General features: G+C 39.2%; 2 protein-coding genes and 1 pseudogene across 5 annotated transcripts; 1 reads left to right on the top strand and 2 right to left on the bottom strand.

Moving 5' to 3' along the window:
* Window positions 1-84,959: 84,959 nt before the first annotated feature.
* BCL2L14 (BCL2 like 14) lies at window positions 84,960-107,009 on the top strand. 2 transcript variants are annotated; one of them, XM_054590928.1, is made up of 6 exons: window positions 84,960-85,031; window positions 89,757-90,076; window positions 97,551-97,730; window positions 99,732-99,802; window positions 102,743-103,009; window positions 106,606-107,009. In XM_054590928.1, the coding sequence occupies exons 2-6, from the start codon at window positions 89,764-89,766 to the stop codon at window positions 106,642-106,644; spliced, it is 870 nt and encodes a 289-aa protein (XP_054446903.1). In that variant the 5' UTR covers window positions 84,960-85,031; window positions 89,757-89,763; the 3' UTR covers window positions 106,645-107,009. The 2 variants fall into 2 exon arrangements, with proteins under 2 accessions (XP_054446903.1, XP_054446902.1); XM_054590927.1 differs by having other exon boundaries at window positions 89,757-90,202.
* LOC129084730 (FACT complex subunit SSRP1-like) lies at window positions 93,068-95,292 on the bottom strand (annotated as a pseudogene).
* A 10,158-nt stretch (window positions 107,010-117,167) lies between the features above and the next one.
* On the bottom strand, window positions 117,168-257,991 carry LRP6 (LDL receptor related protein 6). 3 transcript variants are annotated; one of them, XR_008530640.1, is made up of 24 exons: window positions 257,658-257,991; window positions 237,881-238,274; window positions 206,058-206,255; window positions 183,592-183,788; window positions 181,677-181,808; window positions 178,028-178,424; window positions 176,801-176,972; window positions 160,454-160,670; window positions 159,410-159,699; window positions 157,931-158,157; window positions 154,430-154,614; window positions 153,470-153,796; window positions 145,998-146,200; window positions 143,210-143,421; window positions 142,057-142,247; window positions 136,950-137,159; window positions 134,459-134,584; window positions 133,026-133,262; window positions 132,112-132,222; window positions 127,180-127,410; window positions 125,811-125,947; window positions 125,059-125,156; window positions 120,393-122,290; window positions 117,168-118,277 (listed from the first exon to the last, which is right to left on the bottom strand). XR_008530640.1 is itself a non-coding variant. In XM_054591419.1 (23 exons), exons 1-23 carry the CDS (start codon window positions 257,710-257,712, stop codon window positions 121,996-121,998), a joined length of 4,842 nt encoding a protein of 1,613 aa, XP_054447394.1. In that variant the 5' UTR covers window positions 257,713-257,991; the 3' UTR covers window positions 117,168-121,995. The 3 variants fall into 3 exon arrangements, 2 of the variants coding, with proteins under 2 accessions (XP_054447394.1, XP_054447395.1); XM_054591419.1 differs by having other exon boundaries at window positions 117,168-122,290; XM_054591420.1 differs by lacking the exons at window positions 176,801-176,972; window positions 178,028-178,424; window positions 206,058-206,255; window positions 237,881-238,274; window positions 257,658-257,991 and having other exon boundaries at window positions 117,168-122,290; window positions 183,592-183,608.
* Between the last annotated feature and the right edge of the window lie 30,367 nt (window positions 257,992-288,358).

The following is a 288,358-nucleotide window of genomic DNA, read 5'->3' as shown; positions in this document are numbered from 1 at the left end:
CACTAATACTAGGCCAGCTCACCCCTGTTTCCTTTTCAAAGAGGCCTCCTGGCCACCAAGAACGATGCCAGTCCAGTGCATAAAGCTTTCAGCCATGCACTAGGGCCTCCCTCTTAAACTTAAATAAACAATCAAGGATCACAGGCATTTAAAGAAAATAGCAATGCACCCATATTATCTACGAACTTAGAGATAAGTACCAAGAAAATAGCTAAAGAAATGGTTGCCACTAGGAAGCAAAATTATGAGATAGGAAGGGACTGGTATTTTCAGTGATATATAATTTTAGTACTGTTTGAGTTTTCAAAATTAATTTTTTGAGATAACATTGTTTAATAACATTATATAAATTTCAAGTGCACAACATTATAATTTAATTTCTCTATACTCTATTGAGTGCTTACCACCCAAAGCATAATTTCACTCTATTACCATAGTATATTTGAACCCCTTCACCCAATTCAACCCCCTCATCCCCTCCAGTAACCACCATTCTGTTGTCTATATCCAGGAGTTTGTTTTTATTTGTTTTCTAGTTTGCTACTTTTTTGTTTTATGTTTCACATATGACTGAAATCATACAGTGTTTGTTCTTTTCCATCTGATTTACTTCATTTAGCAAAATACCCTCAAGATTCACCCATGATGCTACATGCAATATTTTATCTTTTTATGGCTAAACTATAATGGATTACTACTTATTAAAACCACGTGTTTAAATGGGTTTTTTTTTTTTTATTTATTCAATTGCTTTATTTTTCTGCTCCCTCAGTAGAAAATTAGGTCCACGAAGGCAAGGACCATTCCTTGCCTCTAATACCAGCACAGTACCTGTGTGAACAAATTAGATCCCACCCTGCCTGCAAATCTCAGTTTGCACCCCTCTGGGCCGTTTTTCAGGTTGCGCTATTCTTAACGGTAAGCACAACCAACTTGGTTAGAGATTAAAGACGTGTGACAGCAGATGCTCCCTAACGTGTGACACAGCCTCAGCCCCATTCCAGACTGTGAGGACGGCTCCCTTATGGGGCTTGTGCAACGGTTCCTCTATTTATATCGGAGGGAGCAGGAAACAGGAAAAACACACGTGTACATTGATTGGAGGAGGAGTGTTATTGTTTAATGGCTCAGTAAATCTTCCTTAGATAATAGGAAGGAACACCTATCTCCCTGGGCTTTGGGAAGTGAGAGTCAAATGCCAATTTTCATTTGAATCACATTAGTACAGGTGATGTCGCAGCAGCTTAACACTTAGTAGTTATGGTGACTATTAATATACTAATACTACAAGGGAGCAGGAAATCAGATGATGGAAAAGAATAACAGGTGAAATACCCTTAACTTCGTTCTCCAGACATTTTAGTTACATATATCTTCATCAAAAAGATCTACAGGTAACTCTGATAGTGCTGATAAGGTGTGTTTGTAGCTTGTCTGACCTGGAAAAAACATATCGACTTACTTTGTTACCTTAAAATTCAACCCATGTCACACCTATAACCCATCCTGTCCAGATCACGGTGGCTTATTTCAAGCACTATTAGACACATATTTGAAAGGAGAGGTGTGTATTCTGTTGATGTTAAAGTCTGTAATTACACAATCTTCTCTCCTATGTACCATGGAGCAGAAGCTGAAGCCCTGCCTTGAAGAGAAGGAAGAAGCAAATGATTCTTCAACATCCGTTCCAGTTCTAAGATTTAATAATTGGATGACTCATCATCAGCCAAAGGAAATTAGATTAGAAGATTGGGTGGCAGTAAACTGTGCAACTCTCATAAACTGGTCATACTTACTGAACTGCTAAATCTATATATTAACATTCTATAAAAAGAAAAGCCCAGAGGAGAGAAAGGGAAAATATAAAATTTCATATCAGCAGAAAACAGGAGAGATGAGACCCTACTCATCATTTATTTGCTCATTAAGCAAACACTCATTTATATAACACTCACTATATAACTATTCAAGCATGGTGCTTGACATGGGAAGCAGATACATAACATAAATCCCTCTGCTCAAAGAGGAGTGGAGATAAACTAAAAATATAAACAATAACAGCACAATCTGATGAATTCCATTGTAGGGGTCAGTGCTGCAAAATTCTATAGGAACAGAGAGAAATGAGAAGCCCCACCGAGGGAGTTAAGAAAGGTCTTATCAAGGAGATGATACTTAAACTGGGCTTTGAAGGGTAAGCAGAAGTTTTCTGGTGAAAATGGGGGAGGGGATTCCAAGGAGGTGGAATGGAATGCATAAAGGCTTAGAGAGATGCAAGAGCACGACAGCAGGCAGGGGGAGGATACTCAGAACGCGTGGAAGCAGGGAGCACGGGGATCAGAAACTAGAATCCAAACAGCCAGCGGACTGCTCCTTAAGGATTTTGTGTGCCATGCGAACAGCTTACATTTTTCCTATAAACAATTACGTGGTTGAATGATTTTTTTCTGAAAGTGTTTCATGATCAGATTGCTTTTGTTAGAAAGAATTCCCTAGTGAGATTTTAGAAAATTAAAAGAGAGTAAAGTCAAGGAAACCAGTCAGGTGGCCACTGTAACTGTCTAGTCAAGAAATAAGGGTCTGTCTGAGCAAGTGAAAATGTGCTCGACTTCAGGATAATGAGAGAAATCCAAACAAACTCACGCTGGGTACCATTTTCCACCTATCAACATGGCAAAAATTCAAATTCTTAAGAATACACTCAGGTTAGTGGGGCCATGGGAAAATGCATTCTCTTATTTGCTGGTGATAAGAGTGAAAAATAGTACAATCCACATGGAGGGAAGTTTGGCAGTTTCCCATAAAACAATATATGTCTTTATTCTTTGACTTAAAAATCACACTTTTAAGAATTTACCCTGAAGATATATGTCTACAAATACAAATATATGTGTGTGTGCATGCGTGTGTGTGTGTGTGTGTGTATGATTTTTAACTGTAGCATTACTCATAATAACAAAATACTAGAAATAGCCCAAATGCTTATTGAGCGGAATCTAGTTCAATAAATTATGGTGAAGTCACACAATAGAATATTAAGCAACAATGAAAAAGAATGTGAAAAAATACTGTGACTTGACATTAATGATTTTTGGAATATACTGTGAAGTGAATAAAGCCAGGCTCAAAAGAGTATATATATAATATGTTACCTTTTGCTTAAGAATGAGGGAATAGTTAAAATGAGTATACATATTTGCTTATTTTTTTAAAAATCAGAGGAAATATAAATCAGAAATAAATGCAAATTGAAAGAGCTTCTTTTTCTGGATGAGAATGGGGTATAAGGAAAAAGGATAAGAGTAATTAGGCATATATATTTTTTATGTGAAGCCTAAAATTGAAAGCAAATATCAAAAAATTAATCTTTGGGACAAGGAAAGGTAATCTCTTCTCACCACTGCTTTTCAATATCATACTGGAAATTCCGACTAAGGCAGTAAGGCCAACAACAGATAAATAAAAGGTATATGTATTTGAAGGGATGAAATAAAACTCTTTGTTCATATGATACAATCATCTGTGTAGAAAATCCAAAAGAATCAATAAAAAGCTTCTGAAACTAATAAGTGATTATAGCAAGGTTGTAGGATACAAGCTTAACATTAAAAAGTCAATCACTTTTCTATATAAAAACAACAGATAAGTGGAATTTGAAATTAAAACACATTACCATTTACACTGGCATCCCCCCCGCCCCAAAAATGAAATTCTTGGGTAAATCAATGGAAGAGACTAGAGAGCCCAGAAATAGGCCAACATAATAGAGTCAACTGATTTTTACAAAAGAGCAAAGGCAATACAATGGAGCAACAATAGTCTTTGCAACAGATGGTGCTGGAACAACAAGACATCAATGTGGAAAAAAAAGAAAAGTGAATCCAGACATAGACCTTACATCTTTCGTAAAAATTAACTCAAAATAGATCACAGATCTAACTGTAAAATGTAAAACTATAGAAGTCTTAGAGGATAACAAGAGAAAACCTGGATGATCTTAGGCATGTTAATGAGTTTTTAGATCTATCACCAAACGTATGATCTATGTGAGAAAGAATCAATACGCTAGACTTCATTAAAATTCTAAAATTCTGCTCTGTGAAAGATACTGTCAGGCAAATGGGAAGACAAGTCATAGATGAGGAAAAAAATATTTGCAAAAAAACACATCTAAATAAAGATTGTTGCCCAAAATATACAAAAAACTTTTAAAATTCTGTAATAAGGAAACAATTTGATTTTAAAATAGACAACACATGGATACTACATTTATTGGAGTGATCACTTTGTAAGGTATATAAATGTCTAATCACTATCTTGTATGCCTGAAGCTAGTATAATATTGTATGTCAATTATAATTAAAACTAAGTTTACTAATTAAAATGGGCAAAAGACCTGAACAGACACCTCACCAGAGAAGATATACAGATGGCAAGCAAACACATGAGAAGATGTTCGACATCATTTATCATTAGGGAATTGTTAATTAAATCAAAGAAATACCACTATACGCTTATTAAAATTGCCAAAATCCAAAAATCTGACTACCAAATGCTAGCAAGGATGAGGAGCAACAGGAAGATTCATTCATTGATAGTGGGAATGCAAAATAGTATAGCTACTTTGAAAAACAGTTTTGTAGTTTTTTACAAAAGTAAATATAGTCTTAAGATCTAGCAATGGTACTCTTTGGTATTTATCCAAATGAACTGAAAACATGTCCACACAAAAACTTGCACATGGATGTTTTTTGCTATAAATATTTGAAATTTGAAACTGCTTAATTTATAATTGCCAAAACTTGGAAGCAACGTGATGTTCTTCAGTAGGTGAATGGATAAACTGCGGTACATCCAGACCATGAAATACTATTCAGCACTAGGGGAAAAAAAAAAAAAAAAGCTGTCATGCCATGAAAAGACATAAAGGAAATTTAAACACCTATTACCAAGTAAAAGAAGCGAATCTGAAAAGGCTACCTACTATATGATTCTAATTATATGACATTCTAAAAAAGGCAAATCTATGCAGATGGTTCATCTCCATGTGGTGAATACATGTAATTTATACAGTTGTCCACACCTACAGAATGTATAACACCAAGAGTGGACCCTAAGGGAAACTAGGACATTGTGTGATGATGTGCCTGTGCAGGTTCATAGACTGACGTATGTCCCGCTGTAATGCGGGATGTTGAGAGTGGGGGAGGGGAGGGGAGGGTGTGCATGTATGGGGCGAAGGGATGTATGGGAACTCTCTGTACTTTCTGCTCAATTTAAAACCACTACAAAAGACAAATTTTATTAATTAAAAAAAACCTAACCCAACTTTATATAAATTCAAGAGCATAACCAAACAAAAACTTGATCCAAATAATTCTTAAAGACTGTATTCTCTAGTCTCTATATCTTTAGTGGATTATATGTTTTAAGGACAAAAGAATTGAATATAATTCTTAAATTTTACTTAGTGGTTTATTGGTAGTAGTAGTAATGGTATTATGTACCCAAAATATTTTATGTATATAATAGGATAAAAGCAAATAAATACATTAATATTATTAGGAACCAAAATTTTATTGTGAGAAAAGAGATAAAAATATAAAATAAAAAAAGTAAGAATAAATTGGTATTGTAAGTATCAGTAACCTGATGATTTTTAAAAATATTTTTTTCTGTCAGTCCCATTGGAAGGGCCTATGTGCAGCAACATGCCAATGGCAAGGAGCACACCTATCAACCAGATCTTGGTGTCTAAATATATTCTCTACTGAAAAGACCATGGTTCCTGGAAGAAACTATCTAGTCCTAATCTGGGGCCAGAAAAATACAAGTTGCACATTGGATCTCTTGTTGTACCTAAAACAAGAAAGTACACAAAGACCAAGAGTCATATTAAAAGGTTTCAGGCCCTGGCCAGTGTGGCTTAGTCGGTTGAAGTGTCAACCCATAAACTGTAAAGGTCACAAATTCGATTCCCGGTCAGGGCACCTACCTAGGTTGCAGGTTCGGTCCCTGGTCAGGGTGCATCCAAGAGGCAACTGATAGATATTTCTCTCTCACAGTGATGTTTTTCTTCCTTGCTCCCTCCCTCCCTTTCTTCCCCTCCCTCTCAAAAATCAATAAGCTTGTCCTCAAGTAAGGATAAAAAAAAAAAATTAAAAAAAGGTCTCAAGGCCTGGCTTGGAGGAGCTCCCACTGAAAATAAAAATTGATTCTGACAGGGATCATCAATAGATACTGAAACCACTGGGTAAACTTTGTTGGGCATCAGAATATTCATACCACCTCAAAGAATTATATACAGATTGCTCCCTAATTACAAAGAGAGGAAGTTACTTTTATAATTGAAAAATATGATTAATATCGTCTCTTTTTTTCCTAAGATTTTCTTTTTCTAGGATGCTAACCAAGTTTACTATGTGTGGTGGGTTCGTAGCGTATCAGCTTAGCTAAGCTAGAACCATGTTTCCGAGAATCTTCTCCCTTAATGTCCTGGAGTCAGGCTGGTCACACGAGAATTTTTGAGTGATTTAGAAGGTAGACATGAAGCATCAGAGTCAATAAAGCATAGTTTTCTAGGGCTGAATTTCTACTGGGTTAAAGGCCATGCAACCCATCCGTGCCTCCAGCTAGTCCTCACCCTTCCATTTCTGGGCTGAGACCAGCGATGTGGCTTCAGGAATAGCAGCACAGAATTTGTGTGCTTGCTTATTTTCCTCCTTAACTTCTCTCACCATGGCATACCCACATGTGGGGTCTGGGATCACATAAAGCCCCTGTGTATTTGGGCATGAAGAGAGTGGCTCATTTAAATACCTGTGACATCAATGGAACAGACGCTAATTAGACAGATGGACAGTGACATTTTTAGTACCACACGTACTACAAGCCTGCAGAAAAATCACTTAGCCCACCATGATGCTCGTGACTCATGGGTGTTAATAGTGACAGTTCATAACTCTACTGAGCATACAGCCAATCTCTGCTTATCCACAAATAGATTATTACTCTGCCAAGTACTTGCACAGCAATCTGTTCCAGCTGAGGCCAGCACAGTGGGCCCCAGCTTGGGTGGGGACAGAGCTGTTTTAAGGGAAGGGGGAGCAGGGGTGGGGGAGAATATAGACTGCAGGGTAAGGGAGGAATTTCACCCCAGTGTGTCTAATTACATTCTAAGGTGAAATGATTTTCATCTGTGTCACCAAATATTTACTGAACACCTATTGGGACATTATGCAAGCTAATGGGGATTCAAAGCTACTAAGTAGGATCCATAGTTCAGAAACCCCACACTTGAGTTCATGGTACAAACCGTAAACATGAAAACTTATGTATCAATATTCATCAGCAGTAAAAAATGCCCAGGTGTGTGATGCATACTGTAGAGAGTAGAGAAGAGGAATTATCCACTAAGTAGACATGATGGATGAATTACAGGACTGAGTGAATTCTCCAGGGAGAAAAGAAGCAATAGGAGCAAGAAATATTAAGAATCTACTAATGAAACCGCTAACAGCTGCCATTGGGAGCATATAATAAATGCCATAGTTTACTTGTACTTCCTCATTTCATTGTTACAACCACCATGTCATAAAGTACATTATTATTCCTATATTACAGTTATTCAACTGCAGTCTCAGATAAATAATTACCCCATAGTCATACAACCTGTAAACAACTGAGCAGAACTCACACTCACAGGTTTGCTCAACTCAGAATTCATCCTCTTCCTATTTCATAGTCTAGGCTCGCTCTTCTGGCTCTTTCCACACTGGAAACATGTCATATACATCATGTATGAGCTCCATGGTCTCTGCCTTCAAGGTGGTGGGGGACAAGAAAGAAAATATCCAACCGAAGAGTGGCTGAGTGCCCACATGTATGGCAGAGACCATCTGTGCTGGGAGAGGAAAGCTTGTGGGGAGGGGGCAGGAGAACAGCCATGGGGAGAGGAAGCCTTTCCTAAAGCATCAGGTCTCTCTAGTAGCATCCAGACAAATTCTGGTACAAAAATTATAAACAGCAACAACAGCCCCTCAAAGGGAGTCTCTTGATCTAATGCTGCACAGTGGGCACCCCGATTACACTTCCACAGCAGACAAATGACCCAGGGGTGGCCTGACTGGGCTGGTAGATTGTGCACATAACGTAGATGCCATTCCCGAGGCCCAGCCACCCATCTGAGTGATGGCAGAGAATATTCCCCATGCCTAGACCTAACTAGTGTCAATATTTACAGACAAACTCAAAGGAAAACAGATGGATGGAGTGAACCAAAAGGCAGCCACTTCCCAGTCTTCATTTTGAAGGTTCTGATGCAGGAAAGGAGGAGCGACTGGGAGAATGGTGCTCTGCTCTCACTTAGCAAACTTGATCGCCTCACCTTAAACATTTGAGTACTCCCCAGTGAAAGGTGCGTCATCACACAGCGGCAAGAGTTCAGTGAAATGGTAGCATTTCTGTCTTAGAATAAAACAAATTCTCTTCCTTCCTCTGACTGTAATTTCCTGCCATATAATTTTCCAGCAGTCACTGGCAGGTGGGAGTCACAAGCATCATTACTAGCTGTAAATAAAAAAATGGCAGCACATGATACATGGGGTCCAGAAGGAACAGAACTGGCCAAGAAAAGCCCTGAGGTGCCAACACTTAAGGCTGTGATGTGAAGAAGAGCCCAGGAACTCTAGGCAATCACGGTTGGACATTAAGAACCAGGACTGAGCTCTGGCTGGTGTGGCTCTGTTGTTTGGGCATCATCCTGCAAAGCAAAAGTTCACTGGTTCAATTCCTGGTCAGGGCACATGCCGGGGTTGCAGGTTCTGTTCCTGGTTGAGGTGTATATGAGAGGCAACCATCAATGTTTCTCTCCTTCCCTTTCTCCCTCCCTCTCTCTAAAAAATAAATAAATAAATTTTAAAAAGAAACAGGACTAAGAGGTGTCTTGGGAGTCCCAAAGGGTCAGAGACTGCTGGAAAGTCCAGTAAGAAGACAACTGAAAACTGTCCCCTGTGGTTAGCATGTAGGTCTTGAATGAGTTTTGGCGAAGTGGTGTGTTACAAAGATCAACTGATATGGAATAAGAAGCAAAAGGAGGCAAGGAAGTATAGACCAAGAGGAGAGGTGAGTTTTCAGACAAGTTGGAATGTGCTAGCAGGGGAAGATCAGGGAATAATTTTTTTCAGGATGGGAATTATTTGAGTGTGAAGAGAGGGTTCACAAGAAAGATCCAATAGGGAGTGAGGCGTCCTAACAGGGGTGGGGGTGCTGAAGGAAGAGAGCATACAGAGAGAGCCAGGACGGGTGCTCCTCAGCCAGGCCCTCAAGGTTCTCTCAAGAGTCTATAAACACCTGAAATTGTTTCCACCGATTTCCCTCTGTGATGTATTCAAGCACAGGAGGCCCAGGCTGACCATCTTCTCTGGCTGCCAGCTAATCAGTTTACCTCCTAAAAAATTGCAGACAAGATTTACTATGCACAGCCGGTCCGCTCTGTTTCCTGGCTCCCTGTTCTCAGGCATAAATCCTTACCTCAGCTTAAGAACAGTTTCCTTCACATATGAGAAACAATTTACATACAAAATAATTAGCATGCAAACTATGTTTTTCAGTTATTTTTTGAGAATAAAAAGAAAGGGAGAAGGTTCAGGAGTAAGCAAGGTCCAAAGAAGGTGGGAGGAGATAGGGTCAAAGGTACCATGGTGAAGTCACCTTCAAGTAGGAAGTGTAGGGAAGGTGCATAAGATTGGCAGGGAAGAGGGGTGGTATAAAGTGGAGGGAGTGAGGGGTAAATAGAACAGGAAGTTAAAAGGCCATCTGCTAAGAGTAAAGAGGCCATGTACGTAGGAAATGGTGAAAGTTTAAATTGTTGGAGGGAATGGGAGATGAACATGAAAAGAGAAAGGAAAAAATGGCGGGGTATCCACAAGGACACAAGTGAGGCTGCGCAACCCAAATGGTGATCATATGCATTGGCTATGTGATTTTCTGCCACAAACTGCTCAGCTGCCCAGGTGTAGAGGGAGCTCCTTTGCTGGGTGGGTGCAGAGGAAGGATGCGTGGCAGAGATACAGGGCTCAGAGAGTCGTGGGAATTGGCTAGGACAGGAAAGGAGACAAGCAAGGAGGGTGCTCATGGAGACCCATGCTCCAGTGAGAACAGAATCCACGCCAGCTCGCTTAAGCATAAAGAGACACAGGTAACCAAAGAATCACTGAGAGCTGTAAAGAAACAGACTCTGGTCTCAAGAAGAACATTTTTAGTTTTTGCCCATTAAGTATGATGTTAGCTGTGGGTTTGTCATATATGGGTCTTTATTATGTTGAGATATGTTTCCTCTTTTCTCACTTCGCTGAGAGTTTTTATCATAAATGGGTGCTGGATTTCGTCAAGTGCTTTTTCTGTATCTATTGATATAATCACATGGTTTTTATCCTTCATTTTGTTTATGTGGTGTTATCACGTTAATTGATTTGTAAATATTGTATCAGCCTTGAGTCACAGGAATAAATCCCACTTGATCATGGTGTATGACCCAGCAATTCCACTTTTGGGTATATTTTCAAAGAAACCCAAAACATGAATTTGAAAGAATATATGCACCCCTAAGTTCATTGCAATGTTATTTATAACATCCAAGATATGGAAGCAACACAATTGCCCATAAATAGACAAGTGGATAAAAAAGCTGTGGTACATCTATACAATGGGATATTATTTGGCCATAAAAAAAGAATGAAATGTTACCATTTGTGACAGCTTGGACGAGCCTGGAGGGTATGGTGCTAAGTGAAATACGTCAGTCAGAGAAAGACACATACACTATGATTTCACTTAAATGTGGAATCTAAAGAATAATATAAACAAATAAACAAAACAGAAACAAACTCAGAGGTACAGAGAAGAGGCTGATGGTTGCCAGATGATTGGAGAACTGGATGAAAAACACGAAGCGACTGAGAAGTACAGATTGGTAGTTACAAAATAGTCATGGAGATGAAAAGTACAGCATAGGAAACATAGTCAATAATATTGTAATAACTATGTATGGTGCCAGGTGGGTACTCAGGGAGAACACTTTGTAAAGTATATGATTGCCTAACCACAATGCTGTACACCTGAAACTAATACAAATTAATAGTAAATGTAAACTGTAATTGAAAAAATTAATTTAACTTTTAAAAAGAACAGACTTTGACCAAGTGTTCTCAAATGGCTCCCTCCCCACTCTCGTGCCCCCGCCCTACCGCCCCCAACACACACACTCTCTGGGACTGGCCCATTAGAGGAGCTAGGCCTCTGCCATAATCACAAAGCTTTAGCTCAGAGGCCAGCCCACCACTGCCAGCTATTGAACCAAACACTCAGCCACCATGCTCCCAAGAAAACAATCTCTTCTCCTTGGCCTCCTCTATATAACTGAGTTTTGAGTCAGAGTCTCTCATAGGTGCATCGGGTTGGCAGAACCTAGAGTAAATCACATATCTGCTCCTGGAAGCAAGGGAGCAACTAAGGCTGAGAACTTAATTGTGTGTGTGTTTTGTCTCCCTTCTCCTCCTCACCCCCAGTTGTGAGGTAGGTATTTTCACTGTGAAGAAAATATTTAAGAAGTGCAGAAAGAGTTCAAGAGTTTTGAGCAGCCGTCCACTTTAGAGTATATCAAAGCTGCTGCAGCTAATGTGTTGCCTTTGGGAACATTTTTTAAAAATGCTCTACTGGGCACATGTAATCCTGTGGGTCCAGGGCAGGATACAGCCTGTCCTTTATAAGAGGAAAAAGGTGCTCCTTCTTCCAGCTCACCGCCCTGTCTGGTGCACAGCTAACCGAGCCAAGTACTGTTGGGTTCCAGGCCTCCCCTGCCCCCTCAGGTGGCAGAATCTGTGCAGCACACAAAAGGCAGAACCAATTGTGACGATGTGGAGCTTCCTGGCTGGGAAGAAATGGAGGAATCAAAGGCCAAAGAAATCTCCATAAAGTCAGAGAGCATGTAGTGGGAAGAAGACCATGGGGAGCCGGAAGGACAGGCTTTATAGTCACAGCATGAGGTACGGGGGTCTGAGAGTTCTGGCGGGATAACAAGTGCCCAGGGCCGGGGCGGGGGGTGGGCGGGTGGGGGGGGAGGGGGGCGGCGTGGCGCGGTGCATTGAAGTGCATGTGCATGGGAGTTAAGGACACCAGGAAACTGAGGAAGCAGTTTGAGACACAAATCATCAGCATGATGTTAAAAACAGGGTTGGAGGAAGAAGAAGAAAGGAGCCAGATTCCAATGTCTGTGTAAGGTACTGGGTGCTACCAAGAGGAGAAGGGGGCAATAACTTCGAAACAGGAATGACTTTATGCCTGGGGAAGGTAGCAGCTGGGAGTAGATAACCACAAAATCCCTGTTTTTCTCTCCTGGCCCCTTGCTCTGTGGGACATTGGTGTGTACTTGTAAGCAAATCGTTAGTGAACCTCCAGCTCTTAGTCATTTGGGCTGCCATGACAAAATACCACAGACTGCATGGCTTAAGCAATGGAAATTTACTTCTCACAGTCTGGAGACTGGAAGTCCAAGATCAAGGTGCCAGCTATGACCAGATTTTGAAGAGGGCCCTCTTCTTGGCCTGAGGATGGCCTCCTTCTCCCTGTGTCCTCACATGGAAGAGAGAGTGGGGACAAGCTCTCTGGTGTCTGTTCTTAGAAGGGCACTAATCACATCATGAGGGCCTCACACTCCGGACCTCATTAAACCCTAATCATCTCCCAAAGAGCCTATCTCCAAACACCATCATACTGAGGTTAGGGCTTCAACATATGTCTTTGTGGGGAAACACAACTCAGTCCTCAGCACTCCACTATTTGTGAATAAAACAAAAGCTCATGTTCATGGATCTTGTATTCTAGTGGAAGGAAGCAGACAATACACACACAAACAAAATAAGTATATACAATAATATGTAAGGGCAATAAGTGCTATAAAAAAGTTAGGTTGGTGGGGTGAGGGAGAGCCAGAGCATCACTGTGTATAGAATGGATATGGAAGAAGAAGGGGCCGAGACATCGAATATCTGGTGGAAGAATGTTATAGCCTGAGAGAGCGTTGCGTGCAAAAGCACTGAAATGAGTTCGGTCTGATCTTACCGCTCTGCTAAGAAACTGGAGAGGGGAGAGGGGAAAGGGGGACATGGTAGGCTTTGTTGTCATTGGTGTATCACTGAGGGCAAATCATACAGGGACAGTGTAAGAACTTCAGCTTTCACTCTGAATGAGGTAGAAATTCTCTGTAGGTTCATGGAGAGGAAAGTGACATGATCCAGAAATGGGAGAATAGAAAATGTTTAGTGAGGAAAGTCACGCACGTGGTGTTCCTTAAAGAAGAGGTGAACTGCAGGGAGGACAGAGTGGGGGGAAGAGTGTTTCAGGAGGCTGAGTACCAAGAGGTTAGGGTTCACGTGGCACAGTGGAATGAGTTAGGTGGGGAGGGGCCAGGGTGAGGAAGGCAGGGCAGCAAAGGCGTGATAGAGTGAGGGAAAGGACAGAGAGGGAGGACGGCTTGAAGATCCAAGATTAGAGGATTGAGAAGTGGCATCAGACCAAGATGCTTTGAGGAAGGAGGGTGTCAGGTGTCAGAGAATAGAGAGCGCTATCAGGGTGTGCAGAGGTGGTATCGTGTGGAAGACAGCAGAGGTCCCACAGGTTTTGGGATGTTAGAGGTTGGGGGCACAAGGAGAAGCTGGGATATGTCTAAAATGTGCAGAATGGCACCCTGGGCATCAGGCAGAGTGCAAGAGGCTTTCTGGCCAAGATCAGTCTGGTGGCAAATTTTTAGGGAAAAACGTAAGAGAAAGAAGGAAAGAATGGACGGAAGGAAGGAGGAAAGGAAGGAAAGAAGAAAGGAAGGAAGGAAGGAAGGAAGGAAGGGAAGGGAAGGGAAGGGAAGGGAAGGGAAGGGAAGGGAAGGGAAGGGAAGGGAAGGGAAGGGAAGGGAAGGGAAGGGAAGGGAAGGGAAGGGAAGGGAAGGGAAGGGAAGGGAAGGGAAGGGAAGGGAAGGGAAGGGAAGGGAAGGGAAGGGAAAGGGAGGGAAAGGAAGAAAACCTGGAAAGCTGTCCAGCCTGGGAAAAGCCCCATACATGGGATCTGAGGAAAGGCGGAAGTGAAAGGGCTGCAGCCTGGGACACTTCCTCCTTCCTGGCTTCACCCTCCCAGTGACCTGGGTCTGCAGGAGACATGCAGGGAGGAGGCTACGGAGTATAAAGGAGAATAAGCCACAAAATAGATCTAATCAAGAACCACTCTCCATTTTGCAATTTGCATTTACAATTCATTTGCTCCTTTGGCAACAGGCCCCGTGCAGCTGTGCAGCTGTTGGACCCAGGGAGCCTTTGCCCGCTGAACCAGGGGGCCCGAGCAAGGTGCCTCCCAACTGCTGGCCTGAGGCTGCAGGGCTCAAGTCTCCTGGCTCCCAGCTTTCCTAACTCCAGGCTCTTGGGCCAAAGTTGCCCTAGGGGACAGGTGAGAAAGGAGGCCCAGGCACAAGCAGGAAGCACTGGCTTTCCCTGTCTTTCCTGGTGAAAGCAAGACACAAAGCGCTCTTTGATTGAGCCCTCTGCCAGTTCTAGAAGGGCCATGTTTGTCACAGCTCCAAAAAAAGAAAAAAGAGCAGGAGGTTATTTAGCTATGGATGAATAATAATTTGGGCATTTGTCTAAGCTACTGTACTGATGAATAATTGAAAATTTTATTACAATTGAGGTGAAAAGCACTCTACCTACTTGAATGGTCTGTCAGCTGTGCCAGGGAAATGCAGGTAACAAAAGGATACCTTCCAAGTTCTGAAATCATCACCGTTATTATGGCTACGATGGCTGGGCAGAAAGCTGTGAATCTCTGGAAAAGTTATAGGTGAGGCAGAGCGAACACGGAGGTCCTTTTCTTGATGCTCCTTTTCAGGATGTAGTACGATAAATCACAGGAGCAGGGCTTGGGCATGCAAATGTCTGAAACAGCTGAAAAAACTAGAAGTGAAAACCAGGAGGCAGCAAATGAAGAGAAAGGGGTAACAACTCCACTATGCAAACATCCTTGGACCACACCAAACGATGACGACTCTGACGATGGAGAGGAGGCAGCTGGAGTGTAATGGGGGAAAGTGCTGATCTCAGGGGTCAGAACGTCCCTAGTTCAATGGCTTGTCTACTTCACTACACCTCCACAAAGCTCCCTTTCGGTATCTATAAAATGGGGATAAAACTACTTAATCACATGTTATCCTAAGGGCAAAACAAGATGATGTTAATGGGAGTGTTTGGTCATGATAAAGACAAATAGAAAATGTAAGTAATTATAACTCAAAAATCAAAATGAAAGGGAATTGTATCCTAACATCATACACATTGGGATAGGGTGAATAAATTAGGATTCAGAAATAATGGAAAAGAAAATCTGTGGTATTTGGGTTGGAAATAAAATTACCAAGGGAATTTTATAGGGTTCAACTTAAATACATTGTACAAGGTAAATAAATACCTCTTTAGTTATTAAATAGAGTCTTTCTCTGGTTTGTCAACAGGACAATCCACTTAAAAGGGGACCACTAAATGCTGATTATTTTAATGAGAGAGTGTCTATAGAATTTATATATCCACCAACAAACATTGACACCATGGAAAGTGCCTGTGGGCAGGAGAGACTATTTTCAAGAGCACGTGATGCTCAATGAAACTTTGACCTACCTGAGACCTAAATCCCAGGATTGCCCTGACTCCTGAGCCCTGAAGTCGATTTGATTCAAGTTCATGAGGAGAACAAAAAACCTTAATTGTGTAAAGGTTGAGCATCCATCATACATTATCTCCTTTAATCTTCACAGCACTCCTGTGTTTCCCATTTTACTTAGAATGAATGTTAGGATGTGAGAAGCTTAAAAACTAACCCCAGGTCCCAAGGCTTTCAATACATAGAGCCAGAATTTGAAGCTTCTTTATCTCTCAAAAGCCACCAAAACATTCACTATACTATTCCTCTCCATAGTTTATATGGGGATACAACATTGACTATAATAAAAGATTTTATTATATATAAAAAATTTTCCTTTCCATTATTTCTGAATCCTAATTTATTCACTCTATCCCAATGTGTATGCTGTTAGGATACAATTCCCTTTCATTCTGATTTTTGAGTTATAATTACTTACATTTTATCTTTCCCTTATAATCTACTGGGAGAGATAATACTGTAAAACTTAATCCAGCATTTGTTGGCTACCTTAGTTCAAGGTGCTGGGGAGTCACAGATACACAAGAGATATGGAAACTTACTCTTGGAAATGACTCTGTAGTGGTGTAGACTCAGGGCTGGAGGCTTTGCCAGACCTCCATTAGCTTTTGGTAGTGAATCCCCTTACGTTCTTGTCATTGGATGTCCACGGATGCAGCTCCCACCCACTCACCCCTGCCACTCTTGAGTGTACAGAACCTGGCAATGGCAGGCAGGCTGGTGTAGAAATGGACTCAACAAGGATTTAAAGGCATGATCCTGGGTCCAGTTCTGGCTTCACCCTTCCTATACCTGTGACCATGTAGTGAACCCTTCAACCACCAAGTCAGTTTTTGTAAATGGGGATACTGTTGAGTAGAGAGGTGAGACTTTGTCGAAAAGTGCCTTGAAAATAATATTAAATAAAGTTAGCTTTTATTAAGCCCAGGATAATTTGTGTTTCCATCACTCTATGAGGCTCTATCAAACACAACAACTTCTGAACATTTCAAACTGCTCCCCCGTCGCATGGAGGTTCTGGCTGTGATGCAGAACGGGGGAGAGGTATTGCAGAAGGTGAAGGGCTGTGAAGGAAAATGAGGCAGGGCTTCTTTCCAGCTCCTACCTTCCATCTCTCTTCTTGGGCATAGATCTCTGTAGCACATGCTAGAAGTATGGGTAGTTTCGCTAAACAAAGAGCCAGGTGGAAGAGGAAGAATTTCTGACACTTTTTCTAGAAATGCTAAAGCAGTTAGCTGCACGGGAGCTCCCCTGACACCAGAGTTGCTGCCATCCTTCCCATCACGACTGCCCTGCCTCCACGTCTGAATGACTGTGCCCTGACCACTGAGCTCCACGGGTTGGGAATGCTGCCTCATCTCAGAATGACAAAGCAGCTGCTGTCTCACCATCTGAATGGGCCTGGACATCTGGCTGGTGTCCTTCCAAGGGGCTCCATCCTGAGCAATCCTCAAGCAAAATACTCCAACCTTCCACTGTGGACTCGGGCCAGGACTGTGTGCTTGACTGTTAGCAGCCAGCTGCTGAGCTCCTGATGAGACAAGTCATGAATAGTTGGCTGGTATCTCAGTCACTCCAACAGCCAGATCGAATGTGTGACAGATGAGCAGTCAAGCTCATTTGCCCAGATCTAGACTCTTGTACCTATCAAAAAGAAACAGAGCCAAACCCTGAAAAGTCAAGTTGGGGTGTTGTATAAACAATGTCTTCACTGTGATTTGTCCTGTATGTCTTAGATATCTCAAGTTGCTTATAAGACAACTATAGGCAATTTGCCCACTGGTATCCAGAGATGAATATCCAATAACATTTCACTAAATCTTCTGTCTTCTAAAATTCAAGAACATGTGTGGTTGGCTCATCTGCAGAAGCATGGTGTCCCAAAAGTATAAAGCTGGGGAGGCTGTGGTACTCAGGCTCTCCACCCTCCCACCCTGACACCAATGAGATTGTAGAGAGAAGTGACAGTTGTGTGAGAACAAGGGAGAGAGAGAGGCCCTACCTTTCAGAGGCTCAGCCCACCCTTGGAACTGGACCTGCTTGTAGAGCCTTCCTCCCAAGGGTTAACCTGAAACCATCCAGGATGTTACCAACAGGAGGCTCCCAGCTTGATCTGCCTAGGTCTCCTAAGAGTCCACTGTAAGAGGCAGCCTTGTACCCTGATACAAATTCAATTACTTGGGAAAAAATGTATATTGAAATGAAACCAGTCTCTAGAATGTTCTTTCATTGATCTATTATTATATCTCATTGATATCATACCTTCAGAAACTATGAGTGGCCAAAGGAGGAACAGGAGTCTCTGCTCTCCCTCCTATCCCCAGAGAGGTATTTTAACTAGTTTCCAGACCGTTTTTAAAATGGCAGGCACTCAGACTCATATCTTGATGAATTATAAAGACTTTATTTAGTGTACCCCTGTTCCTGTGCTCCTCATCTGTCCTAGATATCACCAAACCCTCCAGTCATCTCAGTATCCAGCACACACACACTACAGAAATTCAAGGCAAAGGCCAACACAAGTACTTGTGAACATCAAAAAGAGACCGTTGTGGTTACTTCTCAATGGTTATGAGGGACAAAATAAAACCCACAATAATAAACTTTATCTTTTCCAGTGGTGTCTCAACTCAAGCATTGGCCCATAGCCTTAACTTCTCTCCAAAGTTACTTGTGCAAACATGGCAACATTGCTCTAATTAAAAGATACAGGTATACTCTATCTACATGAACAGTCACCAGAAAATCTCCTCACCTTCTACTCACCATCACCCCCAGACACTCTCTTGTGGTGGGAAGAGAGGCAGTGGAGAGTAGAGCATTAACTTGTTCATGTAGCATTTCACTCAACACATGTGCAGTGAATACATTGTTTTCACAGTATTAAGGGGCTAAAAAACAAAAACCTTAACTATCATAAACAGACCCCATATATTCCCATAGATTTGAAATCCTCCAAGTGGGAGAGAATGACTTTATTGTTATTGATGATTCAGGATGATAATAATTGTGTGTTTGCTTGTTTTACCTTATAAAGTATTTCAATGTAAAGAAAGAAGTATAGATAATTTAAAAAAAACAAGTATTCATGTATCCACATCTGGTTTTAATACAATACACAAGTTACCATGTTTTGTTAAGTTTTTTTATAAAAATCATAAAGCAGTTAGGTACCTGTAATGCTGTGCTGGTGTTCCCCCCGATCCCGTTCACTGTGCTCCATTCCAATAGGTAACCACCGGCCTGAGGCTGAGGTGGTCGGCCCCATGAAGTCTTTTAAAAATATTTACTACACAAAGAGGAGGAAAATGGGGACATCTGTAGTAGTGTCAACAATAAAAGTAAGGGAAAATTTTGTTTTAAAAAAAGAAGAAATAAAAAAATATTTATTACATCTATGCTCATAAAGAAATGAGATTATTTTGTATTTTACATTTTACAATAAAATAGTCATGCTGAATGTTTTATTCTGTACTTGCCTTCTTTACTCAACATCATGCTTTTGAGATGTACCCATAATGATACATGCAACTCTGAGTCATGCCTCCCAGCTGTTATTATTTCTCCAATCTTAAAATAAAACTTCCATTGACTTCACCAGCCACTTAACCACGCTCTCCTTTGCTCTCTTCACCATTTTTGGCAATAAAATTCACTGAAAGCATTGTCTATATTGATTGTCTCTAAGTTTCTCCCAAACTCAACCCACCCCAGTTAGGGTCCCTCTATTCCACAAGCGGGAGACTCAGGTATGAGAGAGAAACACCCCCCCTCTTCAGAGTTCCTGCGCTGCTTCCTGAAAGGCTAAGGAGAAGCCCCTTGTCTCAGTTCTTGGGGGTGGTCTCCATGGTGCCCCTGCTGCTTCAGGGCACCTTCCTCAGCTTATCTGTCCTGAACTTTAGGACCTGAGGCGAAGCACCCTCACAGACTGACCCACCTCAACAATGATGGCAACTCAGCCACCTCTGTGACTGTGTAGGTGACCACCTTTAGAACACCACACGTGTAGAGATGCCCAGTTTAGAAGTCCTTTGACACCTTCTAAGGAGATGCATAAACACCGGTGAACTTTGTCCTCCCTTGTGAATACTGTCATCATGAGAGAAGGGCAAAGAGCTTCTCTCCAAGCCCCTCTCCCCTCCTTGGCTCTTGGTTTCCACTCAGGTAACAAACAGAAGTCCCAGCTGCTAGTCAGGTAGAGGCACCACAGCATGCGCCAAGAATAGCTTTTCAGCCCACCCCTCCCACTCCGGAAAACATACCTTGTTGACATTTGCAGTAAGGGTTTATGAATGAGGACTTTGATCCCCGTTAGGGAGAGGACTTTGAGCTCATGAAGGAGCAAGGATACAGTCCTCAGACCATCTCACCTGTGAAAAGGACACCTTCATCATCCAGGCAGATGCTACTACAACTTCTATTCCCACCCCACTCAGGGAGAAAGAGGGACTCATGCACTCAGAAGCCTAATTCAACTGGTAAATCTTTCAGACACACAGGTTAGACTCATGGTGGTAACAAGACATCTCATTCTTCTTTCTTTTTCTTTTTCTTTTTTATTTTTACTCCTTTGTATCTCAGTTTATACGGAGATATGGGTGGATAAGCACAAATCCCAAAAGTCCCGGAGTCCTGCTCAGGAAATGTGGTGGAAAAACAGAACAGACACTGTGACCGTCTTCTCCACACCCCCAGCACTGCGAAGCAGATGAGCTGTGTGGGGAAACCTGCAAATAGGCGCTGCTTACCCTGTCAGCATATTTTATAGACTAATTTTTATTTTGCACTATGCTTTTCATACAACTGCATTCTAAACAGGTTTCACAATGATCTGTGTAAATGTAGTAATGATTGCAAAGAGAAGGATTCATGAAAGGTATAGGCAAAGAGAAAGATTTTACTAAAGATTTTGCAAAAAAAAAGTCATCTAGGACAAATAAAATTTAAATGGGTGTAGTATAATTAATTAGAGAAAATACCTACTAAGACAAATACATTGACTTTCTTCTCTTTTCTTTACATTTGGGTTATTTCTCTCTTGGATTTGACAGCCAGTGTTTAAATCTTAGCTCTCTCACTTACTGTCTGTGATTTGGGGCAATTTATTTTACCTCCATAGGCCTCAGTTTTGTTAGCTGTAAAATAAAACATAATGGCAGCACCCATCCCTTTGGATGGCGGTATTTAATGTGAATGAAGTGCCTGGCACATAGAATGTAGTATTCAATACATGTTAGCTAATAATATTAAAATTTGCTTCACAAATTTCTCATTATTTGTTTCTTCCCATTTCACCTCCCTTGGCCCCTCAATTCACTCCAGTGCCCTCAGCCTCCCGTCTCTTCTCTGCCTTCATTCCCTTCGGAATCTGCCCCAGTCTCTCTCTCCAGCCCCAAATACTTCCTTGGCTCTGTAAACTCACTCTCTGCACTGGCCACACTGAGCTCTTCTCAGGCCTCGGTGAGGACAGCTCTTTGGCATTCCTCTGTCTTTATTTCCTTTGTGCTCTTTTCCTGGAATTCCTCTCTCCTTCCGACCTACTCAAGACAGTCAGTCCTGCATTCCATAGCTCTTTGAACCCACGGTTGATTTGCACTTATCTCATTGCATTGCCAAGTTTTAGTTATGGAATATATTTCTTAGCCATATGGTGAGCTATATATCCATATATAGATCTAGAGATAGATAGGCAGGTGGGTAGATAAACTATATATAGATAACTATATATGCTAATCTGTATAATCCCACCTGCTGGTACTCAAGGCATGCTTGTGGACTGAATGATTAAATGAGCAGACTATTTCTTCTAAGCTGTCCTGGTCTTGCTAGGCCACTTGGAAGAACTTCCAGGGACACAGATCAATGCTGCCTTTTCTTACCACCTACAACACACAAAGTGTGTAAGATGCTTAGGTCACTCAGACCAATTGTCCAGATTGGAAACACCAAGCCTGAGAGCATTTGACTCTTGTGTGGAGGTGAGCCTCTTCAGCAGACGAAATAGAGAGGAGAGTGAGATTCCTTTCATGGCCCAATTTCCCTGTGAGGGCCTCCCCTCCCATTATTTACAAAGCATCCTTGAAAGAATTACATGGCACCTGCCGCACCCATCCTGGGCTATGATAAGATAAATCTCTTAGTAATCCATGTGGTTCCTTATCAAGAACCCCTCCTCTACCCACTGGTGCTGGAGGGCCAAACATCAGAGCAGAGATTTCTTGGGGGACCCTGAAGATCCTTCATCATCTCACCGTAGTGGGAGGGACCCCAGAAAGGACTCATAGCTGAACCACTCTCCACATCAATACATCACTTGGCCATTTAACTGGAAACCAAGCAGCCATCTGGACACAATCTATCCATATTTTTGTAAAGTTGTAAATATACAGTGAGTAATACAAGTCCAGTAAAACCCTGCTATAATGCTGGAGCTGGGAACCATGAAGAACATCCCTTAATAGAAGTTCCCTGATCTAGTGAAAAACATACTCCCTACAGACTCTACAGCCCCCAGGGAACAAGAATCCTCCTGCTATAAAAGTAAATCCCTTACTGGAAAGAGAGGCACTTCCCAGTAAGGTTTTTTTTTTTTCTTTTCATTGTTGTTGTTGCTGTTTACTTTGCTTTATTTTGTTTTACTGTAGTTCATTTCTGCAGAATGGAACTCCTCCATGAAGTGGCACAATTTCTGTGAGTTTTAATGAAACACCTGTAAAAACACTATGGCCTCCATAGCAGACTCAGAAGTAATGAACCAGCATGTGAAAAAACAGAAAAGGTACGTGACCTTCCCAAGGTCACCTGGTTAGTGGCAGAGTATGGACCAGAGGCCAGGTGTCCAATCACTCATCACCAGTCCTCCTTCCCCTGGACAAGATCCCTTCGAGATCAGAGCTATGAACCAAGGAGATGGCTTTGTGTGGCGGGGAACAGGCAGAAAGGGCCGGGAGTGCACCAAGAGGGAAAGTTCCAGGCCTAAGTCCAACAGACTGCATGCAAAATCCAGCCCTGCTTCTTGGCAGCTGTGAGATGCTGAGTTCACTTACTTAATTTCCCTGTGCCTCTATTTCCTTATCTGGAAAATGGGGTTGGTGAGAACATGGGTCTCTCTAAGAACTAAATGACACACTAAAGCTTTGGGATTAGGGCCTGGCACATATTAAGGGGTGTGTTCATTGTTATTACTCTCATAAGGCTTCTCCACGAGCCTTCTCTGTGGGGTAGAGACATCAGTTCACCTTTGCCTTGCACTATGGCGGTGAATTTGCTCTGACACTAGCTCTCCCTAGGCAGAGTCCTCTGCTAACTTCCCCACGCCCATGACCCATCTCTGCTTGGAAACTTTTCAGTGGCTGCTCATTTACTAGTTTTTTAGAGGTCCCTTCCACTCCTAGACAATTTCAACTCTTGGACAGGTCCTTCTTACATTGGGATAGAATCTGATCCACCTCCCTAGAACTTCTTACTATTGCTCTTAACACAACCTCTTTACTTCTCATACTAAGATATATGTCTCCTCTGGGAAAGTTGATGCTGTGTTTGGGGTATATAAACCCATAAAATAAATATGGTATGTTTTCCTGATGAACCAAATTGAAAGGAAATCTTTAAGCTTTGCTTCAAAAGTCTTTGCTTTTTAAAGATTTTCTAACTTAAAATACTTTTCATTAAAACAAGCATATATTCATGTATAATATAAAGTTCAAATAAATTCTTTTTCAGATTTGACACAAAATTTTGCTTCTGGCAGCTCTACCCCAGACTTCTCGGCAGTATCTGTTCACTTGCCTTTGACATTGGGGAGTTCTAGAAGGAAGAGCCTGAGAAATGCTACTCTATTGGACAGAACTACAAAGAACTAATTTAATTCATTTCCCACAGGACTGCTGGTCGAGTTTTCATAAGATCTTACAGTTGGAAAGAGACTCCGAAGTTGTCTAAATCCATCTCCCTTCTGCAGCCGTCCTAGCAGATGGCCACCCAGCCTCTACTGGATTGGGCTCAAAGCAGAGAACACGTGGTATCCGTGCCATTCCATCCCTGGCCAGCTCCAATTGTTAGAATACTCTTTTCTTAAACTCAGAAACATGCACATAGGCCTTGGAATGAGGCAGACCTGAACTGAACTCTAGGTCCAGTCACTTAACCTCGCTGGGCCTCAGTTTCCTCAGTTGTAAAATGGGATGAATGGCATTAGCTACTTCAAAGGGATACGGAGCAGAGAAAATGGATATAAATCACTTAACATTGAAGGATTCATTAAATGTTCACCATCATCATTTTCCTACATGGCATCCATGAGCTGAAGTTTCAGAGGCTGTTTGTAATGCCTGTGCCCCCAAATCATGTTTTAGATATTTGATAATAGTTAACATACTCTCTCCCCACTGTGCCTAAAAAGCATTTTCTCTACTTTGAATATGCCCTAGCCTATCTCAGTAGGATAACATTCAGACCCTTCAGTAAATATCTTCTTCCCAAAAGCCATTTGAAAAGGTAGTAAAAGAACCTTAAGATGAACTGGAGAAGTGTCAGAAGAGGAAAGTGCCATGGGGAAGAGAAAAAGAGCAGAGTGAAGGAGATGGGAAAGGGTTGGGGCTGGGGTGTGGTTTAGACAGAGTGGTCATGTGAGTTTTCAGTGAGGTTAACCTTGCCTCGTGTAAGTAATGGTTCGGAAGACTGGGTGCCCCAAACTAAAAAGTACAGTAACTAGAAATGTGTTCTTAATGGTGGGACTGTTGGTAAAGCATTAATATGCTGAAAATAAAGGAATTACATGTGAAAAAAAAGAAAGAGTAGTCAAGTAGCTAAAAAGCTCAAAAGGCTGGAATTTCTCATAAAGCCTGATGGGAGGAGGTGGCTTGGACCAACGTTAGGGGGCATTCCACCATGCCTTACTGCCTGGTACAAGCCTTTCTTGAACAAGTCCTCTTTCTTGGTATAATTCAGGACTAACTTCTATGTTTCATGCTGACAGACTTCTGTGTAGCCAAGTGGATCCAGTTTCCTGCTCTTCCAGAATCTTCTCTGGTACCACTCCCCATGCTGTCTTCCATCGCCCACCCCACCTGGGAACAGTTCACCTGGAACAGCTGCCTGCTGGGGGGCCTCTCGCCTCCTAGTCACTGCTCCTTCCTTCAGACCTGCTGATTCTCCTCTGCATGCCACCCAGCACGGAATGAATTCTAGCATCTTCCCATTCCCAGTGCTTAAGGCAAGTTTTTTTTTGTTGTTTTTTTTTTAATCTTACCATCTCTGCTTTGACCAGACACTTGGTACAACTTCAAACATCATCGCCTGTAATCTGGCTGCTGAACGAGGAACTCTTGGCCCATTTTGAAGCCAGCCCTCTTGAAGCCGCTCTCACATTTAGCACCCTGAATTTAGACTTTGTCTACCATAGAATAGGGAACACTGAGGAAGTAGCTGAGAATCAGGGAGGACGCTACTTCTTGGCTTGTGATTTCTAGCCCAGTGGTGGAGCCAATGCTGAGTCTGGTGATAGAAACTGAAAATGCAAAAACGAGGACTGCAGGGTGAGAAGCGAATGCAGCTTCTCGGGCTTGCCTCGTCAGAGTTCATGGTGAGGCATCTCTAACAAAAGCTGGGGGAGGCCTCCTGGAGGGTCCTTTCCTCCCAGAATGCTTGGGGGATAGGTCACCTCAACCTTACAGGCGAACAGGAAACTGCCCGCAAACAAAAGGAAAAAGGAAGCTCCCAGATTCCTCTTCCAAGCAGCCTTGTGAGAAGAACTTTATCTTTGGGGAAGTTTTTGCTAAAGGAAATTTGAACCGAAGTTTCAAGTTTCCTCTGTTGAGAAAAGCACATAACATGGAAAGGGAGAGAAGTAATGAGACAAAAGATTGGTCATCACACATGCAGATCAAAATACACTGGAAAGAACCTAGACTTAAAAGGGGCCGTGGGTGTGGCAGGCAGGAGCTAAGGCTCCAGACGAAGTGAGCCTGACTTCCTTTAGGGAAAGGGAGGAGTCCTGGCCAACCAGAGAGAGAACACTACAACAGAGGGCCCGCAGGGGCAGATTACAGTTCTGCAGGATCCGGATGTACTGTTTACTAATCCCATGGGCCAGCGAGAGTTCTGTGCTCTAGGAATTTAGGAAATGAGACCCTTAATGCATATTAATAATAACAGTCAACACTTCAAACATAGATACCGTTATTATCGCTCTCCTTTATAAGACACAGAAAAGGTGACAATCTTTCTCAAAGCCTAAGAGTTTCTAAGGCTTACAGGCAGGGTTTGAATACAGGCCACTTGTTTCCAACATCCCTACTCATGATCACCACACTCAACTGCAAAGTGGTCCACAAAATTAGAGTGTATCTTCTCTCTGTTCTTCAAGATGAATTTTAGCAACTTCCTGAATGGCAACAAGAATCCTAACTCTATAACTGAAGAGTGGGTCCTTGGACCCTGAACCTTATAGGGTTGTTTTAAGTATTAAGTGAGATAATGCACTTATTTATAATACCCACAATACGGAAGAACTTAAGTGTGTAGTGACAGATAAATGGATAAAGATGTGGTGCATATATACAATAAAATACTACTCAGTCATAAAAAAAAAAATGAAATCTTGCTATTAGCAACAACACGGATGGACCTAGAGGGTATTACATTAAGTGAAACAAGTCAGACAGAGAGAGACATATACCATATGATTTCACTTATATGTAATCTAAAAAACAAAATAAATGAATAAACAAAACAGAAGCAAACTCAGATACAGGAAACATTTTGATGATTGCCAAATCAGAAGGGAGTTGGAAGGATGGGTGTAAAAGGGAAAGGAATTAAGAAGCACTAATCGCCAGTTATGGAAACAGGCATGGGGGTGTAAAATACGGCATAGGGATCATAGTCATCAATACTGTAATAACAAACTAAGGCATCAGATGGGTACTAGACTTATCGGAGTAATCACTTTATAAGTTGCACAAATGTCTAATCACTATGTTGTATACCTGAAACTAATATAATATTGTATGTTAACTTTGATTGAAATTTTTTAATTAAAAAAATGAGACGATGCATGCCTGCGGCACATGGTCAATGCTCAGGGAATCATTACACGAGCTCATATTCATGGATGCTTCTCAGGCACTGGGCATGTGCTAGGCCCTGAATTAAATTTAGAAGATCAATTTTACACTCCCACTACATTCCAGGGCATGAGGAATGGTATGTTCAGTATCTTGGAGAACCTCTCAAAGCCTCACGCTAGGTTCATGTAATGGTTTCTCGAGCAGAAGATAACTAAGGTTCTCATGTCCTCTTTTAATCACAATTTTAATGAATGAAATAGATCCAACAGGTTGCAGTCATCAAGCAACTTTATTTTCAAATCCATTCTGTAAGCAGGTTCTTTCTCTGGCTCTAGTTGAGATTTCAGATAAATCTAGTAGCTTTTCTGGCCGTTGCTAGGCACAAGGGTCATTTCTAGTCATAAAAACAGCTTCATCTTGGTATGTTAGGAATCCAGGCCATGGCCATAATCAAAGTTCTGAACTTTTATCTGAATCAGAGTCTCTCCTCTTCTGGTGGGACAGTACTTCAGACTGTGACTGCTTGCCCACAGCCAGGGAAGGCTGTGTGGCCATCTCTCCACCTTTCTCCCGCACTGAACCCTCCAGCACTCACCGGCTGCTTCTTCTCCCCGCTCCAGCACAGGTTCAGAGGCAGTGAGGGTGAGAGGAAAAGAGCACATGCGTCATGTGCTGCGACTACCACCACCGGGTGCCGGTGCCTGCTGGGCCTGGCCCATATGCAGAGCTGACCCTTTTGTGGGAGGCAGTTGCAGGAGGCTATGGCCCGTTACTCACATGTGGGTGACCCTAAGTCTTGTTGACAGGGACAGTTCCAGTTGAAGCCTGTTGACCTAACATATTTGTTCATTGCATTCCTTTTTGCCTCAAAAGTGTCCTCATTTTGATGACAAATGAGATGAGACCTGCTCTGGGTGGCTGAGTTTCAACTTCCCCCAGACCTGTAGGCTCCTATTAATCCACCCCTGCTGGTCACTTCACCCTTCCAGGGAGTCCTTGTGGACCAAGACCTTTCAAGAAAGCTGCAGGCTGGCTCACTTCCCACATGGCTCACATCTGGTGTCCATGGAAATGGACCCCTTTCCTCATCACTGTCTAAGAAAGCTCAGTCTCCCTTCCTCTCCTGCTTTTTTCATGTCTCTCCTGCCTCAGGCCTGCCTATGTCTTTCCCTCTCAGCCCTTACACTCCTCCCCGCCAGAGCACACTTGAAAGCTGCCCTGAAACTCCTCTCAACTGGCATAAAGTGAGAGGGAAGCCCCCTCATTCCTTCCCCCTATGGACAGAGTGGACAAGCACCCTAAGAGCTGCCTCCAAAGGAATCCTCACCCTCTGGTTCTTCACTTCAACTCTTTTTAAAGGTCGTAGGTGGTGACTATAATGTTAACAGATCTTGTTTTACCATTTCTTAGCATGTGTCCAACTTTATATTCTTTTATAATGTGGCAATAAAAAGGAGTAACTTAGCACCTGTTGTAATATTCTCAGACTTTAGAGACTGTGCCCATCTCCTAAGCAACAAGAAGAGTTTAATTTAACATCTAGTTGTGCATAATTTAATAAAGAAAAAGAAAAAAATAACGCAGGTCTACTAACTCCTACTAAAAGGTAACTCTTGTAGCTGCGATCCAACATGGGGAAGGAGCTAAGCAAGTGCTGCATTAGCCAGGATTGCCACTGCGCCCTCACCAAAAAGAGGGGACACATTCCATCAGGGGTCCCTCTGTCACTTTCCCCACATCCAGTCTTAACAATGGCAATGCATGTAGAATCTGAAAATCTGCAACATGCCCATAGTATTTCATACCCTGGAAAAGAAGGTCTGTGCATACTTTATCACTGCTTTGAATATGTGAACAGAAAATCTTCCCTAGAATTACCCTTCTAATTGGGGACATCTGGCTGCATTGCTACATGAGGCATGCACAGTTCAGCCTCACTGCATCCGTTTTTCAGTTCTTCATCCATTGCAAAGAGTTGAGAATGAGGTAGAGGAAAGACCCCTCTTCTGGGTTTCCGTGGGGGTCATGTTGGTAATCTTGAAACTAAAGGGTAGAAATCCAAGAGTGTGTCCTTACAGAGGAATCACTGTGGCTGTCTCCATTTCTTTTACGGGTAATTTGAGAAGACTTCTGGTTATACCCGAGCCACAAGCTGGATCAGTAGCTTAGCCATGATCAATCTGCAACGCCTGATTTTAGCCCGAATACTGCTTGCTACACAACTCAAGCTCTGTAGAGGAGCATGTCCACAGAAACAAAGAAAAGCTTTTTAGAGTAATCCCACCTTTTCCCACAAGCCATGTTTTTATAGGAGGTTTTTGTTTTTTTTCCCAGCAGCAAGGTAAAGCAAGCAATTGAACTAACTTGTTCTCAGATCAATGAATTCATTGTGCGCTTTGGGGAGCAAAAGGGTTTTTATTGTTGTTGGTTTCTTTTTCCTTTCAATGTTGGTTTGGAGCAGGAATTGAACTTGGCCATGGGCTATAAGGGGAAAGAATTAGACAAAGCTTTTCTTTCTTTGGGTGGGGTTTAGATTTTTGTAAAAATCTATAGGTTTATAACTAATATTGTTACTAAATATGTAACCACTTATACACATGTACTCATCTGATTCTCCTTCCTGTTTCCCTCCATTTTTTCCTCGCAGTAGCACCAGCTGAGCTTCAGAACACTGGAACAGCCTTTATTACAGTGCTGAAGTCTTACATGCCTGACATCGCCTGATTATCTTGCCAATAGAAACAGATGCAAGGTTACTGAAGCACTATCAAATGCTGGCAAAGGAGGGAAATTCAGAAGTCCATGCTTAGTGTGGACAAAACTTCAGATCAAAATTCTAGAATATTATGATTTACTTAGGAACTGAGTAATAGAAAGGTTTCATTTATTTCACTGTCTCTCCTCTGCTCACAGATGATACGGATAGATTCTAGCCTCAGTCCTGAGCTGATTTAAGAGTAACAGGGACCAAGAAAATTCAGTGTGAGAGAATAGTCTTTTGACCAAATGGTACTGGGACAACTGGATATCCACATGCAAAAGAACGAGGTCAGACCCCCATATTAGTCAACTTGGGCCACCATAAGAAGATGCTATAGAATAGATGGCTTAAACAATAGGCATCTATTTTTTATTCTAGAGGCTAGAAGTTCAAGACGAGGATGTTAGCATGCAGATTCTGGTAAGATCTCTCTTTCTGATTTGCAGATAACTGCCTTCTCACTGTATCCTCACATGATGAAGGGGGAGATCTCTCTCATCCTCTTCTAATAAGTCCACAGTCCTCTCAGATTAGGAACCCACTCTTATGACCTCACTTAATCTTAATTACCTCTTAAACACCCCATCTCCAGATATCATCACATTAGAGATTAATACTTCAACATATGAATTTTGGTTCACAGTTTGGTTGATAGCAACCCCTTCCTCACACCCCACAGGACAATTAACTCTATAGTTTTGTTGGGGTTTTTTTTTTCTCATATAGAGAGCTAACTCTGTGAGCAAAGCTATATAGCTTACAGAAGAAACTGTGAGTAAATTTTCACAATCTTGGGTTAGGTAAAACCTTCTTAGAAATGACACTACAAGCACAAGTGACAAAAAGAAAAATACTGATAAATTGGACTTTATCAAAATTAAAAACTTTGGTGCTATGGACATCATTAAGAAAGAGAAAAGAAAACCCATAGAATGACAGAGAATGTTAAAATCATATACCTGATAAAGATTTGTATCTGGAAATATAAAGAACTCCTACAACTGAAAAATAAAGACAAATAATCCAATTAAAGCATAGACAAAAGACCTCAGCAAAAATTTTTCCAAAGAATGTATAAAAGTGGCCAATAAGGACATGAGAAAATGTTCATCATTATTGTTTTGCATTAGAAAAGTGCAAGTCAAAATCACAATGAGATACCATTGCAAACCCACTAGGATGGCTATAATCAAAAGACAGATAATAAATATTGGCAATAATTTGGAGAAATCAGAACTTTTGTACATTACTGGCAGGAATATAAAATGGTGCAGTTATTTTGGAAAACAGTCCAATAGTTCCTCAAAAGGTTAAACATAGAGTTGTCATATGACCCAACAATTTCATTCCCAGCAGTAGACTCAACAGAAATAAAAAACATACATTCACATAAAAACTAGTACACAATGTTCATAGCAGTATTATTTATAATAGCCAAAAAATAGAAATAGTCTAAATGTTTGTCAACTGATGAATAAATAAATAAAATGTGGTAAATCTATTCGATAGAATACTATTTGGCAATAAAAAGGAATGAAGTACTGATACATGCTACAACATGGATGAACCTTGAAAACATATTGAGTCAAAGAAGCCAGTCACAGAAGCTGCATATTGTAGGATTTCATTTACATGAAATGTCCAGAATAAGCAAATCTATAAAGTCAGAAAAAAGGTTAGTCATTTACCTAGGGTGGGGTGAGGTGAGTGCATTGGAGAAAATGGGGAGCGACTACTGAAAGGTGCAGGGTTTCTTCCTGAAGTGTTGAAAATGTTCTAACATTGAATGTCATGATGGTAACACAGCTCTGAGAATTTACTAAAAAAAATTGAATTGTATGTTTTAAGTGAATTAATTATACAATATGTAAATTATATCTTAACAAAGTTGATATGTGTGTCTATATAAATATATACACCCAACTTGGAAAATTATTTACCTGAGATTTGGACAAAAACAAAACTGAGAGGAAAATTGGGGGGTTAGATTCAACATGTTGGCTTTTACTCATTCTGAAGAAAGCATCAAAATGTTTGAAAGCTAGAAAAATTGACTTTGGGAAATATATACTCAGGAAGACCAAACCAGAGGCAGGCGATATGGAGCCAAGCAAAACAAGGCATTTCTCTGGTTTAAAGGGGCGAGCGCACTGGGACCCGGCAGTGGCCAGGCTCTCAATGGTTCTGGTCAGGAAGGAAACGGAGCCCACGCACGCCAGTCATCCTTTCCTTCCCTGGAAGTGACCTCATGTCTCATGCGTGAGTGTAAAGAACAACAGCACACTCTTTCTCCCAATTACAAAAGTATTATATTTAAATTAACATAAAAAGTACAGAGAAGAACGGGAAAATAATCACTCAATCTTTCACTGATATTTAGTAGAGTGCACATTTCTTTTCACTGTCAAGCTCATACAACACATACAAGTTGGTGTCCTTGTTTTACATTTACAACCAATACTTTTGTTATTATTTAAAACTCTCATATTATTTTCACGGAAAAATATTCTATCACTTATTTAACTAATTTCCTGATACAGGGAATTTCTCTTTTCAATCTTCTACTGTTATTAAAGATAAAATGTTGCAAAGAAAATTTTGAGCATAGATTTGTGGTGATATTTCAAATTATTTCCTCGAAATTTAAACAATTTTACAGTCAAAAGGTATAAACTATTTAGTCATTCTAGTGCTTTTTAAAATTTAATATTACTTTATTAACAGCAGTGCTTGATATCTCACTAGACAATATGAGGACTTTTAAAAGTAACCCCCATTTCCTTGGTAGGAAAGAATTCTAAGAAAAAATTCTCCTCAAAACCATATTTATGATAGCAAAAATTGGGGAAAATAATCACCCATCAGTAATGGAAAAGTTAAATAGATCACAATAGACTAATTTTTAGTAATTAAATTTGAGTGTTTTCAAAGAAAATGAAATGACAAAGAAAAATAATTTCTATAAAATTCTTAAATGCAATGATCTATATGCCAAACACGAAACTGCCTGTGTGATATAATACCAGGTAATACAAAAACACACCAGCAGTGATGATGCCTGGGTTGTGGAGTCACAGGTGATTTTGTTTTCTTGTTTGTACCTTTTTATATGTTTTAAACTCCCTACACAGACAATTTATTGCCTGTATGATATCTAAAATTTCATTGATTTTTAAAATTAGCCCCGTAAGTAAATTCAGTCTCAGTGAGTATCCTGTATTGGAAAGAAAGGAAAGGTGGGAATCTATGTGTGCCATTGAAAGACAGTGGGAAGGATGCTTCTGCTTGGGCTTCTAGCTCCAGTCCTACCACTTCTAGGTGGGCTCTATGCTGAGGCCTTGACTGGACTTCATTTCCTCACTGTTACAGGCAGCTACCAGATGACCTCTATGCACTAAGGTCCCTGAGTCTCTCCGTTCCTCGAGAGCACCATCCAGGACTGTGTTGCAGCCATCTTACAAGCATTAACAATTGATCACACATGAGGCAGGCATCCAAGAGAGCTCTCCATTTCTTGCCAAGCACAGAAGAAGGTGAATCTGGATATGTTTGCACTTGGGAATTTCAGCACAATCCTGGCTTCAAGGAAATCCCCTACATTGTTCCTGGACAGAAAGCAAAATACATCCAATATCCCTGCCACTGTTTCTGTGAGTTTTCCACTCCCGTTTTCTATCAGGACCTCTGACTTGTCCCGCAGCCTGCTGGCTTTCCCTCCAAGAGCAAAGCTAAAATGGAAGGAAAGAGATCTTGTGAAAAACAATGGGTTTGACAGAAAATCCAAAGTCAGTAGATAATCTGGGCTTCCTGGCTTACAAACTGTTCATAATGACTCCCCAGTTTGGTCAGGAATTGACATCAAACAATTATTGTGGACCTACAGCTAGAATGTTAGCAAGGTAATCCCTCTTTTAGAGAGTTCCAGTGATGCTGGAATGTATTATAAGCAGGTAGGGAAAGCTACATTTGTCCTGAATGAAAAATTAGTGGCAGTTTGTTAGCAAAAATGGGAAGTCGGGTTGACCTTATTCTTTTCCTTCCCGTGTTATCATCATAACATCTCTGGAGACGTTCTCTACACATATTGTGCAGCCAGAAACCCCTTTTTATCCAGGAGAGACTCAGAAGGGTCTGTTTAGTAGTCTTAAACCAGTGTATCAGTCAGCTATTTTCTCAGCAAGGCTACCTAACAAACCACCACAAGACTTTGAGGCTTAAAACAAGGATTTAGTCTCCTACGCATGAACTTGCAAGATGGATTGTGGTTTGGCTGGCCCAGGTGGGCTAAGCTGGAGAGCTCTGGTTCGGGCTGCAGGTCAGCTATACTTGGCTCCAAACTGCCGACTGGGCCGTAAGCATGTATGCTTATTCTGGGGCTCAGACTGAATGGGCCACAGCTGCCCGGAGAAACTTCTCCTCATGGTGGATCACTGACGTACGAAAAGAGCAGCCTGAATGATGGGCTTTTTTAAGCCTTTGTCAGGTACCACCCACTAATATTCTCTTTAGCCAAACTCAGAGTTAAGGGGCAAGAAGTACTGTGTTTTGTTATATGTAGTGTGCACTTTTTGGCCCAAATTTTTGAAGGAAAAATTAGGGTATGCATTATACATGGGCATAATGATTACACACCATGGGTCAAAAAATGGGCAAAATAATCCTGTGTATAATGCACACAAAACATGGGTGGGTGTTATACAGAGCAAAATATGATATATCCCACCCACCATGAAGCCATAGAAAGGGTGTTGATGAATAATTGTCTTTGAATGCTGGGAAGAATTGAGAACAGTAACTCAATTTTCTACACTGATGATTAAATTTCCACATATCAACCAATTTTTCTTCCTCTGGCAACTTCTGGTTTTTCTCCCCTAACTTCCCAGACACTGTTTTCTTCCTCACAGGTGAACCAAATTGCCAGAAGGTCAGTATTAGGCACCCAAATGGAAAATGAATCATTTTTCTTTTGGAAGGTCTTGCCCAACCTATGACACAAAACCTCGCCATTGTCTGGGAAGGGACACAATTAATGCAAAATAATGGAGTGTAAAGAACTTAGAGCCAAAATGAAGTTGGGAAAGGAAGTAGATACAGTGGTTGGAAGTAGAAATAAAGTTCAAATTAATTTCAAAGAGAACATCCCAAGCAAAGAATATGCTCTTGAATTCCTTTCTCTTATGTCTACTATTTTATCGCAGAGGCAATGAATGTTCATTATGCAAAAACCTCAATCTGGTGAGCAGAAAACACAGTTACCCATAATCCCATCACCCATGGCTAGCCACTGTTCAAAATTTTATGCATGGACAACTACAAAGCCTCAGAAATCAAGGTGATGATATCTAAACAATGTAGTAAAAATATTGAAGTTCTGGGTCCAGGCCACCTGGACACCAGAAATTCTTCTCCTACCTCAGCTATAGATGCTTATGTAAGTCCTCTCTTACAGACTTTCCTCAGCGCTTATAGTATATTCATATTTTTTTTTTTGGCAAAAATGGGATAACCTATTACATTTGGTTTCAACCTACTTGTTTCACATATTAAAATAAATTTCCTTATCAACAAATATATATGTGTATATATATTCATTTTAAATGTTGCATTGTATTTCATTTATAAATTACATAAATTATGTAACCAATGCTACATTGGTGGAAGTTTAGGTTATTTCCAATTTTTCAGAATTACTTTCTATGTGCATAATAACCCACATCACTTCATATACAAACTAAGGCATTTATTTTCATTTTCAGGTCTAAGAAATCTAAGAAGTCCCATTATTGACAATGAATAGAACCACCCTTGTGGGGTTAGAATGTGGGCAGCAAGAAAGGAAATAGTGTGGTTGGATAGAGATTAGTCATTTTTGAAAGATCACATAGGCACATTTTACATATTGATTGCAATCCACTCAAAAGTTTATAAATGCAAGGTAGTTCCAGAACGCAGCTTATTTTGAATCAGCATTAACCACTCCTAAATTCAGATGTTCATCTCAGCTTCTCGAGTCTGCCAACCAGTCTGGAGACAAAATAAGGCCAGACTCCCTGGCAGGCTCTTGGCAATCTTGCCCTCACAGCCATTCCTGGATGGGCAAAGGAGTCCCACTAGGACAGATGTGTCGTCCTGATCCTCGGCCCATCTCCATCACCTTAGCCGAAGAGAGTAGCCCAATTGTTATTACATTGGTCAGGAATAACTGAAACCAAGTATCAAGCTGGGTGATTACAAACTAAACCAGGCATTCAAGGGAAAGCTTTTCAAGGCTATAAGCCAACAAAATAGCACCAGAAACCAAGGAACCATTCCTTCTCCAGTTCTACTCCCCAGGAGCTATAAAGGGTACATAGTCTAAAGTAGGTATTGAAATTATTGGTGCGATGACACAAAGCCATTTTGGCACTAAAGAATTTATTCTCTCCCCTCATTCCTGCTTTCCCCCAGATTAATTTTGACTCCTTCCCGTGGCAAACCAAGATTGTCCAGTGTGTTTACATAGATAAACACGTTTATCCAAAAGACCTCAGTGCCATTGAGAAACAAGAAAGCTTCCCTCTCCCATTAGTTTCATAACCTTCCATCAATCCTCTCACCTTCCTATTTTAGAATGTAAAGTCAGGATAATAGAGTCATAGAATGTCAGAGCCTATGAGGACCACGGAGATTTTCTCCAATAGTCTCAACCTTCAGTGAGAAAAGGGAGGTCAGAGAGCGAGAGTGACCTGCCCATGGTCTCAGAGAGTTGGTGGCAGACCCAAGACTCTTGGCCTCCAACCACTCTGCCCAGACTCCAAGCTGATCCTCTTGCCAGAGCTCCACAGCGGTTACGGCCTTTTGGGGATGTCATGAAGACAAATTGCTCTCTAGCTGTAGGGCTTCTGAGTCCTTTGGATAAACTCGCTGCATATTGGTGTGCCTGGCAGGCCCCCATGGAAACTAAAGCTGGAAAGAAAAGCAGCGCTCGTCTTGGCTAAAACCATTGACGGAACGCTCATCCCCAGTCTTTAGCTCTCCTGACACCTCAGCAGATAAATGTGAGGCGTGATGTAGGGTTAAACCTTGGGTGAGTTTGGCTAAAAGAACAGTTAATGTCATCCCCATAAACTTTGCAGGAATAGAACACAAGCTAAAAGGCAGCAGGAACAAAGGAACAGACTAGATACATAGATTTTTCAGAAATTTTAAGCTACAGAAGAACAAAAAAAAAAATTTCTTCAAAGAAAATTTGGGGGCAGGGGATTGAAATACATGCAAAGCTTATTTTTAGTGCCCTTTGCAGATATAAAGTCATGCTGTTCGTTTAGTAACACAAGAATGCATTATGTATAACTTATTTCACCATAAAATTACCATGTTTTGTATATTGATATATTTAGACATTGGAAGAACTGAAAAGAGAGTTTTTATGATTTCTTTCCTGGCGGTTTTCTTGGGCAAAAGGGAGTTTTTGTGGTTTTTTTTAAGTCCTCAGTGAAAAAACTTTTCAGAATTTTCAGAAACTTTTCAGAAAATGTACAGATTTTAGAGTGCTTTTTACTTCTTCCAAATCAATTATTGCAAGTCTTCCAGTTCTCAAGTCTATAAATTCACTTGAGTTCACCCAAAACCTCCTCCATCCAGGCAAGAAATTAATTAGCACAATCTGGTTACCTATGGTGACCTGTTGTGGGACTTTAGAAAGTCCATTTTAGAAGTTTCACGAATTTGAAATTTACTTTGCCTTCCAAGGCAAATCTCTTCTATCCTTCTTACTTTAGCACTACCTGAAGCACATTTCTATCAAAGGACCAAGAAAGACCATAAGTCATTTAGTTGAGAATGAGCGCCAATCCTTTCTGTATGAAGTGCACAGGTGGTTCAGTGTCCGCTGCTCCTTCTCCCTCAACAGTCTCAGACCTGCTTGCTATACTTTATGATTAACACATATGCACACACGCGCGCGCACGTGTGTGTGTGTGTGTGTGTGTGTGTGTGTGAGAGAGAGAGAGAGAGAGAGAGAGAGAGATTATCTGATCAATTTCTATCTTCCTCACTAGCTTGTAGGTGCCATCAGGGCAAGAACCAAACCTTCTTTGTTTACTCTTCTGTCCTCAGTATTTATCAGTGATAAGAAGATAGAGATAGGTATGCTCATTACCTTCTGAGACAGTTCTTATTACTAGAATTTCCCTCTGTACATTGAACTGTACTCACTGGCTGGATTCTGCCCTTCTGGTTCACCCGGACCTTTCACTACATAGCCCTTCAGATATGTAAAAACATTGTGTCATCACCAACTCTTCTTTCCTCTAAGCTAAAGATCTTTGGTTTCTTCAGCTGTTTCATATGTGGCTTGATTTTTTAGTTTATTTGTGGTCTTGGATGCTCCTCTCCAGACATATCACTGCTTTGGTTCTATAGAGCCACACAGCAGTTATTGAAATAGACGTTATTGGCACATTCGGTGCTCTCTCCCCCAAAATGGTTCCATGGTCCAGGACTAAACTGGAACTTTCTAATGTTCTTCCCCAGAAAGCTGACTGGTGACCAAGACTGCTAGTTGCCCCCCAAAACACCTTCTCTTCTTCCTCTATGGCAGTAGAACCCTGATGTTTAACTGGGCAAAAGCTACCCTACAGTAGAGACTATGTTTCTCAGCTAAATGTTGCTGTATGAAAAAGGCCTCATGAACAGAATGAGTGGAGTGCTTTAGACAGTCTTTGAGAACCTTCCCTAAATGACAAGACACCTGCCCCCTTTGTCCAGCTTCTTCACATTTCTTCTACTCTTATCCCTAGAATATGAGCGCTACCAGCTTAGATCATGTGCCTAAAGTCACACATGGCTGAATAATAAGGGAAAGAGGTTCTAGGTCCCTGGTATCAAGGAGTGTCTTGGACTAAGACTAATGTCTGAAAAAGAAATGAATTGCTATCACATTTAAACCACAGTTACTCTGTTTTTATTTTTTTCCCCACACATAGCCAAAGCTAATCCTAGCTGACAGTTTATTGCTCTGTCTTCAGCCAACCTCGGGACAAATTCCTTCCAGCTCTCCAGCCCCACCTGCAACCTTAGGAGAGTCACTGCCCTCAGAGCACTTGTAGAGTCTGAGGGCGCCTTGGACACGTTCTCTCAGTTGGCCAGTCATGCTCTCGGCTCTTGGCAGGATGCTGCCTTGCGCTTGAAAAAGACTCTGTGCATCTATCTTGCTGTGAAAAAGCAAAAAATTGTGACCCATGGTCAAGAGAGGAAATAGCAATAGAAACAGGCCCAGAGATGGCCCAGATGTTGGAATCGACAGATACGGACCTCGAAAAATTAGATTATAAATCATATTATGTTATAACATAACAAATAATTATTAAATAATAAATATTATATTATAAGCATATAAGGATATTGCAGAAAAGTTGGACAACAAGAGGAAATAGTTGGGGAAATAAAATTTTTAAAAAGGAAGTCATGTGAAAATGCCAGAAATAAATATATAATATATGAAATTAAAAATTTATCTGGTCGGTTTCAAAATACTCCCAGGATCTTCTGACTGGAAAGAATACACAACCAGGGCAACACTACACAAAACTAATGTGGGTTTACCAGAAAGGAAATGTTTCTAAATGCTTCGCCTCTATTCTTTTTTTTCTGGCAAGTTGAAGCCGAGAAAAGTACTAAGCTCTAATTCAGTCAGCCACTTTAGGAAAATTTGTCCTGGCAAGTTCCTGATGAAGCCAGAAACAACAAGAGTCTTAAAAGAAACTAGAGGCAGAGGTTAAAATAAGAGTGGACAGAAACTACACATATTTTCTACATTAAGATACTCCTGCTCATGTCCTGTTTTTCTTAAGGACAGACTCAAGTCCCATCAGATGGCCATGAGCTGTGCTGTCAGCTGCTGACAACTATCCTTCTATTGTCTCCTTATACTGTCTATCTCCCTACTACCAAACCACCTCCATCCAATCTGGGCAGGTCTGAGTCTCTCTGGTTGAGGGGCAGGCAGAGCAAGCAAAAGCAACAGGTTTCCACTCACAAAAGCTGCTGAGTGACCAAAACCCCCAGAAGAACAATTCCTGCCATCTCCTAGCCCAGGATTGCTTCCATGCTGCCATGCTGACAGGCAGGGCGGTAGAGCAATGTGAATTTATGGATTATTTATGCTGCTTCATCCACATCAACAGGAGAAATAACGGCACACCCCATGTCCAAGAAGCTCTTAAGTTCACAAAATCAATGCAACATCTCTTATCCATAACCTAAAACTATGCAATCTTTTCCTTTTTTTATCACATCTGCCTCTCCAACCCTCTTGTTGGATGTTATTATCAATCAGGTCATGTCTGTCTAATTTCACTCATTATATTTTATGCATTCCAAAAATGTAACATATAAAATATTCCCAATAAGCATAGCCGCATTGGAGAACCTCTTGAAAAATACATGTCCCGTATATATTAGTTAACCAAATGATTTACTACTGTATACATTAAATTTAAGACACCATCAGTTATAAGTTACACAATTATTTTAGTACCACTACATACAGATAATGTATTAAGGATAGCCATGTGCAATACATACATTAGTCACACAAGCCTTTTGTTATCTTAAAATCTAGGATTTTCCTATTCCTCCTGCCTTACATTTTATTGTTTAGTACATAATAATGCAATCATAGCATGAGCTTTCTGAAGACATTTCAAATAGCAATTAAATTCAAAATTTACACTACACACAGGGAGCAAATCTCAGGTGAAGTGTAGACATTGTGCAAAGCTATGAACAAGTTCCCACATGTGCAGACAACAATGACTACACCCTGACAGTTGCCTGGCCTACGACGTTTGTGAAACACCCTTGTTTTTAACATACTTCCTGATTTCAGAGAGGTTGAGATGAGAAAAAAATAAAGTGCTTTTCAGAATTGTTATAATGTGAACAATAAATTTCTCTCCTGTCAGTACTACCCACCACTCACCATCTGTTTTCTGTATCTTTCTAAATGCCTTATATAGCTATGAAAAGGATCCCATATTTGCATATCCCAGTACACCCATTCACAGTTCTCTCCTCCATTGGCAATATTTTTTTTAATTAATAAATAATGGCAATGTTTTAAAATAAGGAGTGAAATGTGTGAAGAAGACAGGAAGCATATCCCTCAAAATATAAATAGATATCTGTGGGTGGTTATCTACGAGTGGTATGTTAATGGATGATTTTTATTTTCTCTTTTCTGTTTATTCTGTTTAATGATTTTGATAAAAGACTAATATTACTTGAGAAATTTTTAAATATTTATAAAAGATAATTCATAATTTTTAAAACATCTTTTGATAAAAGACAAAGGCTAACAAAGTCAAAATCAAATACTAGCTAGGAAAAAATCTGCAACATATAATGAATAATACCCAACTCATTACAATAGAACAGGCAATTCACACAAGAGGAAATCCAAATGGCCATTAAACATATTTAAAAAAAAATACTCATCTTTACTGGTAGGTAGAGAAATGCAAAATAAATAATAAGGAGATGATATTTTTCCTGCCCCTCAAACTGACAAAAAACATTTAAAACTTTTAAAATTAAAAACCTGTAGAATTTGGTGTTAGCAAGCACTCTCATGCATTGCTATTGAAATGGAAATTGCTATGCTTCTTCGGAGAGGAAGCTGGCAGTAGCTACTAGAAATTCAAATAGAATAACCTTTGGTCCAGCAATCCCACCCCTAGTAATAGGTCCTATGGGGAGGGAAAGCACTGGTTTATAATGATCTATTTAAAAGAATATTTATTGCAGCATTATTTCCAAATGAAACTTTGTGAATATCCATTGAGTAGAGATTTAAAAAATGTTGGTACGTGTTTACCATGGATTGCTTAAAGCTATTATAAAGAATGACTTAGTCATTTTGATCTGAAAGGATGTCCATAGCAAATTGTTATGTGGGGGAAAAAAGTAGCATAAAACTGTATACAGTGTGATCCCAATTTTTAAAAGTCAAAATAATATATATTTGTATTAACTTGGGGGAGGTGGGAAAAGATAGATAATAAATCATTATCACTGGTTACTGTAGAGGAGCAGAGGTAGAAATGAAGAGGTGATGAGGAAGATGCTTAATTGTCTTCCTTCTTTCTCCATGCTATTTTACTAGTTATACAAAACATGTGAATTCTATAATTTTTAAATGGAATTTAATACATTTTTAAAATGGAAAATGATGCATCATGCATTCTTATCTCCCTGGAATGACTCAGAGTGAAGGGTAGTTCTCCCTCCAGGTGATGGAATGATCTCATCCTCTGCTGGCATGATTTACAGCTATTAATTCCTCAGGTAGCCTGATTCTCTGGCTGATCTTTTGACATATCAGTATTTTTGCATTTCTAGTTCTTGAACAAGTATATAGTGCAGTCATTCCATCATGAGACTAACTGGACATAGCATCTCTGCCTGAATCCTGTCATGCATCACATGCATACAATTAATTCCAGGAAAGAGTACATTATGGTTCCATGAGGAGGAAGTGTCAATCCTTGGCAAGAAGTAGGAGATGTTCCAAATAGTAAACATGGGATGAAGATTTGAGAACCATTCAAATGAGTTTTGGTTCTTCCCATTCTAGCACCATTCCCTTGTTTGCATTAGCCACCACTGTATTTCAGGTCAGTCAAAGAGCTGGACAATCGATAAGGATTTAAAGTGTCACTAGGGCCCTGGCCCAGTGGCTCAGTTGGTTGGAGCATCATCCCATACACCAAAAGACTGCGCATTCAATTTCCAATCAGGGCAAATACCTAGGTTGCAGGATCAATCCCCAGTCAGGGCACACACGGGAGGCAACCAATCACTGATGGGTGTTTCTCATATTTCTCCCTCTCTCTCCCTCTCCCCTCTTCTTCTATCTCTAAAATAAAAAAAAAAATTTTTTTAAATACTTGAGTGAGGAATAAGTAAATAAATAAGCCACTAGTACTTACTGTGCTTCCCCATAACTCCTCGGAAAATGCCAATAGCTGCCATATGCCCATTAGTGAGAAAGAGCCTTAGAGCTGCTATTACCATCCAGAGCAACTTGGCATCAAGAACTTGATTAAGAGATAATCAATCAAGAGAAACTCTAGTTAAAGTCTGCTCAATCAGTATGTGAAAAAACTTGTGGGTCTACCTGTGATCAAATCTGTCTGAAAACGATGGAATCCTGGAGAAAATCAGTAATATTGTCTATGTGCTCCTTTCTCAGGAATAGGGAGCAAAAGTAACTTTTCTCTGCTTTTCAGTAATTACCAAAACAAATGGCCTGAAGCTTTCTTATTAGCCAACCAGGAAGTGGAACCACTGCCAAATTCATTCACCAGTCATTCACCAGACGCCCTATGCCTTTCAGTTGGGTACAGAGATTGGAAAGAATGAAACGGCACGGACTTTACTGGCCTGGAAATGGTCGGATGCTAAAATGAGGGCCTCTCATGGGCCTCCAAGCACCTGCTGGGAGGCAAAGACCATTTGAACACTAACTTTTCTTATATGCCTGATAGTTCAGGATGATCATTGCACCCATATTTCTCCCCACGCTTCAGCAGCCCATATAAAATTGCTGTTCATACCAACCTCCCCCTCCAGGCAGTGCCTACGGAAGAGAGAAGTGGAGTTTGGAGATAGCCCAGCTGCCAACCAGCCTTCAGGAAAGAGCTCTGGGTGTCTTTTTCTACCCCATGTATTTGAACTCTTCCCAGACTAGAAAGGCTGAGGATCCCAGAGAAGTAGGACCTAGAACTGGTGGCCACTAGGTTCACATATACAGTAGAAAATTGTCATTTGCCTCCTTAACAATCTCTCCCCCTTCTTCTGCCAACAGACCCAAATTTTCCTTTAGCGACGCACCTCCCTTCACTTTCACAAAGCATTGCATTCTCTGACCACAACAGCACCAATGAGGTTAAGTGGGACTTTTTGCTGGGACTTCTGGCAAAGTGACATGATGTATTTTCCCCTTAGATTTGAAGGTGAGAAAAGGTGAAGCCTGAAGCCATGCAGCCTTTATAACTCAGACAGGAGAGCCTCTGAGACGGTGTACAATGCAAGTGAGCAGGGTGAGGGCACAGGTGCGTCGAAAGGACATCTGATGACAGTGTTGTAACAAGTAGCCCCTGGAGCCTGGGACTATCACTGTTTATTAATAATAAATCCTCTTTGTGCTTAGTCCCTTTGGGGTAGGATTGTTTTTGTCACCTGCAATAGAAGCATCCAGGCTGATAAGACATGAGACAACAAAAAGCCAGGGGTCTACATGAGGACAACCACCTGTTCCCTTTTTTCCATTTCGAATTTCCATGCACTGTGCTTACTAGTCACATGCCTGAAGAAGGTGTTACATTCTCACCCAGCGAGGGGCTCCTTCCAGTCTGGCTGGGCCTTCTACAGGAGGCATAGAGTAAGTCTCCTATATTATTTTCCTGAGTAAGAAATCCTGATGGGACATCAAATGTGTTGTTTACTGTCATTTTAATTTTATTCTTATGACTAGCAATTGCAATGCATCTATCAATATTCAAAGATCATTCAGTTAATCCAACAATGACAGGAAGTTTCTTCTTTCCATTCTTAAGGAGAGTTCTCATATGGTAACAATGGCATGCTCTTACACAATGTTTTACCCAAATCCCCCCTAGTCCTCTTGTGCGGGTTAATTAAACTGGCCACTCCATACTAGCCACTTCTAAAAGATACACACTAGCTACTTAAAATTTAAAAGACGGGATGTTGAGAGTTGTAAATAAAAAAGGAAAAAAGAAAGGGCATTGTCATAATCTTCCATTCCAGGCGCCCGTGGAGGATATTTTTCTAATCTTGTATTCCTCACGGAGGATAAAGGACACAGGAAGATGTTAATGTCATCTCTCAAATTATGACTTGGCCGTCGACAGGCTTCTCTTCTCATTCTTTATTATTTGTTTGCCTTCACCTGCACCAGGGCTTGCAACTTGCAGGTGCTCCCACCCCACCCATCCTGCTGGTCAGGGGACGGCCAGCTTGGGAGGGCCCCGCTTCCCGTGACCATGACATCAGAACTTGGGCTGGCCTCCCATTAGCCAGTTTCTTCTTAAGATCCATTCAGAGGAATTGAGAACTAACAGTCCCTGGCTGCAAGCTTCTTTACTGAGGTCCCTGTACCTTCAGGAAGAAAATTTTTGGAGAAGCTGGGTCTCAATGAGTAGGACAAAATAACTGCTAAGTAAGTCGTCACTAATTTCAAAACCGAGTTACACTTCATATTGACACCAAGCATAAGCAAGATGGCTTTTTCCTTCACCTTTCTTCAAGGGCAAAAGTATAATCACAATATTCTGTGGAAAATCCCTGCTCCAACCTAACTGAATCCTCCCCCAATGACACTTCCGTTCCTTTTTCCTTATTTTCTCAAGGTGAGACGATCACTTGCACAACTGAAAGGACTCTCGCACACAATGGCAATGTGGAGCGTGAGAATGCCCAGTGGGACAAAGGAAAAAGATACGAGGTTCTTTCCCACCTGGTCCCAAAGCATCTTACCCGCCTGAACTCAGGAGAAGTGCTCTGGATGGTTGTTGGTAGGTCCAACTCACCTCTTTCTTGTGAAAGGATGAGCATCTAATGTTTTAGAGCTGAACTTGTGAATACATTACAAGAGAGCACATCAAAAAGAATAAATCTAAATAATGACATAAAAAGAAATAATCAAAGAAATAGTAACAAAACAGTTCAAGGAAGTATAGCCAAGGGACATCAATGCACAGAGAACTGAAATAGATTATTTGCCAAAATCAGGAATCTTATATCAGTAAAAATACCTACTTGTTAAAAAACAAAAGTTGAAGGAATCAGAACTCAGATGTGTTTTGTTTTGTTTTAAATTACATCTTATTGATTGTGCTGTTACAGTTGTCCTGATGTTTCCCCCTCTGCCAGCTGCACCCAGCACCCCCACTCCCTCAGGCCATCCCCCCACCATTGTTCATGCCCATCAGTCATTCATATAAGTTCTTCGGCTACTCCATTTCCTATACTGTACTTCACATCCCAGTGGCTATTCTATAACTACCTATTTGTACTTCTTAATCCCTTCACCTCCTCACCCATTCTCCTATACCCAACTCCCATCTGGCAACCATCAAAACACTCTCAATATCCATGATTCTGTCTCTGATCTTCTTGTTTGCTTAGTTTGTTTTTTAGATTCAATTTTGATAGATATGTATTTTTACCATTTTAGTGTTAATAGCTTTGATCTTCTTTTTCTTAAATAAGTCCCTTTAACATTTCATATAATAATGGTTTGGTGATGATCAACTCCTTTTCTTTTTTCTTATCTGGGAAGTTCTTTATCTGCCCTTAAATTCTAAATGATAACTCTGCTGGGTAGAGCATTCTTGACTGTGGATCCCTGCTTTTTATGACTTTGAATATTTCTTGCCAATCTTCTAGCCTGCAAAGTTTCTTTTGAGAAATCAGCTGACAGTCTTATGGGAACTCCCCTGTAGGTATCTAAATTTTTTCTCTGGCTGCTTTTAAGATCCTCTCTTTATCTTTAATCTTTGACATTTTAATTACGGTGCCTTAGAGTGGATCTCTTTGCATCCATCTTGTTTGAAAAATTAGTGAAAGAAAACTTCCCTAATTTGGTGAAGGAAATAGACATGCAAGTTTAGGAAGCTCAGATATGTTTTTAAAACTCTAGAATTAATTCTAGGACTCTGGCTACATTTCTGGATGATGTCCATTAAAGTGTATATGCGAATGTGTGTGGTATGTGTGTAATTGTGTGTGGTATGTGTGTAATACATCCAGCATTGGCAGTATAAGCAAACAGGCCAAGGGAGAAACTGAGAATTCTGAGACCTATCTGAGGTAAGTCAATCTAATGTCTTTTTTAATTTGAAAAATAATAATTAAATTGATGAAAATACAGTAAAAGTATAAAATATATCTGGCATTTTTTTTAAACCATGACATTTTTAACAACTATATGTACTCTGGATTATACCGTGTATATATTATATATACTATTATACTACAGAATTTAGTATGCCCTTCATCATATTATTTTATAAGATGCATGTATTATCTACCCAAAAGATATATACTATTATGCCCATGGGAAATGAGTGATAAGAATTTGCATGGCTAGGAGTCAAACACAGATCTTTCTGACTCCAAAATTTATGGTCTATTATACAACATTGCCTGTTTCAAAATATTTCAGTCTGCTCAGAAAAACCCAGCCCATTAGAGCCCAAGGGAAGAATCTAGGATTCCCCACTGTTCATGGTCTCTTGGAGGAGGAATCTTCTCCTACCTGGGGCTCCCCAAGAAGAACCTCACCGACCACACTGACTGCGGAGCTGTGAGCCCCACGCGCAACGCCTGGGGGAATCCTGCTCCTGTCCTCACCTTGAATGCACTCCAGCCTCAACACCCTCTGTGGCCCCTCGTATCCCTCCCTGACCTTCTGACCACCAGGCCTTTTCCATGGTATCTGCCTCTTCTCCAAAGCATCCTTATTACTCTCTAAGGAGAGTCTACCTCGTTCCTGTGCTGACCTGGTCATTTTTATCTTAGGTTTCCCATCCTGATACTCCCTTTCCTTGGGTTGGTTTGTCTTCACATTTCCAAGCAACACCCACCAAACCCTGGCTCAATTTGGGTGCTAAATTATGGTCATAACCAACTTGTTTCTTCCCTCCCTGCAACATACACATACAAAGATTTGAAATGTTTTAATAAAACAAATCAGAAATTGCAGCCTTCTAATTAAAGTTCAGTAAATGTATTTGTTAAAGAATGGTGAGAAAATTCATATTAAAACAATAATAAAATATAAAATAAAAACAATAAAATGGGTGATAAAATCAATAAATATCCCAACATCAAAAAACAAATTGTAATAAAAATAAATGAATAAAATGAGATTTTACCAAAGGCAGTAATTCATTAAGAGTAAGAAGAGAGATACATTTTAAATAGAAATAATGATAAGTAATAAGTTGTTGGATAGTTTTATAATCCAATTAATGAGGAGATGTGAATCATAGGAATTCACTGAGAAAAGATTGTAATTTCTTGCTGATTTGACACAAAATATTGGCATGGATAAAGAGATAACATAAAATGCATAATATACCAGGAAAATGAGGACATGGACATCATCAATGCAAAGAATATTGAAGATATAAACTCACAAGAAAAATCTCAAGTGCCCTGAAATCTTACAGCTCTTACATGAAAGAAATGCAATGGCAGTTTGCCCAAATCTGACAATTCTAAACATTTTCTTGGTCTTATCAGTCCCTAATTGTGAAGCTGCAAGAAATTTTTCTAAGCTATCAGCAATAAAAATAAATAAGTTTTCCATCAGCTATGCTAGATGAAAGACTGAATAACCTTCCTACACTCTCTGTAGAAAATACCACAAAATTGCTGTCATATAAAAAGAGAGAATATGGTTAAAATAATTTGTAAAATAACACTATATATGTATGACCAGTAGTTAGTTAATAAAAATATTATTACTATGACTTCTGTTCTCATTCTAAATAAACATTCACTTTGCATACCTAACTTTGCATTTGCCTACTCAGAGAGAGATCCAAACACTGTCTAAGGTTCAGCCCTACGAAGCCTGCATCCACCGTCACAATGGGATCTTGGCCTGTCCCTCCTCCCCACTTCCTCACCCTAATTCAGGGCTGACTCTATTTCAGACAGACAGACAGACAGACAATGCCCAGGACAAAACCAGGGCAGGATGAGTAGAAATTCTATCCACGCAGATTTTATTCCCGGATTCATATACTAACAAGCATAAAGCCCCGTGAAAATGCAGAGCCCTCAGAGATACCCGGAACTATTGTTTTCACCAAATCACCTGCGAACTCCAGTCAGCTGTAACAGCTAGACAGAACACGTTCAACCTCTTTTTTAGTATTTAGTTTTTTCTACAGTAAATATCCTGCTGGCATCAGTTGACAGAGTCAACACAAGGCTCATCTCCCTGCCTGATGGAAGCACAGGTGACTGAATGGATTTAAATACCTGAGGAAGACCTGGCAATTTTCTCCCTTGAATTTGGAGGATGTTATTTATTTGGACGGTGGTTTTCTTTCTAAGAAAAAGCTCTTTGTGTCTTAAATAAGCATTTGTTAGTATATTGGGCAAACTGAGGTAACTTAAAACTAAACCTATTTCACTATAGAAAGAGCTATCTTTTTATTTCATTATTTCCTGGATTCCTATTTGCCCAAGTTTAGGTCTTGGGAATTGTGTTATAGCTCATGCAATTTAAAATACAAAACTTGACCCAAACATAGGATTCCATCGTTGTTTCATCGATGTGTTTTTCACAGGAATTCCATTCCTCAAACATGGGCTGGGAGCCTCCCGGGGGAGGCACTGTGCTGGGCACGGGGAACTGCAGCGGTGAAGATCGAGCGTGCTTACCTCAAACGTGTCAAGGTGTAAAAGGTGCGCTGGCGATGAGATCAAACTGTTGAGAGAACAGAGAGGAAGGAGCAGTTCATTTTGCCGGAGCCAGTGGGGGAAAGAAAAGTGGATTCCAAGCGTGGCCTGTGGCTCCCAAGGGCTCCAGGGAGACATCCGGGTGTCTGCGGAGCCCGGGGACTGCCGGCCAGGGCCCCAGGGCTCCCGGGCTCCCATCATTGTGTCAGCCAGGCTCTCTCCTTCCAGCTGTTTTATTGGTTGCAAGTCTGCATTGTCATTCTTTGACAAAAAAGCTTCTGCTTTTGAAAAATAATTTTTTAAAAATACCAAAAAAGGTGCCCTTTGATCTGAGCTTTGAAGGTTATAGAATGTACCCAAGTAGAGATCAAACCCCTTGCTTTTGGCTCCCTTCAGATGTTCAAATTCCCCAACCTACACATTTAACCCTAACTTTCTCCTAGCTCTAGTATTCTTCATCATCCACCCTCTATTCTCCATACCGCATGTTACAACATGTGATGGCTCCCCATTGCCTGTCAGATAAAGCCTGGTCTTCTTGAAATAGTCTCCAAAATCCTCCCTAATCGGGCTCCAAATTCTTTTCACCTTTCATTTTTCTCCACCCACCCAGAGAGATTGTTGGAGAACAATTCCCCATGGGTTTCTTGCACCTCTGCATTTCTTGCACAGAGACACTGACAAATTTTGTTCCAGGGTGTCTTTTCAAAAATGTTTGTGCAATGAGAACCTTTGGAAAATAGAGATAGTGACTCCATCCAGAGTGAAAGGAAAGTTTGTTTGCTTTCCAGCATAATAAAGAAAATATTTCCCTCCAGGACAAAGGGGACAGGCTGGCTTGCAGTACATTATAAAAAAATGAGGTTTCCTAAGCTTGGGCTTCCTCAACTGTAACACAGCTCACTGGGTACAGCATTGATCTGGGCCACTCTGCATCGTCACAGTGGGACTTGGGGGCAAGAGAAACCAATGTAACAATGAGACTCGCGATTCTTGCTGTGCTGTGAGTAATGCTGTGATCCTCTGACTTGAATATCGTGACTTCTGCCAGCATCCATGTAACTCTGGCAACTTAGCTGTGAGCTTCCATGCGGTGCAAAATCTCAGTTTTATATTTTTCACAGTTCTTGACAGAGCCCTGTATCAGCCAGCATAAACTAAGTTATGCTGCAGTAGCAGACGACCTTCAATCCCAGTGGCTTACAGCAAGAGGTCTGTTTCTTGTTCATCCTTGTGCCCTTTGTAGACTAGCTGGTGGCTCTGCTTCCAAGCATCATTGGCTTTATTCCAAGACAGAGGAAAAGAGAATATGGCAAAGCAGACCCCAGCTATTAAATCTTCCCCCTGGAAGAAACAGACATCTGCTCTGCTTACTGTCACGGGCCACATCTAAATTCAAGCCTAGTGGAAAGTTCAAAGCTACCACGTGCCCAGAAGAAAATAGGTTTGGTATATTGCTAAATATACTTAATGAGCTCCAGAGCTTTCCAGTCTCTAGCCACACCTTTGGGAGGTGATTCGGTCTTGAGGAGGGAGCTATTAATGGGATTAGTAGTCCTATATAAGGAACCCAGGGAGCTCTCTTACCCTCTTTTTGTCATGTGAGAACACAGCAAGAAGTCAATGGGCAGTCAATAACCTGGAAGACGGTCCTCATCAGGACCTGCCCATGCTAGACCCTGGTCTTAGACTTCCAGCCTCCAGACTGAGAGAAATAAATGTTCATTGCTTAAACCACCCAGTCTATGGTAATTTTTTAGAATAACCCAAACTGACTGAGACAGCCCACAATGCAGGGAAGAAAGGACAGTGCCCTTAAAGTTGACACCAATGGTAGTAAAGAGTGGTAACACATAGCTGTGTGGGATAAGAAATGAGTGGGGGTCTCTAGAAGGGACAGATGCCTGGGGCACGGAAGACAGAGTCCACAGAGAGCCCATGGGGAGCTGAACTTGTCAACAGGAACATAAAGGATACTTTTAGGTATCACTAAAAGATTTCTTATATGGGTAGGTGGGGGTTGAAAAGTGTTACTTAGAGTGGTAAAATGGAAATTAGCTAATAGGTCACAGAAAATGCAAATTAGTTATTATTGCTTGTGTTTGAGATTCCATCAGTATCTTGAGCCTGTGTGGGCGGGGAGGGGAGGCGGGGAGGAGGGTACACAAGAATCTGAAGAGGCCTGCAAGCTGCAAACAATGAGGTAAATGCCCTAATCAATTCACTGAGATAGAAATCCTCCCCCGATGCTCCCAGGAGTTCTGAGCTGCCCTGATGGGACTCAGGTGCCAGCGGACGCAGCCAGTGCCCCTGGCCTCTGGTGCTCTGCGTGAGCGGCCTGCAGGCAGCCTCCGCACCAGCAGAGAGGGCCCCCTGCAGTGCATGGCCAGCCCAGGGTAAAGCGCCTCCGTCTACCCCTTGCCCATGACAAAACCCTGGAAGTCATCCTGGACTTTTCTCCCGCTTTACTCCCCACATGGAATTGAATCGATATTCTACTATCTCTCATATCCACACACCTCTTGCTACCCCTATAATGACTAACATGGTTCAGGAAACTGCCACGAAAGTGTATTCTAACTTCCTTCCGACCTCTGTCTGGCTCCTTCCCGATCTGGTTCTTGTGCTGCACAACGGATCCCGGTCCCTCCTCTGATTATCACTCTTTATTAGCTCGCGGTCACCTCAGGATAAAGTCCAAAGTTCCAAATATTGCCTTTAGTGTCTTCTGTGATCTGCCTATTGGTCACTTCCTCAGCTTTATTATAGGGCTTCCCACCTGGCTTTTTCCAGCCAAATACTTCTTGCTTTCCCTGGAAATCCTGTAACCTCACCTCCCATCACCCCAGCCCCCTCAGTCCTGACTCACCTGGAGAATTCCTGCTCTTGAAATCTCAGCTGGGACGTTTCCTACATCACAAAATCTCCCCCAGTCTTTCCAGGCTGGGTAAGTGGCCCTAACTATGTGTTTCCATTGCAACTTTCATTTGCCAAAGTCAAATCATATAATAATCAATGTAGTTTTGGTGTTTTGAAGAGTTTTTTGTTTTTTGTTTTTGTTTTCTGTCTTTTTAACTTATCCGTATCTCCATCTAGTTCACTGGTTCTCTATTCTGACTACAGACCGAAGGACGTCAAAAAAATACGAATGTCAATTAAAGAAGCTCGCTCTTAAGAGGGGTCTGGACATGGGTGTTACATCTGTTCCCCAAATAACTAGTAGGTAGCCAGAGAGGGGCATCACTGAGTGCACTGTAATTTCTTGAGCTCAGAGAACCTGCCAGATTGGCCTTTGCTCCCCAGTGCCCTGCACAGGAAGCAATGCTTAGTATTTGTTACCTGGACAGATCTCTGATCGCTCCACTTTGGTCTTCCAGGGGAAAGCTCTGCGGAGAAGGCATGGGGAAGAAGAGACAGGTCTTGGAGGAGAACCTTGCCCTGGGGAGGACTCTCCTCTCACCCCGCGGTGAGCAGGGCTAGAAGTCAGTCTCTTCAGCTTATACCCTGGGGGGATGACAGCCCTAGCAACAACTCTGCCCTATTAGGAAGGCTTTGATGTCAAACAGCAACGTATTTCTCTGTGTGGAGGGTGGTGGAAATTTGGAAAGACAAATTTACTTTTCAGAGCTCTTTAGATTTCATCCTTCTTCAGAACCAGGACACAGATGGGTAAACTGAGGCTCCAAGCGGTTGTGAGTGGCTATCACCTCAATCCTCTCTAGAAAAGTGCAGAGGGGAAATCAGCAGGCGGCCCTTGAAGAGCAGCCGGCTTCACCGGGCGTGACAAAGCCCTACCTGGGCACCAACGGCCCTGCCTCCTAGAGCAGAGCTGGCCCACTCTACCCAAGCCTTCCGGTGCTCGTGGAGAGGCATTTGCAGGGAGGACTCAGTGCAGGAAGTGCCCAGAGGTGGAGGAGGAGGACAGTTCAGCACCCCAGTGGCTCTTTTCATTAAAACAGGATCATGGTTAGTTCCTACTAAAATAAGGGAGGGACCTGGGGAATTTTATCAGCTAATCCAGGCCCTAATGAGTATGGGAAGACAAGCATGTTTGCCAACAATGCATTGGCTGATCTCGCCTCCCCACTCCACCAGCTTGTCTACTGTTAGGGTCCGCAGGTCCCGGATTCCTTGCTCAGTGGGTGGGACAGAGGCTGGGCAGGGAGGTAGGGCCGAGGACTGTGCTTATTATGAGATGACTGCAGGGCAGGGTGACTTTGGCAGCAGGCAGACCTGGGTTCAAATCCTGACGGGCTATAGCCCTGACCAGCTCTAGACCTCGAGCACGTAAAGGTCATCAATCTAGGCCATTTCCTACTCAGCAGTGTCAGTGTTTATTATTGTCGTTGTTGCTGCTGTTATTGTTGTTCTAATAAGGATTTCACTTCACAGTTGCACTGAAAACACCTCACCCAAAAAGGGCAACAACAACAAAAAGAACACAGAAGAGCTCAGCAGACAAGGGAAACTGCAAGTGAAACCAAATGTCATTTCTCGCACTGTGGTTTGCCGGGTTAACGCTCTTGCTGTGCTGATTGTCTGGGAGCCGGGTAAGGGCCCTCTACGAGCTGTCCTCCACTTAGGACAGGGGCTCTGTTCAATGTCCACCCCAAACAGGTGGCCCTGGGTTCAGGCGCCCGGAGCTGATGCCATGGTTCCAAGTGCCCGGGACGGCTGGCATCCACAATCATTTCCCGCCTGCCTGTCCCCACGTACAACGGCTGCTGAGAAAGGGGAACCAGTGTCATTCGAATCCTTTCAACAGCTGACGACGTTGAGATTCCCACTTGAGCAGCAGAGCTGGGAGTGTTTCCCTGCCGTCCCTGCTTCGTTGTTGTCGGTGAAGCCAGCCAGCAGAGGAGAGGTGAACCACCAACCCCCGAAGCAGAAATCAGAAAAGAGATGATGTGCCTTTAAGATGAAGGTGGTGGGCAACCATCCATCTTCCCTAAACACAGACTTGCCTTGTTCTTCCATTTCTGGCTGAGTGATAAAAACGTTAAATGTCATTTCCTGTATCAGTGGTTAACCACTAGATGCTGGATCAGAGATTTACCAGAAGTGCTGAAGTTAAGGAAAAAAAAAAAAAAAAAACCTGCTGTTTTCAATAACCCTTTCTAGCACCCTGTGGGAACTATTTAACCTTTTGGAGGAGTGGGAAGGCATGAGGGCGTTGCTGGATTTAGCCTCAGCAATAAATTTAGGATTTGATTTGCCAAGAGCCTCATGCTTTATAGGGACGTGAAGAGAGACATCATCCCAGGTCCTGCGTCCCTCCCTGGTGAGGGAGTGCCTGTGCAGGGCAGGCAGAACAGGCAGGAGTAGCAAATTTTGCACACACCTTCTTTGCCCACCGTGCTCTCAGGACATCCGTGGTTGTTTGGTTTTATCGACCCAGCGTTTTCATACAGGACTGTGGCTCTGTGTTTGCCCAGCTTCCTGCAGCAGCAAGTGCCCTCCAGTGACAAGATGCATCTGGGGAAAAGCAGTTCTCCGGGGACCTTCCGCATCTGAGCAGCTGCGATCTGAGCAATGGACAGCCCAGCCTGATTCTTTGTTGTGTCTTCTTGAATTTCTCCATTCAATTATTTAAGTGCTCAGGAAAGTAAATGGAGGCCGGGCTCAGCGCTGAAGAGAGGTGGCTGGACCCGCTGCAACCTCCCCACAGCTTTGCTCTAGGCCCGTCTACTCGGCTGCGTCCTTTCTGGAGTGACCTCTGGGGGCAGTGCGGGGTGGGGTCACCCTGCTACCGGCCAGGCCCAGTGCCCCTCTCAGTCTGGGCAGCTACATTTTGTTTCAGCAATTGTGTTTCCTTGCCAATGTGCACACCAAGCACGCCTAGCACTTCACATACACCTAACATGGCCAACAGTCCCTATTTGCCTGGGACTAAAGGGATTTACTTGTAGGAGGTCGGGCTTTCATTCTTAAAACTGGGAAAGTCCCTGGCAAACCAGAATGAGTTGGTTACTCTCACAGACAAGTGCGTGACAGGCAAATACACGTTTTACAGCAAAACCAAAGCTAAACCTTTAGGTTTAGTCTTTAGGACTAAAGAGGGCATGTCATGGTATAAGAACTCATTGCAGAGAATGCAAAATCATCGCTGCTCCCAGCACACACCTAGAAGGCATCCTCGTCTGGTTCAGCAGTTGTAGGTGGAAATCTGAAATCAGACTCAGACTGAAAGGGAAAAGATTGTGGGGGAAAAATATATTCCACCAAGTTTCTAATAGGTCTATGAAACAAACCTATTTTCCTCCTTGCGGTCTTGATTAACAGCACTGTCCGCACCACCCCCCGGCGTCCAGGACACAAAACGTCGGGGCCTGGATCGCTTTTGCTCTGCCTCCGTCCCACCGGGCTTTCCAACAACTTCTGATCTCCCCGCCACCCATTGCATCCCTTCCGCACTCCCCTCACAGCCAGCAGCCTGTGCCTCAGCCAATGCCTCCGTCCTGCCTGACCAAGATTTCATCTGCTTCCTGGCCTTTTTAAATTAAATTCAAGAACCATTTATTGAGTGCCTACCTCAGAGGGATGCCATTGATGTCACTTACCTAGATTTTACGTGACTTTGGACATTTCTCATGGTACCTTTTTGACTAATACCATCTGCAATGGCTTCTTGACTGAGAAAATCTCCTTGACATTTCCAGGCAAAGCCGAGCGCTTCCTGCCAGCGCCCTGGTTCATCTCTCTCTAGCCCTCCACGCATTGCTGGGATTATTGATTTATATTTCCATCTTGCCTATCAGCAGTGTTCCTCTGTGTCTTATTTATCTTGTTTCCCCAGAGTTGATCCCAGATCTTGATAGGTAGTAGCAGTTAAATAAGCATCGAAAATGAGATGGGATGGAGATAAGAAGGGAAGTTATTGGCTGGGTGCTATGAAGCTTAGACAGGTCTATAGCCATTGGGACATGCACAATTCAAAGGGTATTGATTCTGGTTAGAACAACCTGTTTGTCTTTACTGAAGAGCCAAAGATCTCTGCACTGGGTCCCATCCTAACCAATATTTTTATAAACATCTTAGATGAAGATATAAAAAGCACATATAAAACAGATTTGCAGAAAGACCAAAGCTGGAAGGTAACACTAATATGTAGGATGTTAGAATTAATGTTGCCTAGTAGATCAGTAGACCAAACTAAGAAGATAAAAATTCACACTAATGAATGTAAATGCTACACTCAGAGTTGCATCAGGCACTAATCCAGTGAGGGAGGTCTGGCTGAGCAGCAGTTCCTACGAAAAAATTCTAGCGATTTTCACAGCCTTTATGCTAGAAGAAAACTGAGAGACTATCCAATAGTGAGGACCTCAAACTTTTTTAAAATAGGACATTTTCATCAATTAGAATTTCATACAGGTACCTAGTTTGTTTTTGTTTTGTTTTGTTTTGTTACTTAATTTTGTTCAGGTACTGCTCTGTGCGGCAGAGACGAAGTGTCTGGCAACTCAGCTCTCCCCACAATTTGCCTCTTGCCCCCACTTTCTGAAAACCCCTAAGCCACCTTCCCAAACTCCTAGGGCTCTTCTGAGCATTATTTGGACAAAACAAATTAGAGTCAGTCTCTTTGCTCTATCAAGTCTACAAAGCTAGCTACTGTCAGAATTCCTTCAATCCCCCAGCAAGCTTTATTTTCATTTGTTAGGCTTTTTAAATTATTATTTGTGTCCCTCCCTGGCATTGTATTATACATTTGACTGTTTGTACATCATCTGCTCCCTCACTGGGGTGTGTTGTCTGTTTTGCTCACCAGTGCACCGCGGTGCCTGGTACGCTGTAGGGTCTCAGCGAACATTTGTTGGGAAAATAAATTAAAGAACTGGAAGAAAAAAATATCTTGACTCCCAACCTGCTACTGCTTTTTCAATAGCGTGTCTGTCCCAACAACAACGCAGGCTGACATTAGGCTGCATTAAAGGAAGACTGTTGTCCATCAATAGATGAATGGATAAAAAAGATGTGGTATATGTACTATAGAATATCACACAATAAAAATGAATGAAATCTTGCCATTGTGACAGTATGGATGGGCCAGAGGTGCTAAGTGAAGAAAGTCAGCGAAAGACAATTACTGTATGGTTTCACTTATATGTGGAATCTAAAAGAAACAGACCATGTCATGAAAATGTTACTTTTTTTCCAATCACTTAAAAACATAAAACCCATTTTTAATTTATTGGCTGTACAAAATTTACCCTACAGGCAGTAGGCTAGATTTAGCCAGTGGGCCATAGTTGGTCAGTCCCTGATCTAATCCAAGCCCGTGCTGAGACAGGACGCAGGGCAGCGTAGGAGGAGAATCCACACACGTGATTCTCCTGTTGGCTCTTCCCTCTGCCCCAAGCGCCTTTACAGCAAGGGCATCAGCTGCTTCAAATCCTGCCAACTGTCGCAGCTGGTGTAGAGCTTTTCCTTCATCTGTCCCACTTCTATCCCCACTCATGGGATGACTCAGGAAGGTCTCTGGACCCTAACAGAAAGTACAAACATAAGCACTCAACTTGGTCATCTCTGAGAGAGTGTCCTCTGTCACTTGTTGTCCCTTCCCACATCCTTGCTCAGCTCTCAGCCTTTCCCTCTCCTGGGACCTTTCAGTCCTGGCGCATCGTGGCACCCTTCCAGTTGGCACCGCCTGCTGCCCTCACCAGAACCATCTCTTGTAGCAACAAGTTCTAATGTCACCAAAAGAGAAGGACATCTGGACAGGAAAACTAGAAATGGGAGCAGATGAAGTGTCTATTTTTATGCAGATGAAGTCGTGGGAGGATACAGGATTCATGCTTCCTGGATGGCATGTTCCTGTCATTTGGTGGAAGACAGCAAGTTAGCTTTCTCGTGGGCTGATGGGTGAGGCTGATGTTTGGGGTTTCCTCTTTAAAGAGGGGTTCGATTTGGTTTTTATTGATGTTTGGTTGATGTTTTCCTTTTTTGATTTGTTGTATTGTTATTTGTTTTAACAAGGAGTTGGAGATGGAGGATCAGGAGAGAAAGTGTTCGGGTTTCTTTGAGGGGGACAAAGCAGAGCCCACGTACAGTGCCTCCTCCAGGGCCTGATCATACAAAGGTCAAGATGGTTCAAAGTCATAGAGTCAGGTGCTTGGGGACCCGCCAAACACCACATGCCTTGGTTAGGAAATTAGTGACAATTTGACACGTTGTGTGATCGCCATCCAAAGATAAGGAAGGGAAAGGGGAGAGTCCTGGCATGAAGCTCCCAGCAGGCTTGGAGCCCTGGGCCTGTCCCTGTTGTCACAGTAAAGAATGTGGCGACTCTGCCCCAGAGCAGTTCCCTCTAGTCACGCCAGGACAGTGGTGGCCAGGAACGTGGAGGAGAAACCTGGTCGTTGACCAGCCCAGAGTATTTCTCAGGATTAGTTCCCTCTGCTACTCTCTCTCCAGGTATCTGGTGCCAAAGGGGCTGCACATCTTGAATTAGAGTGTTAGGTGACTGGATCTTCTCAGGGTGCTCTAGGGAATGCTGGGAACTTGAACAGACCCTGCTCCTAAGGACTACACTGAACCCTACATTCTCCTTAGATGTCAGTGAGATAGTAAAAGTTTAACAACCAGCTATCCAGGAAAATAGGCCCTGATTTACAACATTTGCTAACTCTCATGGTAAAAATAGTCCCAGCCTGGCCAATTTCAGGTTGCCCGTGGGTCATCCACTGGCTCACAAAAATCCTGAAAATTACACTCGGCTCCTGCAAGTTGGAAGTTTTCGGTCCAGTCCACCTCTGCCCCGAGCCCTTCGGAACCCAAGGCGAAAGCAGAAACCAGGGCAGTTTGCCCAGGTAACAAAATGAGCCATGAACCCAGTGAAGCACATCACAGCCGAGGGACCCTCGTCAGGGCAGAAAGGAGGGAAAGGGACCGGTTAACCAGAGGTCTGAAAATGCTCACCGACGATGCAGGTAGGAGGGGATAAAGGAGTGGAGATAAAGGACAAAAACTGCAGAAGAACCAAATCGCTGTGTGGTCCTCCAAAAAAATCACAAAACTGTGAGGGATTTTGCCACATCCCTTTTCTGTTTCCTGAGAATGTTCCTGTCTCCGTCTGTCACTTTCTAGGGGAAGTCTTACCACAGGACATTAAGAAGCAGCCATCCTATAGCCCTGAAAAGAAACGTCGTGACTTTAGAACATGCTGAAGAAGTGATAGTGGCTGACATCAAGGAATCTATCCCCTGAGTACAGAGGGATACTCTGTCCACCTAGCCAGGCCCAGGTGGCACCAAGGATGGGATCGTGATGTCCCCTACTGCCCCAACTCCCTTTGCCCTGCTCCCCAGCCTTCTCCTTGTAAGTCCCACTGAATACACTTCTGGGTTAGGGGAGGAAAAACTTGCCTCCTTCAACTCCTTAGGTTTCCTTCAAGTCCGCACAAACTCATCTGTTAAAAGGGAAGCTAAGGATTTGTGGATGAACAAAAGCCCGTGGGCAGTTTCGGCTTAGCAGGCACTCTAGAAATAGGGCCAAACAGGAACCCACTCACGAAAGACTTCATTCTGTGTTCTGCTCTCCTCACCCAGCATCCGGCACGTACGAAGAACCCTACTGCCTGCTTGACTGGCCTTGACTTTCAGAATCTACTCATCTGGCCAGAGTCACTCATGCAACCCAAACTTCCTTCACGCCATTCTCTGGGAGACAGGGGCCCTGGGCTCTGTTCTTACCTCCGCCACTAATTGTCTTAACGCTCATGTGACCTCTTTAGATTCTAATTTCCTTATCTGTTACATATATATGGTGGGGCTGTCAAATAATAAAGCTCCATACAAATTTTATGGAAAAATAAGATTTGTGGGAAATCTTAAAGTGTCTGTCACTTAATAACCACAAAAAAAAAAAAAAAAAAGTGCCGTAACTAATAATATTAGATGATATTAGGAAACTGAGGCTCAGAGAGAGGCGGGGAAATATTCAAGGTTACATGGCCAAGAAGTAACCCGACCACACGTTAGCTCATCTCTCTGATGCCCAGACCTCCACGCAGACCCCTAAGATCAAAGGCTACAACTCAGATTCCACATCAGAGCCCCAGAGCTCTTCCTCTGGGTAGGACAGCTCCTTGGTTAACATTCAGGTCCTTCTGGCTCACCAGTTTAACCCATCAAACTGACTCCCATTTCTAAGCTGGGTGGCTGATGTAACGATGTTCAGCATCAAGGAGAAAACCGGGGTCTGTCCTAAACAAGGTTGGTGAGTGGGCACAGTTTACCTTCGGTGGGCCTTCCCCCTCCTGCCCACTCTTCCATGTCTAACTCTTTTGGAATCTAACATGCTTTGTTATCTTAAGGCTGCCCTGACCCCTCCAAAAGAAACACGTGAATCAAAAATCTGGAATTATATTCCTTAGCCTCCTACAATAAAACAAGCCCTGATACCCACCATCCACAAAAGGGTAAAGAAAGAAAGACCCCTCTCTTTTGACATATATGTTTCCTTCACTCCCGTACACACAGTTTTCACCATTCTGTCCTATGCTGCCCTCTCTGCTTCAGTGTAGACATGTTCCCTCCATCCTGAGTCTTTTTTTTTATAGTCATCCTTCACCATTATCAACCGCATGTCCTGGGTACCAGTCATGCCCTCCCCTCAAGCAAGGTAAGCAAGAAGGAGCAAAAGAAGCATGAATTACTACCACTTACACAGCACTTTATAGTAACAATACCCTTCCCAAGCCCTCATTAAATTATGAGAACCATCTAATGAAGTGGGTATTGTTATACCCACTTTTACAGACGCAGACACTGAGGCACAAAGACTATATGCATTATTTAGCTCTTAAGAAGAACCAGAATGGGCAGCCATGTTATTCATCAGACTCTAAGAGCAATGGCATGACAAGGGCCCTCTCTAAGAAATTATCTGATAAGATTCTTCAGGAATATTTGCTTTTTAACAGCAGTGCTAAAACCAGAGGCTAGCAACCCAGCCAACAGTTCTCTAAGCGGCCATCACCAGCGTTTGCTGATGCAATCGTACAAAGGACCAGTGTGGGGAGGGGGTGCATAACTATCTGCCACAGTCTCGGCTTTCATCCAAATACTATACAGAGCTGGACATAGTAAAGGTTCGCCAATGCCGGCCTGTGGAAATAGCAACCACGCGGTGCCTTCTCAAGCCCCTACAGTCTGACACTTGTGATAAAGAACCTGATTTTCAATTCATTATGGGTAAACCAAAAGTATAGATTTGCAGACCTTCCTAGAAGTTCAGCCACCAGAGAAACTCAATTTATTTTAGAGACTTTATCAGTAAAATGGGGTCAGGATACCATAGGAACTTTCTGGTGATTCCACTGGGCAGGTCAAAACTTAAGACCTTATTCATAAATACATTATAACTCAGTTAATGACACTTGGTTAGGTATTCACCATCTTGGTAGAGCTGATAATGGTTAACCACTATGCAGTTTAGACTGAAGAAATATGAAGTTGAACTATTACCACAAAAGTCTGAGATATTTTTCTAGGTTCTTTGTGTAAGATAAAGACCTGCAAAAGATGAAGCTCAAGAAATCAGTTGAGTGTCATGTCAAGTCACACATTCAGCTGTTGAAAATAAAACTGTAACTACCTAGTATGTGGCATTTGTTTGAAAAAAGATAAGCAGACTGCTCAAGAGCAGGTCATAGAAACATGGAAGCTGGACCAGCTGGACTGGCTTCAAAGGCACAGAACGAAAGGCGAGCTGGGAATACTTTCTCAAATGGACTCAACGAAGCTACCTGGGACTGACAAGGAAGGGAAATGGAGTTTGTAGAGCTTTAGAGGGGAGGAGGGGAAATAAAGATGATTGGTTCCAGCCGCTGGTGGGAAAAAGAAAAGGAAAGCAAAGAAGCCGGAGCGTGGTGATCAACGCCCCGAGAAGATAGCTTCTCAGGAGAAAATGCACCCACGTGGATAAGTCTAACTCCAGATGGAAGGTTCTGTGAAGTCCATGGAGAGGAACTAGGGAAGACAGAATAGCTATAGAAAGTAACAGAGAGAGAGGCTTGGCCAACTGATTGTGGATAGATCCCAAGTCCTAAAGTAATGGGCAGAGAAAAGGAGACAAAGGAAAAGAAATTTAAAAGAAGCCTTAAAAGACTAATTAAATTCACAAAAAAAAAGATTAAAGAATAAGTCCACATAGAAGCATAAATTTACCACTAAAAGGAAGGCAAGAGTTACAGGACTCCACGGAAAGATGAACTGTAAAAAATTGTGTAGGAAGTCATCTGGATATTACCTGTTAGGAGCAGATTATTTACAAAGAACATGGAGAAGAACTGGATCCATAGGTTTCCTACCAAAAAATTCTGAAAGAGTGAGATTTCTATTTGTAGTTCATAATGGGAACTTTCCAAAGATTTATGGGAGCTGGATCTGACAACACAAAATGATGCTTGTGAATTGAAGAAGCAATACAACCCACTTCATGGCTGGGCATATCCACCCCAAAAGATTCTTATAACCCCCAAAAGAAATCTGAAAAAGAAGAGCAATATTTAAAAATATGACTAATTTCCTAAACACCACAAGAAGAGAATGGGTGGAGGGAGGAAAGGAAGCTTTCCAATGATTCTTCAGGAAAGAATGAAAGGAGAGATCTAAGTGGCCCCAGCAAACCAAATAACCTAGTGGTAAGAGCACAGAAATGAAAGATGTTTATTTAAAAGTACTGGCCAACAGTTAGCTATATGGTTACCCAAATGGAGGAATGACATTAATTATATACGAAAAAGGATACAGGTTGTGATATGTAACCTGAATGATGCTCCCATTTTTATTTATGAAGGGAATAGCCAAAATTCACTTCTTAAAAACTAGAAGTTTGGCAGAGGTGTAAAGAAGGGAGTGAACTCCTGATGGAACAAGATGAGACTAAAAACAAAGAAGGTGAGATCAAGGGGCGGGCAAGCCTCTGATCTTCCCGGGCTGGCAGTGATAGGCACGTCAGAAACTGAGATGAGGGAGTGCTCAAGGAAAATGTCCCTGAAAGCAAAGGTTTCAAAGAGAAAACCAAAGTCCCTCAAGTAGAAGCAATAATAAGAGATACCAGGGTAAAGAAATTGGAACAGAAATTATGAAATTTGAAGTACACAAAGAGAGGTTTCTAGAGGAGTTTGTACAGAGAGGGAAATGGGGGCGAGGGAGAGAGATACAGCAAAAATAAAGAAATTGACTACAAAATTCTAGAGTGTGCTAGAAATGTAAGGGAGGGAAGTAATGGTAAAATGAAGTGGATCAATTTTAGTGGCATGATGGAAATGGTTAATAAAGGGGATTTTTATGACATGATTTCCAGGAGAAAAAAGGTATAGAAAGAAGAGAAAAGGCAGCAGGTTTATCTCAGTATGTCAAGAATAATAAAGAAATACATGAATCATGAGCCAGCAACCCATATCCAAAGAGAAGTGTATTCAAGCTGTGTGTGAAGAAGAAGCCACATTCTGGGGCCTTCTCCTGATTCCTAGGGCTTCCTCCACTCCCCGCCCCAGGGCTTCCTTCAGCACCTGTTTTCAATAGCACATGGGGAAAAGGACAAAAAGATGCATGAAATGAATCCTGTTTCTTCTTTGGTTCAGTCCACATTTATAAAAACATGGTCTATGAACCAAGCACAGTGCTTAATACTGAGAAAATACAAGAATAAATGAGAAATGTGGCTAGATATTGTGACCTAAACAGAAGAAGAAAGAGAAGGGTAAGTATTTAAAATATGGGATTTTCCAGATAAGGTGGAGTAAAGTTCACAACCTACAAAATGAGAGACGGTATGAAATATAATGGCACTGAACATATGAGGGTGGATAAGAGGTCGCTGTACAGTTTTGGGAAAAGGAACAAAATGGAAAGGGAAAGTGAAAAAAAAAAGGGGAAGTGCTGAGAGCCCTGCCCTGGAGCCTGGGCTCTGACCTGCGCCCCCGCCCTCTCTCAACTGGTTCTCATGTGATCTTGAGCAAGGAGGCGCTTCTGCGCTCAGAGCCTCAGGTCTCTCAACTATAAAATAGATTAATAGCCTAACCACAGAGTAACTTGTGGTGTAGCCATGACAGAGAAAGAGATATCAGACCTACCCTCCCACCATAAACACCAATAAACAACAATGTAATTGGACAAGATATATAAAACAACTGTTTTCGCATAGTTGACCACAGATGGTGCAAAGACAGGAACCTTGAGAGAAGTAAAACAGAAGAGGTGAAATCCACGTTTACTCTGGCCTTCTGCCTGGGGCTTTCCAAAACCACAGCAGAGGGAAGTAGAATCCAAACTAAGGCAGGAGGAACAGCAGACCGAACGGGAGGACTGACCAAGAAGCTGAAGTTAGCAGGACAGGGCACTGGAGAGGGAGGAGCTGCATAGAGCAGAAATCCAGAAATCTGTGCAGGGACCACCAGCGTCTGGCTGCAAACGAAGGGCGTGCATACAGGGTGCCAGAGAGCTGTGTTCAGAACAGAGATTCCAGAGGCCACACGGCAGGGTGGACACTGATGTTCTCAGTGGCCACAATGGAGAGAGTTTGATGAACACTCTGGACATTCAACTGAGATCCAGGAAAGGTCACGCTTTAGGAGTTGGGCCACCTGACCCTAGTGAGGCGATGCACTAGACCCACCATAACTAAAACAAAGGCAGACACTCAGCAGTATCAAGCTGACCCTTGAATTACCAGCTGCCTGCCAACAAAAATCCAATACTCTTGAAAGGAAGGCAATAAAATCCATAAAGTATGGCAGGCAGTAAAAAAAATGATGGCGTGTAACAAAGAGGAAACAAAAGGGTCAGTAGATAGAGTATCCAGAGGTGATGCAGAGGAATTAGCATGCAAGGACTTTAAAAAGGCAAGACAGATTTGTTCAAGAATTTAAAGGGAAAGAATGGACATAAGGAATTAATAGATGGATAATTTTATCAGAGAACAGAAACTATGAAATAGAACCAAATGGAAACTAGAGAACCGAAAAATATATAATAACTAAAATTATTCACAGGATGGGCTTAGCAGCAGATTGGACACTGTAAAAGGCAAAAAAGAGATTAGCAACCTTGAAAACAGAATAATAGAAAGTATTCAAATTGAAGCACAGAGAGTAAAAAGGACTAAAAAAACAGTTTGAGTTACACGTGGGACAATATTACCCAGTTGAATGCGTATACAGGGTCCGGGAGAAGCACCATCTGCTTGAGCGTGGTTGGCAGGGTAATAATATGGGGGTAATAATTTATAGTTTTAACTTGAACATTTCACCTAAAATGTCATAGGGTGTGCTTGAGTTTAATATTGTTATGTGACAGAATTACTTGCTTACTATTTTTTTAATAAAAAGTTTTATAATAAAAAGGGGCATTGTTTGTGCTGGATCCTGTATACCTGAAAACTCAAAAGGAAAGCAAAGAGAAATTAGAACAGAAGAAATATTTCAAAAAAATAATGACTTCCGCATGTGATTAAAAAAATACCAATCCACAGATCCAAGGCTCTCAATGTATTATAAGCAAAACAAACACAAAGGAAACCTCACGTAGGTCAGTCATAGTCAAAGTGCTGAAAAACAAAGATAGAGATGTCAAAGCCATCCTGGAAACAACAGCAACAACAACAACAACAAAACCTGTTTACAGAGGAACACTGATAAGACCCATCACTGACATCTTGTCAGAATCAGTGCCATCCAGAAGACAGTGGAATGAAGTTGCTGAAGCTCTGAGAGAAAGCACTGTTAACCTAGAATTCTATATCCAGCAGAGATGTCTTCCAAAAATGAAAGCAAAATAAAAATATGTCCACTAAACAAAAGCCAAAAGAATTTATCACCATCAGAACTGCAAAATAAAAACTATTAAAGGAAGTTCTCCAGACCAAAGGGATACCAGAGAGAAACATACATCTACAACACACAAGGAAGAAGGCTAGAAATGATAAATATATGGGGGAAATAGAAAACACTTCTTAAAAATTTTTTCTTTCTTTACATTGACTGTTTAAGGCCAAAATAATGGCAAGGTGTTTCTGGGCTTATAATATATGTAGAAGTAAAACATGGAATGTCAATAGCACGGAGCACAGCCGAGAAGCAAGTGGGAGCATATTACTGCAAGGTTCTTATATTTCACATGGAGTCATATTAATTCAAGTCAGACTGCGATAAACTAAAGATGCATATTTTCAGCAACCACTTAAATAAACAAAACAAAGAGTTGAAGCAAAAAAAGGCAATAGAGGAGATAAAATAGACCACTAACAAATACTTCATTAATCCAAAAGGAGACAGGAGAGAGGGGGAAAGGAACAAAGAATAGACGGGTCAAATAAAAAAAAAAAAAGGCAAATGATGGAATTAGACCAACCTAACTTACAGATCTGCTGTGAAAACAAAATGAAATAGTGAAAGTGGAACTCTGTTCTAAAACTGTCCTCAGAATAGACGTGAGGTTGCGGCTGTGGGTTCCAGGCTGGCAGGGAGGGGCTGATAGTAAGGGAAGTGGAAAAGTAAACCTGGGGGGTACGAAAACTGACAGAATAGGTTCTATGTGGCCGTGCTGCTTCCCACCTTGATTCTTCTGGTCACACGGAGCCATGGGCCACTCTCCCCAACGGGGCGTGGAGCCAAAGCAAAAGGGGCATCATTTTCACGTTGCTATGGAACAACCACGTGAACTTGGCTTGGCACCTACCCCCACTGAAGGGAGAGTGGAGCCGGTGTGCAGTGCTGTTGATCGCGCTGTTCGGAAGGCAGCAGACACACTTTCAGATCAAGCGACTCAGCGCAAACACTTGGCAGGGGGGAGATGGCGCCGAGCTGAATAAAACAGGAGAGGAGAGGAGGGGAGGGGAAAGGAGGGGAGAGGCGGGGAGAGGAGAGAAAAGAAAAGGCTCTGTCCCTGGAAAGCACAGAGTAAAAAAATGGCAGAAGAGAACAAAGGTAGCAGACTTAGAAAGGAAAATTATAAGCCAACATGTGACATAGGAAGTAGGTAGCTGTACAATGAGAATCTGACGAGGTTTTTAATAATTAAAAAATCAATCAAAACAGGGCATTTGTGCCATATGTGTAATTCAGTTTATTTCTGTGCTCATTTACTGAGCATCTCTGACACCAGGTACAAAAATTACCAAGACTGTGTCCCTGCCTTCAAGAAACACCCAGTTCAAGTCGGGGAAAGAGGCTTAGAAACAAATCAAAACATAGTGTTGCTTTGGTCCTTGTATATGGGGATAATAACTGCCAGACACATTGTTGTGAAGATTATTGTGCTAAGGTTTAAAAAGCACCCAGCGTACTTCCAGGCCTATGGTAGTAATTCCACAACTCGCACCCTGAGAACAGGATACCGCATGTCTGTTAGAATCTTCCAGTAGAGTGTGCCCACCTATTTCAAACCCACGTGAATAGTGCCTACACAGAATAAATTTTGAGAATCTCTGTGTAAGCACTGATTCAATACTTATGAAGAACGTACTATGTGCCAGGTTCTTTAAAAAACAGTATTATTTCAACATAATGACAGAGGTATGTGTGAAATGCCAAGAGAGTACAAAGAGAAGGCACTCATCCTGAGGTGAGGGAAGGAGGCCCGCAGGCATGGCAGGCAAGGGCGAGAAGGGCATCTCAAAGAACAGAAAGGTATGCGCGGGCAGTAGCACAAGGTGTGCAGGGATGGCGGGTCCAAGCATGAAATTGTCAGGGAATTGAATATCTGGAGAGGTAAACAAGGGCAAGTTCATGAAAGACATGCCAAGAAACTCGCTCCCTGCTGTGGATGGTGTGTGCCATGGAGGGTCTGAGAGGCAGGCGCAGGTGGCTCTGTGCTCCGCCAGGTGGTCTCCCTGGAAGCTCTGAGTGTACTGAGAGCAAAACCAGCTTCAGAGAACCCAACTTCAGGAGGAAGTTCCCCCGGGCAGGGTCCCGGGCTCACTCAGCTCTGCTTCACAAGCACCCACCAGACTTGGACCACAGTAGGTACTCAGTTTGCTGAACAAAATCAAGATGAATAAACTTCCTTATCTAGAACCTTTGGCTATTTATTTATTTATTTATTTATTTATCTATTTATTTTTTAAGAGAGAGAGAGAGGAAGGGAGGGAGAGAGGGAGAGAAATGTCAGTGTGAGAGAGAAACATCGATCAGTTGCCTGTTGTATATGCCCTGACCAGGGACTGAACCTGCAACCTAGACTTGTGCCCTGACCAGGAATCAAACCAGCCACCTTTCACTTTGCGCGATGACACCCAGCCAACTGAGCCCCACTGGTCAAGGCAAACCTTTGGCATTTTAAGCCTTATCTCCAATTATGAAACTTATTCAATCAGTTCTATTAAGCTCCCTGAGGGGTACACCATCAAGTGGGAAGGGAAGACATGAACACAAATAATTACAACACAGTCAAATAAAGGTTATAATTTGAGGGTGAGTAAAGTACTTTAGGACATAGAGAAAGAAGCAGTTAACTGTCAGGGGAAGCCAGGACCATCTCCACCGTGCAAGGAGTGTTTGAATTGGGTTTTGAGGGATACATAGGAGTTCACTAGTAAAGACACATGCCAGAGTGTTCCAGCATGAGGGTGGAGAGAGGCAGGGAGGTGTGACAAGTGCTGGGAGCGTTTGAGGAGGGATGATTAGTACTTTCACTCCCTGGGGGCTGGATATAAGAATGCAAGGAGAGGAAAACCTAGAACACTGGTTTTTCAGCCTGGGTTGCATGTCAGAAACACCTGGGGAGCTTTAAAACTGTCCAATGACAAACCACCTTTCAAACCAGTTAAATCCAGGTCTCTGCGGCTGGGAGTCAGTGATCAGGATTTTTTAAAAGGTCCAAATGTGATGCCAATGCACTGCCACAGTTAGAAGCACTAGTCTAGAGAGAAGGGTAAGGCCTTGCAGCGTCCCCGGAAGTCAGGCTCCGTTGGTGCCCTGCAGTGCTGGTCCGCGCCCGCGGGGAAAAGACCGGCCGAACCACAGCCCTGGCTTCTTCCTGCTGCTCCTTCCTCCCACCTGCTCTTCCCTCTGAAACAGCTGTTCTTGAGTGTGGTCCTCAGACCAGTAGCATCAGCTTCACTGTGCAACTTGTTAAAAATGCAAACTTTTCAGGGTTACCCCAAACTAGAAACTTTGGAAGTGGGGCCCAGCAATCTGTGTCTTAACAAACCCCTCAACCCCCTGGGTGATTCTGGTGCCTGCTAAAGTGCGAGGACCACTGATTCCTCCCAAACTGTAGCAGGCGAGTTAAGATGTGGCCGCACCAGAACCTGCTGGAGTCGCTGCTTAATCAGCCGAAACACCAGGAGCTGGCCTGGGTGCCACCACATTGGCCTGGAATTGAAGGTGACAGAGGGCAGAAAGCCCGGTTGGGTATTTTTTTCGGCGGGGTGAGGGGGGAGGGTTTTGGGGGGATACCAGAAAAAGGCTTTAGGGTGGGAGGCATGAGGTTTTTATTTTCTCCCTTTAATACAAAGTGGCCCTTGAATGGAAACTTTCAAGATATTTTAAATCAGGACTGGCAGGAAAATCCATGCTTGCTGATGGGCATGGATATACCACAAGCGCTTTTCCTTCGGAGGAAAGGCGTAGGTTAGGTAGGGTCTGGAGGGTCTCTCTCCTGGGAGCGGGAAGAAAGCAGGGGCCCCCTGCTGGTTCACTGCTCTGCCCCAGAGGGGTTGGGAATCCACAGTTCCTGGCAGGAAAATAAAAGAAAGGAAGCAACAAAGGAAATGAGTTCTCCCAATAGAAGTGAAAATTGCCTTTCCCCTTAAGGTCAGCTGGTCAGATGTAAAGGAGGAGTGCACCAGGCGACAGCCACTGTGGGAGCAGCGGGTCACTTCCTGAGTCTCGGCTCACTTGAGAAGTTGGCCAGCTCCTGCTTTATTCAATGAAGCCCCAAAACACTAGTGGATTCTCTGCCACACAATTAAAGAGGGCAAGTTCTTTGGGGTTTTTACCACCTCTTTCAACTCCACCATTCTAAGCTGAGGTACTGGACCTACCTGTTTTTTTGTTTTGTTTTGTTTTGTTTTGTTTTCGTTTTTTCCTGCTTCAGAAAATCCAGAAAAATACCCCAGGTTTGAAAAACGCCCCAGGTTTGAAAAACTGTTGGATTTGACGGCGTGTGTGTAGCGCCACCTGGTGACCATAGCTTATTAAAACAGTTTTCTTCCTGGCGCTCTTGTTTACCTTTATCAAAGGCTCCAGTTTCCAGACAGGTATGCGTTCAGCTCTCCTGCCTGGCCTGCTTTCTCGTGGGAATGTCAGCCTTGGCTGAAAGTCTCCTGTCTTTTCACAGGCACAAAACACAATATAAACAAGCAACAGAGTTTTCTCTTTCTCCTAAATAACCAAGCATCTAAAATCTTCTGAAGTACCAATCTCTAATTGACAAAAGGACGCAAGAAATTTCTGGCTGTACCTATAAATCATGACAAATTGTCCAGGATACTTTCTCTTTTACCATGATTCCTGGGGCCCTAGCATAGGAGAGAGTTCCGGCACCCTCGACACTAATATCCTGGGTTTCAAGTTTCTGGAGCAATAGTTGGTAGACATGAAGGACACAGGTGGTGGGAAGTAAAGGTGCTCTTGAGAGTCACTGTGGGTGGTGGGATGTGTCGACTACTAGAGAGGTCAGTGCGAGCCTTGGCAAGGTACTTAATGTTTGTGGACCTTAATGCCCCAGACTTGTTACCTCGTCACGCTTTTCTCCATAAACTCCATGGTTTTAAAAGATATTGCCTATGAAAATCGTCTCTAAAAAAGTAACTAATAACTTTTCTATCTTTAGTAATCAGATATACAAATATCAGCCAGAGAGGCTGATCATCATGAAGCCACCAGAGTCACCCCAATGAATTTACATCCCAGACAAAGACAAGGACACTTGACCCCCCATTCCCCTGATCCCCAGCACATGTGCAGTTTCTGTACACTTTTAAAATATTGAAATTAACTCATGGACCGTAGTTACAACTTTCCCAGGCCCTAAGTGCTGGAGAATCCTAGTCTGAGAACCAATAAACTGGATAATCTTGAGGTCAACTCAGCTCTTATGAACTAAAACAAGGAAAGAATGGAAGGGTGTGTTGTATATGTACAGGTAGAATCTCAGTTTAAGAAACATCATTACAGGGAATTAACAATTAAGAAGTGCATGCTGTGTGCCGGGAGTTAGAGATGCAGAATTCCCATCAGTCCCCACAGCAACCACTGAAGCAGCCAGGAAATAGGCACAGGGAAGTGCAGGAGATCGCCCAACCCTACCCACCGAGTCGGAGCCAGGTCTGTGCGATTTCAGAGCACGTCATCTTTCAAAATCGCCAATGCTTAAAATAAAACATGGCAATTTCCAGGTACGAACCCACAGTCCAAACTTTAACCACTGTGTTGAACGGATACCCTAGGTACAACTATGTTTTTACAAGTTGCCATCTTCCTAAAATGTGACCTTTGGGGGTTAGCATTTATTGACAAACCTTTTGAATGTCTACTCAAGGTTACTTCTTTTTACAGTACGTTCCTTTGTTGTGGTGAAGCCAATTTCCTGACCTCCGGTCCATTTATCTGAAAGCAAACCGTGAAATACTTCCATTCTACATCCTGGTGATTTTTTGTAACTTGGACTAATGTGTTGTTACAAGATATGGAAGCTCAGTGCTAGGATATTTTCTTCTATTGTTCCTTTGATAATCTTCTTCTACCCATTACCTCTGTTCTCTGTTTCTTAAATGTCTAATACTTGAACATTGGACCACTTGAATAGATATTCTAGTGTTTTAACTTTTCTTTCTATATTAGAGAATATGATTCAGCTAGGAGTAAAAGAATGTTCAATTAAATAGTAGCTTAAATAAATTGAGGGGTTTTTTTTTTTCCATGAGAAGTCAAGAAGTAGTTGTACTGATATTATTTCAGAGGCTCAAAAATGTCAGGGCAGAGCTCTCTGGGACTCTCTTGGCCTCTAATTCATGGCCACAAGATAATTGCTGCAGCTCCCACCATCACACCCACATCCACAGCAAGAATGAAGAGGCAGGGGAAGAAAACAGAAAGGGTTGCATCTGTATCAGGAAAGCAAAGGCTTTCCACAAATCCGCTGCAGACTTCAACTAATGACTCTATGGCTAGAAATGGGTCAAAAGGCACATCGCATTACAGGAGGGGCTGGGAAAGTTTTTAGTCCCCCGCCCCCAGTGGAGGGAAACAAGAGAAAAGGAGGGGAAGACTGAACCAGCCCCATATCCTAGTTTCCAGTCTTTTTTAAAAACTACTTTATGCAAGAATTCCTCAATTGCATCTTCCAAGACTCCTGTTGCGTTTTTTTATTTCTGCTCTAATCATTTTAATTTCTAAGAGTGCCTTCGTCTTTTCTGGTATTTCCTCTTTTGTTTGTTTTAATGGCATTCATTCTTGTTGTGACAATATCTTCTCTCTAAGGATACTTACGATTTTTCTTTTAAGTTCTTTGTTTTTCTTTTTGCCTATTTCTTACACTATTTCCTTTTTCTTCAAATTGATAAGCTCCCCACACACACACTTTGATCTCTGCCTTTTATTTTGGTGGTGCCTCTGATGGTCCTTGCCTGTAGATTTCTGCTTTAAAATGACACCAAGATGTTACTTGGGGAAGCTATGTGATTAGATCAGAGTTGTCACCTGTTGGCCTGCAGAGAGATACCAGGTTGAGCCACTCTGTCATTGGGAGACACCCTCTCTCCCCTCCCGCGGTTGTTCCTGTATTTTCTCTGGGGAGACTAAATCCTTCCGTTGGTTTTCACTCTGCCCTCTCTAACATGAAGCCGCCGGGGAACAAGTCTGGTGCTGCGGTGGGAGCAGGGGAGGAGCTGGGGGCTCCCCAGCGGGCAGGCCCCGGGGTGAGACTCTGCTCAGTTTCTCCAGAGGAGCTCCATGTCCTGCAGGAGGTAGGGAGAGGTCTGTGCTTAATGGTGTAGGTCAGAGGTATAACAGGTCCTTAGAGAATCTTTCAAATTCAACCCATCTCCCTGTCCTCAGCCCCATGACTCACCCTCGCCCCTTCCACTGAGCTGGTGTCTCCAATTCCAGAGGCTTCAGGGAGCTCCAGTGAACGAGCCTCCTGCTGCTCATCAGTCTTCCTTCCCATAGGCACTTGCGTTTCAGCCACCTCTGCCCTGCTAAGTCAGCTATCTTCCTTCAAAACACTTTCCACTCCCAGATGTGCCCACATCTCTTCTCTATTCTTGTCTCTGCTCCCCCTACTTCCAGTAGTCTTTGTCCCTGTGGGTTTATGCTTTTTATTTCTTCAGTATAATTTTGAATAAGGAGTGGTGGGTGAAAATGAAGATCAGATATATGTGTATTTAATCTGCCATGCTTAGCTGGGAGTCTAAATAAAGTATTGTATATCTAATGTAACTAGAATAGCCAAAAACAATTTTTAAAAGGAAGAAAAAACTGGAAGGAATCAGTTTACATAATCAAGATTATATGGTATTGAGGGAGGAATTGACACATAGCTCAATGAAACAGAAAAAAGAACCCAAAAATAGACCCACACAAATGTGTCCAACTGATTTTTGACAAGGTGCAAGGGCAATTCACTGAAGGAAAGGTGGCTAGAACAGTTGCATATCCATCACCAGAAAATGAACCTCAACCTAAGTCTCACACCTTGTAGAAAAATTAATTCAAAAAGGATCACACACTTAAATGTAAAATGTAAAACTATAAAACATTTAGGAGAAAATATTCACCCATTAAAGCCAGACAAAAAGTTCTCAGACTTGATACATAAAGCATAATCAATAAAAAAAAAAGAAAAGAAAATTTATAAATTGGACTTGATCAGAATCAAATACTCTGGTCTGTGAAAGACCCTGTTTTAAAAAATGAGAAAAACAAGCCACAGAAGGGGAGAAAATATTTGCAAACCACATACCTGACAAAGACCTAGTATCTAGAATACATACAGTACTCTCAAAATTCAACAGTATAAGAGCAAATAATCCAGTTAGAACATGAACAAAGCACATGAAGAGACATTTCACTAATGAAGTCACACAGATGACAATCACATGAGAAGATGTCTCACGTTACTAGCCATTGGTGAAATACAAATTAAAACCATGACGAGAAATTAGTACATACCCACCAGAGTGGCTAAAATAAAACAGAGCAACACCACCCAGTTCTGACAAGGATGTGGAGGAGCAGGATCCCTCATCCGTTGCTGGCAGGAACGTAAAACGGTAGCGTTTAGCACTTTCTTTCAAAACTAAACATGCAGCTGCCATGTGACCTAGCAAGTAAGCTTCTGGGCATGTCTCTCACAAACATGAAGACTTAGAGTTGCATGAAACCTATACACAAATGATTGTGGCAGCTTTATTCAAAAGAGCCCCAAACTGGGAACAATCCAGCTGTCTTTTCACAGGCGAGTGGTTAAACCAGGGGTGGGACATCCATACCTTGGAGTACTATTCAGCCATTAAAAGGAACAGGTTGCTGATAGACAAGTAACTTAGTTGAATCTCCAGAGAGTTTTATGCTAAGTGAAAAAAATCCAATCCCACAAGGCTAAATACTACATGATTGTATTTATATAACTTTCTTGAATTGACAAAATTATAGAAGTAGAAGAGAGATTAGTGGTTGCCAGAGGTTATAAGGTAGGATAGGAGTAGGAGGGAAGGGTTGTGGCTGTAAAATGCTAACATGAAGGATCCTTATGGTGATGAAAATGTTCTGTATCATGACTCTATAAATGTCAGTACCCTGGTTATGATACTATACTATAGTTTTGCATGACATTTCCACTGAGGAAAACTGGATGAAGAGTAACACAAAATCTCTCTTTATTATTTCTCACAAGTGTATATGAATATACAACTTTCTCAAAATAAGTTTATTTTTTAAAAACACAGGGCATACAAAAATAAACTTTTTAAAAAACAGTACTTTTTAAATTGTATTTATTTATTTTTAGAGAGAAGGGGAAGGAGGAAGAAAGAAAGGGAGAGAAACATCAATGTGTGGCTGCCTCTCACACACCCACCACTGGGGACCTGGCCCGAAACCCAGGCATGTGCCCTGACTGGAAATTGAACTGGAGACCCTTTGATTTACAGGCTGGCATTCAATCCACTGAGCCACACAAGCCAAGGCTAAACTTATTTTTTATCATTCTGCAAACCAGCTGATATAGGTGGCTCAAGATCAACAGGAGGCTCTGTTGATCTTGACTGGCCTCACTCATGAGCATGGGGTTCGGCTGTAGGCTGGGCTCTTCTGAGTCAATGGGAAACTCGACTTTGCTCCATGTATCTGGTATCTTCAGCAGGCAGGCCTGGACGAGTTCTTGTGGCGGCAGCAGGGCAGCACAAGAAAGCAAGCTCCCATGAGCAAACCTCCCTCATGGGCTTCAGTCACGGCTTTTACACCATGACAGCTGAGGCGAGTCAAATGACTGAGCCCAGAACTGAGGGACAGGGCAGATCATTCTACTCAGGAAGGGAGGGCACTACACAGTCATAAGCATGGGCACAGGGCGTGGTGAAAAGCTGGGGCCGTCACGCACTCTACCACGCCACCCTCAGTCACCTCTAGGACTGAAACCACCTAGTGCCACTCTTCCTTCTCACAGGCAGGTGGTGGCGTGGTAGAGTGCATTCTCCTCTGTTTCAAAGACTGAACACCAGGATCTCAGTATCCCTTTGCCAAAGATGAGTCACAGGGAAGAGAACATATGATGTCTGAAAACTTGCTACCTGAGCCAAGCTGACTCCGGACTGTCTGCCTGCAGCACACCTCGCCCTCCCCCAGCCCTGACCCAGGCGTCATTCCGCGGCTGCCCCGGGCGCTTCCCTTCGCACCCTGTCAGTCTTCTAGCATCCCCGCTCCTCTCCCAGCACTCAGCAGGCTTTCTTTTATTAGGATTCCTGTCCGAAGTCACTGAGGGCAGTTCTTGTGGCCTCCATTCCCTCATCTGTAGAAGGTGGATAATGGCAACGCCTCACATCACAGTGCTGATGTGAGGATGAAGCAATGTCGCTCACGTAACGCGTTTACACTCTCTGGCACATAGTTATTCCTTAATAAATTGTAGTGGGGTTTCTTCTGCTAAAATGGAGGGAGGGCATGCTCCGTCTAACTGCTGGGCATCCCAGGATTCCCTGTTGGAACTCTGAGAAGAGTTCCCCATAGAAACACTGCATCCCTCTGTGACTGTGTTCCACATCACTGTTCTTGCTTCTAAAGACCCAGTGGTCCCTGTGCTCCCCTTAATCCTGCAAGTTAAATGGGGTCTCCTGGGCTGGCCTGGCTGAACTAACCACCATGAAGGACACTATCGTAACGAAAACATGTGAGTTCTAAACACGTCTCTTACAAACGCACTTTTGAAATAGAACCCCTCTTAAGGTGTCACCTTGAGTTTAGTGTTATGAGAGAAGCTGCTTTGGAGACAACATTTATGGTCAATAACAGACATTCTACTAGGCTGACCTCTCTGAGCAAGAACCTTGGGAGTGAGGCCAGATGATAGAGGTGTTCAAAGCCAAGGATGAGAGGCAAAACTGTGTGTGAAGAAAACCAGCTAGACATGGTGTGGGGTGTGCAGGGGGTTGTTCACAGTTTGCAGATACTGGGAGTCTTGGGAAGAAGCCTCAAAAACAAGAAAAACAGGTGCTGACAGCAATGCCAGAGGGTGGGTACCGGCTTGTTGGTGAGGAGTTTGTGAAAGCAGAAAGGTGTTAACCAAAAGCTTACAGCAACATATCTGGGACCCAAACAGAAAAGAAATAGCAAGGCCCAACATTTGAAAATGAAATGGAGTGGCCAGAAGAAATACAAAAAGTATAGCTCTACCACTCAGAGCCTAGAAAAGATGGATTCAGGGCTTCTGTAGGGAAGGCTTGACAAGGTTTGAATATCACTGTCACCTGAAGCTAAGCTGAGAGGTCAGGATGTAATTGTGAGACACTCGGGATTTTCCCTGTGGTAAAGGTGACCCTCTGGGTGCAAAGGACAGCAATGGACAGGGTGGGAAAGAGTGAGGAAAGGGATTTTGCAAGAAATAGAAGAAACCAGGAAAGGGGCTGGCTTTTCACGGAAGTACAGTCTCCGTTGCACACTGGACCGGCGAGACCCAAGTCCAAGCCGGGCAGGGCCGGGCCCTGCCCCAACCCTGTCAGCGCACCAGGCACCCGGGCAGGTGCTGTGTCTGCGACTGCCTGTGGACCCTAAAATGGCACCAAGATCCTTAGTGATATTGAGACGTAGGCAGTAAACAGGGAATCTCAGGGTGTGTCCTCCGATGCTCGCCTATGCTGGTGGAACCTGACTTCTTAGGAGGCACCCACCTCCTTATTAACTGACTGTCATTGTGAAGAATTTTCTCCACACAGCTAGGTCAAACCCATCTCCCGATGACTTCTAGCCCCTTTCATCCTCTTTCTGGTCCGTGGAGCTAAGTAGCCAAATCTAACCCGACTGCCCCGTGGGAGTCAGTTCCATTCCCCCTAAATCTTCTCTCTTCTGAGATAAATAGTCCACATTACACAACCTTAGTAACCAAATCAACAACTATCATTGTATGATGGCCCAGTGTATGCAAAGCCCCATGCATGTGCTAAGCGGGATCCTGCAGTGAGTAAATGATCTCCTTGTTCTTCAGGCAAACAGGATGAAGACAGAAGCATGAACAATGGACCCTAAATTAAAGAAGGCTGATAAGTACTTTGAACAATGTTCAAAATCTGCTATGATGTAGCTATGGGGAAAGAGTGGGCCAGTTCATCTTAGGGGAGCCAAAAAGGCTTCTAAACAGAGAGAGGATTTGAGTCAGAGTTTGAAAGACTTCAGCAAGTAGATGTGGGAAGGAGGCAGGTGGTGAGTAGAAACAGCAGCGGATACAGACTTGAGGACCTTGGTTCTTATGCCCCACTGCATGACCTTGGGCATATTTTAAAAGAAGGCCCTGAACACGATGACCCCTAAAATCTGATGCTGGAGATCACAAGGGGGAGGATTAGTTTGAGCACGCCCACTCTCAGCAAGCGTCTGAAAGTGCAAAACGCTGCCCATGTCAAGGGAGTGCTGTGTGAGTTGGGGGCAGGACAGAGGAGGGTAATCCATACACTATTCTGCCTGTTGCACTGAAGCAACACCCTCGCCATTCTGATAGGTCATTTTGGGACAGGGACAATGTCCTTCTTAGAATGTGATATGGGTACCACCCTCACCACCTCCACCAGCAAAAATATTTCTTTAGCAATTACTCTGAGCCAGGCATCTTTGAAAGCACTTTAGGTATTTACATTTATGTCGCATTGAACCCTTACACCAGCCCTATGAGATAAGTACAAGTTTTGTTATTCCCATTTTACAGCTGAGGAAGCAGAGGCACAGAGACATGAACCAACTTGCCCGGCTTCACAGCACCAGTCTCGTGGCAGAGCTGGGATTTGAATCCAGGCAGTCCAGTGTCCTGCTTTACTTCTTCAATAGAAACGGCAAGGGCAGGAGGGTACGCAGGTCTGCAGGTCCGCTCTGCTTCCCCGGCAGGTGGGGGTATCAAGTGGCACCAGAGCATGTCCGTTCACTCGGCCGAAGGCGGCACTGGCGTTCAGAAAGCCGCACCAGAGTGACAACTCCGATGAAGCTGGCCGTCTCCTAAAACCCCTAAAACTCTTTGCCGTGAGCCACTCTTATACCAGGCCAGGCCCATTCTGTTCACGTTGTTTAATCCTAAATGTTGGGCTCTTCACTGAGCCCTAAGACATTCTAGGTTTTAGCTCATAGCTTCACCCTACAGTGATAAAGCATATGTTATCAATGCTATCTCTCCCAGCTTAGTGTTACAGAACAGCTAATAGTTACTGGAGCATTAACTTTGTGCAAGGCACCCTACTAAATGGTTTTCATGGAGTGTCTTATATAGTAGGTTAGTCTTTACACAAAATCTGTTGTTGTTGTTGTTCACATTTAATAGAATAGGAAATCGGAGACAGTGAAGTTAAGATACTTGCTGAAGATCCTGTTATGATATAAAGACCCAAGGTTTATATCCTGGATTGTCTGACTCTGGGTGCTGAACTCATCATCTATAAACTTGTCATTGTCTAAGTCAATGACAAAAATATATATACATTGAGGAGATGCAAGGACAGAACTCAAAGGTGACTTATATCCCTCCATGTTTACATGAACCAATTCCTCACATAGTCCTAAAAAATTAGAGGCCAAGGCATTTTGAAGTTGAGCAATTTCTCCAGGCTCACCCACCCAGGGAAGAAAGGAGGTGGAATACTGCAGAGAGGTCAGGCCCTCCGTTCCATCACCCACACCTCAAACATAAATGAGACACCATCCAAAAAGTTTTGCAATTACAGTGCCATCCCGACTGTGGTTCTCTCACTTGTTTGCATGCGTCTCACGAGGTCGTCATCGAAAGTTTCACTGGAGTGAATGTCCACTTCATCAAAGACACCCCCTGATGGTGGCAGATGGGCTCAGTTTGTCCTGACCGATTCTCAGTGAGCACACGGAACTCTCTGTCCTAACTGTTCATAAGTCAGCCATGTAATAATTCAGTGTAGGATTTTTTTCAAGGAATTAGCATCAGTGTGAGATTTTTCAAGACCTGCCAGCACCCTGAAAACTGAACAAGTCATCATCTCCATTCACCAGGCACCACTAAAGGGTGGCCCTGGGTCACCGCACCCTGAGCCTGTGATTTGCTTAAAGCTGCTAAACGCACTTCTTCTGAACACACGTGGTAGGGAAGAGAGGAAGTCCAAGTGAATCAGGATGGTTTTGTTTTCTTTCTACCCGCTGTTGTACATGAATCTGGAAAATCCCTCCTTTTGTCATGAACATTTTCAAGAATCTCAGCTCAGCCTCACACTTAACTTCAGGCCTAGTCCACTCGGTTGTATTGGCTTTTTGTCACAGCCACTGACAAAGACCCTGTCCTTGACCAAACTTGATTCAGGCTTCTCTGAGCCCAATGAAGCCCTTTCCTTGGGCATTTTCTCTAAGGAGCCCAGTTTTAGCAAGAATCCCAATCAGTCAGTTTATCCAAAATCTCCCACCCTTGATATCTGACCAAATTCTTCATCCCAACCATCCCCCAAGTAATGCCTGGTCACTGTGGCTTCAGCAAGAATCCTATCTGGTCAATGTAGCCGGAACCCCCCTTAACTCTGAGGCTTCCTCTTACTACTTTTCCATCTACTGACCCTCTACCCTGCTCCTTGGCTACAAAGTCCCAGTTTTCCTTGTTGTGTTAGAGCTGAGCCAAGTCTCTCTCCCCCACTGCCCAACCCCAGTGGAGTGGAAGTAGTTCATATACCAATCACAGTAGTCCTGGATATAGTCTACCTTAGTGTTTTAACAGGTCAAAGAATAGTTTTTTATTAAACACTTACTTTGGACATTATTTTTAATACATACTTTAAAAGTGAGAGCTCATTCAAACACTTTTTATTAGCCTCAAAAAGAACTCAACTACTGCACTATTACAGTCATGTAAGAAATGCTGAAATGATTTTACAGAGGCAAAACTGGAAAAACTGGTCACTACCCACAGGCCAATAAGCAGTTGCACTCCAGAGAGGCAATCTGCATTTAATGGATGGAATTATTTACATTACTATCAGTTTCCCGTAAGTCAACTTCTGTTTCTACAGGCTTGTGACAGCCCAATCGAAAACTAGCAAAGGCAGACGTGTCTACAAAATCAAATAATCTCCAAATAATCAGTCCATTGAAAGGATATCCAGGAATCTCTTGATTTCAAAATCTTCCAGTTTTTCTCTATACCAAAGTCCAACAGCAGTAAAAATAAGTCCAGAAAGAAAGAAAGAAAGAAAGAAAAAGATGAAAAGCAGCAATAATCAAGAAACATTTATACAGAGTTAAGATGGTCATGTTAAGTGGTTGTGTACCTTGGGCAATTTTACTTAACCTCCTTGCAACCCAATTTTCACATCTATAAAATTCACACAACAGTAAGTACCTGTTGCATAACTGAGTTAATCATTGACAAAGGCTCAGTAAAACAATAGCTCTATTTGCTGCGCCTCCTTGAAGGCCGTGACCATGACAGCGTGCCTATCTGCACTCTACGGGGTAATGCCGAGTTCGCCCAAGAATTCTACCTTGATGATCACAGATCCTACGATATAACTTACGTTCATTCTTTCTCCCAGATCTAGTGCTTCTAGTAGACTAACAAGTTCCTTCTAGTAGATTCACAGGTTCTTCTTTGCCCAGGGTAAGATTCAAGTGTAGCAAACCTGTATCACCATTGCTTTCTTTCACTTAAGAGATGACATTAGCATCAAGGGTGAGATTCTCTTTGTTAACCAGGAGTGTTGGGCAGGAGTCAAGGCTGTTAAAATCTCCTGTCACAATTATGTGCACCTCTGCACCAGGTGATCTCTATACCAAGAGCACCATCCATCTCCCCTCTAGCAGGACCAGTTGGAGCAATTCCAAAGCCATTACCTCAGTTTCCGTTGCTATTTTGTCTTCACCCAGGCACTCTCACCACAAGTTACAGAGATTAGAATGGTGGTTGCCAGGAGCTGGGGTGTGGGAGAAGCAGGAAAAGGCTGGTAAATGGAACAAACTTTCCATTATAAGAGGAACAAGGTCTGAGGATCTACTGTGTAACACAGTGACTCTACTTGATAATACTGTACTATATTCTGCTAAGGGAGTAGAAATATGTTCTCCCACCACCCCCACTCCCCAAAAAGGTAAATATGTGAGGTGATGGATATTTTCATTAACTCAGTGGTAGAAATCTTTTTATAATGTATAACAATCATCATGTTATACACTTCAAATATATTATGATTTTATTTGTCAATTATACCTCAGTAAAGCTGGGGGATGGAGGATAACAATAAATTTGTAGCGAAGTTGCAAGACAAATGAAAGGGCCTTCAGCTCTAGGGGTGACAAACTGCGGGAGGGTAAATATATGGGGGAGACTCATGAAAGGTTGGGGTTGTGTTAGTAAGGGCTGTTGTATAGATTCTTCTGATGTCAGCTCTAGGCTCATAAAAGTCTAGCATTGCCTCCAGTAGTTAACAATCCCCATTCCCTTCCTGACAGAAGCAGAGGGAAGAGTTGTTCTTGTGTATTCTTCCTCTTAATTGCCTTCAACTCAAAATATTCCTTATGCCAAAGTGGCATGTTTGGGATCACATCCTCTGAACCGTTCTCAGGTATAATAGTATCCTCTGAGCGATTCTCAGGTATACTTGGTAACAAATGATGGTTCTCCTCTGTTCCTATTTCAAATGTTTCATTTGAACTAGCCACATTCTTTCCTTGCTTCATTTCATCTCTGATCCCATTTCATCCAGTTTCATCATTGAGATCGATATAAGGATGAAAGTCACATCCCCAAAGTAATATGGCACCCATTCGAAAATCTACTCTCTGGTCTTTTAAGTTTTATTTGGCTACTCACTTATAATGATGGACAAAAAAAAAAAAAAAAAAAAAGCCACCAAAGTTTCCTGAAGAAGAGCTTTTTATCCATACATGCAAACACTTAAGGGTTTTCCCCTGAGACATATTCCCAGTAATAATTTAAATAAATTCCAGAATCCAAAATTAAGGCAAGTTGAAAATCAATATGACAATTTTAAATGGTCCATACTCAGTAATTCAACTCCTGGGAATAATTCCTCAGGAGACAATACGAAATACGAGCAAAGATGACAAAATCATACTCTGCAACAGTATATGTAATAGCGAGCACTTGAAAACAAACAAAACATTTTAAAAAGAGTTGTCTGGTGGAATAATTGTAGCACCTCCATTCACTGGACTTATGCAGCCATTGGAAATTCCATTTACAAAATGTACGTTGGTATGGAGACCTATTTATGATAGATATTAAATGGAAAAAGCAAGTCACAAAACTACAATAACATCTTGACTATATAAAACCGTAGACATTGCATTTATTGAGGGATCCATCTGGCTGAAAGAAACACTCACATCAGCCTAAGGGGGGCTGTGGGGGAGCAAGGGCACTGCCGGACCCCAGGTGGCAGGCGGAGACTCGCAGGCACCAGGGCAGTTTTCTCTCCTGCCCCCAGGACCCCCTGCTCTCCAAGTCTAATTCCTTCACTTCTTTCTCTGCCCACCAGCTTTTCCTCCTCTGCTGCGTGGAACCCAAACATGACCTCCCAGCTGAAGTACCCAGCAGAGGTTGGCTAGATTCTCTGTAACACAATTCCAAACTTCTGGCATGTAGAATTGAATTGGCCCGGCTTGGGTAGGCAAGTCCACTCCTTGTCCAGTTGGATATTGGGGCTTCTTGTCCAATTGGGGGTCATTTTGTCCACCTGGCTGCAGGTGTGTTATTGGGGCAGCGTGAAGGGAAAAGGCAGACATCTGAAAGGTAGTTCACCATATCGTCATAGCAGGAAAGAAATACACCAAAATTTTAGCAATGTTTATCACTGACTGGATTATGGTGGTCTTTATTTTATGTATGCTTTTTTATGTTTTGCAAGTTTTTAATAGTGTTATGAATAATTTTTAGTATCAGGAGAAAACTGGGTTTGGTTTTGCTTATTAATATATCACATGTATTGGGTCCCATCGCTAGTACGTGCCTGCATGTTGGGTGTGGAAGATGAGAAGTTGAATGATTAATGGACAGTCACTGTCCTCAATGAATCTACCTGCTTGCGACTGCCCCATCCTGTGTTCATCCTTATCCTGCCAAGACCTGGTGGGATTCTCAATATCTGCAACCAGTGTCATTAAGTTATGTAACTCTAAACTCTAATAGCAACTGTAGTCCATACTATGGGACTGACTTGTTGATTATGTGCATTTGTTGATGCTTGAATTATTTCAAATAAATATATCTCGTCTTCCCCCAAAATACTGATTTTTAAAATAAGAAAAACCATTCTTAATGTTTCTTTAACACCCCCTTAAGTTGCCTGACACACAGTATGTGCAATAACTGTGAGTTTGCTGGTTAAAATTCATTTTGAGTCACCAAACAGCTGACTTTTCCATAACCACTCCTTTTTTGGTCACTTTGCCTATTATTTAAACTGTTGGTTCCTCCCTCACTTACATGAAATGAGTCACGATTTCTCTTTCACTATTCATACTTCCTTCACCTTCACATGTCAATCAGTCAGTACACATAGTTTCATGATCACAAGTATGGCCATAAATGTCTATTTCAGTTAAGAATTTGGGGAGAATGTAAAATCATATTTAAGTGTTTCTTCTTTCATATATATAGGCAATTCTATCCCTAAAATTATGACATATGATCTTCAAACGAGTTTTTGTGAATTTTACTATGATTAGGGCTAGACTTGATTTTTAAAGATGCTCCCATGGTTCCATTTGAATACAACCTTTGATTTTCATATGAGAGGTGACACAATATAGTACTAAACCAGAAAGATCAGGGTTTAAATCGCAGCTCAAATGTTAAGACCCACTAGCAAGATACTTTACCTCTCTGAGCTTTGGTTTGCTCATATACAAAATGAGAATAACACCTGCCTCTCAATGTGGTAAAGATTAAGTGTTTGTGCAATACCTGCCACATGTTAGATGGTCAGTAAACATTTGCTCAACAGATGAAATGAAAAGAAAGTGAAAAAAAGAAAAGAAACTATCAGGAAAACACCCACATAATTGTCCTGAAGGGCAGTGACCTTGATAACAAATAAGTTCAATTAAAAAAAAACCAGGACTTGTCAACTTAAAAAAAAAAAAATCCAGAAGCCCTTTTAAATTCAAATTATAAGGCTGAAGGTCAGCCACTCCTTGGTTAAAAAGCAGGAAAGGGGGCAGGGCTTAGGGAGGAAGTGCTGCTCCTCCCCCACGTCTCGCTTCAACCTTAGTCCTAAAGCTGAGGAGGCAGCACCAGATGAAGTCTTGGACCACACAAGAACCTCCCTGAATGAGGAGCCAAGAAGACTTGGTAAGAGTTACCTCTTAAATTTCCTGGGGACAGACTCAGGAATAGAAATACCCTTCCTGCCACCTACCTGAAGCAGGAGAAACCACTGACAGCTCCAAGACCAGGTAACAGCAGGAGGCACCAGCCTTCATTCTCAGCCTTCCCAGGAGGACACAGCCGGGTTCAGTCCTGGCTGTCCTAATGAGGCCATCTAACTAGGGGAGACATTCACGGAGTTTATTGGAATGTTCTTGTCATGGAAGTCTCAGAATGCAAGATGACAGCTGAGAATCTAGTTGAGTAGGATTTCCAAGAAAAAGAAAGAAGGTATTTAGTTTTCTCTTTCACTTCTCCTTTGCTGCAGGAGGTTGGGGATAGTTCAGTTAAGGTTGTAGTAAGTGGCTGAATCATGTCTAACATGATGCCATTCTCCCTCCCCGAGCACCTGGAAAGATAGGCGACGGCAGGACAGCTGGTCAGTGGCCCATGGAGATGCTGCCTTTTCCCTAGAGCAGGGATCGGGCTGAGGAGCCTGGGTTGGAGCCCAGTATCCTGAGCATCCTGTGGGAACTTGGGCACAAGGTCTAGTCCTGGCAGACCCCCGAGGGACGTCCTCGAGTACCAGGCCTAGACAACATGGGAAATCCCTCTCCCTCCCCTCCAGAAAGCTCCCTCCACTCTGGCGCCCTGGCCCCTCTGTCCACCATCAGAGCTCTCATCCTGTTCCTTGATTAATATGACCTTTGGCTCTGTCTCTCAGTTTAGCGTCTATTGTACAAAGTTAAGGCATTCTACCACATGCCTCATTTCACCCTTAGGATTAAAGAACATGTCATACTCAGAGGTGGCACACGGGGGAGAAGAAACGAAGGCCCTCAGAGGTCGGAAGTCTGGAGAAGGAAGGAAGAGGGCACACAGTCTCTGAAGGGCATTGAGGGTGTGGGGCACTCAAGGGGCAGTTCAAGGCGGCCAGACCAGATTTAGCTCATCATGCGGTCTAGGAGCCCTCCTTAGGGATGACTGTCTGCACCAGTGAGTGGCACTCGGGCCTCATCTGTGTCCAGGGCAATGAAATCAGCTCTTTCGCTGAGCCTGTTGCCCAGAGGGCCTCCACCCCTCACACCTGGGACAGGCTGCTGCCAAGTGAACCCAGTGTAATGTCTGTCCAGCTCAACTCGGAGCTTAACTCATCCAGGGAGCCTGCTTCCTCCCTCCTTGCATCCATTTCCTCCCACAGGGGAGTGAAATCTAACCTCGACAGACAAACCTAGAGCCAGAAAACTTCCCAGTGTGTCTGGCAGTAGCAGGAGTTCAGGGGCATCCCTGCAGCTTAGGGCGCCCCAGCTGAACACGCAGTGTCCACCCACCCAGCAGTGCCTTCTCTGCAGGACTCCTCAAGGAGACTCCCAGCTTTGGGGAGGGAAAAGGGGCCAATAAAAGAAGCTATGGAAACTTGCTTGTGGGAGTAGGTTTGTCTAGTTTTCTATAGATAAGGAGAGAGTATGTAAATATAGGGTGATGAGTCATTCATTGAATTAAAACAAGTCTCACAGGTCTTATGAGGGAGCCAGCTCTTTCCTCCCCACTCTGAACCAGAGCTCAGGGGGCCCCACCCTGGGCTTTGTTTCCATTCACATTGGCTTCAAACTTATGGCGTGAGGTCCCAAAACCCAGAAGTTGGGCTTTCGCTTTCAACAGGAATAGCTGAGAGCAGAAAGGACACACCATGTGATAAGCCAAACCACTACTGCTTTAAAATAAGACTTAGCTGTGCATTTAACAATAGCTCTCCCTTAACAACCTACAGTTGTTAAATGCATTTAAAGTGCCTTAACTAGTACTTCCACGTCTCCACACATCCTCTCAGAGCCAAAGGCCGCAGCGCCCGCCTCCTCTACCCCCTGGGCAGGGTCACTGCCTGAACACTGCTCTGTTCTCTACTTCTCATCCTTAATCTTGCCTGCTGCTCGGGCTAAGCACTCCCTTCCTTTCTAGCCTACAACACCACAAAAATTTCTTTCACAAATGGAAGGACTGTGCGGTCCTTCTTGACCTCAGTGGTTTTCCCTCTTTTTCTGACGTTGCTTCTGAAATCAGCAATTAGCAAACTTATTTCTTAAACAAGTTGGACCCTTCGTCTCTCCAACAATGCCACACACGTGCACAACATGTACACACACGTAACCTTCAAGTCCTCCTCACACTGCATTAGAAAGGTATGGTTTGTTTTGTTTCATTTTTTAACTTACCTAGAGGTTTCTTTGGAAGCGTAGTCTCGTGGCTTGAGGAGAGGGCTCAGCCTTCTAGGCAGTAGGTAGTTCCTGTAGGATCCAAACGTACTTCTTTCCTACAGTGTCCTGAGCGGCCCAATTCAAAAGGGAGCTTCAAATTAAAAACCTCATAAATCCTCTCCTGACACATTCCAGCTGTGGGCTCCCGCCAGGGCTCAGCGCCTTCCACACCAAGTCACTGCCCAGAGTTCTGACCACACTCCCTGGTCTCCCCCTTCTTTTCGGTCCCATTCTCTCGCTTGTTCATCAGGTTGCTCAGCCTCGACCCTTGGCCCACTTTACTTGTTCACACCTACCTGAGGTCTCAGTGTTGCTAAGCAACATCTTTCATTCATAGGGTTGCCAGATTTGCTTAAAAATAAAAGATGCCCAGTTAGGTTTGTATTTCAGGAAAACAACAAATACTTATTTTAAATACAGATGGTCCCCAACTTAATGTTTGTTTGACTTACGGTGTTTTGACTTTTCCATGGTGCAAAAGTAATACACATAATAAATTACGTGAGTTAGTGAACACTTTATTATAAAATAGGCTTTGGGTTAGGTGATTTTGCCCACCTATAGGGTAATGTAAGAATTCTTAGCACATACAAGGTAGGCAATACTATGATGTTTGGTAGGTTGGATGTATTAAATGCATTTCTGACTAATGATATTTTCTACTTGCAGTAGATTTATCTGGATGTAACCCCATCATAAGTCAAGGAGCATCTGAACAAGCATGTCTCATGCAATATTGGGGACATGTCTATACTAAAAATTATGTGTTGCTTGAAATTCAAATTTGACTAGAGGTCCTGTATTTTTATCTGGTGTCTCTATAATTATTTTTCATTCATTTATCAAGTATTTATGGAGAACTTACCAGGTGTAAGGCATTGTGCTAAGGTGCCAGCCAAGTCCCAGTCTTTATATCTTACAGTAGATATGCTTTATGTACACACAATATATATGTAGAATTATAGGAAACTCTAAGAAGAGTGTTGATTTTGTACTAAACCTAATACATACATGACAATAGTTAGTTTTCTTAATTGCTGCATTTAATGAACTTGCTTTTATAAACATATTAAAGTTGACTTACAAAAAGGCAACCTGTTAATATAATTTTAATGAATAATGCTAATTTTTGTTGAGCATTTCTCATCTACCATGTACAATTTTAAGTGCTCTATATGTACTAATCCTTTTTATCTACATCCCATCTTGATGAAGGAGGACTTTTTATCTCCAATTTACTGATGAAAAGGTAAAGCCATAAATAAATTAAGACATGTACCCAGTTCAAACAGGGAGCAAGCAGATGACCCAGGGTTTGAACCAGGTTATCTGGATCAAGAGACCAGCATGTTAGCCACTACTCTTTACAGACCAACACATATAATTGCTTTATAGTTTATAAAAGATTTTCACAGTTTGTTATATAATCTTCCTATTTTGCCAGCAAGTTAGAGAATGTGAATTGCATTTTATAAATAGAAATGAAGTTATTGCTTTCTCAGGACCTGGACAGGGAGCGGTTCCTCAGGTGAACAGCTTTCCTATCATTTTTTTCCTAGTGTTGATCTTTCTAAATTCTGTCTGTGATCCTATCACCCTCCTGTTCAAAGCTGAAAAGCTCTCCATTGTCTCTATAAGTACTCTTAAAATTTGTTTTTTTTTTAAAAAAAGCAGAATTTTTCAGTGAAATCTTACATGAAATACCAAATATGGCAAAAAATAGAGCAAATCTATACAAGCTAAAGTAGAGGGTGAATAAAGAAGGGAGAGGAGGTGGGAGGGGCCGCACACCCCAGGCACTGCCCTCTCCTGGGCTGGCCTTCCCCTTTGCCCCCCCACCCTCTCCCAAGAAGACCTTTAACTGCCCTCCACAGTCGCAGGCTCATTTTAAAATGCACTGATCGATCGACATGAGCAAACACAAAGGTTTCAGATGAACATTCAAAGATTCCCATAACCTGGCCCCAATGGCCACTTCACGTACTGCCCCTGCACATTCGTGAGGCCCAGCTAACCACGGAGTGCGTGCTTACACCCAACAGCTCTCTCACTGCCCTTCAAACACACCGTAAACTCACCCATAGTCTCTCCTCTGCCCATCCTGCTCTCAGCCCTAGTATCCACATACCCACCTAAACCCTTTCTATCGTTCAAGGGGCCTTCACTCGCCCACTGTTTGCAGCTGTCTGTTCCTGCCCACCTTCCCCACCTGGCCCCCGGAGTCTCTGCTCCTGTCCTAACTCACTGTTTGGAGTTACCTATACACATGTCTCTCTTCCTTGTCTCCATAAGATTGAACTTTCAAAAAGAACCCTGACATTTCCAACTACCCTCGCCTGCCAGCACCAATAGAGTAGGTGCTCCATAAATGTTCACCAGTCTTACCCCTGTCTCTCTTGACCTACGAAGAGCAGGTGACCTGCAAGTAGAGGACACGTGGGCTTTGTCGTTGCAGGCCCGCCATGTGCACGCCCAGCATGTGGGACCTGGAGGAGATCTCCCTGGAGGAGGATGACACAAACAGCCTGGAATTTCAGATCCTGGAGCACTATACCAGGCACCACGTCTTCAAGAACACGCCTGCCGTCCTCTCACCAAAGCTGCTGAGAACGAGAAGTTTGTCCCAGAGAGGCCTGGGGAGTTGGTCAGCAAATGAGTCGTGGACACAGGTGTCGTGGCCTTGCAGAAGTTCCCGATCCAGTGATAAGCCCATAAACCTTGCCAAGAAAAAGTCTTCTTGGAGATCATTCTTTGGAGGAGCAGAGACAAAGGAAGGTTCGCAGAGCTCGCCTGCAGAGACCCGAGCCAAGAGTCAAAGGCGGGCGGAATATCAGGGGGGTCGTCTCACTCAGCAAGGGGCTAGGTCCTCTTCTAAGGTGGAGCTGTGCTTTGAGGTCAAAGGTAGGCTTAGGGGGGATTCTTCCTCCCTGCAATCCAACCTTTCCCTTCTTTTTGTGTCTGGTAGTTCATCTCCTCCCAGCTGGTAGCATGGCCTTAGGCAGGGCAGTCACTGTACCACAGTTTCCCAAGTTATTAATAATCGATAACAATTGCCCCACTTTTCTCAAGACTGAGCAGAATGGAAGAGGATGGCAGCAAAAGGTGATGGGGCTGGTTTTCTGGCTCCACAGTCTATCAATAAGCTCACTGTCCAAGTTCTTAAACCTCTGTGCCAGAGACCAGGACAGAGGCAAGCGCTCTGGACAGGCGCTCAGGCTGCAGCCCTTCCTGAGGTAAGTCGGCTCCCTGCACTGGGCCTCTGTGTTTCTGTCTGAGCAATGGGGTAGCTCCTCCTCCCTACCTCTTAGGAGAGATGAAAAGATCAGGTAGCTCTATACAAAAATACTTTTCAAAGTCTAAACCACTCTAAAAAAAAATTGAGAAGCATTTTGACAAAATCTCCCTCAGTGGAACAAAATACACTGTATTGAATAAGACATTTTCACAAAAGACTTCATCATAGAGAGCTGTCCTTCATCCACAAACCTGGGCATAAGCTTCTCCTTCAACAATGTCTAGTGCCTGATGCCCAGAATTTAAGAAAACTCCCCTCTGGCTGGGCTGCTCGGACTATGTAACTTACCTATAATTAGTCAACAGGTGGCGGTAATGCCTCAATTTTTAAATTTCCTGCTTGGCCTGGCTCACTTGGACAATCAGCTCGCATATGGACAGCCTTGCAGCCACTGTGCTCAAGGAAGCTTCTGTGTCCCACCACACATAAAGTTTGAGAACAGAAGTGAGCATCGGATTCCTGGGGGGTAACTTCCCCACGCACCCGCTGCCCTCTCCCCCGCCCCCCCTGCCCCCCCCCCCCCCCCGCGCCCAGGGGTACAGCAAGGCCCTCCCATGGGGCGTGGCCACCCAGCTCTGGAGCAAACAGCAGTCTGAGGGCATCTAAATAGGCTTTTCTGCTTGGCCTGTTCTTTGGACATTGCCAGGAAACAGAACAAGATTTTACAAACTTTAATCTTCTGGCTTTCTTGAGATAAATGGCATTCTGTATTTCCAAACTACAGGAATGTCATTTGACCTTTTTTTATTTCCTAAAATTTCAAGATCTCTATATACATACATAGATACCTCTTAAAAGTAGACCTTACCTCCTAAGTAACCTTAGCTGTAAACATTTTTATGTAGTTATCCTCTCTTCTCACCTTTTTCTTCCCCCTGGCTTTCTTGTTTAGTTAATTGTGTTGGTAGTTAGCTGGTTTTATGTGGGTGTGACCCAGGACAGCCTTGAATTCCATTTCTATTTTGCCACATATAAATCAGAGCTCAGCAGCTGGCGTCACCTGGGTTCTTTTAACTAAAGGTCACAGTTTAGCCTGGGCTGCCATTTCCAGGACTCAGACACTGGGCTTAATTGAGAACTTGTGAGGTGATGTCCCAAGGCCAAAGTCTAGCACTGAGAGGCTTTATGATTTAGAAAAATGGATGTCCAAACCAATTTTAGAAACTATCAACCCACCTTCTTTTACTCATGAATCTTTTGTTTCTCTACGCTGTGATTCACCACATGCAAAATGTTGTAGTTAAATGAGGCTCAGCAACGTATGTATAGTGTTCTTTTGTTTACAAATTCACTTCTATTTACTTACTTTTCAATAAGTTTAAATCCTTCCTGCTGGAAATGCAGGGGTACAGCGCTACATGGTGTCCGGTGGCCTTGGCAGCAAGGTTGTTTCGGAATGCAGTATGACCACGCCATTGTTTCCATGGGCACAAGTCACCTTTGCTCCAGTTGTTCTGGTTTTGCTCGGTTTGCCACCAGGAGTCACTGCGCTGTTCTTCACTTTGGACACGTAAGCCCATTTTTTGCCCAGATGGAATCCAGTTTCATTTGGAGCACAAACACCTTCCATTTTAAGAAGAGCTCTGTTCTCCCTCTGGTCCTGGAGATCCTGCATACAGCCAGCAAAAATTGGCTTTGGACCACAGCCTTCCAGATGTATTTGTCATGATGGAAGTCCCGTTCCCAGCAGGCCTCCCCAGGCTGCGAGAACCTAGAGGTCATTTTTCTCTCCCACAATAGAAGACCAAAGTACGGCCCCCAGGCCTGATATGGTAGTTCCATACACAGTCGCTAGGGGTTCTTATTCTGCCATCCCTCGGCTAGTGGCTCCCAACCTCAAAGTGACCTTACATTCCAAGGTGGCTGCTGGGACTCCAGCCACCATGCCTGCATTTCCAGCAGGAAGAAAGAGGGAGCAAAGGAAGGACAAAAGGGTGTCTTCTTTCTAAATAATTCAGCTCCCTTTCAGAAAGCTTTCTTGAAACTGCACCCAACTGCTCCTTGCATCTCACTGGCCATTCTTTTTTTTTTTTTTCCAAAGTCAGTTCCCTTTATTAAATGTTGATTTTTCACAGACCAGAAATACAAAATAAAAGTAGGAATATGCCCCAGTTAGGAGCTACAGGCCTGACCTCACATGAGCCCTGCTGCAGCAACTTGAACAGGACGAGAAGCAGCTATGTCCCGAAGGCCGGGAAAGGAGGACGAGGATCTGAATCGCTGCACTGCCCTGCCTCCCAACCCAAACTATATAGAACCATCCCTGTGAAGCAGCAGCCAAGGAAGACGCCTCCCTGCTGTCCCAGTGAAGTGCATACCCCCAGGAGGGCTTGTTCAGATGGCACAAAATCCAAACGCTACTTTTCATATGAGGGCTACTTTTCATATGAGGAAGTGGTACAAAAACATGGAGCAGGGAGGAGACCCGGGGTGTGGCCGGAGAAGCCCAGGACAGAGAATTTTCCTCTGGTCTATTCATCAGATCCTGATGCCGAGTCTTCTGAGCGGGAGGAGTACTGGCCAGTTCCTCTTCTTCAGAGTCCTCGCTCCGCCTTCTCTTCTTTTTGCTCTTGTTCTCTCCAGAAGAGCTCTCATCACTGGACACAAACTCTTTGCTCTTGAAGCTCTCACTGAGCTGCCTTGACGACGACTTTGCATCGAGCCCCGAGAGGGCGTTGACTTCTTTTCCATCTTTACCTTTGCTTTCTTCTTCTTCTTTGACTTGTCCCTCTTGGAAGATTCGCCCCTGCCCCCTTCACATTCCTTCATGGCTTTTTCATATTCCCACCAGGCATCCTCAGCCTTGCGATCCCACTCCTCCTTCTTCTCTTTGGACATTCCCTTCCAGATCTCGCCTGCCTTCTTGGAAAGATCTGTGATACTGATGCTGGGATGGTCTGATTTGCTCTTCTCTCGGCTAGCGTTGAGCTACAGCATGTACGCAGACATGGGTCTCTTTGGGGCATTGGGGTCTTTGCCCTTCTTCACCTCCATAGGCTTCTTGCGGCTCTTGTGCTCCTTGGCCATCTTGGCCTTTTTAAGCTGTTTCCATTTCTTCTCGTCCCAGTCACTGTCACCCTCATTACTGGAGGAGCTGGCAGAGGCATTGCTGTCAAACTCTTCTGCCACATCTTCCTCCTCTTCACCTGGGTTGAATGACTCATCGGTTTCTTCTCCTGAGTCATCGCTGCTGTTGTTGGCATTCTCTTCCCAGATCTTGCCCTCCTCCTTCATGCGCTCCAAGTAGGCATCATGCTGATCTTCATCAGAGTCAGCATAGTCATCATAGCTTGGGTTCATCATGCCCTCTTTCAATCCTCGGTTTTTGATGGTGAGTTTTTTTGCATTGACAAAAATCAAACAGCTTCCCATACTCCTCCCTCTCAATGCTACTGAAGGTATACTGAGTGCCCTGCTTGGTCTCAATTTCAAAGTCAAAGGAACGTGTGGTGGTGGTGCCACGGGCAAAGTTGACGAAGGAGATCTCGTCGAAGCGAATGTGCACGGGTGGCTTGTGGACATAGATGAAGCCCTGCTCCAGTGGTTACAGGAGTCCCAAGCTCGCCTTGTAGGAGCAGGTGATGCACTGGGCCCCGGAGCGCCCTTGGAAGTTGCCCAGGACTGTGATCTTGCGGTTCACCAGCACCTTCATGACCCGGCTAACCATCTCATAGAGAGAGATCCCGACATGTTCTTGGTGAGCCGCCCCTCAAAGTGCTTCTCCACCTCTTCCTCATTCATGTTAAGCGTCAAGGAGATGTCCTCATCCTTTGAGAAGAGGAGAATCAGGAAGTGGTAATGGGTCTGGCCCTGCTTGATGGGGGGATCCAGGCTGATCACAAAGAACATCTGGTGCTGGTCCTTGTGGGGCAGCAGAAAGAGGCGCAGCACCGTGGTGTAGGGGATCTTGTAGTCGAACGTCTTGCCGTGCAGGTGCAGAAAGGTAGGGTAGATGCGAATGTCATACCGACCTCGGGGTGTCAGACACTGCAGCTCCCGGAAGATACAGATGGCGTCTCCAGTGGCCTGGATCACGTCTGCCTTCGACAGCACGTTCTGGGCAAAGGCGTCAACAGGGTCCACGCCATCCTCCTGGGTGGGAGGCACATGGAAGTGTACCTCCATGAGCGAGACCTCTGCATCATCATTCTGGTGGAACTCCAGTGTCACCTCATTCTTGCCTGTGGTGCACTGGGACACATTGCTGAGGGGTATCTCAAAAACCAGCTGGTCACCAATGTCAAAGGAAAGTAGCTGCCCACCAAACTTCACTGTTTCCCAGTTCCAGCCCTTCACACACAGGTCCTTCTCCATTAGATCAAGGTGATAGTGAGTTTTGAAGAAATCAGAGAGTTTCTCAAACTCCAGTTCTCAGAAGCCATCGTACTTGTAGACGTGGCCATTCTTTGTGAGTAGTTTAAGTCCATGGCCCAGAGCCACATGGCGCCAGATGCCTTCCGTCAACTCCCCAGCCTGGGTGTTGTCCGCTTTGCCTGTCTTACTGTTCTTGAAGATGATGCCCTGGCGGCTCAACCTCAGCCGACCATCATTCATGGAGCCTTTCACCTCCTGATAGATGTCGTTGAACTCCAGTGTTTCTGCCATGATGACCTGCCCCTTTTGGCCTCAACTGGGAGCTGGGCCCCAACTCCTAGTTGGGTGTGCAGATAGGTACTCAGCAGGTTGTGAATCTACTTAAGCAGCAGCCTCGCCTCATTGGCCATTCTTAACTGCAAGGGAGGCTGGGAAATGTAGTTTTTTCAGCTGCGTCCATTGCTGCCTCTGCTATGTCAGGAGTCTGTTACAGAAAAAGAAGAAACTGGATACTGAGTGGAAAAGAGCATTCTCAACCACATGGAAATCTCTCCCAAACTTTCTGCCCCTTCTCTTTAAAACAAATGCCTCAGGCCAAAGGCTGAATGGTACCTTTCCAACCCTGCTCTCCTTAGTCCCACAGTGACCCTCAAAAACAGGCTCCAAAGAATGGACAGCCTTTCTATTCTCTCCCCACCCCCATTCAAATTCCCCCTGCCTACAATGTGGAACCTACTCAGACAAGAACGCAATCTTTTCTTTCTCAAGTGTATAAAATTAAGGTATTCAAAATGGGAATCTTAATTAGAGTTAGTTCATCTGGGTCAAAATGTTTTCACTTATGGTTTTTCTCCCACGTATTTCATCTGCATCCCTCACTCCACACCCCCCCAATTCATAGAAATCGATATACTGTACATGGGTACTTCTGTGCCTGCCAGGGGTCTTATGTTTGCCCTACTACATGGAGAAGGGACTAGGGAGTAAGGATGGACTGCCTTTGGGATTGTTATCTGATTTCTCAGGGTGCCAGATGGGAACAATGTGACCTCTGGTGGAAGGACCATGCACTGATCATCTTAGACAAGCTACCCAAGTCTACAGAGATAGAAGATGTAAGCTTCTCTTTCCCGTGTCCTGTGGACACTGCAGAGGAAGGATCCCATTGGCTTTGGGATCTAGCCTTTTCCCATCTCCTTGCCCATGGCCGTGGGTGACCTGAGCTCTAGAGGAGGCTGGCTGGTCTGTGATAAGGTGATTGAAAAGTAGGAAGTATATTTGGTTTGGTTGTTAACACAGAGAGGAAAGCATTGATCCTCCTGCCCTTGACCTCTCTATTCTTCTCTAATTCACTCATCTGTTTTGGAACCCTATGGGTGGAGTATGAAAAATGACTTTTTAAAGAAGGCATTACAGATGGAGCATTAGTCTTTGTGGCCTTTCAGTGTATGCCCAGGCAGTGAAGGGAGAGCCCCAACGCGTTCATGCGGTGGAGGAATCCAGGGAGAGAGGATCGGACATCACCTGGGCAGCTCCTTGGGATGCCTATGCCTGCTTTCGATGTGACACAATTCCTCCGGACACCCAGGCGTTCCTTGTCCCAATCCTGATTTATAAAGCCCAGGGATTTCCCAGTCGCCCCAGCCTTCCAGCCAAAGCCCAGCTCTGTTACTCCGAGTCCGTGAATTAAACAGCATTGTTTCTCAAACATCACATGATAAGATTGCTTCATATGGCATCAAAGACAAAGTTTGTACAAGCTTCTAAAAGTTATGAGTTTAGTAATGAATCAACAATGAATATTTTACTCCCAAACAACTCAGCGATACCAGCTGCCCACCCCACCAACTCCCCCCTTCCCCACCAGGAGCAAAGCTGACTTGTCTTTTTGTCTTTCATGGGCTGTGATGTTCAGGGGGCCGATGTCATTGAAACATTCCGGTACCAAAATGCTTTATTCTCTAGTTCCATGTGCAAATACATGGCATGCTCTTTTCCTGGATTATAAATTCTTGAGGGTCATGGACTGCACTGTATGTGTCCTTGCTTCCTATCAGCATGAATTAGCTGTTTCCCGGTAGACCTAGAAGAGAGAGGAGGGGAGAGGAGGGTTCGGTGTTTATCTGCTAATGGACCTGAGCAATGAATATGGCCGGAGAGCAGGCGTGGTTATCTTCCCTCAGTGACCCCCCACCCCCATAGGCTTGTCAAACTTTTGAATGCCCCTCTATGTGCATAAGGGCAAGCTCTCCAAAATATGAAGGATGCCCCCCGCCAAAAGAAAAGAATAAAAATAAAAGCATAATGAGCATTTCCTCAAGCAAAGAACTAGGCACTCCTTTTGGTGTTTCGTCACTCGCAAAAAGGAAAGGAGACCCTCATTTTGCAAAGACTTCGAAATGAGGGCGCAGGACAATTGTTTCAAGGTGGCAGCCGTTCCCCCGTGGACTCCTCCCCCGCCCCAGCCTCTGCCAGGCAACTGCCAGTGCTTCCTCAGGAACGGCCTGCCCTGCACACACACTCCCGGGCCATTTCCCCTCACTCTAGGCGGGTCTCTCATTTCAGGCAACTGTGCACACCGATGAGCTTGGCCAACTTCTTCTGGGAAGGGCCTCTCAGCACCGTTTTGTCTTATTTCAGCTGTGGACCCCAAAGTCGCATCCGTTGCCAACCGAGTTGCTGAAATTGTTTATTCCTGGCCACCTCCAGAAGAGCACACCCAGGGAGGAAGCTTCAAGTCCAAGAGGAGCTTCGTGCCACAGTCCCTCCCCCACCAGCAGGGTCAGAGCTGCCAGCTTAGAGCCGCAAGTTCTAAGAAAGGTAAACTTCCCTTGGAGTGTTTGTGTTGGGCTGCGTGTTTTCCCGGCAGAGAGTGGTACACAAGCACTTCTGCACTGATGCAGCTCAGCGCTCCACAACTGGACCAAGGGCACGGCCGCAGAGGCTGGAGGCACTGACCTTCAGCTTGGGAGGCCAGCCCAAGCCAAGGGGAGGGAGCCAGCAGATGGAAGCAACATGCCAAGTTCACTGCTAAGTCCAAAGAAAAGTCTAGTGAGGGAGAGGAGGAAGTACAGAGCGTGCAATCAACTTTGTCCACAGGGGGAAATGCAATATTAGATTTAATCGTGTTAGCAATGGCCAGGGACCAGTTGGCTCATGGGAGCACAGAGGGTACAGATGGAGCAGCAGCCCAGGGATTTATAACATTGCTTTGGACTCCTGTGAAAACATAAGGGGGTGTCAGACACTATGTCTGGCGCAGAGCATGAAGCGGAACTGAGAAGCAGTGACTAGACTGGGTCAGCTGTCACCAAGCTGCAGCACTAGCTGGGGCTGTAGATTCCATCAGACTTGCAGAAATCTCAGAGTTGAGGGGAGCAGGACCAAGTGGGAAATTCAGTCCTACACCCCCTCATTGATGACAGTCCTCTCTCCTGGCTGTCGGTCCCCACTCTCCAGGGGAGGATGAAGGGAGGACCTGGGTCCGGTGTCTGCAGCACAGCGAAGAGCAAGGCAAAGGTGTCTTTGGGCCACAGAAGCAGAGTGGTGAGTTTACCCACCCTGCGCTGTACCATTGGGACCACCATCTATCAGCGGGGCTTAGCGTGGGGCGCTGGAGGAGAAGACACCTCTTGGCTTGCTGAAAACAAAGTGTCTCCACTTTATTGCTATCTTGTGTGTGTCTGGGCACTGGAAAGCAACACCCTAAACCAAGCTCGAGTTAAGGCGTGTATCCTCTGTGCACATGGGAAATTTTGGCCACAGTTACAACTTTCCCTGAGAGAAGCAGCAGCATGAGATAAAAAGCACACACGGTTGACGGAGACGCATTCTTTCTTCTCCCAGATGACTTGAATCTCAGACTTCCACTTACCTTGCCCTTCACTTGACCTCCTTGGGACGTGACGAACTGGATTAATTTCTTGGCCTCTCTTTCCCTTTTATCTGGAACAAACATGAGGACTCGATGACTTCACAGATTGTGCCATAAGTAAAAAACGCCGTTCTCTCAGTAGTGGGCTTTTCTCTGTGATTCTGTGCTACAGCAATGGCCGTTTTCCTCACGTATCGTTGTTAGCATGTTTGAGACAAGAAAACCCCTGTTAGTCCATCTCCTCCATTCTGACATACACACCGGACACCAACCGTAACCGCCTCTCTGTCCATCTGCCGTTTTAGCCTTTGGAGTGGGAGAACTTATTAATCGTATTTATTTATTTTTACTCTGCCTTATTGTAAAGGCAAGGCATACAAAGTATACATTTTGGTATGCTAAAATAAATCAAATTTGAAAAGCAGTGTGAAAAGAAAACAACAGCAGGAAAATAAGGTGAGGCTAGAAATGAGTTTAATTCTCAAAATGCAGGGCAGAAAGACTACAACCCCCTCAGATGGTGCCACGAATTTGTCTCTGCCCCACCTAGGAGCTAACACGAAGGGCAGATGTGATTGGGTAGGGGATGTGTGGTATTCATCTGCTCAGCATAAGCCCAAAGACTGGAGAGAAACTTCTCCTCAATATCTTTAGAGGTAGGATCATGTGTGGTAGAACCAATGTCTCCAACAACATTGTGACAGTAAACAGTGAAGAATTTCACATGAGAATTGGGGGCAAGGGGAGAAAGAGGAAGAAAGGAAAGGAGAGGAGAGAGAGTCTGGGGTGGTTTATGCCTAAAATCAACAAAGGGGAAGTGAGATTTAATTTGCTAAAAATTATCAAGCACTTGCCTTCCTCAATCCCTAACCAAGCTAGGCATTGTCACTGGGAAAATGTATTATTGTTTTTTTTCTTGAAAGAAATAACTGGGATTTTCCCAACAGATGGAGAAGACCAAATAATAGCCAAAATCATTGAGCTGCTGAAGTACTCAGGGGATCAGATGGAAACAGAGGTATGGCCCTTCTAGAGCTAACACAGTTTCCTTCTGTGCCCGTGCACTGGTGCATGAGAGCAGAATTATACTCCAGGATGTATTCCTTTTCGAAGTTCTGATTTCCACTTAGTCCTAAATTTTATTTCACTTGGAGTCAAAATTCTTCATGCTGGCAGCATCTCAAAAATGAATCACTTTGGAAAACATAAGTAAACCTTCTGGAGCCTCCTTGGAATTTTTGGAAACGAAAAAAGTAACTTTGTTATTGTAAGAAAAGACACCAATAAATTACAATTTGCTGAATAGAATTCTAAGTCTAGTTCCCCATGTAACCGATCCTCAGGGAAGTTTAGACTCTTGTGTTGGCCCCGCGGCCCGGATAGCTGCGCCCACAGCTGCTCCAAGGCCGCGGCCCTGTCTGAAGTCTCCCCCTATGGCTGGACTGGTCTCTGCTCAAGTCTCTCTCAGCAATCCAGCTGGGGAGGCCAGTTAGTGTTCCTTGGAACATTGGATTTCCTGCCATTTAGAAGTTGAGACCCATCATTCCAATTAGAAACATATGAGAGGCACCTTCAGATAAAGAGCTGGTGAGCAGGCTCCCCACTCTGCTCAGAAGGGCTTCTGAACGAACATCACCTCCTCCGTGTCTGTCATCCACAGACTGCCCAGCAGTCTCTAGGGCCTGTCAGTCAGGGGCTGGGCTGCGGGCCCATTCCCTTGTTTGGCCAGCATCCGTGCGGAAGGAGTCAGGCCCAGGGGGCTGCCGGAGGGGGAACAGCACTGACTCCCTAGGTGGCTGTTCTCTCAAGACCTTTGTCACAGGCTGGTGACCAGAATGCTGAAGGGCATGCGACATGGTGCAGAATGAGAAACAGTGAGAAAACCAGGGATTCGAGACTAAAGAGAAGGGGCGGGGTATGAACTTCGGAGCCACAAGTTAAGGTGGACAGGGGTCCGTAGGAAGCAGAAATGAGAACATGGCCCATGATCCGAGGACACCCCTGTGTTTCTCCAGAGCTAACATCAACAAATAGAAGTTGCAGGGCAACTGATTTCTCCCCATTTTGAGAATGACCTTTCCAGCCATGTGGCTGCCCTTTAGAGCCAAGGGTTCACCTTCCTGTCACTAGAAGTTCAAGTAGATGCCAAAACTCAGGCAATAGTTCAGGACCCGAACTGGGACAGATCCAGTAGATGTCCTCCAGGGTTCTTTAAGGCTCGAAGCTTCCGGAGCTCTCCCAGCAGCCTCCTTCCCACCCACCCTCCCCCGCTTCGCAGTGACTTGCAGTAGGTTAGGGAGGCCCGGGATGGGGTCGGGAGGAAGGCCGCACCTCTGGTTATGAAGAGAGACGCTTTCTTTCTCACCCCACAAATGACTACTTGAAAAAACCTCACTTTGTCTGATACACCTGCTTGATGATTTGGGTGATACTTTGCAGTATTTATGTACAGCACATGGTGGTTCTTCCTTTTATACGGTCTCCCAGTAGAGAACTCAGGCAGGAACTCCTAAAAGGTCTGGCTTGTGCTGTGTGGGTGTGAGCTGCCGGCAGAGTGGGACAGTGACGGAGGACCCCCACCCTGGCTGCAGTGCCTGCAAAGCCGCTCACCCCCAGAGCACAGGCAGCCTCACCCCTCACCTGTACCTCCTCTGGGTGATGCTACGGAGCCAGCCGCGCTGGAAAGGGGCAGGGGGCGGGGGCGGGGTGCTCTGTGGGAGGCGCTCCTTTCTGGTGTGGCTTCCTTTACTGTCTGGCTGAGTCCAGGCTTCCAGGTGTCCCCTGAGGTTTTGAGTTTGCTTCTTCAGCTGGGTCACTGATTAGGAAGAGTCCACTCTTGGTGGGGAAGATGCTGGTCATTCCTGCTTCGGATTTATAATTCGGATAGGCCCCAGTGTCTCCTGGAAGCTGGGGGCGGGCTGGGCTCAGATAAAGTACACTATCCCACCAAAATCGTTCCATAGCCTCTGACTCATCCCCAGGATATCCCTGTTATAAACAATATTTGTTGAAAACCTGCTCATCTTACCACTCCTCAAGCACAGAGCTAGAGGATGTTCAAATAAACATTTAGTCCCTGCTAAGACATTTCTGTTTTCACATGACAGCCATCATATTAATAGACATTGCAAGGACGGCTGTAAGTGAAGATGATGTCTGCCTTGTGACTCAAGCCCTGAGTTTTTCAAAAGAAACAGAAACGATACTTAATTTTGAGTTAAAGGCATGGAAGTCCAAAGAAGGGAGAGCAGAGATACTGAGGGAGGTAAAACAGAATGAGTAGAGCCATGGGAAGGAATCGGTGGATTAGGGTCTTTTTTTCTTTTTCAGTGAACACACGCCCCCGGGTAGTCCTCCCAGACGCCCTGCGCTCTCACAGCGTCCTGAAAAATTACTAAGATTTCACAAGCACGTCTCTAGGTGGGGCACTGTGCCTAGTGCTTTACTTGACTACCCTATAGCATAGGCACTGTCGTCATCCCAGTTTAGAGAGGACAAAACTGAAGGCGAGAGCTTAGGTAATCTCTCCAAGACTGCACAGCTAGGAGGAGCTGGAGCAGGGGTTTGAGCCACGACACTGATTTCCAGGCTCTGGAGTCAGCCCCTGACATGACCTGTAGCAAAGCACTTGGCACCGCGCTGTTATTACCACTAGATTGTGAGCCCCTTGAGTGAGGGGCTGGGTCTTAACCGTGCACAGTACCTGCCATTGCAAGCGCTCAGGAAACATTCCTTGAATGTGGAGTGAGTGGGCTATTCAGGTTGATCATTGATTTGTCCCGATGAAATGAAGTCACAGAGCAGGCACGAGCCCGGTCCGTTTCTGCAGCACATTGCGCTGTGGCTGAGGCCAGAACGCAGCATTCCCCACTGGGTGTTTAGTGGCCCACTGTGGAGCCAGGGAGTCTGCCCCGCTGCGCCAAGCTGCTCTACTGAATGCTTATCCTCTTGTACGCAGTTGAAGAAGGACAAGGCTTTGATGAACGTCTTCCGGGGCGGCCTGTCCTACTCCCTTTTCAAGACCATCACAGACCAGTTCCTCAGGGGTATAGATACCAGAGGAGAATCAGAGATCCGAGCTCAGGGCTTTAAGGCTGCTCTTGCAATAGACGTCACGGCCAAGCTCACCGCCATTGACAACCATCCCATGAACAAGGTGCTGGGTTTTGGAACCAAGTACCTGAAAGAGCACTTTTCACCTTGGATCCAGCAACATGGTGGATGGGTAAGTGCATCCTACTTAAAAATGAATCTTCCCAGATTGCAAAATAGATGGGATGGAACATTTGAGGGTTTTGTTTTGTTTTGTTTTGTTTGTTTTTTTTTAAGTGAAGGGAACACACCCATGGAGCAGTTCTCATGGTTTTTGGATGCTTGAGTGGCAAGAGATATATCCCATTGGTAGGAACATATTTTTAGTGATTATCTTCATCATCAATAAATATTTACTGAGCTCCCAAAGGGTACATGGGGTATGTGTGTCAGGGGACAGGGACTGGTCAGATAGAACAGGAAATGAGGAGATGTTGAGAGATGAGATGTTTGGAGAGACATAATCTCTGTGTTCACAGATTCTGCAGGCAGCGGACAACGGGCAGTGAGTCATGGGAGGCAGACCCACCTCATACTCTCAGATGCCAAAAGGGGGTGGGGCAATCCTCATGCAGAGATTCAGGGTGACAATGACATTTTTGTCATTGGGGCTTAGACCCAGAATTTTGGCAGGGACACTTAGATACAAACTAAAAAGCAAACAGTTAAATTTTCATTTGTTTTAAATTACCTGATATCAAACAAAAGAGATATCTCCGCCCCCATGCCTCAGCCTGAGCCCCTCCCTCATCCTTAACGGCCATTCCTTGAGATTTCCTTCAAACCGTCATGTACGAACAGCCTCCTTGGCTCAACTTTGTCAAAATGCTTTACCCCAGAGCTTTCAATCTCAGAGGGAAAGGCCTTTGCCCCACATTATCGCTTGTCCTCTTTCTACTGGAATGTTCCAGGGCCAGCAGCAGGGTTAGGTCTCTTTGAGGCATGGCCAGCGTGACCCTGGGGCCTCCAAACAGGCTTAGTCTCTTAGCAACCACAGAGAAAGTACAGCCGATCTTGCCTAAGGGACGGAAGTGCCCACCATGGTTTTCCGTGGATGCCCATTGAGCTACCCCGTCTTCTGTTCTTTCCTATTTCCCACTTTTGCCCCAGACGTGATAGCCCTTAAGTGGCTGACCTGAACAACTAATGCTCTTAAGTATTCTAAAGTTAAGCCGCCTTCACTCATGCTAAGAGGATAAATTCCTGGACCTGATTGCAGCGTTAGCTGTTCTTCCTTCCAGGACTCCCTCAAGTGCCTCTGCTTGCCCCAGAGCCTTTCCCAGCTGCTCCAGCTCAAGACCCTCACCAGTCTCTGCACCTCTTACAACACTTCATGTTTGCACTATAATTACTACAGGAAGTCACCATCACTGTTGGTCCTGTTAATATATTTTTCCATAGAGATTATAAGTATCAATTGGGTTCACAGGCCTGTTCTCAAAAGTCTGTTTAGTTAATTAATGCAGCTGAAATGCCAAAAGTGTCCTATGAACAATGGTTGTTCTACACCAAAAGCACAAGCAAGAAAAGAACAAATAAACTGGGTTACGTGAAAATTTAAAACTTTTCTATTTTAGGGACATCGCAGGAAAAGTAAAAAGACAACCTGTACAATGGGGAGAAATATTGGAAAGTCATATACTTGTATTTAGAATATGTAATGAACTCTTGAAACTCAAAAATAAAGAGACAACCTAACTTGTTATATGGGCACTGGATTTGAATAGACATTGCTCCAGAGAAGACGTACAAATGGCCAATGAGCATATGAAAAGATGCTTGCTTGGCGTCTTCATTTTAACATTAGGGAAATGCAAATCAAAACCACAGAGAGACTCCATTTCACACCCACTAGCACGGCTAAAACAAAAAAGACAAGTGTTGATGAGGACAAGAGAAATTTGAACTCTCAGACATTGCTGGTTGGATGCTAAAATGGTCCAGCCCCTTTGGAAAACAATCTGGCAGTTCCCCAAAATGTGCAACATAGAATTACCAACTCCAATCTTTGGTATATAACCAAGAAAATTGGAAACAAATGTTCACATAAAAACTTGTACATGAATGTTCATAGCAGCATTCATAATTCATAAGCCCCAAAGTGGAAAGAACACAAATGTTCATCAATAATGAATAACGAATAGAAAAACCAAATGTGGCATTCATACAATGGAATATTATTCAGCCACAAAAAGGAATGAAGTACTGACAGATGGATGAATCTTGGAAACATTATCCTAAAGTGAAAACAGTCAGACAAAAGGGCCATCTATTGTATGATTCCATTTATATGAAATGTGCAGAATAGGCAAATTCAGAGACAGATTAGTGGCTTCCTGGGGCTTGGGGAAGGGGGAATGGGGAGTGACTGCTAATGAGCTGGAGTTTCTTTTTGTGATGAGAATGTTCTCAAACCAGACAGAGACACAACTCTGTGAACATACTAAAAGCCAAAGAATTATATACTTTTAAAGAATGAATTTTATGGCATATTTCAATGAATCTGTTATGAAAATAGTAGTTCTAATTCTAGTAAGCAAACAAAAAGAGGGGAAAAATACAAACATTTTTATTTACTTATTTTTGAAAATGTGTATGCTGTTTTCTAATTAGAGAAATAGGTGGCTTTTTCAGTAGAAATAATACAGGAAACTTTCAAAGGCTTTAGAATTTAATGGCACTAGTTCTTTATCACTTGTAGTTTCCATTCAGAAGGTATTAGTTTACTTTCCAAGCCATCAGAAATCCTAATTTCAAGGCTTGGCCATAATTAAGTTTAATTTGGAACATGAAGCTGGAAATTAGGAAAGGGAGAGGAAAAAAGAGTAAGAGAAAAGGACTAATTTTTTCCAAAGTGATAGAAAAAGAGTTGTAAAAAAATAAGAATGTTGATTTAAAAATGTATCTGTGAGTTGACATGAGCTACAAAAGGATGAAGGAAATGTGGACTAAGACCTGTGCTCAGTTTCCCCTATCAGGGGAAAAACAAAAGATGACACTGGGTGGCCAGCCTCCAGGCGCTTCCGCTGGCCCCAGGTGTCCCTGTGGCTCTCTGGGATGCCCTTGTCACGGCGTGGAAGGAAGAAAACGGTTCCTAAGTTTCTCAGGATTCCATGTTTCATACAGGCACATCTAATCTTCCCAACCAAGCTACAAACCTGTAAGGGCAGAAGTGTTCGCTTTATGCCTCCTTTTGCCTCTAAGAGCTCCCATTCCTTCTCTATATATCGTAGATATTCAGCCAATATTTGTAGGATAATGAATTAACCAATCAAATGAGTGAACAGCGACAACTGTTTACAAGACGTGCTAAACATGCTCCCTCGGGATTTTAATGGACTCCTTGGCCCTTTTTCCTCCCTGTTCACACTGTCATCCCGAAGTCCTGTGCTCTCTCCCATTCTACAGCACCCTGAACGGAGAGCCTTATAGAAGAGGAAAATCATCAACCTTTCCATACCCACTCGTTTGAATTTTAAAATACAGCATCAAAGCCTTTTCCCATCTAGCCTGTTAGCCCTGGATGTGTAACCTAAGTTCTTAGTCGGTGTTTTCCTTGTAGGAACACAGAGGATGCCGGCCACCTTTCCAAACCCTCCCCTAGCCTTAATAATCTGAGCCCCGGGTTGTGCCTGGGATAAGAGAGCAGAGTTAACAGGCATATGTTTTCACTTCAGCAGTGATTCAAACTTGGAATTTTAAGAATCTATTTCTCTTTTTCCCCTCTAGGAAAAAGTACTTGGGGTATCACATGAAGAAGTAGACTGAAACATCAGAAGATGTGTAATCTGGAATACTCATCAGCCAACTGTGGTCCTGGGTCCATTGCCCTCAGCATAGACTCCAGGAGAAAATAAACACGTGCAAGGCAGACAGAGCACTGAAGTTTTCAAAACCATTTCTCCCGTGAATCAAGAGGCATCAGGAGAGGCCTTGCTCATGTGCAGCTCTTAGAGTGCAGTGGCCTGGCCTCGCTGGTCCAGTGGAGGCAGGTCCTCCACTGAACGGGTGAGATCTGGGAAAACAATATTCCTCTCAAATATTCAGAGCAGAAACCATCATCCTGTCTCTGCCAGCCACCTTAGGAAAAGTGGTGCACATCCTCGCTGACCTCACAAGGGCGAAATGATAAATCACACATGTGCCTACTCTTTGGTTTCTGGTACTATTTTGTTATTTTTAAAAGATTTTATGTATTTATTTTTACAGAGGGGAAGGGAGAGAGAAAGAGGGGGAGAGAAACATCAATGTGCGGTTGCCTCTCGCACATCCCCTGTGGGGGACAGGGCCTGCAACCCAGGCATGTGCCCTGACTGGGAATTGAACCCATGACCCTTTGGTTCGCAGGCTGGCACTCAGTACACTGAGCCACACCAGCTGGGGCTATTTTTTTTTTTTTAAACTACACTTGGGATGGCCTAATGACATTATTTCAAAGCTACCTTTAGGAAGATGCTACTGTTCGTGTTAGTAGACATAGCTGAGAGACTCGAGATTACTGCTACATCTGCTGTTTTGGGGAAAAACTGCCACATCTGCCTTTTTGACTCACTTCTTTGGGAGGATTCTTTGGCAGTCTGAAAAACTTCCATTTGGCAGAAAACGATGACTCCTACTGCCCTCAACTTTCAGTGACCTTGTCTCTGCCTCTCAAGGTCTTTGGGACTTTGTTATTTTTTTGTGGGAGGGTAATGATTGGTAGCTGGTAAAACAAATAGGTGTCAAGAGAGTATCTTGTGGTTAAAATAAGCAAAAAGTAATAGTACAAAAATTTCTGTCAGGATCCAAAGAGTTAATTTGTAGAAAGGGCTTAGAGCAGTGCTTGGTCTCCCTGCCAAGCACTCACTTATGTGTGTGCTGTCTTGCACTAAGCTGAAGATTCGCTCTCCTCTCAAAGCAGTCGCCGATTGTTTTTTGAAATTGATACTGTTCAGAATGAGGTATTTTAGTAAGTAAAATACGTTCCACAGTAAGTATTTAAAACACACAAACAACGATGTTTAAAAACACTTTCCTATTATAGGGTCTTACAAATTTATGAATCTGTAGCGCTCAACATGTACTCTAACAGAAAATAGGTGTTTAACAAAACCTTTGGTGGTTACATAAATAAATGCATAAAAAAAATCTTTCAACTTCAAGAGAAAAGTAGGCCTCTTATCACGCTTCACTACTCAGCCCATCTCAATGGAACCAAGTTATTCTCCTACTTCCCTCCCCAAACTGAGAGTTATAGATGTCAGGGCTAAAGGCATCTCCTTTTACAGATGGAGACACTGGAGACCATCTCTTCTCTCACTGTGATCCACCATGTCAAACTATTTGAAGGTCCCCAAGTGTATTATGATGCAACCTTGTTGTCCAGCGGCTTCGTAACATTCTCTCCATTTAAAGTGTTCTTGCCAGCTGGTCCTCTTTCCCCTATTTCCTCTAATTCAACTCACCCTAGCCCATCTTTCAAAATTCACTCCTTCGTTTCCTCCAGGAACCATTCGCAACCCTCTCTCAGCCATCTCGGGGCTGCATTTGGATGCCTTGACTCATAAGGATGCTCCCTAACACCCTGTATGTGAACATTATACTTAATATACTGGTACCATAAAAACCAGTCTTTCACACTGGATTGCAAACTCTTTCATAAACAAGTATGATGTCTAATTTAACTTTGTACACCTAATGCCTGGCATATTTTCAGGGCACAATTGCAGAATCATACCTTAGCCTTACAGCTGTAACCTATAAATCAGTAAGACTGGAGTATGGCCCAAGGTACATGTAGTTTTAACAAGCTCTTTAAGCGTTCCAACATTGTCTGCACCTTCCATCTATGATGAAGTAACAGTAACTGAATTTAACCTCCTGCTTAAAACAACTGAAAAAAATAGACAAAATATGAAGGAACAGTTTTTAAGACCTTGTGCATCAGGTAATGAAGGACTGGTCCTGAGAGATGAGAGACAAAGCCAGCCCTCTGCCTGCCCTAGAGCACTGCAGGGAAAGCCTGCTCAGGCTGTGTCGGAAGGTGGGGGAACCACACAGGGCTCAGCTGTCTCCCTGAAGAGCAGAGAGAGCTGGGGAGTCCAGGAAGGCCAAGGCAGCTGGAGTTTGCAGGGGAAATGATGGAGAGAAGAGAATGGCACAAAAAACTTCAGAGATCTGCAGAGAGGTCCCCTCAAGTTTTCAAATGAACCCTGAACACCACATATACGTGAAGATGTTACCTAAGCCTTCAAAAAAGAACACCTGAAGATATTAAGGGAACACATTCCGAAGCTCACACAGGGTTGGGAGTTGTGCTTATTTCCACTAACCAGAATAGAAAACCCTCAAATTTGCACAGCAATAGGTAAAATACTCAGAAGCATTTTGCCTCTGTAATGGGAAAAAATTAGCCCTAAACATACTTCTGGTTCTGCCCACTAAAGATGAAGAGCAAGAACCAAAAGGATTAAACTGTTATCAAGTAACTTAATTGTGTTCCAGAATAAAGCTCAAGAATCTTCCTAGGATCACTAAAAGATCCAGTACTCAACAGGGTAGCACTAACAATGTCTGGCATACAGTTGAAAAATTACAAGGCATAAAAAGAAGCAGGAAAATGAAACCAATAATGAGAAAAATCAAGAAAAGCCACCCTGGAAATGATACAGCTGATAGAATTACTAGACAAGGACATTAAAACTATTATAATTGTATTCCATATGCTCGATAAGGCAAAGGAAAGACCGAACCTTGAAGTCCACATAGAAATTATAAATACGATTTAAAACCTCTAAAGAAATCTATAACTCTGAGATGAAAAACAGACTGGACTGGATTAAGAGCAGACTACGGTATGTAGGAGAACAGATAAGTACATACGAAGACATAGCAATAAATTCAAAATAAAACACAGAGAAATAAGACCAGGAAAAAAACAACAAAACAATAGTGAACTATGGGATGGCTTCTACTGGCCAATCTAGGTGTAACTGCAGTGGAGTATTTCCAAATCTGATGAAAACCACAAGCTCACAGAACCAAGAAACTCAGTGAATGTCAACCACAAAAAAACATGTAGAAAACTACACTCAGGCATGTCATGAATTGCTCAAAACCAGTGATTTAAAAAAATCTGAAGAGTAGCCAGAGGAAAAGGTACATGACATACTCAGAAACAAAAAAATTGGTAGCAAACTTTTATTGTGAAACAATATAAGACATAATAAAATGGAGTGTCATCTTTAAAGTACCAAGAGAAAAAAATTGTCAACACAGAATTCTATACCCCAAAAAGAGATGTTTTTTTAAAAAAAGGTGAAATACTTTTTGAAATATGTGAAAGCTAAAGAATTCCTCACTAGCAGAAGTGAACTACAAAAAACATTACAAGAAGTCCTTCAGGCAGAAGAAACACAAACCAGCATCTCCTGAAAAGAGCACTGGGAATAACAAATAATATGTGATTAAATTTTTTTAAAAACCTTTTTTCTTATCTAAATCTCTTTAAAAGATTACAGACCATTTAAAAGAAAATACTACTACTGTGGGGTTTTATAAGACAGGTAGAATAAAATATTTGACAATAATGGTACTGCAGCTGAAAAGAGGTAGTACAATTCTAAGGTTCCATACTATACATGAAGTGCATAATTTCACTTGAAGGTAGACTGTGGTAAGTTAAAGATGTACAGAATAAACCTAAAAACCACTAAAACATATACACACATACACACACAAGATATATAGCTAGTAAACCAACAAAGGTGATAAGATGGAGTCATAAAAAATACTCAATCCAAAAATAAAGCAGAAAAAGGACAACAAAGGACAGGTGAGAGAAAAAGGAAACAAATAGCAAGTTGGTAGATTGAATCAAGCCATATCAATAGTCAAAATAAATGAAAATAGTCTAACCATCCCAATTAAAAGGCAGTTAAAAAAAAAGCCAGACCTAGATATATGCAGCCTCTAAACAAAAAATGCTTTATATATAAAGACATTATGTTAAAAAATAAAGGATGGAAAAATACAGTAACACTTATCAAATGAAAAATGGAGTGGCTACATAAATGTCAAAATAGATTTTAGAGCAAAGACTATTTTTAGTATAAATCAGTATCATTTAATAATAGAGGAGTCGATTCATCAAGAGAACATAACTCTAATGTTTATACATCCTGTTGTGTTTGTGAGTTTTCCACACCATCAAGAATTCTCTGACACCAGCGGGTTATCCTACAATTCCACTCCCTTCTGACACTGTCACCCTGGGGACGGGTTAGAGCTCTGTCCTGTGCGGCTGGCCTGTGCACGCACGCGTCTAGGCTGTCACCAGGGCTTCGGACTGGCGGACTGTAAATCAGAAGATCCCATCACCCCTCCCTGGGTTCTGTTAATGTGCTAGGACAGCTCACAGAACTCAGAGAGAGATTTTACTTACTTGATTACCTGGTTTTTATAAAAGGATGTACGATTCTGGAACAGATGTGTAGGCCAAGATATGGGGAAAGGGGCATGGAGCTCCCACACCTTCTCCAAGCTCACCACGTTCCCAGCATCTCCAAGTGTTCACCAATCAGAAGCTCTCCAAATCTCATCCTCTTGGGTTTTAAGGAGGCTTCATTACATAGACATGACTGATTAAATCACTGGCAATTGATTTTGGAGCTCTATACCAGGAACAGGGACAAAGGTCAAATACGTATTTCTTACTACGAACCACAATTCACAATCTAATAACGGCTTCAAAATACACAAAGCAAAACGGATAGAATTGCAAGGAGCAACAGACATTCAGGATCACAGTTGGAATTTCAATACCTCTCTCTCAATAACTGATAGAACGACCAGAAAATCAGCAAGGATGCTGTAAACCAACAGCACCAATCCTCTTGACCTAATTGACATCATAAAGCATTATACTTAACAACAGTGGAAAACACACTCTTTTTGTGTGCACATGGAAGATTTACAAAGATGAACTATATTCTGGATCATAAAACAAATCCATAAATTCAAAAGGATTCAAATCATACAAAGTATGTTTACTGATCACAGTGGAATTAAATTATAAATCAGTAACAGAAAGAGAGCTAGGATATTCCTCAAATGTTTGGCAATGAAATAACCCATGTCTAAATCACCCATGGCTCAAAGAAAAAATCTGACCTTAAAGAAAATGAAAACAGCGCACTGGAATTTATGAGAGGCAGTAAAGCAGTACTTAGGGGAAACTTATAGCACTAAACACCTATATTAAAATGGTCATTAATTGATGTCTTCTCCTTGTACCTTAAACCAGAAAAAGGCAAATGCACAGTAGCATTAAGGAAAGAAATAAAGGGAATTAAAGAAATAGAAAACCAAGAAATAGTAAAAAAAAAAATCAATATAACCAGAAGATGGGTTTTTTTGAGATTAATAAAACTTTGAGTAAGACTGATCAGGGGCAAAGGCATAAAATACCAATATCAGGAAGGAGAGAGGTGACATCATTACAGGTTCCACAGATAATAAAAGAATAAAAGAATAAAAGAATATGCCAAAAATTTGACAACTCAAATGAAATGGACAAATTTCTTGAAAGACAAAAACTACCAAAGCTTGCTCAAGAAAAACAGAATGTAAAACTGTACTATATTTCCAAGATGGAAAACATTTTGACAGATTCTTAAAAAGTTAAACATTTACCAGGTAACCCAATCATTTCACTCTGAGGAACTTACTCAAAAAAATTGAATTTTGTCTAAAACTTGTACCAAATGTAATAACTTTGTGAAAGCCCATCATAGATGAATGGATAAACAAGTTGTGGAATGTCCATACAATGGAATACTATTCAATAAAAAAGGGATAAACTATTAGTATATGTTGTAATATGGATGAAATTTAGACACTCCCCAGCCACACAGTAAGAATTTATTTATATAAAATTCTAGATATGCAAACAAATGCACTGTGACAGAAAAGAGATCATTGGTTGCCTGGAGATGCAAAGGGGCCTGAGTGCTTCGGGGCGATGGAGCCGTTCATTACCTTGTCGTATTTCACTGTATACATCACAAAATTAATCACTGTATACTTTCAATGTATGCTGTTTATTGTATGTCAATTGTACCTCAATAATGCTGTTTTAGTTTTTTTTTTTTAATGAAGACAATATGAAAACATTTTCAGGCAATCAAAAGTAGAATTTATCATGAGCAGACCAACAACGTGAGATACACCAAAGGGAATTCTTCAGCCTGAAGAATTATACCAGACAGAAAATCAGATCTATACAAAGGAATAAAAAACACCAAAGAACAATAAAAATATGAGTAAGTAAAAATATTTTTCTCATCTTTAAATTGTTAAAAAAAAAAAGACAATTGACTGCTTAAAGCAAAAATAACAGTGTATTGTGATATTTGCAACATGCAGAAATACGATGTATGACACTAAAACACAAAGGACTGGCAGGGAAAATACTCTTGTAAAGTTCTCATATGCAAAATGAGGTATTATTTCAAGATAGACTAAAGCAAATTAAAAATGCATACAGTAAATCATACAGTCATGACCACATATGCATAGCTAGTAAGTCAATAGTGGAAATAAATGGACTATTAAAAATAATTCAAAAGAAGGCCAAAGAAAAGGAACATTTGGCACAAGAAGAAAATAGCAAGACAGTAGATAAACTCTGTCATATCAATAACTGCATTAAATGGCAATGGCTAAACACTCCAATTAAAAGGCAAGGATAGAATGAATAAAAAGGAAGACCCAATTATATTCTATTTTATGTCCATACATGAAACTGAAATATGTTAAAAGTAAAAGAAGAGAAAAATATATCCAAAACTATTAAGCAAGCAGGAATGGGTATATTGTCAATGTGGACTTCAGTTCATATAATGTGCAGACCAAGAGGAACATTATATAATGATAGAAGGGTGGATTATTAAGACATAATACTCCTAAAACAGTCCTGGCCAGGTAGCTCAGTTGGTTAGTGTGTTGCCCCAACAATCTGCCAAAATCACAGCTTTGGTCAAGGCACATAATAAGAATCAACCAGTGAACACATACATAAGTGGAACAACAAATCAATGTTTCTCTCTCTCCTTCATTCTCTCTAAAGTCAATAAAAAGGAGTTTATTTAAGAAATAATAATCCTAAAATATGCAGAGCTCAAAATGAAGCAAAAACCGATTAAACAAAAAAGGTGAAATAGATAAATCTGTAATTTAGTTGGAGATTTCAACACTCTCTCAGAAAGGGAGAGTAGACAGAAAATCAGTAAAGATATAGAAGACTAGAACAATACTAATCCAATAGACCTGACTTCACTGCATCCATCCACTGCAGACTACTACTCAAACGCCCATAAAACATTCACTATTAGACCCTCGTCTGGCACATAAAACAAGTGTCAATACATTTTTGAAAGTTAAAATTATAGAGTATCTATGACCATTATGAAATCAAGTCTAACAAAATTATGTCTAAAAATTCACATGTATTTAGAAGTTAAACACACTTTTATATAATCCATGGTCCAAAAAAGAAATCACAAGTGAAACTGGAAAAAGTTTTGAACTAAATGATAAACATGCTTAGAGGGAAAATGTATAGCTTTAAACGCTTATAGTAGGAAAGAAAGCTCTCAAGTCCATTAGGTTCCATCTTAAGCAGCTAAGCAAATTTGACCTAAATGAGTAAAAGAAATAATGAAGAGAAAACAATGAAATAGAAAATGAACGTGCAACAGAGGAAATTAGAATAAGAGCTCATTTTTTAAAAGATCTATAAAATTGACACACCTTCAGTTTGACCAAGACACAAATTACGAAATGTCAGAAATGAGAACTGACATCAAAGAGATACTTTTTTTAAAAATATTTCGCCAATAAATTGTCAACACTGATGAAATGGACAAATTCCCTGAATCACATAAACAATGAAAATTGACATAATAGGAAGTATAAATTGCCCTAGATCAAAATTTGAGTTTACTTAAAAAACGTTCCTGACACACACCTGCACCTAAGAAACACAAGCACTGCATAGAACTTGAGGGCCCTAACCCCGCGGAATCCCCAAGATAAAGAACTCTAATTACAGGACAAAACACAAGATCCTTTGAGGCCATCACATTGGTAATTGGCAGTGGCAAGCTTTTGGTAGGATGATCAGAACCCAAAACTCTCTCAAGATACTCGTGTCTGTCATAAAGCTTGTGCTGTATCATGGGCCTGCCTGGCGCTCTCTTTTGAGTATAAATTCCTTTAACATGCAGGGCAGGACCAGAGAAAGGGCAAAGGGGGAAGGAGGCTTGGAATAGGCATCAGAACAGAATGGGATACTACTACATAGCTGTTTCACCTCCAAAAGACTTGCAACACTATTCATTGCCTAGAACGCTTTATGTACGAGTGGCTTTCTGGAGCAGGTAATAGAACTGGCTGACAGTCAAGGCTCAGGAAACTTAATAGAGATTAATACCAACAAATAGTGAATGAGTTCAGACATGCCTTGAGTTAATGAAAATGGAACAGAGATTAGAATCTAAACCTCAAATCAGGGTCCTTTTCCCTCCACCCACTGCCACTGTGTCTGATTGAAATTTTGCACTTTACTTTTTCTTACTAAAATTTGGCATTTCCTGTCAATTGGCTCATTAATCAGTTCTCTATTTGGAGGGGCAAAAAATGGGATACTTAGCACAGTACCTGGTGCACAGAACAGTAAATGCAAGCCCAATGTTAACAAAACTATCCTTTATTTTTAACCTATTGGAAACTGGCTTTACATGGTGATTAAACCTGAATTTACAAATGAAAATAAGAAGAAAATTTTCAGGAGTGGGTGCAAAGAAGAGTATCTTTTAAGTTCTCCACTGGGACCCCTGTAACAAGAGACTAACAAGAGAAAACAAGTTTTACACAATATGGGAGCCCTCATAAGAAAAGAAAGACACAAAGAAGTGGTTACACCTGAGAATTTCTATGCTAGGTTTGAGGCAAGGGGAAAGTTATGTAAAGATACAATGGGACAGATATTGAGCTGGCCAAAAAGTCTGTTTCCCCTCTAAGGTGGCTCTCGTAGAGCTTAGTTGTCTTTATTCGAAACGATTTTGTTAGATTGCACTTGTGACAGCTGTCATCTCAGCATGCATTACCAAAATTGGTGGATTTTTGTGTAGCTATTTTAATATTGAAGATGGAAGACAATAAGCAACATTTTTGGCATATTATGCTTTATTTCAAGAAAGGTAAAAACAGAACTGAAACAGTGCAGTGTATGGAGAAGATGCCGTGACTGATCGAATGTGTCAAAAGTGGTTTGCAAAGTTTCCTGCTGGAGATTTCTCGCTGGACAATGCTCCAAGGTTGGGTAGACCAGTTGAAGTTGACAGTGTCAAATCATTTAACTGAGAAATATCAACTTTATACCATGTGGGACATAGCCAACATACTCAAAATATCGAAAACAATAAAGTTATTGGTGAAAATGAAAAATGTGCCTTTTATTTTACAGAAAAAACTATACGGACTTTTTGGCCAGCCCAATGGTATGAGCTACGTGTGTAAACTCGGGGAAATTTAGCAAGGCCTGTTCGTTCAGTTTGCTGTGTCCCTTTCTCTCCTTTCCTCTGGGTTCAGGGAGGGCACCTCTCACATGAGGGTTTATGACCTACTTCAGGGGAAGGTCAGTGTCCTTCCTGCATGACATTTCTCAAATTCCTTCTGCTTAAAATATTTAATATGCCAAGGTGCTGTATTATTTTGGGGTAGTATGGCTTGAACCCATTAACAAGTTTAACTCCATATTTAAAGCAACTCATCCTTTGATTTAAAATTACATTTAAATGCAACTACATACAAGGCAAAGAATTAAAATTAAAAAAAAAACTGTAAAAACTTAGCTGCAAACCTACCTGAGGGAAACAAGAACCCAAAACAATTTGCACTGTTTTCTGCATTCTTGTACCTGCCCTTAAGCCAGGGAAACCACTATGTATATTGTCAGGTATTAGACTTACAGTGGGGGCAGGGGTTGCTTTGTAAATTAGATAAATGTCTAAGCCAAGGCAAGCTTACTGACTGAAAAGCATTTGCTAAGGAAAGACCTTTATATTAAAACTTGGTTTCCATTAACCACCTGATGTTTGAGCTCAATTACTGCCTAATAAAAAGCCTTTCTTCCAAGGTTGTATTTTAGCTGAAATAAAAAGAAAGGTGGGTTTTGTTGTGTTTGAAACACACCAGTTGTATATCACAGCAAAGCACAAGCAGCTGGTTTTAATTTCTTGCTGAAAAGAAATGACACTTTTATTTTCCACTGTTTTATTATAAAAATCAACATTTCATTTGTTACAACTCAGCTTATTGTAATAATCAAAAGGGGGGTTTATACAAGGTATTTTTATACAGTTTACAATTAAAGCACTTATTTTACAAAAAGAGGGAAGTGAATAGTGGACAAGGGCTGACCAAATGTTGGCCATTAAAATATAAATACATCCTTGCAAAGCACCATCGTACCAAAGTCCATGAACAAGAAACACCAGCTGACTTTAAGACAAAACGAAGATTAAAGCTTAAGAAAAAAATTTAAAAACACAAAGGATAAACATTTGAAAGCAGCACCAGATCCTTCACTTGCAAATAAGGCTAGTCCAGCTTAAGTTTCCCAGTATCCTCTTTACTCTTTTAAATTTTTTCCTTCCTAACCCCAGATACTTAATTTCATGTGACATTAGACTTCATCAGACTCTTTTTTTTTAAATATCCATATTAAAAGAATATATACACTTATATATGCATCTCTACCCTGATTTAAAAAAAGAATGGACAGTTAAGCAAGAGCAGTTGCCTATGATTTTTTGGTGTTAACTTTTGGAAAAACCCTATGTAATGGTGGGGGGAAAAAGTTTTTGTTAGGTCTATAATAATCCACTTCTGAGTATAAGAAACTGCTTAGTTTATAATTCTATCTGTAAAGTCATGAATATTTTTTTTTCAGCAGTAAACTTAATGGTTTGAGGATGCCCTATGAAATAGAAACACAGAGTAAAGTGTACCTACACTGAAAGGGGGTTGGGGGTAACCAGTAACTTCACTATGCATCATCTAGGTAACTCCAAGAATCCACCTCCCCCCAACTCAGGCAGAGGGTTAGTTGAATAATACACAAAATCAAGACAGAAATATCCTGCACATATAGATTCACAATACTCATAACTTAAAATTTTTTAAAATTACAAAGGCAAAATGATAATATTTTAGGTCCAAAGTCTTCTATAACTTTGAGGATTTCAAGCGCTGAATTTTGAGACTACTATGAAAGGATGCCGTCTCGGAAGTCAGAAACCACACATGCTGTCAGCACTTTCTAAAGTCATCTGTTATTTCTCCAGGCTCATTTTAGACTTGGGATAAGGAAAGAAATACCAAATAAAATTAAATTTCTTGAATTTAAACATTCTGAGAACATGTTTTAAACATTTAATTACTTTTTTATGACTCAGTTCATGTCTACACCTAGCGTATAGTCTCGTTTGTAAATGTCCAGATACTTGTCCGTCAACTGATGCTTACATACTCACACCCACACTCTAGACATACTGTAACTTAATAAAATATGACATAATTTGGAATTTGAAAAGCCCAAGATTTTTGTTTCTGATTTTTGTTAGATGTGAAATGGTATGCAATATACAGCCCTTAGGACATGCAAATTAAAGGAGTGGCATGTTTTTTCCTCCAAGAGATAAAACAATTTTAAAACTATACTTCTAAGCCTCTAATCTAGGCACAGGACTAGATGGGGAAACGGCAGCAGTACATCTACTGCGGAGAAGCAGGCTCGTATACCACAAGCCTCTCTGGTACCAGAAGCAAGTAATGTCTGCCATGACTACTACTATCAGGTCACATACATACACACAGTTCATTGAGAGGCTAGGGAAGCCACAGCTACCAACTGTACTTCAAGTCTTCTTCATTAATGTGCCTTTACAGCAAAAGGAGAAGATTTCCACCCAAACGAACTGCGACCTAATACAAACGGAGGCTATTTTTATATCCTAATATTCAATGAGTTGGCTTTACGGAAATTACTGACTTTAAAGTTGTCTTTAAATGAGCAAATGCAATCTTCAAACACACTAAAATTTTACTGCTCAAACCACCTTCCTCCAATTCATCCATCTAATCTTAGATTTCTAAATACATATCAGCCATTTAGAATAGTTGTTCTCAAATATATTAAAGGTTCAGAGCAAAACCCACGGGCCACTGTTTAGAAGACCGGGGCTCTGCAGGAGCCAAGTTCAAGTTACAAATTTCAGAGTCATAAAAGACCACCCCAATGTGGAACAGCTTACTATAGTGCACAGAATGTATGTTCTGCGAAAGCCGATTTCTCAGATGATTCTAATCATATCAATAAGTGGGTATACTTTAAGACATTCAAAATAAATACATTTTTAAGAAAGCTAATGAAATTTTATTCATTCCCCCACCCCCATGGATATGAATTTAGCAATACACCCAAATTCAAACCCTTTCTTTTTGACTTTTTCCCCTAATCTGTGCTCACGCGCTCTTTTTTTTTTTTAGCCTTAGTTTTTCTAACTAAGGCTCTTGTGTTTAATAATCAAGACACGGTAGTTTACTTAAGCTTAACTGTCCATGTAACATAAGGAACAATAAGTCTTTCCTGAATTCCGACAATTCTCTCATTTTAAAGGTACTCCCCAAAATATTAAAAATTCATCTCAACCACTCCAGAAAGAGGATTCTGAGATTAAACTGAACCACCTTCAAATAATTTCAAATTGGCACACAAATTAGCATTTTGCAAGAAGAGGCCATTGCCATCGCAGTACAAGCACTTGGACTGAGATATAACAAGGCAATATTCTTCTTAGTTCATCATAGTGCAAGTTTCCACATGGGAAGCCCACCAGATAAAGATGCACATTAAAAAATGTAAACATATAGAATTCTCAAATTCTAATTGATACCCAGTTATTGCTAACCTCTCCATCTTCATTTAAGCATCAAGTGCCCCTGTGTGTCACAGAATACAACTTCAGTGTCCATTCTGTTAGGCTGTGAGCACTTTGTTTGTCAACAGGAAGAGTTAATGCCTGTCTGACTGAAATGCAAGACACTGATGGATCACCATTTATTTATATGCAAAATCAAGTGCACCTGATTCTTTTAAGATTCTTATAATGCAATCTAAGCGTTATTCTGACACCGCTTTTGTTTCTCTCTAAGAAGTTTACTTAGGTATTTTTTAATTGCTTAAAGAAGTACTTCTTCCCTCTTGCTGATACTCTGAATCCTTTCTTCCATTGTTTTCTCTTGGGCCCTGAAATCCAGGGAGGACTCAGCAAGACGGAATTCTTAAAAAAAACCATTCAATAATGACCAACTAGATGACCAACATCTGTTAAGGTAAAATGTACGTTAGTTTAAAAACACATTCAATTTTAGCAGAGAAATGCTGAAAACGTGAAAAGCAGAAAACTAACTTCTGGCAAGGTGGAAGAGCAGCGCGAGAATCATCCCACAGGTCAGCCCCAGTAGCTGAAGATGCAGCAGCCCCAGTACCGCGCAGGTCAGGCTGGTGACGCGAGAGCCTTGCGTCATCCCCTCTGCCCGAGCTCTGACAGCTGAGAAGTTAATACTTTGCCTTCTCGTTTGATCCGTGTTGTTAAGTTTGTTAAATCTTAATCCATATTGGGATAAGAGAGAACACACAAATATATACAAGGTGATTATAAGGATAATTTGTGGATAATTGGAAAATTCTAACATTCACATTAGGCAACAGAAAGATACTCATGTCACACATTAGAAGAGGTATGTATGTAGACATCATTCTGAGGAAAATTGGCCTAAAGAACATGAAAATGTCACAAACAGTTAATAAAGGGAAAATCTAATGATAACAAAATTCTCCTTTTACATAGATTGTCTCTTACCAGAACACATTTAAATATTTTAGTAGGAAAAATATATATAAAAATGATTTCATACTGTGATATTACATGCTGAAAGTACTGCAAGGATATATGATTAATTTACAACAAAAACATAATGGATAAATTTGTAATTCTTAAACATTGTCTATATGTGCTGTAAAAAGACAGTTTAATGAGCATTAAAACAATCTTAGAAGAGGAGCAATAATATGTCTAACCTTTGATCAATATGCAAAAATAGCAGTCCAATTGAAGAGCTAAGCCTACAGGGGAATGGAGCTAGTGTAAGTATTAAAATGAAACCTTAATTTAGAAAATTCCATTTAGTTAACTCTCAGATAAAAAGCTTTGAATAAATCATGGCATCTTGGCAAACCGGCCTACAAAGCTGCTGGGGGAACAAGGAAGGTAAAAACACCTAGAGAAAAAAATTTTGAAAGAGGGGTGGGGTCTAAGGTAGGGACAGAAGACTTGCACACACAAATAGCCCCACAGCATCTTACCAGACAGCTGATCTGTCCTTCAATAGCAATACCCAGAATGGATTTTTATAAATATCTATTTTCCTCACTAAAATTCTTGGATTCCTAGAGAAAACAAAGCCCTATGTCCAAAGTTAGTATTAATTCCGTATTTTTTTTTCATAATTTCTTAAACCTGTTGGCCCTCAAATGTTAGTTAACATGAAGGCTATTTGGCTACTTCCAAGTATCTATGGTTTGCTGCTCTGAGATGGACTTAAATTTTTCTTTCTCCGTTTTTTTTTTTTTTTTTTTTTTTGGTATCAACAAAGCCCAGACATTCCTGGTCACCGATGCCTTTATTATGCCTGTTTCCTTTGTACTCAGTCACTTCACTGGGTTTAAGGCATGCTTTGTGTATTTAGTTTGCAAAAATAAAACTTTTAGTACAAATTTATTTTTATACAAATTTTTATGGCACAAGCAGCAAATCTGCTGTTTTAAGAAAATATATAAATATCCTTTTCTTCTGTACAAATATCTCCAGTATTCCCTACTCCATTTATAATTTTTAACTGTACATGGCCTGCCTCACCCTTCTCTAGTATCTCCCTCCCCCCCTCCAGATCTCAACCAAATCTGTATGTACATTGTTGCATTGGAGGCAGTCAGAGGAGGAGGGCCCCCCCTCAGGAGGAGTCTGTACAGGGAGAGGGGGGCGGCGGGTAGAGGTGGTGAGAGTAGCTCCTCTCTGTGTATGGAGAGGGCGGGCAGCTTTCATAGTTCTCTTCCGCTGACAAGTATTGGCTTCGGGGTGTGGGAGGCGGGGGCACAGGCTCTGAGTCATAGTTCAAGTCACTAGTGTAGCCCTTGACTGTTGCCACTGAGGTCATTCTCCGGCTGGGGGCGTAGTCACTGTCACAAACATCGGTGCTGCAGGGTGTGGTGGGGGGTGCAAAGTGCCGGTAACTATACGGCCTATAGCTGGTATTGGAAGAAAATCAAGAGAAGAGTTAGTTTTATAGAAAAGTGGTTTTCCTTATCAAAATACTGGTAGATACTGAAGTTAGATATAAACTTCATCTTGAAGGTAATAAGCTACTACAATTTACATTTGCACAGACCAAGGGGCAATTTTCAATGGCAGACTGGAAGTGGAAGACAGAATGTATTTTATATTCTCAAATAAAATGTGATTAGAGGCAACTAAAAATGGGTAGAATGGAAATGCAGAGGTGACCTTGGATGTGCTCTTACAGCTTTAAGTTAAAATGTATCACGAAATAAAAAAGAACTATTCAAAATCATACTTAATGGTCATCTTTGGAAAATCTGTCAGTTATACAGTCCACATTTAGTCTATATATAGTGAACCTCACTAATTTCTGCCACTTCATGGTCTTTGAAAAGAATGGGTCTTTACACGTTTTACACTACTCAAACATGTTAACACTCCTTCAACATTCTTAAACTGCTCTGTAATTTACCTGATGAATAATTTAATGATGTCTGACGACTTCACTCTCTTTTAAAAAATCAAATACTGTACAAGCTAGACTAAACACTGTACACAGCCCGAGGGGCATATCTATCCCATTACTGTTCTATCAGCAAAGGGAAACTGCTGTGGTTTCAGAGAGAGATTTATGACTCTCTATGTATAGATAAGTGTATTGTCATTAAGAGCAGCTTTACGTGAACATCAAAATGATACATTCTAAATATCCATATAGGACTAGTGAATTTTCTAACATGTATTTGATCTAACTTATTTCTTATACTTGTTTATTTACCTTTCCAAGTAATCTATAGCTGTTAATAAAGTTTGTAGCATGGCTCATTAAAGAAAAAGGCATTGAAAAAAAGGGATCATACGAGTGAAAATAAGAGCTCACTTAATGCACAGGTTTTCTGTTTGTTAAGGATTTTATTTATTTTTTAAAGAGAGGGGAAGGAAAGGAGAAAAAGAGAAAAAGAAACATTGATCGGTTGTCCCCTACATGCCCCTAACGGGCCCGCAACCCAGGCACGTGGCCTGACCAGTAATCGAACTGGTAACCTTTCAGTTTGCAGGCCAGCGCTCAGCCCACTGAGCCAACAGCCGCCAGGGCAACGTGCAGATTTTTCTATCATTTCTAGTGCTACCTGCAACTTCTTATACCCTTTATACTTTCAATATGGTGAAGTTAATCTTACATGCTTTTTCATCAAACAAAATAATTGTAAAAGAAGGGCAAGAACAAGTGCAAAACTGAAGTAACAATTCATAAAACACCTAGTAAGAAAGAGTGCCACAGATAATATCCCAGGATACAAGCCATTTGATAGCATTAGGACTTGCCTCAAAAGAAATGGCTGCCAAAAGACCAAAACCTACATAACCTGCTGAGCAGGCTTACGCAACAGCATGTGAACTTTTTGTTTGTGTTTAACTACCAATATCGACATGATGTCATAGTATTTTTTTAGGTCTTATATCTTTCCTTCCAATCAGGTGTTGAGCCTTGGTAAAATTTCTTGGCTCGATATTTAATAGTCCCAACACTTCCACTTTCATGGGAGGAAAAAAAAAAAAACAAACCCAGGGAAGAAAGGAAGGAAACAGAATCAACAAATTCTTTTAGGTTCCAGTTTAGACAAAAAGCTCAACAAATGTGAAACATTTCACTCAGAAGAAACAAAATGGGCTTAATTTGAGATGTGGGAAATGACTAAGAATTGTTTTTGATGTAATTATGGTCATTTTAATCAAACAGCAATTTATTCAATTTGCAGAAATTTAAAATTTTAAAATAAAATTTTAGGTCTTTCCTTTTTATCTTTTTTCAATTTTCAGGTTTTTGCTTTTCTATTTTGGCTTTTTAGAACAAATGTGTGGCAGGAAGAGCAAAGTTACAATAAAATATAAAAATCAGTTCAGAGTGTAACCTATTTCAAGTAATCTTTTCTAAAAACTGAAATGAGAATTCTGAATGAGGTAGTATAAATAGTTTCCACTTGATTTCTATATATCTATATGGTTACACCAGGGTTATTTGATTGGAATGCTAGGGAGCACATTATCTTGAAGATAATAGGCACTTGAGGAATGCCAATAAATACTGAGCACTAAGTGAGTAGACAGAAAATAATCAAGCTCTTCACTTTTTGCTGGTCTTTCAAATAACAGGGAAGACTAAGGGTAACACACTAGTACTTGTGCTTATTAACCTGTTCCCTCTGCTCTACAGATTTACAAAAGGCATATCCCCCCTTACAAATAAATTTCATTTGGCTGAGTGAGTCATGTTCTATTCCATGCAACTATAACATATGTAAACAAGAGCTGAACTTAAGCTTCTCTCAAATTCTGCGCTTTTAAAAACCCTGTTTTTGAGCTCTCACAACCTGAACCACACACAGTCTTAATCCAATACTTCATCCTTAGTTATCAATCAAACCTAACTTAAGCAAGTAATCTATCTTGAAATCAATTTGACGGATAACATTTCCTTAAAATACTGCCAAAGTACTTACAGCTATACACTCTACTATCCTAAAAGCCATCATTTGTGACTCTTAAAGAAATGTACAATGCTCTGAAAGAAAAGAATTGTGGTAGAGACAATGTCAGCATTACCAAGAGGAGATGCCCATTCTCTCTCAGTGACCATGATCTATCTACTGACTTGGGGCTACATCAAGCCCACAGCTAGAATACTTCGTCCTTCTAATAAATCCTTCGATTGATATTAGAGGAGGATGTGTATTACCTGTAGGACCTATGAGTGGAAGGACTGTTTGAAGAATAACCAAATTCCATAGTGTAATGTGATCGCTCTGTGGCTGGGGATGGTGGAGGGTTCAAAATCTAAAAGGAAATTTAATGAAATTATTAATATAACAATGGTCTATCCCAGACAGAGGCTATTAGACTCTCTTTCAACTTCTCTTCTTTCATCTCTGTTCATGTTCCTTCCTATTACACTATTAGCACAATCCTTCCTTTCCAGAGGACTGACTTTAGGACCGTAGCTCCCCACTCCTTACAATACAATTCATTATGGCTAAACTGCGCAAGATGATGAGAAGAAAATCTATAACCCATAAGTCACTTGTTTAAGTTTGGTATAGCTGGGTTTTAATTTTTTTAATTATAATTGTTTAAAGGAAAATTACTGACATAGGAAAAGTGCCATGAGCTTCCTCTTTTGGGAGTTCATGGAACGAAGGTCCTAAGCCTCTCAAGAGGAGCTATTCAGTCATTCTACTTTCACCTAAATAGAAATGAATGTCCAGTGCTTTCAAATATGCTGATTACTACACAGTAAACATAAAGGAAGATTTGTAAGTGCTCACAAGGTGATGCTAAAGTCTTCTTTGAACCTTATATACCTAAATTCATACTAAATTTAAAATTTTTCACATTACAATCACTGAGTTACCCACACTGAAATGAGTTAAAAATCTAAGATCCTATGTATCTTAGCATTCATAGTGAAACAAAGGAAAACAGACTGCTTACTGCAGGGAAGTAAGTGCCTTTGGTGCTTGAAGAACTACTTGATGAGGCTCCTGTGACATGAGCTCGGTCATAAGGGGGTCCACTGCTTCCCCCCATGATACTGAGGGAGCTGATCATTGATTTACCTCGAGACATTCCTAAAATGAAGGAAAACAAATACTGAAGATGAACAAGACCAATAAAGATGCATGGCATAATTTTATTCAATATTAGGATTACAAAGACCAACAGTCAAAGAGTTTGACTTTTAAACAATTTATGCCCCCTTTTTCTAAAAATTATTGAAAACACTTCATGGAGAAGGAACATGAACGTTCCCTGAGAGCGAACACTTCCACGGACAGCCAGCCTAAAACGAGGCCAAGAGTAGCTGCCCCCCACCCTGCCCCAGGATGGAAGCAGAGCTCTTCAACGTGAGATAAAATGAGAGGTTTTCAACCTCTTAGAGGATCTGAGGAAGAAAGGGCTGTGGAGAGCGGAGGTTGTGAAGCAGGGTAGATTAAACAGATTTGCTCAAAAAGAAACTAAACCCATTTTTAAGGCCACAAATACAATGTATGGGAGATTATTTCTTCAGCTACTGGATACAAATATTGTAATCACAACCACCAATGCCAAAGAAAAATTTGTATTTTTTCTAAGTGACTTCCTAAATTGCACTAACTGCAAATAGGTATAGTGATACAGAATCATTATCATTAACAGTTTAAAAATCATGTCTGTTTACTTGGTAAGTTATACCCAGAATAAGCCCTTATTTTCAGAAGGCTTTTGCCTGAAACCTCCTTCTCTGCATTCATCAAAACAAAGAGGCTTCTTTACACTCAGGGCACCAGAAAGCACAGGTAAGAAAGCTCTTCTCCTCTAGAGCAGTGGGGTCTACCCAAGCACAGAACTCCTGGCTGCTCAGTTACACCAGAATGAACCCTAGTCCCAGCATTAGGAGGAAACAAGACACTATACCTCCCTGCGATCACCCAGCTATTTCCCAATCTTTGTTTGATGAAAAGAAATCTTAGTCTTACTGAGGTCGCCTATAGTGAACCTAAAGAACTGTGGTTTATGACTTTGACCAAGTGACTGGGCAATTCATGTTTAGTAGACTGCATCCAAAAATGCAGTATATATAAAGGATTGTGCATGTATTTGATTTATATCCTTTGGCAGTTTCTACCAACCCATACCTTGTATCTTTTGTGTACAGAGAAGGTGCTAAAAGTAAAGGAGAACAATTGTTCTTAAAATTTTTTCAGTTCAAGGTCTAGTTTGAAATGGACTCTGGGCAATAAATATCCTGTTTCAATTATGGAAAATGGAGAATCTTGCCAGGACCCAACACTTGATTTTCAGTGCATCAGTCCTAACTCACCTGGAAGAGATCCTGACAAAGAACCTGGGTGTGGCACATAACCAAGGGGCACAGAAGCTGGTCCATGAACTACATAGTCATTAGTCATGGTTTCTCCATCTCCCTTCATACGTGGACACAACATCCTCTGGCAGATAAAGTATATGGTTCCAGACACAAAAATAGTGACAATTACTCCAATAACTGAACCAACTGTATTGGTGGCCTGTGGCGCTGGCTCCTCAGTTGGATCTAAAATGAGAATGCAGTACAGTTATATAATGAAAAACAACTATAGATTCAAAGTAGTAATCAAAAAAAGGGCTTGAGAGCAGAGTGTGAAGCTAATGACCACTTATAAACATTTTTCTTTTGTATGGATATGAGGGGGATCCAAAAAAACTGGAAATATCTTCTGGAGGGGGGCCACCTGTAGTACTGGCTTCACTCAGTAGGTGAGTGTTCTGGGAATCCATCTGTATCCGTGTACCAGCTGGAGGTGTTGTGAGAGGCTGCACTCAACTTCAGTGAATTTTTTTTGAAGACTCAACGCACTTGACCATTTCACCATGGGTGATTAATGAGTGCACCTGCCCACACTGTGCTGCGTGTTCGTCAGTTTTTGACTAAAAATGGCATGACCCCCATGCCGTACCCTCCCTATTCACCCAATCTCGCCTTAAAGGACTATTTTTTGTTTGTTTCCCATTAAAAAAGCCCTCAAAAGAAAATGTTTTCCCAAAGTAGAAGAGGTGAAACAAAAAGCAGCAGAAGCACTAAAAGGCATCAAACCTGACGAGCTCAAAAACTGCTCTGAGCAGTGAAGAAAAAGTCTTAGTAGGTGTACGACACCAAAAGGGGACTGCAGTTTAAACGTGTCAGGATAAATAGACAATTTTTTATAAATAAATTCCAGGTTTTCTTGGGTCCCCCATCAAACATGTATATCATGACCTATGAATTATAGATAAATGTTATCATTAGGAATCAAATGAACTATCCTTAAGTGAAGACAGAAAGAAAACAATACATTGGGGAAGCATATTATAAATGATAAAAATAAAGAAGTTAAGTGAATTGTAGAGTTAAATTCTATTAAGAAGTTTTAAATACATATATATCTATCCTACTTCATTCTGTATACCATAAATATAAAAAAAAACTTATTTTGGAATCTCAGAGTACATTTTAGGGCCAGAATGGATGAACCTAGAAAATCATTAAATGTTTTACCTGGAATGGTGAAGCCAAAAGCAACTCTGAGCTTGATTTTAGGTTTGAAAAGTGACATTGAGGCCTGGTGAAAGGAAATTAGAAGCTACAGATGAGCATTAGCTCTTGGGCTCAACATGCTGCTGCCTCCAGGGTGAGTCTAGCTGCCTGAGGGCAAGGAACAGGTCCCTGGATACTTGAGAACTTGAGGACGGAGAAAGAAAGCCAGAGCATGAGAGCACTAGGGAAGGCCCTGCCTGTGGCATCCCCTTCATGAGACCGAGGCTGCAGAAGCACAAGGCATCACTATTAGAGGTAGAGGGAAAGAGCAAAAGGGTTCATCCAATTTAGAATGTTACTCTTTGATTCAGAAGGAAAATTCTTCCATTCTGAATAGTCAGACTATAGCTCACAATTGCAGATCCTTTAAAAACCTTCCTTCTGTTTGTTTCATCCTACCTCAAATCTCCCATCCACATAACGAAACTCACCCTGATAGGTTAAATAAAAGAAATGAGAGAAAATAACATCACAAAGTTACATAATATGTAAGGGCTGTCAGTTAACATATTTCATCTATGGTGTCTGAGGTACAGACTCTGCTTAGTTCTGCAAGCAACTAGCACATCCTATTCCTTTTTAGTGCCCTGGGCATTCCTTTCCAATGCTAGGCTTCAAGAAAGAATAGTTTATGCACCCTATCTCTAATTCTTAGTCTCTGGGTCCCATCTTGACTCACTGAAATCAGGCTTCTATCCTCACCACCACACAGAAACTAGTCTGGCAAAGGTCAACATTCTCCTATTTGCCATCTTCATTGAACCCTTCATCTCACTGGCCTCTCTATACTTTCAATACTGCTGGCTCTTGTTTTTTCAAAAATGTCTGATCAATATCCTTCCAAGACACCACTTTCTTAAGTTTCACTATCTTTAATTATTCTTTGTTTCCTTTTGTTGGTTTCATTCTCCTTTGTCTGCCTAAGTACTGATGCTTCTGAGTGCTATCTACTCCCGGCTATTTTCTTCCGCTACTTAACTCTCACTGGGAGGTTTCATCCACTGCCTCCGCTTTAATTTCATTAATAAACTAAAGAGCCCAAACCTCTCTTTTGGGCTACGGACCCCTATGGTCAACAACTTCCTGAACAGCTTCCATGGGATATCCCATGGACAACTTTAATGCAACATATTCAAACTGAACTCGTTGTCCCCATCATCTGCCATGTTTCCTACATTCCAGGGGTAAAGCAGATCATATAAATGAGGTACCTATAGCAAAGATATTTAAATTAAATAAAAAACAAAAATAAAGTAATAAAAAACAACCCACATCAGCCAAAGAGTGTATCTGCAGCAAAGATACAGAATGGTTCTTCCGCTTTCAGTCCCTGCTATATGTTCTAGTTAATGAAATGACTTCAGTTACTCAATTAGGTTCTGTGTGTCACCCTGCACTTACCAACTACATCTAAATGGTTACCAAACTTTTTATTTTATTTCCAAAATAACTCAAATCTATCTTTTCACCACGAGCACTCCTTCTTGATTTAGATCCTCATCATCTTCTGCCTGATCTACGACAGTCTCCTAAGCCTTTTTAAATTATAGGCTGCAAGTTATTATATGGTGAAAACAATTTAGTGGGTTGTGACTAACATTTTAAAATAGAAAATGTAAGAATGCATTCTGCATAATATGGATAAACACTGTTGTATGACATATTTGTTTATGTGTGTACCCATGTCTTTGTATCCTCTTGATTTGGTCAAAAAAGTTTGAAAGCAACCAGTCTAATAGATTTCCCTGACTATAATCTTATCCTCCAACCCATCTGCTTTACAGCTTTCACAATTATACAGCAATGCCAGCCCTTTACTTAAGCTGCTCAATGGCTCTCTATTATTCTGGAATACTGTCTAGGCTCTTCAGAGGAAAAGCAAAGTCCTCTATGATCTTACCTTTATGTATGTTTTATCTTGCTGACACCCCTCATAATGTAGCATGTACTTTGGCAGTCCCATTTACATGCAGTTTCCCAAAGGTGCCTGTTTCACTCTGCTTTTGAATAGGATATTTCCTTTGCCAGGAATTCAATCTCTCCACTTATCTACATAATTAACACTATTCACTGATAACACCCTATATCTTCAGCACCATTCTCATAAAAAGTCTTCCTTGATGAGCTGCATCTTCATTCCTAAAGCTTTGACCACTCTCTCCTTTGTGCTACTTACAAAGATCTCTTAACACATTTGTTATCACTCTCTTTTATCAATAGACCCTATGAGTCAGGCTTTTATATGTTTTATATACATCATTTAATTTTTCTCACAACTGCCAGGATAAATAATATCTTCATTCCAAAGATGAAGAAACTAAGGTTTAACAAGAACAAATTTCCTGCTAAGAGGTGGAGCTAGAATTCAATTCCATCTCTGTCTGGCTTTAAAAGCCCCCCAAAAACAGAGCGCTTTGAGAGCACTGGTACAGGTACCCTATATTCTCAGCACATAGCAGGTATCCAGTAATGCTTAATGAGTAAATGAATAGATTCTACAAGTCTTAGTGAGTACCCCACTTCAATTTGTAAAAATATCAGCTTAAAGTCTTTATTAAGATAGTTTCTTTATTTTTCTTTTCTTTGTTTTTTATTCTGTTTTTTCCCCATTACCATTTAGTTCCCTTATACCCCACAATACATGTCCAAGAGTCCTTTTTCCTTTTTGTTCAATCCCTCCATCCCCTACCACCCCCCCCCCCTTAGCTGTCATCCTGCTATCTATATTTCATTAAACCAATTTTGACAGGGTAGACGTGGCTTATGCTGAATTCCATTCAGAATTAAGGTGATCAATTCGGGATATATTATACATTAGGGCATTAGTCAATAGTTATGAACCTTGAAGAAACTGTAGGCTATTCAGTCCACGGTCTCTAGGCCTGTGCATATATGTTGGCACAAATACCCTCAGGTTGCATTTTAAGGAAGTTCTTAAAAGTCACTGAGAGACTGGTGTCAAGCAAAAACGGGAGATGTTAAACATGAACTAATGTTCAGAAATTCTTAAGTTTTGAATGCTGACTGAGGTCCACGCATCTACAAGCACAACTCGTCTTGCAACGCTTTACTTCGCTGTGCTTCACAGATTTTGTGTTTTTTACAAATTGAAGGTTTGTAGCAACCCTGCATCAGGCAAGTCAATTGGTGCTATTTTTCCAGAAGGTTCAGATGACGGTTAGCATTTTTTAGCAATAAACTATTTTTTTTATTAAGGTATGTACATTGCTTTTTAAGATATTGTACACTTAACAGACTATGTTACAGTATAAACATAACTTGTATACACTGTTGAAACGAAAATATTAGTCTGACTCATTTGATTACAGTACTTCTTTTAAATGAGGTGGTCTGGAGTCTGGAATCGAACCCACAGTGTCTCTGAGGTATGCCTGCGAACTGTTTCAGAACGTCTTAACTTTAGCTATGGTAAAACAGTATTTATTCCTTTCTGATGCTTTACTAAACGTTTATGTGAAAATTTTTTTGGCATAAGAAAACTGTTGTCTTTTAAGGAATTATTAAAAGCAAAATGAAAAAATCCCTGGTACAAATAACTAGCTTAAGATTAATATTTGTTTCTCAGTAAGGAAACAGTGATTATAAGTGAAACTCACACAAAGAAAATGTATTTTAAAAATTCTCCCCTAAGAGTAGCATACAGGTTTCAGTCCTACTTACAACAATCCAGTTCATCTGATTTGTCACTGCAATCCACATTATGATCACATTTCTTATGTTTTCCAATGCACTGACCGTTGGCACAGCGGAATTGATCAATTAAACAAAGCACTGGGGGAAAAATGCAAATAGTTTTCTTATTTTTACTATGTTGTAAAGCCAAATACTACCAGGAGTCAAAAAAGTACTTTGTGGGTGCAAATGAAAACAAATTAGACTTTTAGGTATACCTTAAAATTTATTCTCAGGGGGTTTTCATTGGTAGAGGGAAAAGACATTCCAGCAGGAAATTTCTTATTTTGTTTTTTTTTAATAATTTTATTTATTTTTAGAGAGGGAGGAAAGAAGGGAGAGAGGGAAAGAAAACTGATGTGAGAAACATCAATCAAATGCCTATGGCACATGCCCTGCCTGGGAATAGAACTGGTGACCTTTCATCTTGTGGGAAAACACCCAACCAACTGAGCCACACTGGTCAGGGATCCTATTTTGTTCCTTATGTTAAATTTCATTATTCACTAGTAATTCCAAAGAATTTGTTTGTTTGGTTGTTCTTTTACCATGTCAAAGGTTAATGGAGGAAACCTTTGAAATTATTGAAATTATGAAATTATTTTACATTGAAATAAATACATTCACTAATTCAAAGTTCATTGCAAACAAATCCTATTTTTATATACTGAAGTTCTTTTGGCTTCATTCCTCTGCTATGCTTATTAATGTGTATAAACCTTATGCATATTACGTGAATTAAAACAACAATTCTGAACATGTTACTATGTTTAGACATAATAAAGTCAAATATACTTGAAAACCCCAAATCTACCACTGAGCCAAAGCAACACTCCACTCTGAACTGCAAACAACTTAATCAAAAAAGGACTATATGACCAGGTCTTAAAATTTTTAGATACCTTCACAGTTCTTCTCATCTGATTTATCCTGGCAGTTTGCATCTCCATTGCATCTGAGTGCACCATCAATGCACTGCCCACTGGTACACTGGAACTGGGACTCTGAGCACACAGGGCAATTAAGCTCATCGCTGTGGTCTTCACACTCAGTAAACCCATCACACCGCCAAGCCACAGGGATACAGTCAATTTCTCCCGTGAAACAAGTGAACTGCTGAGGAGAACATGTTGGGGGTTCTTCAATAAACAAAGGGGAGGGGAGTGACAAAAATAAAATAATTGTCACACAGAGGTACAAACACACCTGCGTGGGGCTCAATTAATATAATCAATACATATTGTACGGAACACTTTATAACACATCAGATTTGTAATCCATGTCATATAATCAGAGAAGAAATAACAAAGAAACTGATATACTCCACTCTACAGCTGAATCTCAAAAATATTAAGCCAAAGAATCCAGACATTAAAGAGTACATACATCATGATTCCTTCTATAAAGTTCAGTAACAGGCATAGCCAAACTATAGGGAGAAAAGTCAGAAGAGCGGTCACTTCTGGAAGAGGAGGACTGGCTGCTAACGGACATGAGGGCGCTTTCCTTAATGACAACAGTGTTATCTCTTGCTTCGGGTGTCAGTAATGCAGTGGTATACGTTAGTTACAGCACATTATTCATGTAATGCACACACTAAAAATAATCATTAAATGTAAAGAAATAAAAGCAAAGGCCTTTTTAAAAGACTTCTAAACAGGAGGTGATATCTTTGATTCAATTTTACCTTTGTTATCATTTCATAAAGGTAAATTTTTCTAAGATTTGCCTTATTTGAATTAACACCAGCACCCTGATATGGGAGCACTCGCTTTAAAAAAAAAATACATAAAATAAATATAAAAAAGTTCACCATTTTAAAGAGTACAGTTCAGCGGCATTAGATTTACGTTCAGAATGTTGTGCGACACTGGGCACGTATCTCATCTCCCCAACCAACCTGATCTCAAAGATCTTCAAATCGCCCACAGTTCAAGCAGAACATCTTGTAGCTGCTACTCAATACATGTTATTTATTTTTAAAAAATTAGGAAAGTTAGAAGAATAAAATATTGTTGTAATACCATTTTCTCAATGATTTTTAAACTTTGAGTATATAAGCCCCTTCAATCTTTGTTCACAGAAATATGTATTTTATGTTGCTTTTATAGTAGAAAACACTAATTTGGGGGGCTGCCTTTTTATATCAGCTTATGATCATAATGTTTAATGGCTATATAAATTCAGTTACCTAATAAATTTCCTATCATTAAAAACCATATTATATGACAATTTCTGCCACTATAGAGAATGGTCCTTCTCCTCCAGTTGAATTAACTTATTTAGTTATGGTACATGTTAAATGACTTGCACAAGAAAATGATAATATATTTACCTCCACATGATAGTTCATCCTGAAGCAGAACCAAGTGCATGGGGCAAGAGCACCTTGTAGTACCATCTCCTTTTACAAGGCAAATATGTGAACAGCCACCATTATCCTGAGCACAAGGGTGCTGTCCTGCAAGGGAAGGGGGGGAGGCAAGATAGTCCAGTCAAAACCTATCATTTATGAATTATCGAGAAAACCAAATGTAAATCACCTCGGACTTCATTTGCACACATATACAATTCCTTGCTCCATCCCTACACAATCTTTAAGAAAATGAGGACAATGATTTAAAAATACAAAACACCATCTTTACATATTTATATATAAAATATTTTAAAGTATTTTAAGCAAGGCAGTGGCATAGCTCATATTAATTTGTAGGCAGAATGCTGAGACCTAGATACTGTTCTATTTAAAATAGAAAAATTCTTCTAAACTATAGAGTTTAACTCAGAAACTCTACTTTTTTCTAAAAGATCAGAGGATTTTACTCAAAAAGTATATTTTAATAAAGGATCCACTGATAATCACAGTTGTTATAAGAAAAAGCTTAAGTTCACAGGGAATTCAATCATTCAGAAACAATCAAAATTACTTGCTTGGTTGACTGCAAAAGATAACCTGCAATGTTACTAATGTTTAATTTCCTCATATTTGGGTTAAATTAAATGAATACACAGTCTGGCAACTTTTCAAACTCTATCTCACAGGTTGTATTTAATGAAATCATTGTTATGAATTTTCTACTAAGCTTGTGTGAAAAGCAACTGGACATTTGTCTCGTCGTCTAACACAGGCACAGCCATTTATTATCTGACTTTCTTTTCACTAACACATCAATCCTGCTTTAGCATATGCTGATGAGACTGAGGGAGTCAGCACGTTGTCCCAAAACAGACATGAGCTGTTACATTAGGACAAATGAATTACATAACAGTGTTTCCCAACCTTTAATTCCATGACGCTTTTTAAAAGAAAACTTGAATTGGGATGGTGAACACACAACACAACAATTCCACTAACCAATGTTACCCCAATGACGTCAGTGAAAAAGAGAATGTTAACCAGGTTATGGTTCTAAGCACATGTCTTAGAAATCATGCCCCTCCTACTATTCAGGTTACACAGCAATGCTAAAGCCAAACAGAAGACAAAAGAGGACGGCAAACCACTTTATAACTCCAAGTGGAGCTAAAGATTACTGATCCAAATATAAGAAAATAAAGTAGTTTTAGGTGAAATTAGACCCAGATTAAGCAATGACAGAAGAGTTCTTAGCGTTCCTAATCCTTCACTAGACCTTAGTCAAGTGCCATTCCTCCTCCTGAGTACCATCGCTCTGCCTTAATTGCTCTGCCTTAATTGCTCTGCCTGTGAGAAGTGGACTGTGACACTTTTCATAAACAAAAATCTCATTCTCTTTGATATTAAATTTTTTTAAATGTTTTTCCAAATATAAAACCATAAAGATTGAATTAAAAAAAAAGATACCCCTGCCTCCAGAAATTTTAAAAACTCAAATGAGATCTTACATTAACTGAGTATGTAACTTAGGTACTGTGTCTATACATGTTCAGCATGAGTTATTGTACATGCCACAACCGAGAATGGCAACAATTCTAACTTTCAAATTCTTAAATACTTCTAAACTTAACTTCTAAGTTCATAAACAGTGACAGTGTAAGACCTGAACAAGCAATAGTGACCTCATTCCTCTATTCTTCCATATCCCAGCTTGATTTGAAAGCACTGCACTGAGAAGTGAAGGAGTTTCAAGAGTTCCCCTCTCTTTGGTCTTCCATTTAACATTAGCATTCCTGGTACAATCATGTAAGACCTATAGTACTTACTGCTGAGGGTACTTTTGATTACAGACACCTAGTAACAAGAAACTAGACCAAAGATGATCAGCCATTTTCAGAAGTTTTCAGTAAGATAAAAAGAATGTTTATGGCTACTTTTCTAAGCTGAGAATTGAAAACATTATCTAAGAGGGGAAAAAACACAAGCACTTATTAAAGCATAGTACTCTATTTTTACACACTAATTTTTAGTTTGTTTTGCTTTTGTTAAAGAATAAAGTTATTCCATGATAACTATATTCATCATTACATAAATATAATCTTTGTTTCTGTCTAAACTATGGGGTATACAGGGAACCAAAGAAATATGTTTTATACCAGAATTCTTAAAGAGGCTGAAGGAGAGAAAGAGAAGGCATGACAAGCAGGGCCTTTGCTGTACCTGCGGGAATTTTCGGAAATGAGCAAGTCCATTCCTTTGCCCTATTCTTGTTTTATGGGGAAAACATGTTTACTTTGAAAAAGCTCCCAGGTGAGTTTAGCATGAAGTTAAAAAAAAAGGAAAACTTAACAGTATATGAAAATCTTCAGGATAAAAGTGCTAAGAAGATACAAAAGAACATCTTATTTTTATTTTAACTTCTTATAACAAATACAAATCCTACAATTAACAGTACACCATCAGCACTTACTATATTCCTGAAGATTCAGCTCCTTTACTGCATGGATATCACTAAGCTGGGCAATTCGGGCCTGGACTTTGGTTCTACCCTCTCGACCTGTCATGTCAATTTTTTCAATCATTTGCTGCTGCTTATCAATCCAATATAGCCAATTTTCAAACACAGTCAGTCCGACAGGCTGCAAGATATTAGAGTCTTCTAATACTATCCGATTGGCACCTTGGGAAGAAGAACATTCACCAGAAATAATCCATGTGGGTCAAGTCATATATTCAACAGTTATTTGCTGAAAAAATCAGATTCTAAAAGTCCTGAAAAGGAAAATATAAACTCTCTACCACAAAACTTCAGAATCATTCTTAGAAGATATATACATACCAGAAAATAAACAATAGACTAGATATTGAAGTGCAATCAAGAGCAAGAAAGTGCCCAATACACAGTAAGTATTCTAATTCACAGAAATGTAGAAAAGAACTTAGAGCAGTTTTAAGATGTTTTTTTAAAGCTGAGTCCATTTTTCAAATTAAATTTTATGAAAAGCTCTAACATATAAAAACAGAAGCATGTACTAAATGCATTCCAGTATAAAAGGTTCTGTGGGAGGCTAAAAATGTGAAGTAGAAAAAGATACTATTATAAAAATATATATCACTGTTGACTCTTTAAGGAAGGAAAAAAACCCTGCCAATGTTACACTAACTTTTTTCTTGGAGAACAGAAAAAGGAGAAACATTTTTATGAGGCAATATAACCTTGACAACAAAACTCCAAGTACATTGTAAGAAAAAAAAATTATAGGGTAATCTGTCTCACGAACACAGGTGCAAACATCTTATATAAAACATTAGCATATCAAACCTATCAATACATATAAAAAGGATACTGTTTCATGCTGAGTTTGGTTTATTCTAGCAAACTAGGAATAGAAGGGGACTTTCCTAATCTGATTAGAAAAAGTTATCTACAGAAAAATTTTAGCAAACATAATGCTTAATCATGAAGTATTAAATGCTTTCCCCAAATCAATAAACAAAGCAAAACAAAAAATCCCAAAGCTTCTATTATTATTATTATTATTATAATCAACACTATATTGGGGGTCCCAGCCAGTATAATAAGGTAACAAGGAAAAAGGACTAGAAAAAAAATAAAATTCAGTATTTATACACAAATGATTCTGTAATGTAAAATCCTGTAGAAAATACAGGAAACAAGCTCAAGATATCAAGGTAGGGGAAGGATGGGGGGAACAGATGGACTATATTTGTATATTCCAGCTATAGTCAGAAAATAAAATCTTAAAAATTTAGAACATTCTTTATCACTAGCATTCAAAAGCATTAAACACCAAAAAATAACTCTGATAAAAGATGGGCAAGATTTCTACAAAGAAAACAATAATAAACACTGAGGGAAATTAAAGTGCCACATAAATACAGAGACAAACCAATGTTCATGGTTTAGAAGACTAGTATTACAAAGACAGTAATTCTTTCTAAGTTCACTTATAAATCCAAAGCAAACCCAGTCAAAGTTCTAGCAATGCTATTTCCAATGTATTGCCACTGAAAGCAGTGTTGCCATGAATATTCTTGCGCACAAATCAGAACATGTCTCTATGGCCTAAACACAGTGGTAGAATTGCTATGTAATCTGATCTATATAGATTCAGTATGGATAGATCCAAGATACTCTCCAAAATGATTACATCAATTTAAAATTCCCACCAGAAGTATAAATGAGAATTGCCACTCCAGTACTTGGTATTGTTAGACTTCTAAATTATTACCAATCCAATTGTTCTAGAAGTATATCTCATTATTAATAAAATTTGCATTTCCCTGTTTGATATTGAGATTAATTTATTGGTCCTTCATGTCTCTTCTCTGAATTACTATTCATAGTCTTTGCTCATTTTTCTAATACTGATTTCTAGACATTCTTTATTCAGAACAATTTGGGGAGGGACACACAAGGGCTTCAAAGTTCTCTCTAATGTTTTATTTCAAGGAAGAGGAGGAGGAAGCAAGATTCAAAAGCAAATATTGCCGAAGAGTAAGACTTGACACAGTTGAGTGGCAGGAACTCTGCGCTTTCTCCATGTTGGAACCATTTCATAATTATAGGTGGGGAAAGAAATGCACAGGAAAAAAAAAGTTAATTCATTAAAGTGTTAAATAATAACAATGGTATAAATTTTCCCTTTTTTTATTTCTAAATTGTCTCTAATGAACACATTATTCTCAAAACAAAAATAAGCATCATAAATGAAGAAAAAGAGAAAAAAGGAAAGAAGGGGAAAAAATATCTTTAATACTAATAAAAGAGTTAAAACATTGACATAAATAGCAATTATACATATAGCAATAAATTAAAGGTGATATAAAAGATATAGGTCATCAGGTGAGGGAAAAATATATCATGCTAGGTAGATATGCATACACCCGCAACAATATGTGCATGACTATGTGAAATCAGAGAAGGCAAATGAAATGCAAGCATTTGAACCTGAAATGACAATATTTTTTGTTTTTTAAAAAATTACAAATGTACTTAAACATATAAAAATTCAAATGACACAGAAATAAACTATTAACATACTAGTATGCTAATCTTTCAGACCCATCTCAAGGTATGTTTGTATATTTCTCAAGGAATAAACAAAACATGTATGCCCATGTTTGTTAAGAGCATATATACATAAAAAGTGTCTATATATGTATATATACATGTATACATAGTATAAATATTTTTGCAGGGCAATTTGCCAATAAATACTAAACCTATGAAATATTTTAGACAAAATTAGATCTTAATATAACAATTTAACTTTTAAAAATCATCCTTCTATGCCACTGCACACAGATATACCTCATTTGTTGGAATGACTGTAATATTCCATACACTTGATATAGCAGAATGTACCGAGGTCTGTCCAGAAAGTATCCAGCCACGTAACACGAAAGAGAGATATTTACTGAAGAAAATTCAAGACACAAGAAACACTGCACATAGGACAATGACACCTCATGATTCATCTCCAGTATGACCTTCTTGAGGAAATCTCGTTCATTGATAGTGGTCTGAATCAAGTCATTAGCAACTGCAGCACGATGTTACTTCTGCTCTGGTAGCAGAAGCTGCAGAACAAATTTGGACAGTACATGTTTCATGACAAGATCCTGCGTCAGTATCTCAGACATGGTAGTTTTTGGAAATGCCAGATCAGCTTCTAGTTTTCGTAGTGTCAGTCCTCAATCTTTGTTGATTGCAGTCCATGCACGTTCAACATTCTCAAGTGTTTTGCTTATTGCAGGCCTTCCAGAATGTGGATTACTTTCAATAGATTCTCAACCATTTTTGAAGCATTTGTGCCACTCTTTTATTTGCACTGCACTCATTACATTGTCCCCAAAAGCCTTCTGAATCATCTGAATAGTTTCCACAGAGGAATGTTCAAGTTTAACAGAAAATGTGATGCAAGTTCATTGCTCTAATCGTTCAGTCATTTTGAATGCGCCAGCCGCACAGTACACATGCTCACTCAATGGCATCTACCACCCTAAACACTAGTACAGTGAAGTCATTGTTCACACGTGCACATTCCAGTCCACTCTCCTTGCCTGGAGGTTACATCCATGTAATGCAAACCATTTGTTTTATTAACTATGGCTGGACTTTTTCTGGACAGACCTCATACTTCTCTATGAAAGACTATTACAAGTAATGCTTAGCAAATACCCTTCTACAATTGGGTCAGCATTTCTGTAACACAGCTATCTGAAAGAGAAGTTTATTGGCAAAGTGCCCTCCAAAAATGCTCTACTAATTTCTACTCCTACCAAAGTGCATGAAAGCATGCCATTTTCTGCTATTCTAGCTAATGTTAAGCATAATCAACTTTAACATATTTTTGCCACTCTGATAGACATAAATAGCATATTATTTTAAATTCATTTTCATGATCACTAGTGAGATCACACAGAATATTTGGACATCAGAAATTGTGTGGAGGGCACCTTGGCTGGTGTAGCTCTGTGGACTAAGTGCTGGCCTGCGAACCAAAGGGTTACCAGTTCAACTCCCAGTCAGAGCACATGCCTAGGTTGTGGACCAGGTCCCCAGCTCAGGGAGGATATGAGAGGCAACCACACATTGATGTTTCTCTCCTCCTCTTTCTCCTTCCCTTCCCCTCTCTCTTAAAATAAATAAATAAAATCTTTAAGAAAAAGAAAAAAGAAATTGTGGAGACAGGAAGTAACTATGATTGTAGACAAATGACTGAAGAGAAATGAGAAAGTAAAAGTACATCTTAAGATCAACAAATGATTTCATTTGGTTTCAAAACACCAGGAATGTTATGATCATTTGAGTTTGCTGATGAGCTTGTGAAAGGTAAATACCAACTTAAGCGACTTTTCCTTCAGGTTATTAGACTACCTTGAAGATTTTTTTTATCACAGTAGTGACATGATTAGAAACTATGGTTCAGAAAATTAATCTAGGAATAGTGTGTAAATATTCAAGAGTGGGGGATTGGCAGGGAAGAGACTAATCATAGGTTAGAATTCAGGATGGAGATGTTGAGAATATAAAGTAGAGCAAAAGAATTAGGAAATGAGCAGAAATAATGCATTAGAAATATATCTACAGAGCCAAGCCCAAATGAAAAATATTGGCAAATTATTACATAACTGAGGGAGTAATTGATGGTTGAAGAAAAAAGTGTTTCCCAACAAACTTGATGCTGACTACTTTTAGTGAAAAAAAAAAAAAACTGTAAGGAAATATAATATAAAAATAATACAATGGAAGAAAAATACAAATGCTACTGATGAATCATCTTAACAACTCAAGGAAACAGGTCCTGGCTGGTGTGGCTCAGTTGACTGAGCGCCAGCCTGCAAACTGAAAGATCACTGGGTTCAATTCCTAGTCAGGGCACATGCCTGGGCTGCAGGCCAGGTCCCCAGCTGGGGGCATGCAAGAGGCAAGAGATAGATGTATGTCTGGCACATTGATGTTTCTCTCCCTCTCTTTTTCCCCCACTTGCCCTATCTCTAAAAATAATGAAATCTTAAAAAAAAAATAAGGAAACATATTTTGGGGGTACCTGAAAGATCACTGCTTTCAATTCGCCGGAGATCTGAATCAGCCCAAAACAACTTGCCCAATCTGCTATCAAGGGCTAAAGCAATTGGCTTACTTAAGCCACTGAAAAAGAGGACCTCCCGTTCTGTTCCATCCAAAGCAGCTCGTTCAATTTTTGGAGACCTTTCCTGAAGATTGGTAAAATACATATACCTGAAGAGAAAGGAAAAAACAGTAGGTTTATCAAAATAAGAAACCATACAAAATGAGAAGATTCTTACTGATTAAAACAAAAATGATAAAATATTTTAAAATCTTATTTTGAAATGTTTTAGAATATTTTTTAAAAGGCTATGAGATACTATTACTTTCAGTAATAGTAACAAAGGGTACACAGAATTCCTGAAGGAGTTAACTTTCATGGATTAATAAAACAAAGTGTTAGACACAGGCAGTTACATTTTTTGAAATACTACAAATAAAATAAATGAAATAAATGAGCAGTAACCAGAGACCTGGACACAAAATTTTAGATTCCTCTCCTTATTAGTACATTTCATAGTTAAAAATAAGTCATAAAAATCATTTCTTATTTTTAACTTCTAGAGTTCATCTTTTTCCTGTAACTCTTTTGAAGTAAGCTAACTCTCCCAGCTGAATTCTTTATCATTCATTCAGATGCAAGTACATACTATTTATTAAACGCAAAGCTCTGTATTAAATGAAAGATGATATATTAGTTTTTGGCATAAAGGAACATAAATCCTAGTAGGAAATTAAGACTGAAAAAATAAAAGTTGTAAGGTCAATTGGAAAGGACTAGATATAACTAGAGAGGTACAGATGTAATAGAGCACTGGCCATTTACAAAAGGGAAAAAAATCACATCTGGCGGGGGGTAGGGTAGATCAAGGAAAACTTCAAGGAAGATGCTGCAGTTCAAATGGTCCTGGAAGTATGGGTAGAAATGAAAACTAACGCAATAGAGACTAACAAAGGAAATTCTAGTCAGTAAAATCCAAGAAAGCAAGAAAGTACAGGGGCAGGTAGATGGACAATATCTAGTTTTCCATTGTTAACACAGGACACCAAAAGGTAAATAAATAAGGACTGCAAAGAAAGGCTGATGAGGATCTGAGATGCCAAGACATCTGAATGGTACTTCAGTAACATACCCTTTCTCTGGGTTTACCACAATGGCTCGAGGTCTGTCTTGCTCGCCTTTTAGCACCACTCCAATTGATCTCCCATCTAATCTTGTTACATTTATGACATTGGTGGCCTCACAAGTCCAGTAGATGTAGCGGCTATAAATATCAATGCTGAGGTCATAGGGTTGTATTTCTAGGTTCTGATTCGGAACTGAGCTCACAACCACAGTAAAGCCCTAGGGAAAGAAAAAGACACACAGAAAATTAGACTCCAAACCAGATAGCCCTGAGGCGATCACTCACAATGCTTACATTTATATGGTCACTCATCTGAGAAGGAACTCTCAAGGGACATTTCTTACTGATACATTTTTTAATGAGTAATGTGCTTCTTTGTTATTAGCATGAATTTCAAATGTTCCCTTTGGTTATTATGACATGGGGCAGCAGCGCGAGCCATATTAGTTGCTCTAAGAACCTGACAGTGCATTGATTAGAGATGAGCATCAGAAGGTGGCAGTTCTCTCTTACAGACAACCATGCCTAGAACCACACCCTAGAAATACCTCCAAAGCAGTGGTTCTCAACAAGGGCATTTGCAAATGCCTAAACCAAGGGCTTTGGTAATGTTTGGAGACATTTTTGATTGCTAAGCCTATGGGAGGTATAATCGGCATCTAGTGGGTAGAGGTCAGAGATGCTGCTAAACAGCTTACAGTGTTCGGGTCAGTCCTCTAGAACAAAGAATTATCCAACCCAGCCCTGGCCGGTATCATTCAGTTGGTTGGAGCATCATCCTGTGGACTGAAGATCGTGGGGTTTGATTCCCAGTCAGGACACATGCCTGGGTTGCAGGTTTGGTCCCCTGTCAAGGCGTGTGTGAGAAGCAACCAATAGATGTTTCTCTCTTACCTCGAAGCATCTCTCCCTTTCTCTCTCCCTCCCTTCCCCCATCTAGGTGATTTAAAAAAAAAAAAAAAGAATGACCCAGCCCAAAAATGTCAACAGTGCTGAAGTTGACAAACTCTGCTCTAGAGATAATAGCAATTAGGGTTATAAACCACATTCATCAATCAGGTCTGTCTCTAATCCTCAAATCCACCCTCCAAAAAATTCTTTTTACAAAGCCAGGCAAAAAGAGAGCCTTTTGTTCACCTGTTCTAGCTGAATAAATTGTATTTTATTTACTCAGCATCTCTGAGGTAACACATTCCTTAATGAAGCTATCTAATTTATTTGCGATGTCCTTGGCTGAATAATAACAGCTCTAATTTCCCTCTACAGGTCTTGGCCTATAAAGAGTAATGTGCATCTGCAATATACCACTATTAACTACACACCTAAATGATCCCTCAACAGCCCTAAATATTGGGTTGGCCAAAAAGTCTGTTTGTTTTTTTCCTGTTAAAATAGCTCTAGTACTGCTTAATTGTCTTTAACTTCATTCAAAACAATTTTGTTACATTGAATTGTGACAACTGTCATATCAGCATGCATTTAAAAAAAAATTGAAATTGGTGAATTTTTGTGTAGCCATTTTAATATTGAAGAAGGAAGAAAATAAGCAACATTTTCAGCATATGATACTTTAATATCTCAAGAAAGGTAAAAATGTAATTGAAATGCAAAAAAAGATTTGTGCAGTGTATGGAGAAGGTGCTGTGACTGATCAAACATGTCAAAAGTGGTTTGTGATGTTTTATGCTAGAGGTTTCTCACTGGATGATGCTTCACGGTCAGGAAGACCAGTTGAAGTTGCTAGCAATCAAATTGAGACATTAATTGAAAACAATCAACATTATACCATGTAGGAAATAGCCAACATACTCAAAACACCCAAATCATTAAAGTTATTGGTGAAAATGAAAAATGTGTCTTTTATATTACAGAAAAAACCATACAGACTTTTTGGCCAACCCAAAACATTGTCCCCTTGCTCCTCTGTGTGAGAAAAGACATAAAAAAACTTTAGTGATCTAATCTCACTAAATTTTAACACATTCAAAATCAAACTTAACATTACTCCTATGGAAAGATGACAAATAATTATATATAGTAATCCTAGTCTAATACCACTTGGTCATAAAAAGAAAGCAAAGTATGGATAGTGTTATATAAACCATGATTGGTGTGTAAGCATAGGTAAGTTTTGTTGTTAATGTTTTCATTCCCATCCCACAGTCACCAAATATTTACAAAAACCAAACAAATAAACAAAAACATTGGATTAATAACATATCCCAGATGTTTTTAATTTTACTGAGGTTGTATTGTTTCTTATGCTTTGAACCTTTTAAATAACTGTTAACTAGTAACAGAACCATTACTTATTGAGTCCCTATCATGTAAAAGGTAAAGTACTGTGCTTTACATTCCATTCAGCTAAATAGTTCATGAAAATCCTAATGAATGATCGACCTGAGATCAGAACTTAAGTTTTTTGATTTCAAAGCTTCCAACACTCCATGTAGATCAAACCATAACGAAAAAAACAACATAAATGGATATGGATGGCAGTAACTAAGTCATTACCAATATATGAGCATAAGGTATCTAAATACAATTTTTGTTCCAATAGCATTATCAATTATATACTCAAAGATCATTAGAAAGGAAAAAAGCTGCTCAGTCCAGAATTTCAGTTTCTCTCTCTCTCCCCCCCTTCCTCCCTCTCTCACACACACACATACATACACACACACACACACACACACACAGAATCAATACTTAAATACAATAAAATAGGATAACTGGTTAGTCCAATTACTAGGAAAAAAAAAAAACATGGCTTTTGCACTGAGCCTTGAATCACCTGGCTGCCATCTTCTTGAGCTTTTCGGATCATGTTTTGTCGTGAATCAATCCAATATAGTTGCTTGTCCAGTGGGTCATAGTCAATGGCCCGGACATTCCGAAGGCTGTGGATAGGAAGGATGATGTCAGGGCTCTGCTGTTCATCAATTACCATGCGGTTGATGGCGCTCTTTTGACTGAAGAGCAGGAAAGTAGTTGGAGCTTCAAGAAAGAAAAGAGCAAATCTGAAGTATAGACTAAGTCCTGCATCACTCAAAAATACAATCGGCCTACAGCTATATCTCATATAAAACACGTACAGCTTTTGAAGAGGTAAATAGGTAAGACTGAGGACAAAACCCTCTGGAGTGTCCCCAGAAACTGTCTTCAAAGTGACACTAATCAGTACTCTGGTTACCAAACCAGTTATGAATTTACTCAATGACATAGCTACTTAGCCTATTTTTTTCCACAGCGGTATCACAGGAGGTTTGAGGTCAACGAAGCACTTGACAAAGTTATAAAAAAGTCTCCCTGTTTATGAAGTAAATAATCCTCCACAACCTCTTCTTGTGAGTGGCAGGAAGCCTGGGCTTCCATTGGTCAAAGCAGAGACTTCAAGGCTGGCCTAAGCCAGGTGGCCCAGCTGTTTGGAGTGTTGTCTAGTACACCAACAGGCTGGGGGATCATCCCCCGGTCAGGGCACATACCAAGATTGCAGGTTCAATCCCCAGTTAGGGCACGTACAGGAGGTAACTGATTAATGTTTCCTCTCTCTCCCTACTCCTTTTCCCACTCTCTAAAATCAATAAAACATATCCTCAGATGAGGATTAAAAAAACCAAGACTAGTTTCGGTTTCAGTTCTCTCACTATCTAGTCACCTGATCTTAACTAAGTCACTGAACCTCTTTGCCATTTATACAACTCTAAAATAAGGATATAGCTAGCTATCTTGTCCTGCTCATTGAGTTGCTTTAAGAATTTTATAACATGTAAAAATACTTTAAAAATTATAAGGCATATGTCAACTATAACAATAAAAAATTGTAAGCCATTATGGAAGTGTAAAGTAAAAATAGGCATTGTTTATTGTCATCAATAGCAACAGCAATAAACTTGGTATTAATAGGAATCAAACAAACCCTCATGGATTGCAGATATAGGCTTAATTTTGCATTGGGTGTATGTGGGTTTTGTTATGAGAAGGAGCCGATAAGAATCTCTCTCATCCTCCCAAACTAATAATAAATGCTTTATACTCGTTATCTCTAATCCTCATAACAAACTTTGAATTAATGTTTTCACTAAAAAAAATATTCTGCTCTGATTCTAAGCTTATGCTCTAAATTTATGAAACGGGGAAATGCAACAGAGACAATATTACGCTTTTCTAGGGACTCGGCCTCTGAGTACTGTGTAAGCATCTTTAATGTAGGAAAACATCTAGGAAATAATAGCATTTGACAGTGCTATCAACAACTTCAAAGCCTAACACCATTTTAAAAATCTTCATTAAAAAAATACATAAAATTTTGTAACATTTTATTTTCTTGGGGGTTAGTCATCAACTAAATCCAGTAGAATTTTGCCCTTCATAGAGATATAAACATAAATGGTGAAGCTTTAATTCCTCCTTTTTTCCCCTGTGCCCCATTCTTTACAGCTCCATTATTTGTGGTTCCCTGGTTTACACCCAAATGTATACTGGCTTGAATCCCAAAGAAACTCACTGGTACTGACAAAGGAATTTGGTATTCACAACACTGAAATTCTGCTTTAAGTTCTTCACTGGCTCAGAACCTCCAGTTAGCTTAGAAAAATTAGAACATACTCCAATGATTCCACTGGAGCTCTCCATTATCTGGAGTCCATCACGTACTGATTTAACAACTTTTTACTATTTTAGTGGAACCCATGCCACAAATAGTAAGAACACATGTCACATGAGAGCTCACAAGTCTCCCATCCATTTTTTTTAATGTTTGTATATTTATATACACACACACATATATCATTTATTTACTTTTTTAGAGAGAGGAGAAGAGAGGGAGAAGAGGTAGAGAAACATCAAGGTGAGACAGAAACATTGATCAATTGCCTTCCATACATGCCCCGACCAGGGACAGAACCCACAACCCAGGCATGTGCCCTGACTGGGAATCGAACTAGTGACCCTTCGCTTTGTGAGACAATGCCCAACCAACTGAGCCTCACCGGTCAGGGTTCCATTTTTTTTTTTAAGAATTGTTTTTTGGCAGTACTTTCTTGTGAATTAAGAAAAAAGAAAAACATCTCTAAAGTGTAGGTTTCCAATAGCATAGGCACCATCTATACTTAGACATACAATGAAACTTAGAATACCCTAAAATTTTAGTTGCCAACTTTTCCCGACTGGGAAACAGTATCAAATATATACATGTTCCTAGTATGTTTTACTGAATATTATTTTTTTACATTAACTTTTAACCATTAATAAGATTCTACAATTGGGTGTTCTAGAAATGTGGATTAAGACAAAGCTAAACATGGCTCCAAAGAAACGTTTGTTTCAAGAAGTCTATGGATAACATTAGCAATTAAAATTAACTGGCTTAATATTTCTAAAAGGAAGCTGATGTTTTGACTTATTTACAAGTCACTCAGTGTTAAAGTAAGAAAGAATATACAATTGCATAAGCCTAAATCTATCCTAATTTATGTAACCTCTAACCACCTCATTTAGGGTGCTTTAAAAATTGTTCTATCAGGCTATCTGAGTTTTATATTCCCATAATAAAAAGAGCCACGTGCAGAAGTTGGAGGATTAGGTGCAAGTAGAAGGGAGCTTTTTAGCTCTCTGTTGAAGGTATTAAGTGTTCACCTGTAGCTTAAACGGAGGCACTGCCCTTGTGTAAGGAGAGCATAATCCACAAGGCCCAGCCCAACATGTCTTACTGTGCCATCTGTGCACTGTGCCAAAGGCAACCAGTTGCGACTGAAGTACAATGCATACTTCATTACCCAAGCCAGGTACTTGTGCATCTGCATCTGCCCAGAGGAAATATCTTTTCCCAATTTGCACAAAGGTGCCATAGAAGCTAGCCACTTCAGTACTGAACAAGGGATTGCGTAATTTGATATCCTATTTCCTCTCTGACTTAAATCTATTTGTTCACTCTGTTCCAACAACACTGGCCTGCTAGCTGTTCCTCTAACGTGTCAGACTTGTTCCCTTCCTAGGGCCTTTCCATTCGCTGCCCCGTATTGCTTGTTAGGTCTTCCCCGGATATGCACATAGCTCATTTCCTCACCGCCTTCAGTTCTTGACATAATGTCACTTCTTCACTAGTGACCTCTCTAATCACCCTACTTAACATTGCAGTCTTCCTCCCCATCAGTTCTCACATGTGTTATTTTTTCATAACACGTATCTCCATTTAATTCATGACATAGTTTATGTAATCAGTCCATTATCTGTCCCACCAGAATGTAAGCTCCATGAGAGCAGGGATTGATGCCTGTTTCGGTCACTGCTACATTCTCTACTGGCTCAAATAATGCTCAGTATGTAGATGTTCAATAAATATTCATTGAACAAATAAATGAATAAAGAAATGAGGAAATGAGCAATCTAATGCATCTAATTAGATTGATTAGAGCATCTAATTAAATTAGATAATTTAGATTAGATTATTTAAATAAGGAGATAATTAGATTTTTGCTTATTAAATGAGCAATAAGATAATCTAACTTATTAGATTATCTAATAAGTTATCTCCTTATTAGATACCTAAGGAGAACCATGTAGCCATGATTTTGAAATTAAGAAAATAAAATCATTTCAGAGATTTGGGATGAAAAACAAATGAACATTTATTTAGGACCTCCAATGTATCACACACCATACGGAACATTATTTAATCCCCAAATTATCATCTCCATTTTAGAGGTGAGTAAATTCAGAAAGGTAAAGTAATCTATAAAGGAAGCCTCAAAAGTTTAAGTGTTCTTCCAAGGTCACGAAGCTGTTGAGTGGAAGAGCACATGTGTTTTTCCAAATCTTGTCCTATTTTTTCATTCTTTTATTTAACAAGGATTAATTGATGACTATTTACCTACTGAGCACTATTTTAGGAACCTAAGATACATCAGTGAAAAAAGAGGAAAAAAAATGCTGTTTTGTGACGTTTATATTCCAATAGATGGACAATAAGCAATAAACCTAATAAAGAAGTTACAGTATATACACAATAGAGTATATAAACTGTACAGTATATTAAAGAGTTTTAAGCCCTGGCTGGTGTGGCTCAGTGGACTGCCAGCCTGCAAACCAAAGGGTCGCTGGTTCGAATCCCAGTCAGGGCACATGCCTGGGTTGTGGACCAGGTCCTCAGTAGGAGGCACTCAAGAGGTAACCACACATTGATGTTTCTCTCCCTCTCTTCCTCCCTCCCTCTCTCTAAAAATAAATAAATAAAATCTTTTTTAAAAAAGTGTTAAGTGTTAGGAGAAAAAGAAAAAGTAGAGATAAAGGGCGTTGGCAATGCTAGATAGGGTGGAAGGATGATTTACAAATTTTAAATAGGGTAGACCAGGTCTCCTGGTGAAGGTCACAATAACAAAGACTTGGAGGTGAAGTACATATATGCAAATATTTGCAGGAAGAACATTCCAAGCAGAAGAAATAAGCCGTACAACAGTCCTGAGGTGGAAGTATTTGGCATATTGGAAAACTGCAATGGAGCCAGTATGGCTGTCATGGAAAGAGCAAGGAAGAGAATAGTTAAAAACTGAGGTCACAGAAGCAAAAGTGGGGAAGGCTCCAAGTGTGGGGTAAAGGTCATGCAGGAACTCGTAGGCCATTATGAGACTTGGTGTTTACTCTGTGTGAAATGGGAGCCACTGTAAGGTTTTAAGCATAGAAACATAATCTGATTTAGCTTGTGAAACATAGGTCAAGCAGTAAATTACACAATGTAAGAAAACTTTTTAAGGGCTAGTACTTTGTGTTAAACTTTCCCTGTAATCTGCCTTGAAATCTAATATATCTATACACAAATATTAAATAGTACTATTATAATAAAAAGAGCACACAACGGAAGGCTTCTTGAAGCCCTGCGATCTGTCCTGGAAAAGTAGCCTAACAGATATTAGGAACAATGAGCACTGATTTCTCATGGCCTTCACCAAACAACTAACATGCACTCATGACAGTGATCTCAAAAAGCCTTTCCACACAGTCTTCTTGTCTCCATCCTCAATCAGTTATTACCCCCATTTTCTCCTTCCACTTAAAATGGAACTTCTTGTAAAAGACAACTTCATTCATGACCTCCCATTCTTCTCCTCCATTACTTTTTGATCTACTTCAATCCTTCTCCATTATTTCCCTGGAATTATTCTCTTCCGGGTTACTAAAATGACCTTATCCAAAAATCCAATGGATATTGTTTTAGGCCTCATCGTACTGAACCTCTCAAGCAGCATCTAACACAGTTCTTTTTTGAATCAATCTTATCTCTAGTCTTCCATGTCACTATTCTCTTCTGGTTTTCCTCTTACCTCTCTGGCTGCTACTTTTTCAGTGTCCACTGCAAGTTTTCCCTCCTCAACCAGAGCTCCTTAAGTTATAGGATGCCTTCTATTCTCTATACCAGGAGTTGGCAAACTATGGTCCAAAAGCTAAATCTAGCCTGTTGCCTGTTTTTGTAATAAAGTTTATCAGAAGTCAGTCACATTTTAAAAATGTATTATCTATGACTGCATTCATGCTACAGAGGACAGTGTTGAGGACATGTGAGAAATTATATGACTCATAAAGCCTAAATACAATACTTATTCTCTGGCCCTCTACAGAGAAGATTTGTTGACTTCAGCTCTACATCTTCTCCCTAAGTAACTCCCCTATTTTAAAAACATTCTGGCAATTACAAAATTTCTATCTCCAACCTCATCTCTCTCTGAGCTCTGGGATCTTCTATCAAACCTATTTAATATTTATATTGCAATGTCGCATAGAAGTATCAATATAAACCTGCCTAAAATTAAATTTTTTATTTCTTCCTGAAAACTAACCATCCTCTCCATACTTCATCTACTACCCACTTAGCTGATCAAACCAAGAATCTAGACGTCATAGTTGCTTTCTTTCTCTTCTTCTTCCCCACATACAACCCATTAACAAGGTCTGTTCAATTGAGCTTCAAAATTTACCTTGAACCCCTCAGCTTCTCTCCATCTGCCCCACTGCCACCACGACGTCCAGGCCTGCTGGCATTACCACACTAGTCTAATTGACCTCTCTACCACTTCTTTCCTTCTGAAATCCGTTCTCTACAGCAATCAATCATGTTATATCTCATTTGTTTTCCCCAGCAAAAATAGCAACCCTACAAAGTAGTTACTGTTATTATTCCAATTTTACAGATGAGAAAAATTTAGGTTTAGAAAAACCACTGTGACTTGCTTTAGTAAAACACAAAACTAATGTAGCAGATTCCAAATCGTTAAACTATAAACTTATGTTCCTTTTCATGACTGAAGCCTATCCTTTCCTATGTGATTTTTTATACACAAGACACAGAATAAAGTAATTTCAATAATCACTTTCCATATTGTACTGTTCTATACCTCCTACCCTAGAGAATCATATCCTACTTCTCTCCTATAACTACTCTTTCTGATCTAAATCTCTATTTCTTTATTATATCTACCAACTTGTTCTTGTCTATCCACTGACATGGGCTTTTATGAATATTCGAGTCATAAACTAGGCTTCTGTAAGCCGACATATTTTGTTAAGCACTGTGCTTTGTTGTTAGCTGGGTGTATATGTGTATTTAATATGCACTACCTATTAACATTTATCATCAGGAGATACTATATTGTAGCAAAAAAAAAAAAAATTCAGCATTCATGACTACGTATGAAGATCTGATAACAACAGCTGGAATTAAGCAGCAACCACCTGCTATGTTCACAGCATATGCTCTCCAGTTCCCCATCTACTTATTACTGCTTCGAACTGGACTAAATTTACTCATATGCATTTTCTCCCTGGCCTTTTATATTTTTTACACTTAAAATTTTTTAATATTTAGCCCATCTATGAACTTCAAAGACAAGGTGATTATATTTTGGGAGATTCTTTTTGTCATACTGTTTGTACTGCTCTTTCTTTCCTTGACAATGAATAATTATGAATTACATAAAGCACATATGTATGACTATCTGTCTCTCTCAATGAAGCGCTGCAAATTTTGAACTAAATATTTAATGCTCAAGAGAGATTTTTCTGTAATATCAATTATTCCATAATATTAACTAGCTATCATCAAATAAAAAGTAACAAAAACATGTATTTTTCCTTCTCTAGTCCCTCCCTTTTATTAAACAAATGACCAACTCTGGATTTCTACAGCATTTTACTCTAGAAAGAATGTGAACCACAGTTTTCAAAGTCCTGCTTTCTCCTCTACTTCTAGTTTGCTCTGGGGGAAATGCAGCTTACCACTACACGTCCTGTTGTCAGCATTAAGAGAGTAGTGGGCAGGGCATCCACAAACATAACCTCCAACTGGCACAGCCAAGCAGAGGTGGGAGCAGTGCCCATTGCTGGAAGCGCACTCATTCCATCCTGCCTGCCGAGAGGAGTGAAAGACGAGGATGTCCATCACATAATCCAAATGGCCCTGAATGATGGTGCGGTTTTGGCCACTAGTTTTGTTGGCTCGCTCAATGCTGCGTCGGCTCCAGTCCGTCCAGTAGATATAATCTTGGTACTGAGTTAAGCCAAAAGGATGAGGCAAGTCATCTGCTATAACTTCACGGTTGAGTCCTATTTTCGGAAAGGCAAGTAGAAGGGGGAAAAGCAGAGGGATGAAATATATCAAGACTATGAGTCTTGCTGCTCCCCTACAAATTTTAACATATAAAACAAACATTTGTAAGCAATTTAAAATAGAACAATTCATTTAAAAGCAATTCTAAAACCAGACCAGTCCTGTGAAATCAATCCATCTGCAGTCTGACCCCATGCCTCAAGCTTATATTCTTGCTATAAATCACTGAGTTTGTTTAAACTCCTGCAAATGGTTTCTTTTGATTGTGGTCTTATTTTCTCCCCATAAGGGCCTATAGTTCAGTTTTTCTTCTTCTTTCCACAACAAGATGGAAATGTATGTACTGTATTTTACTGGTACAAAAAGTCACTGCAGGAATATCTAGGGAGTTATAAATTCCATTACAAGTACAATAATAATGAAGTTTCCACATAATAAAGAGACATGAGTCCAAGTGCCTAGCCCACTATTAGTAACAATAAATAGAATATAATGCCAGACAGAGGTAGAATCTAGACATTCATGAGAAGTTTTATTAATAGAATCCCCCCAATGGTAATAGCAACTTTTCCGATTTTTGCATAGAAAGAACAATATACTACTATCTGTGAATAAAAAGAAGAACTTACCCAGCATATTTGAAGATTCTATTAAGTTGGTGTCCAGGTCTGTCCAATAAAGTCTCCTTTTAGCATAATCAATTGTTAGGCCATTTGCACGCCCCACGTTTGGAACTAATGTAGTACGTTCACTTCCGTCCATGGCAGCTCTGTCTATCTTAGGTTTTCCACCCCACTCAGTCCAATACATAAACCTAAAATTTTTTAAAAAAAAGGATATTTAACATTTCACTTTTGATTACTTGGGAGAAAGGGCCATATTCATGCATAGTTAACTAAATAACTTTAAAGAAAATACATATTAAGTCAAAGAAATTCGTAAAACAAAATCATAGCTATAATTTTTCAATTACTTTGGCACCCTCAACTAAATATATTTTCTTATATCCTAAAAAGGAAGTGAGTCAGCTTTCCTTAGTTTTTCCAATGAATCTGTTCCATCCAAAACCTAGGAATTGGAAACAAACCAATGATTTCTTTATTGCAACAGTTGTTTTATAAAACTAATATTCGAGATGATAGGAAAGGATTAAAGCTCTGGTGTCTGAATCTGGTTCACTTCTGAACAAAATATCTTTATGTATTTCTGAATACAAGTAGTTTGTGTTGTTAAATTTTTAAACTTACTTTTTGACTTGTATAATCAACTCTCCCCAGAAACAAGCTGTAAGAGTACATCAAAAGTGTAAGTTAATAGTCCTTAATTGAAGTTGAAAAACCAAAGTTTGAAAATACTCGTATATTTGGTCAACATGGTCCAAGGGAACACCCTGTGTAACAGCAATGACACCCCGTACTGTATCATCTGGGCACTAACCACTACGCTTATAATCCCTGTGAAATTTTAGAATATTCTTTTGCTTTTTTTTTTTTTTTTACTTTTTCAAGCTTTTTACATAACCCTTAGAGCAGCCCTACAATACTTCAGTCTTTTTATTTATGATGAGGTCAAAGCAATGAAAGAAATAAATGATTTGTCTAATGTCTTCGAGCCCGTCACATGACAGAGATAGACCTGGATCCTATCCCTTAGCCAAATGCCCTTTCAACTAAAACTTAAGGTGCTAGTTTCAAAACACTCTGAACACTAGGACTAGTAAAGCACTCCATATGCCAGCTCTCATCAAATACCTGAGGACAGACATTCACTCATCAGCCTGTCAGCTGATGACTGACTTTGTAGCAATGCTTTTCTAAAAAGTAAAGCTGGTCTCAGGCTTTGTTTGCATCTGTACTTGTCAGCTGACAGGCACGTGCACACCACAAGAGCCAAAGAGAAACAACTGTGAGAGAAATTTCACAGTTGCCAGCAGCCACATAAACCAGAGTCCTTAGTCCCAACTACTAAATTTATCTGTCTGGTAACTGAAGCTTAAAGTAAAAGATCACCATAATCCAACCACAACATGTTAGCACAGGGCTGTCTTTGGTATGGCCTTCTAATTAGGTGGCCAACTAGCTAATCATGGAATTAAATGACTTCAGAAAAACTATTTTTAATTATAGATATGGTAAAATAGGCCTGTATGTTTGCATTGTTAACTTCTGCTTTTATTTTTTCTGATGTATCTACTCAGCCAAGGAAAGCAAAAGAAAAAATAAATAAATGCAACTACATCAAACAAAAAAGTTTTTTGCACAGCAAAGGAAACCATCAGCAAAACGAAAAGACAACCCAGAGAATGGGAGGACACATCTGCCAATACATCTGATAAGGGGTTACTATCCAAAATTTATAAACTTATAAAAATCAACACCAAAAAACCCAAACAATACAATTTAAAAGATGGGCAAAAGACCTGAACAGACATGTCCCCAAAGAGGACATAGAGATGACCAACAGACACATGAAAAGATGCTCAATGTCACTAATCATCAAAGAAATGCAAATTAAAACCACAATGAGATATCACCTCACACCTGTCAGAATGACTATCATCAATAAATTAACAAATAACAAGTGTTGGAGAGGATGTGAGAAAAGAGAACCCTTGTGCATTGTTAGTGAGAATGCAGACTAGTATAGCCACTGTGGAAAAAGTCGTATGGAGTAACCTCAAAAATTAAAAATGGAACTGTCTTATGATCCAGTGATTCCACTTCTGGGATTTTAACTGAAGAAACCCAAAACACTAATTGGCAAGAATATATGCACCCCAATGTTCATTGCAGCATTTTTAAAATAGCCAAGATTTGGAAGTGGCCCGAGTGTCCATCAGTAGAGTGGATAAAACTGCTATGGTATATTTACACAATGAAATACTACTCAACCATAAAAAAAGAAAAGAAAAAAAAACTTAATCTGTTGCAACATCATGGATAGACCTGGAGAACATTACGCTAAGTGAAATAAGGCAGTGAGAGAAAGACAAGTACCATATGATTTCACTCATATGTGGCCTCTAATGAACAAACTGAACTAACAAATAAAATAGAGACAGACTCACAGATAGAGAGCAGGCTGACAGTTCTGAGGGGGACTGGAGGAGTGGAGAGATCAAGCAAAAGAAGAAAAAAAAAGAGAAAGAACTCATGGACATGGTTATAACAGTAAGGTGATTATTGGGGGAGATGGTGGGCGGTGGTGGAAGAGGGTATAGGGGAGATAAATGGTAATAAAAAAAACACAGTAAGATAAAATTTAAAAATATTTGCACCAAGAGGCATCAATAAATGTGGAATTATTCTTCAGACTCAGCTACTTGCTTTTTTTAAACTTTCTAAATCATGCAGAAAAATCATCTACTCTTGGAAAACATCATTTTGTAAATAAATAGTTTACTGTTTATCAGAAAGTTAACTGTTTAATACCAAAGTTTCTCCAAGCTTATAATAATGACTAAAATAGCTGTCCTCCTGAATTAATGAGTGTTCTAGAGTGGATCTTTTTTAAATGCAGTTATTTCTTTGCACACAGCATTATTTCAGCGGATTTACTTCAGTAGGTTTGCAATCTGGTATAACTTGGGAAAGGGTGCAAGCAAATACAGACTTGATGATACCTTTAAAAAGGCTGTTTACTTAGTACATAAACATGAGCAGTAATATTTAACTAATCTTTCCATTTCACTAATCTTTCTTCACCCAATGTTCATAGTGACAAAAGTTAAATTTAGCTAGTATTAATTCTAAATCAGTGAAATGTTAGCTAACAATTTTAAAATAAAGCCTATTTATAAATTAGTTGTCTGATTCCTAATAAAAATTAAGGTATCAATGCCCTGGCCAGTGTGGCTCAATGGATTGAGCACCGGCCTGCAAACCGAAGAGTTGCAGTTCAATTCCCAGTAAGGGCACATGCCTGGGTTGCAGGCCAGGTCCCTAGTAAGGGTGCACGAGAGGCAACCACACACTGATGTTTCTCTCCCTCTCCTTCCCCCTCCCTTCACCTCTGTCTAAAAATAAATTATTTAAGAAAAAAAATTTTTTTTAATTAAAATATCAAGAATATAAACCATACTGGGCCATGCACAACGTAGTCGCAAAGAATGCATACATAAAGCTGTTTACCCTTCAGCAGGGTCCAACGCAAGAGCTCTGGGGCTGTCTAGATCTTTCCACACCAAAACTTGTCGGTGCTGTCCATCCAACTTTGATGCCTCAATTCGATTTGTTCCTGTGTCTGCCCAGTACAAGTTCTTCCCAAGCCAGTCTACTGCCATGCCTTCTGGATAATCTAAGCCGAATTCTACCACATGTTCCAGTGCACTGCCATTCATAAAGGCTCTGCTGATGGTCTGCAAAAGTAAGATTAATAACAAAGTTAAATGGCTTAAGTACAAAACACTATTGAAAAAATGTTTGGTTTATATTTTGGTGGGTGGGAGGATCCAGAAGAGGCAGATGCACAGTTTCTTAATACAATTCATATATTTTATGAGCACAGAGGAAAAACATGATATTAAACTTTAGTAAATGCAACAGTGACCTTTTCTTAATTGCTAATTCAGGGAAAAAAATTTTGAGATTCTTAAGGACCAAATATTTACTCTGGTAAGACAGTGGAATGGCTTCCTTTTTGAAATTTATTAGTAATCAAGTGAAAAAGATGCAACCAGAATATTGTCAACTTTTAACTGGAAGTCAGCTTTCTGAAGGTACTTGAGAAAACTGCCATGTCATTGTGTCAATTTGAGATCTCAACAAACTTATACCTACAAAATGCATACTACCAGTATCATATTATTCCTACCGTAGCTTTGAACTCCCTAAAATTTAAAACAATCATAATTCAAGCTATTAATAACAGCTGCTACTTCCTGTCAAGCACTATCCTAAGTACTTTGTGTACATATATTTTATCATTTAATCCTCACAACAGCCCTGCAAAATAGAGATCATCTCTATTTTCAAGATCTGGAAAGTTGGAGGCCACAGTAAAAGCCAAGATTTATTTATTTACTTCATTTACTCACTTAATAGATTTTATTGAACATTGTCAGAATCCTACTCTGACTCCAATACCCCATGGTTTTTGCATGTTAGACAAAATTTTATACAAATTATGTGAAACAAGGCCAAAACAATCTAGAAGAAAACATTATTCTTCAGATTTCCTGAGGACTCCTTTTTGACTCAGTATGCTTTTCAATATTTATTCTAGGAAAAAGAAAAGAAAATTGTGTTGTAACTTATAATTGGTATTTTCTACCTCAGTCAGGCTCCAAAATTTTGTTGAAAATAAATTGAGTCAAGTCTTTATAAGCCATTTATGTGAAATATACAATTGCTTACTAATTGTAGAAAATGTCACTCGTTACCTTCAAATGGAACAAAGTAGAGGAAGATTATGTCTTACAGATTTAGACATTCAAGCAAAATATCTTGTATTAAAAGGCACCTAATTAAATACTGAATGGGCCTTTCCCTTGACTTCCTTTAGAAAGTTTAAAATTTTTGTTGAACTTTGCTTATTAAGCAATGAAGGAAGTTGATCTAGAAGCTCTCCAGTTTAGCCCCCCGTTTTAATATCCCTGTCCTTTTGCTAACCTTGAGTGATATATCAGTCCAGTAAATTCGGTTGTCTGTCACATCAAAATCCAAAGCAGAAGCTTCTTTGACACCAGTGAGTGGGATGGCCACATTATTATTGTTAGTTTCCAAAGAAATTCGCCTGATATCTGCTCTCCGAGAAAACAGAAGGAAAGCCTCTGGGACAATGCAAGTCTTCATGTCACTGATGAGTTCGAAGCCAATGGGACAGGCACAACGAAGGCCCTGAGGTCTATAGAGGCAAAGATGGCTACATCCCCCATTTTCCTCAGCACAGGGGTTGGAACCTAAAAGATAAAGTAATTATACAAGGGCACAGAAGGGCACATCCATCGATATAATCAGCACACTTTTATTTTAAAATTAATAAGCACTTGGTTCACAAAGACCTATGATTGTATCTGTTCCCAAACCTAGAGCTTCCATTCTAATCTCACAAACAAGCACTATGAGCACTGATGGAATGAAAGGCCGGGAGGGAGCAGGGTTGCGAGCTATGGCCCCAGCTACTGGGTAGGCCAAGCCAAGAGAACTGCTGGAGAACAAGAGTTCCTGAACTGTAGTACACTAAGCCAACTGGGTGTCTCCACTAAATTGTTATCAATATTGTGACCTTCCAGGTATGACGGCGTAAGGAGGCGTGAGCTAGCCAAGGCTGGACATGGAAGAGTTCAAAACTCCCTTGCTGATCAACTGTGAATTAAAGTATGGCAAAATACTTTCCTTTGTACCCACAGTAAGCTTTAAAATAAGCTACATAATTCATACAATAGGACTGAATTCTTTTGATGAAGGGGGGGTGTGGTGGGGTGTGTGTGCGCGCGCGCGCGCACGCATCCCTTCAGTTCAAACTATGTGGACAGAGTAGTAAGCCAACATTTACAACACCCATTTCTGACATTAAAAAAAAAAGGTTAACAGATGATTTCTATACTCCCTCAAAACATCAACAATTTACAATGCTGCTTTATAAAATTCTGCCTATCTCCATCTTTTCTCTTTCATGTCTTCCACCTCTAAGAGAATTCTGACATTACTTACCAATGATTCGATGAACATTTGTGGCCTTTAGACCCATGAGGTCAGGCAGCTGATCTATGATGACTTCCCTCTCTGCGCTTCGTTTGTGTACTCTTTCGATGCTCCGCCTCTGCCAGTCAGTCCAGTAAACATAGTCACCCAACAAAGTAAACCCAAATATGTGAGGAATTTTGTCTTCCACTAGCACTCGTCTCCCAGTGCCATCAGTATTCATAACCTTCAAGTTTAAGAAAAAAAGAAGTATATTAATTCTTCAAATGGATGTAAAAACAACAAGTGCAACTTGCCAGAGACATCAAAATCCAAAAGTATTTATCCCTATTACAATGCTTTCACAAAATGATAAAATGCTGATTGAATGAGGATGACTTCAAATAGTCAATATAAGCTCTTACTTTACCTCTATTTCTCCAATCTATTAATCTTCCTCCTAAAACTTTGGTAATATTAGCTTTAGTATGCATCTCTTCTATTAAATGACTATGTAAAAATTAAAAATACAGAATCATCACCTTAAGTATGCTTGTACATTTGTTTTCAAATTATAATGTACTTTCACATACATTATTTCATTGCATATTTGTTTTACAATGTATTTTATCCGAGAGTTTTGCCTTTTTAACATCTATGGAAACATTCATATAAGGTCACACAGCTTGTAAACAGAGTTGGACTTGAAGTATTTTTCAGGGCTCCTTCACTTAGTATATATATTTCATTGTTTTTACTTAAAATTAGCATTATTAAATTCATTCTGACAGTCTCATAAACATTAGCAACCTCCCTAGAAGTGACCAAGGTGTCTCTGACATTATAGCAGCGTCTTCTGTTCTAAAAGATGGAATAAGTCTTTTAAGGCACAAACTTGCAAGTCCCTAATTGAGACTACTTCTACTATTTAAAGTGAACGTATGCCAGGCAAATTAGCCTTCAGAAATGTTATTCTGGTAGTAAAAACATGTACATGTAATCAATATTTGCCTCCCAACCCATCCACAAAAAAAAAAAAATCAAATACAATCTTATGTGCAAGTATTAATTTTTTATCCAAACAATTACTAACAAATATTCCACATAAGCCAATACTATAATTGCCAAGATGGAATGACAACCAGATGTTCTTCATCTAACCTTTCTAAAAGTTTTAAAACACCTGCTGATATTCTAAGAACAGCCAAACCTTAGGAACAGACGAAATACTTAAAAAACTGAACAAGCTAAACTGTGCCATATCCTAGTGGTTTCACTTGCAAATATCAATAAATATCTGATTTATATCTAATGAAAGGCAAATTTGTATTAACTGAATGTTATCTGTTAATATCAGATACAAAACAACTTTTATTAAACCAACTGTATAAATCTGTATTTAAATAAATTTTTTAAAATCATAAACATAGGTAAAAAGCACTAATCCAACTCTTAAATACTGTTTAAAGTTAATAATTTCTCTTTGAGACATGAGCTTAAGTTTTTTTACATTTATGTTTTCTAGTTATAGATCATTCCTGGACATATTTTATGATGTCTGTGCTCATCCTTTTTTTTTTTTTTTAAGATTTTATTTACTTTTAGAGAGGGGGAAGGGAGGAAGGCAGAGAAAAACATCGATTGGTTGCCTCTCGCATGCCCCCAACTGGGGACCTGGCCTGCAACCCAGGCACGTGGCCTTGACCAGAAATCGATCCAGCGACCTTTCAGTTTGCAGGACGACACCCCCACAACCAACTGAGCCACACCAGTCAGGGCTGTCTGTGCTATATCTTAAAATGATTTTGGCATTTAAGAGTAAAAGGACTAAGCAGAGAAAAGGGTCCTTTATTTATTTATATATCTAAAAAATATGAGCTCCAGAATAGCAGGAACCTTAATTCATCCATTTGTGCTTCCCATAGCTATTAAAGAACTTGGCAAATAAAGCAATAAATATTTGTTAAATAATTTTTAAAAGGAGATAGGTTTCCTAAGACACTCAAGGAACCTTCCTAAAAATGGAAATGAAAATTTCTGTAACAGTTCTTATCCTCAGGTCCATTTGAATGAAAGGAATTCACACCCAAATTTTAAATCCATGTAAAGTGCATTCTACCACCTACTTTTCGAGAAGGGATACATTCTTGCTCCCTTCTGATGGCAGTGCTCTGAGAAAGAATTTCTGGTCCCATTCTATTAGTGCCTAGAAACTTCAACCAGGGTAAAAAAAAATCTTTTCTTCATTAGACATATAATTTAGAAACATCTATTTTAGTAGAGAAAGCTTACTTTGAAAACTCTATACTTTTGTTTCTCCGTCCTAATATGGAAATTATCTCTTGACTCTATCTTCCTCTACTCCCTTTCCAAGAACTTTCTCCCAATACTATTTCCTTCTTTTCCAGGATCTTCAATTTCTCCTTCTCCAAAAGGCTCTTCTTTTCCTGCCTTTAGCAGAACATAATTTCCCCCATTTTATGAAGACACTTTAAAAGATGAATGATTCTGTTTTAATTGCCACATTCTTTGAATATGATCTCTAAGAGTTGCTTCTATCTTTTAGGATTTGTTCCCTTACCTGCCTACAAATGGCTTCTAATCTATGTCTCTGGTTAAATAACTACTGAACATAGTCCATGACTACTTTCTCACTTTTCTCAGTTCTTGAGCTCTTTTCGCGTCTTTTCAACATTTGACCATCTTAACCATCCACTAAAACTCTACATTTGGTTTTCATGGCACAGTATCTTATTTCTTTTTCTATAGCCAAGACTGCTTTTTTTCCTCTTCATTTCACTGGTTTCTCCATCCCTTTTCAAATCTAGGTGGGTATTTCCCAAGATTTCTTGAGTTCTTCCCTATCTGAAAACACCCTTCAAAAAGCCCCTCAAGTCTTATGGCTTCTGCTGTTATCTTACGTAGAAAAATTACAAATATGTAAAGTTGTAACCTAAGATCTCACCAGTTTCTCCTGCAGAATTTCCATTTCCCAGAAAATATATTGCTACCTCATTTAAAATGCCGCATACTCAACACTGAACCTATGTTCTCCATTAGGTGGAGTTCATCATCCTATCAGAGAGCATCTCATCTCATAGTGCTAAATATCTCATATTATAAAACTCTAAAACATTAACTTTCTTACAAGCTTATGGTATTTTAATATTAGCTGATTTCATTTTATTCCTAGTTTCATTCAGTATTACCCTAAATCAATTAATATGCCTTATCTTACACTTAATACATCCTAATTTTGTTGATTACTATGCCCAAATATTGGCCTTCCTATTAAAATTTGCCAATCTAAATGCCTATTACTGAATTAGATGCCTAATAATGAGTTTTTTGTAAAAATAAAATTTAAATTCCTACTTCGAAATGTTACAGGATCAACCAACTCTTCTCTTTCAGCTATGTTGTCCTGAAACATTTTTGTTGTTTCATTTTGATAAATGAACAACTTAAAGACAGCTGATTAAGTATGACTTTGGATAATGAGCAAAAAACGAAACTGAAATTCACAGTGAGAAAAATAACAAAAGCACAATTCCAAAAGATCCTTCTAGTTTACATAATTAAGCACCATCTATTTAGCAGTTATTCTTCATTCTTCTGCTCTTAAAAAAAAAAAGAATCTCATTATTAATACAATATTCTGGCAGAATCAGATAGATTTAGATTTCAAAGATAAGCTCTATCACTCACTGGGTAAATTTAGCCAGTTTCTCACATGCAAAATAGAACAGATTTAAAAATTAAAGATCTGTGCTGTATACACCCAGTGTCAGATGTGTTGCTGGTTCTTGCCCTTTGAAATTATTTTAGTGAAATGCTTTAGTCCTTAAAAGTAAATAGCTACATTTAAATGGTTATAATTTGATTAATTTATAAAATATAGTGCTTCAAAATAAAAATACATAAATAAAAAAAGAGTATGGGGAAATAAAAAAAGAAAATAACTGCATATTGTTCAACTGAAGAATAAAAGCGATACAGACCTCTCTATATTCTGGCAACTAGTGGAAAACTACAGGACCCTATTCCCATTTCCAACCCCCATTTTTATTGTTTGCTTATGCTACTTAGGTGCACAGTAACTAAAACAGTAACAAAACGTAGTAGTTTGACAATTTGATCAGAGGACACACTTCTGCTGCTCTACCAGATCCTCCTTCCACTCCCTTCCAAAATCAAACATAAGCATACCTAATAAATGCAAATCACCATGAAAGACATCATGATGAACACTAAGAAATTTATAACAGGACTTCTTCTGGCTTAGGAATTACAATCTAGTTGTGGAGACAAATTGTACTTACATTAAAACTATACACATACACATATCCTTCTCTGGCCCATAGCTAATCAGGAGAAACTTCATAGTAGGAATTCAAATCCACCTTGAAGAATTAGGAGAATTTTAACAAAGAGAAAGAGAAAAGGATCTTCCACAATTAGAGAAGTAGCACATGTTAACACACAGAGTTAAGGATGCTTTGAAAGAAGCTCTTTGAGGCAGAAAGAATACAAAAGGTACTTAAAAACAGCACCAGGCAGATACCACCCATTAGCAGGTATGAAATTCCAGGATAAGGAGAATTACAGAAAACAAGAACTTCTGAAAGCACTTTAAGGAGCATGATGTTACAAAGCTGTATTTCAGGAAGACCTCATTTACCTCTGTCTCTGTGTTCAGATGTGCTAAAAATAAGTATCTTAAATATAGAATTATGTTTAATAAAATATTGTCTATTCCTGTGAGATGGTAAAAGAAGTCCAAAATCCCTTATCTGTCTTAGGGGCCAGACGTGTTTCAGAATTTAGATTTTAAAAAATACTTAGAAAGGTTAACACAATGCACATAGCATATCATCTCTCCCTGGGTCCAGGGCAGCACTTCATGGCCAACATACCAGTATTTCTGTAAGAAGAGATAAAGACTACAAATTGCTTCAGGCCAGGTTCACCGCCAACTGAATTAACGAAAATCATTTTTGGTTTCTAGAGTTTTTTCAATTTCAGAACTACACATAAATAACTGTAGATCAGAAACATTTGGCTGATCTTCAACTCAGTCCCTTGACAAAACTAGAGTTTGAATTGGTGTTAATGCTGTGCTAAGTGCAAGCAAGGGTCTCTGGGAAGAAGAAAAAAAAAAGAGCAAAAGATCTAGTAAGGTTTTCAGCAACGTCTGGAAGAAAAAATGGTAATGCAGATTTTAACAAGATCTTTTGAATAGCACAGTGGCCAGGAATTTAAAACACAGTTCCTTAAAAGCCACAACTAAGGATTTTATAGCCTTACCCACTGAAGCTTTTAGTCCCTTCCAGCTATTCCTGTTCTCTCACTTTAAAAGCAAAATATAAAAGACTTTGTGGGAGGAGTGAGTCAGGGGTGGGGGCACAAATAAAACCCACACTAAAGCTAGATATATCACATCTATTTTAAAATTAATGTAATTAAGGTGTACTAAAGATTTTTTAAATGTAATTTTGTAAGCACATTGTTTCCCTTAATTCCCCTTCTTCCTATTCTTGTCTGCTGTAGTTTTTACAACAGGGTTGAGTCTAGAACAGTGCTGTCCAAGAGAAATATAATACTAGCCACAAATGTGAGAAGTGAGTGTATGTATGTGTGTGTGTGTGATTTTAAACTTTCTAGTAGCCAAACTTAAAAAGTTAAAAGAAACAGGTAAAATTAATTTTAATAATATATTTTATCAAATCAAATCCAATATATGAAAAATATTTTTATTTCAATATATGTATTTTTAGAGATTTTATTTATTTTTAGAGAGAGGGGAAAGGAAGAAGGGAGAGAAACATCAATGTGTGGTTGCCTCTTGTGTGCCCCCTATTGGGGACCTGACCTGCAACCCAGGCATGTGCCCTCACTGGGAATTGAACCAGCGACCCTTTGGTTCACAGGCCAGCACTCATTCCACTGAGCCACACAAGCCAGGGCAATATACATTTTTATTTTAATATTATTCATGAGATTTTTCTTTTCATACTAGGTCTTAGTATATATTTTACACTTCAAGCATCTCAATTCAAAATAACCACATTTTCTGTGTTCTATTGCCATATATGGCTATTGGCTACCATAACGACTATGTAGGATTAGAATTTCATGGTGGTGACTATAGAGCCTACAACAAAATTAATTTACTCCTTTTCAGATTAGATCTCTGTCCCCTTTCACACCTGCCACTTTTAGGGTTGCCACAGACCCATCAGGCTTAGTAGACCCACAAACAAATGTCTTTCATTGGTCTTTCCTTTCTCCTCAGCTATACTATACTTAATTCTAATATGGGTAAAAATTACTTAAAAAGAACAATTTCTGATGAAAAAATTGATGAAACTCCAAACCTCTTTATGTTTTTGCAAATTTGCATTTCAAAGCAGTAGCTAAGATTTGTAAGACCGAAGAAAAAGGCCTGATTCTTTCATTGCTTCTAGGTTATCTCAAAATAGAAGTATTAAAACTACAAGTACATTAAATAACAGAATCCTTATCTGTCATCTCCTTTGTTCTCACCTTCAGACCATTCTAGACTGACCATGCACTGATAATGTTTGAAGGTCGGTGGTTCACGAAAATCTTTACTCCGTTTTACTATATGTCTGAAATTTTCCATAATCAAAAAAAATGGAGAAAAGATAAAGAGCAAGTCCAAGGAAGAAGGGGCTGGGAAATGAGGAGGAGGAGGAGGAGGAGGAGGGAAGAGCTGTTATTAATACATGTTATTATTTTTTTCATTAATATCTGGAAAGCAACTATAAGAATCCTCTGAAAAGATTAAGGGATCAACAGCTTAAATAAAATCTGACTGTGAGACTTTACATGTGAAGAACCATATATTTTCCTATATGAGTCCAAAGCTTACTTTCTGAAATCTCTTTTCTTTATTTGTGCAGAGTTCACACTTTCATTAGAAAATTAGCTTTTCCCCTCAATATTTCCCTTCTACCAACCACACCTCTTTCTATTGGGCAGAAGCAACATAGTGAAACAAGAGAATGCTGCTTTGTCTCAAAGAACATCACTGTTACATTTCTCATGCTGAACTAGTAACAGTTTTGGACAGGTTACCGGCTTTGTAAATATGGTTTTAAGCCCCTTATGTTTAAAAATAACAATTCCTGGTAAAAGCTTCCTTGTATATTCTGAACCCAGAACAGGTGAACCATTTTAGGTGAAAAGATTACCCTTATGCTTTAAGAGCTGAGCCAACATTACTTAAATCTTCTGGCAATTCTTGAGGGCATGCTTCACTGTATTACCTCAGAGTGATTTAATTAGTTAAACTGAAATTAGGCTTCTGTCACCTCTGAAATCTTCCTCCAAATCTGAACCAGAGTCTCCAGTGGTTTCAGCTGCCTCAACCACACTGCGGTATAGATTTAACATTCTGAGGCATTCTCAAATATTCCCAAACCACACTGAGAATGTGGGCTACAAGAGGAAACAGATGTGGGTTAACCAGAACATTATCTCCACAGAGAGGAGGTAAGAGAAACCTTCTATAAACATCACATCCGGTTTTTGGAGCAGTTTCATCAGTTCATTAAATGTCAAGACAGGATTACCCATGAAATCTTGGAATGCAGCCAGTCTACAACCAAAGTTGCTGCTATGCAACTTCACTTGACTAGACACGTTCAAGAAATAGATGACAACAGGACAACCAGGCACCCTTCATAAAATGAACTGCAGTGGGAATGCTATGCAATTCCAAAAGGGACACCAAAATTACGCTCACAATGAACCACTCCTCTTTCAGTGTTCCAGGCAATATCCAAAACAAGTAGTGAATTGGAAGTATATAAGAGAGACAAATAGGTATCATTGGGGACTGACTGACAGACTTCACAGGACGTAAAATATAATTTTACAGAAAGGCACTTACAAATAGAATATATATCCATAAAAATAACATTTCAGTCATGCAGAATCACACTGGGGCGACAAGTGAAGAGAAATGCTTTGGACCCAGAAAGGGAAGTAAAGGGATGGCAAGCACCTGTTTAAGGGAGAAGTAAGGGCAATTAAGGTGATGCATCTAAAGTCTTTTAACACAGTGCCAGCCATGTTATGCCTGAGTAAATACAAGTGATTTTTAATATGAATGGAAAGTATCGTAGTTGCACTAGGTTGTTTTATTTTTTTTCAGGGAGTCATGCTTAGAATATTAAGCATTTGCAGTTACTATGTCCTTTTACTGACAGAGAGCTAAGAACTGCTATTGTGACCAAAGCTTTCTAAAACCTGACTTACTCAGGAAAACTTTAAAATTGAGAACAGATTATTTTCAGAAAGCATCATTAGAATAAACAGCAACATCACCTTAGTCAACCATACTGAATTGCTTCTCAAGACATTTCTGAGAGCCCCCTGCCCTAGAGCCTTCAGTAAAACCTAATGGGAAAACAGGAGCATGCTAACCAAGGAAAACTAACCACTTTCTCTCATCCTTTTCAAGTGTAGCTTAAATAAATCCTACGTGGCCTCTAAGTAGAAAAAAATCAATTTTACACCTTAGTAATTAAAAGGTAAATTACTCCTGTACCAATGAGCATGCCTTATGCCCAGATACTGGTTTTTAAATACTATTCCTTCATTAAAAAGAACCATGGCGCCTTGGAGCAACAGCTGATTCCAATGCTGAGGCACAGGAAATAAGATAAAGCTGGAATACATTGTTGTTTCAGAAAGATGATAGGGGCTCCCTGAAAAATTAAAAATAGATTACCATATAATCCAGCAATCCCACTACTGGGTATACTTCCAAAAGAAGTGAAAAAAGAATCTCAAGAGTTATTTGCACACTCATGTTCACTGTCGCATTATTCACAGTAACCAAGAGGTGGAACAAACCTACATGTCCACAGACGGATGAATGTTTAAAGAAAATGGGGCATATACAATGGAATGTTATTCCACCTTTAAAAAGACGGGAATCCTGTTATATGCTGCAACATAGATGAACCATGAGGACATTTTGCGGAGTGAAATAAGGCAGTCACAGAAAGACACTACTGCATGATTCCACTCACATAAAGTTATCTGACGTAGTGAAACTCTTAGCAACAGAAAGTAAAATGGTGGTTGCCAGTAGGAGAGGGGAGGGAAAAGAGTTGTTCAAGAGGCAGTTTTCGTTTTGCAAGAGAAGAAACTTCTAGAGATCTCGTTACACAACAATGGGCATATAATTAACACTATTGTACTGTACACCCAAAAATGTTTAAGGGGGTATGTTTTATGTTATGTGTTTTTTACCACAATTTAAAAACATTAAGATGAAAGCATGTGAAAAAGACAGAGTAATCAACTTGCAGGTGCTTTTAATAACAATTCTGGGACAATTTTTACAACAATATAATGATAGTAATGGATATAACCTATAGAATAAAATAATTATCCATGAGTCCACACTTATACTGGAGTAAACAGAGGCGAGGGGACAGCTCTTCCTTACAGGAGAATTCCAATAAATAAATATAACAGGCTCTGGCTGGTGTGGCTCAGTGGATTAAGCGCCAGCCTGCAAACCAAAGGGTCACCAGTTCAGTTCTCAGTGTATGGCACATGCCTGAGTTTCAGGCCAGGTCCCCAGCAGGGAGCATGTGAAACTCAACCACACATTGATGTTTCTCTCCTTCTCTAAAAATAAGTAAATTTTAAAAAACAAATAAATATAACAGGAGTATGTAATGAAAATGGTATCAATGTTAATTTCCTGATGTTGATAATTATTCCATGAGTATGTAAAATGAAGCTGGGCAAATAGATTATTCCTGCAAGTTTTTTTAAGTCTGAAGTTATTTCAAAGTGAGTAAGTATAAAAAAGCAGCAGAGCACAACACAAAAAGTACTGTATTAGGAATCAGGAAACTTGAATTCCATTCATTTCTTTCTAGATAGAAAGCTCCATGATTTTGGACAAACAAAAGATGCAAACTAAGCAAAAAGCACCAAGCACTGCTGATTTTTAGGAAGACAAACCTGGCTAGAAAAGAAAAAAATGTTTGTGTGAGTATATGACACTATCTAGAAACCATAGCTAATTTTATAAGACCTGAAAACAGCTTTACTTTATTCAATGACAACACTTGGAAAACCCATAAAACATTGTTTACTTATTGATCTGTAGACTAATAAAATCTCACATGGCACAGAAGGGTTTTTGATATATTTGAAGAATAACACTGGTAACTAAAACACAAAAGCAGTATTATAATTCTCAACCAAATATAAAAACCAAGTCATCTGTTTATCCAAAATAAAAAATAAATGAACAAAAAGAAAAAACCTTTGAACAGCAGATCTATTAATTGTATAAAAACTTTCATTTCATTCCTGCTCACAGAAGTCTTGGCAGATTTCAGAAGCTCAAAATTATAAATGAAATACTAAACAAACACCAGTCTATTGAAAATTTCAGTACAATAAAAATAACTCTAATCTTTCTCTGAGATTTAATTATTTCAGGTCAAATCTAACAAAAAAAAAAAATGGGGGGCGAACCCACCCCAAATTATGGTACAATGAACAAAAATCTAGTAGGGTTCAACAACAACAACAACAGCAACAACAACAACAAATGACAGGGGCTGCATGCTAAAATTATTAGAAGGTCTAAATTTTTAAATTTTAAAGTATATTTAAAATGGAAAAAAAATGAAAGTCCTTTGTTCATTACAGATAACTATAGGAATGACTATTACATAGAATCTTTAAATAGCTGATGATAACTTTAAATTGAAACAAAGAGTTAAAACACTTGTCACGGTTAACTGCTCAATGTTTTGCAAATTCCATACCATGAAGTCCCAAAACTGTGGTCCTTATCATTATCTGACTGCTTACCCTTTCCAACGCTTCGAAAAACAACAAAAATGAAATCTCTATGACCCCTTTAAATGTCTAATAGTTTTCTACCTACAGAGAAATAACCTTCTGAAAGATAATGTTTTACATGGGCTCCATTAATAAAAAAAATTTACAAGTTTGGCAAGCTTCAAACATTTCAGACTGAAACTAAAAATACCTGCACACATGGTTTTACACTAAAACATGAGAAGAAAAAGTGTAAAAGCAGAACATTAAAAAAAAAACAATCCAAGAGCAAGTCCAAACTTGGTCATTAAAAATGCTTCCTAAGTACCAGTACGCATCACATTATTCTCATTTACATAGATAAAACCATACTAACTCCTAAGTGAGGCAAAGCATCTTCACTGGTGAGGCTCTGGGATTTGTTGCGGCAGTTCAGGAAAGCATGATTACACCTATCATCAAGGATGGTTCTCTCATTATATACAGGCAATCATTTTTTTTAGAGCCAAAGTCGAGTGGATGATGAGACAGCATATAATTCAATGATAAACTACTTTGGTTACTGTAGATTATAACAACTTAAAGAATGTTGCTAAAATTATACATGAACAGGTAACTTTCAAATAGGAGTTTAAAATATATATTATCATAAGATATTCCTCAACAGATGCAATGTGATACAACAGGGCAGCACCATGTTTATAACTCAATGAATGTAAGTTAAAAATCCAGGTGTTCTGTCAGGCTGAGGAATCTAATGATGGGAGTTTATCAATATTATTCTTCTGTTATTATATGTCAAGAAGATGTGGGGAAAAATATAAACAGGATCCAGCAGAAGTAATGCCTGCTTGACTGTGGTCAGTAGGGTAATAATATGGGTGTAATAATTTATCATTTTAATTTGAACATTTCACCTAAAATGTCATATGGTGTGCTTGAGTGTGATATTATGTTACAGAATTCCATGCTTATGACTTTGTAATAAAAGATTTTGTAATAAAAAAGGAAGGGGCGTTATTTGTGTCAGACCCTGTATTCATACACATACACACATACATACAGATAGTACGGTAATGTAGCGAGAATGGGCAACGACTCAGGCATTTAACTTCATCAACCTGAGTATCTAAAACTAAAAGTATAATATAATCTATTTTAAGGATCGCCGAATGTTATAAATTAGCAAAGATTCAAAATAAAGTACTTTGTGGTACCTGTTATCAGATCTTTATCTCAACACATGATTGTATTACTATAAATTCTTAATGAGGAAGTAATCCTAGAAACAAACAATAGGAAAATCATCATAAATGGGTCCTTGTGTGTTTTAACAGACTTTCACAATACACAGGCTAAAGATGCCAGACAAAGAAATTACTTTAAAAAGAAATATGAATCCTTGAGAAACAAGTTTCCTTATTAGGGTATTGATAAAATAGAGGAAGTTGTCATGAGAAGAAAATGTAGCCCTGCAATTTCAGCCTTAGAACATGAAATAGAACATTCACCAAATGCCAAGTTTTCAGCACAGATCCTACACAATAATACCCCTCTTTATTCAAAATTTCTTGGTACTCAAGGCTCTAATAATCTCCATTTCTGCTTCCCAACAAAGTTGTGCCAAGTATAATTAGATTTGAACAAAATTACTATGGACACTGTATTCTCTAAAGTATGAAAATTTACAATAAAAGAGATTCAAAACAAATCTACATGCCTTTAAGGTAGACAAGAAAGGTTGCTTTTTACCTATAACTACTAGGTGTTGCTACATTTGTGAGCAAAAGCTCAGAAATAAAAGGGGGGGAATGAAATAAAAAGTATATAATGAGACTATAAATTATAAGAAAAATTTAGTTTTGACTGTTATTTTCAATAAAACCAGTAATTCAAAATGCGTTTATTTTGCCAATCAGTTAAATTGGGATGTAATGAGAAAAGCATCCTGAAGAAATACAAGTGAACAGTACATTCTTAACTTTATGTAAGGGCAAGAAAATGCTTTAAACTTATAAATTATCAATGATATGTCTTTGCTGTTGGTAAGCAGTATAACAGGCACTCAAGTACAACACATGTTTTTGGCAGTGAAACCTGACCAAGAAAAATGAGAATGTTGTTAAGACACAGTGTGTTTCTGTCTACTGCAAGGTTTTATAAAGCAGAAATAGGGCTTATTTGATGCTTTCCCTGTCAAAAAAACAGAAATGATCCTTTCTGCTAATGCTTTAGTACTTAGTATCAGGAAGCCCCAAAATATTGTATTAACACTTGGGTGGGGCAGGGGCTAGGGGAGTCCAGTGCAGACAAGTAAACCAGAAGCTTGTTCATAAAAGGTGATTAAATGATAACAGCAGAATGAAGAAGCAACATAAACAAGTACCAGCATGTACCTTTTAACTAACACCTACAGATAAGTGGTCACTATTAGATGACGAGCCAGGAAATCAGACATACCCTCAAAGATGCATTCTTATATTAAAGCACAGGCCAGTATTACGGCTATCTTTTAAAAAATCTGATGTGATTAGCAATTCCCTGTGTCCCATCCTTCTCTGCAGAAAGATGGATATAAACCTTGAACCAGAACTAAGGAATTGAGGAGGCAGATAGTAAATGAACATTCTGCGATTTTCCCATAAGATCCACTTAAAACAGAAGAATTTACTATGGCTTACATTGTTACATATATTTACCAAATAATTGTATTTTCTTCCCAAATATAATATAAACACACACAGGGCAGTTTGATCCCAAGTAAACTCTAAGTTTTCTAAAAGAGAACAGGGCTATTTAATCCATACTTATATTTTCTTATAGTCTCAGGAAAAAGTAGCTTTAGTTCTTGGGCAAGACAAAAGCTGGGAAGCTTTCTTAAAAGGATGGGCCTAGAAGAGAGCATGTGACCTAGACTAGGGTCAGATCAGTACCTAGGATCAGTTGCTACATAACAAAAGGCTAACAAATATTCTCTTGGAAATAGAAGCATTTTTAAAATTATGTATCTGTCTGGAAATTTTCAAGTTCACTATACTCTACCTACTATTAAGTAAGACTTGATAAAAAGCCTACGGTGGCAGTTGCTCCTATAATCACTACTAGACTCAAAAAGGGAAACTGTTTCTCTCCCAATTGTGTAAGATTAATTTGGATGAGGAACTGTGCTCTTTCCTTAGTTTGCCATCAGCTATTTTACACATCATCATAAATTAAGGGACTAAATAACAATACCAGCTCTCTTTATTTCCCAGCTGTGTCTGTGAAAAGAAAATGACAAAAGCACTGACGCTCAATTAGAGAAATTTCATCAGAATCTCCAGGGAAAAAATAAGGGGAGGTATGTGTGAGTATAATTTGGTGGAAGCAGATGCACCATTAACTGCAAATAAGCTATCAAAAACAGAACAAAGACCATCAGCAGCTGTGTTCCAGCAAACCTGAAAGAAGAAAAATGGATCTGAAAGGCAGGTTTAAAAATGCTGGTACCACTCAGGGAAGACAGAAAGAAGGAAGTGAGGGAGAAAATGACACATGTATAGCACAGGAAGACAGAACAAAGAAACCAGAATGAATACTAATTTTAGGATCTAGTGGACTCCCAGAAACTAAGAAAATAAATCCTGTTTAATCAATATTATTTATATATTGTTATATAATGTGTATTCATTTTTATTCTTAAAAACTGTTACTCAGAACCTCCATAAATTCTCATTTCTCTATATGAATCCCTCTAGAACTAATCTGATTTTGAATAAACTTCTATATCTAAAGTGCTAAAAGTGACATGAGCTCTGACTGGTGTGGCTCAGTTGGTTGGGCATCATCCTGCAAAGAAAAAAGGTCACAAGCTCAATTTTGGTTCAGGGCACATGCCCAGGTTGCGGATTGGGTCCCCAGTCAGGGCGCCTACGAAAGGCAACAGGTTGATGCTTCTTTCTCATGTTGATGTTTCTTTCTCACGTTGATGTTTCTCTCCCTCTCTTTCTCCCACCCTTCCCCTCTCTAAAAATAGATAAACAAAACCTTTTAAAAAATAATAATAAAAGGGACCTGAAATAGGAAAAATAAGATTTCAAAAATTCCAAGAAACCTTTTATTTACAATTTAATCAATCAGTCACAGTAAGCTAAAAAAATAGTAAGACCAAATATGTTATTTTAAAAATCCCTACAAAATAAGAAATCAAGTACTCGTCCCTATTATAAATTATGTTCTCTTTCCTTCTGTACTGACACTCTTTTTGGGCACATAAGATTTATACTGTTTTTCTAAGAGTAGTAACACCTATACATTCATGGATAGTCCACAGCTGATCAACAATACACATTTGTTTGAGAATGGGTGGGCAATCTGTATTCAAGCCAACTCAAGTGAAGCTAATAGCCTGTCTGAAAGGTGAACCCATAACCTTTGTCTCATTAGCACTGAGCTCCAGCTGTTAAAGATTCAAACACTAACTTGGATTTAAAGGGGAGGGGAGGAGGCAGTAAAACACTAACAACAGGGAGAAAATTTATATAGTCAAGTCTATGCAAAATTTTTATTAATGGAAACCAGCTGCAAGAATGAAAGATGCAGTTTTCAGTCTTTGAGTCTGGTGGGAATATGGGTGGGTTTTTTCTATTCCAAGTTTCCATTCTGACAGGGAGGCTCTTTAATTCATTATTCCCTCAGAGTCCTTGGAACTCCGAAGAATACCTTTCTGAAATAACTGCTCTAGATCCCGAATTATCTATGTATTAGGAGATATCTGCTATGGCTTTGAAGAGCCATTCAAAGTCATTCCTTACATAAAACTCATGCATCCTCCAAAGAAATAGTGTATTCAAAACTCCATTTTAAATATGAGGCCCATAAGACCTCTAGCACAGCTTAATTCAAAATTGTGAAATTTACACTTCATGCTCAATATCAAAGATATAAACCATTTACAAAACACTGTGATAAAATATTCACTACTGGTTGTTTCCACAATTAATTCTATTCCGATCACCACAGCTTAATTCCACCATTTGGTAAATATTTTTCCCAAGGTTTGGTTAATGAATCTTTCTGCTCACACAGCTCATAATTAATTTAAAAACCGTTTGCATGTAACCACCTTAATACTTAATATATGCCACCACCTGCTCCCAAAACCAATAACAACAAAAAAGCTATACACAGGTGGGCTTTGTTTTCCTGACGTGACTACCAGCTTTTCCAGTATAGATCTTATATAATATTTGATCTGAGCAGAAACTGCCCCTAGGATATTCAGGCAGTGGCTTTTACCCGTAATGAAGAAAATCATTCACATAAGCTTTTAAAACTAAAAAAAGATTAATACCCATTTTTCATTGCAAGTATAACTCAGAAATTCTAGGGTTAGGTGCAAGAAAATAATTCCTAGAATCCTGGAGGCTGTGTAAAATTTCTGTAAAAGATATCTCTAGAACCCCAGAGAAGAGGCAAGAAACTTTGCATCAAGTTACCATCAACTCAAAACCATTACAAAATTGGTTTTAAAATTAAAAAGAAACAAACCTCAATTTTGTCTGTTTTGGCATCTCCCCAGTATATTTTGCCTTCATCATAATCCAAGGCTAAACCATTGGGCCAACCAAGAGAAGTGTTAACCAACACTACTCGGTCAGAACCATCCAGAGCTGCTCGCTCAATTTTCGGGGTTTCTCCCCAGTCAGTCCAATACATGTACCTATAGGAGTATACAGAAAATGAGCTAAAAACAGATAATAAACTGTAGCTTTCAGATATCCTAAAGGTGGGGCCCACCCTTCATATCACACTGGTATCATCAATTAATACCATAGAAGTGAATAAAAAACAGCACTTAAAACATACCAAGAGTATGTTTAAGACATTTTTAATAGCAGCATATAAGCTTGCAGGAAATTTTCAGATAAACAGTGTTTTCTAGAATTGATAATAAAAATGCCTTCCAATAATGAGATTCCATTTTTAGTTATGTTTTTCACATTTTGTGCTCCTTCGCATGAACAACCCTCTCTTTTTCTTGCTGATTTGTCATTGCTGACACAAAAAGGTTAATAGATTACAAACTGAATTCCAAAATAACTAATTCTCCCTGTAGTGCTAAGTGATTCTTTAGGCTCCTGGAAATTTAAACCACTCTAAGGCATTGGTATTCAATAAAGTGTGATGATTTGCTACAACTTGCCACTATGTTTGCCCTCAGAATGAATCTTATAGTTAACAATTAATATTGTTGAGTATGGCAAAAAAAAAAAAAAGAAAAAAAAAGAAACAAACAAACAAAAAGAAAAAAGACTGGAAGTCAGCTGCATGGCCTGACAAAAGTTTTGAAAATGGATTCATTTGTATATTTGGAAATATACAATGTAAGAATTTTTTTATCATATCATTCTAGAAGTACTAAAAACGGGACAAAATTAACTCTTCTAGAGAAAGAGAAAGAGTTCTGAAAACAATTTCTTTCCACATTTTTCATGGTCATGATGCAACCTCGGCAAAATGTGCAGCCAACACCCAAAGTCAGCAAGCATGGACTTAATTTAGGAAGAAAAAGTATTCAAAACATTCAAGGGAAAAAAAAAACTAGCAATTCTTTAACTTGAGATTTTATTACAATCACTATATTCTAAAAATGGAAAGCCATTAAAGAGCTATTTATTGGAAACCATACATAATTCATACTGTTTTCTGTCAATATATTTAGGGACCTGTAGAAAACAACACCAGGCAAAATTTTCTATCAGTGGAGCTTCTTACCCAACCATGGGATCTAACACAATAGCCCGGGGTTCCTCTAAGTCCTCTGAAATCAAGATCTTCCTCATGGTCCCATTGAGCCTTGTCACTTCTATCCGATCAGTGCCAGTATCTGTCCAATAAAGATTTCGGGCAACCCAGTCAACAGCAATACCATCAGGATGTGCAATCTGAGCGGTGACCACAAACTGACTGCCAGTTCCATCAATGAATGAGCGGCGTATGGCCCTCACTTCATCATCAGTCCAGTAGATATAGCCTTCCACAGGATCATAATCTATAGCAATGGCATGACGGATATCTTCTAACTGTAAAACAATGTCTGTGAAGTCTGGTGTATCCAAAGAAATTCGTCTCAAGTCTGTCCTTCGGGCTAAAAGCAGTAATTCAGTGGCACCTAAAACAAAGTGGAATAAATGGGGGGGGAAAAAGAATTGAAACCCACAGGCAAAATTTAGCCACTCTAAATAAAGGATGTAGAACTTCTTCAGGAATTGAAAAATAAATGAGTATAAAAGGATACTAGGTCTATTTAAGGTGAAAATGGAAAGTAATGCAGTGAAATAGGAATAGCTTGATTATGAGGTAAATCTCTTTAATGACTGAGCTCCCCAAATCAAATTTTGATTCCCTCTCTCATTTCATTCATTATATAGCCCCTGGAAATAAAACAGGTACTTAACGGTATAATGGATAGTAAGTAATGACTAAAAAACTAAGTACCCGAATATTAAAGGAAGAAGGAGACAAAATATAAGCCCTTTGTTTAAGAAGTATATTTTTAAAAAGGTAAGGAAACCTAGGGCAAGGATTTGTGATTGCTGAGGATGTTCTAAACTGGATTGCGATGGTTGCACAACTCTGTAAATTTACTAAAAATCACTGACTTGTATGCTTGAAATGGCTGGATTTTATGATATGTAAATTATATCTCAGTATATCTATTCGGACAAAGATAACCGTAAGATAATGTCTGGCAGAGAATTACGACACAGGAGGCCATGGGGAAGGAAACAGTAGCAGTAGAGAGAGGGAAAACAGATGAATGTTAACACAGTGGTTAAAAATAAGAGTTGTGGATCTACTAGAACTGGGTTCGAATAGCTATACAAACTTAGGCAGAATGCCTAAGCTCTCTAAGTCTAGTTTCTTCGTGTCTCACAGGGCTGCCGCAAGGATTCAGCAATGTACTGAACATAAAAGTACCCAATAAATATTAGCTAATAATTATTAGCATTAGAAAATACTTTCAAAATTTTATTTCACTGTTTTAAACCAGATTTATTTATGAAGTATTTTAAACTCAAACTAGTACTCAATAAAAAGATAGCTGAGGATGAGAATATTAAGCTCAATCTTTTTTTGTTTTGATTTGTAATGTTCAAGTAAATACTTAGCAAAAAGTCATCTAACTATAAAAGCTAATAAGAGATAGTAAGAAAATTGACATCTGAAGAAGTGAAAAAAGATTCCCAACCAAAGAAATGAATCCAAAGGAAAATACTGGCATTAAACCCCAATTATCAATATGGAATTATAGTTGAAAGAAACAGAGAAGAGTAAAGTTCCCAACAACAGCTTTCTAAATCTAGAATTAATTTTAAATGAATTCTACCTTGGAGAAAATACAGTTCTAACTACCACAGCAGGCACCAACTATGGAATTCACTGCCTCTGCTCTAACTACCAAAAGGAGCCAGCCCAAAACTTTGCAAACAAAGAAGTCACAGAAAGTACAGCTGTTAATTTGAGCAAGGTGATCAAAACAGACTAGTTAACTTAAGGATACTACATGTCAAATATATATATCTGAATTGTATTTGCATGCTGTGAGAGAGTAGATAGACCACTATTGCTAAAAAACAAACAAACAAATAACAAAAAACCCTGCTTTAAAGTCAGGCCACATATTTTTAAACAAAAAAAGCAACATTACAAAAACCTTTTGTTTTAAATTGAAACCAAATTATTATTTGCCATGGAAACCCTCTGACAAGAGTCAGCCAGCTTCACCTTTAGCTATGAGGATAATTTATCAATGCCAAGTCATGACAAATATCCTGTACACCAGCTCAATTCCATCTCTCTGACTCCCTGACCCCCTTGCCAGGAACTCTCTAACCCACTCTGAAATAAAGGCTTCTGCTTTTCAGAGTTAGATAAAGAAGCCACTGCTAAACATAACAATTTTCTTACCAGGTCTTGCTGGTGGCTAGAAAACCACATGGTGATCCACAGGGGTAAGAATAAAGAATAACATTCTCATTAAGAGGAATAAGAACGAACTGGTATTCTCCCAAACCAGAAGTCCCCTGAAATATCCTAATCAGTATACTTCTCCAACATACCCTCTCTCTACAGAGCCGCAATTCTCAACCTTTCTCATCTCACAGCACACATAAACTAATTACTAAAATTCTGCATCACACCAAAAAATATTTTGCCAATCTGACCAAAAAAAAAAAAAAGGTATAATTCTGATTCATTGACACCAGATGGCTATGGTTGTGTTGGCTGTTGTAATTTTCAAATTTAATAATCTAAGAGAGGAAAGGTCAGTGTCCCTGACTCAACTGTAAGGTATTTTATGTTTTAAAATTTTTATGGCACACCAGTATGCCGTGACACAACAGTTGAAAATCACTTACACAGAGAATTAAGAAAGAAGCCCTAGCCTATGTGGCTTAGTGGATTGAGCAATGGCCTGCAAACCAAAGGGCCGCTGGTTCGATACCCAGTCAGGGCACATGCCTAGGTTGCGGGCAAGGTCTCCAGCAGGGGGCACATGAGAGGCAACCACACATTGATGTCTCTCTCCCTCTTCTCTCCCTCCCTTCCCCACTAAAAATAAATAAAATAAATAATATCTTTTAAAAAAAAAGTAGGGAGAAGAAGCCATGTAGTTGCTAAGTATAGACAGAGGTTGCTTTAAATGGTACAATAAGAATTTTTTCTTCTTCTCCTGAAAGCACTTCTCTGTTGTTGAAAGGTTATTAAAAAATATTATTCAATTATTTTTCAGAAAATGTTATCTACCCCATGATAGTCTTTATAGTTAAAAGTTTAGCCATGGCTGGTGTGGCTCAATGGATTGAGTGCCAGAATGCGATCTGAAAGGTCGCTGGTTTGATTCCCAGTCAGGGCACATGCCTGGGTTTTGGGCCAGGTACCCCAGCGAGGGGGCGCACAAGATGCAACCAAACATTGACATTTCTCTCCCTCTCTTTCTCCTCTGCTTCCCCTCTCTCAATAAATAAAATCTAAAGAAAGAAAGAAAATGTATAGACATGAATTTGTTAAAAAAAAAAAGTTCAGTAAACATCTTTTTGTTGCACAAAGGTTCTTTATGTGCAAGTGCTATCTACTGGTAAAAATGTATTCCTTATAGAATACTCATTTCCATAGGAATCAACTGTGATATACATGACTAAGAGAGATGATAGAAAAAAAGAAATTTTTTTCAAAATTAGCATGTTAAAAATACTAAAATAATTCTAAAAATAGTTTTCAAGAGGCCAAAAACCACAAAACACTCCTGTTATATAACCAATTATGAAGACTAAGATTAAGTAACAAATCTCCCAAAGCACTAAATCATAAAGAATCCCAATTATTATTTAAAATTCTTCCTTCTTGACCATGTTCTTACCATCTTTGCAAGTTTTTCCATCCTCCAGGAGTTTGACTCCAGTTGGGCAAGCACACTGATAAAACGGCTTGACTGGAGACATCAAACACAAGTGGGAACAACCACCATTATCAGTTCCACATGGATTTGTAGCTGTCAAATATAAATCACACTGATTAATACCAATGATTATAAATGATCTTCCTCACTCTACGTACACAAAGGTTAACAACCATAACATGAACAACTGTGATAAACCAAATTATTACCAAATGTCATCCAGGTGCTTGACTACTAGACCATCTGCAAGGAAGGGAATTAATTTGTGAGAATTTACTTAGCATTCAGCATCCAAGAGAATGAATACACAAGAAACAAAGCAGGAGTTTACCTAGCATTCGGTATCCAAGAGCAATGCACAAGAAATAAAGCAGGAGGTCCCTGCCCTAAAAGAGTATAATCTAGTCAGTATGCCAAAATTAACAAACAATAAAAACAAAACTGAATCTTGTTTCACACCTAACAGATTGTGTAAATAAGTATAGAGTCAAATGAGAAATAAATCACTAGGGATTTAGAAAAAAAAAGCTTTATGAAAGATGTAGGATGTTACAGGAAACGATGGACAGGAAAGATAGATTAAGAGGACATTTCAGGTGTGAAATTGTATGAATAAAAGTTTGGAGGCTGTTCACTGGCAGAAATAATAAGGTAAATAGTCTCACTGGAGATTAAGGTTCCTGTTAACTAATAAGAACTAAAGTTGAATGAACACAGAGAATGGGAACAGACTGGCACAGGGCATTGAAAACCCAGAAAAGTAATTCTAATGTTAAAAAATCACACCAGAAAGATTAACATGGAAGATATAAGTATATGGCTTAAATAAGGGAAAACTGAGCAGCAGAGATTAATTAGCAAATTTGTAGAAACTATTAGAAGAAAGGGATTTCAACAATATTCACAGAAAGAAATCAATATAAGATAGACCAACAGAATGTGAAAGATCAAAGAAAGTAATAACATAGATAATTGCAAATTCTCAAACTAGTTAAACATAAAGGATTAGAAGTGCCATTAAGAAAAAAAGGAAACCAGGAAAATTCTTTCCTAAGGGCTAACCATGAGAATAAAAAATTCATACAAGTGACTAAACATTTTCTTTTTTACAAAAGAGTAACACATACATTTAAAAACATTTTTATGGACTCATTATCACAAGATTCCAATATAACACATTCAACATTTGACGATGTCCCCTGAACTAATACAAAGCAATGTATAATCCAAAAACCCTTCATTTTTGGCTATGGAATACAATCAGACACATGCCAAACATTTATTTACACACAAGTGCCAAACACTTAACATTCTCAAATTCCTTTTAAACCTAATTCTATTCCCCTTTGTAACTGTTGTTGGCGTCACAGCCCAAGTCATTGTAAAGGCTGACCAAAATACTAAAGCAAAACTAAGAAAAAAGCGGATGAGGTATGAACAGAAAAGTTTAAGAAGGATTTTATTTAGCAACCTGAAATACTTAATCAGTTAATTAACAGAAGAGGCCATTCAAGAAAAATTTGTTTTTAAACATACTCATATGAAACATCAAACACACATTAAAGAGACATAATATGAACAAGAAATACATTTGTGTATGAGCTATCTCAATTTCCTGTTTTTATTTCCTTCTTCTCCACCTCTATAACTCTAAACCCAAACAAGGGGCCGAGGTGATCTGTAGTTACAAACAGCAAGCTACAAATGGTTTTAGGCTATTGTTTAACCTGAGTTATATTTTGATGTTTTCCCTATTTTTTAATTCCTCCTTGCTACCTTTGGATATGTCCTCCCTCCTCCTGCCTCTCAAGAACGCCAGACATCACGGTGCTACAAAGCTATTCCAACTTGCAATTTAAAAATCAAGATCACTTACCATTTGGCTGCCTCTGTTGGCTGAAGGCATGTATATCCATGGGAGAGAAGATGTTAGAATGGATTTCACGCAGACCCTCGCCAGTGTACTTGTTGCAAGCCAAAATGGAGTGTGTATTCCAGTCAGTCCAGTACAATGTGTCCTCAAATAACGTCAAGGCAAAAGGATGTGGAAGGGAACCTTTAACCACTGCCTGCCTATTAACACAAAGAGAAAATCTCAAACGTTTCTAAATTTTACTCTTTCATCAAAACTTTCTCCATCAAATAGTTTTGTAATCCACATTAACATATACAAATCCTGAGTAACACAGATCTTACGGTCAAATACATCTGTGATAAATAAGTCACATAGTAAATTCAACTATATTTTCATGATGTCCAAACCAAGTACCTCAGAATGGTCTCCAAATTGGTGGCAGCCCCCAAATTCACTAGAAGTTAACAGAGAGAAGGCCCGAGTATTAGCACTGCTGTCTATTCCCGTCTCTGGACTCACATCTTCCATCTTTCCACATAATTCATCTCATTAGAAAGAGAAAGGTAAGCAAAAAGGAAAACCCTAGGGTTTACAGTTGGCACTGGGAAGTAGTTTTAAATCAGCAATAGGCTTTTTCCCTTCTTGATGTGGAAGAAGAAAGAAATCTAAGCCAGTTTCTTCCATCATTTCTTATGGTTTCGATAACTTGAAGTAAAATCGTACACATGAGACTAAAAAGATTCTGGTAGAGTTTTCTCTGCAAATCCCAGTCTAGCTCCAGTGAAAGATCATCTCAGCTGCCTTTCTGCTATATGGTTTCTTAACCTCCACAAGGTAACAAAAAGGAAGTCTTACCACTGGCAGAATGTGTTCATGAAGCAAAGCACATAAAAAAATTTAACAAGCAATTTATACTACATGAGAGAAAAGGTGGAGAGCCTGATTAGTACTAAAGGCACAGAATTCTGCAGAGTGTTATGGAAGAGTTATGTAATCCGTAAATCTTTTTTAATCCTTACCTTAGGACTTTTTTTTCATTGTTTTTAGAAAGGGGGGTCAGGGGGGAGACAGAGAGAAACATAGATGTGAGAGAGAAACATATATCAGTTGCCTCTCATACATACCCTAACCTGGGACTGAACTCATAACCGGGTATGTGCCCTGACCAGGAATCAAACCCACAACCTTTCGGTCTATGGGACGACTTTCCAACCAACTGAACCACAGAGGCCAGGGCAGTAAACACTCCTGAATAATGAACAAAAAAAAATGTTTTGAACTAAAATAATATTTAAGAAAATACATGCTTGATATTTTCACAATATCAAACATAGTATTTTCATAAATAGTCCAAGGTTAGAAGAAAAAAGGGAAGGAGATAGGGAGGAAAAACATAAACAACTGAAGAGAAATAAAGAATATCATATATTTTAGGGATGACAATCCAATTTTAGGTCCTTGAAGTTATTTGATGACTTCTAATATCTAAGAGACTACCAGTTAAATAAATTAAGAACCATAAAATAATTTTTATCTAAGCAGAATTAGCATCTGTTATTGAACATAAAATGGTCCTAGCCTAAGGTGTTTCACATTTGGGACAAATTTTTAAAAACTGAATACAAGATTAACATGACTAGTTTAATAAATGAACTTTCTATTTTAGAATCTCATACCTACTCTGCCAGCCCACATCACCACAATTTTCTCCTCTCAGTTTTCTAATAATTTTCTCTTCCCTGGCAAATTACTCATCTCTCTCATTTCCCAAAAAGAACTGTCACAATGCCTATTTCTGAAGTGGTTTCTTCCACTTTTTATTAATTTCATTGAAGTGACCATAGCATTTACATGAGTGATATCACAGCTTAAATCCAAATTTAAACAGGCCCATGTATTTCACGCTAAAGTCTTCCAAAATTCATTATGGTAAGACATAAAGAGAGATTTCTGAGAAGCTGCCAAGAAAGAAAAGTAACACAACTGAAAAATAAAGAATAATAAAAACTACTCAGCATTTCTTTAACAATTTTTAAATTGTAAATTAACATAATCGGATCTTTAAAAAACTCTGGAGAGAAACCTATGTCCTTTGTATATTATTAAGTAAAAGTTTAAAATTCACTCTAGTGAACTCAGCATAAGAGACTAAAGAAACAAGAAAAACAAACCCCTTCCCTACAAAATACACTCACTTCATATACTGATTCAAAGCATTTATACATTGTTAAGAAATTAAATAGGAGTAGGTTCGTATGTCCCCCTGATCCTTACTACTTACATCATTTCTGCAAGCGTTGCTTTCCTCCTCTGTAAAGGGAAGATAATAATCTAAACTCACTGACTTATTGTGAAGATTATATGATAATACTATATGCAAAAGCATTTAGCATTATGCTTGGTACTTAATAAACATTTCATAAACAACTCCTCAATTTTAGGATATACATTTTCAACATTTTAATATTTTAAAAGTGAAGTGAACATTTCATGTGGTAGTACCTAAATCAATAAAAAGTTCTTAAAATCAATTAAACTTATTACAATGAAGTAACATACCAGGCTCTGGCTTGCTTATATTCCCCAGGATCTCACACAACACTATGTGTACAAATTAGGTGAATTTATTTATTAGATACTCGGGAAATGCTCAATAAAACTTCATTTCTTAAATAATATAACTAACAGAGCTGAACAAAAAGCAGAGCTAAAAAGGCTAGCACATGTTCTTGTCATATTCTTTGGTCATTTACTGGTCTGTCCAGTCCATGGTGACTTGTTCCTGAAAGTGGAGATAGCTGTACACAGCCCTCACTTTTCTCCTCTCTGATGGGGATTATCTATTTTTCCTCTTGTTTTCCCCTTGGAAATGCAAGTTACTGCAAGGAGTTGATCATGGGCACTAAAAACAAAAGTGGCAGGCAAGGTCAAAGCCCAGTTCTTCAGCGGTATGCGACAACAGGAGTTAAAAAACAGATCTCTACTATGAAGACCAACATATTGTAAATAAATACCACAACTAACAGCTGTCATCTCATAAAGATACAATTAAAAGAAAGAAATTTTTCTCTTTATGATGGGAACTCAGGACGAACTTTCCTAACAACTTTCTTACACATTATATAGCAGTGTACTCTAGTCATCATGGAGGAATTTTAAAATATCTAAAAGAAATAGGAAAAGAATTTAAAAAACAAAATACTTGAAGCACAAAGGAAAGGGGAAAGAATAGAATTATACTGGAGCAAGAAAAATGACACCAAATAGCTCAAACCCTCATGAAAAATCAGAGTACCAGAAACAGTAAATATGTAAGTTAATAAAGGACTCTTAATATTTTCTCCTTTTTTAACCTTTTTAAAAACACGTAAGACTGTATAATGCAATAATTATAATATCGTGCTGGTCATAACAGAAATGTAATATAAAGGATAATAATAGCACAAAGAAGGGAAGAATGAATGAAGATATACTAGACTTAAAATTTCTATACTTTATAGGAATTAACTTAGTAGTTTCATAAAGCAGATTTTGACAAAATGCATATTTCAATACCTAGAATAATCACTAAAATTTAATCCCAAAAATACAGTTTAAAGAAAATCAACAAAAGAATTAAAATGATACTCAATACAAAGAAAGGCAGAAAAGAACCACCTGAGCTATAAAAAGAAAGATATTTAAAAAACATTAAAATGTCAAATGTTAACCTAATCATATCATTAATAACATTAAATGTGAATGGATTAAAGACAAAAGGGCCCTGGCTGGTGTGGCACGTTGGACTGAGTGTGCCAGCCTGCAAAACGAGAGGTGGGGGGGTCGGCCAGTTAGATTCCCAGTCTAGGGCACATGCCTGGGTTGCAGGCCTGGTCCCCAGTGGGGCTCATGTGAAACGCAGCCATGCATTGATGATTCTCTTCCTCCCTTTCTCTGGAAATTAATAAATAAAATCTTTAAAAAAAAATAAAAGGCAAAAAGTTGAACACCTTACTGTATGTATAAAGTTGACACTTGAACAACAAGGGCAGTAGGAACATGGACCCCAGCACAGGTGAAAATGCACGTACAACTTCTGACTCCCCTGAAACTTAACTACAGCTGTCCCTTGGCAATCCAGGTTGCCCCAGATCACAAAATCTCCAGATGCTAAAGTTTCTTATAAAAAATGGCATAGTAGTAGACCCTCCACATCTTTAGATTCACAGCAACCGTGATCAAAAATACTGTTTTCAAGCTGCAGTTGGATGAAAAACCCAGGGAACACCGATGGCCAATTGTATATTTACTGGAAAAAAAAAAGAAATCCAAGTGTAAGTGGGCCTGCACAGTTCAAATCCATGTTGTTCAAGAGTCAACTATATACAAAAGCTGTAAAGGTTGTTAGTAAGATTCAACTATGTTGTCATACTTGTCATACTTGTCATAAAGTATGTCATAAAGTAAGAGACATACTTTATATTCAACGATACAAATTTGTTGAAAGTAAAAGGGTACAGCTAACAGTAACCAAAAGAGAAATGGAGTGGTTCTGTAAGACAAAACACACTTTAAGAAAAAAGTATTACTAGAGGAAAAGCAGTACATTTTATGGCAAAGGGCCAAATCATCAGGAAGACAGAATTATAAACATAACATGCATATAAAACTAGGGCCCAAACAAATGAAGCAATCCCTGACAGAAATAAAAAAAAATAACAATCTAAAAACTCAACATTCTATTCTCATTAAAGGATAGAACAAGAAGACAGGAAATCATTAAGGAACTTGAAATTTGAACATTATTAACCAATTTAACCTAGCATCTATAGAAGACTTCGTTCAACAAGAGGAGAACACACATTCTTTCACTTACACATGTAACTTTCTCTAGAAAAGATGACATGCTAAGTCACAGAACAAGTATTAATTAATTTTAAAAGACTGAGGTTATAGAAAGTGTATTCCCCGGTAACAATGAAATTCATTAAGAAATTAACTACACAAAAAATCTGGGAGATCCACAAATGAGGATTTTCTGAAATTCTAAATACTCTTTCAATGTTTTCTAAATAAGCAACGAGTCAAAGAAGAAATCACAAGAACATTTTTTAAATATTTTGAGGTAAAAGAAGAAAATACAACATATAAAAACTTACGAGGAAAAAATTTATGGGATGCCACCAAAGGACTGCTCAGGGTAAATTCCAGAAATTTAGCCTTAAATGCCTGTTTTAGAAAGAAGATAGCTCTCATAACAATAATGTAAGCTTTGACCTTCAGAAACTAGAAAAAGAATAGCAAACTGAATCCAGAGCAAGCATAAAAAAGAAAATTTGGAAAAATTTTGTACTTCAAAGCACACCAACAAGAAAGTGAAAATACAAACTACAGATTGACAGAAAATATTTCTAACCTATATTCCATGAAGAAACTGTATCCGCAACATATAAAACTCTTACAATTCAATAAGATGAATGACCCAATTTTAAAATGGGCAAATGACTGAAATAGTGTAAATAATGTCTTAAACATCCAAGCCTCCTGTGAAGAAAGGCTGAGTTACACTGTATTCAAGAAAATTACAGGCAGGTTAGACAGAAATAAAGTTAATTTATCTGGAGTAGAGGCAAGACAGAAGCAGATCGAAACCATTTCAGCAAAATCTGGTATTCACCTTTTTCCAAAGTAATTATTTTCTCAAGATTATATAAGGAATAATGGTATGTTCACTATAAAAAATGGAAATATAAAGTATACCTTTCTAGTCTTTCACTTATAGGTATGTGCAGAATATGTACATGTACATATACAAGCAATTCCCAAACAGCAAATGGTTTCTATTTTTAAAATAGTTAAGGCACAAAAGAAAACCAAATAACCAACAGAGTTTATAATAAATAATCGGTAAAAAATCATTAGCTCTAAATCATAGCCCCCACAGGACAGAAGAAGAAAAAGAGCTGAGCCAAAACAAAAAATCATGGAGGCACCTGCGTTACGTCAAAAATAAAGATTATTTACCACCCCCGATTACTAAGCTTCCTCATTGGGAATACATGCAGCAGACCCTAAAATCCTGTAGCTCTTTAACAACAGTTAATATGTACTGAGAAGAAATGGTTAATTTATTTTGAAAGACTCCAACTCATCCTCTCATCTTGACTAATCAATATCTATAATTCTATTTTTTCTTTTACAAAAGTTAATTTTGTTAATTCATGGCATTTACTGCATCATAATGACCTGTTTTCATTTAACAACATATTGTAAAGATTTTCAGTGTTACTAACATTATTTTTAATGGCTATATAACACTGCATTGAATGGTTGTGCTATAATTGAAAAACCCATGCTGTTCAACATTCAGAATTATATTATATAAGGTGTCTTTACATAGAAACAGATGAGAGGTCTGTCCAGAAAAAGCCCAGTCATTGTTAATATAACGAGAATGGTTTGCATGACATCGAGGTAACCTGGCAGCCAAGGAGAGTGGACTGGAATGCACATGCATGAACAATGACTTCATTGTAGTAATCAGTGTGGGCAGCAGACACCATTGAGTAAGCATGTGTACTGTGTGGCCATAGCATTCAAAATGACTGAATGAGTAGAGCAATGAATCTGAATCAAATTTTGCATGAAGCTTGAACATTTGTTCTTCTGTGGAAACTACTCACATGATTCAGAAGGACATACCTATGGGCAACTGGTGATTACCAGCTTCATCACGACAACATGCCCACTCACACATCATGTCTTGTGTAGAGATTTTTGGAGAAACATCAATTCATCCAGGTGACTCAACCCCCTACAGCCCAGAATTGGCCTCCTGTGACTTCCGGCATTTCCCAAAACTAAAATCACCTCTGAAAGCGAAGAGGTTTCAGACAGCCAACAAAATTCAGGAAAATACAACAGGGCAGCTGATGACAACTGGGAGGCCTGTGAGATCCCAAGGTGCCTACTTTGAAGGGGACTATGGTGTCCTTGTCCTATGTACAATGTTTCTTGTAATCTGTATCTTCTTCAATAAAAGTCTCTATTTTTCATATTACATGACTGGATACCTTCTGGACAGACCTCGTACATTAAAAGGCTATATAATGATCAGTTAATAAAAACATTTTGGCCACAGTTGTCAGGAACCTAATTTCTGTATTTCACCTGAGAGCAATGGTTCACTTTTCTCTATTTGGGTGTATGCAACAACTTTATAGAATTAACTACCACAAATAATAAGAATCTACTATACAATATGAAAAAGTACTCTCACTAGTCAAGAAGGTATGTAAGATATGCAGATATACACTGTGTGCATGTGACAGTGGAAATTAGTAAAATCACTCCATAAAACAAAAAGATTGGTTTTCAAACTTCTATGCACCTTGATATACAAATCATACTTCCAGTAATTCTAAAGATGTACTCAAAGATATAGTCACACAGGTTCCTCTTTATTTCAACAATGTTTATAAAAGTAAAAAATTACAACTTAAAAAATCTTTCACAGTAGGGCAGTATGGTTAAAAAAATATTGTTCAACATTCAGATTTTTTACATTTATATTTAACAGTATAACTGCTTGATCTTACACTTTTCTTCAACTTCCCTTTTTTTCCCCTTACACTTTACCTCTCCTCTTTCTCATGGACTTTCCTACTAGACGAAATTTATATGCTCTTTCTTTGTCTGAAAGGATTAGAAGATATACAGACTTTTATTAAATTTTAATAACTTTTACATTTTAAAATCACATAACATTCTATTTTAATTATCAATGTCACAAATAATACAGTATTTACTGACACCCCATGTATAAGGTAAGAAGTTAACATGGTTTTACTCCTGCCTGCCCTTCTTTCTTATCTAACCATCCCACTACCAGTTCTCATTTTTTTATTGATGAAACCTAGAATTTTAGATATTATATGCTTTAATTTTTATGTTCTATTCCAAAATATTTCACAGTTGCATTAAATCTTAAAAACACATTAAAGCAATTACTAGATTTACTCCTTATTTAACTGATTTCATTCTTCACAAATATTTAATTATCTGCCTTTCTCACTCTTAAGTTTTACAGTCTAATTCATCTCCATAAGTCTATCAATTAAGTTTTTAAGAAAGAACAATGTAAAAGATATATTTTAACTCCCTGCATATTAATAATGTCTTCCTTTTGCAGTAACACATGAACAACTCCTGGATCAACCTCCAGGTCTCAAATCTTTTCTTCCAATGTTTTCATCTGTGCTTCTCCAAATTGTGGGACAATTTCTAGGTTATCGTCCATTCTTCTAATTTTTTTTTTTTTTGACATCTATCTGGTTGTCAGTGTTTACACTGTGTTTTAAATTGAACAATCATGTTATTATCATTGTTTTTACTGATCTTGAATGTATTCTTTCATACTACTTATTCTTTTCATAAATGTGTCCCTTTTGAAATTTGGTAATCTTTTTTCCCTGTATCTTATAAGATATTATAGGAAGATATCTGTTCTGATTCCTTAATATGGGTCATCCATTTGAACTGCAGTGTCTTCTCATGTGCCCTGTTATTTTTTATCTATCATCTTGCGTTTCAGGGGAAGTTTGTACTTTATTGGAAGTTGAGATCAATTCTTTTACAGCCTGCAAATTCCTGGTCCAACCTTTCAGAGCCAAAAGAAGGTGAATAAATTTTCAATGTATTAGAGCTTCACTATATATTGGAAATCAAATCACAGGGAAGGGTAGGGATCTGAAGCTAGAAATAACAGCAGCATATTCATGTGTTTCTTTTGGACGTTTCTGGTAGCACCAAGAAGCCTGCTGATATAGTGGTCCTGCTTATTCTCTGGCACACTGCTCATTCATAGTTGGCATCAACTATACCTCTGATCTTTGTCTAACATGTTCAGTTATGTCAAGCATGGCTGCCATAACATGTGTGTCCTTCAGTGTATGGTATATTTCCCAGAGATGCTAACAGAATCTACATGAAGCCTACCTTCACCTTATTCCCCTTCCTCCTCATCATCCTCACCTCAGCCATCATACCTGGAGTTGTGGTTACTGTTGCTGATTTGAGTAAATCTCTTCAAGTTGCTTCTTTGAGAAGTAGATCCTTCACAAACTCTGTAGGTGACCAACATGTCACTCTGCCTGGGTCTGAAGGGTTTCCTGGAACCCAGGCAAACAAGGATGGGTGATGATACAACAGCTTACTCAGACTGAGGCATCCTTCAATCTCAAACCCTGGAGAAATTCATCAAGGTTTCCGGTATGTGGTTCTTATCTCTTCCTAAGTCTCTAGCACTGAAATAAAATCCCCATTTACAGCACATGGCTTCAACAATGATTAACTTGATAATAACCATTACGTCTATATTTTCCTGTAAAACTGCTCTGTTGAGCTACAGACTCATAAATCCAAAGCTCTCTAGACTTTATCACCACAGTTTTCTGTAAACTCAAATGCAAACATGTCCAAAGCTGAACTCAAACTCATTCTCTTCCTATGCAGAAAGGAAGAAAGGGAAGGAAGAAGGAGGGAAGGAGGGAGGGAGGGAGGGGATCTATCCCCCTTCCCTGAATTTCCTACCTCAATGAATGACACTTCCATCTAACCATTTAAAGCAGAAACCTAGGAATCATTGTAGATGTCTTTGAAGAGCCACAAGTTTATTAGGATTGGGGCATAGTACACAAAGGGTGAAAGTGGTCAGAACATTTGTCTAAAAGTAGGTAAAGAAATTAGAGCATTTAAGTTATAATAAAAGAGTTTGTACTTTTTCCTGAAAACAATGATGATGCACTGGAAGATTTAAGAAGGCAAAATAATATTTAAACCATTGTATGCACAACTACCAAAATGGTATTTCTAAAAGGCAAATCCACCATGTCAATTTACTACCTGAAATGACTCCTAATACTTTTCAGGATGAAATTCAAATGCCTTATCTTAGAATATTAGACCTTTCATGATCTGGCTTCTGTCCATCTCTCTAGACTTGCCTCCACCATTCTGCAACGTTTCCTTTTGTTGCTGAATAACACTGAAAAAGTGTTCTTTAATAACCCGAACTTAAAAACCTGACTTTTGTAATTACAAATTAAAATTTTCCAGGGGGGCTTTTATATTCCTCCTAGTTTTTAAAGTTTATTATTTTTATTCTGTGTCTGTCAACACAGGTTAAAAGAGCGTATTTACATCATTGATAACTTGAGTTAGTCAGTTAGTCATATACATGTGCACCTGTATCTGAATTCTATTCTGTTCCACTGAGCTCTATCTATTCTTAGATTTAGTACCTCATTGCTTTAATTATTTCAGCTTTATGATGTCTTGCAATCAAGTGGAAAGCTGTCACACCTTTTTGTAATCTTACAAAATCAATTGAGCTATTCTAATTCTTTTTAAAGTACACCCACAATCATTCCTTTGGGGGTCTTTGTTGAGACTGTGTTGAATCTATACTCTAGTTTAAGAAGAACTGCCATCCTAACAGTATATTGATAATTTTTTTTTCTTAAAGGATAAATATTCCAGTTTTCCCCCTGTTGCAAATGGAGAAAAAGTCTGTATTTTATTCACAAAGCACATCAGAGTCTTGAGAGCGATGTACTTTCTGCAGGAATAGTGTTTAGCAGGCATAATTAATTCATGTTAGGAAATGCATATGAGAGCCTTGAATTATCTGTGCCCAGAAACAACTGATACACTTAAAACTATCTCCCACAGCTTACATGAAGATTGTTAGAACGAGATATACAAATATAGAATAAGTAAGTATATACTATAAATTCCTGTTGTTTTCTAAGGAAGTGGGGCAGAAATGAATCTTTGAAGTTCCTCGTGGAAATTGTATAGTTCATGTGAGTTTTCAATTAAGAAAAAAAAGAAGACTTAGAATCAGCAACTATATCGCTTTTCCCAGAAATGAATGGTAAGACTCTTTTTAACTTTTGTGTTAGATTTCTTTGGAGAATTTAACACATCTAAGATTATGGATATTGTTCCCAAAGGCCAACTGGTGATCAATTAGCTTACCCCTTCCAAGACCAGTCTGTATCCTTAAACTGTATGAATGGCTTTTTGGCATATGCACTGATGTTCATCTCAAAAGGAATTCAAAAAGTGTGGAAGTTTAAGGACAATTCCTTATCCCTGGAAGAGTGGCCAAAAGCTCATGCCTTGTTGATGAATGATTGAAAGCACTATATTCATAAAGAATAGCACAAATTATTATTCTATAATAAATAATACCACTTAAGACACATTTACTAAACACCTAATAAGTGTAGGTACTATGCTCTGCTACATGCTCTTATCAAACACAAAAGTTAAAATGGTGATGTCTAAAGGAAGGCCATTTAAGGGATATAGAGCTTATACCTTCCCTGGTACTCTAATCTATTCTTATTTTAAGGGCAAGATCAGCATCTTGCGTAACAGTAGCTTGATAATTTGTGAATTACCTGTACTAAATTATGCCCTCCAATTTTAAACAAAGACCACCATGAAAAACTAATATGTAATTAACACACACACACACAAAATTCAAACAATACCCAATACAGCACTACTGATTCCATATAAAAAAATTCTTCTCAAATTTAATATGATGAAAGCTTTCCCTTGAAAAGAACTCTTTAAGTTCTCACCTTTCCAATAGTGTCTGCTGGTAACTCATTTTATTCTAGCTGCTGAAGAACATACAGCTAATTCATATTTAAATTGCTATTACAAAATAAAGCAAATACAGATATAACTTAATGAGTTACTAAATGGCAAATCCTGTAACCTTCACCCAGATCAAGAAAGAATTTTGCCAAGAACCTCAGAAGGTCCTTCATGGACCCTGTCCATATCCCTTCCTCTCCACAACAGTAACCATTATTTTGACTTTACAGTAGTCACTACCTTACCTTTCTTGATAGTTTTATTACCCAAGTGTGCATCCACAGAAAAACAGTTTAGTCTTGGCCACCTGTTTCTTCCATTTGCTATGTATTTAAGCCTCTCTCTTTAAGACTCTTTTTTAAGAGCAGTTTTAATTTCACAGCAAAATTGAAGAGAAGGTAGAGAAATTTCCCACACATCCCCAGCCCCTACACATACCGTCTTCACCCTTATCAACATCCCCACCAGACTGGTACTTTTGTTACAACTGAAGAACCTATACTGACCCATCATAATTACCCAAAGTCCATAGATTACCTTAGGTATCACTCTTGGTGCTGTACATTCGTGAATTTAGACAAATGAATAACATATATCCATCATTATAGCATCATAGAGTACTTTCACTGCTCATTCATCCCTCCCTCCACTATCTTTTCATTCTCTTTTAATCTACAGGTTCCCTCATGACTTTTTACAATTGATCTGATGAAGGACCTGGGATATCTGGACCTGTATGTCCAGATCTGCTGATGCATACTTATGGTACACTTCACTATGTCTCTCTGTCCTCTGTTTTACCTGCAAATTTTCTACAAATAGCATGTCTGATCAGTCTTCTGATGATTCTAACTATAACATGTCCTTTTCCTTTAACTGGAATAACTTTCCCATATCTATTATTTCATTAGCTACCCACAGATTCATATAGAAAAGGGTAGATAAATTGCTTGACTCTTTCTTTTTATTATCAAAGTTCAAAGTGATGAACTGGTTCCCTATATCCTCTGAAAGCAACCACTTCCTTTTTAAAATATAATTATAAACTCAAGGGTTTAAACATACTTGATGAGTTTCTATCAATCTCTGCCCAGTGAGAGGCTTCTCAAGTTATTTCTCCAGGCTTTCTGAAATGACCCTTGTAGTCTATAATAGCTTCTTTTGCTGTCTGAGATAACAATGTTCCAGCTCATCTTGTACATTTCTTGCCAGAGACTTAGAATCAGTTATTTCACTTGAAAGGTATGGTTTCTTTTTAGGTGGAATGGTTTTTCAGTATTATAACCTGGGTGCTTTTGCTCCCCTAGGCCTCTTCAGTATAAAAGTATAAACATATATATTTATGTGTATTTCTTTTTGTAACATAAAATACCTAACGAGCTCATGTCAATACTTCCAATAAAAACTCAGAATTACCAGTTTCTTTTACTTAACTTCTGCAGTATCACATCTATATTTCCTTTTTCCCACACCAAGAATCCTGCAGAGGCAAGGGCAACAGAATTAATATACCCGATAATTAGTTACTTCATCCAATATTATAGAGAGTCTCAAAAAAATCAGAATAAATAGTAATACCTATATAGCAATGTGGCTACTATAGAATTTAACAAAATTTTTGCATGTAGTTCTTGTACTTTCGTTTCAACTTTTTATAGTGGTACTTTATCTATGATATTTAAACATTATGTATTATACACTATCAATTTTAACCATACTTTAGTTTTCATACTATAAGAAATTATATGTTTAATGCTCTTCACCAAGACTTATTATGATAGCTCACTCATCATTTTGGGTGTCTAAAGCTCAGTCACTAATACATTTTCTGGACTGAGTCAAGGAGACAGTATTTTTTGACTTGTTATATGTTGATAATGTTGTCTATTGCTTCGTATCAGAAAATCAGTTTTGCTGAATAAAAATCATTGGCTTACATTTTACTTGCAGTACCATAAAAACACTAACTCCATTTCTGTGAGAAAGTCTGAAACTAATCTAATTTCCTTTTGAAGTCATTTACCTTATTCTTAGAGGCCTCAAGATTTATTTTCTTTTTCTACAGAGTAATTTTAGTGGAATATATGGTAATTTTGGTGGTTATTCCTCTGGCTTATATTCTTAGGCACACAGTGTTCCCTTTCTATCTGTAGTTTTCAAATCTTTTAAGAGACTTTCTGTGAATTACAGTTTTTCATATTTGTTCTGTTCCCCTTCTTTGGTTATCTTCCTAAAAACCTTTTATCTGTGCTGTTTCTTGTTTGCCCATCTTCAATATTTGTGACTCATAAATCATTTTTATATTTTCACATTCTTTTTGGTCTTAGAATTTTTCTTCCCTTTCAATTTCTATTTTAAAGATCATTTCTGTTTATTCCCTTTTGTGGTCCTTCTGGTTTAGCTATCCTCTCTGAAATGATCTGTCTCTTATTTATACTTCCCAAGATTCTGTCATCTCATTTCTGAGCTTTCTAATTTTAATTTACATTGGCTTTTGACAAGTAACATTGATGTCTCAGTTACTGACAGTGCATTTTAAAATCGAGGTTTGATCTGTTCTCTGACCATATCTTATTAGGGAGTTTCCTATTAAGGCATTATTCTACTCATCCTTGGTTTTTTTTTTTCTTCAGCTTTACTGATGTATAATTCATAAATAAAACTAAAAGACACTGAGGTGTATATAGTGATAATATATACATACAAAATGCAAAAGGATCCCCCCATGTAGTTAAACATCACATCTCACAAATTTTTGTTTTTCGCTTTTTTCTTTTTCATTTTCATTTTTTTTAAACCTCACTGAGGACATGCCTATTGATTTGAGAGCAGGGAAAGGGAGGGAGAAAGACGGGGAGAGAAACAATGATTGGCTGCCTTTTGTGCACGTCCCCACTAGGAACTGAACCCGCAACCTTGGCTTGTGCCCTGAGTGGTAATCAAACTTGCGACATTACAGTTTACAGAAGATGCTCCAACCAACTGAGCCAAACCAACTAGCAGGGGTATCCACCCTTTTGGTGTCTCTGGGCCACACTGAAAGCAGAAGAGTTGTCTTGGGCCACACATTACACTGCAACATATGATTACAAAAAAAATCTCATAATGTTTTAAGTAAATTTAAGGTATTGTGTTGGGCTGCATTCATAACATGTTGGGATGCATGCGACCTGTGGGCCGCAGACTGGACATCCCTGGTAAGGCTTTTGGGGGGCTGGGAGTTGGTGAAAACACTTAAGTTCGACTCTCTTAACAAACGTGAATTATATAACGCAGTTGTCAACTACAGTCACAATGTTATACACAGGTACGCAAAAGTAAGTTAATAATAAATAATACAATAATTAGTAAAACTGCATACTCACAACTGTAAACCTATTTTTCCCACCTCTGCTTATTAAATACTCAGACCTTTTTAATCTTATAGCTAAAAGTTTAAACGCTTTTCTCAATCTCTATTTCCCCCATGACCTAGCCCTTGACAACCAATTTCATTCTCTTTGTTTTTATGAGTTTGACCTTTATTGTCCTGTTAGGATTCCACATATGCTTGATACTATTTAGTATATGTCTTTCTCTATCTGACTCTTTTCAATGACCATAATTCATGTCACAGAAGGATGTCCTTCTTTCTTATGGCTGAAAAATATTCCATATCTTTATCCATTCATCCACTGACAGACACGTAGGTTGTTTCTATGTAGTACTGACTATTGTGAATAATGCTACTATGAACATGAGAGAGCAGATATTTCCTCAAGACTCTGTTCTCACTTCCTTTGGATATATACCCAGAAGGGGGATTGTTTTTACTATTTTGTGGAGCCTCCATACTGTTTTATATACTGGATATACTAATACAAAATCCCACCAACAGGGCAAAAGGTTCTCCTTTTCACCACGTCCTCACCAATTTATCTCTTGTCTTTTTGATGGTAGAAGTTCTAACAGAACTGAGATAACTCACTGTGGTATTGATTTGTATTTCCATGAGATTAGTGATAGAAAGCACCTTTTCACTTATTCGTTTGCTGAATGTAAGTTTTTCTTAAAAAAACAAAAACAGAAACAAAAAAACGAAAGTCTACTCAGTTCCTCTGACCATTTTTTAATGACATAGTATGTATATTTTACTATTGAGTTGTATGAATTCTTTATATATTTTGGATATTAGCACGCTATCAAACATATAATTTACAAATATTTTCTCCCACTCCAAAGGATGCCTTTTCATTTTGTTGGTTTCCTTTGCTGAGCTAAAGCTTTTTATTTTGATGTAGTCTCACTTGTTTACTTTTGCTTTTACTGCCTTGCTTTTGGTGTCAAATCCAAAAAAACCATTGCCAATACAGGTATCAAGAAGCTTTTTTCCCGATGTTTTCTTCTAGGAGTTGCAGGGTCTCAGGTCTAAAATCTAAGTATTCAACCCACTTAAATGTTGATTTTTATGTGTGTATGGTATCAGATATCAGTCCAGTTTCGTTCTTTTGCATGTGGCTGTCCAATTTTCTAAATATCATTTATTGAAGATACTACCCTTTCCTCAAGCTATATTCTTGGCTTATTTTTGTATATTAATTGATCACATAGGCACGGGTTTATTTCTAGGCTCTCTATTGTTTCATTTGTCTGTGTGTCTGTTTTTATGTCAATACCATACTGTTTTGATTATAACAGCTTTGGAATATAGTTAGAAATTAAGTAGCATGGGGACTCCAGCTTTGATCTTCTTTATCAAGATTGCTTTGACTGTGCAGGGTACTTCATGGTTCCACACAAATTTTAGGACTGTTTGTTGTATTGCTATGAAAAATACCATTGGAATTTTAATAGGTTTCTGTTTTTGATTACCACGAGGCTTACAAAAAGATTCAATCTCAGCATGGTTCAGCTCAAACACAACAGTCAGATTCACCCATCTCTCAGGTTTTACCTGAAAGAAGTCTATTTGCATCCTTTAAAAGCTGCTAATGGTCAGGCTTCTAGTTTAGCAGATGTCTAGAAGGTGATTTGTAATCCTTCCTGGAGACCAAGGAAGCCAGCAGACACAACCTCCATTCTTTACCTCTAGCTCACTCTAAACCTCTAATACCTCCATAGATTCAGCTTGTACACACAGCCAGTGCCCTAGCTTTTGTCAATCCCACTCCAGGGATGGGTCCCTGGATAACCTGCCTCTGAAAGCCAACAAGGCTTACATCCACAAGTCCCACAGGACTATAGCAAGTAATTAAGCAGTTCATAATATGTACAAGAGCAAATGCCTCTGAAGGTTGAACACAGAGGAAGCAGGTAAAAAGCCCACCTTCAAACTTCTCCCTGGAAGGGCCTTAACTATGTATTTTCCCAGATGCTGCCCGGGAGTCCAGCTTCTACTCAGCCTTCATCTAGATGCTGGCTGCATTCCTCCACTTTGAAGTATATGACAAATACTGGCACAACCTCAACTACTGGGAGACAGCCACTAAGAACAAATAACGCAGTTTAGACAATCACAAAAGTTTGCAAGACAACCAGTTGCTCAGGCCAGGCTGATTGGTTAGGTTCACCTCCTACACAAGATCACTCCATCAAGACTGGGAGTGGTGGCTATTTTACTTAATGCGCAGAAATCAACACAATGAGTCAAGGAAAATGATGAAATAAGGGAATTATGTTCCAAACAAAAAGAAGAGATAAAACTCCAGAAACAGATCTTAATGAAACGGAGATACATGATTTACTTGATAAAGTGTTCAAAGTTAACAGTCATAAAGATGCTCACTGAGGTCACAAGAACAATACATGAACAAAGTGAAAATTTCAACAGAGACAAAAAAAAGAAAAAGAAAGTACCATACAGAAAGATCACAGAGCTGAAGAATACAATAACTGAACTGAAATTTTAACAGAAAGGTACAAAAGCACACCATATCAAACAGGAGGAAGGATCAGCAAACTCAAAGACAAGGCAGGGAATGTTATCCAATCAGAGAGGTAAAAAAAAATAAAAGTGAAGACAGCTCGAAGGCTTTATGGGACACCATAAAGTGGACTATATATAGCCTGCATGATAAAGGTCCCAGAGAGAGAATACAGAGAAGAGAGAAAGGGGCAGAAAGATTACTGGAAGAAAACAGCTAAAAAGTTCCCTAACCTGTGGGGAAAAATAGATATCCAGAATCTACACCAAGGCATATTATCATATGACAAAAATTAAAGAAGAGAATCTTTAAATCAGCAAGAGAAAAACAACGTATTTCACACAAAGGAGCTCACACAAAATTATCGGCAGATTTTTTAGCAAAGAAGTGCTAGAAGAAAAAAAACTGCCAAACAAGAATACAGTAAGTTCTTACTTAAAACATCATTGATAGGTTCTGCAACTTTAAGTGAAATGATGTGTAATGAAAACAATTTTACCATAGGCTAATTGATATAAACAGTAGTTAGGCCCTGGCTCGTGTGGCTCAGTGGACTGAGCACCAGCCTGCAAACTAAAAGGTCTCTGGTTCGATTCCTAGTCAGGGTACATGCCTGGACTGCAGGCCAGGTCCCCAGCTGGAGATGTGCAAGAGGCAGCCAATCAATGTTTCTCTCATACAATGATGTTTTTCTCCCTCTCTTTCTCCGGCCCTTCCCCTCTCTCTAAAAATACATTTAAAATCTTTTAAAAAAACACAACAAAAAAACAAGAGTTAAGTTCCTATGGCATCTCATCAACATTATAATGAAACCAATTGACTGAAACGTTATTCAAGGACTTGCTGTACTCTATCCAGAAAATGTGTCTTTCAGAATGCAAGAAAAGATAGTTTGTCAGACAAGCAAAAGCTGAAGGAGTTCATCACCATTAACTGTACTGGCCTTAGAAAAAACATTAAAGGAACTTCTTCAAGCTGAAACAAACAAACGCTAATATTAGTAACAGAAAAACATATCTTTAGCCCACTGTATGTGCTGCTTCTTTTGTCGAGTATTATTTGAGTATAAAGGTGTGGGTTTATTACTAGGCTCTCTCTATTCAATTCCATTGGTCTGTGTATTTTTATGCTAGTGCCATGCTGCTTTGATTACTATGGCCTTATAATATAGTTTGATATTAGGTAGTGTGATTCTTCTAACTTTGTTCTTTTTTTCTCAGGATCAGTATTGCTTTGCAGGTTCCATATAAATTTTTGAAATTTGTTCTACTTCTGTGAAATATGTCACTGGAATCTTGATAGGAACTGTGTTGAATCTCTAGTTTGCTTTGGGTAGCATGGACATGGGCTCAAGGTAGTTTATTCAATAAATGGTATTGGGAAAACTGGACAGATACATGCAGAAAAATAAAACTAGACCACCTTCTTACACCACACACAAGACTAAATTCAACATGTATTACTTCTTACAGCACACACAAGACTAAATTCAACATGTATTAAAAGACTTAAATGTTATACCCCCAAAACCATATAAATCCTAGAAGAAAACAGGCAGTAAAATCTTGGATACTGTGTTGCTGGTAGCAATATTTTATCTGATCTGTCTCCCCCGGCAAGGGAAACAAAAGAAAAACAAATGGGACTACATCAAACTAAAACAGTTTTTGCACAGCAAAGGAAACCATCTACAAAAGAAAAAGACAACCCACAGAATGGGAGAAGATATTCGCTGATATACTGGATAAAGGGTTAATATCCAAAATTTATAAAGAACTTACAAAACTCAACACGAAAATAAAAAACAACCCAATTAAAAAATGGGCAAGGATATGAATAGTCACTTCTGTGAAGAGGACATACAGATGGCCCATAAACATATGAACATCACTTAAAACCACAATGAGTTATCACCTCACACCTGTCAGAATGGCTATCATCAATAAATCAACAAACAACGAGTGCTGGTAAGAATGTGGAGAAAGGGGAACTCTTGCACTGTGGGTGGGAATACAGATTGGTACAGCCACTGTGAAAAGCAGTATGGAGAAAACTCAAAAAATAAAAAATGGATCTGCCTTTTGACCTAGCGATATCCTATCTGGGGATATATCCAAAGAAACCCAAAACACTAATTCAAAAGAACATAAGCACCACTATGTTTATTTCAGTGTTATTTACATTTGCCAAGATATGGAAGTAGTCCGTGTCCATGAGTAGATGAGTAGATAAAACAACTATGGGACATTTACACAATGGACTACTACTTGGTCATAAAAAGGGAGAAAATTTCATCCTTTGTGACAGCATGGATGGATCTGGAGAACATTATACTAAGTGAAATAAGCCAGTCAGAGAAAGACAAGTACAATACCGTATGATTTCACTATATGTGAAATCTAATGAACAAACTGAACTAACAAGCAAAACAGAGACAGGTTCATAAACAGAGAGCAGGGTAACAGTTACGGGGTGGGGGATGGGAGTTAGGGGGTGGAGGGATTAAGCAAAAAGGAAAAAGGACTCATGGACAACAGTGTGGTGTTTTCTCAGGGCAGGGGTTGGTATAAGGGGGATAAATGGTCCTGGAAGAAAAATACAATTAAAAAAATTTAAAAAGAAAATGTGAAAGTTTAAATCTCACTGGTAAAGAAAAATACATGGTTAAATTCAGAACACTCTTTAATGTTGTAATAGTGGTGGGTAAATCACTTATAAATTTAGTATTTATAAATGTTAAAAGAAGAAAGTAGTAAAAATAACTACAAGGTTAAAGACAAAGTAGTAAAAATAACTGCAATGTGTTAATATACAAGGAAAAAAATGTAAACTGTGACATCAGAAACATTAACATGGGGGGGAGAATTAAATGTAGAGCTTACGTAGACATTCAAAGTTAAGTTGTTATTAACTTAAAATGCTACTCTAAATAAGATGTTCTTTATAACTTTAAATGGGATTTTACCTTGATACTTGTTTCTCATGTTTATGTAAAATTAGTTTTACTGAACTTTTATAAGAAAGGTTCAAGGTAGTTTTCTAACTTTACAGAATTCAGTCGTCCGTTGTTTTCTTGTAATATTAAAAACTATGGTAGCTTCCTTTCTAAGATTTCCCAGATGTTCTTCTGTCCGTATTTATCTGAACCTTCTCTTTCCTTCCCCTTAATTTTCCCTAGTCTTCTCAATTTTCATGATACCATTCTATTCAATTTTGTTTCTAGTCAGTGGGGTACACTCCTGGAAGAGAATTCTAGCAGGCCATTTCAAACTGCCCTATCCTTTTCTGTCTTTTCCATGGACACACTGTACTTGCCCGATATTGGAGTGGTCAACCCCCGCCCTCTCATTTCAGGGGCTGCTCTTACTATACTAGACAGTAAGTAGCTGAGGTTATGGTGGAGGTCTCCTGCATTTAAGTTCAATGAAACACCTCATATATTTTTTACCTCATTCTCTCTCATTCTTTCTCCCCCTCCCTCCCTCTCTATCCTTACTCTTGCACAAATAGTAACACTATGGAGGTCCTGTAACTGTTAGTGGTCTGCCCTTACTTGCTTTTTTTTCTGGATGCCTGAGACTAGTTTTACAGCATGTTTTTAGATTTGCTATGTAGTTTCACTGTTTCTGTGTGGGTGTCCCACGGGAGTAAAGAAAATTATGGCATGGCCATATTCAATTCCTAGTGTCCCTCTCAAAGCCAAATTTGAAGTTCAAACACAACAATTATGTTTTTATGTTTATCACATACTTATTACTTTTTTGATATTTATTTCTAATTATTTTTCAACTACCTTGGTGTAAGTCATTTCATTCATTTTTGAAACAAGGCTCCAAATACACTATTCCATTACTACAAAAAGTTTATTTTAATAAACTCTTTAAATCTTTCCTGGTTTTCAATACTTTTAAAATGCTTCCTGATTCATCACTCGGATAACTTACCAATGCTTACCCTTTGAAAAATTCCTTCGACTCTACCTAAGGCTCCCTAGGTTCCTGTTGGAGTCTTAGAATAAGACCACTAGAAATCCAAATAATCACTCAAACACAAGAACATATATAGTGTCTTTAAAAGTCTGAAATTGATCTGAGCAGAAATTCCATGTTTATGTAATATTAACTGTCTTCCTTGAATAATGGGGTGTACATGCAGTAGTATACATGCAGTAGGTTTTGTCCTAGTCCAAGAACTGGCAAACTACAGCCCACTGGCTCACTATCTATGTTATAAATAAAGTTTTACTGGAACACAGCCATGCCCATTCTCTTATGTATTATCTGTAACTGCCTTCACACCACAATAGCAGAGGTAAGTAGTTGCAAAACAGGTCATAAATGACCCACAAAGCCTAAAACATTTACTATTTGGCCCTTTACAGAAAAAGTTTGCCAACCACCGCCTAACCTAGAAATTTACCAAGTAAGTTTCCATACACAGTAACTAGGGACCCTATGGATAATTCTGAGCAGGACGACTCTTTGTTGTATTGGGTGTCCAGCATACTGCAGAATGTTAGCATCCCTGACCCCCAAGAAACTAAAACACTAGTAGTACTCCCAGTCCTCATGCTAAAGAAAATTCCCCACACATTTCCAAATGTTCTTGGAGAGAGCAGCAGTCCTATCTCTGGTTGAGAACACTAGAGAAGTAAATTAGCTCAGAGTAAAGAAAAAGAAAATATGGTTCATAAATTCTAAATGCTACCAACATACATGACAGATATAGTTACCTTTTTTTAAAGAAATTTTTATTGTTTTTCAATTACATATTTACCTTTTAAAAGCAAACTGAAAGTGAGTTCTCATTTGACACTTAGCAAGAAATACAGTAATTTCTTCTTTAAAATATTAGGCTTTATAATTTGATTACTATCTCAAGACACATGGTATTTACTTAAAATTTAAAAATAAATCTATGAAGTAATCTTACCGATTTGTTCCATCCAGATTCGATTTATGGATAAAATTAAGTTTTGCATCTGCCCAATAAAGTTTCCGTTCCTCATAATCCAAAGTCAGTCCATTTGGCCAGTAAATTTCAGTGTTTATTATAATGAAGCGACTTGAACCATCCATTCCAGCACGTTCTATCTTTGGTACTTCTCCCCAATCTGTCCAGTATATGAATCTAAAAATCACATAAGCAAAAAAATTCATGATATAAGCAGTTTAACAGCAAACTATCAATATTTCATAATTATCACTATTATATGAAGAAAACTGAGGAACACTAGAATTAAAACACTGAAAATTATCAAAATTTTAATAATCTACTTGGTAATAACTGAGACAAGGATCATACAGGATGCAAAAAACATTTAATCAAAGTTTACTGGAAAAAGGATATTTACACTATCTCAATGTATCTCCCCATAGAGTACTTATTAATGACAAAGGGGAAATGGTAACTTTAGAGAAAATAAGCTTGGTGGACACCACCTTTACCACATCATTTATGTTAACATTGTTAATAATGGAATAAACTGGCATGATATAAGTAATGCGCAGAAAGGACATTCCATCTTTTATATAGATCTCTTAAACAATATTCCTGCCAAAAAATGCAAAACCTGAGTGAGTTTATGAAGAAAACAGCACCAAACTGAAGAACATTCTGCAAAACAGCTGGCCTTTGAAAATATCAATGTCCTGAAAGTCAAAGAACTTCCACTGGAGGAGATTAGAGGAAAATAAAGAAACACAGCAACTACATTAAGTGCATGATTCCAGACTAATCAGCTGAGAAAAGTGCCACAACGATACTATTGGGAAACCTATCAGAATTTGATGGATGTTGAAATATATAATAGAGATGTACTAAAGTTAATTTCCCAAATATGATCACTGCACTATGGTTAAGGTATACAGAATTTCATTGTGCTATTTTGCCTTCTACAGATTTGAGTTTTTACAAAATTAGAAAGAATGGAAATCTTAACAGTTTCATTCTAGAGGGTGGGAAATTTTTTTTCTTGATTTAAAAATAAACTCAATATGTTATATTAAAAGCATTTTTTTAAGTTATATAAGGTGCGATAAACTAGATATGAGGTATTCAATAAATGTGCTTAAAACACAACTGAAACTCAGGTATAGCTTTTACTCAAAAAAATTGGTGGAATGGTGATATTGGAATGATACTACTTATGCATATTGATATTTCATATAAAGTGCTTCCCTACTCAAATGAAGGGAAGAGGATATCAGGTGGGGAAAAAATATACTTTCTAGTTATAAGGTATTGTGTTAACTAACAGTCTTCCACACATTATCCTACTTAAGCCTTACAGCAACGTTATGAAATACTATCCCCATCACCACTATTTCAGATGAAAAAACTTAGAAAAGTTAACACATTGCTCAAAGCCACACAGCTAATAAATGCAGAACGGAAATTCAAACCTGTATTCCTCAGATTTCAACACTTACGCCACAGGTCAGACCTTGATTTGTAAAGAATGAAAGGGAAAGTGCTCCCTAAATTAAGGACAATGATCGGATAATGTCCAGAATGAGGGAAGGAGGATGATTAGACTTGTGTGTGATAAAACTATGTAAGAAGGCAATTTCAGACCATGTTAGAATTTGTTTATTCTTAGAGCAATATAAAGGTACTGGAAGCCTTTTAAAACTGGAGGTGAAATGACGCGCTTGGGGTGAGGGTGGGGAGGCTGGCTGCAGTGTGAAGAAAGGCTAGAAGAAATGAAGAATAATAGAAAGGCCTGAGCTCCCAAAACGGATCTGTGAAGGAGCTCAGCAAATCATCTCTCCTAAAACCAATTAAAAAAACAGGAAAAGATTATCAAATATTACTAAAGTCTCTGAAAATTGATCAAAGGATACACAACAAAATGAGAAGCATTTATTAAAAAAAATCTACCCAATCCCAGTAAGAAATGCGGTATTTCAGCTAGAGGTTACTAGCTTCACCGTTCACAGCACTACTGGGTTTGTGGCACAGAAGTTTTACCCAGAGCAGACACGGCAGGCCATAAAGGCTGGCAGCTAACTGGCCCTGAAAGAGGGGGCTGACTTTATTTGAAGCACTTGATGAAAAAATCTGTGCCTAGAAATACTGTCAAAAACAAGAGTGCCCTCTCAGTGGCAAACAATCTCAGCAACACTGGTTGGGGAAGGCAACAAAATGGTCCACCAGGCAGAAATTTAATAGGGACAGCCTGGGAAAAAAGACAACTAAAGAGGGCCCTCCAAGGTCAGGAAGGCTGCTCCTGCTCAAGAGACAACAGAGAGAACCCTTGAAAATTAGTCTCTGGCTGAATGTGGGACAAACTTTAAACTTTCTAAAATTTGATGGTATTCCCCAAACCACAAACAGATTAAAAAAAAATGATGAAACACTGGCTCAAGACATTTAGGTAATCAACCATTATTGTGCCACTAAAATACAGTGATCCAGGGGCAACCCCTAGAAAGCCAGGAATAAAAAAAAATTTTAAAGAAAAAAGTAGTAGCCTTCCAGAAAGAGAATTTCCTTCACGTATTTTCTTTTGACAGTCCAAACTGTAGCCTTCTCTTTTCTAGCAGTCTCTAGACTACCTTATTTGTTTTGTTTTTTGCTGTCCTTCACGAGGTCTAAAATTTTAGAGCAGAAAAAAAAAGTTGAGCAGTAACTTCAGAAGCAGACACTAAGAGGGAAACACATTCAAAAGAATGAAGCAAGTCATTAAACAAACAAAAAAATAGTAAAGCAACAAGCCAGGGAGGGCTCAGAATCCATACATGTTATAAGGAGATCAATTACCTATCTGATATATTACAGGAATTCCCAAATTGTTTTCTAAGAAGAATCTTGCCCTTGAGAAATCTCTCAGTTCACTTCTCCTGCTCACCTTATCTACTTTTACTGAACTGCACTCTGCCCTGATGCTGCAGGGACAAATGCCAAAAATATTTGTCACTGTGGATATTATAAGGGTCCTGTTCAATACATTATATAGCAGCTTCTCTATGAAGACTAACGGGGTAGAAATTGGTTTCATTATCAGGAGTAAAAATGACTTCTCAGCAAATGGCATTTACCTAAGGAACATTATTAGCTCTTATCACTGGTATGCTTTAGATTGGCTTAGATTATTCCTAGGACTCATTCCAGTTACAAAATTTGTATTTCTATTAACTGTCTCTTTTTTTATATTTGCCATTATACCTCATTCTATCTTTCAACATAAGAAAGGGGAAAAAATGCCAACATTCAAATCGTGGCAAAGAAACCCACAAGTCCTATGGCCATTCATTCACAAAGTGTCATGTATATTTGGCATTTTAGGGTGGTGTGTTGCAGCCTGACAAGGGGTTCACTCGAGATTCAGGCAGACAGAAGAAAAATCACAGAGCCATGGGGATGCTTGACATGTCTTTATTCAAAGGTGCGTGATCCACACATGTTGCAAGCTGCATGTCACACCATGTGTTTCTGCATGTCACCCATCCCCCTACATAACCCATCACGTAGCCCCTAACTCCCTTATATACTGAAAACAAAGCCAGCAGAAAGCCAAAACAGTTGTACAACACAGCAACATTCTGCACAGGCAAGCCCACTCAAGGCTACGGGAGTACTTATCTGGCCCAGTCTCAAGGCTTTGAGAACACCACTTACCTTAGTTCCCCGGACATTTGGGTGAGGAAGCCAGACTGCCTCCGTTTACCCTACAGGTGGCTATTTAGCATCTAAACTACCTTCCTATGTTTGAAGAACCCTCTACTTTATAAGACAGAAACAGTTTCCACCTGTAGGAAGGTAGATGGAAATGATGTTTTCAGATAAAGAAATTGAAAACATCAGGTATTTACCTTCAAAACCTCCAATGCTATTGGGACAAGGGCATTAAGATCTGGGTTTTCCTCTCTGATAAACCAAGAAAAGGAGCTGGAGGTGGAAGAAAAGGAAGCAGAGGTGGCAAGAGCAGCAACAAGGACCACAAGCAACCATTCTGGTGAGGTTGGGGGCAATAGCAATGGCTAAGTAAATCCAGTTTGAATTAGTTCATCCTTCTTTAACCCACCCAGTTTTACAAGAAAGCACTGGCAGCAGTTTTAGGAGTATCTGCTGCCTCAAGTCACTGAGAGAGTACAAATAGTGGTGAACATACCACCTAACAGTGGTGCCTTCACCCTCCCAGGTCTGCAGTATGATTTGGAGTACTGTCCCTGGCTACAGATTCCAAGCCTGGTTCTTCTATCATTTAGGAAATTCTATGAGTAACCCAGTATCTGCTTTAAAAATACTTAGTTTAAATTTAAGGGATTTCTACTGCTTAAAACTATGAACACTAACACACATTTAAGATCCAAATAGCATCCCAAAGCATTACTTTAAAAGTTTAAACAAAGTCACTTCAACTCTTTGCCAACAATGCCTTATATCATAGAACTCCCCCCACCCCTGCAATCTTACAAACAGCATGTTTCAAGTCTCTTCCCTCCTTTCATTAAGGGCCAATGTCAACATTCATCAGATGACTAGCAGAAAATTGTCAGGCAAATCACATCCTGAACCATCGATCTGTACACTTACCCAAAACAGTATCTTGATGAAAACTAATTTAAAGGGAACAATTCGTGACAGATTTGATAATTATGTCACCATAAACAATGAAACAATAAGATGTGAAAGAAAGAAAACCAAATGAACTGTTTGCTTTATCCACAATTTCATAACTTCAAAACCCAACTGGTTCTTAAATATTCAGAAACTAGAAATGTACGTGTAATTAACAGTTATGGTATGGTCTGAATGTTTACTCCTCCAAGAGAAACTCATTAAAAATATCACTAGCTTGGGTTCTTCCATCAGAGACTCTCATTAAGTTGGTCCAGACTGGGACTCAAGCATCAACATTGCCTAAAAGCTCCCCAAAGAATTCTAATGCACTCAGACAGGGTTTAGAACCAGTAAAAAAAAAAAAATCTGACTTTCTGAAGCCCTGTTTACCCGTAGCATTTGGTTTTTGTACAAGTAGCATTAATGTGTTTACCATTAACCACCTGATCCTAAATATTAACTAATAATTAACCCCAGGTGGCACTCAGTCCTTAAGGCGTGGAAAACCACATAAGGGAGCAAAGCTCCAAGTAAATGCCACCCACATAATAGACTTCTATATATTCCTCCAACATTTTATAGTTTGACAAATGGAATTTTAAAAGTTCACAATTACTGCCTAAATTTTACTAAGTGGATATATACAAAAATCTGTGAGAATGAAAATGGATTTTTCAAGTTTCTCCTACAACTTTTCAAGCTTTGACATCCAATTCTTTATATAAGGGCAACCCTCAATTGAGATTTTAATTTGTTAATTCATTCAATATATCACACACAACAGTCTTATTATTCTTACAAGATATGAACAAATAGAATATTACAATAAACATCCTTTAAAATCTTTTGTCTGCAGTTTAGAAAATATTACCAAAATGGTAAAAGAGGGATTAGATTAACTAGGAATCTTCATCAAAATGTATACAACGCAAATAGTATAGAGGTGATCCTTGAACAGGGGTTTGAACTAAGCAGGTTCACCTGTATGCAAAATTTTTTTCAAAAAATATATAGAAAAATGATTTAGAGATTCACGACAATGTTAGAAAAAACACACATAAACCACGCAGTGTAGAAATACTGAAAAACTTAGAAAATGTTAGGTATTATATGTCATGACTACATAAAATGTATGTAGACACTAGTCTATTTTATCATTTGCTGCCATAAAATATGCACAAATCTATTATAAAAAGTTAAAATTTATCCAAATACATACACAACACTTTTAAAGACTGTTCATGGTACCGTTCATCATCAAGAGAAATGTAAACAAATGTAAAGATGCTGTACTGAATCATGAGTGCATAAAATAAACAATCACTTATTGTACTACTATAATTATTTTATAGTCACCTCCTGCTGCTACAGTGGTAAACTCAAGTGTTGTGCTAAGTATCTGCTTACAATCTCATGTGATCCTAAATCATCTCTGAGTGAGCAGTTCATCTCTCCAGTAAATTGTATACCACAGTAAAAAGTGATCTCTTGGAGTTCTCAAGTATTTTTTCATTGTGGTTAGTGCAATACTGTAAACCCTGAAAAACACCCATACAAAATGCCACTAGTGATGCTAGAAGTGTTCCCAAGAAGCAGAGAAAAGTCATGACATTACAAGAAAAAATATCAATTGCTTGATGTGTACTGTAGATTGAGGTCTATAGCTGCAGTTGTCTGCCATTTCAAGATAAATGAATCCACTGTTAAGAATTGTTGTAAAAAAAGGAAAAAAAGGGAAACATTTGTGAAGCCATTGCTGCAGGTATGCCATGAGGCGTGAAAACCTTGCACATTTTGTGAAATACCTTTTTACATCATACTGAAAATGAAGCTTTTATTTGGGTGCAGGACTGCTATAAGAAAGGCATACCTATAGAGTCTAATATGATTGGAGAAAACGTTAAGTCATTATATGGCAACTTAAGCAAAATAAAGGATCTAAAGCTGGAGTATTTAACGCCAGCAAGGGATGGCTGGTAATTTTTTTTGTTAGATAATTTTAAAAGAGGTTTGGCTTTAAAAGTGTCAAGATAACAGGACGGTTTGATAAAAAAAAAAAAAATTTTTTTCTTTGGTTAGATAATTTTAGAAAGAGATCTGGCTTTAAAAATGTCAAGATAGCAGGAGAAACAGCTTCTGCCAATCAGGAAGCAGCAGACAAGTTCCCAGAGGCCACTAAGAAAATCATTGAGAGAGGGTATCTGCCTGAACAGGTTTTTAATGTAGACAAAAGTACCTTATTCTGGGGAACAAGACAGGGGTGGGGGTGGAGGTGGGAGGAAGCCACAAAGAACATTTATTGGTAAGGAAGATAAATGAGCACCAGGATTTAATACAGGAAGAGATAGCCTAACTGTACTGTTTTGTGGAAATGCAGTCAGGTTTATGGTAAGGACTACTCTTAACTGCAAATCTCCTACCCCTTGACCCTTGAAGGAAAAAAATAAACACTGGCTGCCAGTCTTTTGGTTGCACAACAAGAAGTCAGGGACAAAGTTCTTTTAAAGTTCTTTTGATATTGGACAATGTCCCTGACCACCTAGAACCCCGTGAGTTCAACACCAAAGGCATCAAAGTGCTCTACTTACCCACAAACACATCTCTAATTCAATTTCTAGTTCGTAAGGACTTTCAGGGCTATTACAAACAGTACTCTATATGGAAAGGACTGTCAATGCTATGGAAGAGAACCCAGACAGAATATCATGAAAGTGTGGAAGGATTACACTGTTGAAGACGCCACTGTTATGATAGAAAAAGCTGTGAAAGACATCAAGCCTGAAAAAAATAACTCCTGCTGGAGAAAACTGTGTCCAGATGTTGTACATGACTTCACAGGATTCACAACGGAGTCAATCAAGGAAATCATGAAAGAGATTGTGGATCTGGCAAAGAAAGAAAAAGGTGGAGGCTGAAGGGTTTCAAGATATGGATCTTGGAGAAATTCAAGAGCTAACAGACACTACACCAGAGGAATGAATAGGTGACTTGATGAAGATGAGTGCTTCCAAACCAGTGCCAGACTAAGACGACGACATAGAAGAGCAGCAGTGCCAAAAAACAATCTGAGATTAAAGAATCTGGCAGAAAAACTCTGATTACTCAAGATTGCTTCTTTTTTTTCTTTTTTCTTTTTTTAAGAGACTGCTTCGTTTGACTTCTTTTCTGACATGGATCCTTCTATAATACAAGCACTGAAATTACAGCAAGTGGTGGAAGGATTGGTACCATACAGGAATATTTTTAGAGAAATGAAAAAGCAAAAAGGTCAAACAGAAATCATGATGTATTTCCATAAGGTTACACCAAGTGTGCAAGCCTTGCCTGTCTTTCCTTCTACCTCTTCCACCTCTTATACCCCTGAAACAGCAGTACCAACCCCTCTTCTTCCTCCTCCTCCTCAGCCTACTCACTGTGAAGATGACGATGAAGACCTTTACGATGATTCACTTCCACATAATGAGTAGTAAGTAATCATGATGCTGTATAGTTAATAAACTTACATGTTGATATACGTGCATGCCTTCAGGTGAAAATCCAGTAACTATACAGTCTGAACAATATGAGATGTTTTGTGTGTGTCATCATCATCGTGTGAGTATTCATTGTGTAGAATCATCATGTGCAAGATGTGTACTGAAGTGGATAGCCAATCCTTACATAGGCACAGGTGAATGATATTTCATATCAAACTAATAATGTGTTAGTTTTCTGTTTTAGAACTTTGCTTTCAAAGAATTACATTACAGTACAGTATGCCTCTCTAACAACTGGATAAACCACTTATCAGTCTATCATCACAGGTTCCTTTTTTTAATGTAACAATGCTTACTGTATTATGAATATGACTATAACACTATATGCCATACAAGAAATATTCAAAGTCTTGAAAGACAAGAACCTACAGCCAAGATTGCTCTACCCAGCAAAGCTATCATTTGGAATTGAAAGGCAGATAAAGAGCTTCCCAGACAAGAAAAAAAACCAAAGGAGTTCATCATCACCAAACCACTATTATATGAAATGTTAAAAAAAGTTTATTTAAGAAAAAGAAGATCAAAACTATGAACAATAAAATGGCAAAAAATACATATCAACAACTGAATCTAAAAAACAAACTAACCAAACAAGAAGAACAGTCATGGATACAGAGAGCTTTTTGATGGTTGACAGATGGAAGCGGGGTGTGGGAGAATGGATGAATAAGTGAGGGGATTGAGAAGTACAAATAGGTAGTTACAGAATTGCCATGGGGATATAAAGTACAGTATAAACAATGGAGGAGCCGAAGAACTTACACATATGACCCGTGGACATGAACAATGGTGTGGGGATTGCCTGAAGGAGTGGGAAATGCTGGATGGAGGGGGGCAAAGAGGGGAAAAATCAGGACAGTTGAAATAGCATAATCAATAAAATATAATCTTAAAAAATTAAAAAATACCATATGGCATAAAAATTTTATAACGATTCATTCATCAGTGTACATGCTAGGCTACTATGAAACAATCATATCCATTATACTAGGCTACCATAAAGCAATCGCATTGTTGCTTCATTAGTAGTGCATGAATTGTTATACCTGTAAATAAATATGAATATCTTTTTCACATTATCTTTTAATTTTTGATATCATGTTAGCAATACATATACTATCTATAATGGTTTGTATCATATAAGATGTAGGCACTGACAGATATCTTATAAACAAACAAATAAACCTATGGTATTGATAAATATACCATAGTACTGTAAATATATCTTCCTTATGATTTTAATAGTATTTTTTCTAGTGTACTTTATTGTAAGAATTCAGTAATATATAACACATAGAACATACAAAATGTGTTAATCAACTGTTAATATTATCAGTAAGGCTTCCAGTCACTAGCAGGCTATTATTAGTACTCAAAATCTTTGCGGGGAGTCAAAAGTAATATGCAGATTTTCAACTGCATGGGATGTCAACACCCCTAACCCCTGCACTGTTCAATGGTCAATGGTAGTCACTTTGACATTGTGTTACTTTGACACTGATCAACCTGCATCTTCCCTTGGCTATGCTAAATTAACTGTGAAAGAAGTCACAAAACTAATGTTTTTTTAAATAATCATGATTTTTTTGTTTTTTTCTTTTAACTAGGCCCAGTCAAGTAAGAGATTAATTTTAAAAACTGTCTCACCTTTAACAAAACTGTATTACTCAAAAAGTAATGGATAATCTATGTTTTCACCAAGAAGAAATGGTGTTTGAACACATCTGAAAATAAAAGCCATCACTTATTACCCTCCTTTTCAAATCAACATAAATCAGTAGCAGAAAAAAAGTCCAATCTTACAGTAGACAGATTCACCCTGACACTAACCCTCTTTGTGTGGGGGGGGGGGGCGGGGGGCGTGTCACAAAGATTGTCAAAATTACTGACTCAGTTTCTGCCTGAGATTCCAAGAATCAGAGTAAAACAGATCTCCATTCTAATAATGGTGTTAATTTTAGAGCTACCTGAATACTATCTAGGGCCAAAAGGCAAGAATAAGTTATTTTCAATTTCACATTGAAGTCATACATGACAAAAGAATAAACTTCAAGGTAACCACAGGCGGGGGTGGGGGGGAGGGACCCAGAAAACAGTTATTTAAAACTTAAAGAACAAAAACAAAAAAAAACCTAGCATCAGAAACTTACTACTTTATTCCTCAAAATCTGACAGAGACACAAACTATGAAAGTATTCACATGAATAGATAATATAAGAAGTGCTATACGTATTAAAGAAATTAAATTCATAATTTAAAACCTTACAGTATTAAAAATTTAAGGTCTAGCTGGCTAAATTGGTAAATTCCACCAAATATTTCTAGACTAAATAATACCAATTCCATACAAATTCTTCCAAATAATAGAATAGAAAGGAACAATAAATACCCAATGCATTCTATGAAGCAATACTTTGATTCCAAAATCTGAAAATGACATTCCAAGAGGAAAAAAAACTCCTACAACCAATATCTTTCATGAGTACAAATGCTAAAACCCGTAACAAAATTTTAGCAAATTAAATCCAACAATATATAAAAAGGTTAATACAGCATGTCTAAGTAGGGCTAATCCCAGGAATGCAAGGCTGGTTCAGTATTAGAAAATCATTGACTTTCACCATAGCAACATAATAAAGAAGAAAAACCATGTATCATCTCAATACATACAGGAAAGCATTTGAAAAAACTTCACCGTCAATTCATAATAAACACTCTCAGCAAATTAGAATAGAGGAAAACTTCCTTACCTTAATAATGTACATCTACAAAAGCACCTGCAGCTAACACCATAAATAATGATGGATGACAGAACGCTACTCAGAGTATAAGGCAAGGATGTCTCCTCTTACAATTCCAATTTAACATCTCAGTGGATGACATAGCCAGTGGAATAAGAGGGAGAAAAGAAAAGGAAAAAAAAAACGGCGGCACCATAAAAAAAGCACACACACACTAAAAAATAAATAAATAACCATCTCTATACACAGACATGGTATTTATGTATGAAATCCAAAAACATCTACAAAAAGTCACTAGAACCAATACATGAGTTGAGTATGATCTCAGGATATAATGTTGACATAAAAATCAATTGTATTCTATATAAAAGCAATGAACAGTGAAAATTAAAAATTTTAAGCAGTATCATTTACAATAGAATTATAAAACATGAAATATTGGGGTATAAATGTGACAACACATGTGCAGGACCTGTATGCCAAAAACTATAAAACAGTTATGAAAGAAATCAAAGACCTAAATAAATGAAGAGTTACATACTGTGTTAATGGACGGAAAGGCTCAGTACGGGTAGTATGTCAATTCTCCCAGAGTTAATGATTAGAACTCATAATCCTAATCAAAATCCCAGCAAGATTTAATTAGAAATTGACAAGCTGATACTAACATTCATTTGAAAAATCGAAGACTAGAGTTGTCAAAACAATTCAGAAAATGAAAAACCACCTTGGAGAACTCATACTAACTGCTTTCAAGACCTACTATTTTTACTACAGTAATCAGGACAGCATGTTATTAACAAAAGAATAGACATAAAGATCAAAAGAACAGACCAATGAGTACAGAAACAGACCCAAATATATACTGTCAATTGGTTTTCAATAAAGATAAAAAAACAATTCAACAGAGGACAGTTGAAGCTGAAACAACTATACATTCATATACCAACAGGAACCTCAATCATACCATTTACTGCATACAAAAATAAACTCAAAATGAGTCATAGAATTAAATGTAAAACTTAAAACTTCTATAATAGAAACAGAGGAGAAAAATCTTTGTAAGCTTAGATTAGGCAAAGATTCGTAAGATATGATACTGTAAGTCAGAAGTACAATCCCTAAAAGAAAAAAAACTGATAATCAAACATGTCTGCTCTTTGGAAGATGTTAAGAGAGTAAAATGACAGACCACAGATTAGGAGAAAAAAATATATCAAACATATCTGATAAAGGACTTGTACCCAGACTAAACCAACAGCTTTCAAAACTCAACACTAATGAAGAAAAGCAATATAAAACTTGGCAAAAAAAAAAAAGACAGATATTTCAACAAAGAAGATAAACAAATAACGTTAAACACATACAAAGATGCTCACCATCATTAGCCATTAGAGAAATTCAATGAAAACCACAATGCGATGTCACTACATAGACATAAGAATGGCTAATGGCTTAAGGAAGATGACAATAATAAATACCAGTAAGGATACAAAGCAACTGGAACTCTCTTACACTGCCAATGGGAATGAAAAATGGTATGGCCACTTTGTGAAATTTTTAGTTTCCTATAAAGTTAATTACAGTTACCACAGAACCCAGCAATCTGATTCCTGCGTATTTACCCAAGAGTAATAAAAAAGAAATGAAAACTTATGGTTACACAAAAAAATCTATACAGGAGTTTACAGCAGCTTTATTTGTACTCACCAAAACTAGAAACAACTCAAGTGTCCTTGAACTAAATAATGGATAAACAAACTGCAATGCATCCATACAATGGAATACTACTCAGCCAGAACAACAACAAAAAACAAACTATTGATACACACAACATATATGAATCTCAAATGTATTATGCTACATCAAAAAAGCCAGTCTCACCCTGACTGGTGTGGCTCAGCTGGTTGGGCACTGTCCCGCAAGGCGAATGAGTACCAGTTTGTGGGTTCAGTCCCCAGTGGGGATTCAAACCAGGCAACTGATCAATTTTTCTCTCCCTCTCTATAAAAAATAAATAATATAAAATACTTTTTAAAAATTTTTAAAAAGAAGCCAATCTCAAAAGGCTACACACTATATTATTCCATTTATACACATTTCAGAAAAGGCAAAACTATAGAAACAGAAAACAAATCAGCAATTGCCAGGAGCTGGGGATGAAGCAAGAAGGTAAATACAAAGCAAGAAGAAATTTGTGGTGGGGGGAGGGTTATGAACAGTCCTGTATCTCCACTGTGGTGGTGATACTGACAAAAGATTCTCTCTTAGACTAAGCTCTAGCCAGTATCCCCTGAGGCCTTTTTCAACTAGGCCTCAATCTTGGCCTATAAAGCTGTGAACAAAACACTATGGGTTCCTAACAGTTCACAGCCTCATCCAAAGGACAACCTTAGCCCTTCTTGAAGTTCCTGCCTGAGAAAACTCAAAGCTGTCAGAAGAATTTACTGTCTGTTCTAGGGACACTTGAACATAGGGTTCCTTCCTGTCTGCCAGTTTTCATGGTAGGGTGGGAGATTTTGGTAAGTGCCAGTTAACCAACCCAAATGGCTTTACACAAACCAATCTCCCCTCCCAGCTTTTTGTAAGTTACATTCCCCTGACTCTACTGAATCTCTGCTAACCACCACCCCTTATTCCCTCACTCTCCTTTTAAAACACTGAGTCATCCCTGTATAAATCAAAGTTGAATTCCATTCATGCTGGACTCTTTTCCATGTTACAATAATATATTATTGGTTAAAAATCTGTCCTTACCATTTAAACTAAGGTCCCAGCATTTGCCAAAATTCATTAATACTTTACACTAAAATAGATGAATTTTACTGTATGTAAAATTCCACCAAAATTGAAATAATAAAAACAAATTTTTGTAAATAACAAAATGCCTCTGAACCATCAACAATATTTTACCCAATTAATAGGTCAAAAAATACTCATATGACTATCTGAAATGCTGAAAAGTCATAACAAATACCAATTCTAAAATTGTGTTTCTATCAACAACTACTACATATACCCTTTCTCTAACAGGAATACGGAAACTATGGCCAGGAGGTCAAGTCTGATTTTATGCCTTGTTTGTGTATGGCTCTATGAGCTAATAATGGTTTTTACATTGTTAAGGGATTGTGAAAATAGAAAAGAAGAGAGGAGAGGAGAGGAGAGGAGAGGGAGAGGGAGGGGAGGGAGAGGGGAAAGAGGGGGGGGAGAAAAGAGGGAGAGAGAGGGAGAGAGGGGGGAGAGGGAGAGTAGAAAAAAAGAGAAAAAGAAAAAAAAGAAAAAAGTAACATGTAACAGAGACTGTATATGGTCCACAGAGACTAAAATATTTACTGCCTGGGCCTTTAGAGAAAACATTTGCCCACCCCTTGCTTTTAATGCTACTACTCAAAATGTGATCCCTGGACCAACGTGCTCAGCAAAATCTCAGGCTCCACCCTAGAACTACTAAATCAGAATCTGCATTCTAACAAGGGAATAAGACCAAAGTATTACCTTTCCTTACAGATGTGTCTTTGTAACATCAGAAAATACGTAGTAATAGTAGTATATACAACTCTAGAAAACACTAAACAGTATTTCTAGGATAAATCCATAACACACTTGGCAAAATGGTCCTGGATCAACTCAGAAAAACCATCAATTAAATTTCAATTATACTGTGACTATTTGCTGAAACCAAAATTATAGCTGATGCAGTCCAACATCAAGATAAAATACTGTAAATCATTCTCCCAGAAAATGTGGTGAGCACTTATGCTATTCACTAAGCATTGTAAAAGTTACAAAGGTGCTCCAAGGTTTTGAATATTTCCCTATTTATTTCATTCAAACTATTTATTTCATCAAAAGAAAAATATAGGATCTGAATTTTCCCAAAAGTTTATATGCATGTTATAGTCATTAATCTCAGCCTCCCAGAATGACTTGGAAACGGCCATTCTATAAGTCCTACCACAAATGGAGTGTTTAACTGAAAATTAGAGGCAAGTATTAGCTATGCTGGAATTCTGTTGCTATAATTCTTCTTGGGAATGAGGGAAGATGGAGCATATAGATTTAACAATCAATAAAATTACAAATATTACAAAACAGAATCATTACTCTATGATCAAGGGATTTGTATGTTTGTATCAATACAAATCTCCCTCATATCAAATGTCATTAAACAATAGGATTGGTAATACAGAGCAAGTCTGAATTTAGGACTCTTCCTCATTCTGTGAGATCTACAGATTCTACAATATTTCTTAAAGCAAACACTGAAAATATTAACTATAATATACTTTTCAACTACTCCTATCTTACTTGTAACAAAAACTGTGTATTAATCCCAGCACTGAAATGTTTAGTTTTGATTGCTTTGAGGTTAATGAACTCAACACATTTAAAATGTATACTGTATCTATATTAGATTAAACATGAGCTCACACTAATGTCTCCACTTCTAAGCCACCATCACATGAATCACTCTGGCCTGACACAACAGGTTGCTCATCTGTAACTTCCTACAACAGTGAGAAACCTGGTTCCCACCACCTACCATCTATTTTCTTTAATTCTAGTATAGACTCAGAATTGCTAAGTATACGTTTTGGGAAGCAACACTATCAAATAAGAGTGTACTGCTTCTGTGCAATTCCTCCTCATGTAGTCTTACAAGTTCGGTGCATTTCCAAAGTTACTTAGGTCAACACCTCTTGTTTCCTGCTCTCTTCAGTGACATTTTTTCATTCATTTCTGTTAGAATTAGATTTTTCTGTCTGTTGCAGTCTGCATTCCAATTTGGGGTCCTCCAACCTCCTGATTTTTTAAAATTTTCATTCGTTAAGCTTCACTATCTGCTATAAAGTTATATTGATTGATTCTGACAAATGTACACTGCTTTTTAAACAATGCTTCTCACATTTTATGTATAAAACATCTTACAAACAATTTTACCACTCACTCATCAGGCAAATATACATTTTCAGTCTCCTTCAATTCTACTGAACAGAGTACAGGGTCCAGCAGACGTAATACTTGCTTGGGTGTGGTTGGTATGGAACATGAATGTCTCACATAAGATGTACAGCAATTTGAATATTTTACCTAAAATGTCAGATGGTGTGATATTGTTATGTTACAGAATTACATGCTTATGATTTTGTAACCAAAGATTTTGTAATGAAAAAGGGATTTTTTTGTGCTGGACTCTGTATACAGTCTACATGTTTGTAGGCTTATCTCCATGTACAGATCATTTTTTTCATATTCTCTGAAGGGACTCATTTCTGAAAACTTTACTTTCAGATTAACAGTTGTCTTCTCATCATTAGGCTTCAAAGGAAAAATGTTGCAGTTATGTAAGAAAACAGATTTCATATCTTTTTTACAACCAAGTTCTAAGAGTTTCACTTATGCTTTCTACCATAAATAAACTAATAGCAGCTTTAAAAGACAGTTACGAATTTATATTACTGCTTTCACTTCTACTTCAGTCTTCCTTTATATAAACTGAGATGATATAAATTTACTTAGCTAGTCTCACTGTGAGGATTTTTAAACAAAATCAGTATTGTCTAAACAGTATCTGTTTGGTGTAAATAGTTTATTGTAATAAATAACGGTATTATTAGATCCAATACCAACAGTTCACGAAACTAGACTAAGATAGGGGATATAAATAAGATATAGGAGCATACAGATTCTATTCCCTGGATGCCGGCCCCAACCAAGATTAAAAACCTCTGAATATGCCTGGAACTCATCTATCAAAATTAAGATTCTCGAATACACACACACACACGCACACAAATGCGCACACTACATGAGATCCTTCTACTTAATAAATATATTATATGTTACCCATTCTTCATATATTCAGATTTTCAATGCAAGAAACCAAAGCCCTGACTTCTAATTTCCAGTTCAGCATGTAAGAAGCTTATAGCACTCCATCCTAACAAGAAGCAAAAACTTAAACTGGAAAATCAATAATTACTCTTGGATCCATCACAGAAGGTCATAGAGCAAACTGGAGGGACAGGCAGGAAAATACAGAGAATCACAACTTACCAGAGCAGAAACCAATAGGCAGAAACTTTTGTAGGAACCAGTACCAAGGTAACAAAATTTAACTGTCATTGACAAATTGCTGGAGGCTTAGTGTGTAGACAAATCTGAAAGCTAAAAACGCCAGAGGGAACCAGTCATGAGTGGGCCCTCACACTTTTTGAGTTTTACCTCCAGGAACTCTACCAGATCCTCAAAATGAAGATCAAAGAAAAATCCTCTCACGCTTCTAACAGGAGAAGCAAAAAAGTAACCATTTTGAATTATATCAGAACATTTTATTCTTCTTAACAAGGCATGGCCTCAAAAAAAAAAACTATTTTACCAGAGCCTACACAGTTCCTTTTACCCAATACATCATGTCCAACTTATTCTTAATCCCCACTGGAAGACTTTTTTTCTTTTCATTGCTTTTAGAGAGAGAGAGAAACATCAATTCAAGAGAAAAGCACTGACTGGTTGCCTCTCATATGCCCAGACCAGGGATTGAACCTGCAACCTAGGTATACCCTGACCAGAAATAGAACCCACAACCCTTTGGTTGCAGAACAATACTCCAACCAACTGAGCCACACAGCCAGGGTTATCATGTCCAGCTTTCAACATAAAATTACAAGACACACGAAAGGGAAAAGAAGTTAGAAGAAACAGAGCAAGCATCAGAACCAACTCAAGTATGTAAGGGATGGTGAAATTATCAGACAAGAACTGTAAAAATAACCATGATTAATATGCTAAGGACTTTAATGGAAAAGATAAGACAACATGTAAGAACAGATCAATAATATAACCAGACTGATGGAAATTCTAACAAAGAACCTAAAAGAAAGGCTAGAAATAAAAACACTTAACAGAACTGAATGCCTTTAATGGGCTCATAAGTAGCCTGGACATAGCTGAGGAAAGAATCTTTGAGTTTATGGATATGTCCATAGAAACTTGCAAACTAAAAAGCAAAGAGAAAAAGACAAGGAAAAAAATAGAACAGATTATCCAAGAACTATGGGTCTACAAAAGGTATAACATTTATGTAATGGGAATACCAGAAGGAAGAGAAAAGCAATACCGTAGCAATAATGTGTTAGAATTTCTCCCAAATAATGTCGGACACCAAATCACAGATGCAAGGAGTTCACAGAATGGCAAGCAGCATAAATACAAAAGGAAGGGAGGGAGGCAGGGAGGGAAGGAGGGAAGGAGGGAAGGAGGGAGGGAGGGAGGGAGGGAGGGAGGGAGGGAGGGAGGGAAGGAGGGAAGGAAGGAAGGAAGGAAGGAAGGAAGGAAGGAAGGAAGGAAGGCAGGCAGGCAGGCAGGAAGGCTCTACACCTAGGCACAGCATATTCAAACTCCAGAAAATCAAAAATAAAGGAAATAAATCTTGGGAAAAAACTCAAAAGGAAAAAAAAAAAAACACCTTAGGAGGAAAGATAAGAATTCTATCCAACTTCTCATAAACCATGCAAGCAAGAAAAGGTGGCAATGAAATATTTAAAGAGTTGAAAGGGGGGAAAAACCTACCAACCTAGAATTCTGTACCATGCAAAATTATCCATCAAAAGTGAAGAGTCTTAGGGTATAATCCCAACAATGGAACTGCCAGGTCAAAAGGCAGTTCCATTTTTAGTTTTTTGAGGAAATTTCATACTGTTTTCCACAGTGGTTGCATCAGTCTGCATTCCCACCAACAGTGTAGTAGGGTTCCCTTTTCTCTACAACCTTGTCAGCACTTGTTTGTTGATTTGTTTATGATGGCTGTTCTGACTGGTGTGAAGTGGCATCTCATTATGGTTTTAATTTGCATCTCTCTGATGGCTAAGAATCCTGAAACACCAATTCAGAAGAACCTATGCATTCCAATGTTCATAGCAGCACAATTTACAATAGCCAAGTACTGGAAACAGCCTCAGTGCCCATCAGTAAATAAGTGGATCAAAAAATATGGTACATTTACACAATGGAATACAACAGAAAGAAAGAAGCAGCTCCTATCCTTTGCAACAGCATGAATGGAACTGGAGGGCATTACACTAAGTGAAATAAGCCAGGCAGTGAAAGACAAATACCGTGTGATCTCACCTGTAAGTGGAACCTAATCAACGAAACAAACAAGCAAGCAAAAATATAACCAGAGACACTGAAATAAAAAACAAACTGACAGTAAAGAGAGGAGGGGAGAGGGGAATAATGGCGGAAAGGAGAGGAAGGGCCATCAAGGAACATGTATAAAGGACCCATGGACAGAGCCAAAGCCGGGTAGGGTAGAGGGTGGGAGGTGGGGAAGGGTGGGAGGTGCAGAGTGGTGGGGGGAAAAGGAGACATCTGGACTTGAACAACAATAAAAATAATAAAATTGTAAAAAGTGAAGAAGAAATACTCTCTCAAACAAACAAAAATTGAAGGAATCTATTGCCTATAAAATTTCCTTGCACGAACATAAGTTATTCAGAGTGAAGGAAAATTAAACAAAAAATTCAAATCTACGTTAAAGAAAAGAAGAGCATTAGCAAAGGAATAGTGGATGTAAAATAAAAATTTTTATTTTTCCTATTCTTAAGTATATTTTATTGGTTAAGCTATTACAGTTGTCCCATTTTTTTCCTCCCCTTTATTCCCCTCTGCCCTGCACACTCCCCCCCACCAGCATCTCCCCGCCCTTGGTTCATGTCCATGGGTCATACATATAAGTTCCTTGGCTTCTCCATTTTCTATACTATTCTTAACCTCCTCCTATCGATTTTGTACCTACCATTTATGCTTTTTATTCCTTGTACCTTTTCCCCCATTCTCCCCTCTCCCCCTCCCCACTGATAACCTTCTATGTGATCTCCATTTCTGTGATTCTGTTCCTGTCCTAGCTGTTTGCTTAGTTTGTTTTTCTTTTTCTTTTTTAGGTTCAGTTTTTGTTTTTCCTATTCTTAATTCATATAACAGATAACTGTTTAAAGTAACAATGGCAACAATGTATTCAATAACAGTTTATATGTGAGTAGAATGACAGAAATGATAAAAGGGACAGAAGGGGAAAATTAAGAATATTTTGCCCCCCTCAACTTTGCCATCAACCTAAAACTGCTCTAAAAAAAATGAAGTCTATTAAAAGAAAAAAAGGCTTTTTTTGCTTCAGTTGGCTGTTCTACAAATCTTGGCACTCCTTTTTAGTGGTCTGTAATATTGGTATCAAAATCCTCATTTCACATATTTCCCCAATGGCATCTAAATCATGTACCCAAAGAAAGGAATAAGAAAGAGATAAATGATAATCCTAAAATATCACAATTTGGGTATCTCAGTCAATGCAGTAACCTGAAGAGCAGAAGGGAACTCTGTGCTTCGTCTTCTTTTGCAGCCATCACAATATATTTTTCCCTAGACTTCAGACTCAGAATCTGCTTTATAAGACTTTGTCCTTCTCCAGAGAGTGAACAAAAATGGCAGTGGGTCCTAGAGAGCAAGGAGAGAAGCATTCATGGCATTCAGGGATATAGCACTGAGGTGATCCGAAAGGAGTGAAGTGATTGATGTGGGAGAGGTATGGCAGCTGATCTGAAGGGGAATTCCATTTTGCAAACCCAAACTCATCATTCAACATGGGGGGAGAAGAAAAACCCTGGAGAGAGGAAAGAAAACATCCACTGGAATTTGTCCTCCAAAATCAGGCAATGTAACCTCTGTATCCAAGGTAGATACAGACAATTTAATCTGTATCTTTAATCTGTATTATATGAGGAGATTATCTGGGTCAGCTGACTGGACAAAGTTATAGTATCTTAAGAATGTCATATGAATACCAATTTATACCCCTTAATACAAGTGTAGTGCAAGACAAGACTAGAATGTTCTGTCCTCAAATATGTGTAATCCAGACATGGTGGAAATATACAATATCTCTATAATGGAACAGATTCTACTACTCTAGGTACTAAAAGATTGACACTATGTATGTATCAGAAAGAGATTATGTGAACTAGAATAATTCCAAGTGAATTTTTCACATCAATCTATTATATATAATTTTTGAGGGTGGGTCCCTTAGGGGTTTTGTCATTTTTCAAAATTATTCTGTGACTTCAAAATTTTCAGAAACTTTATACAATTAGAGTTGCCAAGAGAAAGCGTTATGGCATCAATGAGTGTCAAATAAATCATCAAGTAATATCTGCACTGGAGAGGTGAGGAAAGGCCATCACTGAAATATACACCAGACATGCAGACTCTGACTGTAACTGTTAAGCTGCATAAGAAAATCTGAAGAAATCAGGTTGATACAGTAAAAGGCACCTGCTTTAAAAAAAAAGAAAAAAGAAAAAACTTGAATGACATAAAGATATCAGATTTAACAAGGAGCAATATTTAGGTGCTGCAACTTTTAAGACAGAGTTAAACATTAAAGGGATTGTGGGCACTAGCTAATAAGAGAAAGATATAAACTTTATTTTAAGATCAACTAGCAGAGCCCTGACCAGTGTGGCTCTGTTGGCTGGGCAGCACTCTGCTTAGCAAAATGCCGCAGGTTAGATTCCTGGTCAGGGCAAATGCCTGGGTCGCAGGTTAAGTCCCTGTCAGGGATGCTTAGGAGAGGCAACCAATCGATGTTTCTCTCTCACATCAATGTTTCTATCCCTCTCTTTCTCCCTCCCTAAATAAAATCTTTAAAAAAAAAATCAACTAGCAGAGTAGAAAACATTGGACTGCTAGCAGAACAGAGTCTTCAGTATGCAGGAAAAAATAAAATTCCTGAGAAAAAAAATTCTCTGAATTCTCTGCTAGGATATGACATGAACATTTTCTATTATTAAAATGATAGAAGCGTGAAAATTTCCCTGTAACCCAGCTACCTAAAAATCAGACTAAGATAACTCTTTTAACTACATCATTATATTTTGGACTCTTTAATAATAATGATAATGGCACACATATTAAGTAAGGAGTAGGTCTGGTTTGACTTAATTGTTTTTGCTTTGTTTGGGCAGATAACCTAGCTTAGAAACTCTGATTATCTAAAATTATTTAATAAAGTTACTAAATTCAATTATCTGTGTAATATATTCTGCAAAGGTTTTTGTTTTATAAATCCGCATCAGATTTAAAAGCCAATTTTAGTATCCTTTAGAAAAAGCAAGAGTTTGATAAATAACTCCCATGGCTTCTCAAAAGCCAGGCTACAGATTCATATAGAAGAAATTTCTCTTCAGTAACAATTATTACTAACTCTTCAATTATGTAGTCTATTTGGCCCCTGATTTACTTAGGCTTCAATGGGTTCTATTTTGACTTTGAATTAAGAGAAGATAAACATATTTACTTGATACTGAAAAATTAAATAGATGTGGTTACAGCTCCACTATGCAATAGTATGCACATCTGCTCTTCATCAAAAATCATGAAAACCAGTACCAGATTGTTATATGCTGTTCACTAATTTTCATACATATAATTTTACTGCTGTATCTGGCCTCATATCCATTTGCAATGCCTTCTGGAAAATAAATTTTTAATGAAGCGAAGAGTAGGCCATTGGCCTCATTTTAATTAGGAGTTAAAGAAAACATTAAGTTTTCAAGACGTCAACTTCCGGTCAAGATGGTGGCACAGACAGACATGGCTTGCCTCTTTGCACAACCACATCAATTTTACAACTACAACATAGAACAATCATCACTCAGAACTGTCAGAAATCAAGTGGAATGGAAGTCTGACAACTACGGAATTAAAGAAACCACATCCATCAAGGCTGGTAGGAGGGGCGCAGACGCAGAACAGACTGGTCCCAATCCATGTGTGGTAAATAAAAATTCGGGAGGGAAACCTCAGGAGTGAGGAGTCCCAGACCCACAAGCCCCCCAGCCCAGGGTTCCAGTGCTAGAAAGATAAGTTCCCACAACTTTTGGCTGCAAAAATCAGCAAGGATTGAGTTGGTGGAAGAAATTTCTTGAGCCCCAAGCAGTTCCTCTTAAAGAACACACACACAGATTCACCTACTCAAGCCTCACTCCCTCTGAGCTCCAGCACCAGGGTGGCAGCTTGAAAGGCACCAGTGGTATACAGGGAGAAAATGAAGTGTCTGGCATCAAAGTGAGCAGAGACCATTGTCTCTTTTCGAAACCCTCCCACCAGAGCCGGCAAGCTAGTGCCATATCTCAAGCTCCATCAATCTGACTAACATTGTGTTACCTGCACACCACCCGCCCCATGGATATCCCCAGAGACTCTGCCTACCCAAGCTGCTTTTCCATATGAATGGCTGGTGTTGGCTTAGGCTGCACAACTTCCTAAACCCTATCAAACATGCAACAGCTGGCCTCAGTGAGCCTCAGGCCCAGCACTAGCAGCAGCCAGCCTAGATTCACAGCTTGGCTTTGCCTCGGTCTCTCTAAGCCCAGCCCAAGTAGCAGCCATCTCAGACTGCTTTATAGCCCAGGCAGGGTGGCCCCAGGGAAAACACAGGTGGGGGCTGACCTTGGCCTGCACCACCCAAGAAACCCCAGGGCCAACGCACCCAGTGGACAACTACAGACCAGAAGGAGCAGCACCACCCTGCCCCTGGAGAGCTCATCCTCCATGAATGGCAAAGGTTGGTGGTAAGTGGTCACAGCCAGCCCTTGCCGCTGACTGACCTGGGTAAATCCCTCCCACTGATCTGCTAACAGCAACCAAGGCTCAACTATAAGAGGAGGGTATACTAAGCCCACATGAAGGGCACACCTCGAGTACCCAGCTCAGGTGATAAGGGAGGCTGTGCCACTGGACCATACAGAACACCTACTACATTAGGTTACACTACCAAGACACGGAGTCAAACAAACACAGGGAGGCTGCCAAAATGAGAGGACAAAGAAACATGGCCCAAATGAAAGAACAGATCAAAACTCCAGAAAAAGTGCTAAACAAAATGGAGATAAGCAATCTCTCAGATGCAGAGTTCAAAACACTGGTTATAAGAATGCTAGGAGAACTTAGTGAGGACCTTAACATAAAAAAATTCCAGTCAGAAATGAAGGAATAAAGAATAATTGAAATAAAGAATAATTTACAGGAAAATATCAGAGTGGATGAAGCTGAGAATCAAATCAATGACTTGGAACATGAAGAACCAAGAAACCACCACATAGAACAGGAAGAAGAAAAAAGAATCCAAAAAAATGAGGACAGTATAAGCAGTCTCTGGGACAACTTTAAGAGGTCCAACGTTCTCATTATAGGGGTGTCAGAAGGAGAAGAGAAAAAGCAAGAAATTGGAAGTCTATTTGAAAAAATAGTGAAAAAAATTCCCTGATCTGCTGAAGGAAATAGACATGCAAGTCAAGGAAGCACAGATAATCCCAAACAAGATGGATGCAAAGAGGCCTCCTCCCAGATACATCATAATTAAAATGCCAAAGGTTATCATTTCTCTAAAAAAACTTTGCAGGCTAGAAGGGACTGGCAAGAAATATTCAAAGCCATGAAAAGCAAGGGCCTACAGCCAAAATTGTCCTATCCAGCAAAGCTATCACTTAGAATCAAAGGGTAGATAAAGAGCTTCCCAGACAAGAAAAAACTAAAGGAATTCATCATTACCCAACCTTTATTAGATGTAATGTTAAAAGGACTTATTTAAGAAAAAGATCAAAACTATGAACAATAAAATGGCAAAAAATACCTATCTATCAACAATGAAATCTAGAAAACAAACTAAGCAAACAACGGAGGCAGAATCATGAATACGGAGAACATTTTGAAGACATGAGGGGATTAAGAAGTATAAAGAGGTAGTTACAGAATCGCAATGGGCATGTAAGGTACAGTACAGGGAAAGGAGTAGCCAAAGAATTTACACGCATGACCCATGAACATGAATGGTGATGAGAGGACTGCCTGTGCGAGTGGGGGGTGCTGGGTGGAGGGGGGCAAACGGGGGAAGACTGGGACAACTGTAATAGCATAATCATTAAAATATAATTTTTTAAAAAGTTTTCAAGATGTCAAAATTTCTCATTCCAGGAATATAAAAATACTGTATCTCAACTAACAATCAGATTAGATACTAGCCATTTTATGCAAATTTATTATAATCCAAAGCATGTAATTTCTACAAATAGGAAAGGATAAAATAATAAATTGTCCCAAATATTAACAAACCCCTAATCTAATATGTATACTGAATCTTAATCCAATTTACCCTAACCAAAATATTCATAAATATTCTATTTCAATAAACTGAGAGGATAAATGTTCACCCTTTACAAAATGTAATTACATACAAAGGTGGCTAATTAAGACATTTAGAATTAAGTCATAAAAACTAAGTGAACCAAATCTATACCAGATTATAAATCACTTCATGATCCTTATTTATATAATCCTATAATTTAAAGAAGTCACTAATACCCAAATTTGTAAGTATGAATAACACCCAAGTTTCATGCACAAATATCCCCAATAAGAAAAGGCAATATGTAAAAATATAAAAGTTAGATTTTCTACTTCTGGTAATTTGGTAACAAGACAAACAGAAAACCCTCTTTTTACAAAATACCTAGGACCACTGGTTAGTCTTTTTATTTGACATATATTGCTATGGTCTGAACATGTCTCCTCAGATAGGATGTGGAGCCTTTGGGAAGTGCTCGGTTGGGATTAATGGGTTATTGCTTTAAAAAGAGGCTCCAGAGAGATCCCTAGGCCCTTTCACCAGGTGAGGATAAAGCAAGAAGGCACCAGAAAGAAGGCCCTCACCAAAAGCGGACCATGCGGGCACCCTGATCTTAGACTTCCCAGCCTCCAGAACTGCGAGCAATATATTTTGTTGTTATAAACTGCTGCTCAGATCTTAGTTTCTAAATGCCATTTGATTCCAAGTGTGAGGCAATAAAAGGACAAGAAAAGTCTGGAACATCTTGTGTTTCCAGATAGTAAAAAAGCACTTAGAACGTGATGAGGGATTGTCAAAGGACACAAGAACAAATCTAAAGATGCTCCCAATGACTAAATCTGGGACAATATAAACAAGAAATAGTAATGGATTATAACCTATCAGTAAATGCCCATGAGCCCATACTAATGTAAATAATAGTAATAGAGTATAACCTATAGAATTAAAATAAATGGCCATGAGTACATACTAATATAATTAACCAAATAAATAAGTAAGTGGGAGAGACAGGCTAGCCTTTCCTTAATGCAGAATTCTAATTAATAATGCAGAGAGAGAGAAATGGAACTAGAAAAATCACCATTTCGCAAACATCACAGTAAACTCTATTACAGGCAAAAACTATCAAAGAATACTAATATTAATGGATAAAAGCAAGATGAAAATTAGGATAATCACATAGATTTGAATACTTATTACAAGGAAAAATTAGTAAATGCAGTTTTTAAAAAAAAACCTGGCAAATACCACCATAAGTGAGTGATCAAATGTAACATCACCAGTATCCACATCATGTATCTGCTAATATGCCCTGAGAAGAGCAAAAGTATCATTTCTGTGCTATTCTTGCGAAAACTCCATAACCTTAATCTAATCATAAGAAAACATCAGACAATCCAAATTGGGAGACATTTTACAAAATGGCCAGTAATCTTCAAAAGATCAAGGTAATTAAGAGAAAGATTGCTAAAATATCTCAGATTAGACAAGACTAAGAAAATAACAAAATAGAATATGGGATTCTAGATGAGAAAAAGGACTCTAGTAGGAAAATCTGAGAAATTCAAATATGGTCTACAGATCAGTTAATAGTATTGTAGCAACATTAATTTCCTGGTCTAGATAAATGGTCTATGGTTATATAAAATGTGATTATGGGAAGCTGGGTGAAAATTATACAAGAACTGTATTGTATTTTTGAAACGTTTTTTAAATCTAAAATTATTGATACACTATGCTTTTAGATAGGTTGACATTTTCTCATAAGTCTTTTATATGAGGAGGCTAAAGGACTTCTAGAAAAGCAAAATACAGTCAATAATATTAAAAACTCAATTGATTCATATAAATTATAAAATTAAGCACAACTAAGTAAAGAATTAATTATATGGAAGGCAGGTACAAAAATTAAGCAGAAAGTAACTCAGAGAGATACTATACTATAAGAGACAGATACTATAAAAGCAAGATTAAGAAGTATAGAACAGAAAATCAGACAACCTATTATACGTCAAACAAGAGTTACAAAGGAGACTTTAAAAAATGAAGGAAAAGTAAGAAATAATGGATAATAATTTTCTAGACTTAACAACTAACAATAATGATTAGACTTCTAGAAACATGAGTTATAAGCAGAGTAAATTAAAAGATAGAGACATGTAGACACGGGGGTTATTTCTGAAATATATCAAAAATTAAGGGTGCTTTTAAACAACCAGGAGAAAAAAAAAAACCTTACAAAGCAACAGTAATTAGAAAATAGCAAGTTTATTAAAGCAACAAGTCAAGTCACAATACCTTCAAGGGACTGAGTAAAAATAAGTCTCACCTACAATTCTATAATCAATTAATTCCCAGTTCAAGAATGAGGGCAAAATAAATACATTTCAGATAAAACCAAGGGTTTACTATTAACAGAACTTTCCTGAAAGAAATATTAAAGAATATACTTCAAGCAGAAGGAAGCTGAATACCAAGAACACAGAATTTATAATATTCTCCTTTAAATAAAGCTACCACACTGCATTTTTAAAAATAATGCATTTGCAAACACAAAACAACAATAAAACATAGCTTCAGCAAGATACTTTTCATGAGAACAAGGCTCCGCACTTGGACTTAGAAAATCTCCACTGAGAACCTGGCTTTCTCTTAATCTTGGCCAAAGGCTTTGGTTTCTTCACCCAAAAAGTAAAGACATTTTGCTAGAAGATGTGTAACATTCTAACCTAGCTCTAGATTTCATGGATAGAAAATAGGGGTTTCCAATTGCCAAGACATGTTTCAAAACAGAACAAGGTGTGACATAAAACAAGTTCCAGTGAGTGTATTTTTATAAAATATGATCTTAATAACGTCTGTTGAAAAAAAGAAAAGCCTTAATTATGTTTTAAATAAACTATTGTAATCAAAGACATTCAGATTTAGAAATCAAAAGCGCTCATGCTGAAATTTACATTTGCCTAGAAAAAGTTTTCTCAACCCTAACAATGAAAACAAACAGGATTATAAAAGAAAATATAAAGTCCAGTCACTCAAAAAATATTTATTGAACAGCTACTGTGTGGCAGGAACAATTGTTGTCATCTGGGGTGCACCTCTGTAGAAAATACTTTTAAACATACTCAAGATATGACAATTGTACGTATAAAATTGACAGGGACATTATAAACCATTCTTTTTCCATCAAGTTAGGTCTGCAAGGATTTTAAAGAAGTTCCAGTGTTGTTATTATTCTTAACAATGATAAAAATGTATTTTAAAAACTACATAGCTGACTCTTGACTAATATGGGTTTGAACTGCCCAGGTCCACTTACACAAGGAATTTTTTCAATAAATACTGTAAATATATTCTCTCTCCCTTATGATTTTAATAACATTTTTTCTCTAGCTTACTTTATTTGTAAGATTAAAGAACATACAAAATTGTTAACTGACCGTTTATGTTATCAGTAAGGCCTCCTGTCAACAGTAGATTATTAGTAGTTAGGTTTTGGGGGATTCACAAATTATATGTGCATATTTGACTGCATGGTGGGGGTCAGCATCCATAACACCTGCACTGTTCAAGAGTCAATTATTTATTATTCAAAGCCTTCAGTAGGAATTCACTTTTGACTGAATTATTAAAGTTTAACTCTTTAAAAAATATCCAAAATGATTTGGAATATGACTAGATCCTTAAAAAAATTAAAATTAAAATTAAAAAAACTTAGGACTCCTTTATTTGTACTGGAAACACCAGGTCCTCAACATCACTAATATTAGCAGTCACTGTGGAACAGATTAAGGAACTCCATCATTAGGAGCAGCCATATATACAGTCAGGAATAAAGTAAGGATACTTACTGCTTTCTGTAACTATGGTCGTTCATTTCTGGAACAATTTCTATACATATTTTCCTGTCTCTTATTCTGAACTGTACACTGCTAGTTACTCAAAAGAAAAAAAAACCCTCAGACTAATAGAGGCCAAATTTAGGGAGGGAAATAAAAATCATCCTTCAGTCAAGGCTAAATGGACTGATTATACAAAGAACTCCATACATCTGAAAGCACACAGATGTCTGCACTAGTTCCCAGGGCTCAAACAATACTAGTCATTCAATAGCTTTCCTTTTACATAAGCCGATGTGAGAGAGCGCTCAGTCAGCTTTTCTGAACCTCATAACCCAGGATCCTGGAACTCTAATAAAGCCTACCTTTTTCCTCAGCACTGTTTTCATGTGCTTTCTCTGGAAAGAACACTTCATTTTTCCCAAAAAATAAATATGGAAATCATTTCTTCTGTTTGATAAGTGATGTACTCAATCTAAAATTACTTTTCCATTAAAACCACAACCCTTAACACAAATCTAAGATCAACATGAAAGAATATATTTTTAAATGTATGAGTTTCAAATATAATTTTAAATACACTCCATCATGCTAATTATCAAATGTATACCATTTGGCTGCATTGTTTGTTTCCAGTTGCATAATTTTAAAAATAGTCATATGACACAAAATAACTCCCCCCCCCAATTTTTTTTTTTTAATTAAGAAGAGAACTGTTCAGAGGGGATGAATTTACACACACACACACACACACACACACACACACACGCGACACTAACCACAGACATCAAAAATATAGTTATTCCTCACTGAACATCCCTTAGAAACTTAAATAATAATACTTTCTACCTTCAAAGCACACTACTATTGATTCTTCTAGCCCCTTCATCAGCTGAGTCTCTGGTGAATTCTTGCCTTCAATTTTGGGAAGTATCACAGATAAAGTCACAGAAACTCTAACATGCTTTTTAATCAAATGGCAAGCTTCCTAAGTCACTTATCAGACCTGCCTTCCAGAAGTAAAAGCTCATTAGTTTTACTACTAAGTGATAATGATGCATTTATTAATTAACTTACTAAATCATGAACAGCCACGAGTTGCCTATAAATTTAGCTCCCTTGAATATGTCCTATCACATAATCATTATCACATACAGGAATTATCAAATGCTGCTCCAGAGTTGTGGTAATTGAGTTATTTTATCTACCACCCATCTTCCTTAAGAGCTCCTGTGGCTCCTCTAATTCCTTTAACATTCTTTGCCCTCTATATATATATACTACATAATGCAAATACACATATTTTAAGTAAGGAAAAGTTATCTCCTAAATTTTCTGTTCTTAGATAGCAAATCTTTAGAGATATTACCCGTCTCCCTCCAACAAGAGTACAAAAAGCAGAGCTCTGAACATAGTAACCATTTAATAATAGATATTTGGGTGAATTGCCATTATCACCCTTACCATAAGATTGAAATTTGTCAAAAAAAACACTATCTTTTCGTCAAAATATTATTCCCCAATGACCACCAAAATCCTCTGTGTTCTACAAAGCAGTAACCTCAGATATATTTCAACACTACCTTAGACTTACAAACTTTGCTGGCAAAACACAGATTATATTTCTCAAAAATACCTTGCTAGTTCTCAACAACCAAATTTGTTAATCAATACAAATCACTGCACATCCAACAACTGTGACCTTCTCCTTGGGACACTGAATTCTTTTCCTACCACAAGAGCCACTACAATATTTTCTGATGCATTATTAAGTAGCCATTTGACTTTAGCAAATATCTTACTGTCCTTTAAAAAATGTAATAATTTTTATTATATAAAGCACATATATTTGTGTCTTCCAGAACTCCTCAGCTTAAATTTCCACTACACTATTGCTGATGTTTTCTTTTATAGTCAAACATTTTCATTTCCCTACAACATGGCATCTTCTTTAATCTGTCACCAAATAAGGCCTGATATCAAGACAAAGGAACACATACAAACCTTTGTTTCATTTTCCCCAAGTTTTACTTTATTACAGAATATTCATACACTCCCTTTTATAAATAAGTTTTAAAACATTTCAACATACTTGAAAGTCAAAGAAAACAAAATATTAAAATAGTTATTTACAGGCTATTTAGATTTTTATCAATTATTAATAACTCATTTCAGGTTCATGTTGAGATAGTCATCTATTCCTAGCCATGACAGACTCCAGTATGACAATATATCCAACAGAGAAATATCAAGGAATGGTATATGGCAGAATTAAAGAACAGTAATAATGAAGCATGTGGGGACACAGTTCCAACTTTCTAATGGGATTTATGGCTTTAAATTTCCTTTCTCATGTGATGATAAACCTTTATAGCAAATATATGTTTATCTAACTAGAAATAAATTATTTAATAGCTTAATTTTTATTTTTCACTCTATACTAACATTAAATAATACTTCAGAGTTTAATATAAAAGACACTTGTATAACAAAATGACTATATATATTAAAAAGTTACAAGATGCAGGTTTTTTCTACCATCTTGAGCCATCAAATACTACTCTTATTAAGTCTTCATTCCTTCTTCTCTGCCTTCTAATTATCCTCTCACAATTACAAAAAATAAACAGAGAAGAAAAACCAAGAGCGGTAAATACGGCTATACCGTAAGTGGTATTAGAAACACAAGACTATTTACAGAAATACCTTACTTTAAGAACACAGTATAAATTCCCACATTCAAGTCTATTTGACAAAGAAGCCAAAAGAATATAAAATTTGGTTTTTGCTCTTTGTTTTGTTTCTTGGGGATGAGAGGGGACTACACTAGAGGAGAGAAATCAGGAGGAGATACAATACCCTTTGTACATTACACAAAACTTACCCACTGGAAGGATCTAAGGCAATAGCTCTAGGTTGATCCAACTCTTGCCAAAATAAAACTTTTCGTAAAGATCCATCTAGATTAGAAACTTCAATCCGATTAGTTTCAGAATCTGTCCAGTACAATTTTTCTCCAAGCCAATCGCATGCCAGCCCATCAGGAGACAATAATCCAGAAACGACAACATTCTGTACACTCTCAGTTTTGTTAAACTCTGTTCGTTTAATGGCTTCTTCGCTGACATCACTCCAGTATATCAAGCCATGACCAAACACAAAGTCCACCGCAGCTGCATCCTCCAAGCCCCCAACTACAATCGTAGCATTCTCTTTGCCATTTGTAGCATCAACCAATCGTAAGTCCCGTCTGTTTGCATAAAGCAACAAAGGGGCCGCTAGAATAAAAAAAAAGAAAAATATGTAAGTAAATGAAAAGAAGTGTATTTGTTCTCATAAATGAGTTTCAAATAAGCATCAGGAAACAAATACTATCAAAAAAAGAATAAATAAATTTGTATAAGACAGTCTTAAAATCTTTTCACAAATGAAATATTTTTGCAGCATTTTAAATATAAGAAGTTGCCAAGAGAGACTATTAATTCTACCAGGACAGTCTTTTCTTGTTAAAATGGTCTGTCAGATACAATTTAAAAGTTTGGCTAGACCAGAAATTGGCAAGGATATGGAGTTGCGGGATGCTCATACTCTACTGGAGAAACATTTGGGTGCAGCCACCTTAGAAAACAGTTTGACAGTTTTTTATTTCTGTTTAAAGATGTGGTCAAGATTTTTTTTTAATATTTTATTTTATTATTTTTAGAGAGAGGGGAAAGATGGGAGAAAGAGAGGGAGAGAACCATCAATGTGAGAAACACTGATTGGTTGTCTCTCATAAGCGCCCCAACCGGGAACCAAACCGCAACCCAGGTGTATGCCTGACGGGGAATGTAACCAGTGACCAACTGAGCCACACCATGCAATTGTTCAGAGCAGTTTGGCAGTTTCTTAAAGGTTAAACATACAACCTACCATATGATCCAGCCATAGCATACCTAGGTATTTACTCAAAAGAAATAAAAGCACATGTCAATACCAAGACCTGTACATAAATGCTCATAGCAGCTTATTTGTAATAACCAAAACTGGAGTCAACCCAAATATCATCAAGAAACTAATGGTGAATAGACTGTGATATATTCATACAATAAAAAGCAATGAGCTATTTGTACATCTAATATGGGTTAACTGTAAAATAATTATGTACAATGAAAGAAGTCAGATAAAATATGAGTATATACTGCACAACTCCATTTATATAAAATTTTAGAAAATTCAAATTACTGTGACAAAAAGCAGATCAGTGGTTGTCTGGAAATAGGAGGAGGTGAAAAGGATGGGAAGCAGGGATTATAAAAGGGCATAAGGAAACTTTTGTGGATGATGGCTACAATTATATTGGCTATGATGATGGTTCCAGAGATGTATACGTATGTCAAAACTTAAATTTTATACTTTACGTATGTGCAACGTATTGTATAGCGATTATACCTCAATAAAACTGTTAAACAGTCTGGCAGAGATTGTTCTTAATACATCTTATCTCTTTTATATTAACATTAGAATGACCTTTGAATAAGACCTAATACCAAAATTAAATATAAAGCTCATCCTAAATAATATTTAATTTTGAGAAAGTTAGAGCTACTAGTAGGACTGAAGGAGTACAAATTATATGGTTTCGTTTTTTTTAAAGTATCTGTTCCAAGCTTTAGACATTTACTTTCCTGGTATCAACAGTAACTAAAGATCTAGAGCACCACTACACAATAGAACTTTCTTTGATAACAGAAAGGTTTTCTTCACTATGCAATGCAATAGCCTCTGGCCACATGAGGCTATGGAACTTAAAATGTAGCTAGTATGACAAAGATACTGAATTTTTAATGTCATTTCATTTTAATTCATTAAAACGTAAATAGACAAGTGGGTATATAGCACAGGCTGAGGTGAAGAACACAAATGGGGCAGCAAAACTAAGACCAGTTATGATGCAATAACTAACATGATCTTCTCTCAATTACTTACTAAAGGTTTAAAATGTATCATACAAAGGCAAGACCAAGTATCATTTAAAAGCAACCACTCCTTTTTTTAAGATATTAATTTCAAAAGAAAAAGGACTGGGAGCACAGACAACAATGTGGTGATTGCTGGGGGGTGGGTAGCGTAAAGGAAGTAAATAGTAATGGAAAAAATCCAAAAAAAGTTTAAATTTAAAAAAGAAATTAATTTCAAAAAATTAAGGTGCTCAAAAGCATTGTTTAAGCCAATCTATGGGCTATGCCTGCTAAATGGAGTTATGAAGTCTCAATATTTTCACCTGTAAGTACAACAAATATGAACTTTCCTTCTAAGCTTAAATCCAACTTTCTTATCAAAACAAATGAGCAGATAGCTTTTTTAAAAGTGACCAAGACTCCTTCCTGCTTATTCTGTGTATTTTCTACGGCTATTCGCAAATTAATAAATTTCCCTCGCAGGTTCACTTTTAACTCATTTCAGGCTTTCATACATCACACTGATTTATCAGTCCCTATAGTATCCACTCCATTAGCTTGGCCCATCATAACACGGGCCAATTATAAAAATTAGAAAAAAAAGTCCCTATCAGTTAAAGGTAGAATACTAAATGCTGCACAGGGCTAAAAAATAGCTCCAGTGCACTTACAACTTAAAATCCAAGAGAGATATGCTCTAATATTTATTGGACACCTTTCTTTATGGCACGATTCTTGGAAAACTGCGCACCAAACCTGTATATGGCATTAAGTGGCAGTTAAATGTCATAAACACTTTCAATTCAAACATTAACATTTCTTCTAAACACTTTGTCTACAAAATGCAAAGAAACTTTCTGGTCATTTAAGGTCTCATTCTTAACTCAAGAGAAAAACATATGTTGAAGTTAGCAGTACTAGTTATAATTAATGATTTCTAAGAAAAATTGTATGTGAACCTACACATATTAAAAGGCAATCACAGCCCTGACCGGTGTGACTTGGTTAGTCAGGTGCCACCCAGCAAAGCAAAAGGTCGCCAGTTTGATTCCCAGTAAGGGCACACGTGTTTTCTCTCCCTCTCTCTCCGCCTTCCCCACTCTCCTAAAATAAATATAATCTTAAAAAAAAAGAAAAAAGAAAAAAAGGAAATCACAGTTCATCCTAACTACCCTTCTGCTCCTTGAATACTTTCTATAATACTGTCACCAATATCTATTCAGCAATATATTAACAAGATAGCAAAAAGGTATAATTTGACCTGCAATACTGTTTTTGGAACAATTTATTTTTTATTGTATTCTTCCATTGCCATTTATCGCCCTTATACCCTCTTTCACCTCCACCCAACTCTTTCCTCCAGAAATACTGTTTTAATCTACTAAAAAAAATACACTGGATCCCTACATACTTGTCCTTAGTTATAGCATATATGCACTCATTTTCTTCCAGTTCAAAGATGTAGCTTCTGACTCCTTAATACCCAGATAACCCAAATAGCCACTATCATCTCTTTAGGGGAACCTACATGGGTATGCAGGAATCCTCATTTTCCTTTATTAACTTCCTACCGAACTTTCACTAGTAGTCTTTCTAAACTTTTTCTGATTTCCTAAAGACAACTTTCATACTTTGAATCATTCATTCTCAGATCATCTCAACATAATCTCAGTAAAGCAGGAAACAAGGTAAATGTCTTACAACCTCAACATCTTTACTTAAACTTCTCAAAAATCTTTCTATATCCCAACAATCCTCCTTTAACTTGTCCTCAGTCTCAAATGACAAGTTGTCTTTTCTCCTTTCTAAAGTTAAAGCAATACTTTTGGTTAAGCCTCCCTACCTCCACTGTGCAACTCTGCTCTATCAATTGTTTTTTATATCTTGTATCTTTGATGGCTCCTGCCAGGTGCCTGCTATCAAAAAACTTTGTTTTGATAACCCTAACCTTGCTATCACCAGTAGCATACTTTTATTTCTTCTAACCACAAAACTTATATATTGGTATACACTTCATACCACCATCCATTAGCTATTAACTCCCTTAGTCTAACTTCCTACACATCACTCAACTGTCTCTGCTTTCTCCAAGTCTTCATAACCAAATCGAATGGCCATATCCAATTTCTAACCTTTCTGCAGCATTCAGTGTGGGTATGTTGTATCCCTACCTATGTAGAGTATTCTCCCTATACTATACTATTATTCTTGTTTTACTGGTCACACTTTGTCTGCCTTTTAGTTCCAAATCTTCCACTTCCCAAACACAGGTATCCCCAAGATTCTCTGTTGTTACTCAAATAAGAGAATACAGAAAATTATTCAAGTTCACCAGATCAACAAGAAACTTTATTCAGGTAATTTTCAAATTATCATCTCCAGTCTAACCTTCAGTTCTGTACCTGTAACTTCTTGTTGGCCATCTCTTCCTGCCATTAATTTAAAATTCACTACCTTCATCCCACACCCGCCTCCCCCAAAAAAACCCTCAAGGGTCAAGGATACCACAACTTTCCTAATCTCACTAGCTTGCCTTAGAGCAGTCTTTGACAACTCCCTTCCCCCCACCTCTGCTAATTACTGCCTTGTTGATTCTTCTTTAACATGTCCTTAAAGCCACCTCTTCTTTTCCATTTCGAGAAACACTATCCTACTCTAGTTCTTCATGACCTTACACCTCAACTACCCTAAAGTAAGTGATCTCAACATACTCCCTTCCCTTTTGTACTTCTAATATTTCAACTCTATGCAACTCAAAAAGCTTTCTGATTTTCTTTGCCTAAAACAAAAAGCCTCAATACTTTACGTGACTGTCCCTATGACTCTACCTTACCTATTACAGTCCCTGGATCATACAAACTGGTTTTGAACACATGATATTCCATTGCAACAGTGTATTCATTTTCCTGCCCACTCCATACTTTTCTCTCATTATCTTAGCAAGCAAATCCTTCAAGGCCAGATTCAAATTTTATCTCTTCCATGAATCTTTCCAATTGCCTCAGCTTTTCTCCTTTGAACCCTTAGGGTCTTTAAAACTTTTTTGACATTACCATTTTTTAAAGTGTATCTCCTATTTCAACTAGGATCTATGCCATTGAGAACAGGAGCCACATCTTATAACTAATTTTACCCCCAATCCCTAGCACAGTTCAGTGCATGACAGCAATATGGTAAATATTAACTAGTATTAAAAAGAAATTTTCCAGAACCTGATCTAAAGTTTTATTTGTCATAAACTCAAAAGGATTTTACATTAAGTACCGGCCAAGTGCTCACAAATGCTCATTACTTACCCACTGAATTGGCTTGACCACAGTTAGTCAGGCTTCTCTCTTCCCCACAGACTCCTAAACTTTGGCTATCTCTAAACTTAAACAAGCCAGTTAAGAACTCTTAATCCTCTCTTAAGGACTCATTCTGAGCATCACCTGACCACAGAAAAAGACATCTGTTAAAAGCTACCCCTGTCGTGTCACCTGCTAACACTCACTTGCCTGTCCCACTCTCTCACAAAGATCCTGCTGGCACTATTCACTTCTATCATAAGAGAAAAGCTTTTTGTGTTTGATTTTGAAATACCTGCATATGTTGTGGTCAGAGCATTCTCCCTATTACACTAGTCTTTTCGAATAGAGCTTCTCCCTAAGAATTTACTTGTACTTAATATCTGTATGGTGACTGACTTGGAGGGGAATTCGGCTTCACCTATGGATCCACACCACGCCCACCTCAATAACGACACTTTGTGAGTCAATTAAACTCCTCTCCTGTTTTCCTTGAGTTCAACTCATAAAACAGTGCTCCATCTTATCTAGAGCAACATGGTAAGGAGTTACTTTGATATTTTCAAGCAAAGAAAGTTTTTCTTTGGCTCCCTGAGTACAGAATCATGCCCTGACTAAAGAAAGAATATTCTCAGCTCTTCTGTGAGGTCTCGTCTATCTTCCCTTGACTCCTCATAGGGGAATATTCCTCTTTTCCAGACCCTTTAAATTCTTATCTGATTTAATTATCTGATCCCACAGATAACTCTCACTCTACTAGGCACCCTCCTTCTTCATCCACTGACTGCACACTTCTCCTTTAAAGGACTACTTCAAGTTCAGTATCTTCAGAACTGGCAAAATTTTTCTAAAGATGGTTTAGAACTTCAGTGTTCTCCTTGGGAAACTTGGAAGCTTCCCAAATTGTTTTAGGGAAAACTCCTTTCCCATCACTCTGTGCTCTTCTTTCCTCCTTTTTACCACCCTCAATCTTCCCCTCAGCTCCCTTGCATTCTTAATCTAGCCTCTTTTAGCACCCAGTCTCCACCATTACTAAATCCACCCCTGCCAGACCTTTCCCTTCCCTCTAACCCCTCATCTGCCTATAGTCACTTGAGCTTCCAGGCTCCCTTTTCCCCACTAGACTCATTAAGAGCTCAGGGACCTGAAGTCAAAAAAAAAAACACAGCACTAATTGGAAGCAGGCTAGATCTTTTATTCACTCAGATGAGCTTGAGAGACACCCGGGCAGCCCTTGGTCTCTCTTTGTTCCCTCACCCAAAATTTATTCCACAAGACTATCCATCAAGGCCAGGATAATCTTAAAGGTCTCCTCCACAGATATTGTTGAGGACACTTCGGCACTAAATACTGACTGATCAGGAAACATAATTATGATTTTTTTAAAAAAAGGAAAGAAAAAAAAGTAAAGGTAAAGAAAGAACAAGAGCTAGCTCTTTTATAATATCACCAGTGAGTTGTAAATTTCACACTGAAGCTGTAAGCTCTCTACCTGTGTCTATCTGTATGTGTTCATATGTTATATATACAAAAAATTTTCCTCTCTCTAAACAGTATTCCTAGGATTTCCAGAAATTAAGGAAATTAAACTTCTACATTCAAAAGTATTTTTATAGAAACTAACCCAGTAAGAATCCAAGTTAACATACACTGAAGTAAAACTTTGGCAAATGAGACTAGTTCAATATTGCTGGTTTAATAAAAACAATTATGTCTTTTGAATGATCAGCATTAAGTGTAACACAAGTATATATTTTTATTTGACTTGAATACATTCTTCCTAGAACTTTTACAGGTTTACTGAAAGAATAAACTAGCATAATGTATAGTTAGCATTATTCTGACAAACTTTATTTCAACAGTAATTATGTTTTACAATAAGCAAACTTAAAAAGTTTCCAAAATCTTTTACTAAGTTAAAAACTTACACTTAGCTAAGTTAATTCATGGATATTCATTAAATACCTAGGTCATTTCAAAGTAAGATAAAACACTGAAACATAAGCATTCCAATATTATACAGTTTTTTGCCTCTTATTTTTATGGTACCAAAAGCTATATATACTTGAGTCTATTAATGAACATACTCATTTTTCCTACATTGAGAATTACTATCAGAAAGTATATAGTGATAGAAAGTTGTAACATGTATATTCGTAAGCTCTGCCAGTCTACTATTGGCATCTGACAGTTCCCAATTATTCACCTCACAGTTTTCTCTGCAAAATAGAAGATACTGTAATTATAAGTTCTAATTTTATGTTAATGAGACTCTACTAGAAGAAATAATTACATAAAAGAACACTATGCAAAGTATGTAGGATGTGTTTTTAATAAGAAAAAAAAGAGAGTTCTAAAGTAAAATGACTAATTCCTCCAGAATGAGAAGAGGAAAATGTAGGACAAAATTTTAATGGATATGGAAAGCTATAAAGAGTTCATGAAAAAGGAATTTTGTTTGGTGTGGTTAACAGCCAGCTAAGATTTGATAGGTTTATTTGTAAGGTTTTCAAAAAGCTCTTGAATATCAAATATTACACTGATGTAAAACTAAAATTTGGTTTTCAATTAAAATGGAAAAATTTTCTTGAGTCATTGCTCTGCTCTTAACAAGGGTTATCAAAGACTTCTGCCTTCTGAGTAATCTCCCTATAAGACAAAGATTCTTTGTGTTATCAGAATTTCCTGTGCTTGATGTTGACGTTATCATGTCTTGATTATAGTCAACAACAGTCAACAAACTGTCTATGACAGAGGTCCCATAAGATTACAATGGAGCTAAACCCTGGCTGGTATGGTTTAGCTGTTTGGAGCATAGCGCCATAAAGCAAAAGATTACGGGTTCAATTCCCAGTCAGGGCACATGCCTAGGTTGTGGGTTTAGTTCCCCGTCAAGGTACGTAGGAGTTGCAACCAGTCCCTGTTTCTCTCTCACACAGATGTTTCTCTCCCTCTTTCTCTTCCCTTCCCCTTTCTCTAAAATCAGTAAGTTCTCAGGTGAAGATTTAAAAAAAAAAAAAATTATAATGGAGCTGAATTAATTTCTATCACCTAGTAACATCACAGCCATCATAATGTCATGGTACAATGCATTACTTAATGTTTGTGGTGATGCTGGTGTAAACAAATCTACTGCACAGCTAGTCATATAAAAGTATAGCACATAAAATTATGTACAGCACATTATACTACATAATGATAATAAGTGAATTTTAACGGTTATATATTTACTATATTACATTTTTTATTTTAGACTGTACTTGTCTATTTAAAAAAAGTTGGCTACAATACAGTATGCTGTGTTATACAAGCAGCAGCCTCATACATGTTTACATGTCTTGATTGCATCATTTCCTCTTATGATTGATTTAATCTCAGGTTATTTTGTATAGCAATATGCTGTATAGCGTTATAGGTTAGGAGCAATAGTTTATACCAGTGATTTTCAACCTTTTTCGTCTCATGGAACATGTGAACTAATTACTAAAACTCTGCAGCACACCCAAAAATATATTTTCTGACTTGACAAAAAATAGGTACAATTTTGATTCATTCATACCGGACTATTGTTGTGTTGGCTGCTGTCATTTTTTTAATTTGACAATCTAAAAGAAAAGAGGTTAGTGCCCCTGACTCTATCGTCAGGTACTGCATGTTTTAAAAATTCTTGCAGCACACCGATTGAAAATCCCTGGGCTATACCACTTAGCTGAGGTGCATGGTAGGCTATACCATCTAGGTTTGTGTAAGTATACTTGATGATGTTGGCACAATGGCATAATCTCCTAATGATGCATTTCTCAAAACATATCCCCATCATTAAGCAGAGCATGACTGTACTTAAATAAACAAAGTCTTCTCACTACCTTTGAAAGAGCTAAGGTTCTTTACAGTCATGTTCCTCCCTATGTAAACTTTAAAAAAAAGATTTCTGACAGTTTGGTTATATAAGTAGCCATGTACTTTTTTTCTCACCTACCTAGGATAATATTTAATGAAGTTTTCAAACCTCTTGACTTGTGACATTCTGTCTTTTCAAAATCAAATCCCAAATAATGTCTTTTGCATCTAGAATTGTCTTTGAAATATCCCAAAGCATCCCTTGAGGTTCACAAAGAATTTATTCTTTCACTTGGTAAAGAGAGATGTTAAAAATAATTAGGTTTACTTGATCAATCTTCAGATTTGCATGGGAAGCACTGTCAAATCAAAGAAATGTTATCCTTCCCTAGGTTAAATCTGTATGGGTAAAATATTAATGTGATTATTTCAGAAACTGTGTAGTTCCTAGAAACTTATCAATGCTCTCACTGTCCATGATATGTTTCTAATTATCGGGAGTCCTGGTAATGCTCTGCCTAATGTTAGACAACAGTATAGTATCACAAGTCATAATTTCAGTTATGTTTTATAATTTTAATGATATTTTTATGTTAACTTGGCCACAATTTGACTTCTTGAATTTGAATACAATATATTTTAAGTGGCTAATGGTTCTGAACTGGGGATTCACATCACTTACTTTAGGAAATTTTACTATAGAAATGTTTATGACTAATCTCAAACTCACTCTTCTTTAAAACAAGGTTAATCATTATAGTTTATCTAAAACTGCTTTGATTTGACTTGATTTTAGTTTGTATGTCACAAAAACCAAACTTCCTTGTCAACTGAATTATATTTTTTTATTAAAAAACTCCCATTGAATCTTTCACTTTTAAAATTATCACTAATAAGTTAATCATCACCATTTTAAGTCATTTGTCATCTACAGATAGTTTTCTGGTTTATTCTGATGATTTCTTGAAAGTACTTGCATAAAAGCTATAGGTCAAGAAGAAAAAAAAAGAACTGTTGAAAAATGTACCAGGTACTCTCCTGGGCACAAGCTTCTGATGGCAACACTGAAATATCTTTGAGGCTATAACAGTGGACAGAGTCAGGATTTCAAAAAAGCTAGAGGAGAAACAGATTCATGAGGCTGATAATCCAAGAGCTAGCAGAACAAGAATTAATTATGCAGGACTAAATAAACTGATGAAGGATGATTATGGGTTTTGTTTAAAATATTGGTGATGCTTTAATGTCCTGGGTTTTATTTTTTGTTGTTGTTGTTTTTTGTTTGTTTTTGGATATAAGGAACTCCTGTCTCTTTTCTCTTAAGCGATCTATAAAATTTAAGCAAACTATGCTTCTGTGAACAGAAATAAAACATTTATCTTTTTCTCCCTGCCTGACTCCTCCATAATTCAAAGATTCTTATTGAGTCTTTATACCTTCATGGCAATACAGTTATTTGCATAGGTTCAGTAAGAGTCTGTCCTCCTACTTGGAAACAATGGTTATGCAACCAAAGTTTTGACTGAAAGGCCATATTTGAAAGTGTGTTCATTAATCAAATATGACTAGACACTTTAAAGGAGCTGTGGTTGACTTTACAAAGCCAATGCATACTTACAGTCCTAGTGGGAAAACTGGATTGGTACCTGGCTTACAGAGTTCCCAGTCTTACAGATGAAGTAAGCAAGGTAAGTGACTTCGGGGCAGGCCCAGGAACCCTATGATATTTGGGGAACCTAAAGAATTCACCCAAATCTATGGGTATTGCAAGTGAAACCTGATGGAGAATTCTTAGCTTGGCTTTCTGGCTTCAACAGCCTTTTGAAAGTCCAATCCAAAATCCCTTATAAAAACTTCCAGTAAAGCAAATGTAAGAACCTATCCCTACGTAAATAATAAGGCCAAATCTAATGAGACCAACTTCACAATGTCTTATTTTATCCCAAGGTGGACTGAATGTTTTTGTCCACTCCCCGTACTCCAATTCATATATTAAAATCCTACCCCCTCCTCAAGTGATAGTATTAGGAGGTGAGACCTCTGGGAGGTAATTAGGATTAGATAAGGTTAAGAGGGTGGAGTCCTCATGAATAGGATTAGTACCCTTTTAAGAGTTAAGAGCTTGCCTCCTCTCTCTGCTCTCCACCTTGTAAGGATACAGAGCGCTCAACACAGAAATGGGTCCTCACTGAAACCTGGCCATTCTGGCACCCTGATCTTGGACTTCCTGCCTCCACATGTAAGATATAAATTTCTGTTATTTATAAGCCACCCAATCTATGTCATTTTTGTTACAGCAGCAATATATCCCCAATAATAACAAATTTTGTTTTAAACAACAGGGATACTAACCAAGTGATCAAAATTGCCCATTACTTACCCGCTGACTGGGCTTGACCAAACTTTAGTCAGGCTTTTCTTTTCTCCTCTCCCACAATCCCCTAAACCTTGGCTTGCCCTAAATTTAAGCTAGTACATGCCAAACTTACACCCTTAACAGTTCATTTCCAGCATCAGCTGACCAAAGGAAGTAAAAAATTCCAATTAAACTACCCTGACATGTAATCTGCTCACCCCTACCGACTTGGCCCACACATCTACAAAAATTCTACTAGCCCTGATTACCCGTCTCTATAAAAGAAGTCTTTTTATGTTTGACTTTGAGATGCCTGCAGATCTAGAGGACAGGGCATTTTCCCTACTGCAATAATCCTTTTGAATAAAAGTCTCTCCTTACCTAAATCCAGATTTGTTTTTATTTAACAGTACTACGACAAACCATCTATTTACAAACTCCAAAATTACGCTACCATTTATTTTCCTCTGTCAAAAGTGACTGGTATCGCCCTGGTCAGCTTGGTTGGAGCACTGTTCCCATAACCAAAAGGTAACACGTTTCATATTCCTGGTCCAGGCACATCCCAGGTTGCGGATCCCAACCCCAGTAGCAGTAAGTATGAGAAGGCAACCAACTGATGTTTCTCTCCTCCCCGACCCCCAAAGCAATGAAAATAAAATATCCTGGGGTGAGAAGAAAAAGAAAAAAAAAAAAAGAGCCCTGGCTGGTCTGGCTCAGTGGATTGAGCGCTGGCCTGTGAACCGAAAGCTTTCCAGTTTGATTCCCAGTCAGGGCACATGCGTGGGTTGCAGGCCAGGTCCCCTGTTGGGAGCGTGCAATCAATGTTTCGCTCCCTCTCCTTCACTTCCTCTCTTTCTAAAAATAAATAAATAAAATTGAAAAAAAAAAGAAAAAAGTGGTATCATTTTCAAAATCATACTAAGACCCACATAAAATTAGGTACAATGAGAAAGCACTGCATATAAAATTTCTGTCCAGACCAGCAATCTGGCCTTAGGTTAGTCATTAGTCATTCATCTTTCTAATTTATAAAATGAATAAGTTGGGCCAGGTAATTTCTAATATCCCTTCTGTCCTAGATATGAATTTGGTAGAAAGGCTTAACTGGGACAGGCTCTTCATAAGTCAATACACAGAAATGATATGCTGGTGAACTACTGAGTGCTTCGCCAACAGAAAAACAGAAACATTTTTTTTCAAGTCTATTTCTATAACTTCAAAAACAGATTAAACAAATAACTTCTCAAGATAAAAATTTAAGTAATTTCAACGATCAAACGCACACTCATTCAAAAGTACTTCATATATCTACACAATGGAATATTATTCAGTCATAAAAGCAAATAAAGTATTGATACATGCTACAACATGGATGAACCTTGAAAACATTATGCAAAATGAAAGTAGCCAGATCCAAAAGGCCACATATGGTATGATTCCATTTATATGAAATGTTCAGAATAGACAAATCCATAGAGACAGAAAGTAGATTAGTGGTTACCAGAGACAGGGGGGAAAGGGAAATAGGAAATGACTGCTAAGGGACATTGGGTTTCTTCTGGAGGTGATGAAAATGTTCTGGAATTAGATAGTGGCGATGGCTGTATAACCTTGTGAATATACTAAAACCACAAAACTGGACACTTTAAAATGAACTTGATGGTATGTGAATTATATCTTTTTTTAAAAACTGAGTTAGAAAAGTACTTGAGCACATTATCATATCATCAATGCAAACAGTTATATCCTAACACCAGAAAATGGTTATAGAATCCACATTTCAAATTCAACCTGTTATAAACATGATTTATTTCTGATCGGTATGATTAGTTTTTCCTAATTTTTGCTAAAAAAAATTATAATAGTTGCAAATTTACAACTTAAGGCTGTGTAAGTATCATGAAAATTCACATCTTTTTATAGTGCTTTAAATATAAAATTTAGAATACCTAATATGTACAAAGCTCTGGTACATCATGGTATATGAAGGAAAAAAGATCTATTCTTGAAACACTTTTTACCTAACAAAGGACCGTTGTCTTCACTGGCATAAACCAAGAAACTGTTACAGAAAAATACCATGTAATATGTAGCTAGGAGTTCACCTTAATGAGTTCCACTGTTAGCTTTCTCAGGCTTGCAAAATATAGTTGATATACAGACATATATAAATTATACCTCCAATAAAGCTGGCCAATAAGGAGGAGAATTCCTGTCCCTAAATCCTTTACTTGATATGGTTTTGGTCCAGGAATGATAAAGTGATGACTAACCAAGGCCATTAGAGAAAATGTTCTCCTGATCAAAAATACATTATTTGATCAACGTACAGTCTCCCAATATTTAGGTGACTACTTCCTTGAAAAATATGACCCATCATTCACCATGTTCACCCCCGCATTTTTTATTTTTACCAAGAATTAGTGTCAATAACTTAAAAATTCACTTAATTTTTTTTTGCCTGAAAATATGATTTTACTTCACATCCTCAATCTCTTGGCCTTTCCAAACAAGGAATAACAGAAACAAAAAAGAGCCAGTCATATTACTGCTACCAGGATCACAGCACCGAAGTATCACAATTTTCACCAACTAGAACCCAGGCACATTTTGGTATTTCCTAGTCCCACATCTGAATGTCTTGCACCTTCTGTGAGGCTAATTCAAGCTTGAGAAACAAAAGCATATCCTAATATCAAGTAACACTGTTTTCCTTGTATTTATGATTAATTATATTTAAAATGAGTAATTTCAAGGGTAAGTCCAGTCCATGTATTTGACTAAATGTCAAAATTATTCACACAGAGCTTCATTAAAATAGGCTCATTTTACAGAAGATACACAAAGACTCTGATACAAAGAATGGTGAAACATACAATGAAGGAACTCAGTATAACCTTTACCCATCCTATAGGGAAAAGCCCATTAACTGTATCATTTTAATTGTTTACAAATAATAATAAAATTTATCAATTAGATAATGTTTTGATATTATTTTGCCTACACTCAAATAAGTAAATAAGTGTCACAAGTGAACTGTTTATCCTCTCGCTTATTTGTAATAATCACCTAAAACAGTGTTAAAGTTGCAATCCTGTAGAAGGTAAAAATTAATTTAGTAGATAGTGGTCATCTTGTTTATATAAAACAAAATAGAAAATATCAGAAGACTCAAAAAGATTAAAAAACCACTGACCTAAAATTACTGACTATACCTAAAACAGTACCTGGCACTTATATGTTTTCCTGAGCATTAATATTTCTTTTAATTTAGCCATGTTAATAATAGCAACCAATTATCCAAAATCAACTATTGACTGCACTGTACTACTCATTTACAAATATTATCTCATCAGTTCCCACAGTAATCTTGTAAAGTATTCCCATCTACTGGTAGATAAAACTAAAGCTAAGTAAGTTGTCCAAAGGGCTACGTAAAGAAGTAGAAGATTTGAACTTGGTTTTTTGTCAACAAACTCCTATCTTTCTACTACAGTGCCCCCCTTTATAATCTCTGAATATGTTTGCAATAAAATTTCTATGATGAAAATGGGTTTTCTCATAGTTACCTGTTGCCTAAGCAGAACTATAAGCTGTGCTGTTCTTCCAATATGTTCGAATTATAACTTCACATATTTTCCATTTATATACCTCTCCATAAAATCTTTTTTCATATTCAAAAAAAGACAGTCATTTCTGATAACCAAAGCAGGTATAACTATATGAAAACAGTACTTCAGTTGAGCAAATGGAAAAACCTCCAATTAAAGCAAAAAAAAACAAACTGAACCATGGGAAATCACTGTTAGGATTAAAACCTTAAATTTCAAAACCAGTCAAATTATTCTCTAGTCAGATGAGCAAACCTTAGATTAAGTAATGATAAAAGTATCATATTCAACTACTGTATATGAAACTGTCATCAAATATCAATTCACATGAATCAACCCAATGCCTGAAGAGTTATCTAGTCAAGGTTCCCTTCAAGTGTGTTGCTTAGAACAAAGGTTCGGCAGAATGTTAAAAGGATATGAATAAAATTCATTGTCAAGTATGAGAAATAGTGGGTTAAACAAAGTTATTAAAATTGGTCTTTCTACCTGGGGATGCCTGAGTCCTTAATGTGTGAATATAAATTATGAATCTCCAAAAGAGTGTTCCATCATCCTAGTGAAGATAATAAGGTACACAGAGATTAAGTGACTTATACAAGGTCACAGAGCTAGCTAATGGCAAACTTAGAACCAGACCTAATTCTTTTGATTCCCACTCCAAAATTCATTCTACCTCCCCAAGACTACATCATACCTTGTATTATTTTTAAAAACTTTTCCAAGGGTCAGTTCTATAAAAATATAGCATGGGAAACAATAGAGGCTTGTCCTGACAGTAATTACCACCACCCCACCAAAATAAGTAACCAAAAAAAAAAAAAAAAGATAAAATAGCACAGAATTTTTATAAAATAAAAGCCTCCTCAAAGTAAGTCAGGACATGGTATTTACAGATTATACACACTAATGATACTCCAAAACTTATATTCTTATAAAAATATTTCCTCTAGAGAATCAGAGATATAATCTTTTCTAATCAGGTCCTGGACAGAAAGAATGGTAAAATATGACAACCTAGATTGTGTGGTCCATCAGAACATCAACCATGTCTATTTTGCTCACAAATATACCAAAGCCCTGATATATAGCAGGTATTCCACACACTCAGGGTGGGACAAAAGTTGGTTTACAGTTGTGAATATGGAAACACAATAATTAGTAAATAATAAAACAAGAATAAATTCTGTTTCGCATACTCACAACTGAAAACCTACTTTTGCCCCACCCTGTATTTGCTGAAAGAATGAAAAATAAATCCCTGCTCTACCATTAATTAGCGTTAGGATATTGCTCAAGTTATCATCTCTCTAAATCCAAGTTTCCTTACTTGCAAATAAAACGGTTAGACCAAATTATCAAGGTCTCTTCCACCTTTAAGAATTCATGAGTCTTACACAAATTTAATCTCAAGTACCCAGCATTTGTGGATATGTCCACAATCAAAAAGTACAACTAAAAGATATTTGCAGGTTACTTTGTAACTGTTCATCTGCCTACCAGCTTCAAATGCCAATACTTGAGAGGAAGCTGCTGATGTAAAGGAAAGCAGTTTATTTTCAGGTGCCTACAACCTGGAAGATGCGAGACTCATGTCTCAGAGCTCATCTTCTGGGAAGATGGGGGACTCCTGTCTCAAAGCCCATCTTAACATCTCAGAGCAGGCAGAAGTTTTTATATGGGGGAAGAAGGGGAACAGAACAAAGAGATGAGGGAGGGGGCTGAAAAGTTCTCTATATGCAGACGAGCACAGTCCATTCCAACAGGGCACGTATTAGTCTGGTGTACATCATTCTGGTTTAGTCATCCTGGCTCCACAGTTGAAGGTTAGCAAATCTCCTGGCGCTGGGATGCCTGAAGATTGGAGTCTGTATCCTTTTAAGTTAGTTCCTAGGATGCTTCTATAAAGCTACATATTAGAGTCAGCAGTTAACAGAAACAATGTCAAAAAGAATGGTGAGGTAGATTACAATCCCCCACTGTTACAACTTCATATTCATTACTTCATTTAATAAGCCTAATAAAACTGTAAATGAGAGCAATACTACTATCTATATTTTGCAGGTAAAGACACTGAGGCCCAGAGAAACTAGACCAGAAACACAAAGTTACTAAGTAGTGAAATGTGGAGTTTAAACCCAAGATTTTAGGACTGAAATCTCCAATTCTTTCCATTTCACCTCCAAAGACAGAGATGGAAATGCAGCCTAAATGATGGCAGTATTATTTCCTAACTTTCAGCTATTGATATAACAGCGAAGGACAAAAGTTCCTTCCAAACTCTATCATCCCACCTTCCTCATGTTAAAGCTCCAACTGTTCTGTAAGGAAAAACTTTTTTTTAAAAGATTTTATTTCTTTCTAGAGAAAGGGGAAGGAAGGGAGAGAAACAGCATTGTGAGAGAGAAACATCGGTCAGATGCCTCTAGCACCCACCCCAACTAGGAATCAAACAGGCAACCCCAGCATGTGCCCTGACAGGGAATCTAACCGGCAACCTTTCACTTTGAGGGACAATGCCCAACCAAGCCACAGCAGTGAGGGCAGAAATATGTCCTTGACTCAACAAATTAATCTCCTTGGAGCCTAAGGTTAACTAATATTACTATTATCACTGAAGATCACATTATCAAAGAATTAAAAGAATCTAAATTATGAATAAAAATCTTTCATATCAAAAAGCAGTTTTAGTTCAAATAATGTGTATTCACAGTCAAGTGATGTTAAATTCAAAGACCATTATTATGCTACATTTAAAATGAAAACACCACTTAGTGGAAATGAGGTCATTTAAACTATTAACTCTTAGGTCTTGTTACAATATTACCATACTTCAAAAATATTAACTTAAGTGCAACTTTTCTTAATTCTGGGGATGAACAAACCCAACTCTAGGCCAAACCTGGTGTTAAAATAAACTAATGATATTTACATCACATGCTTCCCCTCCAAGAAATACAATTGGGCAACCGGAAGCATCCTGGTTATAGATTTAGATTTCCCCAAGACTTTAATCTATCAACAGACTCTCTTATTTGTTAAGTTATTAACTTTGTCTTAAAATATCTACATATGTGACGTCAAATATAATTGTTTCTCATAGCTATAGCAAAACCCCCTTTCAATAGGGAGTATACTATACTAAACATATACTTATTAAACCTCTCAAGTACATAACACCTCATTAAATCCTCTGCCAAGAAAATTAAATGAGCATTATCTTTCTGGGGTTTACATGTGGTAACAGTTTGGAATATGCTTAATGAGTCCTCATTATTAAGTATAAGTAGATATAACATGGAAATATAATAATCCTGCAGAAGAGTAAGAAACAAATTCTTCAAGAAGAAAGAAGAAAAGAGAAAAGCCACTCATGCTCACACAAAATAAGTATGTACACACAGGAATGGCACACCTGGCTCGTTTATATCATAAGATTGTTAGTTACTGTTGAGCTCTGAACTTCAGTAAGTTTTGGAGGCTCACCAAAAGTTTAGCTTGTTAAATTAATAACGAAAAATCTCCACTGACTCCAAAGGTCCCATGCCTGAAAAGAACTGACCATGAATACAAGTGAGAATCTTAACAAAACCAAAGCTACAAGCCATTGCATCAATGGGGACTTAAATTCCTCCGCTGGCTCAAGAGCCTAAGACTCATCACCACTTCAACACGGCTAAGTCTGAGAAGAGCTGTTGAAATCTTGCGGGCCGGTCAAACTCTAGTGAACTGTCACAAAATAAAAGTCACAGCATATGTGACAGCTTTGTAGGTCAATTCCAAAAACCACAGGACCAGCGAAAGCTTGAGATTCTCAGAGCAAATTACCTAGAATAGCCTAGGTTATTTACCCAAGTGCCAAGCAGTTCCCTGGGGAGCGCAGTAAATGACAACGTAAGTCCCAAAGACAGGCTCCTTTTCACACCAGGACGACTTTCCTAGTTAGTGCCAACTGTACACTTGCATGCTCCTAAAATAGGGGCAGGTCCCGAACACCAGGGATTACAAGAGCAAGGTTTCCTTTTTATTATGGGCTGAAGCTCAGAAGATTCCCAATGCGGAATTGCTCGACCTATAACCTCGGAGTCACTTTCCAACTGTGCTCTCTCCCAGGATCATTATATCCCCAACGGAAGCCAATTATTAGTTGTAACAAGGCCTGAAAAAATAGTAAGAGGGCTCTAAAAGTTCACATAAGAGACACGGCAAAGTGGGGGCTTCGAGGGAGAAGACCATCGTGAAAGCATCCTGGGCTCAAATATTCTAAAGCCAAAATATGTCCAGAGATCCCTCTCCCCGCTGACTCCAGGCAGAAAGAGACACACAGACCCTCAGTCATTCCGACAGCATGGTGCTGCAGGGGTTCACTGAGCCCAGCAGCCCGGATTGAGGCCACAATCTGCCCAGATAAGGTCCGGAAACCTAGGCAGGGGTCTGCATTGTGGCCAGGCAGGGCGCACAGCCCCTTCTCCGGGGCCCCTTTCTCCCTCCTTCCCCACGACCAGGCCTCTCCTCGCTCCTGTTCCCCTTTTTCTCCCTCTCTCCCCTCCCCCCAGACACACAAAACAAGGCCACCTCCCCCCCCCACCCCCGCCAACTTTCCTGTCCCCTCCACTATTCCTACCTCTCAGGAGCACGCAGAAACTGCAGGCCAGGAGGCTCCTCAGGACAGCCCCCATCTTCCTTCTCGCGTTCTCTTCTCTCACCGGCGAGGGGCGGCCAGAAAAGGGGGAGGCGAGGAGCCGGGGCGGCCGCCGCAGCAGCAGGTCTGCACGCTCATGCTTCCCAGCTTGCCAGAGAGAGAAGAAAGAAAGGCGCACGTCAAGGCTCCGCGCGCGCCGCCGCCGCCGCCCTCTCTACCGCGCCGCCCTGGCCGGGGCTCGCGCGACGCCAGCGTCTGCTTCCATCCCGCCGCCTCCTCCCCCGGCGTCCCGCTTCCCCCGCGCAGTTCCTCATTCAGCCTCTTCCTCTCACGCAGCGGCGCAGGGATACGGTCCACCGGCCGCCACGGGTCTTGGAGAAGGTCTTCCTGCGCGCAGCCGAACCCCCTCCCTCGGCGCCGCCTCCTATGCAGTTATGAAAGGAAGTGGGGGGCGCGCGCACGGCCTCTGCTTGGAGACCCCGGGGTATCTGCCGGGAGAGCATAAGAGAGCTGGAGGAGAAAGGCCGTCCAGCGACGCATTCCAATGGGATTCTTTCCCGGTCCGGCGGCTTCGGTCCTCCCCGCGGAGGGCGTGAAGCGACGTCGAACAACATTGGAGCCGGCGTGGTCGGGACTACTTTCTGCGGCTCGGCCGGGCTGCCGCCTGCTCCGCTCTTTGTGCGGCTGCTGCCGGCCGAGCCAGGTGGAGCCTCGAGTCCACGCTGGCTGCCACCTGGGCCGGGGTTATGGGGGACAGGGGGCCAGGGGCGGCTGAGCAGCAGGTCCACGCTCCGGGAGCCTCGCGGATCCCGACTTGGGTTGATGAGCTCAATCTTCAGCATAAGAAATTGGTTGAAGAGGTTTTGTGTGTGTGTGTGTTTGTGTGTGTGTGTGTGTCTGTGTGTGTGTTTAAGGAAAATAAAAGCCAGTGGTACTTACACCAGCTTTAAACGTGGATCTGGTGAAGGATGTTCAAACGAGAATTCAAACTAAGATTTTTATTTTCTCCTGGCTTCCGAGAACTACAGGCTGGCCCCAGAATTAAGTCAGACCAGAAGTAAAGATTTCTAAACTAGCAGATAAAATTCCAAGATAAATGCGTCAGCACCTAAGACAGAGCAAAGGCACAATTGGACAGGACTGTATTTGGAATTTTACAAGTTGGGTTTATAAAGAATGTTCGGCATATTTTGATGATTACCTCTCAGTTTGAGGAGGAAAGGATTCCCCAGAATCTCAGACTTATTTTGCACAGCTTCTGTGGCTTCCTCTGCACTAGGCATTCAAGAGTAGCGACCCAGACAGCCGCTGAAAATTATGTGGCTGCTGCAAACTAGGAAGGCACTCTAAGAGTTAACTATAATGGAGCCATCAGTTCCTTTCTGCCCAGCTGTCACAGGCCCTTTACCTGGGGCGCAAGGGCGAAGATGTGGAGCTACTCCACAATGTCACTAGTATCTCAGTGACAATTGGATTTCACCAAGTGCTTACCCACCCATTGTCATATTTGACCCTTAATACTACGCTGAGGTGACACAGGTTTGTTTCTTACTATCCTCATTGCAAAAAGGAGGAAAATGAGAACCTGAGGAGTTCAATGACTTCTCCAAGGCCACTCAAATACTGAACAGCAGGACCCAAACCCAAGACCGGACTTCTGACTTCACTGTCCTCTTTCCAAGAAATGCATGCTGAGCCAGAGCAATGAGTATCTGTAAGATAGAAAGGCAGAAATACCTAAATCACTTTCTCCTAAATTCACTTATGAGAGCCTGGCCACCATTGATTTAAATTACTTTGTTCCAAAAACTATGTCAGTACTCGGCAAGTTTTGTATTCTGGCCTCCTCAAAACACATAAATGAGAACCAGGTTTTTCAGCAATAGCCTAGGGGATGTATTACTGTAAAGCTACTGAGGCTGTGGAGACATCATGATGTCAGTGATGAAGGCATGAGCTTTGGAATGAGGCATGGGTAAGGATCCAAACCCTACCAGTAACTAGATGTGTGACTTTGGGTGTGATATTTAAATGCACTGCACCTGAGTTTTTTCCTCTGTAGAACAGACATAATGCCTCCTTCAGGTTTGTAAGAGGTATTAAATTACATTTTATATATATATACTGATCAACATATAACCATTTCGTTTCTTCCTCAACTCCTTTAAGGTTAACGGTGTCATAGTAACTTGGAATCCTGGGAAATAACTGAAAAGAGACAAAAATTGCATTCTCAAAATATTTACTGCAGAATTATTTATCACTGAAGGTCTGCGGAGATGATAGTGAAGCCAATGAAACAATCTTTAGGACTTCTCACTTTCCCAAGCCCAGAATCCAGAGAGGGACTCTTAACAATGTGGTCCTGTGGTCCAGCTGGCAAAAGTAAGATTAATTTTGTATCTTTTAAAAATATGCCTCAAAATTGTATCAATTTTACAAAACCTGAATTTGTTCCCTTGTATAATAGACAACGGAGTACAGCATAATTTTCTTTAGGCAATCCAAGTAAGGGAATAAGATATATAATACCGAAAAATGATACTTTGTAAGATGATGCAAGAGTGTTGGAAAATGTTCATAGTTAGCTAAACTTAAAGGCATGTAAAAGTACTTGCAGATTTTAATTACAGCTATGTAAAATATAAATATACATATAAACATAAATATACAAATAAACACATATATCTCATATATTGATATATACAAATATCTCACGTACACGGATATTTAAATATATAAATATCACATATTTGAGCAAAGACTGAAAGTAAATGCACTAAAACAAGCATTATAAAGGTGAAATAATATATTTACTTTTCTGTTCTTAAATTTCTTTTAATGTATGCACCTATTAAATATTCAACACCAGTCACTGTGTTACTTTATTTTTGTGGTGTATAATGCACACTTAAAAACTACTAACCATGTATAATGCGCCCCAATTTTTGAGTGAGAAATAGGGATGTGCATTATACCTGGGTAGTACTAATTCTGTATCTATACAAATGTTTTAGTTGTTTTATTTATGCTTATACATTAAAATATTGTAACTCTAGAAAGCAATAACAATATCTGCATGCAAAATAATACCCTGGAATATGATAATCGGTTTTGTTTCTAAATATAAATAAATAATTGAACTAAAAAATGAAAACAAAAGATTTTTTCCTGAAAGTTTGGGCCCAAAACGTGGGTGTACATTTTACACAACATAATACAGTAAGTGCTGAGGATGCAAAGATGAGATTAATCATAGTCTCTACCCTTAAGGAGCTTACAACCTAGTTTGGAAATATTAATTAATATAACAAATAATTAAAATGTTAACATTGCTAGAGTGCAACAGTGCAGCATATTAACAAGGAACTCAAGTGCAGAAGCACTTAAGTCTGCCGGAAGAACTTACAAAAGGGAAAATAACCCTAGACCTGAGGTTTGAAATAGAAGATTGTCAAGCTAACAAACAAGGAATTCCAAGCAGAAGGATGCCATGGGCAAAAGCACTGAATTGTTAGCGAGCTCTTGGCATGTGGGGTTTTGAAAGTAGACCCGTATAGTTGAAGCATAGGTTGTTTTTAGAGAATGTCAGGAAATGAGTCAAGACTAGTAGGTAGTATTGGATAATAATGAACTTTTTAAAGTCATGCTAAAAAGTTTAGATTTTAGTCTCTTAACAACGTGGGCATGAAAGGTTTTTCTCCTTGAGTTGTATGTTAAATAAATTCTCTGGCAGCAGTGTGGATAATAGAAGGGAGGCAAGGCAGAAAATGGGAAGACCAATGGGAAGTTACTTTTTGTCTATGAAAAGGATGGCCAGGACAGCAGCACTGGGGACTGAAAAGAAATAATGGATTTCAGGAACATGAAATCAATACAGCAGGACTTAGTAATCTATTGAATGTGACGAGAGAGAGAGAGAGAGAGAGAGAGAGAGAGAGAGAGAGATCTAGAATGCATTTCCAGCTTTCTGAATTATGCATCCAAGTGAATGGGAGTCTCATTTACTAAGAAAAGAAATGCATAAGAAGTACTTCAAAAGGGGTCTTTCATATTGGCAGTGTCTATAAAACATCCATCTGGAGAGGTCCACTAGACAGTTTTGATATATAAGTTTGAAATCAGGAAAGAAATGGTAAACATAGCTATCGATGATGATTGTGGCGCTTGTACACCACACAATCCAGGGGACTCTTGTAGAATATTGAATAGTGATTGAATAGTAATTACCACAATTTTCTGAACAACGACAATAAGATGTCTTCAGGAAGGGAAACCCTATCCTAATTCAGGTGAAGTCACCTTTGGGCTACCTCACTGGTGGGTTGAGGATAGGTGTAGATCATAGTCAATACCATAAACTTACCTAACAGGAAGACAGAGCATTTAGTGTGACTAGAAAAGTGAGCTAGGGCAGAACCACGTGGTAGGCAAGTATCTAGGAACAAACGGAAGAAGAGAAGCTAAGGAAAGAGAGCAAAAAGAAGCAGGTAGAAAACTGGTTTAAAGTGGTGCCATGAGAGAAGGTGTGGTCAGTAAGGACAAATACAGCGAACTGTGGAGAAGTCTTCTAAGAAAAGCACTGGGAAAAAGGCCATTGTGGCATAACCTCCCAAAAGGTCGCTGATGGGGCCATATATTCTGCCAATATTTTAAGAGGACAGTCTACTTTCAACGAGTAGCATAAACAACTTTTAAGCAAAAATCTCCTATCTTCTTATCCACAAAAACAAAAGTTTGTAGAGATATGTGTGCCCAGATATTTATAATATTGTTTGTAATAGAAAATAAACACAACAAAAGAAGCCTACAGATATGACAGTCTTATATGGTTCAACATAATCAAAAGAAGCTGAACACGCTTCAATGGGGAATAGTTCCTTATTGTGGACTACTATATAGCTGTTGAAAATAATTATATAGATTAATATGTATTAATTTGGAAGTAGAGGTTTGATATATTGTTAACAAAGTTAGAGAATAATATGTATATGTATGGGGTGATGGCATTTTTATTTGGAAAAAAATGATGGGAGAGAAAAGGGAAAGAAGAGAGAAATCCTATATAATTGTATAAATGTCTGTTTGGGATTTGGATGGACAAAGCAAAAAGTATGAATGATAAACATGAAATTGTTCAAAGTGGACACGCAGAAGTGTACTTATAGGAAGTAGAAGGAAACTTAAGTCTACTTTAGACCCTTTGTTATTTGAGATACTGTGAGAACTAATATTTTTAATTTAAATGACTAGGGGTTTTTTAATTGCTAATAAAATGAGTGAACAAAATAGTCATTGGTAACTTTAGACAGAGCAATTTCAGCAGAGATATACGAACCAAAGCAAGAATACAGTGGATTGAGAGATTAATGGGAAACAGGGAGGGAAAACAGTGGTTTTTCCAGAATTTTATTGTTGAAGGCAAGAGAGCAATTATGTAGCTGGAAAGGAATTTGGAGATGGAGGAATTGGGGGTTGACCTGGTTAGGGTTGATTGGTTATTTTAAGTTTAAAAGGAACACGATCATATTTTAACCTAAAGTGAGTGATGTAAGAACAAATGAGGAAAGAAAAGTGACCCGGAAACTTTCCAGCAGATCTGGAGCTCAGCCGGATGGACTGGCCTGGGATGGGAGGAGGAGCATGACTGCCACTTCTGGACGAGGGGACAATGAGTGCGCCTATCGAAGGCCACTGAAGCTTCAGCTCCCTTCCTCCCACCTTCACAGGCTTCTTCCAGAGGCCTTAGAGGCCCCCTGGCAGTGATTTAACAAGGTCATATTAGATGTGCAAGAGATTTATTGGGGAGTGTGATAGGCTTCAAGGTAATAACCCCCAACAATTCTCACCTCATGGTGGTCACACCCTGTGAAATCCTCTCTCATACTGAATAGAGTTGATCTATTGCTGCAAGGACAGGGTGTGACTTTAAGCTTAGACAATAAAAGACATAGTGGCTTCTGGCTGCTTCTCTTGGAGCACTTTCTGTAGGGAGAAAGCATCTGCCATGTCTCAAGAACACTCAAGTAGCTCTACGGAGTCATCCATGTGGGGAGGACAGAGATGTCCTGCCAACAGCCAAGTGAATCATCTTGGAGGCAGATCCTTCAGGACCAAGTTCAGCCATCAGATGACTGTGCTGTGGCTGACGTCTTGACAGCAACATCATGACAGATTCCAGACCAGCTAATCTGCTCCCGAATTCCTGACCCACAGAAACTATGAGAGAATAAATATTTATTTTGTTTTAAGCCACTACATTGTGAGGGTAATTGCTATACAGTGTGACAGGTAACCAGAGAAGCAGAGAGAGATCCTTCAGACTGAGACGTAGTCTGCTCTTTGTGGAAAGAGACAAGGAAGGAAGAGTTGGAGTAGGAAAGGTCCTGGACAGCACAGTTCCAAGAACAGATTTACCAGGTGGATGGGGAGTTCCCAAGCCAGAGTTACCCACTGAAGAATTCCTACATCTTGCCAGAATGCACCTACTTCAGTACCCCTGCTATGCTCTCACACAGACTGGGAGTAACCCTTGGAAAGTATAGCTTCAGTGCAGAGCGCAGTAGATACAGGGGCAGCCATTGGCACTGTCAGTCAATTATGCTCCCTGTAGCAGGAAATCTGAGTGACACGTTTCTATAGCTACCACAGCAGGTGTGCAGTCCAATAGCAATGAGCACAGCTGGTGTCTGAGATCTTGGCTTCTAAATACATTTTTCTTTGAAAGAAACTAGGGTTCCTTAGAGAAATGGCTGGTACCACATCTGGGGTAGGGACAGTATGTCTGGAACAACTTGTTGTGACAGAGAACAAGGAAGGGCTCAAGAAATTATGGGAATATATCAAAAGGACATAGAAGCCAGCCTGAAGGGACTTCCACTGGCCAAATCAGGAACAATCTGAGCATCAAAATTAAAAATGAGAGAAAAATACAATAACCCATTGAATAAAATAGAAAATTATGAGTGCAAACAAACAAATAAATAAATGAGTGCATCAAAACTTTGATGAGGAATGGGATGCTAACATTGGGGAGGAAAAAGGGTATGTTCCCAGAGGATATGTATGGCATATGCCACCTTAATTAAGGAATCAAAGGAAATATCATTAGTAATGGGACAAACTGAAATCATGAGCCACCTGACAGGAATTAATAAGAAGAAAGCCACATCATTTCTACTATATTCTCATTACCAAAGTCATATAACCTGAAACTAATCACAAGGAAATGCCAGCAAACCCCAAATTAAGAGACAAGCTGCAAAATAACCTGTCTTCTTCAAAAGTGTCAAAGTTATGGAAGTCAAGGAATTGTTCCCACCTAAGGGAGACTGCTAGAGAGACAACAGCTCAGTGCAGTCTGTGGTTCTAACTTGATCCTGTCGCTATAAAACATTTTATTGAGACAATTGGCTGACTTTGAGTGGAGTCTGAGGACTAGATAGCAGTCATGTATCAATGTTAATTTTCTGATTTTGATTGTTATTATACAGGAGAGTGTCCTTGTTTGTAGGAAATAACGCTAAAAATCATCTGGAAGTGAAGAAACATCAGGTCTGTACTTACTTGCATATAGTTAAGAACAAAAGTTCTTGGTACTATACTTAACTTTTTAAAAACTTTTTTGAATGTTTCAAAACGAAAAAGAAATGAACGGACTTACACTATTTAAGGATAAATGTGTTATAAATATAAGGTTTTATTAATTGAATCCAAAGAACCTTTTAACATATTTTACCTTGATGAGTACCTTCTTTCTTTTCTCCCCATCCAAGATTACTGCAATTCATTCACAAGACTACATGGAATCTCAGCATTTAAATACCTAATCGCTTTATTTCATCTTTGGCACAAATGAACTGGATTTCCCCACATGTATGAGTCACCTGATAACAAATTTCCCAGCTTAAATAGGTTTAAAATTGCACTATTAGTAAAGCAGCATTGTAAATTGTGTCTCAGGTTCAGGATTTGTAGTAACAATGTGTTTTAGCATTCATGTTTGTTCTCAACATACACATTTTTTTTTTCATGCTGTAAAGTTTTTCTGATGTTGAAAAGTTAGGTCGCAGCTATGCCATAATAAAGACCCTCTCCCACTTCTCACTCCCAGAAAATCAGACGGCTTGATGTGTTTTTTAGCTTTAATCTGAATTGTAAAACACGGCATTCTTTGTTTTCCCCACAAAATAAAACGAAAGAAATATGCGATTGCTATTTTGGAGGCATATGTCCAGATAAATAAAACATGGTCCTAACTAACCCCCTCCTTCCCACGTCCCTTGCCATTTCTGAGAGGAAATACTGCCTCAGGGAAGGAGAAATTCTTTCTCCTTCACGATTGTCAGAATCTACTCTGTTTGGAGGCACGTGAAGCAAATTTTTGCCTCAGGTGAAAGAGGAAAAAATCAGCCCTACCAGCATTTACTTTGTCTGAAAACGTTTAGGCAGATTCCCTAGATTAGTGTTTCTCAATGGTGGAAAAAGGACAGGGGGGCAGATTTTTTTCCCCTCTCCCAGTCTTTGGCAATGTTTAGAGAAGTATTAGGTTGTTAAAACTGGCGGTGGGAGACACTACTGGCGTTTCATGGGTAGAGGCCAGGAAAGTTGCTAACCATCCTGCAATCCCAGGACGGTACCCACAACAAAGAATTGTTAGTGGCAGGACTGAGAAACTCTGCCCAAGATGAAAACAGAGAAGAAAGAAATAGGAAAAAAAATGCATACAAAGAAGCACAAACACAAAATTTTAAAAAATTAATAATCGAACTATGAGTTTCAAACATTTATAAAGATGCAGATATTTAGGGATTAAATTCCTATTTTGTGGCCTTTTAGGATCTTACTGAGAGGCAGTTAAGGCCATTTTAAGTTTTTCCATGACCTACTGAGGATGCAAAGATGGATGAATCTATTCTTCCCTAGTGGAGCTAAGAGGTTTAGTGGTGGAGATACCTTTAAATAAAGAATTATGATACAAGGGGCAAGAGCTAAAAGAGTGGGTAAAAGACTTATAGATCTTCTCTAAGCCAAACACTTTCTGCTTATCTTGAGTAATTCTCATACCAGCTCTCTCCAGTGAGTATTATTACCATTTCACAAAAAAAAAAGAAAAAAAAGAAACTGTGAGATTAATAACAAGCACTAACAAGTATGTGTCAGGTACTGTTCATAGAGCTTTTATACCTTGTATATTAACTCATTTTATCCTCATGACTATCCTGTGAGGTAAGTACTAATATCATCAACCCAATCTTACATATGTGGATACTGAGGGACTAAGAGTTCAGTCCAATTTCTCACAGCTAGCCTATCTGGCCCAGCATCTATGCTCTTTGCAATCCACTCCCGGGCTCCTCTTATGCCTGGCCTAAAGAAGGAAATGGCTTAAAAAAGGAAGAAATCTTGCCATTTGTGACAGCATGGATGGACCTAGAGGGTATTATGCTAAACGAAATAAGTCCAACAGAGAAAGACAAATACCATACGATTTCACTTATATGTGAAATCTAAACAACCAAATAGCTAAACAAACAAAATAGAAATAGACTCATAGATACGGAGAACAGGCTCATTGGAGGGTGAGGGGGTTGGTGGGAGGCTGGGTGAAAAAGGTGAAGAGATTATGAAGTACTAATTGGCAGTTGCCAAACAGTCACAGGGATGTGGAGTGCAGTGTAGGGAGTGTGGTCAAAGATACTGCAATCACTATGTATGGTGCCAGGTGGGCACTGGAAATGTTAGAGGGATTACTGTGTAAAGTATATGATTATCCACCCACTGTGCTGTGCATCTGAAACTAATATGAAATCGTGTTGAATGTAAACTGTGCCTGAAAAGTAAAATTGAAAAAAAATAATAAATGGCTGGCTGATCGGAGTTTAAAAGCCTGAGATTGTCTGAAAACTCAATGCTCTCATCTGCTACACAGCATTACATATTCTCCCTGGACCAGGAACGTTTCCAAGGTGCTATGAGCTTGACGCTGCCTGACTTTGGAGAAGACAACACAGAATTCACTTTGAAGGTAGCATCTGAACTGATATTGAAAGCCTAAGGAGGAAAGTCATGGAAAGGGACAGCTCAAGTAAAGAGAGAGCAGGACAGATTCCTTCATAGCTAGCAGTGTATTTGGCTGGAATGTAGTATGTTGGGGGGAAATGAAAGAGAACCCGGAGAGGTAAGTAGGGCCAGATCAAGACGTGTGAACTTTATTCCACAAGCAAAAGGGAATTGTTAAAAGACCATAAACTGGGTATGATCTGCCTCGATACCAACCTTTAGAATGGTATTTGGAGATTTAGAACGAATCTCTTCCATTCCATTCTGTCCCCAGTCCCCTTTTCTTCATTCCAATCCCACTTTAATTGGTTTAAATGTTTATGGTGTGGGGGAAAGAAGACAACTCTGGACGGCCCCTCCCCCTCCCCTAGCAATTCTCCCAGCAACTCTCAGCCGCACTCCAGCCAGCTGACATACTGGAGCTGTCAATGATGGCAGTGTGCTGGTGCAAAGCAGGAAGCAGTGTGAGGCAATCACAACCAAAATTACACTCTCTAGATTGATGCGGTTGCATATGTTTTGTGTGTGACAGTGGTCCTATTAGTAATACTCATAAAATGCTTTATAGCTCACCAAGATTTTTCACATGCACCCTGTTGTTTGATCATCAAAACACACCAAGGAGGTAGGCATTATCCCATTTCACAGATGTGGAAGCTGAAGTTTACAGAGAATGTGTAAGTGAAAACAATGAACACAGAACTCCAGACTTCAAGTCTTCGCCTCCCTCCTTGGCTTCTTGCCTTTCCTACCTCCCTCTTGAACAAGGTTTCATTGTACGTGTTTTAGTTTTCCCACTTGTGTGGGACAGCAAAAGCCAGGAGACTTGAGTTGACTTTCCCTTCTCTTGTGAAGAGCTGGCACCTATGCTTGCTAATGCAGCCCTGTAAGATTTTCCCAAATACAGTGTTGCCCCCTTATCTATGACTTCAGTTACCGTGGTCAACTGCGGTCTGAAAACATTAAAGGAAAATTCCAGAAATAAGTCATAAGTTTTAAATTTCATGCAGTTCTGAGTCATGTGATGAAATTTCACACTATTCTGCTCTTTCCCACCTGGGACATGACTCATCCCTTTGTCTGGCGTATCCACACTGTATATACTGCTTGCTCATTAGTCACTCAGTAGTGGTCTTGACTATCAGATCAACTGTTGCAGTATCACAGTGTTTGTGTTCAAGTAACTCTTATTTTACTTAATAATGTCTCATTCATCTCATTTTGTCTCATAACATAGGCATTGTATTATCTCACATCTTCACACAAGAAGAAGGATAAAGACAGACTAAGGTATTTTGCGAGAGACAGACTATATTCACATAACTTGTATTATAGCATGTTGCTACAACTGTTCTATTTTATTACTAGTTCTTGTTGTTAATTCTTACAGTGCCTAATTTATAAATTAAACTTTACCAGAGGTATGTATGTATAGGAAAAAACAATACATACAGGGTTCGGTACTACCTATGATTTCAGGCATCTACTGGGGGTCTTGGAACATATCCCATGTGGATGAAGAGGAACTACTGTATATCCTGTTGCTTTTAGCAAGATTCTTACACACTGATGGATGTGTATACTTCTTTTCATGGCACATATGACTTTCCATATCAGTGTGATCAGAACTGAGAGACAGGGGACCTTTGAGGCTAAAACTGGGACAGTTTTGGGGAGAAAGCCAGACAGTTGGTCATCCTCTGTCTCCGTCTCCAGATGCTTAATATGCCACTCCCCGCCAACATCGACCTCAGAGTACCTCTGTGTCCCAGCAACTGCATCCTGTTTCAACTCCCTCTTTTAAATTAAACTATTTCTTTTATCAGAAGCACATACCTCTACCTTTTTCTCCCAGCTATATTCAGGACTATATTCTGAAGTGCAGGTTCTAATTTCTCCAGGGTACTTTCACTGACTTAAATGTTCTTTCTTTGTGTTTCCACATCACCCCAGATAAGATTTTGTCATAGTATTTAACTTCACTGTATTTAAATCATTTATTTCTTTGGCTGTCTTTTCCAGAATATTTTATACTCTTTTGTAAACCATATTTCAATCCCAGTCCCTAGTAGAATTCCTGGAATATAGTATTTAGGTAGTAAAGTTCTGTGAACTAGAATCCTGTAAGAATTTTTCTCAATTCCCTTCCACAGAGTTCTTGCCAGAGAGCAGGTGCCCTCAGGGCAGCGTGGTAGAGGTCTCCAGAAGTGGGCAGAGATCAGGTCATAGAAGACTTGGCCTTCCCTGCTAAGGGGTGCAGACTTTCACAGTTTAGCAATTAATGGAACTTTCTCTATGAATTCAAGAAGAGCCTGGGCAGGAAGAAAAGTGTAGGTAACAAGCCCAGCCAGAATAGAAACAGAGAGGATACAGGAAAGACCTCCTAGTCTACCTAGAGTTCTAGACACCTTCCTTGGGACCAGAAGTGCCTCAGAGCATGAGTCTACCTGAGCCCACAGGTGTACGGGGCTGGAGTATGCAATGAAGAACAAAGTAGGAAATATTTTCTAACAGGAAAAACTCAAACAGTTTAACTGCAGAGATACGCATACAGGTAGGTACTATATAAACAATTCCCTGTCATGATATGTCTCAAACTTGAACGTGTACTGAAATCACCTGCTGGGCCCAATTCAGTAGGTGTGTGAGGTGTGGCTTAAAAATTTGTTTATGTAACAAATTCCCAGCAGGTGCTTCTAGTCTTGGGGACAACACTTTGAGGACCACCACCCTAACCCCACTCCACATTTTTCTCCTCAACAGATGAGCTTGCCAGTCCCTTCCTGAGATAAGCAAATTCCTCCGTGATCCAAAATTTACCTCTCTCCCTGCTGACGACATCCCTCATTCTTTGACTGACTCATGTTCCTCTTGACATTCTCAGATCTGTGCTCTGGGGGGCGGGGAAGGGGAGGAGGGAGGAGGACACAAGGAGGCCATTTTTTTTAACCCAGCTTATATCATTAACATTTTGTTTATTTATTTTTATTGTATTTTTTATCCATTACCATTTAGTCCCCTTATACGCCCCAAAACACCTTTCCTTGATAGAGCTCTTGTTTAACCATCATTCTTCATTTGTCTTTCACTTGCAAACTTTTAATATTGTTCATATTGCCCTGGCTGGTATGGCTCAGTGGATTGAGTGCCTGCCTGCGAACAAAGGGGTCACCAGTTCAATTTCCAATCAGGGCACATACCTGGGTTGCAGACCGGACCCCTGGTGGAGAGCATGTGGGAGGCAATCACACACTGATGTTTCCTTCCCTCCCTTCCTCCCTCCCTTCCTCCCTCCCTACCCCCTCTCCAAAAATAAATAGACTTTTTTTCTAAAGATTTTATTTATTTTCAGAGAAGGGAAGGGAGAGAGAAAGAGAGGAAGAGAAACATCAATGTGTGGTTGCCTCTCGCACGCCCCCTACTGGGGACCTGGCCCGCAACCCAGGCGTGTGCCCTGACTGGGAGTTGAATTGGCAACCTTTGGTTCACAGGCTGGTGCTCAATCCACTGAGTCACGCCAGCCAGGGCTAAATAGACTTATTTAAAAAAAATAAAATAGTTCGTATTGACTACCTTCATTTCCTCACCACTCATTCTTTTTGACATTCTATTACCCTCCTCTACCACTTACTGTCTATAAAGATTATTCATAACTTCACGATCACAAGATCTAGTCATTGTTTGTCAAACTTACTATGTGACCCAGATTTGATACTGTGGACCACATAGTCTCAATATTTATAAGAAAAACTTCTATGTTTAGAACATTTTCCCTATGTCCCCATCTGTTCATTAACTCATTTTGCTTCTCCTTACTAAGGTTACTTTTCTCTTATAATATTCTCGAATAGTACTTACCCAACAAAGATTAACACGTTTTGCTAATAGAACCCCATTTTGGTTCAGGCATCCAGGTTAGGTAGGTCCCTTCCTATTTCTAGGTGAATCATGATTGATTTAAGCAAACGCATTACAACAGTTCTCCATTATGCACGGGGGGTTATATGGGGGATACATTCCAAGGCCACCAGTGGATGCCTGAAACCACAGGTAGTACCAAACCCTACTTAAACTGTTTTTTCCTATACCTACATACCTATGATACAACTTAATTTATAAAATAGGCACAGTAAGAGATTAACAAAAACTAATAATAATAAAATAGGACAATTATAATAATAGGCTGTGATAAAAGTTATGTGACTATGGTCTTTCTCACGTGCAAAATAGCTTATTGTACTTCACTCAGTCTTCTTGTGATGATGTGAGATGATAAAATGCCTTATTACCAATGGAACTTTCACTGAGAGGAAGCACTTTCCGGATTGCCTCCGACATATCTTCATTGCCAGCCTCACTACCCTTGAGCTGTGGGGCCATTAGTAAGTGAAATAAGGATTATTTAAACATCAGCACTATGATATTGCGACAAGTGATCTGATAACCGGGGAGGCCACTCAGTGACTTAACGGACTGGGAACATAAAGAGCATAGATATCCTTGGACAAAGGGATGATTCACATCATAGGCAGAGCAGGGGGATGGTGCGAGATTTCATCATGCTGCTCAGAACAGCACCCAGTTGAAAACCTATGAATTGCCTTTTTTTGGAATTTTCCATTTGATACTTTCAGACTAAGGCTGATCACAGGTAACTGAAACTGCTGATAAGGTGTGATGACTGTAATCCTTTTGTCTACTAAAACTGATTAGTTGAAAGACAAGTCTATGTTTCTGTTCTGGCCAATGAGACAAAAAGAGAAGTTTGGTGGGGGGGAGGGGTCAGTTATGGGAATTATTTTTCTCCTTCAGAAAAAAAGAAGCACAAGGAGAGGTTACTTTTCCTGCTTTGAATACAGTTTACATGAGGATGATGCCACATCTAAGGCCAGAAGCCAACCCATTGAAGATGTCAAAGCAGAAAGTTGGAAAGCACTTAGGTTATCAACAGCTTTGTTTTACAACTGAATTAACCAGCTTCAGAATTAGCTGTCTTCACACTTGTTGCTCTGTTAAATAATCATCTCCAATATAGTCCAAGCTAGTGCTTCTAAAACTCTAACAGGCATATGCGCCATCTGAGGGTCTTGTTAAAGTGCAGGTTCTGGGATGGAGCCTCGATTCTGCCTTCCTATCAAACTCCCGAGTGATGCCTGCGTGGTTGATCCAGGACCACACTTTGAGTAGCAAGGATCTAAACTATTTTAGTCAGGCATTCTGTTACTTGCAGTCTAATGCATCCTGACTGAAAACACACCTCCAGCACCTACATTAATAAGAGAATCTGCTTACAAATGCAATTAAGTGCTTCTCACAGATTCATTTAAAAAAAAAGAAAAGAAAAGAAAAGCTTAAAGTCCAAAGTTTAAAAGAAAAATATTTTGAAGGCCACCATACCCAGGATATTTTGTACCCTGTGTGTATATCAGGTAGAGATATGTGATTGTTTTTGTTGATACGGGGTGGCCGTGAAAGAGGTTGAGATATTAATTTTTTTTCTTTTTGTTTAGGTTGACTCCTAAAAAATATTTCTCTGCTTGTTTTCATATAGAAACCTAATTTCTCCTTGATTTTTTCCCCCAGTGGAGTTAAAAATAGCATGGATCTATTTATTTAGTGCCAATTTCCCTTAGGATGTCTGCAGATGTTAACAGATACTTCAAAGCTGATAAAGAAACCTCAGATTTTCACATTGAAGTGGGTGGAGAATATAAAGCCCTTGCTCCCTATTAACTATCAACATTGTTGTTTTCACTCCTAAGAAGAATTTTCCTAATGAGAATATATTTTTATTTTAATGCAGTTTTATATCTACAGTAAACTCATAGGCACCAATTCATTCACTACCAAAATGTATACTTCTCAGGTTTCAGACACACAGGCCATTTAGCAGGACACATTTGACATAGGAATGAATTAAACTGGCATGAAAAAGAAAAATTACACATATTTACAACTGTAAAGAGGATTTCAAGTTATCAGAGCACATGGTATTACCATTCTTGATTATTGATATTAAAGCAGGAAATTCGATTATTGATTCATTAAAAATACTGAGCACCTCTTGTACATAGCACTTACATAACAGGGGTAAATAGTAAAAAAAAAAATAGAGCTCAAAATCAGTTACATGTAAGAGAAGTGTAGCGTCGTTGAAGACATCATAGACATATGCATGGAAAAAAACTGGTTAATGGTAGAAAATAACCACACAAAAGATTTTTGAGAAACAGAGCGCCAACTGACAGTAAATGGTGGGACAGTAAATGCTAGGAGTTCATAGGCAGTGGCTCCCTCAGCAGTTTGATTTCTTGAAGCAAGAACGATTCCGTCATACACAGGACGTTTGGAGATGGAGAGAAGTGGAAGGGCTCAGATGACCACGACATGTTAAGGCGGGAAATTGAGGGGAGAATGATATTCTCTTCAAGGAAGACCTAAGAGCAAAAGCATGTCCCAGGACCAGTGAATAGGACAATCTGACTGGAGCAGAGATTTCAGGTGGTGAGAAAAGTAAGGAAGTCTTATTTGAGTAGTGTTGCAAAATATCTAAGATTTCATCAACAAGTCCTCTGGGAGAAATCAAGATTGGAAGGTTTGATAGATAAGCATCTAGTAATGTTGAAAATGTACATATCATATGCACTGGTCAGCATCTTCCAAGAAACAGAGTGTGCTCTCACCCTGTGTCATTGAGGACAGTTTAGTAACAGGACTATTTACAAAAACACAGGTAGGGCTCATGGAAACTTAGAAAAGCAACAAGGACAGCGATAGCAGGGGAGCTTGGGGAACTTTATTACTATCCCTGAAAGAATAAAAAAAGGAGTGGTCACCAGACCCAAGAACCCAAGAAGCAGCAGCCTTAGTGAGAGAGAGGAAGGCAGCCAACACTCGAGACCCAGCAGGATGAGAGCCAAGAGCATAAATGCCCTGATCTCACTCTCCTCCACTTCCCACCCCTTCCCTCTCACGGGCTGCGTCCAACAGGGAGCCAGAGGGAAAGGAAACTCATGATGCAGTCCATAGGCAAAAAGGTGAGCTCCCCTACCAGAGCAGAGTGGAGGAGAGAGTGGATCTGAGGGGCCAATGGAAAACATCTCACGGATCACATGACCCACAGGTCTACTTCTAGGTTTACACCCTACAGAAACTTTTCCACATGTGTGCAAAAGTGCAAGCAAAGATATGGGCTTGCAGTGTGGTTAGTAGCAACTGTAAATTGGGGGGAAACCTGAATGATCATCAATAAGGGGTTAGATAAACTGAAGTATATTAATTTTTTAGAATGTAGTACAGCCATTAAACTGTATTGAACTGGATATATAGTGGTATAAGCAGGTGTGTGGGTGCATGTGTATGTTCCAGAGAGATACATGCAGTATAATAGATAACTGTATAAAAAATACTTAAACAGGAAAAACAATTATTGTTTACATATACTTAGATGTGGTACAAGTAGAGAAATGAGTAGAACACATGAAGTCAGAGAGATGAAAACTATGATAATAGTTCCTCTGGTAAAGGAAGAAAATGGAATGATATTGGGGAAAATGGAAAAAGGAGGGATCAACTGTATTCTTCATTTTCAAAAGACCTGAGGCAAATATGACAAGGCTCGTGATAAGCGCTATGAAGGTGGGTAAGGGGCGGGGAAGCAGAGGGAGGAGATGGAGAATGATGGTGGATAATGTTTAAAATTTAGATGGCGTGATTGCCACAGGTCCTTCCGGGGAGGCAACATTACAGCAGGGACCCAAATGCGGGGAGGGTAAAACGTTTGAGTATCTGGGGCACTAGTACTCCAGGCTGAGCGAACAGCAAGTGCAAACACTGAGGGCAGCCTGTCTGGCCTGTTCAAGCTCCAGGCCGGTGTCGATGGAGGACAGTAAGCAAAGGGGAGGGCGATAGGAAAGATTCCAAGAGTGAGGCAGAGACCAGGTCTGGTAGGGTGTTGCAGGCCATAGGAAGGGCAGTGGCGAGATGGATGGGGAGCAGGGAGGGAAGAAAAAAGGAGGTCCCTCAGAAAGGGTAGCATGGACTTCGTGAATGATTAGTAATGGGGATTGCAAAGACGAAGGAGAGAGAGAGAATGTCAAGTATTCAATTCATGATGATTGGAAGAATGTGGTGGTGATTTCCACTGATGGAAACAGGGCATTGTAGAAACTAAAAAGTGAAAATGCAGTTTGCGGGGGGAAAATCTAATAAGGTTAAGGAAAAATATCAGGGCAGTGTCAGTTATTTTTAGGTCTATTTGAGTTTTACTAGCTTATTTCCCAGAAGTTCCCAGAAAGTACCTTTTTAAAATTGTTTTTCCTATCTCACGAGCCTATTTTAAATCATGGTCCTGGATCAAACACTGAATCAATCTAAGTGTGGCAGAGATGCTAAATATTCCTCGGTTTCCACACCTTCCTTTTCCTTTTAGTTCAAGAGCCAGCACTTCCCCCCAGTTTTAGCTGAGAGCATGGCCCCTTGCTGGTTTCTCCTTCAGCTAGCCATGACCACGGGACTAAGTACAAGTCGATGGGATGGGAGGGAACACTGATGTGTGTAACCTCTCGACTGGATTCTTCAAGGCAAAAAACTGCCAGCAGTAAACTCTGTCTTTGCAGTTCCCGCAGACTGGAATGTGAACACGAACCGGGCCAGTCTCAGCCACGTGAGGCCTGGGCCTCACGAGGTGGGGGTACAGTCAAAGGAAAGTAATCTGTGTTCCTTAATGGAGGGCAGAACAGAATTACCCAGCTGGCTCTGGATCTCTGAGCACTGACTTTCATGAGAATTAGGAGGGGATTTCCATCTTATTTAAAGCACTATTTTCAAGTTTCTTTGTTACCGTAGTTTGGCCTCTACCCAAATTAATGCACTAGGGGAATGGGATGAGCTGATTGGTTTACCCCAGTGGGCTACCTCCAGGAGATGGGGGTGGGATCAGCTTCCCCAGAAGCACATAGGTTTTAAAGAGGAAGGTGAACCTCTGAATAAATATCAAGATGTTTTCTTTAAAGAAAAGAAGAGGCCATGGACGCGGAACAACCAAGAGCAGAAGCTGCCTACTAAGCCCTAGCACAGGGCTTCATGCCATCGGCACAGCGGTCATCCCTCGGTACCCACAGGGTATTGGTTCCAGGGTCCCCCAGAAGGGTTCAGAAGTGTGCAGGTGCTCAAGTATACCAAATAAAGTGACCTAGTATGCTCATATAACCTACACGCACCCTCCCGTGTAATTTATATCTCTAGATTACTCATGATACCTTATACAATGTAAATGTTATGTAGATAGCGGCTATATTTTTTAGGAACTAAAGACAAGAAAAAAAGTGTGTACATGTTTAGAAGAGACACAACCATCATAGGCCTGGCTACATAGTACATGTCATCAAGAACACAATTTTGGGGGGTGGGGGGAGGTAGAACCTGTGGATATGGAGGGCCAGCTCTATTGTCATTTGGGACTGGATAACTCTTTCTTGAGGTTGAGGGGTCATGTCCTGTTCATTGTAGGATGTTAACAGCGTCCTTGGTCTCTACATGCTATATCCCTCCCCCATCATGAGGTAAAAAAATGCCTCCAGACGTTGCTGGACATCCCTTGGGGGCAAAAATCTCCCCTGATTGAGAACTACGGCTCTCGAAAGAGCCTTGAAGCCCGGTTTCCTGCTTCTCTTCTAGTCTTTTCCTCCCTCGGCTGGTAGATTTTCTTTTGAAACAAAAATATGGCATGCTTGGAAATAATGACTTGATTCTGTGTGCTCATAGGGTAAAATCTAAACTCTCGGGCAAGGCTTACAAAAAGCCCTTCACCAAGAACTACATTGCTAAAATGAATAAAAGAAAAAAAAACTACATTGCTAGTCCCATACACAACCCCATTCCCATGCACTCATTGCTCTAGTGATACTGCATTTCTCACTGTTCCCAAAGTCGCCATGCTATTTTACTCATACTTTTGGACATACTATTCTTTCTCCTGGAATATTATTCCTCATTTTTCTTTTAGGGAAAAGCCCATATACTTTCTAAGATCCAATGTAAACGTGATTTCGCCCATTAAAAAAAAAAAAACAAACCTTAAATTTCTTAAGAAAACTGTTTCTTCACACTATTTTGTTCATACTTCTAGGGTCATCTGTGGCACAGTTTGTTGTAATGGTTTGTGTATTGCCTTTGAATCCCCTGTTCCTAACATAATGCCTGACACAGAGAAGTTGCTCAGTCACTGCTTGTTAAATGGATGAGCGAAATGAGGAAAACTGTCACAGTAGTACCTTCAGCTTTCACCAATAAACATTGTAGCTTGGCCAGAGATCATTGGCTATTATTTACTCAGACTGAGTTTACAACAGGTGTCTTTGTCACTGACCTGGAAAGCACGTGGAAGGTTAACTTTAGGACATGGAATTAAACACTTTGAGCACTGTGCTTGGTAGCCCATGCATCAGTGAGCATGAAGTGAGTGGTTAAGCAGTAATTTCCAGCTGCTGCTGCTGCCAGGGAAATAGCGAATGATGTTCCACAGAAAGTATCACGTTATAGTTTATTATACATGAACCTCTGTGAGGGTCGCCCATCCTTTGCATCCCACTGTGTGGACTCATTCTTTTTACACAAACCTATCTGTCGGTTATCTGTTAAGTCTTGATTTAAGTAATTAAAAAAAAAACTTCAAGATCTAGGTATAACTAATACCTGGACTCATAGAACACAAAATATTGTTCACCCCCTCCTTGCCCCTGCCAATCCCCCATGCCCACCAAAAAGATAGGATACTGTCATGAAAAGAGGCAGGAGGGATGCTTGGCAAGGGAAAAAGTGAAAAATAATTACTATAGTTGGTATAACTTTGTGCAGGCAGGGCTTAGAGTTCATACACTGGGCCTGAACAGCAATTACGAGCCGCCTAAGTCTTATTTTAGTTCAGGACCTGGGTGGAGTTGAGCTTGAACCTACAAGAAAACAACGCTGGGATGTGGGATCCAATACAGGTAGCAGCAAAAGGTATGGGTGTATTTTTCTTAGCTTTGAGTACAGGGCATAAAAATTGGGTGGGAAATTCCCATTTTTTTTTTCTGTTAAGGTTAATACCTTATAATGCTGGAAACTTGAAGATAAACATTTAAAATCCCCCTATAACTTTCAAATGTTATGTAATATATAGCCAGTTGGTTAAGAAATGATTCATAATCTATATGTGTAATTGTTTCTTAATCATAAAACGTATGATGTTTGTTCATGTTATGATTTAAGGCTTAAGAGAAGAGAGGTACCTCTGCTTTGGCTTCTTCCTCCAACAGAGACAAACCAATAAAAACAATACAGCCTCATTTTTACAGGCTGCATACACAGATGTGTTGCAAAGGAGTTGCTGCTCCAGGTGAGAAAGCCTTGCCCCAAGATCAAATAAGCAGTATGTCATTATGCGTTCCCTTCTCCCTAGGCTCTTGCAGGTCTGGAGGAAATGTGTATGTCCAGGTCTTCACTGAAGAATTTCTAAATTTGGTCCATTAGGCAAAATGTCCCTGAGAAACATTGCTTCTCACTTACATACACCCAACTTCCTATTTTATGAGAGTAGAGAAAGCAATAACAACAATAATACTAGATAGTGGCTTTGATTTATTTCTATTTCATCTGCCATATTTTATTTAAGTCCCACCATAAAACCCTGTGACGTGAAAAATTAGCACCAAGTCACTTGGCTGAACTGAATATGTCTGAGCTAGGTCTTGTAGGTGTGTCACTGAAACCGGGTTTTCCCACTTGTGTGTGTGTGTGTGGATAACATCCATGACCCCTTGAATTGAAGGATGGCAGTAAGCTCTGCCTCAGGTCATCCACAATTCCAGAATGTGGGATTGGTGCCTGAGGCCCTCCTGCTGAATTTCCCTGTTGCCAAGGGTCTCTCTGGCCTCTTCCATCGCCCGCCCCTTGCCTGCCCGCTCCAGCGGGAACTGACACTCAGAATCTACCGTGACTTGGTTTAGAGAAGTGAGAGTCCATCTGCTTTTTCTCCTTCGGCTTACCTTTCCATCTTGGCATATTTGCCAAGGCTTCTGTCCTTAGCCATGCACCGTTCCCACAGGTATGCCTGATTTCTGGCCTATTCTTGTTGTAGGTTGGGCTCTGTGTTTAGAAGGAGAGGACTTTTCAGACTCCAGATTCATGACTGGGTATTTAAGCAGTGGTTACACAAGTTTTCACACTTACACGTGCTGTAGCAAATGCTCCCCCGCCCCCACCAAAATTGTAAATTGTGGATTTTTGCCCTTTTAGGGGAGCTGGAAGCTTCTGTGTCAACAATATAAATGTGATGTTAAGTGATTTAAAAAATAACTTGTTTTTCTAACTGTAAAAATGATATTTGAATTTTTTATAGGGAACAGATAAAATACAGATAAATATAAAGAAACAAAATCACCCAAATTCCAATAGCACTAATATGGATCATCGTTGTGAACAGTTGGTGTATTTGGTAAATTTTCTTTAAGCCTTTACATACACATAAATATATATATATGCACACACACATACACACACACACAATATGGTCTCATATTTTATTTCATATTATCCTGCTAGTTATTCCCCATATCATTACAATTCTTTTTTTCTAGATTTATTGAGGTATAACTGAAAAATAAAATTGTCATATATTTAAAATGTACAGCATGATGATTTGATATGCACACATATACATTGTGAAATAACTACCACAATCAATTAGTTAACATACCCATCACCTCCTAGTTTCCTTTGTGTGTGTGAGAGAGCGCTAGCACATTTCAAATACACACTATAACTATAATCCCTATGCTGTGAATTAGATCCTCAGAACTTACTCATCTTACACCTGAAAGTTTATACCCTTTGACCAACATCTCCTCACTTTCTTCCCCTTCACTCCCCCAGCTCCTGGCAACCACCATTCTACTCTCTTCCTACAAGTCTGACTTTTTTTTTCCAGTTTCCACATATAATTGATACCATACAGTATTTGTCTTTCTCTATCTGGCTTATTTTACTTAAATAATGCACTCTGGGGTTCGTCCTTGTGCTTCAGAAGGGCAGGATTTTCTTTGTCTCATGGCTATACAATATTTCATAAGAAAGAGACAGAGCCTTTTCTTTATCCATTCTTCTATGGACAAACACTTAAGTTTGTTTATATCATTATAGCTATCAATATTTATTATATTAGAAATTAAAATGAGAAATTTAAAAATATTCCTTCATTCAAAAATAACATAAGAAGCTTCTTATTTTTGAATACGTGGGTGAATTAGGGAGAGGGAGAACTCAAGTATGCGCCTTTCCTGCAGGGGCCTTAAGAAACTGTCCAGTTTCTAATGGTCCCTTTCACTGGATTGGAAAACAGAGGAGCAGAGGTGTGGAAACAAGGCAGCCTTAATGGAAGTACTGGTGGGAAAGAAGGCGAGTCTGAGGGAGAGTCAGCCAGTCTCCCCACAAGACGCTCAGGACATTTTCAAAACTCCAGTTCACTAGGTGGGAGTTCCAAGGCCCCATTCTTCCTTCTTAGTGCCACTGCCTTCCTTCTCACACTTCTAAAATCCTTCTAAAATACCTGCTTTACAGGGTCCTTTTACCAACACTAAGCTACTTATCCTCAAAAACAAAGGTTGAGTTAAGCTAGACAGATAGGAATTCTCAGCCTATTCATGAGGAAACTGAAATGGAGATGGAGGCAGAGGGAGGGTGGGGGGTGTTCTGATGCCTCATCCAGTAGTGGACCCACTGAGTGTGGAGAGTAAAAATTGCTGGTTCAGCCGTGTATCTTCTAAATTCGCTGCTTCTAAAGTGATTCAAAGGTATGAAAAGTACTAGCTACTCCCTAAGCTATTTAAGCAGGACCCCTCCCAACTTTTATTTTTCAGTGAGAGACCGAATACCCAGACAGACAGTGTCCAACCCATACCCAGCAACAGAACTCTGACCCGCAACCTCTGCCGCAAACAGCTGAAGAAGTCTGACCACTTTGCTTCTCACTTGGGATCTCCATCCCCTTTCTGGCCAGGACTGACCTGAGAAAGCCAAATACGCTCCCCAAACCAACCACATAAGATGCCAACTTCTAGGTCGCCCCACGCCAGCAACCTCCAACCAGGGTGTACCTGAAGCCTCCCCCCAACCTCCCCTTTTTTTCACTATAGAGCTCCCACACTCCTCCAGCTTGGCTTGAGTCTCTGCCAAATGCGAGCGATGGTGGCTGACTCCCTTACTGAAGCAAAGCTCTGAATAAATAGCCTCTGTGCTCCTTTGGCTTGTCTCCGTTTATTTCCACACCACTGGGTGAATAATGAAGGATGTGATAGAGCCAAGTTATGAAAAAAGCATCAGTTACTGAACATTTGTAAAGTGCTTTACAATCATTTTAGTATGCCTTGTAAACACCTTGTGAAATACCGACATCCCCATTTTAGAGCTGAGAAAATTGAGTAGGAGATTAAGCGATTTGCCCAGAGCTGGGATCAGAACACAAGCCCCCTGTGTTTGAGGCCTGTTGTTTATCCACTGAGCTCCGCTGCGCTTTGGAACCATTACCATTTTAAAGCATTTTACTCTGGGTTGAGTGAATATTAAGAAGTCGATCCCATTTCAGTCTGGCAGGCGCTAAAGTATTGTTTTTAGTTTGTTTTTCTAAGTTTTAGTAGACGACATATGGGCTCCATTAACTTCACTATGTAGCACAATTTTGAGGATGGTTTCTTTTCCAAAATATTTTTCACCGTAATTTAACATTCTAAAGTTCAGCACACACCATCCACCCTTGATACTTGTTTTTCTCAAAGTTGTGCCCTTTTCCTCTCCACTGCAGGGCCGGGAGGAGGGGAGGTCAAAAATCCAGCCAGAGGTATGTTCTGTGTTTGTTGCTGGGTGGGGTGGGGGGAGGGCGAATGTCGCCAGTGCCAGCGCTGGACGAAGTCCTCCGAATGCAAGCGCTTTCCTTGTTTTTTAAAAGATAAGAAGCCAAGCCTAAGACGGCTGGAGATGTTGACTGAAGGGGCTGTGAAGAAAAACTGAGACATGCAGATCCTGACTTGGGTGCGAGAACGCCCGCCGGGAAGGCAGGGGCAGGTGGGAAAGGAGGATCCTTGGAAGCTCCGTGCTGTCTGCAAAACTGCAGCCGTCCTGGTTCGTCTCTGCCTTGGGGCATCCAAAAAGGAGGCTGTGTGGCAGCATCATGTGGCCTGTGTGCCACTGTACCCAATCGGGCTAGTATGGGACGCCCTCGTAGTTCATTAGGGGACACTGGCTAAGGCTGAGGAATTTATCCCCATGTATAGATTCATTAAATATTAAACAATAACATCCATTTACTGGCTTATGCTTCCTCTGCCCAGTCCCCTCTCATTCACCTACCCACCCACTTATGAATTTATGCTTTACCTCCAAATTCTACTTCTTCTATAGTATCCTTTCAGATTTTGTTGTTTGGGATTTTTAAAGCTTACTAGGCATATGCCTGCAGAAAAGGCCTGCAAATGTGTGTAACCAGGTACCTGCCATGAGGGCTGGTGGGGGTTTCCTTTTTTTCTCCGCTGGTGTGAGGGAGTGGCTTTCGGTGACTGTGAGAACAAGCCATGTCTCTAAGGAGATCAAGGCAGGTGTGCCTATTCCTGTGTCTCCCCATTTCCCAAGGGAGCCGAGCCCCTGGAGGTAGAGGGGATGGAGGGACACACAGGTTTCAGGGCCTGAGGAGGTGAGGATGGTGTTGGGAAGAAAAGGGAGAAGAACAAGAGGAACGAAGGGTGGCAGAGGCCGGACCTGTGAAAGGGCCCACCACTCCTACCTTTTATAATTCTTGTCTGGCTGCATGTGGGCTTCCTTTCATCCCATGCAAGAAAGGCCAAAACCCTTGGAGCTTAGATGTCTAGAAGATGTTAAAACTAACAGATGTTGACCGCTCACCTACTCAATGCGAGGGCCAGTGGGAGCAGACCCAGCAGAAAAAGCAAGGATGGAGAGTCAGGGATGAGGTTGGGCAAGTCCTTCGATTCTCTGAGCTGTATTTTTCTTATCCTTTCTTCCACTGTAGCCACAGGTGGCAAACACTAAATGACACCAGCAAATCAAGCACTATTCCTCCAGTCACTTTCAGTATCGCTGGGAAGACAAATTATCCCCATGAAAAGGTGAAAACAAGTATAAAGTTGCATAGGTGATTCTGTTGGCCCTTGATAAAGAGAGTATTTGCATATAATCACTAAAACAAAATTTAGGCCTTAATAAGTCTTATGTCTTCATTTTCTATTATTTAAATGTAAATAGATGTTTCTCATTTAAGAAGATGAAAAACAAGTGTTTACTAAACATACTAGATCTTATATACAATGAGATTGAAAATCAAACTTGGACACCGCACCCATCGCCCCATGTCTGGGTGTGTGTGTTACTACATGATTTATCTCCACAGAGACACATCCCTGCTCCTGGTAGCCCCATGTGGTAGCAAGAATATTGAATCAAAAGCCTAGAGCTCGGGGTTTCATTTTTGACTCTTTGGCTAACCAACATTAATTTGGGGACAGAACACTTAGAATCTGAGCCTTACTTCGGCTATAAGAGTGCTCTAAAAGTTCCCTTAAAAATTAACCAAAAATATAAGAACACAAGCAAAAACATTCTGTCAACTCACTCTCTCCATAGGCTAAGTAAATTGCACTACCTCAACTTGAAGGGGAGAAATAAACAAAATCAAAATACTTATCTACTGGGTCCTCAGCACATGGTCTTAGTTAAGTGTATATACTTCATCACTGTGCACTTGGATTGTATCCCATTCTCTTAAAAAAGGCATATAAGCAGGGGTCTTAGCTGGATTTTCTCTTCATGATATAGAAGCTGTTGCATGTACAGCCGATCACATTACTGCTCTTTGCTGACAGGAGTGAACTTCAACAAAGAGGTTTTAAAATTCACTCATGATCATTTATGGAGTGTCTACTATGTGCCAGGCACACTCTTAAGTATGGGAGAATCAGAGAAATGTTGCTCTCTAACATATCTCAGTCAAGCGGGTAACATATAAACTGATATGTTAGAAGATACTGTGGTACTGTCTTGCTAATGGTGCAGATCAAGAACCATGCCAGAAATCCGGGAGGAATTATGCCTCTCCTGGGAGACTCAGGAAGACAGTGGTGGAGGTGATGTTTGAGTTGAGTCTTGAAAGGTGAATGGAAGTTGGCCAGGTGAACGAGGGAATAGCACGGCTCATGCAGGCGCCTGGAACATCTGAGAAATAGAGAACAGGGATGTAGATCTACAGCCCAGGTTTTGTGGGAGGGAAGGTAGATGGGAGGACAGGGAGGTTGGGGGTAGCGTGGGGAGCCTTGTTCTGCAACTTTCAATGGGTAATCATCCCTGCCCAGGTAATGGGGGACACAGAGGTGTCATGCACGATGGCTTGTGTGTGTTGTGCTTTTAAAGTAACTGGAGGCTGCATGAAGGGAGAGTGTAACTTGGGAGTAAGGAAAAGCAGGTTAGGGAGACTAAACAGGAGGTGGCAGCGAGGAGGGTTGACTTTGAGAAGCATTTTTGAAAGGGTATAAATAATATTTGGTAAACACTGGATGTGGAGGCTGAGGAGAGAAAGAAGTAGAGTATGACTTTGAAGTTGCTCAGTACAACGGAGACTGGGGGGCTGGGATACTAGTAATTGAGGGGTGAGAAGCCAGGGCCAGGATGAATTCTTTATTTTGGTGTGCCTCCGACTAATGAGTGGCCATTAACTTTGGTGCAGGTGGTCAGTGACCAAACAAGAAGACAGGATGTCAGCAGCTGAAAAAATACAGGAAGCCTATCCCTGAATGAGACCACTGAGCTCTTAATTTCCATGCTCTTGGCTCAAGGTAACCTTTAATTCAACAAAATTGAAAAGCTGTAGTCTAGAACATGTCTGATCTACTGCAAACCTCTTTTTTTGGTTATGCTGTGTATCATTCCAGTCATAAGAATGCAAAGAATGGGAACTCTGGAGCCAGATTATCTGGGCAAGTGACCTCAAGCAGGTCATTTAAACCTCTCTGTGCCTCAATTGACTCATCTGCAAAATAGGTATAAAAATTCTTCATGAGATTGTTGTGGGAATGGGTTTGTGTATGTAAAAGTGTGCCTGGCACATAACTGTAAGTACCTTGTAGGTGTTTGCTATCATTGTCAATTAGTAGTAGAATATTTAACTAAAATTGGTACAAAATAAATGAGAGATTTATTATCACAGAACGCAATGGGAATGGGGCAGTTTCTGGTTTGGTAATGATGCCTAACCAAGTCATCAAGGCCCAATTCTTCCCATATCCCACCTTGCCATGCTTGGCTCACGAGCAACTCCTCCCCTCCTGCTGGCAGAAAGGCTGCTTGCAGTAGTTCCAAGTCCTCATACATACATGACCCCCATTCCAAGCAGTGAATAAGGGGTTGGGGGCAAAAAGGGCTTTCTTACTTGTGTAACCCTCACTCATCAAGGAGAATCTTTCCTAGAAGCTCCCGGTAGGTTTCCTTTTAGCTGGAAGTGGGTCACAGGCCCATCCCTAACTATAAGAGGGGCGGGAAAAGAATCTGACTCTCGCAACCTATAACAGGGCAACTGGGGGTGGCTGTTGTGTGGATAACCTGTAGTGCCCACCACAATCTAGGAACCAGAGACTTTCAGAGACTCACCCAGGCTAGGGTAATTGAGAAACAAGAACGCAGCAGTATTCATCCAGAAGGAAAGAGCCATAGGTTTTATTTTCAGGGCCATTGTCTCTTTTAAGAATAGCCTTTGGCCCTGGATGGTGTGGCTCAGTGGATTGAGCGCCAGCCTGCAAACCAAAAGGTTGCTGGTTTGATTCCCAGTCAGGGCACATGCTTGTGTTGTGGGCCAGTTCCCCAGTTGGGGGCGTGCGAGAGGTAATTAGACATTGATGTTTCTCTCCCTTTCTTTCTCCCTCCTTTCCCCCCTCTCTAAAAATAAAATGAAATATTAAAAAAAAAAATAGCCTTTTAATCTGGGTATCTTGGTGAAAAATGGAGAGAGGCTATTTTTGAGAGGGGGAAGTATTGTAATCTTCAAACTTGTACTAGGCTGTCCCCTTCCCTCCCCACAAACCAACAGAAGGGCTCATAATTCAGAGCATCTTGTCTAAAAGGTTGGCTAGGTTATCAGTTATTGTTATTTAAAAGAAGGCAAACGAGGCTTCCTACTCTCTGATTTCCCCTGGCAGCAGCCTCACCAATGGTGGCAAGGGTAAGAACAGAAAGAGCAGTGTGAAAATAGCTACCCTACCTCTTAGAAGCAGGTCTTACAGCCAACAGTTCCCTTACAATCTACATCCCTCCCCACAGTCACTGCCAGAGTTTGGGCCCATAGCATCTCTCATCTGGACTACTGCTAAGGCATCTGGTCTGGGCTCCTCATCCAGTTTCCATCTTGAGAAAGACAAGCAAGCAAGGTACAGCAAGGTGGACGGAGAGCTCCAAGGGGACCAGGACAAAGCTTTTATAAACATCCACTGAAAGCCTTATTCCCACAATTCAATTCCGTCAACAAAGAGGGGAGAGATTTTACAGTTCTGAGCCACTTAGTTACTAATCTGATTCTCGCCTACAGGTGGCTATTCAATCAGTACTCGTTAAATTAAATTGATTCAAGGTTTTATTTACTCATCTACTTAAAGCTTATGTAAACCCCTTGGAGATTTGTGCCAAGCTGTTAAATTGGAAAATATATGAAAAGTATTATTTTCAACAGACTAGCTTTCCTCTTAATGAGCTTAGTATAGACCTGGGGGAAGAGGGAGGGGTTCCAGGAGAAGAAACGGGAAGAGGTGAGGAGGAAAGAGCAGAAAACCTGTTTTTGTGATTTCCTGCGTTTGTCTTCCTTGCTGTTTATTAACTATATACTGCCCTCTAGTGTTCATTGTATAAAGTTGTCAGTTGAATTCCATTTTATCACCAGAAAGGGAACAAACCTCTTGTTTTGCAGATAAGCAATTTGAAGTCCAGAGAAGTGAGGTGTCAAACTGACCTAGGTGGCCTCCTGGCTTCTTAGTTCTCCACTGTAACTTCTGTGGTAAACTCTGTATATTAAAAGCATTTCTCAGACGTTTCAAAGACGTTTCAATCAACAAAAGTTACAACACACTAATGATTGAATAATTTGAAGTGCTATCTATAATTTCCAATGTTATTCCAAATAAAGCCAAAAATGAGTGTTGGTCAAGTTTAGAAAAGCATTTATGAATAATATGATTATATTTAAACTTAGTACATTTTAGAAAATGCTTATATTATTATGTTAAAGTTAACTAGAATAGATGAAAAAGTATTGGGTTGGCTAAAAAGTCCATTTAGATTTTTGCATAAAATAAAAGACACATTTTCTCATTTTCACCAGTAACTTTATTGATTTGAATGTTTTGAGTATGTCAGCTACCTCCCACTATTGGCTTCTCACGGGTAGATAGAGGCCAAGGGTGTGGCTAAACATCTTCCGATGCATAAGACAGTCCCGCAGCAAAGAATTATTTGGCCAAAATGTCAGTGGTACGAAGAAACTTTGCAAACCACTTTTGACACATTTGATCAGTTACAGCACCTTCTCTGTAAACTGC

This window comes from Pteronotus mesoamericanus, unplaced genomic scaffold (genome assembly GCF_021234165.1).
Source record: "Pteronotus mesoamericanus isolate MK-2021 breed Mesoamerican mustached bat unplaced genomic scaffold, CSHL_Meso_final scaffold_21, whole genome shotgun sequence".
Lineage (NCBI taxonomy): Eukaryota > Metazoa > Chordata > Mammalia > Chiroptera > Mormoopidae > Pteronotus > Pteronotus mesoamericanus.
This window is presented reverse-complemented; position numbering and strand designations above follow the sequence as displayed.

What these genes read in the sequence shown, in the direction of transcription:
- LRP6 (XM_054591419.1), bottom strand. Translation starts at nt 257,712, where the DNA reads ATGGGGGCTGTCCTGAGGAGCCTCCTGGCCTGCAGTTTCTGCGTGCTC. An exon ending in GGACTGATATATCACTCAAG is followed by an intron (nt 158,158 to 159,409) that starts GTTAGCAAAAGG and finishes TTACTTTTGCAG; the next exon opens with ACCATCAGCAGAGCCTTTAT. An exon ending in TTTGTCAGGATCTCTTCCAG is followed by an intron (nt 125,948 to 127,179) that starts GTGAGTTAGGAC and finishes CCTTCATTTTAG; the next exon opens with GAATGTCTCGAGGTAAATCA.
- BCL2L14 (XM_054590927.1), top strand. Translation starts at nt 89,764, where the DNA reads ATGTGCACGCCCAGCATGTGGGACCTGGAGGAGATCTCCCTGGAGGAG. An exon ending in AGCCGCAAGTTCTAAGAAAG is followed by an intron (nt 97,731 to 99,731) that starts GTAAACTTCCCT and finishes TTTTCCCAACAG; the next exon opens with ATGGAGAAGACCAAATAATA. An exon ending in GGGATCAGATGGAAACAGAG is followed by an intron (nt 99,803 to 102,742) that starts GTATGGCCCTTC and finishes TCTTGTACGCAG; the next exon opens with TTGAAGAAGGACAAGGCTTT.